The sequence below is a fragment of the Uranotaenia lowii genome, chromosome 2 (assembly GCF_029784155.1).
Source record: "Uranotaenia lowii strain MFRU-FL chromosome 2, ASM2978415v1, whole genome shotgun sequence".
NCBI classification, from domain to species: Eukaryota; Metazoa; Arthropoda; class Insecta; order Diptera; family Culicidae; genus Uranotaenia; species Uranotaenia lowii.
The window spans coordinates 324,977,066-325,265,423 of NC_073692.1; the positions used below are offsets into that span (position 1 = coordinate 324,977,066).

Below are 288,358 nucleotides of genomic sequence, written 5' to 3' on the forward strand. Positions count from 1 at the left end.
CAATGGTTTGACATCCAGATCCACGTACTGCCTACCAGTTCCAAGGTGACGATTATTCCTGTTCCAGCAGCTATGTCCCAGTGTTTTGTCGACCAAACTCAGCGGAGATGATGACAACGTTTCGGCTACATTTCGTGTGTTGTTTTTTGAGTGCTATTGAGTAAAAACAAGGATCAATTCAAAGCTAGGGCAACCAATGTTAAAACAATCGTTTTAGGTGGCCGGTATGATCGATCTTGTCATAACTGGTTACTCGAAATTAAATTCACTTTGTTGTTTATAGCGTTTATAGGGAACCCCTTAAACCAATGCTATAACTTTATGCGCTTAATGTTGCCAGTATTTTATTGTTTTGTAAGTCTTTTGTATGTTTAGGCGCGGAAAATTGTATTTTATGATGAAAACCAAATAAAAATTCTTTTGCGGTTGCGGTAATCAATAAGACAAGATGTCTTTCCCTACACCTTCGAAATGGTCTGCCCAAACCTGGTCTGATGATTCCCTTAAATAATTTCAATTTTTTTGCAAGTTTTTCTGATTTTCAAGTAGGTATTCATTAAGTTGAAGTGGACAAATTCAATAAAAAAATCTTTAATTGTGATTCTAAATAAGGATTTAGTCATTAATAGCTTTCACACGATGAAACAAACAAAATACTTTGTTCTGCAAAATTCAAGTGCACAAAAATCCACTTCATTTAATGGAATCAGCATGAGGAAAATTCCACGCTAGATACACATTATGGTAAGTTAAATAAAAAAAAAATGGACAAAAATGATTTTTTTTTTTTTTGGTAAATTGCTTCCTTCTCCTTGCGTATGAACATCACACCCGACCAAGAATCGAACTTCAAAACAATTTGTATTCTGTCACCTTACCAATAGACCAACTGGATTGTTGGAATAATGAAAACTGGTGGTGTGGCGGTTTAATAAATCAAAGTGCTGTAATTCAATACACTGCCAGTACAGTTTTTTTTTCCATAAGCCCAAATTATTCATGATTGCACATTGCACATACTCTGTTTTGTAGGGAAAAAGAAATTGTCTAGGTATAACATACAAATAACAAGAAATTTAAAACTTTTTAAAGTCAATTATCTTTCAATTTATCATCAGTTTACCTAGTAGAGCTTACCTTTTCAGGACATTTAGCGGTTTAATTTAGCGATCGGTAGCATCGACTCAGTAAGCGATCTAATAAGCTGTGATTAGTTTCAAGTTAGTGATACTGGACTCTGCATTTCCGAGTGCATTTAGGTTTATACCATCAATTTTCTTTTTCTGTAGCTGCGAAATATGTTGAACATTTAAAATTCAAAACTTCTCCATCAAGCATTTCATTGACAGTTTCATTAGTGGTCAATCGTCTTCCCAAAGGCATGAGCAGTTGTTACCCCGAAAGTCAAAATCATGTTGAAGTAATCCGCTTGTAGAAGATGTGTCCATTTGAGATACAAACGTCATTTCGGATGCCACGTCGTCATTTAAAGATGTCACTTGCCATCGTTGTCCGATACAAATCGGTTGCACCATCTGACAAGTTTGAACAGATACTCGAACTGTATGTATGCAGAATGCATCCAGCTGAAGTCAGGGCTGGAAAAATTCAAGAGTTTTGAATAAATTGTGTTGCGTTTTTTGTTCTTAGTTAAAGAAAAAAAATGTTTTTGTTTAACTTAAAGTTTTCTTAAAAAAAATGAAAACAAATCTTTTCAAAAGAGTATCTAGATGATTTTGTTTAACTATATAAAAAATATGGAAACAATTCCCATCCCTGGACTCGAACAGATTAATGGCGCCAATTGTGTGCTGCAACCGGAATGATGGATGTTGCGACACTATGGAGACTCCCCGAAATGAGCTTTCCTAAGACCACGGGCTTTGAATTTTAATTAGCCTGTCAATCGAGGGGTGATTGAACCGTTTCTTGGATCGTGATCGTTGAGGCGTTCTGACAGGAACGATTCAGAAACGTACAACAATCTACCGACATATGTGCTCAAGTGGCCGGTATAAGCTTAATTGTATTATTGTCAGATGTTCGCTGGACGTGACGGTTGATTGCGCTCGCTGAAGCCCATCAATAATCGTCTAAAGTGGCACCAAACGCTTCTTGTGTGTGTCTTTAATCTGATTTGAGGTTGGAATAAGTGAAAAATATTTCTTAGAATATCATAGACAAAACTCATTCCGTTTGTTTTTCTTAATTTTTATATCGAATCACATTTGAAATTTTTCTTAAAAAATGTAAACTCAAGAGATATATCGTAAACTGGGAAAACTCTGATCACATTTTTTTTATTGATTTTTGAATATTTTTGGAGAAGGAGCTTAAAGCGTGATCATTGATTGGAAAATATTACAAACGACATGAATATAATGTTTATCACAACACCAGATTTTATGTTTCGGGGCAACTTTGATCAGCACGGTTTAAACTAATCCGCATCAGAGCTGTTAATGGTGATGGTTAATGACTATCATTAAATTAAAATGCAAGCTAGACCGAAATCATTATCACTGCTAGACCCAAAATATTGCCATCATAATATGCGACTATAAATCTAGAGCGTTTGTATGAATTACTTTAAAAAACTAATTTTCCAAGAGGGGTCGCCGCTAGCGCACAGAGCTATCAAACATCACGATCAAAGTAGCAGAGAAAACACAAAAAAATCAACAAAAATGGTATTGCATTGCACTATGGGAGACGGGAGATCAGGTGGACAAAAAACAGAAAAAAATTTTAACTCAATTTTTAAAAGAGAGGAGACACTTTATTTAAAAAAATTCTCAAATTTGTTCAGATTTGATCTAGTGATTTGAAGACTTTTTTAGAAAGGCATCCTTTTCAGTTTTTGGACCTGCCCTCTATGCAAGGTGAATTAAAACAAAAACAGATCGATTTTTCAGGTTACCCTATTGTGAAACTAGGCACCCTTATGGGCCACTTATAATAAACTATCTTTTCAAACGTGTTTATTTTACAAATAAGAGCTGCCTTAATAGAGGAGTTTAAGAAATGAAAGTCCTGTCTGAGTGAATTGAGTGCGAGCGGTCCAAAATCGTTGTGATTCAATACTTAGAATTCCAGAAACTTTCCAGCAAGTTTCAGGGTCTGGCAATTCCAGCCGATTTAAAAAAAAATGCCTGGGAAAAACCGGGCATTTGATTTCAATTATTCAAATACAAAAACAGGGCAATGTCTGGACAAATCTGAGTGAAATTAATCCATTATTTAAAAAAAAATCAGAAAAAGATAGCAGAAAATCACTTGAAACTATGTTTTCGTCGGAGCACAACAAATTGTGTCCAACGCTTCTAAACGAGCCGAACGGACTCGCCTGGATATTTTCTTTGAATATCCGGAAACGCCCGAGTGAAACCGGGCAATCTGGAATGCCTATTCTATACGTTCAAAAAACTGTCGATGTTAAAAAAGATATGAAATTGTTTGACCAAAATGTTAAATTGATTGATGAAAAAAAAAAAACAATTTAAAATCAATATCAAAACTACAAAGGTTAAGGCAGAATTGGACACTTGTCACCAGTGTTCAAAATTTTCACAGTCAAAGCTCAATCTTCACTCAACTGACAGCATCCTCTCTGTCAAAGTCAAAGCTTTGAAAAAGCTTTCATATTTGTATCTTTCAAAGTAAAGGAGCTTTCTACCGTGTTCATTTCCTGTCAAAATGCTTTCAAATTAATTTGAAAGCCGGCCCAGTCATATTCAATTGAAAATGATTGATGTTTTTGTTCATGAATATTTTTGTAGGTCCTTGATAAAAATTTTCGCTTCCTGAATATTTTTTTCTTTCATATTCAGAATGTATAGACACTACGAGATGCTTTATATGATAACTGTAATCGAAATCGCGTAGTCTTAGGTCGCCTACTGAAGACAGTTTGAAGATCATCATTTTTTGAAACGAAAAATAACCAAAATTTTGTTTAATGTTTTTTTGTTTATATTTTGAATTTCTATGAAATATAACTAGAATTGGAAAGATAAACGTATGTGTACACCAAAACAATCCCTTATTCCGAGATAATCACTGAAAGCAACACACATCAAAACAATCTTGTGTGCAATCAAATTTGCATACACCGCATCAGGTTTTTTTTTACACCGCCGCACGCAGTAGTGTTTGTTGTTGTTGCTGTATTCAAGCGTTCCTGGCGCTCTTTCATTCCTTCATGACTGAAAATGTCTGCCTTTCAAATAAATATGAATATGAACAGCGCACACAGTCATCGAAAATTGAAAGGCGGTTTCCAGCTTTCATTCCTATTGGACTGAAAGCCGGGTTAGTATTCGTTCAATTGGAAAAGACTGACAGCAATGCTGGCTTCATGTGAGCTTGAAAGTCGAAAAGCTTTATTGTGACAGGAAAAGAAGGTGCGCGACTTTGAGCTTGTGTTGCGTTCGGCTTTCAATGATTGAAACGAATATTTTGCACACTGCTTGTCACTAATCACTTATCGTACTTCCATAGCCAGAACTTATTTCTGAGTCCCAAAGAATAATAAAAGTGTATTATTATTCTTCTTGTCTTTGTTTATGTTTTTAATCATTTTAACATAAAAACATTAAAATGATCAAAAACACAAATTGGTTGGGCCTACCATGGAGCAGAGAACGCGGAGACATCTGGAACACAGGAACAGGAAGAAACGTGAACCACCAGTACCATACGTTTCGAGTGGGAAAAATTCGTTGGAAGCATGCTAAGAAAAATGCTCCTTGATGAGGGAAACCACCCGTCTGGGCCTGAAGCTTTACGGATTTTAAGGTTATAGCGCCTATACTCGATCTTGGAAGTAAAGATGGGAACAAGGAAACTTGATTAATAATTTTTACAAAGGAATCTATTAGAACTATTTATCAGTTCTTACAGATTCCGTTACATTATGTTGTATGTGTGTGTGTGTGTGTGTGCCATTTATGTGTATATATATGAACATTGTCAAGTGCATTTTTAGGATTGGAGATTATTGTTTCATGGCCTGAAATTTTAAACAGAAATACATTGTATTTACTTTTGGCTGATGTGTGTTTTCCTCATTTGGGATTTTCGGATTTTTTTGAAAGTAGGAAATAAGAGAGTTTTTAAATGTTCTGATTTTAATTTGTAGTTATGAGAAAAGAAAAATTAAACTAACATGTAAACGAATGTAAGTAAATCAATTCTATGATTGGGAGCTTGAAGGGTGAAATCTGTCTCAAGCCATTGAAATCGGGTTCCTTGTAAGCTCTGCAATTAGAGTTGTTGAGGTAAAGCATTAGCAATGTTCGAGCGCATGCTCCAGACTTACCCTACCAACTTAAATGTTGTTTCCTCGCTCTTCCTCTTGGTCTGAGATCTCGCTGTCCGATGCTTCTGCTCTCGAACAAAATGTTTCTTAATTTCATACAAACTTCAGGCTCGTTGAGCGACCCCTTCCCGTGATCCGATCTGGTCCAAATTTGGCATGAGATCTTGTACTAGGCCGAGGATCAATTTTAGCCTGCATCGCATAACATTTCACAAGCTTGAAATTTCCCATACAAATTTGGGTCAGTCTAGCGAACAGGCTTACGCCAAAAGAGTGATTGATTTAGGGAAAGCCTTCAGCCCGTGTCGAAGAACTTCAAGAAAACGATCGATGGTGGGGTAACTGCCGACAGAATCGACTGAAGGAATGCCAGAATTGTTCGTTCAAGTCAAAGTATAAAAACGAACAAAATAATAGGTCGATAGATAATAAAAATGATTCACAAAGAGTAGGTGCGGGTAATAATTAGATATTACCAGAAATCACAACAACAAGGTTTCGTAAATTCTGTTATCAAAAATGAAGATCCTAGACCGGATCATTCTGGGAGAAGCGCGTTTTCGAGAATTGTAAGGGCATACATCCCTATTATCTTCAATTACCATGAACATGGGTTTCCTAGGATTCACTACCTCTGAATGTCTGTTCTGCCATTCAAAAAACTTACACGAGACTACCCATGTAGTCAGTTGGGTTATTCTCAGGCGGAGGCTCCTACGGAAGTTGACGAGATTTCGTTAAGGCAGAATTGGACACTTGTGCTAACAAAAATATTAAACATTCAAAAAGATTAATTTAGCTTCATTTCATAGCTTAGTGCCAGTTTTTGCACCTGCGAAATTCTTTTAGCTATAAAATATTATATTTTTTAATTCATTAAAGTGATTCAAACATATATTTTTTTAAACAATAGTTGAGGAGGTTAAAATTTATTACGGGTCATTTGTTTGCTATACTTGCATTTGAACAGTTGCATTTACATATCTAAAACCTTATGATTTCATATCTCCTTAACCAGATTTCGCAAATTTTGTAAAGAAAAATGTTAGTCGTATTTTTCGGATGTCCGTAAGCAGTATTTATTAGGAGGGATAATAAATGATAATAATTTTTCTAAAAACATACGGAATTTAAAAACGAGTTGTATAATTTTTCACAAGTGAAATTCAAAGGAGATGTATTTTTCAACGTCTTTTAATGTTATTTTAGACTCTTTGGAAGCACATGTCAAATGTTATAAACTTCATATTTAAATTATCTACAACAAAATCAAACACCACCCATACCATACAATTCTTAAATTTGGTGTTTCACGTTTTAGATTTCAAAGTGTGTTGAGTGCAATTTATAATTTGAAATTAAATATGAAATTTTAATTCAATTCATTTCTAAACGGAATCGGGCAGAACTAAAACACTAAAAGAACAAATCAAAAACTCAATAAGACAAAAAATTTATGAAATGCATGATTATGGAAATCTTTTGATTTTCAAATATTAAGATTCTATTTTTTAACTCAGAAAAATTAGAAGGAAACAATTCAACTTAGATTCAAAAACCATTTTAATTTCATAATCAATAGGTCAAAAAGAATTGAATAAAGCGTTTTTGTTTTCTGAAACTAAATGTTCAAAAAAAACAGATTTTTAAGTTTAATAAAAAATGCTTTCATTTAAAATTGGCAGGGGTGTCAGTTATCAAAGTTATTTTTTAAATTGTAGTCTAGATCTGATCCCAACATGTGTTTTTATTTTCCTGGTATTCCTTTACACGAATTCCTAATAAAGTTCTCTGATTTCATTCTTAGCTGAACTCTTTACAATGCTCTGGATTTTTACAAAAAAATTCATGGTAATTTTCCTTTTAAAGAAGTTAGAATTCTGAACCTGAAATTAGATCGTGAGATAATGAGCAAAACCCTTAAAAAGGTTTTTTTTTTCAAATTAAACTCCTTAATTTGTGAATTGCTGTGATGTTTCAACTCCAAGTAACAAGTGAAGTATTTCAATTTAAGTCTTCACTCCTCTCCCCAAATGATGACGATTAGAAAAATAGTAGCCACCTTCAACGATGTCGAAATCATAAAAAAAATCTTATATTTCACAGACTTTTGAGCAAATTTTCATCGTAAAATCTGTGTCACAGAACAAAAATTTGAAAAATATTCACAAATTTCGCAAACTTTACAATTTTTTTAGGGAAGGGTGGAGAATCAAGGGCCATTTTTTTTTGGTCCACAACTTAATAGACCAAAGGTCCAGAACGAAAAAGATAAATGGCATGATTTTCTACTTTCCTAACGTATCAAAAGGCATTTTTTTTTATTTTTTTAGTTAATTATTTTTCCGAGTTCAGACTGTTAAAAAAATGAGTTGAGCCAAAACTGTAATTTCATAATTCTTGTTGTTATTTGAAAGTACCCATCAAACATTTTTAGCTTAATTCTAATGCTGGATATCAAAAACGTCCCATACATATATAATAGAATAATCGTATGTAAGTTGAAAAAACAACATTTTCCTTTCAAAGTGGAGGCAAAATACATAGGGGAGGAGCGGGCTATGTGCGCCTATTAAGCAGAACATTGATTTAATCAAATATCGCATCGAATATGAGGCCAAAAACTATATACACATGTGCAGGCATCTGTTTTCTTTACAATGGAGTAATTTTTATGTTAAAATTTTCTTCTGTTTCCAAGAAAACAATTTTATTGTAAGTGTTGTCTAAAATGCCGAACCTCAAACCGTGCGGGCTAAATGCGCCTATTAATGTTTTGAACAAATTTCTGTTTTTTGAGCAATATTTCCGTATAATTTCATTGAAACTGCTAGAAAGTAATAATTTCCGTACGACAAAGCTGAAGTTTTATAAAAATCTATGTATGTTATAATTCTATAGAATAAAACAAAAGTTAGGGTTGCCATACTATGGACGCAGTTCATCCATGAGAAAAACTTTATCAAATCTGTTTTTAGATCTTCAATTCACTCTTAAGATGCTATTCAGAGCTGAGATTTGAAGGTTCAATGATAAAAGTCATTTATTTATTCTATTTAACCTGTTATTTGAGGATGGAGGCATTTTACAAACATGATGGGGGCATACAGAAACACTCTATTATTCCACTACATAATCATTATTAAACCTCCACAAAAGCTGAAATACGTTTAATTTCTTAAGTTCAATTGAGTAAGAAACAAAAACTATCCTAGTTTTTGTTTTAAGCTTCTTTACGTATAATTTTTAAAAGTCGAAATATTACATCAATATGAATCAAAACCTTGTATGATTTTTAAAAATTTTTTGAGTTTGTAAATTCATAAAATTCTTTCTTGCCTTATGTTCTAAGCGTATCATCCTCAAATTGCATTGGTCAGATAAGCTGTCTAGTCAGCCATTTCATCAAACAGCCGTAGGGTCATTTAACCCGATAGGCCCATTTAGGAAACCTTTCCCCTACATAAAATTCATTTCTTTCAAAAACGACAAAAACTACACCAATTGGGCGTTAACACCTTATTCGTACCTACCGGAAGAATGCAAGAGAGAGCAAGATTTTGCTCTCATAGCCTTTAAATTGTTGCCAGCCACAATATTTTCCTGTAATCTCACTGGTCAATATCACTCAATTTCCATCTGATTTTAAGCCATCTGGATGCACTGCTGGTTGTAGAGAGAAGATAGGTTTTTTCACTTAAAGCCCGCGCGAGAGCAAAACCATTTTAAAATTTACAAACATGGCATGATGGTGGACTTTCAATCACATCCAATAAACTGATTTCAGATGACATTTTATACGATCTTTTCCCCATGAAGTTGGAATTGCGATTTTTGACACAATTGTAAACGACTTAAGTTATCATTTCTGATATTATTTCATGTTTGCTGAGTAATTTCGGGTGAAGAAATAAAACAGAAAGCTGTGTGTGATCAAAAAATTTCAGAAACCTTTTTCAAAATTCCATACACAGGATTTACGTTCGTTTCTATTGCATTGATAAAAATTGACAGAATATTTATTTAGCAGAAAGAATTTGGCACTCTCATAACTTTCGGACAAATATTGTCACACCCAAATTTCTATAAAAAGCTGTTCGAAATACTGGCCAATAAAGAAAAAAAGGTTTATTGTAAAGCGGCCCACCACACTCCCCCACACCAAGAGGTTCGTTTGAGCCCCCTGGTAATGGACGCTTTCTGTTCTCTGCATAGCTGACAGCGAAACACAATGATCAACAACAACTTAACGCAAGCAAAATTTACTCATGCTGAGAACTTAAAAAAATGTTTACATTATGCGGGAAATGGTACGATACAATAAACTAAATTTAGACATGAATCTCAGTGGAAAAGTTGTTCTCTCATTAGTAGATGTTCGGGTCATTGATAAATGTCGGAATAAAAAAAATTAACTTGAATATATTTTAATGCAGTAAAAAAGCAAGTATCATAATCAAAAAAGTTTTTCGATCTATTACAACTTGATACGAAATTACTTAACAAATACTTAAAATTCTCATACAGACGAAATAGTACCTAAGGTTTTGAAAACATTTATTAAACATTTGTTGGCATGGCGAGAAAATAAATGGGAAATCTCTATCAATGGACCTACTACAGCTCAAAACCCTCTTTTAAAGTCCCTTAATAGCTTTCAATTTCATTCTTCTTATGTTCCAAAATCAATTTTTCCAATAAGTTGATTTAAAAATGTCAAAATTTTTTTAATGAATTCTATTAACTTTACCACAAGAAATCCAATTTTCTTTCCAAGATACTAATTAGTTGCAAATCACTATAAAAAAGAGACGTTGAAGAAAAACGGAAATTTCAAAATATTTTGATTACTCCCAGCATGGATTTCATATGGACCGGGAATACGAAAGATAACATTTGTTTTGAATATTATTAGATAGAACATATTGCCGACCTTCAAAATTTCTTCGGATCCATAATAACATAACTTTTATCGATACTTGATCATCGTTGTTTTACTCCGTAATGGACTCACAACTCAATCTGTACTTTCGCAAGTTCACTCGCTGGAAAATCATAAGTGCATGATTCCGGTTTCCGGTTTGAAATCCTTTTCCAGCATGTCATTCCCATCATAATCGCATCTTTTCGCTATCATCACTATCATAATCATCATCATCATCATCATCATAGTCGTCTTCGTGTTCGTTTTCGTCCCCGTTTTAGTTGTCGTCGTTCCATTCAGCATAGAACCAACTTTCACTCGCCATTGGAAAGTGTATTCTCATTGCGAAGTGGAAGCTGGGCGAAAAGTTTTCCCTCCGTATTGCTTCGTTTAATAAACTCGATTCCAGGACGATTTTAATGGACTTACCGGAGATCAACTGGATGGCATTCACGATTCAGAACATTCGCACGGGCACACCGGCACGGGAAATGGGACGTGGGGGTGGCAATGGCGGCTGCTGCCATTTGGTTCGAACTGTTAGCTGTCGAGCTACTAGAGAGAAAAAATGGAAACTTTTGCCTCCCCTTCTGGAATTGAATGCATTTGAAGTTCGATTCATTTGCTGGAAAATGTTCAACGGAAGGAAGTTTAAGTTGATCTTCGACTTCCAACTTGAACTCGTGACTCTGAGACGCGTTTGGCAGGTGTCGAGTGAAATTTTGAGGTCGGACGAGAATCGACAAAAAAAAATCTTAATTCAATACCTAATTTTTCTTCAACTAAAGTAACATACATAAATTACGGTTATTAATCTCTTCATAAAATCTAAATTTAATTTTCAATTTAGATTTTGAAAAGGGTTATGAAGCAATTTTCAGAACAACTAATAATCGAATAATTTTTTCTTATCAGCTTCGACAACTTCAACGAAATTTCAGCGAATCAAATCGCATGAACCTGCAAGACTATGCCAGAGGAAAACAAAATCTTATTAAAAAATTGTTAATAGAAAAACAGGTGCTTTTCAGAATTAAAATGTTTTATTTGAAAACACTCTTTAAGAAAGTATAATTTCAACCTTCGCACTGCACTATGGGGTTTGAGACGCAAAAAGTTAAAAACTGAACTTTATCGGATCGCTTTTTTATTTTTACTAGCTAATAACTGACTAAGACTAAGACATTCCCAGTTGTTCAACTCATTATCTTGGATACTAAACGCTCCACAGACATCAGACTTTGAGAAAATTTAAAGTACACCATGTAAAAGCTTATATTAAAAGCTTTCTTTGGGACCGTTCAAAATGTTAACACATTTAATTGATCTATGATAAAAATGAGTAAAAAATAATGTTTTCGAAAATCAAATCTTCAAAGCCTTGTCAAAAAAAGCGCCGCATTGCTCCATACTTTTCCACTTCAAAATCTAGTTTTAGGTTAAAAAAAAAATTCAAAGTTTTCAGGCACCTTAAAGCGAGTTATGGCCCTAATCTGTTATCGAAGCACGAAATCAGGCATGTTGAACCTCTGGACTAAAGACTACAAACAATAACGATGTTGGAAGCTTGGATGTTTGGATTTCACAATTCTTGGACCCCGATTCAAAGCTAAGTGTCGTTTCATTTTTTTTTTCCAATCCATTGCATAACACGTAAATTGATGTTTTTTCATCTAAGCTTCCGCTAATTTATACAGAACTGAACAGAGACAAAACAACAGAAAATTTGACTAAAGATAGATCTTAAATGGCCCGGAGTTATTTTAGGTCAAGATGGGTCATAGTTTTGATAATTCCGATTAAGAATATCTATGTTTAAAAATTGAGACATTTGCCGAGCTTTTTTTTCGTATACTGATATTTTAAACGTAAATTTTGCTATGATATTTGTGTTTAAATCGTCAATCAAAAAATTATCGAATTTTCATGTTCATTTATCGTCGCTTAACTTGTTGCAACTCAAGTTAGGATTTTCATAGAGAGCTTTCAAATAAAAAAAAATCGGTTAAACGTCAACTTGATATGCCATTGGATTAAGCGACTATATAAAATAATTATTTTTAAAAATTAATGTTTATACTTGGTAATAGTCGTTAACTTTTTTTATCACCATTTAACCTAACATACTCATGTCTGCTAATGAACTGAAAGCTTTCTCTAGAAACTTTATGAGTCAGGAAAACAAAATTTGTTGTTCACCGTAACACTAGTCAAAAGTGTCTCCCAATCAATTCCTTCAACCCCTCTCCCAACTAAAATTGTTTTGCTAGGATGCAGAGGTAACCTCGGTCCTAAAGCACAAAATAGATCTTTCATCCTTTTCTCTTTCTTTCAATCTATCTATTGACTACTAGGACGTGGCCGGCGCCGTTATTGACGTTAAAAGAGAGAGCATCAGTTTTGAGCAGTGTGAATGAGCTGCTAATCCCAAGCACCATTCATTTGACCTCTGAATAAAATTGATGGCCTCGGTCAATCACGGAGTAGCAACCATTGGCGATGTGGAACTTGTTCTACTGAGCCACGCCAGCGATCGTGGAGCTCGAAATGATTGTTATCATAATTTGATTTTTGAACAAGTCATGCATACATTTTCTTCAATCATGCATTTCGGGTTTTACGGTTTAAGGTGGATGTGAGTAGTTAATCAAGCTAAGCTAGCTAGCTAATCTAAGCTAAAAAAAAATTAAAAGTTTTCAGGCACCTTAAAGCGAGTTATGATCAAATAAAGCTGAACATATTATGCAAATGGGCAATATTGACCCGTAATTGAGTATGAATGTAGCAAGTTTTTTGCTGGTTTGTTTAAAAAATGTCTTCTTTTTTCTGATTAATCAAACAATTCATATATTTTTTTCTTGAGTTTCATGAAATGTTTTGATGGTGTTCATAATTTAATAATCAATGTGTCTAGAAAACGGCGTTCAAAAGAAATAAAAAGTAGGGTCGAAATTAACACAAATCATCCCATTTTATAAGTTATTTTTAGACATTTATTTTATGAATTTATGTAAAATAAGTTAGAATAATAATTTTCATACAAAACTTTTAAAATTAACAAATAAGAGCAAAACATCAAATAATACTTTTTGCCACCACATTGTATTTAACTGCCTCATAGTGCTGTCCGGTTGATTGATGAGAAAAATTATTCCTTTGAAGATTTTATTTCTTATTTTATTCAGTCTTCCTGCCCCAGATTATTATTAATTACAAATCAACGGAACACGTGTTGGTCCAAACGATATCTTAAAATTAATACAAAAAGACTACTTAGTCTAATTACAAAAATCAAAAATCAATAAACTTAAAACTTAACTATGAAAAACATCTCTCAAAACGTGAAAGTCGAAGTGCTCAGAAAAACGGTTGAATGTTTTCATAACACCGATGATAGCGCTATAAGCCCAATAATTGATGCTCGTTCTGCGTTTCCACAAAGAGGGTCTATGTCTATGAGACAGTATCGATGTTCATAGCTTGGCAAGTGAAAAGGGTCTAGCCAAGGCAGGTGTCTAAGGGCGAATCGCAAGAAGCGCCGCTTATAGCCTTGATCCGTTCGGTCCCATTCTGGTAGTAGGGACACCAAACAGCTAATACAAATTCAAGGGGGGCCGGACATTCGTCCGAAGGCCGATAGGCCGAAAGATGTTAGGCCGAAGGTCGCTAGGCCGAATGGGTTAAAAGGCCGACGGATGTTCGGCCGAATAGGACAATAGGCCGAATGGGACATTGGGCCGAAGGTTATTTGGCCGAAAATTATTTGGCCGAATGGTCATTTGGTCGAATGGTCATTAGGCCGAATGGTCGTTAGGCCGAATAGTCATTCGGCCGAATGGTCATTAGGCCGAATGGTCACTAGGCCGAATGGATATTTGGCCGAATGGTCATTTGGCCGAATGGTCATGAGGCCGAATGGTTGTAAGGCCGAATGGTCATTTGGCCGAATGGATATTAGGCCGAATGGTCATGAGGCCGAATGGTCATAAGGCCGAATGGTCGCAAGGCCGAATAGTCGCAAGGCCGAATGGTCGTAGGCCGAAAGGTCGTACGGCTGAATGTTCGTAAGGCCGAATGGATTCTTGGCCGAAAGGTCGTTAGGCCCAATGGTCACTAGGCCGAATGGTCGTAAGGCCGAATGGATGCTCGGCCGAATTTCACACTTGTCTGCATGCTAGGCTGAATGGTCATGAGGCCGAATGGTCGTTAGGCCGAATGGCTGTTAGGACGAATGGACGATAGGCCGAATATTCATAAGGCCGAATGGTTATTAGACAGAATGGTCGTAAAGCCGAATGGACGGGAGGCCGTGGTTGCAAAGGCAAATGGTCGAATCCGGCCTTGCATCCATTCGTCCAGATGACCATTTGGCCTGATGACTATTCGGCCTATCTACTAATCGGCCTAACATGCAAGAAATTGATAATATGTCTTATAGGCCTAACATCCATTCGGCCCAACGACCATTCAGCCTAACAACCGTTCGGCCTAGTGGCTGTTCGGCCTAACGACCTTCTAGCATCCATTCTGCCGTACGTCCATCCGGCCTAATTACCTTTCGGCCTAGCATCCATTCGCCCTTACGACCATTTGGCCAGAAAATTATTCATCCTAATGACTATTCGGCCTGACGATCTTTCGGCCCAACATCCATTTGGTTTTACGATCATTCGGTCTAGTGACCATTCGGCCTAGTGATTATTCGGCCTAATGACCATTCGGTCTAATGGCCATTCGGCCAAATGACCATTCGGCCTAGTGGCCATTCGGTCAAATGACCATTCGGCCAAATGACCATTCGGCCAAATGACCATTCGGCCAAATGACCATTCGGCCAAATGACCATTCGGCCAAATGACCATTCGGCCTAGTGACCATTCGGCCAAATGACCTTTCGGCCTAGTGACCATTCGGCCAAACATTCTTTCGGCCTAACAGCATTCGGCTGGATAACCGTCGGCCTAATAACCCATTCGGCCTAGTGGCCTGTTCGGCCAGATAGCCCATTCGGCTTAACGTCCATCGGCTGAATGACCTTCGGCCGAATGGCTTTCGGCCTTATGACTTTTGGCCGAATGACCCAGCCTCATATTCAAGGATAGAGTGAACAATACTGTAATACAAACTTTTCAACATCCTTGAAATCCTTGAACACTCGAAATAAGAATCCAAAACTTTTCGAGGCTTTGTCGACATTTATGTGTTCTACGCAAGCTATTGACTCATCTACAAGGAAGTACTCAGCGCAAAAAGGCTGCCGCCTTCTTGAAAGGCAGATTAACCGCGATTCAAAGGCAGGCAGTTTGTATCACACCAGTGTGCGAAGAGGTTAAATTGATTTTGTTGGAAATCAATATCGTCCTGGCCATTGATGTTGTAAAATAGTTTGCCATTGATGTTCCGAATGTTTTTAACATGTTTCCAAAACGATTTTGGTCTGTACTTGAGATCACGTTGAACTCGTGCTAGCTAGTTTTGGTGAAAACGTTTGGTGACTTTTTGTAAACAGAATTTAGTCTATGACAAATGTTCTTAGTGTAGAAGGATCTTTACTTGTTATAATTTCTAAGGGCACATCTCTTTGCCGTCTTCAGACCTCGTGGTTTCAGTCGTGATCCTAGGAGTATTCTTTTCAGTAGTGGGTCTTGGTACTGTTTTTTTCAAGCTGAATTCGGAAATATCAATAAAAGAAGTGATAAAAAAAGATACATTTTTCTGTTTTGTTCGTCTAACAGACTTGATCAGACCTGACTTAATTTCTACAAAATACAAATTCAGCCCACCGGTAAAATAAACAAAATACAGTGGTCAAATTGTGCGCAAAATATTAGGGCAGCTAGTGGGGAGATATTTCGAAAAATTTCGTAATAAGCAGCAAAACGAACTCTTTTGTGATCATCTGGAAGATTTCCAACCAGAAACTTCTCTTTGACAAGTCTCGCCTGTATTTCCCATAAACAGAAACAAGGAGAAAAAAAATTAAAAAATCGGTGTCTAGTACTTGAGGACGCTAACGATATGTGGAAACTGCAAATCACTCAGTGTTTCATAGCGACTAACACGATGAATGGCTAAAAATACAAAAAAGACTGCCTTCAAATTCTCTTGGTCCCACAAAGTTTATACTGTGTTTGATTCAAATGTAGAATCGTACCATTACGCAAAAACTGTGGTGGAGTGATAAAAATTCAAATATGTTGTTTTTGTGCCGAAGGAGATCAATCGGCTAAATTTGTTTTAACTTCGACCAAAATCAAAGTTTTGAGTTATTTTTAAGGACGGGCATCAGGAAACAGAAAACGTAATCAAAAATAACATTTATTTTTAAAAAAGGAAGGTTAATAGTATAAATTATAAATGGCGTACGTGTTGCCCAAATATTGAAGTCGAAAATCTTCTGCATTGGACGCTATCTCAAAAACTACTTTACAGAACATAACGAAAATTCGCAAATTTAAACTTTACATTACCAGGTAGCTTGGCTAAAAATTTCATCAATTTGCATCCATGCATTAAAAAATTATTCACAAAACAAAGTGTTGCTTTTTTCGAATATACTCCTTATAAAAATGTATTAATGAACGTTCGTTTTTGGAAGGTGTAGCAAGGCACACCGGACCAGCTAGTGTTTTATAATAGTCTTGATGATCTTAATTTTACAGCATAATGATTTTATCGAAGATTTAAAAATAGTCATGATGACGTTTCTTGAACAGAGCCAAATAATCAGATTGAGGCATTGTTAGAATTATGGTTATGTATATAATGCATTTTAGCTTTTGATGAAGATTAATCCTTGGCTCTAACTATATTGTGCTGCACCTACAATGTGCGGCCCATGCATATTCTTTATCGTATTGTAATACATTGCATGATTTTATTACGACAATACAATCCAAATCAAGAATATGTTTGCTTATGTACCTATATGGCCCCCAAAATGATACGTATATACTGATTTTGATGCATTATAAACGATATGTTTACACGTATGTATATTTGATATTTACACGTATATTTGTGTTGCAAATTCGAAATGCCCACCAAATGGTTGTCTTGGTCCATTACTTCGAAACTTCCCTAAGCGTGATCCAAATACTGTCAAAACTGAAAAAGATATTTCAAGATACATACCTAATACATTTAAAAGAAGCTGAAATTTAATTTTTTTTAGAAAATACTTAAACTTAAAAGCGTTCTCTATAACGATGATAAGTCGTAAACGATAGAAGTCATGTCTCAAACAAAAGTGCATGCAACTCAATTGAACCGGAAGAAAGCCTCTATTCACAAATGTAGGTTTTGCGCCAAAATGTCCGATTTCTTGGGCTAGCTTCTGGCCTTCACTTTCTGGGAACGGTATCAGTTGTCATTTCTCAACCAACGATCCGTTTCATTAGATTCCGGTTTGCCGATCAACCGAACCGCAAGCCATCCTGTGGTTCATTTGTTGTGCGAATCGAATGCAGCCAGAACGACACTTGAGGAATTCTCCTCGAATCCTGCACGTATCACGCCCTGCTGCTTGTTAAGCTCTCCAGGGCATTGAGGACTTTAAAATGCACTTTCCGGCCTATGTCTCACTCATTAACTGAAGGCACTTTTCCACAGACCCGCACAGTCCCCGAAAACAGCATTCATTCCCCCTCGGAAAGTCAGGCTTGGTCAGTTTGTGTCATCGTGATACGGCCGGATGGTCTCTAAAGTCCACATGTTCCTGGAATGGCTTGCAGTTGAGTTGAGCTGCTGATGCCAAGAGACGACGCAAAACCACCAAGCTATTAAATCTAAGGGCAAAGCCACAGAGAAGCCATTGGCCGTATCCACCAATTTCAATTAATTACACGCTTGACCCGATTTGCACGCACTTCTTCACGAAGATTAATTCTGCCAATATGGTGTTTCTCACTTGATGGTCGTTTGACTTTCGGATAGTGGAACACATGTATGGTAACATTGAAACTAAGTTTAAGATACAAAATAATTGAAAAATTAGATTTGATATTAACTGACAAAGAATTATTTTCAAAATTTTAAAAATATTCGTCTGTTCCATGTTTCTACACTAGTGTAAATTCTTAATACAATTCTAATAAGATACGACTTATGAACCGCTTTTAGATTGTAGATTTGTTGTTTATTAGAGTCTAATGAAATTCTTTCAGTATTCATAAGAACATCTTGTGCATAATGGAAAAAACGGAATTGTGAAATCAAAATGAACTTATTCATTCAATTCATCAGTTTTTTCGTCATCTAACTTAGCACTCCCCGTGCAGTTTTTAATTTTTCTTAAGTGAAACGAAATTTATTCTTTTAATGGTTGGGTAAAGTTGGGTAACGGGAGCCATGGGGGAACGTGGGATGCATCGGATGTGCGTTGATAAAAAAAAAATCTCAATTCAACTGTCATCGTCACCGCTCTGCGTCAGCATGTATTTTTTTTTTAATAACTAAACAAGCGCTTGAAAATGGCATCGCTGGGAAATCTAAAGTTCATAATAATAATATACTCATATGCTTATGATCTTTATTTTGTCTTGCTCTTTCACATGCAAAAGGAATTTTCCATCAAATATCAATAAGTCACTCAAACGCAACCAATTTGCAAATCATAGCTTGTGGGGAATCATGGGCCACATCATTTGGAGTATCGTGGGCGGTGGGCCACCTATATTTTGGTGGTTTGATACACATTCATAACTTAAAATACACTTTCCTTAACAATGAAGCTTTCTTATGCAAATTGAAGAGGTATGAAAAATATTCTTTAAATTTTAGTGAACGCGATAGAGACGCACTTAAATCCTATATGAAGAATTTTGCTAATACATACACAAACCCGATTTTTGGATCAGTTCGATCATGCACAACTCTCTATTTTTCCTTCACCCGAAATTGTTTTAGTATTACTAAATGAATTATGAAAAAAACAGATTTGGATGAACTCATAAACTTTGCATGTCACTTGGTTATTCTGGATATGGTGACCTACAATTCCCCTTTATTTTTCAAAATAAAAAAAATATTTTTTTTAAACAGATGAAATTCGGGAGTTTAATTTGAAAAAAAAAATTGTTACCAAAAGAAATTTTAGGAATGTCCCAGACAACCATTTGGTGGGTATATCAAATTTGCAACACAAATATACGTGTAAACATATCGTGTATAATGCAGCTAAACCAGTATATACGTATCATTTTGGAGGCCATATAGATACATTAGCACACAAATTCTTGATTTGGATTGTTTTGTCGTAATAAAATCATGCAATGTATTTAAATACAATAAATAATATGCATGGGACGCACATTGTAGGTGCAGATATACGAAAATGAGTTTAAATAACATTCAAACGATATAATCTGTTAAATAATATACGACTTCTGGTTGTCTGGGGTTGGAAACCATGCCATTTTACATTTTCATTTTATCATGTTTAATAGAGAATTTATATAGAAAAGAATAAAAGTGAACACGATACCTCACTCTCTCCTAAGTTTTTCCTGCAGTCGTTAAGTTTATTTCCAAACTAAAATGCAATTTCTAGTTTATTTTTCAGTATATTGACCAGTTACAAACGCAAGGTCTAAGAACCGGATGTGAAAATAAAACTTAATTGTAACCGGTCAAAAATAAAGTGAAAACATCAAATATTTTGACTGTTCATTATTATACGTAAAATTTCCTGTTTCCATAAGACCCTCTTATGAAAGCGGAAACCTCCTATTGAAGAAGTGTTCATCTCAGAATTCATTCGCGTCATAAGATAATTTTATAAACTTCAATGTTTTTTTTCTGATAACGCCAGTTTATAAGAGAATCTAATGGCATACTTAAGAGTATTTTTCTGACTGTATAAAAATAATCATTAAATCAAATAATTGATGCAATTATAACGCGAGAGTAAAAAGAATATGGGTTCCGGCATCAAACTTTGAGAACTAAAGGTGTTCAATGTTACTACGATGATCAAAGTTCCTCCCAGTTCATTCGATGTTGCCCATCGACCATGATGAAATAGTAAAAAGTGAATGACACATAGAGTGAAGTGTTAGTAAATGCGCATATTGGAAAATACTCGCATAAAGACGATTGACGATATGGCTGGATATTACATACCTTATCAGTGCAGTTTGAGGGTGATACCCTTTTGAAACATGGCATAAAAAAATGTTAGGGGAGATGAGGGCATAATGGGCACCTTAAGGAAAACGCTTATTTAACCATAGAGAACAGCTGTAATATGTGAATTACATCATTGTTACGTGTTCCGACACTCAAATAGTCTATTGTCTAATTGGATGAAACTTGAAAAAGTAGATAAAAACGTTTAAAGATGCATTTTAAAAAATTTTGCCGAATGCTGAAAACCAGTCACTGTAGAGGCATAATGAGAAACCCCCCGAGGCAGTATGAGCACCATTAATGAAGGCATAATGAGCATTTTCTGCCGGGGAATCTAGCAGCGAATTCGACTCGGTGAAGTCAATTGAGTAATAGAGCTACAGCTCAACTTGTATCGTCTGACGATTTGGCCTATTGGTTAGATGTCGGAGAGATAATCAGTAGGCTCGAGTTCGATTCCTGGTGGAGGTGATTTTTTTTTTCTTCATTTATCATTCATGATCATGATTGCACAAAACGGTGAGGCGTAGATTCATCAAACAAAGCAAAAACAAAATAATCTAAGTCTGTTTGTAGAATTCAAAGAATTAACACATGTTCATACATTATGTTTCCGGTGTTTTGTTTGACGGATGATGCTCTGATGCTATTAGCCGTATAATGTAACAATAAAAAAAATCAATCATGAATGGTATGTGCAAAAAAAAAATCCCCTCGAACAGGATTCGAACTCGAGTCTACTGATTACCTCTCCGACATCTAACCAATAGGCCAAATCGTCAGACGATACAAGTTAAGCTGTAGCTCTATTATTCAGTTGACTTCATCGAGTTGAATTCGCTGCTAGATTCTCCGGCAGAAAATGCTCAATATGCCTTCATTGAAAGTGCTCTGTTCGCCTCTAGTGAACAAATTAAAGTAAAAACGCGTTTTACAATTGATTAAAGTGAAAAATCAAAAATTTTATGATGCTGAAAATTTAGAAACAATGTGTAGATCATGTTGCAGTGCGTACATTTCAGATCAAGATGATTTAAAAGTCATAAAAGCTTATTTGGTGGTGCTCAAAAATTATAATATTTTCGTCACTTGAGAACCTAGCTGGTTATTATTTAATATTTCTGTAAATATGAAAAGGATATTTCTTTTTCGGTGAAAAATTAATACTATAGGTAGTACGAAACAAGTCCTCATGAAAATTTGTTTAAGAAAATACGTACTTATGTAGAAAATGGACTTCTCATTATGCCTCGGGTGCTCGTTATGCCCTCATCTCCCCTATATGTCAAAAAATTTAAAAAATTCAAACAAGATTTTTATCAGTTTTTTTCAAATATATTGAAATTTACAATATTACAGTGAAAATATAAGAGCTGGATACCGATCCTATAGAAACATGCTACGAATATAATATTACCATGAAATATGGTCATATCACATACCTAGCTATTTTTTGTGCAAAAGAACTAGTGATAGCTGAAATTTCGACAAAATTTCAGTCTACATCAAGTATGCTTTACATCCGTTTCTACCATTTTCAATAAAATAATATCAAAATAAAGCTAAACACTTAAATATGCACATTTAGCCCGCCGGTTTTGGAAATCGTCTTTTTTGACTACATTTATTGTAAAACTATTTTCACAAAAACTGTAAGAGATTTCAACAGAAAAATTGCTCTAACGTATAGAAAACAGATGTCCGTCATGTGCCTATAGTTTATAGACTCCTATGTTTTGGAATATGGGAGAAAATGAGTACTTTCCTTAATATGCGCATTTAGCTCGCCTACCCCCCTACATATGATTTTGAATTCTACTTCCAATTCCATTTTCCATAAATGCCTCAAAATTACCTTATTAAATTGAAGCAAATTATTCAACTTAATCCTATTCTTAAATTTAATATTAAAACAAAAGTAGCAGGAACAGAAGACAAGTCTGGTTTGAATGAAATTAAATATTTCGTTGTATACATAAAATCCAACGATTTTCACTTAAAAAAAGCCTACGTATACACTATTTTATTGTTTAAAGCTTTGAATTTGTCGTGTGATTTATAAGATACTAGCAGAGTTTCAAATGGTCAGTGTCAGAGAGCCTATATCAGTCGACTTTGATATTGCCGTAAAACGGGGTAACATTGATCAAAGAAGTAACTTTAATCAACATGAAATTTTTCCACATAATCTATATATATATAAAGCAATTTCTGTTTGTTTGATTGTTTGTTTGTTTGTTTGTTTGTCCTCTATAGACTCAGCCGTCTTATGGGCTAGAGAGCTGAAATTTGGCATGGATGCTCATTAGGACCAGGAAAGATGAAAAATGTTTTTTGATTTTCGGATAACCCCTTCTGAAGGGGGTCGTCCATAGAACACAAATATTGTTTTCGCGATATTAACGTTACTTTTAGTCGGATCGTGTTGAAAATTTGCACATGAGTGTTTTGAAAGACGAGCAATCGATTTCAGGTGTCAAATTTTGTGTAAGGGGTCAGCCAAAGGGGTCGTCCATATTAACTGTTCGCTGTTTTTGAGATATTGATGTTATTATACATCGTATTCAGATGAAATTGGTACACGATAGTTTTGAGTGACGTGCAATAGATTTGAGGTATCAAATTCAGTGTAAGGGGCCGGCAAAAGAGGTCGTCCATATTAAATTTTCAGTATCTTAGTGATATTGACGTTTTTATACATCGGATTGGGATTAAAATTTGCACATAGGAGTTATTATGCACAAACAACTGATTTCACTTATCCAAACTAAAATCAGGGGTCGGCCAAAGGGGTCGTCCATATCAACCTTTCAATATTTTTGCTATATCGTTGATATTATACATCGGATTGGGATGAGAATTGGCACACGGTAATTTTCAGGGACGTGCAATCGATTTCAGATGTCAAATGTTTTGCCAGGGGTCGACGAAAGAGTCGCAATGCAATGCAATGCATTGCTTTGAAAATTGGCACACGGTAGTTTTGAGGGAAGGTCAATCGATTTCAGATATCAAAGATTGTATATGAGGCCACCGAAAGGGGTTTAACTTTTTGGCAATAATTGCGTTGTTATGCAACGATTGAGTCGATATTTATACACGGATTTTTTGGCACGGTCAATTTATTCCTGATTTCAAATTTAGTAGCAGACGACAGACAAAGTGATCGTCCAATATTTTTGCAATTATTACTTAACAAATAATCCAAAAGTGCATCTGGAAAATGCTTGGCAATTGACTTTCATGAAAACTGTTCATGACATATTCCAAATTGAAAGCGAAACGGAGTTCGTATGGGATCAGCTAGTTATCAATAACTAAGTCTAAAGTTGAAATATTTCAAAACTTTTTCTGCGTTCAAAATCCTATAAGTTGAGTTTAAAATTGGGAAATTTTGTTTTTTTTTTAAATTTCGAATGTAAGTAAAAATATACACAGTGAACGAAAATTACCGAGTTCGGTAATTTTTTTACCGAAATCCTAACATGTGTAAATCGTTAAACTGTTCGGTAATTTTTTCGATAAAAAATTAACGAACATCGGTAAATAAAGAATCAATTTACCGATGTTCGTTTATTTTTACCGAAAAAATTACCGAACAGTTTAACGATTTACACATGTTAGGATTTCTGAAAAAAATTTACCGAACTCGGTAATTTTCGTTTACTGTGTAATTTCAAAATCTTGAAATATCTAGTTTTTCGAAGGCTCACAAACAAACACCCTCCCTGGTGAAATCAAAGCGCTTAGAAGCAAACAAGTTGATTTATAACAAATGTTAAAAAATTAAGCCCCTTAATTTAGGCCGCATCATTGTCAAATTGTTGTTCGGCCTTAACACATTATGGACCGCAATGTTGAATTTTTTTTTTTTTTTTTTTTTTTTTTTTTTTTTTTTTTTTTTTTTTTTTTTTTTTTTGAAGCGCAAAGAAATCTAAACCAAGAAACACCGAAATTCAGCAGTGTATATCTCAGAATTGACTGGACCAAAAGTTACAAATTTAGTATTTTTGAGCCACCTAAAGTGTTGAGTTCAATTTTGTAGAGTTCCATGATTAATTTCATATCATTTGAGTTTGTTTCGAACTGCCTTAGCAATTGATAAACTAGCATTTGTAAATATTATGAAGGTGTTTTGTATCCTTCGTGATCAAGAAAACCTTTTTAAACCGTCATTTATAGGAATCCAGTACTGGTTTTAATAATATGAAGCATGCCAAATTCCTCTTAACAGAAAAAATCATTCGAAAAATATTGAAAAAAACTGATCAATCTTGCTCCGTTTTACGGTACTTGAATGTCTATGTCATGCGATACTAAATTTTGGTCAGCAACAGCTTACAATGTGACGACCAGGTTCAAAGAAAAATAATTGCTTCTACTACTTTTTTTCTTATTACAGCTACACAACTACATTTTCACAACTGCTGCACAACTTATTACGAAAATCCCTTCCAACACAGCCATAAAATGAAATAGAAAGATGGCGGTATGTGTGAGGCGAGTGGAATACAAAAATGTTATTCAATAATGACATTGCTACGTGACTGACATTTTACGTTGGTCATTCAATTCGTTGACGACTTTGAAAGCCCTCCTCACTTCTTATCTCCCCACAGGGAAAATGGGGTTGGGGGATTTAAAATTGTTTCTTTTTTTATAAGTTTTCTACTTATATTGTAAGGGAGCCCCTTCCTCCTAATAGTTTGAAGGGAGAGGTATCAAATATTGATAAAAACAAAATTTCAAGCGAATCGGTTCAGAAGTTTCCGAGTCGATAGGAAAAAGACAGACAGATAGACAGAATGTTAAATTGTCAATTGTATAAATATTCCAAAAAATGTGTTCATCCAAATGATGAAATAATTTATCATTTAGTCAGTTTTTTCTGAATTTTTGCACAAATATGCTAATGCATGACATCTTGATTTTGGTTAACTGTATTAAGACTATCAGCAGGACAAGTTTAACAAATATACATTAATGAAATTTATGAAAATAATCAAAACAATTTCATACACCAAAAGGTTTTAAGGTTTAAAAATCACATTATAAAAATACTCCGGAGATCAATCCAAAGGATATTCTTCTATTGCTTTTATTGATCCTTTACTCAAATTGTGATCAGTAAAATTAAATTTAAGAAAGAGTCTACGTGATCAATGAAAACACATAAAAGCGTATGAAAAATAAACAACATGAAAAATTCCAATTTGGGTATCCCTGATATGTCTTGCCGTTGTTGGATTACTTTAAAAATTTATAAAAAAAAAGTTATAAGGTATTCATTGATTGCGGTGCCGGCAAATTCTGAACACAAAGTGCCAAAAACATGCTTTCCGGAAGTGTTGGAGGTCATTTCGATCCATAAGGGCTTATGGAATCAGAAATCTACAGAATTTTTCGGATTTGGTTCGGTGTACATTAAGTTCTAAGGAGCAGTATCAAATTGATTTCGTCGCGGCCCAACAACATGGAAAGCTATTTGGTGCGTCAGGAACGGTGGGAGTGATTTTGAAGAAAATCATAATTTAAATTTTCTTACTGATGAAGTACATTTTATTAAATCAGTTATTTCCCGTTTCCTAATGAGATTCTAATTTAGTTTTCCATAACGCTTCAGATTCCAATAACGACACATTTAGTTTGTTTTAAGTTTCTTAAAGTAATTTTGGACTTCAATAAATTTGTATAATGTTATTTTACAATTTTGTAAACATTTTTAATTCAGAAATATCAATTTCAGATGAACAGAAAATCAGAAACTAGTGTATTTATCCTACCCAATAAAAATATCTCATTTTTGTCATTTTGAAGATTGCATTTCAATTAAAGTATCTGACATCCCAGCCCATGATAGTAACAAAAAAAATCTTGAATGACTGAACTAACATCCAGTAGTTTTAAATGGCCGAAAATTCAAATTCATACATACGGATTTAACATATTTTCGTTTGGGGACCGTTAGCTGTTCTCTGTGCCTTTAAGAGACTAAGTCTACTGTGCAGTGTTTCGAACGGTTCACTGTGGATTCTTTTAACTTCAGTGCTTCTAGCAACGGTTTTAAAAAACAGCAAAACTTCTATATATTGTTCATGGTTCTACCAAAATTTGAGCTTTTAAGTCGAGTTTTAAAATCTTTAATTTAAAAATGAATCAAAAGATAGGAATAGTATGCAAAATAAGTAATGACTGATTTCTCTGTTGTCTGATCGATGCCATCCCAAGCAACCAAAAGTCCCATATCTACTCAAACGCATGCCTCCAAAGTTTGAATTTCGCTGAACAAAAGTTTCAAAGGGAATTTGTACCGACTTTTTCCGAATGCGAGCATGAAAGTTACAAAATGTTCCTTAAAAAGCCTTTCTGTGACACCTCAATCATATCCATTCAGTATAAAAGTTACAAATTGGTTCTCAAATAAAGCATGGATCATCCAAAATCTGGACGCACTGTTTATTATACAGTTATTTGACAGTACTTTGTTCGTAAATATTTCCTCTATCAGGGCTGAAAATTTCATAACGATTCGTTTTGTTCCAATAAAGTTACACGTAATGGAAGCCGCGAGCCGCGAGGTGTTCTGGTTCAAAAATCGTGAAATCTGATTTTGGGCGGCTTTCTGGCCACAAATTTTACAAAGCCACTGGTCGGGGTGATGCCCCCGCCAAGTTCAAATTCATTTTTGTCGATAAGTTGGCAAGAAAGTGTTTGATATGGCAAGGTATTAGATCTCACAGAGGACCAGTAAAGTTTTCGCCAGATTTGGCATGCTGCCACTACAGCTAGGAGGTACTACAGTGGTATCGGGCCAACGGGTGGATTTTGTCGAAAAAGACATCAACCCACCCAACTGCCCTCAATTCCGTCCTATCGAGGCAATCGGGCAATTGTCAAGCAGAAGATGAAGAAGAATAGCAGGACGACTCGGGATGTAACAGAAATGGAGAGATTGTGAAACAAAATGGCCGCTGAGGTCAGTGAATAGGGTGTCCAAACTAAGATGAGTGGTTCTAGACGAAAAGTTCGAAATTTCATCAAAATAACATCGAAATATTTTTCTCTTATTTTTTATTCAAAGTGCAATAAAAACCCTACATTTTTATTACAAAACATTTTTATTTCGTTTACAAAGCTCCGAGATTGATCCTTTTTAATGCGTCCAGATTTTGCGTGATCGATGATTTAGCCTTCCATGGACTTGAAGTTCCAAAAAGTTTCTCAAATAGCTATTTTCGAGACATGTCCGCCATTTCATGGATATGAAATGAACATCACAAAGGGACATATAATCAATAAATCATTTTTTGTAGTTTGGAAATTGTTGAAATGTATAATGTTTATTTAGATTTCAACTCAGATCACCTTAAAGTTAACTTGCTAAGTATTGTTTTTGAGAAGAGTACATTTTTTCACTTTAAAAAATTTTGCCCTACTGTTTTTACTTTCCACAAATTTATCACACATTGATGGTCAGCTGAAGCAACTCATGAATTAAATATCTTGATAAACTCTAGAATTGCTATAATTTTATGCTAAAGTTATAAACATAAAATTCCAATGTTTTTAAACCGAAATTATTTTAACGGATGATTGATTCACATGCCGTTTCGTAATATTTCTGGGTTATAATAAACATGCGTCTTCGCTGCTGGCCGCTGGCCAGTATCATCAGGTTGTCAGAATTTTTTCAGCTAGTATCCAGACTGTAAAAACCAGCCAATTTTTTATAAAACGCTGGCAAAATCCGGGCATTTCATTTCAAAAGTTACGACCATAAATCCGGGCAAGTTTTCTCAAAACCCAGAAATAACTCAACAAAAACCAAGTATTTTTTTATCAAATTTCATATAAAGATTTTGAATCGTATTTTAGGCTTCCAAAAAACGTTTCGTGATTATATTTATAAAACTTGGTTGAAAGTTTCGTTGTTTGATTTGTCAAATAAAGTGAATAAATCTGGACAAAATCCAGGCTACCGGCCGGGTCGAACTGTTCCCAAATTTTGTATTAAATATCCGGGCAAACCCGGATAAAACCGAGAAATCTGGCAACCTTATGGTATCAGGACTGATTCTTTTCATCAAGTTGTTTGATTGCTTGAGTAAGCAAATAAAACAAATGTGTAGCAGAACTGGCGTGCGTGCCGGCAAAGTCAAAAACAAAGGAATTAAGTCATATGAATGGAGGTGATGGGAGGAATAAATATGGATCCCGAGAAACTGGCAGCAGCAACACCACCACCACAGGGGCTGGTGGTAACCGACGTAAGAGAGAAAGAGATGAGATTTTTTCCGTTTCTGCTGATTAAACGATTACTTGTGAGCTGAACAAACGGCCGTTCAAATCCGTAATGGAACTTCAAAGATTCAATTAGAACTTTAATTTTGGGCTGAATAAAATGAACTTCAGCATATTGATTATGCTGATTAAACTCTGTTTAACCTTTTTAACGAGATCTTTGGTTGCTAGGGATACCATAAATTCAAAGGAAGCTTAAATTATGATAAGAAGTAGAAAAGAACATATTATTTACGATATACTGATGAAAATGTTGGTTTAATTAAATTTTCTACATACTCATGAAATCTCGAAAGATCAATTTTGAGAATAAGCCAAAGATGTCACCCAGATGCAGATGAGAAAGCCCCTTTCTGGTTGGTTTTCTTAATGGGTGGGGTTTGATTAATATTGGCTGAAGCTGGTGTCTAGCTGCACTTTTCGGATCGGTCACATGCAGTGTCGTTCTTCTCCCCGAGGGTTCAACGCTTCTATTTCAAATACGATTGAGAGCGGGAAGCGATAAGGAAGTCCCCGGAGGAGATCAAACGAGGTGTTACCGTCGTCGTCGATGCATTTCCATGTGGTCTTTCGTCGTTCACCCACCTTTGAGAGATAGAGAGCTATCCATGCACTCCAGGCGCTTTGCGTGGACAGTTACCGAATCGGGGACAAATGATTATAATTGGCACTTCGTAGGCGTTCCCCGGTGCGGTGCCGATGACGTTAAGAGACTATCAATGAAGATAATTAATTGAGAATGCTTTGGGTATGACTCAAGATACGAATCATTCTAAATTATACACTCTTGGATCAGATGATATCTTTTGAAACGACTGTCTGATGTTGCAGGAAAGTGGACACATATTGGAACAACGAATCATGATTATGGAAACAGCCGGTAGCACGTTTTCGACGTTTGTCAAATTGGAAACATGGCTATCCAAAATTAATTGAAATTATCAACAAAATTAAGACTAATAAAGCAAACATGATTGTGATTTTCAAATGAAAACTCCAGCTCTAGATTGCATGTTCTAGAAATTACAACATTAATTTATTCGTTTGCTATATTTTCTTTTGTAATAATCATTTAAAAATGGCGTTATATACATTCGCGATTCACCATCCCACTCATAAACACTTACATTTCCGTTTCACTTCCTTCGAGTAGTTAGGTAATTGGCTCACAGTTAAAACCGACCATATACGCATATCTGGTTGACGCTTTGTTCAATATGCATCTCACCGATTTGGTTGCCTTTTTCAAATTTCTTGACAACTTTTTTACCACGATTGTAATTCTGTGATTTTCCATTCCCATAGAAATTTTTAACGAGCACGAAAATGATAGTATTAAACTAATCGAATGTTAAGTGACTTCTCGGCTAGAGAGGAGTTTATCGATGCACATCAAGCTACGGCGCTGAAAATTAACGCTCTATCAAATTGGAACGCGGTCTATAAACTCAACGAATTTTAGAATAGGTTATAAGAGTTACTATCACATATGAATGAAAGAGTCTAGAGGTGACCGGGTGCCCAAAAATTTTTTGAAAAGAATCATTAAAAGTATAGCTAGATTCTAGAAAGCGTACGATACCGATAACATAATGATTCGTTATAGACTAATTTGGCAGGAGAAGCATGAGTTCACGTGCTACCATAAGTGTGAGTTTGGATTCGCGCTATCCAAATGGCTTTTATTTTAGCTACAGATTGTTCGCTAACACTGACACGATTTGTTTTTGTTTTTTGTTTTCCTATGATATTCGGTGTTTATTGCGCAAATGTTTCTGGTGTTTGGACTTTTTGCCCGCAGCGTTTGATTTGAACCAGGAGCTGAACCATCAGCCATTTCCGTCTCCGGCTGCAGCAGCTCCGCCAGCCCCGGCTCCAGCATTTCCGGCTCCCCCTGCACCGACGCCATGTTGCTTTTGAACCTTTTTCGGTAGCAACATTCGCAGTGGATCCTTGTGATATCGAGCGAATACTTCCCGCTTGAAGATCTCGAAGTACTTCCGGTTGACGTTGTTTTGCCGCTCGCGCCACGCCGGACGACTTTTCTTGTTCTGAAGTCCCCAGTGGACGGTAAACAGCGGAGTCAGCACTTGGAACTGATAGCCGGCGACGAACATCTCGTAGACCTGGAAAAAATTAGAAAAAAATACAAATTACCAAAACAAGCAATTAAACATTGAAAACCCTTTATAAATAAATAGGGAATGATTTGCAATTGTTCAAACAACCAGTTCAATTTCAAGTTGAATTTCTATGAACATCAAAACAATAATGAACCACCGGAAACAAGGAGCCCTTTTTACTACAGTAGGTGGTGGTTTCACCTAATAACGTATCGGTTTGTTGAACATTGGAGAGATGGCCAATTTAGCTTATTTGCATTTCCTGTGGCTAATTAGTTGCGCGAACGTTGCTCAAGCTCGGCAAATTTAAAGCTCTCCCTGGCAAATAGCGCGATTTTTCCCACACCCCAGTATTTGGTGTGAATTGGGATGATGGCTTCCTTCTCTGATAAAATTTTGTACAATCAAAAGTAGGCGAGGTGGAACTTGAGGCACTCCGATGGGAGTGAAATGAACGCACGCTTACGGTTAATTTTTACGGGTACAGTCAGAATTCCATGAAATATGGACCACTTCCAAAGCTGTCGTGATAGTTATGTTTCTTGTAATTTTTTCTTCTACCAACAGGATACGTTTATTTGTTATGTTTACAATTTTTGTTCACTAATATATATTTTCCGGGAGCCACAATGACGAACAGAAGAGTGGCTAGGACTTTCAAGTGAAACTTTAACCTCTCCATTCCAGATGTCACCAATAAATTGGGAATATTGTCTACAATCGTTCAGGAAGCTTAAAAACAATCCGGACTATTGCCTTAAAAAAAGGTAGTGACTGCTAATCGCAATTAGATACACCCATAGAAGAGGTTACAAAAATCCAATGCCTATTTAGCACATCTCTGTGCCGATAATGCGCTGAAATGTGCACTGTGCCGAAGATGATATGTTTGAAAAACCGTAACTGGCATAAGGACTCGCCTCCCAACTAAAATGATGCATGACCACTACATTCAAGCAAAACAAGAAAAACATTTTATGGGATTTCGTTCCTATTGGATAATTCATCCCAGAAACAAGAAAATAAAATTATAAACCACAGCGCCCGTAGGGAGAATCGAACTCTAATCACTAACCAAATGGTCTTGCCAGACTGACATCTTAACCAGTGTACTATTTGAGCTTCATGCAGGAAGAGGGATATTTGTCATAGGCATTCTGCCACCGATCAATCACAAAAGAAACGCACGACAGTGGCTTCCCGGCGTTTGGCCTCCTTTCAAGGTATTCATTTGTCTTGCGATGGAAACGGGAAAGGGAACGGGAGTGGAGGAAACGGGAAACCCATTGAATGAGAACTGTGCTTTGCTTACTGCCTGCTATTACATACACACGCTACATATACACAGCTGCTAAAGCCGGGCAGCTTTGCCGGTAAATTGAAGGAATGTTTTTGTTGTTGCTTTTGCTACATTCACACGCACAGCGCTCGGTTCGTCGGCTGCCTGGTGTTGGCCGGTATTTATTTCCATCCTTCTTCGTCTTGTGATGCGATAGGGAGGGACGTGAAAGCGTTTTTATTTTGTTTCTTTCAGACATACGCAATTCGGTTAACTTGGGAAATTAATGCCGGTGGGAGCAAATCGAATCAGCACCAATCGCGTTATCTTCTTGTACCAATGATGCTATGTAATTGACTACACGCCATTGGCACAGAGGCTGAATTTTGGGTGTACAAAACCTTACGACAAAAACAAGATCTCGGAAGCGTATACGATATTGCAGAAAAAGTTTGATTGCGTGTTAATGGATGACGAAACCTACGCCAGGGCAGACTTCAGACAGCATCCGGGTTTCATACAGCAACCCGATGGGGGAAAGGTGGCAGATATTTACAAGCATATTAAACTATCAAAGCTTGCCAAAAATATCTAATTCAAGACTCTATCTGTATCTAAGGCTTGTTAAGCTACATTTTTGTTGCAATCAGGACCGTCAAACAGGAAATTTACGTAAAAGAGTGTCTGCAAAAGCGTTTGCTGCCTTTCCTGTATGAACATAAATTTTCTGTGCTGTTTTGGTCGGATATGGCATCCTGCCATTATGAAAAAAGCTCATTGAGTGGTATGCCCCTAATAACATTAAAATTGCGCCCAAGGATAAGAACCCTCCTAACACACCAAAACTTCTCCCAATCGAAAAATAAAGGACGATAGTTAAGCACAACCGTAAGAAGACCAAAACACTGTATGAAGCGAGAAGCAATTCAAATCAAACAGGCGTCAAACGAAAGTCTCGCCAATTTGTTCTAGGTCGACCGGAATCTTAACTGAGATTTTTTACGTCTTTTAAACATATTGAACTTCAAAAAGAAAGATACTTTGATTTTTTAATAAATAAATAATCGATTTACAGGCAATTTAGTCTGACCACTTTTTGATCCGAACACGCCTTAGTTACTATGAAATATACCTATCCGCTCCCTTTCACCGTATTGGTACCAGACTTGTAAACCATCGACATTCTCTCTGACAGTTGCACAGAGAATGTTGAATCTAGATATGGAGGTCTCACTTTGGCAAAAAGTAGACGAGGGTTGGATGCGGCGGGGGGGCGAAACGCAGCCGAAATTTGACAGCTGGCTGTTGGCTGGGCTGCTGGCTGACTGGGATGCCAGGTGCTCTGATTTTTGTAAAACACGGAGTTTTGCCAATCATCAATATATTGCTCAGAAAGAAGCCGTGTTAGAACAACTGAGCAAAATCAAACCGCGTAAAAAAAAGACCTTAGTGTATAGCCTCGACTTCCGCTTCAATGGTGAACACCCTGAGTCCGATATTAAAGGCATCGATCGGACAAGCAACATCCGGTTTAGTATTATGGTTGTTTGGTGCACTCTTAAAAAATCTTTCCTATTATCACGGTTAATCACAGCTAATTCGCAGCATCCGAAAAGTGCGGAGTGCATTGTAATTAAGGAAATAAACTAAAACCGAATTTGATTTTAAATCTTTTGATCTTTGGTCTATGAAATGCAAAGACATAGCCTTTTTTTCTTTTTTTTTGTATTTCAAACACTTGGCATCCCTGGACCCCATTTCCGTAAAAACTTCAGCCAGCTGTCAGAATTTTCTTCAATATGGCTTAACGTGTGATTTGGCATGTGAGACCACCATACTAGATTCATCATGGCACAGCCTACTTCCATCAGTTTCACTCATGGTTGCCTCATGTACAGATTAATATAGACAGGTACAGATGTTTGAGCTCATTTTTGGTACAGAACCTGTACGTACAGATGACAGATTTTCAAAATTTGGTACAGATTTGTACAGATTTTTGACTTTTGAAAACTGAATAAAGTTTCTACATTTTGCTTTCATCCAGTTTATTGAAAACTTTATAGAAAATAAGTCAAAAGTTAGCTTTTATTATTCTGACGATAGAAGTTCCTTACTGGGAAGTACACGATGGAACCATTAGATTTCAAAATTTGCTACAAATAATATAGGTAATATCTGATTATAATCTCCCACTCGTGAGCAGAGATTGAGCCCATTTTCTCACGAGTATAAGTCAATAAAACCAACAACCAACCGTAGGGGCCTCGTGCACACTACTCAGAAGATTCGCCGCCGAAGACCTGGACCTTGCTTTTATCCAGGAACTTTGGATTAACAAGGGTAAAGTTAAAGGGCTATATACGCCGAATGGTAAGATTCTATACGATGAAAGCAGTTTTCACCCAAGGGCTGCTTTACTGGTAAACAGAATTCATTAGCGGAGACATCGCAGCTGTACGGATCGAAATACCAACACCGAAAAGTAAGCACACGGTAAGTGTAGCGTCAGCGTATTTCCCCGGAGATAGCACCGACATACCCCCACCGATGGTTGAAGAATACCATCATGTCACCATCTACCGCCCAGACACCATTTACCGCCCAAAATCACCCTTTTGTTTGTATTTTGAAAAAACTGGGATGTTTTCTCCAAAAATAAGACCTGTGTTCTGTGTCGGCATCATTGTTCGATCATTTCACTGAAAAAACATCACTTAATTATGCCAACTATAGCCAGAAATTAAATGTTTAGTTTTTGGTTTCCGGTCAAATTGTTGAATTCGACGCCTGTTAGCGAACTAAGCATTACTGTACTCCTAGGGCAAAAAGGGTTTTTGTTTTCAAGATAGTACCTATTTGACCTAAAGTCGACTTGAAACGATAGTTTTATTTTCGTAAAATAGATTTGCATCGAAAAATTTCTGATTTTTTCAATAGTTGTTGTTTTTTGAAGCGATTAGTGATGGGCGGTAATTGGTGTTTAAAAAAAAGTGTTGGTTCCTAATGACCGGTCACGCACAATTTCTTTGTTTTTAACGCATGTATTGTGTCAAATGTGTAAATTATAAGAAGAATTTAGTTCGATTATGTTAGAAAATGATGTTTTATCGCTGAAAGTAACCGGTTACTTGAGGCTGTTTGCCTGGAATCATCATTTTGTCAGTCAACGCACTTTGTTACAATTTGTCAAAAATTTGCGGGAAAAATTTCACAAAATGTTTTCTCTCAAGTTCCTCAAAATGCTTTTGACAGCTCGTTATTTGGAAAATACTAAAAAGAACAGTTTCCGTGTTGTTAGATAGTTTTTCCTTAAGAAAACCTTATTGATACCCAAAAAAGTCGAGTGGGCGGTAATAGGGCCAGTTGAACACTTCAAAATTTAGTTAATTATTTTGAAAAGCGCACATTTTTCGCATTCCACTAAATTTTTAATTGAAAGTAGAGCAGTTTTGAGATGTATTGGAAAAGAAAGCGAATAAAAATCTGCCGTCGTTTTTTTTATTACACATGTTTGAAGTTGAAAAACCGCTTAACTGGGCGGTAGATGGTGACATGATGGTACATGAGAAAGTGCCGGGCTCAGAACCAGCAATTCCTCGCAGCGGTGTGTAAACTCGCTTCGGAAAGAATCATTCGGCTGATTTTTTCCGAGTTTAACTTGCTGTGTGCAGATTGATTTTATCTTCGTTCCAACCATTACGTGATTGCGCACAAAACAAAAAGAACTGTTATGCATTGATGTTTTCCATGCCTCGCAGGCATGGTTGCCACATGTACAGATTTATCTAGACATGCACAGATTTTTGAGCTCATTTTTGGTACAGAATCTGTACGTACAGATGACAGATTTTCAAAATTTGGTACAGATTTGTACAGATTTTTGACTTTTAAAAACTGAAAAAAAATTCTATATTTAGCTTTTACCTGGTTAATTGAAAACTTCATAGAAAATAAGTCAAAAGTTAGCCTTTATTATTCTGACGAAAGGAGTTACTTACTGGGAAGTACACAATGGAACAATTAGATTTGCAAATTTGTTACAAATAATTAAATATCTGATTATGATCCCCCACTCTTCAGCAGCGGTTGAGCGCATTTTCTCGTAAATAAATGCCAATAAAACCAAAGTTCGTAATCGTCTGAGTGTTAACGGTGTTGACATATTGGACGCTATCCTTAGAACGAAAAGTTATTTAAGATTAAACGGCGGATCGGAAAATGTCGTTATATGACGCTCGAAAATCGTTCTAATAAAACTATGTATAAACATCATAAACATCGGAAGTGTTTGTTATGAAAAATATTTTTTAATGTCAGTTTTTTAAAGAGAGAAAATAAAAATGATTAAATAAGTGTTCAACTAAAATACTGTACTCTGTGCAATAAAGTATCTATCTTTTTTAAGATTAAAAATAAAGAAACTATATCTTCACATATCAACACATTGGATACAGAAATTTGTTTCCTTTGGTACAGATTTTAGTATAGATTTTTGAGTTTTTGGTACAGATGAAAAAGATTTTTTCGATGAGCGGTACAGATTTGGATGTGGTAACACTGCTCGCAGGAATAAAATCACACCAACGAAACAACAGAACGAAGCTTACCGTACACGAATGCACACGAGCGATCGTTGCCCGACGGACCGAGTTAACATTCCTCGCACCCTTCTCTCGCTCGTTTCTCGTTCCCTTGTATCTATCACTTTTAGCCACACCCCCATGCGTAGTCCGATTGATGTGTTCGGCTGCCGAACGAAAACGGTTTGAATTTTGAATTCGCAGAACTGTACGTTCGCTTCGCTGATGTTTCCCCCGATTGCTGTTTACTCCTGCCGAGTTTACCCGAAGCTCTCTTCCTGATGCTTTTCGAGTTGAGCTATAGATAGCGTCATTGCAGTTTGAGTTTAACGAAATAAAATCGTTCTGCAAAGAAGGGCAAAGTGCGAGAATGTAGACTCGCGATTTTAACATCTCTGATTCCTCGTATGCTGCGACGCTAACGCACATCACACGCTGTGGGGAAGTACCGACATCAACGCTAGAGGTGAGTTCTTACTAGAGTTTCTTTCACAAAATAATATCGAAATTTGCCATGAGGGAAACAAACCAACGTTTATAACGAGGCATAGACAAGAAGTCTTCGACTTAACACTATGCACACCACTACTTCTAGATAAAATCAAAAACTGGGAGGTATCGGATGAAGAATCACTGTCTGATCACAGACATATCTCATTTGACATAGTTGGAGGGGTTATAATCAAGGACGTTCATAGAGATCCCAGGAAAACCAACTGGAGTCTCTATAAACACACACTTGAAGCTTGCAATCCTTTGTTGGAAACGAAAATACGAACAACAAAACAATTAGAGGAAGCTTCAAAAAGGTTCACAAACAAAATTATATACGCTTTCGAAGCCAACTGCCCACTCAATGAACGTGTTTCAAACAAGAAAGTTCCTTGGTGGAACAGACAACTAGAAAAGTTGACGAAAAAACAAGAAAACTTTTCAATAAAGCAAAAGCTGACTCAAGCTGAGACGATTATCGTAAATCCCTAACAGAGTACAATAAAAAGATTCGAAAAGCTAAGATGAGTAGTTGGAAGCACATGTGTGAAACGGTGCAAACTACACCCGAAGCGGCCAGACTCCAGATAGTTCTATCAAAAGAACATTCAAATGGACTGGGTCAATTGAAGAAAAAAATGGGGAGTTCATTACAAACCCAAATGAAACGCTTCAATTACTACTAAATACACATTATTTAAAATATACCAGTTTCAGCACAATTTTAAATTTTGGAATTGTCTAAAACACGCGCGCCCCACCGGTGTGAGAGAAAATTGAAAAAGGGATACACTTTCATTGCAGACACTCAACAATTGAGTCTGAAAAACCCATTTTATTTGAAAAATAACATAAGTTTGAATTTCACGCAATCTAGCATCTTAAAATTCATTCTACGAATATTATTTTTGACAGAACCGTCTATCAATTACTTAACCAGGATTTCATTAGCTTATAAGCAAAAATGACTACCCAGTGAGAAAAAAAAGGTTATTGAAACAAAAAAAAAACATTTTTATTTAAAAATTAAACAACTTTTTGCACTTGTTTGTTCATTAGGATGCTTCTGTTATTTTCCAAAGGACTGAAGCTACTGTCAAATCACATACAAACAGACCGTACCGACTTTTTGGAACCAAAACGTCAATTCCCATTCGATTTCATTACATTTTGGTACCAAAACGTCAGTGTGGTACTAAAATGTCAGTTCGGAAATTTGCTTCTCTTGCTGCTTCTTGGTAATTATTTGGCTGGCTCACTAATTCGTTGAGGCCAAAAGCTATTAATTTATTATTATCAAGTCAAGTATAGTGTGACATGCATTATTTATACTTGACTCAATTTATGTGACTTGTTGAAGCGGGGAAAAAACATTCAAATAATATTTATTTATTTATTATTTATTTATTATTATTATATTATTTATTTTAAATATACTATCACACCCAATGTTACTCAAATATGTGTGAAAATAATCATCATTGACTAAAATTTTCTCACCGTGGACCCCAAACTTCAAAATCGGTGCGTCGTATTTTTTAGAATCTTGTTTCAAATTTGCATGAATTAGGAACAAAGGCGTTAAACGGTTGGGAATTTTGAAATCGATCACTGAACTAAAACAGCAATTTACGCCACCGGTGCCAGACCGACTGTTTTAGCGTGGTCCAAAACCGTGTTTTCCATACATCTTTGGAACCGGCCTTAATGTCGCTCTCTACGTGGCTAGGGTGTATCGCACAATATCTTGTATAGATTTAATTTTTTTTTATCTTATTCCATATGACATTCACATCAAATTATTAAACATATTATTTATTATCATGCAATATTTTCTACATGTACCTAGTTGTTATAATTTTTAAAAATTTCAAAATAATATATTTTTTTATGTTGAAACTTCAGCTTTCTTGGACTTTCGCTGTTTCTTTTTTAGCATTCCGTAGATGAGCTACAGTCTTTTTTTCTGAAGCATGTTTTTTCGGATTATTTTTCTTATACTTTGTATTACGGAATACTAAAGTGTTGTGGGTGAATAGGGTAGGGTATTCGTACAAATCAGTTTAGAAGCAAGAGAGATATAGCGGTTTTAAACTAGGAGTGTCATACTGACATTCAAGGTCTGATTAGGGAGTTTTTTCTTGGCTTTAAGGGTACGTCCATAAGAAAGAAATTATGCAAAATTAAAGATTTCAAGAATTGATTGAGTGTTCCCGAAGGTTTTTTTTTATTTGGATGCAACCGAATAAAGTTACAAGCCACCAAACTGCCAATGGTGTAATATTGACTCAAGAGCTGATTAGGGTTAGTAAAAAGGTAAGTACATGATGGTGTCCCGTTTTTTTATGATTTTCATAATGAAATCTTTTGGAATAGAAAGTTTTAAAAATATGGTGAAGATTCTTATTATGTTTTTTCTGTTAATCATGTTTTTTTCCAAGGGCGAGTAAAGGCGCTATGAATGGGATGCAGAGAAATTCAAATTTACCAATTTATAATTTGATTAAAATAATTTGCATTTGCTTTTAACTGTTTAAAACAAAACATTTTTGAATCATCTATTATTGTGTAAAATAACCCCATTTCCATTCGAATGAGAAAGAGAAATCAAGGATCGGAGTTCAGGTGCTTACTGCTTTTTAGCATATGAGCCGGAGCCCCCATTCGATAAGACTACCTTATGGTACCCTGTGTTCCAGTTGTCTCTGCGTTCAATACTGCACATGGGAACTGGTCTTGTAAAAATGATAAGTAAATGTTCTATTACAATTCACAGGAGTGCTGACAAGATCTAGTAGTATATGTATCATAAGAATAAGCATTCTAGAAAAACATAGTTCTTTCAGCTTTTGCTGTACACAATTTTAGATGGATATTTTTACTATTTTGTCCCTAGAGTCAGCCATCATCAATTATATTGAATATTCCTTCGATTATAAACAAGTGAGGGTGATGAAAAAAGTACATTATTTTAACAGGCTATTGATGAATTTTTCAATTATTTGCTTTTTTTGTCTTTATTTTAGAAACTTCCTGCCTTTGGCTGATTTGCTTTGGTTATTTGCAAATTGTGTAGTTTTAGTTAAATGTTATGATCGCTCGTCATGTTCAGTTCTTTATTTCAATTTTTACATATACCTTTTAAAGCACTTTCAGTTCATGATAAATAAAATTAATTTATCAGGGATAAGGGAAAAATATGTTCAAGAATCAAAAGCATTAAATTCACACCTTGATTAAATTTTAGAGCTCAAAACGGAAACTTAATTTTGGATTGTTTTTTTTTCTTTCGATTATAGTCGTTTTACCATCTTTACGGCATTCGCGACTTTATCAACGTTGCAGTGGGCGCATCGTTATTGAAAAACTATCCGATACAACTGTGTTCGATGTTTACTCTTGGGCTCGAACTCACGGATTCAGCTCAGGAGACAACAGACTTACCAACTGAGCTATATCAAAAGCCCTTTTTTTGTACGTTTTATTAAACGAGGGATCAACATTCCGTTTTCACCCTCTATATCACAAGCCCTAATTTTGGATTGTGATGTTGAGATACGATTCAGGATTTGAATTTAATTTCCTTATTTTGATTTTTTTTAAAGAAGACATTTTAAGAAACTGTCATCAATGGTTTAGTTTTCAAAATCTGGGTTTGAACTGTTTTATGTTTCCTATGATTTTTTGACTAATAGTTAAGTTTTCGAAATCTGGTTTTGAACTGTTTCATTTTTCCGATGATTTTTTTTACCAAAACGTATCTATATATTAACGATAATGCATTGTTCTTATTTATATTTTAATATTCTGGTGTCCTTCAATTTTATCTGAATATGATCTTCATCTTTTTCAGCAGTCTTAGCCAATTTTGCCTCACTGACTGAATAGACGTAGACTATCTTATAAATTCAATGATGATTTGTTTCTTGAGTTTGCATTTCAACCATTTTTTTCAATAATCTATGGGTAATTTGTTATATTTTAAATGTGAAATAAACTACAGTAGCTAACCCAAATTGAAATGAGACAGCACCGAAATAAGTTCAAAGGTGGAATAAGAAAAAATAAATAAAAACGGACTGGTAGGGGAGAACTGTACAAGACGCACCAGCGAGGTAAAATGGCCCATGCCATTCTTTCTCAAAAATACACTAACCTTTGGCTCCGAATGGTGTTTTTCTTCATTATTATTGTAGCAAACGAGCTTTTTCATCATTTTTTAGATGAAAAGTTCACAAAAATGACTCTAATTCTTAGAAACAGAAGAATTTATGGATTGTGCCTAAAACTTGTTATTTTTTATGGTTAACATATAAGGTTTAATGGTAAACCAGTCTGCGCTATCTGATCCAACTGCAGCTTTTCGTTATAACACTCGTATGCACTTTTGAATGGCTTCTAATATTTTATTATATTTCACTAACTTTCCACAAATTTTAACTAAAATTAATCATAACAAAATTGGGGCAGAATGCCCGCAAAACCACGTGTTTTAGGCTAAAATTTTGAATGCTGTTAACATTTGAGAAAAACCAAATGTCAAAACAAAATGTCTTTCTTTTCATTTGCTGACTCCTAAATTACGATAAGAATGCATAATTACAACAAATTTCGTCCTTGTTTGAGTTAAAAACGTGCACCAATATTTGACTCGAAAAAATTATCTGCCGCCATGTTTGCCGCGATATCAGTCAAGAAATTGAATTTCGTTGCCTACCTGAAGGCGTTTTGCCTATAAGGAAATAAAAAAGTGAATTTTGAAAAGCAAAATTTTTGTTAAATTAAGCAATAAAAAAAGATTTTTTGCCAAAGTATGGATAGTTTGCAAAAATACGATGCACATGTAATAAAACATTTGATGTTTCAATAACTATATTCCGTATAATCTTTGTTCCATTTCTCACCACCCCTTCTGTATGGTGCGTTCTGTCCACTAGTTTTGGCGTTCTACCCCGCGGCTTGTTTTCGGGCTGTTTAAGATTTTCACAAAAATATAACCAAAATCGTGTTTTTAACATATTATTTCTTTCTAATAAGATGTAAATATGATCCCTGAATCGTCGTGAACTTTCAATTTGGTTCATAGATGATGGGTATCGCTGTAAATAGCGATTATGCTTAACTGGTGCGTCTTGTACAGTTTTCCCCTACAGTTCTCAGTTCCGGAGGAAACGGGTGCGCACTGATAGCCTCAAAATTTACTTCCTGGATCATAAATTACACCAGAAGAGAGTACGGTCGAGAGCACTTTGTTGAGAAGAAGAGGAAGACAAATCCTTTCCGAAGAAGACTCCAAAATATAACCACCATCAGTGCACACAAAAACTTTACGCATAAAATTTTTCCACTCGGCTGAAACATCTTTCAACACCTCAAGTGGTATTTTGCACTCTGACGCTCTCCCTTTTTCCCACACCCCCAACAACAGGTTCAAATAATGGAGGGAGGAGGAAAAGGGCTTTCATTTCTGTGTTGTCTTCCATTTTTTTTTAAAAGAACGAATTCGGGCAGGGTGTTGATGAACTCTCTTCTCAGCTTTTGTTGCGACCAACGATCTGCATAATTTTTATCGCAACGGAACCATGCAACAAAACTCGGGCAGGTAACGTTCTTCGTGTTCTGTAGGACACACCCGGATCCCATGCATACATTCAGGCGCTTATAGACACACTTGGCAGGGGAACACACAGCCAAGCACCTGCAAACCTTTCTGGGCCTGGCCTGGCTGAGAAAAATGCAAAAAGATCCTCCCAGCGTTTCCGGACTCAACTTGCATTAAATTGCTGCTTCTTTTGGAGGTGCTGTTTTTTTCTTGCTGTTCCCTGTTCATACCTACATTTGCATGGACGCGGACAAACAAATTTATGTGCTTTCAACAAGCTGTTTTACAGGAGGTTTAGTTTTTCAGTAGGTTACACTTGATATGATACCGGCAGGGCTTCTTCAAGTTTCAGGAGAAAACTAATAAAATATCACCCGGCGTTTTTGGTCGAAACTGAAAATGGCCCAGTTTTGCGTTTCAAACAGTAAACTGAATCATTTTTAATAGATTATCGACTTTTTTGCATACATTTAGTTTCAATACCTCCTGGGAAAAAAAATTATTGAGCAAAATTCTTGAAGCGAAAACGTTAGTTATGATTATTGTTTAGCATTTTTAATGCAAAGCGGTGTACCGTACAACGGGGTAGGATTGAACACTTTTTCTCGATTTTTTTCGATTATTTTTTTCTGTTAAGGGGAATGTGGAATGTTTCACATTTTTAAAACCAGTACTGGACTCCTAAAGCTTAGTTCTTTTAGAAATGGGAAACTTTCTTTTGCTGATAGCTCATTTACTAGTAATCGGACATTCAAAATTTTGGCAGCATTTTGTTGCCAGTAAAAATTACTATTCGACCTATTTTTTTCAAACTTTATAAATTACGCGTTTTTTGAGTTATTTACGATGCAAGAGAAAAAGAAAAAAATAATTTTGCACAGCTTCATTCAAAATCCATGATTATCAAAATGACAAAACCGTTGATTATTCGAAGAATTACTGTATGTGAGTGGTGGAAAACTGTGCAAATACTAACAAAAATGTCCATTAAGTTCAAATCAAGCATAAAAGTGAAGCATACGATCGGCAACTTCGACTAAGGCTCATTAGGGAAGTCAAGTCTCATGCCAGCATTTTTAATTTTCAATAAGCGAAAAACTAAGGGTATATCGCTAAAATTTCCAAAAAATTTTTTCTCCGATTGCTGAAAGTGTTGCTTGGTAATAAGTCATTCAAATCTAACCTCAAACAACAAATTTTTGCTAGTTCCAGAGCTCGTAAGCTGTTTAGCCGGTTCCGAGGCTATGGGACAGATGACTTCTGATGAACGAAAAAACTTATGAAATACTCTATTTTAAACAAATTCCAGCGTTTAAATCCTATACACTGAGGTTTTTTTACGCGGTTTTTTTACACGGTTTTTTTTTACGCGGATTTTCGAATTAACGCGGTTTTTTTTTTCACGCGGATTTTCGAATTAACGCGGTTTTTGAGAGAAAATATTCTAAGATTTTTTCAAAGGAAACACTTGAATCATTTTGTAGTTGGGAAAATCTTAGCTCTGAGACTAAGAACGTGATACATGAGATCTGAGACCTGAGACCTGAGACTTGAGACCTGAGACCTGAGACATGAGACCTGAAATATGAGACTCGAGATCTGAGACAGGAGACATGAGACTCGAGACTTGAGACATGAGATATGAGACCTGAGACAAGAGACCTGAGACAAGAGACCTGAGACATGAGACATGAGACATAAGACCTAAGACATGAGACCTGAGACTTGAGACCTGAGACGTGAGACATGAGACCTAAGACATGAGACCTGAGACATAAGACATGAGACATGAGACCTGAGACATGAGACATGAGACATGAGACATGAGTCATGAGACCTGAGACATGAGACATGAGACATAAGACCTAAGACATGAGACCTGAGACATGAGACCTGAGACCTGAGACATGAGACCTGAGACATGAGACCTGAGACATGAGACCTGAGACATGAGACATGAGACCTAAGACATGAGGCCTGAGACATAAGATATGAGACATGAGACATGAGACCTGAGACATGAGACATGAGACATGAGACATGAGACCTGAGACATGAGACATGAGACATGAGACATGAGACCTGAGACATGGAATATGAGACTTGAGACATGAGACATGAGACGATCTGAATTTCACACTGTCAAATAAGCCTCACTATACTCTACTATTCTATTTATCTAATTTATTTTGTTTTTTATCATAAAAATAAACTATCATTGTACACAAATTTTTAAATAATCATGGTTCTTACGCGTTTTTTTAGTAACGTGCTTTTTTGTGCTATTTTTTTAATTAAAATGGATTTTTACGTGCATTTTTTTTTAACGCGGATTTTCGAATTAACGCGGTTTTTTTTTACGCGGATTTTTTTTACGCGGGACGAAATACCGCGTAAAAAAAAACCTCAGTGTACTATATCTGCTCGTGGCATTATCCCGAGTTTATTAAAGTTTGTATTTGCTGATTATTTTGTAAAAAATATTATTATTTGGCAATATTCTGCTCCTGTGGAAAGAATTAACAACATTCAAAACGAAAACTATGGTTATCGCTTTTTTTAAAAGCCTAAAAAGAGTAATCTTTTATGTACCCTTCGCAAACTACGATCTATACAAACCGTTTATACTTGAAGTTTAATCTCATGATGGTTTTACTTCGTTATTGTCAGATTTCGCCAGCAGAAATTCCATTAAAACGCTTAAAAAGTGGTTCAAAAATAATCTAATTTGTTAATTTCGAAACAGCTGTATCCAATGAATTGCCCAAAATCCAAATGAATTTTCTTTTAAAAGAGAAGTATTGGTCCGAAAAGTAGCAGACATTGAAGGAGGGGGATGAAGCCACCTAAAATACAGATTAGACGAAGTATTAGTTTGAAAAACTGATCATTATCATGACTGAAAAAGTGTGCGCTAGCCGATGGGAGGTACCAAGAATAAAGTAGAATTCATTCTTACGAAAAAAACGATAAATAATTTTTTTAATTTTTTTTTCATGAATTATCATAAGATTTTCTTCATTTCCTTCATAGAAAGTATTTCAATCAAACGAATGCTTTTTATGAACGTAAAACATGGTTGCAAAAATCTATTAGACTACTTTAAATTTGATTTAAAAATCGATCTCGTCTTTGTTTAGAATTTGATGCTTTAGGGTAACATTAATCAGTCTCTATTTTGAGGGTTCATCGAGTTTTCTTGATCATAATGAATAATGGGTACATAACATTTTCATAATATTAACAAGCGCTATTCTATAAAATTAATCATGAAACTCTACAAAATTGAACACAACACTTTCGGTGGCTCAAACAAACTAAATTTGTAGCTTTTGGTCCAGTGAATTCTGAGATATACAGTGCCAAATGTCGATGTTTCTCGGTAAAGATTTCTTTGCGGTCCAAAAAAACAACATCGCAGTCCTTAATGTGTTAAGGCCGAACAACAATTAAAATCGAAAAATGGACAATGATGCTGCATAAATTAAGGGGATAAATATTTTAACATTAGTTACAAAATTTTATCTACAAAAACAAATGAAATTTTGCTTTCATTCTATTCCCTAGACCCTCGCATAATTCCCCTTTAATTTTTTCCCTTCAAACTTTACCATTTGATAGTGTTTCTAGCCTTTTGTCCTAGACCGGATTCTTATTTTTAGATATCATAAATTTTAACTCGAAATACAACAAAAACTACACCAAAACAATACATTTACTAAAGAAAAAGTTGGTCCCTCACATGAATCAATCTGCTGCTTTTACACGCTTTGATTTCATCAGAAAAGGTAGATGTTTGTAAACCTTCGAAAAAATAGATATTTCAAGAGTCTGGAATAACATATTTACTAACATTTGAAATTTTCAAAAACAAAAAAAGTTTGCCCCAATTTGAAACTCATCTAATAGGTTTTTAATCGTAAAGTTTTAATTCCAAATACTCGATCCTAAAATAAAAATGAAAATGAAAATGAATGGTTTCTATAATACTTTTCATACCCTTGAATTTATGTAAAAGGGGGCCCTTATATATAAAACTATCATAAAGTTTTGTAGGCTAAATGCACACCTATAGAAAAACATTTAAAAAAATAAGATACAAGCTATGCAATAACGATTTCTTTCAAATTTGCTGCACAAACAAATTATAACATGATTACATGGTTTTTTTTCTGTTTTGTTGGACTAATTTTGATATTTTTTGGTGATTTATCGTAGAACTTTATCTATAAGAATAATTTTTACGAATTTTCCATTAAATTCAGTACACTACCCAGATTCGATCGATTGTAAATTTCACGGTATTGAAAATCAGGAAGACTTCGATGTTGTATTTTGATAAACACCTTTCATTTACGTGGATTTACGTGGATTTTTTCCAAAATGTTTTAAATTTAGCTTTTGTTTGCATGATGCGATGTTTTGTGGTATTGAAAAATTATAAAATAAAAAGGGGCACTCATTTAAAATAATTCACTGCAACATTATCTTTATCAATTTCTGCATATCATAATAAAACATAAACACAAATAAATCAATTTTGAATATTTAGTAAAGAAAACTTAGTACATTTAATGTTGTTTTGATTTGGAAATTTAATCAGTTTTAACAGCTTTTCAAGTTGACAGTATTTTGAAAGTGTAGGGCTTTACAAACAAAATAAATAGGCTCTAACAGTTCAAAATTGTTTTTTTCTGCACGATGATAAAAAGTTTTCACCAAACTTACATTTTTAAATAATCTACGAACGTTGAATTAATGCATCAAACTAGAATAATTTTCAAGTTTCAAGAATAATTCAGAATCAATAATAATTAAGAATTATCAGAAATTTATTTTAACTATGGAAATATAATATCAGAGCAGTTTCTTGAGAAAGTATGTGTCACTAGCAAAACTGATACTTTTTCCGTCCAATTTTCTGAAAGATTATTTTAACAGGAAAGCAGTTGACATAAGAGTCTTAAAAATTTCTGATGAATTAATATTAATAAGATTCTCTATTTTTTTCGAAAAAAGGGTTACCAGAAATTAACAGTCTCTAGATGAAACGGTTTTCCAAAAGTACATCTAAATCATCACTTCGCAAACATTGTAGAAATCATTCATTGGGCATTTTTGCTCGAAAATTTGCAATAGATAGCTGAAAGTGTATAATGAGTGAGTTTTGTGATTGAACGTTACTTCACAGTTCTGAAAATCAACAGATGAAGATTAAGAGTCCTTACAGTATCTTCATCAGTATTTAGAACCTATAGAAGTAAGCAGGTAAAGTTATAGACTGAATCACTATTATTTGCCCAGGAAACTACAAAGCGACTCCATAAAATTTTCTGCCCAAAACTATTTTCCATTTTTTTTTTGTATTTTGATGATATTTCATAAGATTATTGATAAAATATTGCAAAAATATTGCAGCATTTAATACTAGGACTGGCATTTAAAAGTGATTTTACCAAACTTCTAGATCAAAAACACAAAATAACAGTTTACCGTATTGGTTCCATCTGCAAAACTAAACAGATTTTCATAACATATACTGTTTTGGAATCGTCTTAAAAGCTTCTTTGTTGCTTTCATGTTTGAGGGCATCTTCAAATTTAAGTTAAATTCGAAATGGTCCGGTAATGATATTTGTGTTTGACAAAAAATTGATTAACTGTAAAAATTACTTCCAAAGCTCTCTGCAAGTGCATTGGCATTCTGAACCATTTCGACCGATTTTTAGGGTCTTGTTGGGACTGATGTACAATTGTATGAATATGGTATTTCACATAAATCAAGTAAAAGTACCAAAAGGTGAAAAATGGTTTATAGTCTACTGTCTGAAAGTTTGAAAAAAATCAGTCAACTAGATAATTTTTACAGCGATTTTTCTGTGATGCAATTTCATGTGGGACACTCTTTAAAATTGGATGAAGCTGACTTTTTACTTGTTTAAACCACATTTTAAATAGAGTTTGGGCATTTCCAATCGTGCAGCTGGCTGGGCTCGAATAAATAATTCCTGTTTTCAAACAAGTAAACATTGTCTGAGATCACCTCAACCATCTCAACTAGCTGCTCGTTACCTTCCCAAGCAACCAAATGTCACATATTCACTTGAATGTAGGCATTGAAAGTTACATATTGGCTGACAAAGAGAATCAACTGCCCAAATTGCTTTAGTGAACTTTATGTACTCATTAATGAACTTGAAAGTTGCAAAAGTGATTAATATGTACGTTGTATGTGACTTGTTTTGCCCAATTCCCATTAGTGAACTATATGTACTATTTAACGAACTTGAAAGTTGCAAAAGTGATCTATACGTACGTCATACGGGACTTAAGTCACATAAAAGGCACAAAAGAGCTCAATACGAGATTTGGTAAGTCACATAAAGGGCACAAAAGTGCTCAAAACGGGATTTGATAAATCACAAAAAGTACATGATGCGCTTTCAAAATCAAATCACTTCTTCAAGTTTTAGTTTCAGTTAGAACAACATCTAGGCGTGGTCTTGTGGTAGCGTGTTCGAATCTCACCACGAAGGTCGGGGTTCGATCGCCAAGCCGGGCAAGTTTTTTTTCAATAAGTAATTTAGTAATTGAGTGACCATTCTGATGCGATATATGTAGGAAATGTAGGAAAGAAGCAATTAAGTAAAATGTCGTGTTTGAAGTCCGGCGCGTGGCATCATGGCGGCACCAGTACAGAACACAGTAAATAATCAAGAGAAGGTGATATGAAAAGAAGCCAACTGTTCATTTGAGATAGAGAGAGAGTTTTTTGCTCATTTTGCGATTTTTTGGAAGCTGAATTAAGAGACCGTTGAAAGCTGAATAGAAGATCATTAAGACTTGTTTCGGAACTTGAAAGTATCAATAAGAACTTAAGAGGGAATACAAGGTTAATTCTTTTGTTGAAAAAAGGAAGGATTTATTCGATCGCAACAGCATTTTAAATGTCCAAAACCATATTCACAATGTGATTTGTACAAATAATTGTAGGTTCACATTTGTTCAAAATCAAAATGTGAAGAAAAAAAAACAGTTCTACCTGATTTAAGTTTGATTTTGCCAAATCTTAGCATTTGGTGACTCTTAGTTTTTGGTTAACCTTTTTTTTGCAAAGGATAGAATATCTTTTGAAGATCATTTCATTAGAACATTTCAATGCTCTTTAATAAAAAATTTTTTTGTTGAAATAATATTTCTTAAAATTGGACGGAAAATCTGTTAGTGTTGCTAGTTTTGTTTTTTTTTCATGAAAAAATTATGCACTATTTGGGGCGTTATAACTATTATTTTTTCTTCTCCTACCGTGAGAACAAAATATTCGAGAAAAACAAAAAAAGGGACAATCTCTGAACTGAACAAATTTTTGCGTTTTTCCATACAAAATTTAACATCAAATCCCGGGTACATTAAACTCATTTTAAATGTTCGCAAAAATTCTGTCGTTCGTTTTGACCAAAAAATAAACTTTCTAGACTACAGTGTTTATTTTATTTCGAGAAAAGTTGCAAATCGACACACGTTAGTGTCCCATATTAGGGCTAGGTGGGGTAATTATGAACAAAATTTCTTCATTTGGCACACTTACAGCCACCATATGATAATTTCTTATCACAAACTTTGAAAAGCTATCATCAATGAATGTTTCCGTGCTCTTCATCATTCTGTAGAATAACTTTTGTTTTTTGGTCGCAACCTCTGTCCTTGGGACGCCTGTTCATAATTACCCCGTCTGTTCACGTTTACCCCACTCTCTAGGGGGTAATTATGAACACGGATTACGAGCTTGGTATAAAATTTTTGAAAAGAAACAGTAGTTATACGTTACATTTATCCATAGTAAGCAGTGTATGGTGATTTTTTACTTAAAAAATTATGTTCATAATTACCCCAAACTCTGTTCATATTTACCCCGAGACTTGTTCAATATGAGTTATATGGTGTCAGAAAATCTCTATTCAACACCAAATAATAAAAATAATTAGAAGTAACAAGAAAATGGGTTGTTTTATAAAAACTCAATCCAATTCATGTATAAAACTTGCAAAATAAACAAGTGTAATCAAAATTAAGATGTAAAATAATAGAAAACGTCTCGGTGGTCGAGTTGTTAGCGTGGTATGACGGTAATCGCTGGTCCACTGATGACATGGGTTTGATTCCCATCTCGGTACTGGGTGTTAAATGTTAATCTGAAGTTGTCCGCGTCATTTATTCAGTCTGTAAAGCCTAAATCGGCTAAGACGGTGTATGTCTTTTTAAAATTAGCTATTTAGTGTTCTTTTTAATTGATATTTTTCTATATTTTGTTTCGAGAGTTTAATTTCTTTGATACATCTTTTACGTTTTGGTTGGTTTCTTTTTTCCGTTTCTTTACGTCTTTACAGAACATTTTATTTGATAGGACCTCTCCATACGTGTGAAATTTTTCACGAGTTAGGCTACTCGATAGTTTTTACAATCGTTTAAAATGTCCTGCGCAGCAAACATCAAATCTTCACCAAAATTTCGTGGGATAGGCTTTTCACGTTCGTGCGAGGTATCATGAAATTGAATTCTATACATATATAGGAAATTCGAAAATATTTTAAAAGGGTTGTTTCACAAAAACACTCGTTAAAATCTTCTTGGATCAGTTAACAGTCATTTTTACAATACTTGTCAGTTCTGTATGATCGACAGTTTTGAATAATATTTACACTTATAAATTTTTTTATCACCTGTCTGAAAGTTCACATAAGTAGTTCTATTCTTGCAAAAAAAAAAAATTGAAGTACTACCGAAGTTTTCCTCAACAAACTGAAAAAGAAAATCTTCAACCAAAAGATGTTCATTTTGCACCAAATTAAAAAACAAATCGAACAAATTAACATTGGAAAAAGTATCTATCAGGTATCAGAAGAGGGGTAGGCTTAAATTAATATTGAAAAAAGTATCTAAGTAAAAAATAAGACTGTAAGAAAATAGATTTTGGATCCGGATTTAACACCTAAACAATTATTATTTGCTGTAATTTTAATGTTCTGAATTGCAGCACGTTGTCCAAACATTCATTGATCTTTGCTTTGTGGACTTATTCACCAATTGAAATTATCAAAGTTTTTCATATATTTTACTGTTTACCACAGAGATTTAAGGTTCATAATAATGTTAAATTTCACACAGTTATGAATAAAAGCTCGATCAGCAAACCTTTTGTAAACAAAGGGGAATTTAATTTTTAGTCAAATTAAACATTTCTTCAAGCCTGATTTATAACCTTATTGTTTATCAATTACCCAAAAACCTGGTTTTGGAAGCACGTAAAACCTGTACTCGGTATTAGAGAACTATTCCTGGGATACAGGTTTTCGGTTTTGGTTTTGCATGTAAAACTTTTGACTGTCTTTTTTTTATCAACGAAAATCAAGTTTTTATCACTATTCATTTAAACAAAATTAAGACTTGTTTAAAATGGTTACAGATTGAACTTGTTTCAAAATTTCTGTTTTATGCACTTTTTTCCACTTTTGAAATTTTATTTTCAGTTTTAAAAAAATAGGGCTCAAAAGTTTTTTGCATAGACTGAAAAGAACTGGTAGAGCTATTTTTTTCTAAATCCGAATCTCAATTTTGGAAAAAAAAAATCAATTTCTCAAAAATTCAAAACTTAACACATTGTAGACCTAATTTTATTATGAAATTTATTGAATTTGGTCCAGTGGATTCTGGGATATAAATGTCGAGTGTTGATGTTTCCCGGCTAAGATTTGTTCACGGTCGTTAATGTGTTAAGATGTTATAGAAAAGAGGGGGAGTAGTTTTTTAAGATATTACTTACAAGGGGAGGAGGGGGAAAGGGGTCTGGAAATGCTTGGGTAATTAGTGAATGCCCCCCTAAGTTGATGAATAAATCATTTGACCATTAAAAAGCATAAGAAATGTCAGGAAATGCATAAGAAGATGTGTTCATAATTACCCCATAGGACGGAAACTATGGGGTAAATATGAACACTCATCTGTGAATCAGTGCGAATAAAATTTTTCAAAATTTCTTCAAAATCCAGACAAAGCATCATAAACTGCATGTAAAACAGTTGATAACAATATTCTAGGAGGATTTCCTATGATCTGATATTCAGAACATTGAACACTGTCCGAAACGATTTCCGTCTCACGGGGTAATGGTTTTTTAAAACATCTGAAATGATATCATTATGATTTGAAAAAAGATCGGAAACACCTTACAGCTATCAATCGGATGTTAAACTACCACTTTTGGAACTTTTTGTGTTAATTCATCCCCCACAGCAGCGCGTATGGCACTTGTTCGGAATTACCCCGTGTTCATAATTACCCCACTTGACCCTATACTTCACGAACGCTGTAGAAATTACTTATTGCGTTTTTTTTTTCTTGAAAAAACTTCAGTAATTTTCTCTCAAGTACTTTTCAAGTAAATTTTCAAGAAAATTGTATTAAGCATAACGATTAGTTCTTCTAAACGTCGACATACACCACCTTTTTTCAAATATGGAAGAACTCTTGTCGAATTATTGTAGAAAACGACATAAGGAAAATAATTTACGGTGTTACGCCAATTCTATAAACTCATTTGAAAAAACTTGGCTAGCATTTTTAGAATGACTCCAAGTACTTAAATGATAGCGGTGATGTGACTGTTCCCAGAAAATTCTAAGAAGAAAACCTTTTCCAATCCTGCCGATAGTGAACTTCAACTAGAGGAACAGAGAACAGATGTAAAAGCTCAACCAGAATGTCTTCAAAAAAGTCTGTACAATTTCAAATGCTGACTAAAAAATACGTTGAAAATTGACTTGAAACATTGCCATCTATTTCCCCGTTCAAAAATTCACCAATCAAATTTTCAAGTGCCCTGTTTTCGAAAAGGCGTAATCGTTCATGAACTCATTGATAATTATTACTAAGCTTAGGTCACTCTGCAATAAGAGTTACTTACATAAGAGTTACATAAGAGTTACTTTAGAATGGACAGAATTCCACTTCCTTTTTTTTATACGGTTTTAACTTATTAACTTTTTTCGGTAAATGAGACAACTTTTTTTTTTAAATTTACGTAACGTTTCGGGTTACATTTCTTCCCTCAAAATCAGATGTCCCTTAAAGTAACCCGAAACGTGACGTAAATTTAAAATTAAATAAAAAAGTTTTTTACTCATCGAAAGTAATCAATAAGAGAAAACCATATAAAATGTACCGGAAATAATCTTTTATTAATTATATTATCAATATAAATATAACGCATTTATTGAGATTCTTCAATAACATTGATAATGTATCATTATGTTGACTGCTCATTATATTCTTGAACAAATCAGTCAGCATGCAAAAATATTTCGCTATTACAATGAATTAACCGAAAGGCCTGAGTATAATCCTTTCATCTTAATCAAGTGTTAATCCCAGCATGATTAACATCTTGGTCCTTCTGTTTTTGCAAGTCAAACATAAGTTTGCGCCCCTCATTTTCAAGCCTACATTGCAAGGTACACAAGTGCATGGAAACGCTGCTCTGGTCTACATTTTATAACTTCGGGTCAGATTTGCAACATGATCCATGCCATATTTTGTTTTTTTTTCTACTTTTTTTAACACGGCACCATCTGGTGCCTCCGACATTTTGATGATGCCTGGCCAGATTAACAGAAGGCCAAGAATAAAACGTCCATCTCAACAGAATCGTGAAAAATCCTTAGGTCCTTCACAGTTTCGGACGGCAGCCTACATGCCATGCTATGCCATGGATGGTTCGGTGCCGAATTTCACATTCTGCCAGGCTCATTTTTTCTTTGCTCTCCCCCAATTCTACTTGGTTTGACGATTCCGTCTGAAGGGTGTAAATAAAATGGCGAAGAAAATTGCTGGTTGCTGAAAATTTAAAACTCTATTACGGCTACACTTTTGGGGGTCTTTTGTGCTGGCTGGCTGAGTCGATTTGGTTGGTTTTTGGCAGAAAGAGCGAAGGTGGATGGCTTTGGCAGATTACAACGAGGTCCGTTTCATCAACAGGATTTACGTCCTTTACGAGGGTGATGATGGTGAATTTTTGGGGGCAGTAAAAAAAGGAGAATTCATCATTGTTCGGAGAAAACGTGTTCCAGTTGTTAGATTGTAGGGTACACTGGTAATCTTTTGATTATGATCTAGACGCAATTAAGCGATCATTTCGATATTTTTTTAATGGCTTTGATTCGAATGTGAATCTTTGGATGTTTAGATCGAAGAATCACAATCAAATCGATGCAGTGTGTATTTTAACAAATTTTTGAAGGTAAAATGATTGATATCTCAATTGATCCTGGAGTGAGGTCAAAATAATTTGTTGCAAAAAACTCCTTCAATTTTTCTTTAGTTATACGTTCGGTGTTGATGAATTCTACCTTAATTTAAGAAATTTGGTATCTGGACAAGATTTATTCTATTTGTTGATACTTACGGTTTTTCGGATCCTCAAAATATTCGTTCTGGAATTCGAACGAATCCGCTGGAACGCTCCTCCGTCCTTTCTGGGAAAAACCAAAACCACATGTATTGGTTTGTTTTTGTTTCTTTTCCCTTTTGATCGGTCAATTCGCATATTGAGAACAATAGCGGTTGACAGTTAATGATGATGACAACAATATAAATGTTGTCATCATGCACGCTAAACTCAGCCAACACAGCTAGTGGTTATGAGTTACCCTGCAGTGTTGGCAGTTTATTCTGGGTGGTTAGCCCAGAATGTGATAGTATTTAAGGAATGATTCTGAGTTGAGAATCACCTAGGTTAAGCGACAAGATTGTTATCGCTATAGGTCTAAGTTAGCTCATAAGGACTTGACGAAGGAAATAAACAATGTTTAACTCAATTCCAACACAAACCTGCGTTATTCTCTCATACTTTAACACTATTACTCTAAGGAAGGTATTTTATTTTAAACGAACACACACTTATTGGATCGCAGTGAAACCTCATGTATCTTTAAAGAGATTTATCTTTAAAAAAAATATCTTTCGAAAATATAACGGCTAGCGTATTACAAATATTTGAGTCATCAGTCAACAGAGAAAATACTGAGTATCCAATTAGTGAGATTCGATCGCATGGCTTGGACTCTATCCACTACGCCCGAACGGTAGCTTAAAGCCAACTTTATAAATAACAATATCCTAATAGTATACGTTGTCACCTATTGATTTTTCTCGGTGAGTAAAACAACTATTTTTTATCTTTACGTAACGTTTCGGTTTACTACTCTTCACCCATCATCAGACGTAAGAACAGTAAGACAGCACAAGTTTACTCCACTCAGCCGTTTTTCGGTTTGTTTACTGTCATAAGCAGCCGAGTGGAGTAAACTTGTGCTGTCTTACTGTTCTTATGTTTGATGATGGGTGAAGAGTAGTAACCCAAAACGTTACGTAAAGATAAAAGAATTGTTGTTTTTCTCACTTAGAAAAATCAATAAGTGATAACATATATAAGGAACTGGTGATTAAGTCACGTTAATATATTAATAGGTATAATTTCTTTGCAAAATGTAAAAACTTATATTTTTATAACTCTACGCTGAAATTTCAGAGAAACTAACATTATTACAGTTTTTATAAACGTTGCGATACAGGAATATCCTTTCACACGTTTCATCAGAATGAGGGTAGGCTAGCGGCACGTAATCCAAACATACTGAAAAATTGCGCCTAGAAAATGATCTCAAATTCCTATAAATCTTTTTTCGCATGACCAAAAAAGTAAAATAACCGCCCCCACACAATCATTAGTCACTTAACGTATCCTTCCACCACAAAATGCTTGTTAATTCGGGTGTTAGTTGACCATGAAGTCTGCATGCATTTCAGTCATAAAATGCTTCTTCTTTGAGTTCAAATGTGTTTTTATTTTCAGTTTTGTTAAAAAAAACATAATTTACCAAAACAATCAGCGTTTTTCAAAACCACAATTATGGGTCAAAATTGTAGCCCGTATAAATTATTAGTGAAATTGCTCACAATTATTAGTCACATGGAAGCCCATGGCAACACCAAAATATCAACATGAAAATCATCTCGTTTCTGGAAAACATTCAGGGGCATTCTTCGATAGTATATATTTAAGGGGCATTTGGGTTGAGCTATAGCAACCAAGATATGTTTTGCTTTGCAAGTAAAAAAGTGACCCATGATTGTGTGAAATTTGGTAGGTGTTGTAACAATTATGGGTCAATTTTATTTTGCAAATAATTTTGAAATTTCGCGTTTTAGTCGCTCTGTTTCATTTGGAAAACGTAAACTAGTCCTTTTTTTTTAAATGAGACCTATTTATTTTGTTGGAATGTTTTCAAATACCCGCATAAGGGGCTTAACGGTTTAAGATGTCAACCTTATCACATTGGAAATTTTTGCGGTAGTTAAACAGATAATTTTTAACGTATGACAAAAACTATTCAAACAGCAATTTCACTGTTATCAAGCGCACACATGATATTTTTAATGCATTTTGATGATATTATCGATAAACTAAAAATAGAAGCATGAAAAAAATTATTTTAGTTCAGTAGATATCAGCAATTCAAATGACCGGTGAATAATAATTGTGTGTGATCCATGATTGTGGGGGTCTGTATTTGTATTTTTTATTTTCAACTCAATTATATAGAAAAAAAATTAAGATTATTGATCTGAAATTCTCTACGGTTTGTTTGCAAAGTTCAAACAGTAACATACATAAAAATGTTAAAACGATAAATCAAACTTCCTATTTTTTCACTTTAAACTTACTTCAAGTTCTTTCAAGCTCTCATCAATGAAATTATTTTCAATATTAATTTTTCAGCCATTCTCTCGAAAGAATTAAGGCCTTTTCAATGCTATTTACGCTTGTATGTTTCTCTGAATGGCCCGCCACACTCCCCCAAACCAAAAAACTCAAATGAGCTTCCTGGTAATAGACACTTCAGTTCTCAGCATGTCTGGCAGCAAACAAGTTCAAAGTAATTAAAAGAACGCGAGCAAATTACAAAAAAGTTAAGCATGCTGAGAACACAATATATTTAATTTTTAGAGCAGAAGAATGTAATAATTTCAAAATGAATGTAAGCTAAAATAGTGAATCTCAGTGGAACAAGTGTTCCTTTTAAGAGATCCACGAGATTTTTATCGACGATACAATTTATGATAATAATATTCAAAAAAACAATTCGGCGAGATGAGCTCTAAGTAAGTGGGAATTTAATGCATGAATTGAAAATTAAAAGTTGGATAGATAAAGCAAGTGAATTTTTATAGAAGAAGAAAAGGTGTTGAAAATGTAAGTCATAGGACATCGTTTCTGAGAAAGCGCAAAACTGGTCAGTCCACTGACTGTGTTCCTCAACGACTATCTATGAAGAATAAGCGGAACAATCGAAGTCCCACTTGGCACACTACGGGGTTTGAGGCGGCAAAAAGTCAAAAACTGAACCTTATCGGATCGCTTTTTTTAATTTTTATCAGTTAATATCTGGATATTTGACTGAGATATCCCCGTTTATTAACTCATTATTTTGGATACTAAACGCACCACAGACACCAGACTTTGAAAAAATTGTAAAATTTGAATGATGAAGATAAAAAATAAATTACATTTATTTCTATGGAAACACCATATGAAAGCTAACAAGGAAATCATTTATTTGAACCATTCAAAGTTTTTAAACACTGAATTGATCTGTGAAAAATGAGCAAATATTTTTTTTTAAATTTAAAATTTTTAATGCTTTGTAAAAAAAATGTCCCGCATTGTCCCTAACTTTTTCCATTTTTAAGATTTAGTTTCAAGCCCGAAAAATACAATGAAAGAGTTTCCAGGAAGCTCAAAGCACAGACTAATACAGACATGACTCTCCATAGAAAATTCTTTCAAATTTTTCGCCAAAGTGCACATAAGTGACTGCACTGCATCTCGTATCGATATTGTTCCCAACCGTTGAAAACCTCTAAGTTCATTTATGTATGTTTATTTATGTTTATTTTTATTTTAAAGTTAATTTGCCTCTTTTTAATTTTTATTATGTTTTGTCTTAGTTTTATGTCGCTTTATCTTGTTCAATATTGGATGATTTAATATTGTCTTGTTTACCATGGTTTATTTGATTTTAAATATGTTTCACTATGTTTAACATAGTCTTATCATATTATGTTGTTTGCTCTTGTTTTGTCAAGTTTTATTTGCAATTGTCGAGTATTGTCATGTTTTATCGTTAATTTTATATTGTAGATGCTTAAACCTGATCTTCAATATTTTATTCTGCAATATCTAATGTGAACTTTTTATGAAAAACTGGAATTTTTTTTTATATCTTTTTTTATCTTATTGCATTTAGTATTATTTATTTTAGCTAGGTATTTAGAGTCGTTGGTTCTCGTCACCATATACAGACGGGAATCCAGTTTTCACTCCCGGGGATTCCCGACGCATATTATTTTTTGTTCGGCTTGATTTTTAAGTTATTTCAAATTTTAGTGAGTTTAACACTAATCTTTTACTAAATAAATTTTGATCCTGTAGTCATATATAGAAAAGCTTTTTGACAATGTGTCGATCTCTTAAGAGAATATTTTGCAGTGTTGTAGAGCAAGGTGCAAATATTCAAAATTTTATCTTCATTTTTTATCCATCAAACAAAAACTTTTTTTTTTAAATATGTATGTATGCAAAAGAGCGAAGTACGTAAAATCTGAAACGTACTTTTTCAAAAGTAACAATTTGCATGACTCATGAAATATCATATCTGAACTAACTGTTATTCAAGAACGATTATTTTCATTTCGTTTGAACGACAGGTCAAATGAAGAACGAATACAAGATTGTTGAAGCCAAAAAAAAGTTGATTTTCTCATAGATTATTCATGGCTTTGCTTTGATTAATTCTTTTTGTATCAGATATGCTTCAGATTGAAGAAAATCCACGTTTAGCACATTAAGTCACAGCAAAACGCTTTATTGAATAAGCCCAGGGGGTGTTGGAGATACGAATTGTGTGTAGGAAAGGTAAAGTAAAAATTTATTTAAGTATTAATAAAATAAAACATAACACTTTCAATATCATAAGCATCCAAATAAATAAATTTTTCATTTTGTTATTCGTATCTTCGGCTAGTGCACGATAACCGTGAATAATATCTATATGAATTTTGTTTTTGTTTTTAGAATGATTTACAGAATTTTTTTCTCAACTTGTTATTAGTACTTGAGAAGTTTTATGATCAATAAACTGCATGAATGGTTTCTGCATTTGTTCAATTTATATAATATTTAGTTTTTTTTTTATCATAGTTGATTATGTTTTAAGGAGTAAAACGATTCAGATTTAAAAATAAATAAAGAAAGCATTTGAGATTGCATGCAGCAAAACTGCAATCATCTCTATTTCAATCAAAGTATATACATTTTACGTAGTTTCTAATATTTATATTATTTCTAGATTGGCCGTCAGATTTCCCGATTCCTGGGAACGGAAAAATGGTCGAGAAATTGACACTAATAAAGACCCCGATCGTTTTTGGTAACACCCCCGAACTTTTTGTGTTGCCAGAATCGAATACTGACAATATAGAACGGTTTTTTTTTCTCAACTTTTCTGTTCACGTATTACTACATAAAAACTATTATTATAAATTAAAAATTACTTTCCGATAGTTTTAAGCTATTACTTTTTTCATATTTCTGATGCCTTTAGCACTTTTTGTGTTTTGTTTTTAAATTTTGCTTTTATTGCAATTTATGCTTTTTTAGTCATTCTTGATCATTTTTGAACTATTTATTGTCAGTTTCAGTCTTGGGTTTGTATTTGTTTTTCAATTTTAGGAAATTTCAATGTTTAGTAATTTTTTAGTACTTTTGAAATAAAAAAACATATTAGTACGATTATAGCGAAAACTATAAGGTAATGCTGTTTCTGAAAACCGTTCGATTTTGACACATTCACCAAAATCGTATGTTGCCAAAATCGGATGATGCCAAAATCAATTGGTGAAAAAATCAAATATTTTTTTTATTGTGTCTGTTAAATGCGATTTTCAATCATTTACAGCATTTAAGAGTTAAGCGAAAGCCGCCATCTTGGATTTCAGATGGCGTTTGGTAGGGAAATTTGACATCTAATCACCGAATATTAATATTATAAGGGTTTTATGAGAATATCAATCATTTTCAATATTTTCAAGTTGAGTGGTAGCCACCAACTTTAATTCAAGATGGCGTCTGATAGAGAAATTTGGCTTCTACTTGTTTAGCTTTTTAGCCAAAAATCTATATTGTTGATGTTTTATGAGATTTTCAGTAATGTACCGATTTTAAAATAGAAGCGGAAGCCTCCATCTTGGATTAATGATGGCGTCAAAAAACACATTTTTTTTCTCACTAGTTTGGCTCTTTTACCCATTGCTCATTTTGTAGAGATGTTCAATTCATTTGAAATTTTTTAAAAGATTTATATGTAAAATTTTAAAATTTTAATTCATAACCAACACACATAACTTATTAAAAATATGTTAAAATGAGAATTCAAGTTCAAATATGTGCAATTCAATCTGAGCGTTACCTGATATGACATCATGATCGAGAACTGTCGATGAGTATTATGACGGTTTAATAATCAAGCACTGAGTGCTATTATAGAACATGCAAAAGAAAGCCTGGACCAAACTTCTAAATTTGTTATTTATTGCACTTTTCACACTGCATTCACTCTTCAACTCTCATTCAACTCTTTCAAAACAACTTAAACAGTATGTTAAGTACAAGCTTTATTAGCGTTTACAAAGCTATCTCAAAACAAATGATCGAAACAAGAATATAAGCATTTTTCATGACTATAATAAAACCGTCATAAAATGAGCTGCATAAAAATAATGGCCTGGAAGCTGCCATCTTCACGTACGTTTCGTCATCCATGAGGATGCATCCGTCGTACTTCAATAGACCTTGCTGTATAACTGTATAACTTGAGGGCTCCTTTGGTTACTACATTCTGCTTCAATGTCCGTTTTGGTTGCTTACTGGCCCGATAAGGTCGTATTCCTTTGCACAATCGAATCTTTCTGACGCACAGTTGTTCAAATTCCTAAAAAGCCGGAAAAAAGTCCATTTTTCAAGTCAGCGACAACCAAATTTTTATGTTGGAATCGAATCTTCAATATTTTTGGAACGTTATGATGTATTAAGATATTTTCTTGGACCTTTTATACACCGTCTATGAAACAAACATTAACGACAAGTTTAACACAAGAATTAAAAATAGGATTTTTTAATCTCAACCCAAAACAACTTAATAAAGCATAGAAATCTTTAAAAAATTATAAATGTTTATACCGAAGTGATGTATTTTAATCTAATTAACAGTTTGAAGATGAAAAACGTCCTCAATATCATGAACTAATAACGCTTCCCTTGACTGAAAGCCCAAAAACAGATGAGAATTTTTTTTCGATTTACTGTATTTATTTTTCGGAAGCAAAAATAAAGCTTGCGCTGCCGATCGCCGTGGTAAATTATACACCATTGGATAGGTGAAAGCCTCAGCAAAAACATATCTTAAAATCAGCTGCTAGTTTTTGCTATATTTTGAATTCGATGTCTTTGAGTGGAACGCTGTTTGGTTTAAAAATGCAAATTTTAAAGTATTTATACAGAGTAAACCAAGCATTGTTAGCTTCGGTATATATGCAAATTCACCATAAAACATCAGTTCCAATATGAATCCAACTTACCTACAGGAATATAGGAACCTATACTTAATTTTAACAAAAATATTCTTAATTAATTAAAAAATATTCAATTTTTCAGCATAAAGCTCAAACCCCGTTTTAGTAATTTTTGAAAAAATAGCAAACTTTAAAAAAACTCTTATTTATTATTTTTTCCAACTTTCCGCCTATAATCTTTAACAAAATAGCTTTTTATTAATTTTTTTCCCACTTTTTTGGATTTTGAACCACAGTGTGACGGTCGGCATTGAATTTATTGGCGATGTTATAGTACGACTGCTCTGGGTTTGCCTTGATCGTTCTCAACACCTTCAAATGGAGTTTCCTATCCTTAGTTTCATAATGACGCTTGGTATGAACCTGCCGATCGATAGTATGCATCTTACGGAATCGTTTGAGAATGTTATTATTAGGATCAACATGTGATCCGTTGATGTTTTACACAAATAAACAAATAAACAAATACTGCACACGGTCGAATAGACCATTTTCAGCAATTTTACGATTTTTACGAACCTGACCCCGTTGTGTTTTTGATGTGGGTGTCGAAAATTAATTTTCGTTTCACAGCTTTCATCACGTGTAACTATTTTTAAACAAAACGATTGGGTATGAAATGTTTAGCACTGATAGAAGAAACATTCCAAAACAAAGTACTGTCAAAACATTCTTGATCCGACCACTAGAAGCGATGTGGTAGAATATTCAGTGCGTCCATATTTAAGATGAACTATGCTTTATAACAAAATGGCAAATCGGAAATCTGAACACAGGTGATAATCCAATCCGTTTCAAGCTCCATATTAGTATTTTTTCGTAGGTATCGTAAACTGAGGGTTTGTGGTAAACTGAGTCGTCAAACTCTATGAGAAGGATACGATTTTATGCGTGCCATTTTATTTCTCATTCGATTTCAACATCTAAAGGAATAGGATAAGAAGGGGTTCAGTAATCAGGTGTCCAAAGATGTACGGATGTGTGGTAGGCGTAGGATTGAGTAATAACTTTAAGTAATGCAAGAGCTGTTTTCGTTTTTTTTTCTTCCCCTCCTTTCCTAGCTTCTGCCGAACGTGCCGAATGAGTTGATGAAATTGGGAATTTTATGAAACGGTCGTAAGACGGATTAGAATTGCGTGTAGTGGCAAATCGTAAAGCTGGATAACGCGTTTACCGAGATCCATCTCGGGCTATAAAATTAAGCAATCTATGTGATTGACATGATTTAAGGGGGTCGAACCGATGGACTAGATGCGTCCGTCGTTTGAGAAATCTATGGATTTCTATTGGATGATTTGAAAACCAAAAATAAATTACTTATTTTCCTACTAGTCGTTCTCGTCGGGAATAAAGGATGGAATTTAAACGAAACCCCTGAAAAAGGGAATCTTCCTTAATGCCCATCAGCATACATGTGACATTTCGACTTTTTTTGAATCGTGTTCAACGGTTGTTGTTTTTCTGGGGATGAAAGTGATGGCATACATATACCATAACCAATTTTTCCAACCTGGCCCACCGTCTATTTTCTTCTTTCTGAAGCTTCCGTAGACGCACTCTGCGGTGTGCTGGCTCTATGTTGTGTATGAATATTTTAATAAAGTTTTATCAATTCCCAGCACGCATCGGCTAAACGTCAGTATTTAAGATGGTTATTTTCTGTAGCCATTTCCTTTTCTGCCAACTGGATCTCACCGTTGACAGGTTTGTACAGGGTGTTTAGAGTAAGCATAACGATGTTGAATAGTTTATTTTTCAGATGGATGTTGAACATAAGAAGAAAAAAAATGCATACAAATTGTTGATACTTACGATTTCGTTGGAGCACATTGCTGCCGATTGCAGCAGAACCAAAACATTGTTTGTTTTGGTTCCTCTTGCTGTTTCCAATTCGCAATCGAGAACAATAGATCGATGATTGCTGATGACAGGTGATGATGGTAAACACGGTACAAATGTTTACATCATCACACGGTTAGGCGAGAATACTCAAATTGGGTTTGTGGTAACACAACAGTGTTGCCAGATATTCTGGGTAAGAATATCAAAGTACTCATTGAGAAATGATTACTTTCCCGGTTAGGGAATATAAGAAGTGGAAAGTGACAATTAGCTATCGCTAATTAATATAGTTGTATTCTACTGACCTCACAGACGAAACATGAATAAAGATAACTCTATTCGACCACTGAAACCTGCGTTTTTCAACACAAATTTTTACAGAAAATTGATGCAAAATCGTAAACAAGACTATTAAATATTAAATTCTATTAAAATATCAAATCATATATAACATACCAACGAAGAATTGATCAACTTTTATCCTATTTAAGTGAACAGTCTTGATTATACACAACAATGATTTTTTTTAATATCTCAGTTTTGGGAAAAAAATCAATACAGTATTTAATAAGGGTTCATAAAACGGATTTCTATCTGAAATTCAAAGCGTATTTGTAGAATCTTGTAGTAACAAAATTGCTGCTTTAGTAAGAATTAAGCTTTGTTTTTTTTTCAAACAGTATTTATCATTCTCTCGTAAACATTTCTACAATTCTAATATCAATCATCACAGCATGACAAATCCACTATCAATTCGAATCGTCGATTACTTTATTAACTTTCTATTTCTAATAGAAGAATATCTATCTTCAGAAGACACTGTCACCCCGGTTTTAGCAAGATTTTCCACCACAATTCTAATGTGCCATCGTTTCTCGGCGATGTCAGTTTTCTGGCCCGCGATGTCAGGAAAAAGGGCCAAAACAACACGTCTTCGTTTACCGGTGCTTTTCTCCGAAAGATGAAAGAATTTTTGCAGCATACAGTAATATTAGTGGGTTAGGGAGGAATAGAAAAAACACAAAACTTCCCCATTCGAAGTCGATGTGGAATGGCGTCGTCGTCGTCGTCTTCGTCAGATGTTGGCGAACTTACCTATATTTATATTCCTTCATAGCGTTAGCGATTATTATGATAGACACACGGTAGCGGGAAGCCACAATATCATCTTACGTTCCGAGACAGGAAAGATGGCATGCCAAATTCGTGACGAATACCAAGTAAAATGACCTGCCAAGTTCGGTAAAGGTTTATGATGTCTATTTTTTGTTTCTTTTCAAAGGTGACGTCTTCATAAAAGAAGGAGTGGGAAAATAATTCAAATTAGGCTTTTTGACTCGATCCCTATCAAATCATTCCTGCAGTGAAATATGACGATATTTGTTTCATCAAATCAACAAATGCTTTCACCAAATTTGTTCATTCGAATTTGAACGAGAACAACTTTTAGAAGATAACAAATTTTTAACTCTTAAGGACTCAATATATGCTCACTGCTGATCCGTTTGTTTTGTTATCTGAGCAAATTTGGTGATATTCTACCATAAACCTAGGCATCGGAAAGACACATTTCACTTTGTCAGCTGGTAGCCATAAAAGGAACAAATTTATTATTTGGGGTTTGTAGAATTCCTTTTCGAATCACCCTCTCGTCGATTTCGGCAACGGAAAACACCCTTGCATGGCTATACATGTAATACGAACTTTTCCGGTTTCATCAAATGCGATTTCTTGCCTTCATACGGCACGGAAAGTTTCGTTAACCTTTAAAAAACATGTGGGAATGTTCTGTGTTGTTGAAAATAGAAAGATTTCCAACTTCACTTTTCATACTTTGATTGTCAGCGATTCAAACTCAAAGTTAATGTTTTTTTTATGTTTTGAAATGTAATGTAATGTTATGTAATGTAATGTAAAAGGGGGAAGTTGTCTTCTACCGGACACTAAAGGTGACTGAAATCACTTGCACAGGTCATGAGAGTACGTGTTTTCCAATACTAAAATTTCTATGACACCAGTCATAAAAGTTTTTTGACAAACCAGAATGAAACATTTGTTCCAAAAAGACTACAGTAAAATTGTCTATGACCAGACAGCAAAATTTTAAATTTCTCAGAGGACCAAAATAGTTTCGTTATTGAATCTTATCTTCTGCTAACCATTTGAGGGTGCTATAGAGATGAAAAAATGAAAGTTTCAAGTTGAGGTCATATAAAATTTTGAATATTTTTTTTGTCCTGTCATAGACAACAATTTGGTGTCCGGTCATAGTCAAATGGCATTTTTTAAAATTTTCCTTATATTTCGTTTGAACTTCCGTTTTTTTTATCTTATATCTACTGTAGAAGAAAGATAATTAATCAACGATGTCGTTCATGTGCAGTTTAAATTTTATAAGCAAAAAAAAACTGACCACAATACCAATGCAAAGTTTAAGCGATTCTCTCCGTACTACTAGGCAAAAGCTTCAGATGCCTATCATTGGTTTACATTTCAGATTGGATTACTATATTCCCAACACCATATCAGACTACTATTTACTTTATTTTCATGGTGTTAAAACATGATTAGGATATTGTGTGTTCGAAAAATCTATATTGTCCGGCCATAGGAGGTGTCCGGTCATAGACGAATTCCCCCTATAATGAAATGTAATGAAACGAAATGTAATTAAATGTAATGTATTGTAATGTATCGTAACATGATGTAATATAATGTAATGTAATGTTATGTAATGTAATGTAATGTAATGTAATGTTATGTTATGTAATGTAATGTTATGTAATATTATGTAAGGTAATAGAATATAATGTAATGTAATGTAATGTAATGTAATGTAATGTAATGTAATGTAATGTAATGTAATGTAATGTAATGTAATGTAATGTAATGTAATGTAATGTAATGTAATGTAATGTAATGTAATGTAATGTAATGTAATGTTATGTTATGTTATGTTATGTAATGTAATATTATGTAATGTTATGTACTGTAATGGAATATAATGTAATGTAATGTTATGTAATGTTATGTAATGTTATGTAATGTTATGTAATGTTATGTAATGTAATGTAATGTATTGGAATGTAATGTAATGTAATGTAATGTAATGTTATATAATAGAATGTATTGAAATGTAATGAAAGGTTATGAAATATAATGTATAATAATGAAATATAATGGAATACACTTTTTGTTGCCATAATCGAACCATGCAAAGACCAAATGGGTTTTTCATCAAATGGTATTTTTACTTGTTACTAAGAATAATCATTTTGTTGTTAAAATCTATTTCACATAATAATATTTATTGTTTTATCGGGAAAAGCACATTTTTTCACATTTTGGAGATGCCTTTCTGTATTGCAAATCTTATTTATTATTAAAAATAACTTGTTTAAAATCAAAGCCATCGAAATGATTCGATGAACAGTATGTTCAAAAAGATGGAATGCACTTTTTGACTAGTTGCTGTGTACGACTGCACATGCAAATATAAAATATTTAAAAATTTAATTTTTAACTATCACTGCACAAATCATTCGAGGTGTTGAAATCAGTGGTCGGGAAATCGCTCAAGAAAAGCAATCAGGAATGGTTTCTAGCTAGAATGATGCTTCCTCCGAGTGCTGTGATACGCACGTGGTAAAAGTACCCATTGAATATATGTCGAAAATCAACACTAACTTGATACAAGAAGATATACCATGCCCCACCGGAGGCTACCGTTGCTATTCGTCACGTGGCTAATCGACGGTGATCGACATACTTGGTGATACATTTTGAACGTCGCTCCCTCAATCATTCCCGAACGTATATCCTCGCATCATTGTTGATAATGCTCGTTATTGATAGACGATCATTAATGTTTCAAAAGGAACAATCTGAATAAATACCAGGACCACATGTTCAAAAAAGCTGTAGCACATACTGGACAGTTCATTGCGGTTACCTAGTCATGATTTTGTCCTTCTAGGCAAAACGAAAAATAAAAAATCATCTGGTAGCCTACATAGATCGCTCAGAACTGATACATATCAGTTATGATCCTAAAGGTTGAAAGTCGTTAGGGGAAGGAAATCAGCATCGAGTCGTTCGTTGCTGATAGTCTGCGTCCTTTTTTACCTCATCATGTATCGCAAAAGTGTTTCAAATACAGAAGCGTCGTTGTCATGCATGATTGTTTGTATGATTTGGTTGAAGAAGGAAAATTTGACTGCTTTGATTTTTTGGCTCTGAATGTAGTCAAGCATGGCTCAGTGAAAATGATTGATTTTCGGAAGCATGGTTGAAATTGAGCCTAACCCTTTGCATGAATCAAGCCAAATCTAAAGATAAAGTATCCGTTGATAGGAATAATTATTTTGATTATAGTTTTTTCATGTGGGAAACATTTTTAAGTGATGAAAAAGAGTAGTAAAATAAAATTTGGCTACATTAGTTAAACAAAGTTAAACACGGGATGAAAATAATCAGGATTTTTCAAGACACCACTAAATTGATGCAAATAACGTGCAGCTCTGCTCATATTGCATAACTAAATGCGAAATTATGCAACTGATGCGAGAAGAACCTTGGCTGGCCTGAAGTTAAAATCGAAAAACACTATTTAGATATCATTAGAACCATAGATTATCACCTGTTAAACAAGTTCAACTATTCTATTAAAGGCCATTTATCAAAAATCGGTATAATTCAAGCGTTTTGAAAAATCAGGACGGCTTCTCGAAAATCAGGACAAATCCTGGAAATTCGGAACATCTAACACCTCTGGTCTATCTCTAGGGCGAGTACAGCTACGGGTGTGTTAATATACCAAAACACGGAATCGATTATCTTGTGACAGGCAATCGTAATCGTAGGCATGGTAGGCGAACAACTGGCTGTCAAAAAGCGCTCCGTCTCCACCCTTCACTACTGAGAAACTTTTGGTACCCCTTGCCTACTTTTCCTTAAAATACTTTCACCCTAGCTGTAAGCACTCTGCACCAGAGTGCCTCCAGTAGGGTGGGTGCATACTGAGGAAAAGTAGGCAAGGGGTACCAAAAGTTTCTCATTGGTGGGGGTGGAGACGGTGCGCTTTTTGACAGCGAATTGTTCGCCTACCATGCCTACGATTACGATTGCCTGTCACAAGATGGACGATTCCGTGCATTGGTATAAGAACACACCTAGCTTTACCCGCCTTGCTCTGCACATCTCTACAACTTGACAAGTTTTGACAGTTAAGCTGTTTTAGATCAGGGATGCCAGGTGGTTAAGTCAAAAATCAGGACACCATAATGAAACAATCCAGATTTTTCAGGACACCACTTATTTTGCTTAAATTCCATAAATGAAGGCGACATAAAGGTACTATTGACCTGGGGGAGGAAGACTGAAATTTGCTGTATCGTTTTCTGTATCATTTTTCTACTGTTCGGCAAAAAGCCAGCAATTGTGGAAAAGATTTGTAATCGTTCAAATTTTAACTTAAGATGATCAGTATCGTGTAGCGAGTCATGTAACTCAGTTATTAAGGTGCTAAATTTAGGTTTAGCTATATTTTTAAACAACCATTAATCAAACCATTTTTTATTTATCAGCTTCATAACTTTGACGAAATTTGAGCGACTCAATACGCCTGATCATGCAAGAATTTGCCAGAGCAAAATAAAACCTAATTAAATCATTGTTTTATGCAAAACAAGTGCTTTTCAGCATCAAACAAGTTTTATTAAAAATCACTAAATAAGAAAGTAAAATTTTGAACCTTCGCACTGGTCGGTAGATTGATGAGAGAAATTTGACGTTTTAAAGATTTTTTTTCTTTTTTTTATTCAGTCTTCCTACCCCAGCTATTGCCACCTTAATTTAAATATGCAGAAAAGGAAAAAAGTAAAATACGTGTAATGCAGTTTTTATGAAAAAAAAAAGACAACAACATTAAAATATCATCTAAACCGAAGATTATTATCGGTTTAACTCTTTTAAAAACAGATTTGATCGATATCCTGATAATTTTACCAAAATTATTTTCAAATCTAGATGCTCTTTGAAAATCAGGACAGTTCAATAAAATTTTAGTTCATTTTTCAAAAATCAGAACACTTAAAAAAATTTAAAAAAATCAATACGGTCTTTCGAAAATCGGGACAAATCCTGATCTATTAGATCATCTGCAAGGTTGCCGAAAAAATTATGTGTTTTTGACCAAAAAAAACTCTTATTCTGTTATTTGAACCTGAAATTCTGTGACGGCTTCTGTGGCGCTATTTCTACGAATTTCATTTGGAATTATGTGAAACATCAACAAATTGGGAAACTACTTACGGTTTATACGGTTCATTATTTAGTTTTCGTATTTTCATTAATTAAAATAAGGAAAAAAAAGTCGAAAGTGACATAAGGATATATAATTTAGCAAATTTCTATCAAATTTAGAAAATCTGTGAGTTCTATGAAAATTTTAAAAATTCTGTGATCCGTGACGAAGTTTTACTCAAAATTCTGTGATAATACAGCTTTTTCTGTGCTTTCGGCAACTTTGAACACCTGGCACCTCTGTTTTATGTATACTTTCAAAAAAAAAAATAGAAGAAGGACAAGAAGAAAATCAAGTTCCGTGAAAATTATAAACGCAAAACGCAAACTGGTGTCGCATTACTTAAGAGAAAGTTGTCGCATTACTTGAGAAGGTTCTATATTTTTTGTTTAAATGGAAATAAATAAAAGTATAATTCTCGAAGTCTATCAACTCTTCCCGAGCAATCTTTTTACTGGAAAACTATAGCTTATTTGCTATCACGCCTTGAGTGTGGAATTTATTCTCATTTTGCTAGAAATAAGGTGTTAAGCAGCAAAAATGAAGACAAAATGTTAATATATATATAAAGCAACGTACTACCAAATTTTCCTTGTTCTGAGGCTTGAACTAAACCTCGTTCTTCAAAAATTTTGGGAGCATGTTGATGCCAAATTTTGCTTTAATAACAAGCCTTATAATGGAATGATTGTGCTGTCCAAGATCTCGAAAAACGAAATTTAGTTAGGACTCAATTTCAGCATAATAAGGCATCACTTTGCTAACCATGTATGAAAATTTGTGCTCTCATTTTTGCTGTATAGATACCACCTTTATTCAAGCAAAATGAGAACAAATTTGGCTCTCTGGGCGTGATAACAAAATTTGCTTTAATTTCGTCATAAAAAACTGCACAGGAGAGTAGATCTTTCATCAAATCAAATCTGAATTGTTTATGTAACTTAAAAAAAACACAACATGATTATTTTTGTTGAATGTATATAACATTTATTAAAACAGAAACTATCTTTTAAAAATGGGAAGGTTTTTCCCGGTACAATAATCCATATAAATTGATCAAAAAATACATTTTTAATTAAATACATTCATTATCTCATTATGTCAAAACCCTAAGGTTCATCGAATTGAAATTGAAACAATTAAAAAATTGTTCAACTTTTGTCAGACTTTTGTTATACGCAATATACGCAAACGTATGGGGTGAGTTTTTTTTCATCTCATTCAATAAAAACATGTATGAGGGCAAAATCAAAACAAAATTGACCAAAAACGTTTGAAAGTAATTCGCGATTTGTTTTACTTAACAATGAACTTACATTGAGACGACTCTTTTTGACAAAAAAAAACCAGACTTTTCATGCGACAAATCAATTCAATTTGTTTGTGTACCAAATGTTATTACTTTAACGTGCTAGCTTTACAATTGGTTGAATTTTGTGTTGATTCTGTAAAGGAGAACTTCTTTATTTGCAATTTCATGCAAAATGTTAAACTGACTTGTACATTTACAAACTTCCAACAGACTGTCATTTCTATCAACTTTTATATTTTTGATGTTTTTATCTCAAAATTTCGTGAAATTTTTCAAAATAGTACATTCTTGTATTTGGCCAAATTGGATCAGAATCGACCAACGTGATCAAAAATTTAAGCGGTTTTAATATGAGGTCGGTTTCAAGGTAACAGGCGATTTAAACCTTTTTTTAACGCAACTATCAAATAACTGTGAAAAAGATACGATTCTGACAATTGGCGTCAATAATGGATATTTACAGCTCCTTTTTTTTACTTTCTTTTATTAGCAACGATGTCAAGGATGTTAGGATGTGAAAATGATGCACTATAACATCATTTTCAATTGCAATTCTTTCGTAAACTAGCTGGTTCTTTACGACAAATTCTACATTGAGACAATCTTAACATTCGGAATAACTAGTTAGGAAAGAAAATGAATAAAAAAAATAATTTTTTTTTTTCGAAACATTTAAATTTTGTTTCCAAACCCTGCCTGGGTAAAGCAGGTATGGTTTTATACAGACTTGATGAATTCACTTTTTTTCCAATTTTATTTAGATCGTCCAATTGAATTTAGCTATATTTAGCATTAGGATTCAACATAAATTACCTACAATTATCATTGGAAGATGTTTGACTTAAAGTATAATGCATTTTTTTTTTCAAAATTTTGGATTGTCAAGATGTTTGACTTAAAGTATAATGCACTTTTTTTCAAAATTTTGGATTGTCAATAAAAATATTTTATCGTATTTAATTCTCATCCGTTACTGAAATTTTTGCCCGTTACAGTCCCTGGAGTGTCGATTCGACATTCCTGACTAAAACCGCTGTATCTCTAGATTCTTACAAAATTTGTAGTTCCAGAAACTTCATAATGTAACTCAAATATGTTTCTCAGAAAATTCACATCGAACACTTCAGTTTTCCGTTATTCAAGGTCTAAGAAAGGAAGACTGTAAATCAGCTACGGATTGCTGTAAGAAAATTTCACTAAATGTCCAAGAATGTTGAAGTAAGCCATAAGTTTTTTTTAATTAAGTTAAGATCATGAAGCATGTTTATAAGGATTTTTTTCCTTAGGCTTTGAATAACGAAAACTGAAGTGGTGTAGGTGAATATTGGGGATTGTTTTTTATCATCTGACGGGTTTGCGCCGGGGGTCTTCAGATTTTCCCCAAAATTGAAAATTTGGTTCATTTTTGCGACTTAAAAACTCATGTATTTTTCAGATTTCTAACATTTTTATTTTTTGAGTTAGCTTCGGTTAGATTGTTTTGTAAATAAAAAATAACTATTTTCCAAAGCAACATAACTCTGTTGTTTCTCAACGGAAATTATAAAATAGCACATCAAAATGCATTAAAATTTTATCGGCTTTCCAAATGAAATAGTTGAAAAAAAATTTAATAATGACCTTCAACATGAAAAGTTGTAAATAAACTTTTATTGGCGTCTAAAAGTACCGTCTGAACCACCGAATATTTTGCAAAAATACCATTGTATAGCTCAATTCATGATGCAGCTTTCATCTGAAGACACAAAAGTGGGCCATTAACACCTTGAAAAGTTATGAAAGAAATAATGACAATAAATCTCTTTTTTTTGCATCGAAAACAAACAATGGTGGAACAACTGCATTCAGATATGGAGATAGCAAGCACTTCTAACAACATGGAAACAAAAGAACTTTTCAAAGCTGGTAAAAAACACTATTTTTTTCGTTCTTTTCAGACTGCCCGTACTCGCATAACAGTCCCATATGAATTTTCGTCATTTTAGGTCAACATAAGGCTTCAACATAAAAGACTAAAAAAGAGGTTTTGTTCTAGAAATTTCGAAAAAAAATATCAATTCGTGGCTGTCCTATATGAAATATACCTGAATAACAGTCCCATATGTGAAATACCGTCAAACGGGGCATCATGCAACAGCGGGGTTAGATGCAACATTTACATAACACTACACTGAATCAATTGTTAATTTAATGTATTGTAAAAAAGTTAACTTTTAATGGTTGCAAAATGATGATGACGTAATTTCTCGCATCTTAAGCTAGTTATTTGAAGTTTTTTTATTTTTGTATAAAATTTGAAAAATCGAGCAATAAATGTACAAATTTTCACATTTTTTGAAGCCGAAAAAAACTTTATCCAGTATGACGGATTGGCTTGATATTATTACCTACAAACTTTTTACTGGTTTCCTAATGCTAAACCAGCAACGTTGGTGTAAACATATTTTTCGAACAATCACCGAATTTCTTGAAAAAAATATTTCTATAATTCAGTTTGGTGTGTGGGGTAAAATGCAACAAAATGCAAATCAAAGAAACACCTTGTAAATCTCGTTTCTATGTGCTGGAATATGAATATTTTGCATCACGTGTTTGTAAATATTGAAATTTCATTCATCCAAACATTTATTTTTATGATTTCAGCTTTTAGAATTTTTCGTAGTATTACTTAACCCCTAAATGTATGCAGCATCCTTATTTTAAGAAAAAATGTGAAAATTAGTTTTTACAGACCAAAAATTACTGCAATTGGTGTTTTCATGCGTAATGGTCTTTAAGGCATCGTAAATATATTAAAAACTTTAAATTTTTATACGTGTTCATAAGATTTTTCATTAAAACCAAAGTTTGTTGCAAGTTACCCCATTTTCTAAGAAGGGTGAAAATCACATGTTTTTAAAAAATTAAAAATAAGTAAAGAAACCAATAATTTTTCTAACTACGCCAATTTGATGTCCTATCATCCTTAAAACTTTGGATGCATTAGGGGTAGGATTTATTATGAACATAAGTTTTTTAGAAGCCATTGAAGTTGAAAATTGTTGCATGTTGCCCCAGTTGACGGTGCCCCACGGATTTGGTTACTTTTCAATGTTTCTTTCGGCGAAATATTCTTTGGTTTATTGCTTTGAATCATTTAAACATTTTTTTTAACTCACTTGATGTCGAATGATGCACACTAGTTTTCGAAGGCAGGTCTGACTTTCTTAGGAATGACTTCCTGAGCGTAAAACTATCGGATGCAATCAAAAATTGTAAAAAGATTCAACTTACAATGTGGAATTCTTGCTATTTTTGCAAAAGTATGTTCCTTTTTCTGACAATTGCATTTAGAAGTTCAATAATGATCAAATTTTAGTCTTAGAAAGAAGCTTGGTGAGGAAAATATATTTTGTATGGGACTGTTATGCTAGTAGATTCGAAAAAGGTTTCAAATATGGTCGATTAACAGTCCCATAATGAATAAAAATGGTGCTCTCGACCTTACCAATAACCCAATTTCAAAAATTTCAGGCCTAACGATTTATTATGACAACCTAGAAACGATTTTCGTTCATGCTGAAAGTGGTGGTCACAATTTAAAAATATATTCCAAAACAAAAAAAGCTGATTGTCTCGCTTGCTTATTTTTGTATATGGGACTGTTATGAAAGAAGGGGCGGTAGATTGTTGCAGCTTAACTGACTTCATGTTATATCCAAAAATCTAATAACGTATTCGTTTATACCCAGTTTTGCACCAGGTCACAACTAGTTATGCACATTTTACTGTCATTTTTAGAAGTTTATGCGCTAAGTTTTGCATCCGTAATTCCCCAGATTTGATTTAAAATGGACGGTGGAACACTGAAGATTCGTGTGTGAGCGATCGAGGTAGCAAAACACTGACGACAAATTATATTCGTTCTAGTATGGTAAACCTCAAAACTGGGCGAATGTAGAAAACGAATACGGTAAAAGTATCATATTTTCATCATTATACAGCCTGGGCTGGCTATACTGAGCTCTTTGATTATTTCTACAACATTTGTGCCACTTTCTCATACTTTTTTTGATCAATGGGAAAGGATTTTGGTGTCCAGTGCTTAGCTCCCGATATAAAAACTATGTAAAGCACGTCTTTATTTCATTTTTTAATCACATTTTTGTGATCCCAAACACAGGGACTGAACCTTCTACTATTGGCATTGATTATGCTTCACAATGATCTTTGATCGAAAAATTTATAAGTTATATAGTATATGACCAGGTTGTAAAAGCAACATTCCCATTATTAGTTATATCACTTAAACAATACGATACTCAGAATTTTGGTTAAAATTTAAAGTCAGTTTTGCTGCAAACACTCTACAAAGCACGAAAAAGTAGTGTTTTTTACCTGCTTTGGTAAGTTCTTTTGTTTCCATGTTGTTAGAATCGCTTGCTATCTCCATATGTGAGTGTAGTTGTTCCACCATTGTTTGTTTTCGATGCAAAAAAAGAGATTTATTGTCATTATTTCTTTCATAACTCTTCAAGGTGTTAATGGTCCACTTTTGTGTCTTCAGATGAAAGTTGCATCATGAATCGAGCTATTCAATGGTATTTTTTGCAAAATATTCGGTGGTGCAGACGGTACTTTTAGACGCCATTTAAAGTTTATTTACAACTTTTTATGTTGAAGGTCATTATTTAATTTTTTTCAACTATTCTATTTGGAAAGCTGATAAAAATTTTATGCATTTTGATGTGCTATTTTATAATTTCCGTTGAGAAACAACAGAGTTATGTTGCTTTGGAAAATAGTTATTTTTTATTTACAAAACAATCCAACCGAAGCTTACTCAAAAAATAAAAATGTTAGAAATCTGAAAAAATACATGTGTTTTTAAGTCGCAAAAATGAACCAAATTTTCAGTTTTGAGGAAAATCTGAAGACCCCCGGCGCAAATTGTCAGATGATATAAAAAAACCCCTATTATCAAACAAATATATTTGAGTTATGTTACAAGGTTTCCAAAACTATAAGTTTTGTAAAAATCGGTTGAGAAACAATAGAGATATAGTGGTTTTACGCAAGGAGGATCCAATTGACACTCAAGGTCTGATTAGGAAATTTTTTTCCTGATCTTTCAGGGTGCGTCCATTACTAAGTATTGATGCAAAATGAAAGATTTAGAGAATTCATTGAGGGTCCCCGAAGAAATTTTATTATTTGAATGAACCCGAAGAAAGTCGCCAAAATGTGATATTGACACTAAAGAGCGGATTAGAGTTTACCAAGAAAACACAAGTTTGTTGAAAATTTCTTGGAAAATTAAAGAGAAAATCTGCTGCCCCCACTAACTCCATAGAGCGGGGTAAATGAAGACACTAGCCGTCCATATCAATTTAAGCGGTAACTTTTTCCGCTTTGTATCCATCAAGATAATTTCTTCTGTATTTTTAATCAACATGTTCTGCCTCACATTGATCGTAGTTATAACAAAACTGATATACTGCTGATTTTTTGTAATGATTTTTTAAGTTGAACAATACGAAAAACCGGTCTTATTTGCCCCGATGTACCTTATATCAAATTTGGTAAAAATGACTTGATTTTTTTTTTATTTCATTAAATTTTATACCGAAGTGTAATGAGTGTCCCTTTTTTTTAAAATCGAGGTTGTTGAAAATTTTTAGAAAAATGTCATGGTATAAATAGTACCTATAAATATATTTTTATTCTGTACAGAATTTCCGTGTTCGTATCCGGTGCTGTTTTCCCGGAAAACCCATCTTCCGGAAGCAACTCGTTTCGAACAAGCAAACTCTAACAAAATCTGACGAAAATGTGAGTATGTTTAGGTTAGATTTTATGATCGCATAATGTCGGACGGTTTCGGACTAAAGTGTCAATATTGGAACGCTATAGATTTTTCGAAAGGCGTTTTCCTTCCATCGAACCTTTCAGGAGCCACAGCATACATATATCAAGCAATTCAGCCGGGGCAGCAGATGCTCGATGCTAGGACGACGCTTTCGAAGACGACGACGACGACGACGCCCTAGAACATCGACGCACAGCCGCGTCGTTTAGCATTTGACCCGGAGCAAGGAAGCCACCACCAAAAAGTGCCTAGACGACCTCAGCCATCCGGAGGTGATTCCGGATACCGAATGAATGGTTGTTGGCTGTTTCGGTTTGACATATTTTGGGACGTGACATTTGCAAAATATTGCGGCAAAATTTCAATTTGGCAAAAGCACGACCGGGATATGAGTGGGATTCCGGTGATTTGGGGCAAAATGTTCGAGGGTTTGAATTAAGATATGTTGCAGGATAGAGCCCAAATTGGGGCTGCATAAATTTCTCCATCAGAATGGGATAGAAAACATTTTGTGGATCAAAACTGGTGCTATAAAAACATCAATCTATTACCAATAACAAAATTAATTTTGAAAAAAAGTTCGACCACAAATTTTCTAAATATTAATCTTTTTTTTTTGCAAATGGACAAAAACTTTTTCGGCCCTAATTAATTTTTAATTTAACACTATTTATACCGTAGGGGGTCAAATGACATTTTTTGAACTTCAAATGACTATAACTCCTATTGTATTCATTTTTTCGCAAATTTTTCTTCATGACTATTTTTATTTTCAAAATGCACGTATTTTTGCATCAAAATATAATTTTTTAAGTTTGTAGATTTCGAAATACGTATGTGGTATACCTATTTATACCGCAGGGGGTCAAATGACCCCTAACACCTTTTCCGCTAAAACTCTCTTGTTTCTCAACCGATTTTTACAAATTTTATAGTTTTGGAAAGCTTGTAACGTGACTCAAATATAATTCTCAGACAATGTTCAGCTACAATCATGGATTTTAAAGTTATTCGTGGTCTAAGAAAAAAAATCCAAAAAAACATGCTTCGGGAAAATGGCTGTAAGTCAGTTTATAGAAGCGCGAAAAAAAATTCATTTAGACCATGCCCACCAATGGTTGCTAAACCTCGAATCGAGTACATTCAGCAACATATCTATCAACCCATCATCGCACCAACAGTCGCTAACTTGATTCGTGAAATAGCATTCGAGCAGTAGGTTGTTACAGGATTCGTTTATGTAGCAACCCGGTAGCAACGCAGCCGGTCGTCGCTATCAGAAAATAAACAAACACAAATACCAACCTGGATCGCAACAATGGGTGCGAAAATAAGTGAATAGATAAAAACGCAACCAATCAAACCATCTAAAATACCGACCGAAATGGCAACTTGCGGTGGGCTTGGTCTTAGTGCCTGGAAAAGCTGAAGTTAGAAGCTATACGTTGCACATATGAAAAAAAAATTAAAAAAAATTTTAAGATCATGACCACAAAAAATGTAAAAAAGTGGTGTAAAAATCGTACTTTTTAATGAATCAATCGCCAAAGCTGTCCCAGTCACAGTAGAAATTTTTTGAAAAGTGAATTGGAAAATTGACGTAATTTGTGACATTTTGGCATCTTTAGATTTATAAAACACGAAACACAGAATTTTTGACAGTTATTCAAATGTAGCTGTTTTTAGACTTTTTTATCAATTTACTTTTTCTGAGACAATTCTTACACTTACGATCGGCTTTGCACTGGATTTTGAGTATGTTAACAAAAGATTTAAGGAATAAGTTTATATGCACAAGAAAGGAAATTTCATACCGATTCTAGTGATGTAATTATATTGGCGGTGCAATGCGTGACAAAAATATGATAAAAGAAATAGTGAAGTTGTTTCAGAATTTTGAAAAGTCAGCACCAATTCTTGCTTGGCAGACGGGCGCAGTGGGTGGTAATATTTCAAAGCTATTTTGCACACGAAGACGGGTGAAAGAAAACGAAAAAACAAACGAGCATTCGTTGAAATTTTCTGGTTTTACTTTCAGAAAAATATTTATCATATTTTTGTCACGCATTGCACCGCCAATATAATTACATCACTAGAATCGGTATGAAATTTCCTTTCTGGTGCATATAAACTTATTCCTTAAATCTTTTGTTAACATACTCAAAATCCAGTGCAAAGCCGATCGTAAGTGTAAGAATAGTCTCAGAAAAAGTAAATTGATACAAAAGTCTAAAAACAGCTACATTTGAACAACTGTCAAAAATTCTGTGTTTCGTGTTTTATAAATCTGAAGATTCCAAAATGTCACAAATTACTTCAATTTTCCAATTCACTTTTCAAAAAATTTCTACTGTGACTGGGACAGCTTTGGCGATTGGTTCATTAAAAAGTACGATTTTTACACCACTTTTTTACATTTTTTGTGGTCATGATCTTAAAAATTTTTTTAATTTTTTTTTCATGTGGGCAACGTATAGTTTCTAACTTCAGCTTTTCCAGGCACTAAATCAATTTTTTTTCGCGCTCCTATAAACTGACTTACAGCCATTTTCCCGAAGCATGTTTTTTTGGATTTTTTTTCTTAGACCACGAATAACTTTAAAATCCATGATTGTAGCTGAATATTGTCTGAGAATTATATTTGAGTCACGTTACAAGCTTTCCAAAACTATAAAATTTGTAAAAATCGGTTGAGAAACAAGAGAGTTTTAGCGGAAAAGGTGTTAGGGGTCATTTGACCCCCGGCGGTATAAATAGGTATATACAAAGTGCCGGTATGTTTAGTGTTAAACCTTCTAAACGTTACCATATGCGATTAAGGTTTCGATAAAAGGACGTCGTTTTGAATATTATTCTCCCTTTTTCGAATCAACTTTGAAAGCGTGTTGAACTTTCTTAGAAGGTACCTCCGCAACAAAAAGTTAATTTGCATACTAATGGATATCATAAGCTATCCAGTACCTTTTCACCGAAAACTGTTGGGTAAACTGTGAAGAAGTGTGAAAAAACACTATCGGCTTCTTTGATTCAATGCTACAAAACTTTATTGGTTTCCTGTAGGCTGATTTACAATTTTTAATCGTTTCTCTACAGTTTCAATCCATATTATTGAGTATTTTCATCACCCCCGTAATTGTAACCGCTTTTTCATAATTATCTGTTTTATTTCCGACTTCAAAGGAAATTTTTATTGCGCAATATATTTTTCCCCAAATGATTGCCTGGTAACAAAAAGTTAAGTGAAAAACCGGAAATAATATCGAAAGAAATAATAAACACACAATGCTCATCATTCATTTAAGTTGAACCATCCCCAACTGGAGGCCTTTGTTGCTCATTTTTTCGATTGATGTATGGCTGGCTGCCTTGGGTCTTGTTTTTTCATGTGTGTTCTTTTTCACCTTTCCCGGGTAATTATAGTTATTATTTACAAACACGTGATCGGTTAATTGCCCTTATCGCACAGAAAGATCAGTCGATGGTGGAGCCGGGTTACATCATTATTGATGAAAATTATCCACGGAATGCTACGAAATATTTAAGAATCTAATTGATGCAAACCATTCCATAAGGGAGAGCATGAAAATAATCATAGCACTGACCCCTGATGTTGAGGCAGAAATCGATGCAAAATGCCTTAAACCGTCCTGATATCAAGTTGCTACGGAACAAATTTATGGTCAAATATCGTCCTTCAACACTATTTGACAAAAAAAATCATCAAAATTTCATACTTTTCCTACAAAGATTGATTTTATCTCAATGCAATTAGAAATGTTTGGATTAAACTGACAAAAAATTTAGTATGTAGCTTGTGTCGAATCGATAACAATCATTCCCCTGTTCACCAATAGATGTAAGTTTCAATACGGGGCCATTCATATCTCGAAGTCTTATGAACATTTATTGGTTTGTTTTTAGTTTGAATCGATGTGTGAATCTTGAAGTAACCAGTTCTAGTCCCTTTAGATTGATTTTTATTTTTATTTTTTTATTTCTTTCTAACCCTAAAGATCCCAATCTTGCCTTTAGACGGGATCTACTAAAATCGCCATTAAACCATCATTATTTTAACTTACTTTCAACATTCCATACTAATTTCAACGGTTTCAAAAGCTACAGCTAAGAGAAGCTTAAAAACATGAGAAAACTGGAAATTGACCTATTTTTCGAAAAATTAACAATTCGGTAGCCCCAGATATTCTTGGTCAATGATTTTTCGATCAGAAAAAAATGTTGGCAGTAAGGTCAAAGAGTTATCACCATTCTCTGAATTGGTTCTCTGATTTTTTTTTCCAAAGCTAGGTAGGAGATATGATACATAAACCCCTTCTGAAGGTGGGGTTGGGCAAGCACGACAACAATTAAAAAAACCCGATTTAATACATTTGACAGTGGATTGTAGCCTTTCTTACAGCCTGTAAATTATATTTGGATATATATGGCACAAAATGAATTATGATTAATGAATTTCATACGCAGTAAATCCAAAAACAATGTAGGAAGTAAAGATTCAAAGTTTTTAATAGGATAAAAGTATTTTTAATATTATCATAATTTTCATATCAATAACATTATTTGCAACTAATTGGAGATTTTTGAATGACTAGATTCTGGAATATCTTGTATGATTCCGTTTCTATGACATTATAATCAAACTCAATTTACTCCTTTTGGAGTTACAGCACATGGTAACTTCAAAATGGAAGGGGTATAAAAATTAAGAATACAATTTCAAAAAAGATGCCTGACCATGTATTTTAAATAATTCATCCTCTCAAGTAATGGAAACAAATGCATAGATAAAATCATTGGATAAAATTTCAATTGCTAGAGAAAAATACGATACCGAAACGTAAAAAATCAGCAGAATTAATTTTGAAGAATAAAAATATTGAAAATTTTGAGATCGCAATATTTTTAATTTTGTCAATTTTGCCATTTTTGTCTGTTTTGACACTTTTTTCACTTTCGTCAATTTTGTCAAATTTTTCAATTTTGTCAATTTTATAATTTTTTTTTCTATTTTGTCAATAATGTCAATTTTATCAATTTTCATGATTTGGTCAACATTGTTAGTTCAGTCAATTTTGTCAGTTTTCTCGATTTTGTCAATTTTGTCAACTTTGTCAATTTTCATGATTTTGTCATCCTTGTCAATTTTGTCATTTTTGTCAATTTAGTGAATTTTCTCAATTTTATCATTGTCAAATTGGCCAATTTTTTCGATTTTGTCAATTTTCATCGATTTTGTGAAGTTATGAATTTATGAATTTGGTCAATTAGGTCAATTTTTTAATTTTTTCAGTTCAATCAATCTTGTCAATCTTGTCAATTTTGTCAATTTTGTCAATCTTGTCAGTTTTATCAATCTTGTCAATTTTGTCAGTTTTGTCAATTTTGTCAATTTAGTGAGTTTTGTCGATTTTGTCATCGTCATATTGGAAAATTTTTTGTCAACTTTGTCAGTTTTGTCATTTTAATCAAATCATTAGATCTGGAGAGAGAAAGAGAAAAAGGAACAAAAAAAAACTAGCCCGAGAGCTTAAAGCTCGAGAGGATTCAGTAGCATTTGTCCTATTGGCTTCAATTTGCTTCTACGGGCGAAATTCTCTCGTGTCGTTCGTGCTTAGAAAAAGCTTCTTGAGCACGAACGGTACGTGAGAAGATGAGATGGTCTGCATATATCGTTCGCGTTCCCGTGTCGTTTTCCCCTTCTCAGAGCAAGCTGTGATTGAGAATCTAACGTTGGACTTACCATCACTATAAAAATATGCGATGTGAGGGTCTAGTCCTTTGGCTTGAGTCATTCAATTTCGGGGTTGTACCTCATGGTGCAATCCCTTTTCAAAAACTTTTATTTTGGGTTTAGAGCCCAGAATTAATTTCGGTAAAATTTAAATTAAGAAATCTTTGTTTGACTGACATTTATGTTTGTCAATCGATTGGAGGCGCCCTCTGTTTTCCTTATGCGGAATTACACGGAGTGAAAGCGTACCCAGTGCTTATCGCGCCATGTTTTCGATCATCTCGATTAGTGATTGCTGGTTGTGGCTAGCAAGCCAAATGGACACGTTTTTTGGAGTGATGATTTTTGATATTTACTATGAAAAAAAAAATTTCAAACTATTTTGTATTTTTTTCTTTCTTTTATAGGTTGAAGAAGAAAAAAAATCAAATTTTTCAAGATAAAAATCATTTTCATTGTACTGCTCAGTTTCACAAAAACGTCGAGAACAAAGTTTACAAAAATTCACACAAATACACAGACATCATCAGAACTCGTCGAGCTGATTCGATAGGTACCTATAAAGGTATATCTAAGACCCATAATTAATGATCTCCCAAATCGACCGATAACTATACCTTTCTGAAAGAAAGGCAAAACATGCACAATATTTACTTTTCATATAAGTAGAAATAACTCAGTTATTTTTGTAACAATTTATACAAAAAAAATTAAAATATAGATATGGGTCAGTGTCGATATGTATCAAAATTTAGCAAAAATTGGTTCAAGTTTGAAAAAAAAATTACAACCGAAAAAGTACTGGAAGTCAAGTTCCTTGACCCCTGTGGCTATGAAATTTTCGGAAAATTGTAAAAAAAAAATTTCTCATCGACATATAAAGTTTTCCGTAGCACAAAAGTTTTTGTAATCATAAAACAAAACTTCTGTGAACGTTTCAATAAAAATTAATCTAGGTTCTAGAGGGATAACCCTCAAAGCTGTTCGCAAAATATCCGCTTCGGGTAAATTTTACCTGTAGTTTAATGCCTTCTCTTGGCCACAAATGTTGACCGATTTTGTTGATATTATATTCGTTGTGTAGGTTATTGATTTTAGTTTATTAATATTTCAAAATAAATTAACCAAGTTACCTTAAATGGGATTCCAATGAAAGAAGTCCAAAAAAACAATAGTTTTGAAAAATGAGCAACTTCTGACAGCTTAGTTATATTTAAGTTTTATATAAATTTTTGAAATCGTCAAAAAAAACATCTTTCCAACGATATATTAATATATTGGGGTTCAATGAAAGTTTTGATCGCCATTTCGGATCTCCCGGTAGATAAAAAAGTCTTTCTTAAAAAAATGACTATCAACATTTTCAAATGAACAGATTGTTAAAACTCATATGTTAGTTTTTTTCCTTGATTTTTTTATCATTTTTATAGACCATATTGAGTCTCTCAAAAATCTCAGTGCTTTAATATCTTTGGGCCCACTTGAACTGCCTAGCTAGGGGGCATCCATAAATTACGTAACGCTCCTAGGGGGGGGAGGGAGTAAGCTCTAGCGTTACTAATTGTGACATAGGGGAGGGGGGGAGGTATGCTCATCGTTACGTAACAATTTTTTTCTTAAAAAATTCCAGTTTGATCGCAGATTTTTTGATATCATGCAATTTTTGCTGAATGATAAGCACACCAAAATCAGCTTAAAATTTGTAAGCTTTAACAAGATTGAAACTGGTTTGTTACCATTCCTATTTAAAGATTCAAAGATAGACTAAAAGTGTATCGGATTCTCGTGAAATAACCGTTGGAAAACCGAATATTAGGTACATTTACCCCCAAGAACTCAATCCAATTTTTAGACGGAAATTTAACTATTTTTTTCTCAATTGAATTTGATTATTCCGATCAGCTATTTTGATTATTCCGACGAATTTTACTAAGTGGAGTATATTTTGCATAACAAGTTATGCTGCTTGAACAAAATAAAGTAAACACGGTAGATCACCAGTTAACAAGCACAGAGCAACTCGTAATAAGACAATTAATTTATTTTATGAGAGAGTTATCATCAATGAGTACCTATTAACCCTTCGTTTCATAAAGTAACAAATTTGCAACAATTAATGTAAGGAAAAAGTCAAAAATCGTATTTTATTTTAATTTTTTTTCTTGATGTACTCATTATTGCCAACTGTAAAAAAAATTTTTAAGGAAAAATTAAAAATCATGAAATGAAGGGTTAAGAAGCGATTTGAATGGATAATAATTCCCTTTTAAAAAGCGTTAAAAAATTATGTCATATTTTTTGACCTTGTTATCTTATTTTAATCGCCGCCGGGATATATTCTTATTTAATTTTTGGCATTTCGGCGAGTTGTGAAAATTCAAGGTAGAATATTTTAGAAAGAACATGAAAGTATTATAGGTGGAAAGATCAAAGCTAGAGCGCTTTGGGTAGAAGAAATTGAATAGTTGGTGAAAATGTGAGCAGGGCTTTGGTTTTGTGAACAGTTTTTGAACTACTTGCGTGATTCTTTGCCGCGCGCCGTTTCATTTTCTTTCTAAATATTCTACCTTGAATTTTCACAACTCGCCGAAATGCCAAAAATTAAATAAGAAGGATTTTTTGACCTTAGAAAATCAGTGTTTAAAATCATGAAAAGATGGTGGAGGGGGGGGGGGGGTAATTGTCAGCGTTACGTAATTTTAATAGGGGGGTATGTCGAAGCGTTACGATTTGTGACATACGGGGGGGAGGGGGTCAAAAAAGTGCATTTTTTGCGTTACGTAATTTATGGATGCCGCCCTATCAGTATTCCAAAATCAGCTTCAGCCGCAAGACTGATACCATCAGCTGACCCTACAACATATCTGGATCACCCATCGAACGCTGCACGTCTTTGAAGGATTAAGGAGTTATTCATCATTGCGAAAGTCAAGTGAAAAAAAACCTCGGCTTCATCGCAAGAATTTTCAAATTATTTCGAAGCCCTTACGGCCTTAACTCTACAACCCGTACAACCTTCCTGGGTTTTTTCAGAGATACCAGTTGCTTGGCTTGGAAACTCTTTAGGAACATTTTATAACAGTACGAGCCGAATTTGTGAAGAAAATTTTGGATTTTGAAGTCTATTGCGTCGCCTTGCTTCAACGTCAGTACAGTGCATGGATATTAAAAGGCCGAGAGTTCATACGTAGTGACTTCCAACTAACAAATTATGGTCAATGTAAACCGCTTCGAACGAAGTGTAGAATTTTCAATTGGTTTCATGAAGATTATGATTTTGCAACGTCCACTGCCGCGTACAAACTAGAAATAAGAAAACTAAGAAAACGAGAACTTATCTCATTGATGAATAGTTAGATTGTTTGAATTTTTTAAGTTATTTTCAATTGCTGCCATGGAAACATTAAGGTCAGATGATTAATCTACAAATATATGAATAACTAAGTAAATAAAGCTTCTTACTTCATCTTATTTGGCTGTGATTTTTTCAAGCATTTCTAAGCTTAACTACACCAGTGTTTTTGGGCGGTTTTTTACACGTTTTTTTAACCAACTGTTTTTAACACGGTTTTCGGAAATTAGCATGGTTTTTTACACGGATCTCACGAATTAACACGGTTTTTGACTGAAAATAGTCCTTTTGAACGGGAAACATTTAGAAATTTTTGAAGTTGGGAAAATCTTAGCTCTGAAACTAAGAATGTGATACATGAGACCAAGGACCTGATAGCTGAGGCCAGAGACCTGAGACATGAAACCTAAGACATAAGACCTAAAACATGAGACTTGAGACCTGAGAAATAATACCTGAGACCTTAAACAAGAGCTATGAGACTTCCCAAGCAACCAAAAGTCACATATTTACATGAATATACGCATTGAAAGTAACATTTTGGCTGACAAAGAGAATCAACTTCCTAATTCCCTTTAGTGAACTTTATGTACTCATTAATGAACTTGAAAGTTGCAAAAGTGATTAATATGTAAGTTGTATGTGACTTGTTTTGCCCAATTCCCATGAGTGAACTATATGTACTCATTAAGGAACTTGAAAGTTGCAAAAGTTATACGGGACTTAAGTCACATAAAGGGCACAAAAGTGCTCAATACGGGATTTGGTAAGTCACACAAAGGGCACAAAAGTGCTCAAAACGGGATTTGGTAAGTCACTAAAAGTGCATTGATGTGCTTTCAAAATCAAATCACCACTTCGAGTTTTAGATGCAGTTAGAACAACATCTAGGCGTGGTCTTGTGGTAGCGTGTTCGATTCTCACCACGAAGGTCAGGGATCGATCCCCAAGCCGGGCAAGCTTTTTTCAAAAATTAATTCAGTAATTGAGTGACCATTCTGATGGGATATATGGAGGAAATGTAGGAAATAAGCAATTGAGCAATTTTTCGTGTTTCGAGTCCGGCGCGTGGCATCATGGCGGCACCGGTACTGAACACAGTAAATAATCAAAAGAAGGTGATATGAACCGAAGCCATGGGTTCAGTTGAGATAGAGAGAGATTTTTTGCTCATTTTGCGATTTTTTTGAAGCTGAATTAAGAGGCCGCTGGAAGCTGAATAGAAGATCATAAAGACTTGTTTCGGAACTTGAAAGTATCAATAAGAACTTAAGTTTTGAGCTGCATAGAACGTACTTCATTTCAATGAAGGGGCTGAGTAAGCATTTTTGTATCTGTTCTATGGGACTTTTGAGATGAGATATGACACATAAGACATGAGACCTGAGGCATGAGACAAGAGCCATGAAACATGAGACTTGAGACATGGGACTTGAGACCTGAGACTTGAGATCTGAGACCTGAGACATGAGACTTTAGACATGAGACCTGAAGCATTAGACAAGAGCCATAAAACATGAGTTTGCTAGTACAAATCACTAGTGTTAGTACAGCGAGAAATTAGTTTTGCTCAGATTTCAACTTGCGACCCCTCGATTGAAAGGGTTTGACTTGTAGATGACGAAAAATAGTGTCGCAAGTTGAAATGCTGTACTAGCAACTCGTGACACTATTTTTCGTCACATACTAGTCAAACCCTTTCACTTAACCGGTCGCATGTTGGAATCGGAGCTAAACTTATTTCTCGCGGTACTAACACTAGTAGCTTGTCTCAGGTCTCAGGTCTATCGTTTCATGTCTCAAGTCTCTACTCTCAGGTCTCAGGTCAAATGTCCCATGTCTTAGGTCTCATGTCTAAGGTCTCAGGTCTCTGGACTCAGGTCTTAGGTGACATGTCTAAAGTCTCAAATCTTAGGTCTCAGATCTCAGGTGTCATGTCGAAAGTCTCAGGTTTCAGGTCTCAAGTCCCATGTCTCAGATCTCATGTCTCTAGGCTAAAGTCTCAAGTCTCCGATCTCAGGTATCAGGTCTCAGGCCTCAAGTGTCAAGTTATACGTCTTATTGTTTCAAGTTTCAGAGCTGCAGAGTTTTAATGGTCTTTTAAACACGGTTTCCGGGAATTACCACGGTTTTTTAACACGGTTTTTTTTTACGCGGCACATTTATCAGTTTAAAAAAACCTTACTGTACAGTCATTGTTCTAAAGCATGTTTATCAATTTTTTCCCAGCCTTTGAATAACAAAAAATGCATGGTGGTAGCTGAATGCTGTCTGCGATATATTTGAGTTACGTTAAATGATTTCTTAAATCAAAAATTTTGTACAAATCGGTTCAGCAACAGCGATTGTGTGTCAAATAGACTTACATGAGAGGCCAGAATTTCCATCAAAATTGTTTTATTTTGAATCTAACAGACAGCAGAAAATGAATTTCTCCATGTAAATTTCACATCATTGATCCAACGACAGGCTGATTATGTATATCAAAAGAAATATATGATTACATTCATTCGAGGGTCGTTAGGAGACAAAATGCTTATGGCCCGCTAGCCACAAGATCTTTGGCATTTTAAGACCCCCGAATTTATTAAAGATTTTCCAAATTCATTGAGGGTTTAAGAAAGAAATTTAATTTGGATGTGCCTGAATCGAGCTTCAATTTGCAAACTTTCATTCATATCATATAAATGCTCCAGAGCGGCTTAGGGTTAAGATTTGATATTTGGAAAGTTTACGATACCAACAGACTTTTGACTTTTTTTTGTTTAAACTAGCAAAAGTTTACCAAAAAATTTACTCTGCCAAGGTTGAATGTTATCTGATACTAGCTGATCCCATACGAACTCCGTTTCGCTTTCGATTTAGAATATGTCATGAACAGTTTGAATGAATGTCAATTGTCAGGCATTTTCCAGACGCATTTTCGAATGCATTGTTGAGCAATCATTGCAAAAATGTGGAACACGTTATTTGTTCGATAACTTTTTCTGCCGTTCGTTACTAAATTTGAAATCAGGAATCAACTGACCGTGCCAAAAAAAAACCCGTATATGAATTTTCGTCGTGATGTGATACAAACTCACGTAATATTTGCTGAAACAAATTTAACAGTTAATATGGTAGACCCAATTTTTTGTCCTTTGATATAAATATTGAATTCAGAAATCAATTGACCGTCCCAACCTCATAAAATTCGACTCGATCGTTGCCCTGTCGATCGGTGGCCTGTTTTACGATATTTGATTTCTGAAATCTATTGCCCATCCCTCGAAACTCCCGAGTGCAAATTTTCAAAACAAATCCATTGCATAATAACGTCAATATCGCAAAAAAAACAGTGAAAAGTTAATATGGACGACCCCTTTCGCCGACCCCTGACCCAAAATTGAATAAATGGAGTAATTGTTCGTCCTTGACGTCCTGTGTACGAATTTTCACCTCAATCCGATGTATAATAACATCAATATCACAAAAAAATTGAAAAGGTAATATGTATGACCCCTTTTGCCGGTCACTTACACTGAATTTAATAAATGAAATCGTTTGCACGTCATTAAAAATTCTCGTGCACCAATTTTCATCTGAATCCGATGTATCATAACGTCAATATCGCAAAAATAGCAAATAGTGAATACGGACGACCCCTTTAGCTGACCCCTTACACAAAATTTTATACCGGCAATCGGTTGCCCGTCCCTAAAAACATCCGAGTGCAAATTTTCTTCTCAATCCAATGAATCATAACGTCAATATCTCTAAATATCAGGTACTAGCTGATTTTACCCGGCCTTGCTCGGGTTTACAAAAGATATTAATCAAAATGAGTCGTTTGATTTTTCGAAATGTTGGAAGCTTTATATTCATCATTTTAAGAAATTGGGCCCATGTTTGGCCACGTAAGTTTTGTAAGTCTTTCAAAAGTTTTTATTGAGATTATTCACTGTGTTTATCGATTTCATTTTTTTAGAAGAAGCTTATAGTTTTAAGGATTATGAATTGAATTTTAAAATAATTTCCTTCTTCTCTATCACAAAAAACTTTAATCTCTTTTGGAGACTATCCCACTTTTCAAGATGGATGATCTCCCTGTGCAATGGTATATTGAGGTTTTATTTAATTAAAAATTTCCAAACCTTGTTGAACCATGCTTAAGACTCATGTGGCTTGTTTTCAATTGTATGTGTGCTTTTTGTGCTTTTTAAATTTAACACTGTTTTTCTTAAATGTTGAAAGTTGCACTAAAAGTTTCTTGGAGTTATCGAAAAGAAATCATAGAATTGTATAAAACTAAAAGCCTCAGATTTTATTATCTAATCAATTTTCTAATCCCCCATTTAGATTCCCCGGCGGCTATCAAAGCATTGAAATTGCAGCCTTCAACATATAACTCTGAATCTAATGATTTTTTTTTTCTCTATAAGGAATCCTAAAAATTTGAAAACGGTTAGTTAATAGCTGGAGTTTATGAAAATCCGTTTATTAGTTTCTCAGCATTCAGTCCAAATAATTATTCAGCTGAAGAAGCCAATTCACTATTGACTGTTCAGTTCACTGTATATCCTTGTAAACTCTCAAAGCCCCCCAGCGGGGCAGTAGGCAGCACATTGACAATCACTACAATTTTAGTCAATATACTCTTTACAGGATAATTGTATTTTTCAATACAAAATGTAGGCTAATTATTCCATCCAAATATCTCGTACCGGTACCACGTGTTTTGAACAGTACTAGGAAAAAACACCCTCCAAAATTTTACCTTTCAAATCTTTGATACTCAGCAAGCTTTCCAGTCCACGTGAACTCTTGATGGTCGTTTCTAATGCCCGGCCCATGGTGATGGTGAAAACAACCCCGCCAAAGGGAAAAAATTGGTTCTGAAAAATGGGTGCCATGACTTTTGGTTTGTGGGAAAAAATCGAAAGATCTATGGGAGGGTCCCTTTTCTCAGGTGGGAGGGGCTCGAAACTATTACTAAAACCTTCCCATGGTCCAAACACATAACAGTACCAAATTTCAGGCTGATCGGTTAAGCGGTGTAGATTTGTATAAGGTGCATACAAACATATATAGTCCAACTCATCTTTATATATTAGATCAATGAAATTTTTTTGTTAATTCATCAATCATAAACATTTAAAATGAAATCATTTTGTTTAAATATTCAAACAAAAACTATTGGATTATTATGAGCATGACTTGTTGTTAAATTTGAAGTTCTTCGAAATCACCTCCAAATTAGGTGCCCTAAAATTGGCCCAATGAATTGAGCGATGCCATGAAGTGACAAATGATCCCGAATCATATTACCATTCATGGTCTTTCTCTCACTCGCTGGAGCTGTAAAAGGTAAAACTTTTCCAATTTGCATTCCGTAACAGAGGATGGGGTGTCGTAGTAAGACAGCTGACTCCAGATTATGCCATCGAAACCGCGCCATGAAAGCTATACCTACTACTTCGAATAAATAGACAGGTGCTACAGCTTAGTGTCTAGCGGCCATTTGGACGCCAATCTGACTATGATCCTCACATTTCTAGTCAGGCGTAAACTCAATGACATCCATCAACGAGTCACCATAGAGCAGACGGGCGTCTCTAACCGAAAAGGACCAAGGAATGGCGACATGATAGCTTTTTGTCCGGACCCCACGATGCCCATACACATTGGATTTTTTTTTCCTTTCACTGTCTCGTCTCGTTTGCCGGTAGCTGTTCACTTTCATTCGGGAACTTTTCAACGCTACTCAGCCGAACGGAACTCATTTGCGGGAATTAAAACTGTGTGGCGGCCGGCTGATTCATGTGTTTGCTCGCTCATCTCACGTGCCGCAGGACGTTTCCATGGATCCGGAAATGTCAAGCCATAAATTGCTAATGAAGGCACTGGGGGCTAATTTGCTTCTCAGGCGCCGCGGCCGGTAGGAAACCAAACATGGCCTGTTCTGGAGCCGGATATTAGCCAACTTTTGAAACAAAACCGGAACAGGACGGACTTTTCGACGAATGAATGCGGTACTAATAAAGTGGTAATCGGTCTGATTACTGATGCTGAGACTAGCAGGGAAGAGAATTAACCATTTATGGCACTTTCGAAGGATATACAGGATTAGCGTTCAAACTTTTGTATCGATTTTCTCGAAGCATCAAATTCTCGAATGGGATGACTTTATAACGAGTTTTAGTCACAACGACTCAATCCCAGATTCAGTCAACTCAGTTTAAACTCACAGAAGCAAACTTTAGAATATATACTTTAATAACCAAAACATACCTGTGTATTCCGGGTGTAACCGTAGCCGAGAAACCGCTCATCATGAGGTGGCACCGTATCTGGGGCAACATAGAAAGGTTCGTACAAGAACTCGAAGTTTGTCACGTTGTGTGACACCCTGGTGATGTCGTTCTCCGAAACATCCGTCTGCCATCTGTAAAACAAGAGGAAAGGAAAAGCAAATTTTAATATAGCTTTATTCTGGTCGAGACTAATCTGGTCGCCAGAATTTATGCATGTCCCCATTAATAATGGCTCCCCTGCCCTGTGAAACCTTGAGTGGATCTCACATCTCTCGTTTTCCATTTTGTTCATACCCCAAATTCATAAAACGGAAATAGTATCAAATTGGTTCTTCCTCATAAATGCAATAACGCAATCTATCATTGAAGTGCTTTCTCGAAAGACAAACATGTTTCGGCTGTTCGTTCGTTTTTCAGGGAAGGACACGCACCAGCATCAGATTGAGCATTTCAGCACAGCATTTGCCCGGTGTTAAAGGAAGATGAAATGGAAAAAAATGCTGCTCCTCAAGAAGGTCAGTGGTATAAAACGCGCTAAAGAGGGGTATAAAATGCAATGAAAAATACTAAAAAAACATTATTGCAAATATAAAAATCCACAATTTGCTTGGCAAACATTATAAAAAAACCAACATATCACCACAGCATTGTCAAATATTTGATCTAAGATGACTTATTTGCTTCCATCGAAGTTGCAAAACGAGTATAATTATTTAAAAAGGTTTATAACGTTATTATTATAGAATAGAAAGATCATCTATCATCAGTTTTTTCCACGCGTTTTTTTTTTCATTTCAGACTCGATCTTCAAAAATTAAGAGAAATAAACACTTATCTGTAAACGCTTTAAATTAAACCCAACTCTGAATTCTAAGCATACGAGAGCAAAGTAAAAAATATTTCAACGAGATTAAGAATTTGGAAAAGGAACAATAAGGAATTGTGATTGATTAAAAATAAAATTTTCAATCAATCAATAACTGCATTGAATATTTTTTCAAAAAAAAACTAGGCCAGAGCTAGTGCATGGTGCAAAGGTTAAAAGAACCTGAAATTCTACTGATCTTATCAATTCCAATTTGCGATCAGTTTAAACCGGAAACATCAGAACGAATGGTTTTTTCACCCTTATTATCCAGAAAAAATACAGCATTAATTTCGTGATAATGAATTTGATTCAAAATCAATTCAAGATTAATTTTTTTGCAGAATATTTCAATTTGATGTGAATGTTTCATGAAAAATGACAAAAAGTTACTGGAGCTACATAAAAAACGAAAAAATCTTACATTCATAGAAATAAGTAATTTTATTCAATAAGCTTTTAAATATCTAGTGTCAGGGTCTTAGGAAGAACGTCCTCATGTGGGAGGGGGGGATGTTTTCTTTGATATTTTTGCTCAAACAATGCCTGAATACAAAAAAACTTCAAAAATTTAATTTGTGTTCTACAGTTATAGGTTTCGATATAAAATAGTATCTTTTGAAAATATGCCTAACAATCTTAAAAATGGTTTACTACATTTGTTCAACGAAAACCTAAGTGACAAGAAAGAAACTTACTTTCAGAGATGATTTAAATATTTGAAATTATTCAAGAATCTGGCAGATTTTTAGCATCGAATGAGTTTGTTTTAAGAAAACCTTTGATTAAAAAAAAACATTAAACTGAAATGAAAAAACTTAACCTGCATTCTCCTGACCAAATTAAAAAATTTCAACCATCGATAAAAATAAATCAAGTTTTCAATGAAAGAATAAGAGATTTAAACTTTGTTGCTAACTTGCTCCTTACTTGCTAAAAACAATTCCAGAAGTAAAATCATGTGGATAGTTTGTCCTTTTGTTATGCATTTTTTTTTGTTTCGATTAAAGTCGTTTTATCTTCTTTATGGCATTCGAAACTTTATATAGCTATTTATATAAAAATGAATGTGTGTCTGTCTGTCTGTTTTATATAGACTCGAAAACCGATCATCGTGAAACTTGGCATCTGAGGGTTTTTGGGGGAGATGGTTTCTATAATAGTTACAAACCGCTCCGACTTAAGGGAGGGGAGGCTCCCATACAAAATTTGTAGTTTTTCGAGACAAAATAAAGTCATGGCATCCATTTTCTCGAGATTTTTTTCCTTAGGGCGGTTTGTTTTTCGTCTCCATGGTCGAGGCGTCGCGAGCCAACGTCGCGAGAGGATAGTAACCATGGCATAAATAGCATAGTGATCAGTGGGAGTATTTTGACGCGTATTTCTCAACCAAGCATGTTTTCAATGCAAGGGTTAGGAATGACGCCTAGTTGTGATCCAGATTGACATTTTTCCGATCGAATAAAACATATACGTTTTTTTTTTATCAAAATCTGAAATTGAAAAGTCATGGTATCCATTTTTAGAGATTTTCTTTTCTTTGAGAGGTTTGTTTTTCGTCTCTATGGTCAAGCTAACGTCGTCGCAAGTGGATACTAACCAAAGCATACGGTTCATTGATCTCTGGAAAAATTTAACAATAAGGCGCCTGTTTCTCAACCATGTACCTATATTTCTAATGCAAGTGGAGGCGATATGCAACCTGAATATGTTTTTCTTGCATAATTGTACACAGCACGTGGAAATGAATGACGCCTAGATGTAACACATCATATTCCTTCCTGTCAACATACACGGTGGGGCAAAGGCAATCGTTGAATTTTCAAGAAATTCATCTTCAAAATAATTCAATATGTTGGAAAGACCAGAAGGGTGTTCCGATTGTTGAAACTGATGCGGATATTTAAAATTCTCAAATGTCTATGTAAATGAAGGTCATTTGCTTTGAACAGCATTTGTTATGAGTGAAGTAACAAGTATAAATTTAGACTGCAGGAATACTGCAGATATATCAATGAAACTTGATAAAACAAGCAATAAGAAATACGTATTACATCCATTTTAAAGCCATTACTCTGACGCATCTGAAAATAAGCTTTGCATTTCCACTTGCCCCAATATACGGGACAAATGTTTACTTAGATTTTTGTTTTTGCCAACATTTTTGAATAATTGACTTCCAAAGAGAAAATAAAAAAAAAGTAAGAATTTATTTAGTTAAACAACTGAATTTTTATAAATTTTTTTTTCTTTAATAAATTTATTAAAAAAAGAAATTTGCACTTTATAAAATCGATAATTTTCATACCATGAGAAGTTCTGTTTGGGAAAACTACAAGGTGTAATGTCTCATGTCCACAAGTTTGGCTGATGGCGAAGAATTTTTTTAACATAACTTTGGCGCAAAAAGGATATATATTCAAACTGTTTCGAAGGGCGAGCATGGTGAAAAAAGCTGTTTGGAAATGGTTATTAAAAATTTTTTTCATCGTTTTTTTTTTATTCAAATTTCTATTGCTTATATTTCAACTCCAAAAAATACACCATCTAAAGCTTATCAGAAGCTGGAAAGGCTCATTATACAGGATATTAGGAATATACTCAAAAAACTGTCCCGATTCACGCTATTGATCGATTTTCAATATTCTATCTCCATAAAGTACAATATGCAATAAATTCCAATTGGGTTTATGTTATCAACCGTTTTTTATGTTTAATGTTTAATTTTTGGCTATTTTCGCTCTTGGATTTGGAGCAAACAACTTTCTTTTTAAAATGCCCGACGTTTCGACCATTTTAGGTGGTCGTTACAGTGCGCTATCGCAAATCGGATGAAGAATTGTTTTTTAATCCCGATGTAAAAAGTAATTTGATTTTGAGAAAGTAGATAGAAATAGAATTTAAATAACAAACAAATATTCACAGAAGAGCAGCAAAGACTGGACACCTGACTGAAACTGACAATAACAACTGTTAGACAAGTGAGTTTACACAATTCAAACCAGATTCTTAACAATGCTCATTATAAAAAATTTTGAAACTAATAAAATTCCGGTACCCTTAAGGAAGACCACCAAAAATAATCGAAACGTCGGGCGTTTCCAAAAAAAAAGTTGTTTGCTCCAAATCCAAGACCGAAAAATAGCCAAAACTCAAACATTAAATAAATTCCAATATGCGAATCTTTTTCTTTCGATTAGAAATTTCTATAAACTCGAGCCGAGTAAATCAGCCTACCTTCTTCAAGCAGTGGGGGGCAAAATTGGAAAAGATGGGGGAATTCCCATGGTAGTATGAGATAAAGAGCTTTTCAAAGAAGGGACCATATTTTATGAGAGGTTTTTTTTTGCGTACGGATATTTGGCATAACTCAAAAATAGATGTGACAAATGTTTTTATGGAAGTTCGTAACTTCCCACTTTGGGAAGAAGGTGGAAAATCCATTAATTTTGACATCATTTAAGTCATTATGAAGCTTCAAAAACAGAGTACAAATTTTAGATCTTGTAAATCAAATTAAGAAATCAAGTTTCAGTAAATAATATATACCATCTTTGAATTGCTATTTGGAACTCCAGCTGCAGCTCTTATTTCAAACTTGTTGGTTCTGAACTATGTATGATGAGGTTTGATTAAAAAAAATGCTAAAAAAAAATCTAAATTTGAACCAATTTTTACAAATTACATTTGTAGGGTCAGCTAGTAGATTTTATAAATCACAGGCATTAGGCATTGAAAAGTAATATTTTAGCGTTAAATCAAATGTGTGATCGTTTTCGAATCATTAGGCGGATGTTTTGAAAATAAAATAAGAAAATCTTGGAAAGCCATTTGGTAGAGATTTGTTACGTTTAAATGAAAATGTACTGAATGATGAAAATATTAAAGAGTTAAGACACAAATGAATTTATTGAGTTACTTAAAGAAGATATTTTGACTCTTGACTATCGTGGTGGACGGATTATTGTAAAACTAAAATTGCTGCTTTTTTTCAAATGAAAATAAAATTCAATAAAGACACGTTTTAGAGATACTGAAGAATTTTATTACTCAGCACTTAACCATTTGTTTAACAATTATCTTATTGACCCAACTCTTTTGGTTGAAATCAATAAAGTTAAAGGAAAAATGTTAGCACTTCAAAAAACAGTGACGAATAGTCTATTCATTCACAAAAACCTTCATTTCAGGTGAAAACGTATCGTGTTTTCAAATAAGTGAACAAGCTAAAAGTAGACAGAAACATTGAAAGATAGTTTGGAAATTAATGGGATAGAAGAACAAAAAAATAAGTTATAAACAACGAAATATTGAAATTTTATTGAAATAGTTTAAAAAGAGAAGTGATGGTCTTACAAAAAACTTTTATGTGAAATGTTGGGAGGTGTTAAAAACGAAATTATTTTAATGTCAAACGAAGTAATCTATAGTAGGAACTCTAAAAAATGTATAAATGGAACAGTTATATTGATTAAAATGAAATGATGAAATTATTCAAGTAATTATAGACCAATTACTTTTTTGAATTTTGATTGCAAATGAGTTTCCAAAATAATTAAAAATAGATTTTCCAATTTAAATAATTTAGTGCTCTCAAAAGCTCAGAAATGCTCGAAAAAAAATAGAAATATTTTTAAAGCGACGTGTTCTATAAGAGATAAAATTTGTGAATTGAATATCAAGAAGAAACCTAGACTATTTATTTCATTTGATTTGGAAAAAAACGTCCGATAGAGTAAAACATGAGAATTTATTATTAACTTTGGGAAAAAAGGATTTCAAAGAAAATTTATTTTATATTTAAACAGTTGCTTGAAGAACTCTTTTTCAAGAATGTTGATAAATGGAAATTCATCACGAAAAATCAATGTAGAGAGATCTGTACGACATGGAGACCCTTTATCTATGTTATTATTTTGTTTCTATCAAGAAACTTTGATTGCAAGTTTATTTGAAGTTTTAAATGATAAAGTCTGCTTCATTTAATATTGGAACAAATTCTTTTGCTCATTGTGGCGCTCCTAGAGGACGGATTTGGAAACTTTTTTCACCCACGTGTCGGGAAATTCATTACCTTTCATCATGTATTTATGTCATAACACCAAACGATAGCATTTTGTAAAAAACCGCCATGGAAGCCGAACGGAGAGATCAAATTGTGCACAGTTTTCTTGAAAATCCATTGTTGTCGGCATCGAAGCTAGCTAAACAGCTTAAAATGCCCAGAAATACCGTATGGCGTGTTATCAAGCAGTACAAGGAAACATTGACGACGGCTCGAAAGCCGCATTCGAAGCGTCGGAGTGGAACTGTCGACCGGAAACTGCGTGGGAAAGTCATCAAGGCCGTCAAGAGGAATCCCAATCTTTCAGACCGCGATTTGGCCAATAAGTTCCAGGCCGCTCACAGTACGGTGCGACGAAATCGTCTCCGGGAAGAAATAAGGTCATTCTGAGCCAGCAAACAGCCAAATCGGACGCTGAAGCAGAACAATGTGGCCAGAACCGGTGCTCGAAAGCTGTTCGACCAAGTGCTGACCAAGTTCGACGGATGTATTCTGATGGACGATGAGACCTACGTGAAGGCAGACTTTGGGCAAATCCCAGGTCAAAAATTTTATTTGGCGACGGCTCGGGGGGATGTTCCTGCAAAATTTAAGTTCGTGTTTGCGGATAAATTCGCCCGCAAGTACATGATTTGGCAGGGGATATGCAGTTGTGGACAGAAAACCAAAGTCTTTCTCACTGACAAGATAATGACATCAGAAGTCTACAAAAAAGAGTGCCTACAGAAACGGATTCTGTCGTTTATTCGTGCCCACGACCGTCCAGTAATGTTTTGGCCGGACCTCGCAAGCTGCCATTACAGCAAAACGGTTATGGAATGGTACGCAACGAACGGGGTCAGCGTAATACCGAAGGACCACAACCCCCCAAACTGCCCCCAGTTCCGGCCGATAGAGAAATACTGGGCAATCACGAAGCGGAGGCTTAAGGCAAAGGGAAAACTTGTTAGGAACATGACTCAAATGAAGAACTGGTGGAATCAAATCGCCAAAACAGTGGACGAAAAGGGTGTGCGCCGCCTAATGTGCCGTATTACGGGAAAAGTACGAGAATTTCTTCGAAAAAGCAATGAATAATTTTTTTAATTTTTTTTTATGAAAGAGTAAAGAAAATGCTACATTTGTATGAAAAACAAATTATGAATTCGTTAATAAATGACTGAACTACACGCAATTGTTTGTGTTCCAATATTAAATGAAGCAGACTTTAATGCTGAGTTAACCAATAGTGACGCGGATGATATAAATGTCGTAGTTGTATATTTTAGCTTAATTAGAATAATAAAACAAATATTTTGGGAATTGAATTTTTTTCTGGAGCCAAAGAAACTCTGTCAATTGCAGTTGGGACTATTTCAAGTTGCAGAATACCGGAATGGATTGAACTGAAAGATGAGTTTCAAATACTTGAAGTTTGGTACACTAATTGATATCGAAATATTATGGAAAAGAATCAGGATGAAGCTATACGGAAATAAAGATTTGTACTTTATCAAAATAAATTTAGAAAACTAAATTTAACTCAAAAAAGTAATTTACTTAAACACTTATGCATCTTCTAGAATATGGTACCTAACTTTGATCGTTTAAATTAATCAGAAATATATTACAAAAATTAAATCAATGTATGGAATGTTTTGTTGTTTTGAAAAATCTTTGAGAGTTTCATTCAATAAAATAATTTTGTCCTAAAAATTTGGGGGTTGAGAATTAATATCGCCTGAATTTAAATGAACAGCATTACTTATATCTAGATTCATAAAATTTAGAACAATTTCTCCATATTTTGTCAACATAACTTTAAGCACAGATAATTCCCCAAATTTGAAAAATCTTGTCATCAACGCACGTTATCTCAAAACACTTCTTGTAAAACTTCCTTATTAAGCTGAAAGAATAATAGAAAATCCATCGGCATCATATATTCATGAACTTTATATTCAGCGTTTGCCGATCCCACACATAATGCAAAAATACCCAAACAGAAACTGGATTAAGATTTAAAAAAAATGTTTTTTTTCAAAATCAATTTCTTATGAACATCAGATGTCCTGGTATCTTTTAGTGAATGAAAAAAAAAACAATGTTCGCGGAGAAACAATTTCGCTTCGGCTCAGGTTCATCAATGTTTTGTGAATTTTGTCCTCAAGTTATTGAGGACATTGGACATAAAATTTCGGTGTGTCCTCTAATACGAAATTGCTGGTGGTTGACTATAAGTTAAATCAAGATTATTAATCAAAGTCGTTTGCGTAATTTTGGATTCAATGAATTAAAGTTCCCTGAGCTGAGCACTTTGGTTAGAATAATTTTTAAATTTAACTGTGATTTGTGAAGGCAATCCCTACGTAGCTTCTTCAGCTATTACAAGTGCTTCTTTAAAATATGAATGTAGAAAACCCAAGGAAGGATTTGGTTAACACGTTTGTCGCCACGCTCATTTTCATAGATCTACTAGCAGGGCCTAAGGAAATTCTCGTAGCGAGAAAATTAAGAGGGAGAATCCTAGATTGGCAACGTGTGGCAAAACTGAGCGCCTATTTTGAGTAAGTGAGCGTCACACGTTTTTGATGTGACGGAGCCTCCCAGGAAATACACCCGTCACACGAATATAGGTCTCATGACGAAGAACGTTTTAATAATACGTCTAAAACGAAGTATATGCTTGCCTGCGGATCCGAGACCGACCGAGCCCGTCTGTCCAGTTATAACAAGGTCACGATCGACAGGCGACGAGCTGGATATAGTCAAAGATTTTGCCTATTTCGGCTCACTGGTGATCGCAGTCAATGACTCCAGCCGTGAGATCCGGTGACAAATGATCAGCGGAAGTCGTGCCTACTATGGACTCCAAAAGCAATTGCGGTCGAGAAGACTTAGCCCTCGCACAAAGTGTAATCTGTACACGACGTTCATTAGACCGGTTACCCTCTACGGGCACGGGACGCGGATATTGCTCAAGGAGGACTTGCGCACAGTCGGTGTATTCGAGGGACGAGCTTTAAGACGCATCTTTTGCAGCGTGCAGGAAAACGGAGTGTGGAGGCGAAGGATGAACCACGAACTCGAGCGACTCTACGACAAACCCAGGGCCCAGAAGGTGGCAAAGTCTGAATACGCTGGGCAGGGCATGTTGCGAGAATGCCGGACGAATGTCCTGCAAAACAGATGTTCGCTGAAAATCCGGTAGGAACGAGACGAGCAGGGGCGCAACGAGCGAGGTGGTTAGACCAAGTTGAGCGTGATCTGGCGTTTGTGGGATGCACGAGAAGTTGGAAAACGGTTGCGAGATTATCGGTGGCTCCAGCTGCTCCTAACGGTGGTCTAACGACGACAAACTCAGGATCGTGCCTCGACGTCAGAAGCTCCTGCTGTGGCAGGGAATCGCTTAAACGACAACGGATAGCATGACATGGTCTTGAGTCATCCTAGGAAGCACCAAAAAAGGAATCAATAACCACGTCAGACACGATAGGGTCGTGTATTGTAATCGACAGCATTCGTTGCGGTCATTCGTGGCGATCTGCAGTCCGTCTCCAGGATCTGTGGCATGCCAATATCAAAATCTATAGTGGCTTTTCGGGATCCAATCAGCACGTGTGTGTTAAAGGCGGTCACCGAGTAAACTGTGTTAGCGATGTTTGTTAGCCGTACACGGCATGGCCTGAATTCATTCTCCTGTGTCGTCGAATTCAACTATGGCATCGAAGTGATGTCGGTAGTACGAACTGTATCAATTCTGCTGCTACATGGGCGACATTTTCGTTGGCATTCACTTCGAAGGCAACGGCATAAACAAGATTGGTGGTTGATAGTGAAGGTGACAAAAGGAAAATGCTGTAAGTACACACATATCATAAAAATTTATTGAGAAATGTATCGAGGAAGTCTGGTTAAATTGTTGCCAAATTATAAAACAAATTTCTAACTTAAATTTTACTGAGTATTTTATTTTGTAATTTGAAACTTATTAACTTTTACGTAGCATGTCAGTTACAATTACCTTTTACTTCAGGTTAAGGAAAACTTTAAACTGTTCGGTGCATTTCACACCATCCCATCCTAACAGGCAGTGATTTAATTTTGCCATTTACGTTCATAGAAATCGTGGCATCTATCCCATCCGGTTTGGTTCGGTTATGGAATATCTGCCGGAGCCATCACCAGCAAAAGGATCCTGATGAAGCCCGAGACAGCCTTAGACAAAAAGATGACATTTGTTGATTATATCTCCATCAATATAGACACACACACATCGCTTTTATGCCCTCTTCCGCTGACTCTCTCCCTTTCCTTCTGAGACTGTGTGTGTGCGCCGGGGAAAAGTTGTTTCAGCTTGATTGAATAAGAGCTTTCATCTTGTTCGTGTCGTTGACGTTGGCTAAGCTTGATTTAGCTTGGCTGCAAGGAAAAAGGGGATCCGGGAAGTTGGTCGGCACCGAAAAACGGCAGATTGACCTCGATAAATGAAGTTGAGTTAAGTTGATGGCAAGTGTGAGGAGAGTTTGCCTGGTTTATGTCCAAACGGGGCCATTTTCTTTAGATGGATTCCGATTCAATTGTCTTCATCAGGCATGTCAATTGACCAATCGAGTTAAGATAGGGAAAAAGATGCACATTGAGTGGTTTCCTTGGTTTGCTGGCACTTATGACGAGGCCGCATTTCTCGAGTTTTCTAAATGAGAATTCTTGGAGCCATTGTATTGTGCTGGTGGAGCCGAACAATTATGGGAAGAAATATGCGGAAGGAACTCTCTTGAAGAAATCTTCAATAGGAATGAGAAGAACTTTTCGTTATGAATCGTGAAATATATTATCTTCTGTTCTTTTATCCTGAAGATTCAAATATTTTGCATTTCGTTTACAAATTTTGAGCTGTTGAAAAAATCATTTCTGATTCACATAACCTTCAAAGAATGTCAAATCCTTCACCACTTCTTGTAATGAACAGATGCTCCCGGGTGCTAAATTGGTTTGTTTAGCACACACTTATTTCGACAGTGAAGAAACCTTCCGAAAGTGAAAGCTAACATTATCGGTTTGAAAAATGAGACCACCAAAATCGGAAAACAATGCATCGGCCAAATCTCGGTTGCCCTTTTTTGGCGCAAACCGAAAAATTTCCAAGAAATTGACACGGTTAAAAGATGGTTGAGTCGAAGGAAAATACAATATGGAAAGGACCAGGAAAAAGCATTCGCTCATAAAATCTAACATTTTACGACAATTCATTGTTTGGTTTTAGGGACGACTTTCTCATCCGAAACCGGGACAGCTTCGAACGAAGGACGTTTTTTCTTCGTCCCAGGGGGAAAACGGGCTGTTCAAGTAGTTGGAACCGCAGCTGCCGAAACTGCTCTTTGCTCGAGTATCTGCGGTATTCATTAGAAAGACATTTATTGCTTGGTTTGACTTGGCTTCCACGTTATGCTTTAAGGACTTCGTGATCAGTTAAGAAGGGTGTGGGTATTTTTACGATCGGCAACTTTGGTTTCATCTTTCGTTTTTTAGGAGAAAATTCACTTATTGGCACTGACGAGGCCGCAGTACTACAAAGTAATATTTTGAGCATGTCCAGATTTTTGTTTAAGAAAATGATTTTTGGAGTATCTTACTAAATAAATGTACCTAAATATGTACGAAGAATGTTCGCAATTTCCTTTAAAAAAACTACTCAGGAGTTTCTTTATATATAAAAGGTCATAACTATTTCTTGACATTTTTTCAACTTGATTTGATTTAACGTTTTAGATTATCATTAGGGTAATCCGAATATTTTTCCAAATAACAGCAAAATTTCAAATGTGCTGAGCATTCGACTCACGGATAATTTGCAAACTTTAAAAGAATTATGAAATCAATGTAATTTTTTTATATAGCCATAACAATTTCAAACAACAATGAAAAGCATGCCTGAAAGATTTTTAATTATGAATTGATCTCAATGGGAGAGCATTTTTTTTTTCACCCCACCCAACACACAACATTAAATCAACCTTTACTCTATGAAGGTCTCCAGATTTTAATTGTATTGAAAAACCTTATTTGTCGCCAATTCCAACGAATAAAAGATCCTTATTTCAATTTTATTTATTGCGTACGACATTCAAAAAGAAGTAATTCAACGTTTTAGTTTTAATCGTGACGGAAACTTTGCCGAAGTAGTTGACTACATCAAACCTTACTTGACACCATTTTGGAACTAATGTACCACAAAATGGGTAATTCAGGTCAGCTTCTGGACAATTTCCGTATTTTTTTATTAAAATGCTGTTCATGTAGAAGATCACAAAAAATTTGAATATTACTTTTGTTCCTCCCTTCAAGTTTGGTGAATAGGGACAGTTGCTTATTTATTAAGAAATTTATTTATTTAGAAACTGTTCTACAATAAAAAAATGCGTTCACTTCAGCTTGCATCATTTTAGAAAAACAAATAAGTGGACAGTTTTTCATATTGCAGATATTATTTTATTTTTCCAATCCCCAGTAAAAACCTTTAAAGATGTTGATAGTGGTGCCTATCTCCATGCACAAAAAAACTCAGGAACATTTGGATTTTTATTTCTTGACTTCATACGAAAGCTAAAAGCCCTTTTCTTCTAGGACCATTTAAAAGTAAGTTTTGAATCAATTGATACTATTTGAAGTGCTGCTTAATAACACTTGTTATTGTACGAAATATGGCAATATTTTTACGTCAAAAATAATTATTTTTCAAATTGATTCCCGCAACATAAAGTAAATCAAATTAACACTTCCATTTACGCAATAACGGTTGGCCTGCAAGCAGAATAAAATAATGTGTGGATTGTTTGATAACTGGTTCACAACAATTTTTCCTATTTCTGTCCCGATTAGCCTACATGTCTCAACTAACCTAGGGTTGCCATCCGTCCCGCAAAAGCGGGACATGTCCCGCTTTTTTGTTGAATATCCCGCTGTCCCGCTTTTTCCTCTAAATGTCCCGCTTTTTTTTCTTGGGAAATTTATACAAAGTTCACTTACTTAAACTGGAAGAAATTAAACTTTAGTCTCAATTTGAATTCATTGGTTCAACACAGAAAATCTCTCAAATACGTCTTTTCTCAAAATAAACAGTCTTTTTCATAGTTTATATAAGACAATACTGAATTACTCTAAAGTTCTTAGCATAACAGTAACATTCTGATTCAGTTATGCTTTCTTGGAGCACGTTCAACCAATGTATGAAGAACATATTGTTTAGGTTGCTTCCAAATAATTTTAGATTATTTTAATTTTTTAGCCGGAATCTTAATCAAATCGTCTTATATTATACACTATCTTTTTCGACTCGATTGTTCAAAATATATTAAAATAGAAGCTTTCTTGAGTTTTCAATTTTTTAAACACATAACAAAACAAACAAAATTTTATACAAGTTAAACAAAAGTTTTTTTACGCGGTATTAAAACCGCCGTTAACATGCACGACTTGAAATACTTTCCCTCAAAATACGTGTTCATTTGTATGAACCGTGTAAAATAACGGCGCATATGGTGAAAACCGTGTTAATAGAAGTCATGTAAGAAAAACTAAGTGTAGTGTACATTCTATGAACAACTTTGGCTAATGGTATATGTATACAATTAAGCTTTTTAAAGAGTGTCCCGCTTTTTTCGGCTATGTCCCGCTTTTTTTTCGTGAAATGTCCCGCTTTTTTCTGAAAGTATCTGGCAAACCTAAATTAACCTAATATTAGGTGCTCAAATTTGAAAAAAATCCCGCAGAAAAATATTCTTACTGAGAGAATGGACATAAGTTTATAAAGACTTGCAGAAAACGACCAGTTTATGTCTGCTCATGACTTTGATTTAAACGTGATAAGTCCTAATGATGCCCCTCTTTCCCTAGAATTCGATGATATTCTTCTAGATGAATGGATTCTAAAGATGTTGCGAGACAAATATTGAGACTCACAATATATTAAAAAAATGCCAAATTATCTCAAACTTAGGAACCTGTTAAAATGCTCCGGAGCCATCAATTTATCGGCCATTTAGTTTAATTCCATCGTTAGGTAAACTTTTTGAAAGAACAATTTTGAAGGGAATAGTGGTTTCATTAAAAAGAATCCATTTTTTTCTGATATAAAATTTTGAATTAGATATGGACATTACATACATCTACTTTTGAGTGTCGATAAGATAAAAGCTAGAAAATCTGAAAGTTTTTCAACTGGCGTTGCTCTTCTATATATTGAAAAAGTGTTCGACAGGTTTGTTTAAAATTTCCTACATTCTCCTACATCTTTCTAAGGTGATTCAAAATTGAATGTCTAGCCGAAATACACAAGAAAGCTTTCAAAATTTAAGCTCTGAAAAGATAGAAAAGGAGTTGATGTTCCTCAGGGCAGTATATTTTAGAAAATTTCATAAATTTTTTTCACTTCTGATATTTCTGACGTTTCAGAAGGAAGTTGCAAAACATAACATGTGGATGAAGCTGTGCTTTCAGCCAAATGTCGAGTTACACTGGTGGTACGCATATGGTAGACATAAAATTCAAATTCTTTTTAGAACTTTTTAAGAATCTGGAAAACATTATTCAATTGGTGCAGGAAGATGTTTGTGATTGATTGAGATTCAAAAAATTTTGTAAGAATTTAAAAATCTGTTAAAATAATCACTATTTGAAAAAACAACTTTTTGCAAAAAAAAAAGATTTATGCAATTTTTCTGCATACTTTCTTCGATATCTCACACATACATTAAAATATAGTATCAAAAATAACATGAGCTTATTTCTTTTAATCTCAAGAATATTTTTTGCGAAAACTTTACTCATAAATATTCACGTCTTTCACCTGCGACTCACATTTGAGGCCCTTGGAGCCAAAGGGGTATAAGTTAAAATTGCCAGGATACCAGCATTTCCGGGATATTTAAATCAAAATTTGAGAAAAGTCTGGTACAGCCTGGTTACCCAGATTTTGCCCGGGTTTATTCCCTTCATTTGCCAAATCAAACAAAAAAAAAAACAAATAGTGTTGTAATTTTTTTTCATTTATGCATCCAAACAATCATGAAAAGTTTTTAAGAAGCCTTAAATACGATCGAAAATCTGTCAAAAAGTTTTGATTGAGAAAAAATTTCAAATTTTTTTGCTTGAATTTTTTGAGTAATTTCTGTGTTTTGGCCAAATTTGCCCGGATTTTTGCCCGGATTTTTGGTCGACAATTTTGAAATCAAGTGTCAGGAGTTTTCCTGTTTTTTTTTTTGAAAAATCCCAGAGTTTTCCGGTCTGGGCAAATGCTGAAAAATTCTTGCAATTTCAGTATACGCGCATAAAAGCTTCCTTCGAACTACTTAAGGTTATTGTGTTTGGGAATTTCTCAAATATAAATTTGATTTTTTTTTCGAACAAAAAAGTTTTTAAACGATATTTTTTATAAATCTGAAAAATTACGAAAAATAGTTAAAAATATGAAAAACCGTTTGGTATTATAAACTCAAAATTGATCATTTTGGAACTTATACTGAACCTCTTTGGCTCCGAGGGTCTCATTTGATCGGAATCATACTTAGAAAAAAAAACACATTGAATATATCGAAATTAAATGTAAAAAAAATAATCTCTTAACTCTCGCAAAACAGCAAATTCAGGTTGTAATTGAGGCATAAGAAGCTCATCTATTGAAACTTATATATAATTAGTAATAACTGTTTCGTGTATCATGAAATAATGAAATTTTGAAGCTTAGTTATATTGAAAAACTTGTTTTTGAAACTGATCATCTTATTTTCATTTGAAACCTTATCAAAGTTTGAAATCATGGTATATCATACAAACAGCACTTTTTTGCATCTTAGTTGAAAAATAGAAAAGTAAAACAGTCAATTCTTATGAAATACTTTTGCTAGGTATGTTTTATATCAGAGGTGAGCAGCCTTTTGAAGTAACTGGCCAATTTGAATTCAAAACCTTTTCGGCGGGAACCAGCCGAAACTTAAAAAAGATTCTTCACTAAATCCTGATCATTTTTAAATTATTTAAATTTTTTTAATAGATTTGATAGTCATTCTTACAAACAAAAACATATATATTTTTTAAATTTCTAATAAAAACAAAAAAAAATGTAAAGGTTTTTCTATACTTATTTTAAAGGTTGAACCGATTTCATTGAAAACGTTCTTTTCGTCATCACTTCAATTTAAAAGTTTTTTGGAGCAAAAACACAGCGATAACTTACACTGCGAAAAGTATATTTTGAGGAAATCACTGTCTGAGCCATGAACACGTTGGATCGTCATTGAAATTAAGACTTAAAATCTTTTTCTTTCTACCAAATTTCGCAAAGTTTTTTTTTATAAATTTAATATTGTTCTAGAAGACCCAGTTTTTTTTTCTTCAAACGGTGAAAATTGCTTTTAAAATTGAAGTTCCGTATAAGATCATTGCATTGATTATAGTGTTATGAGCATGGTTGGCAAACTTGCAGCTTAATTCATAAATTCAAAGAAAATTGTTTTAAAAACTTTTTCAAAGTAACAGTTTACATTCTTGATTTCAATTAAATTTTTACAGATTTGATGAGTTTTTTTAATCTAATTAAGATAACCCTGGAGTAGGATTTCTGTAGATGATTCATGTAAAACCTATGACTACTTGCTAATTTTAGAATAACATCACTCAACTTATCGATGTTTGCCATGATTTTGTCCATGAATTTTCTGAAAATAGCATCGCAGATAATCATCACAAACTATTTCGTTCGCAGGTGCTGTTTCTGTAGAGAATTCAGAATTTTTGTATGAGGCTTTGAAGTTGAGTCATGTTGACAAGAAATCTTAAATATTTCACACTGTCTTTATTATTCAATTTACCTCATTTTCGTCAACATCCAGCAACAAAAACATTTAACTGGTTAATAGTTTTATTTTTTTTTTTCAGTTGGATTTCATCTTATTTCTATAAAATTTAATCGTCTCGTCATTTTCAAAGAAGATCTTGATCATTTTGACAGTTTGACAAATTTGAAACTTTCTTCGGAAAATTCAAAAGTTTCCCTTTTTGTGACGTTCATTCACCCATTTGCGACTGTTTTTTTAATCGCTTTTCAAAACAACTCCGTTGGATATAAACCAATTTTTTTTTCTGCTTAATAAATAATAGCTTCAAAATGTTTTTTGCATATTGCGAACCAACAAAACCATAAATTTTTTATTAATAATTTGGTAAAAGTTGTGAAAATTCACGTGTTAAATCTGTAGCCTTACGATTTTTGGTTTGCTCTCCCAACCCGTTTTAATGGATTGGAATTTTTAAGTGGTCATTAAATAATTTGGAAAACATGTAATCGGACCAAAAAAACCTCAAATATTACGTTTTGCCAATTGATAATATTCTCTATAAGGGAGATAAGGGCATAATGGCCACCTTAAGGAGAACGCTTATTAAACCATAGAGAACAGCTAAAATATGTGAAATACATCATTGTTTCGTGTTCAAACACTAAAATTGTCTATTGCCCAATTGGTTGTAACTTGAAAAAGTAAATAAAAACGTTCAAAAATGCATTTGAAAATGTTATGCCAAAAGTTGAAACCAGTCACTGTAGGGGCATAATGAGAACTCCCTCTGTGTCAGTATAAGCACCATTAATCGGGGCACGATGAACGTTTTCTGCTGGGGAATCTAGCAACGAATTCAACTAGATCAAGTCAACTGAATAATAGAGCTACACAGCTACAGTAGACTCGAGTTCGATTCCTGGTGAAGGTTTTTTTTATTTACCATTAATGATCGATGCATTTTGCACTAAACGGTGAAGCGTATTAGATCCATCAAACAAAGCAATAGCAAAATAATCTAGGTGGTTGAACAATTAAAAAAATTCACACACATTCATGCATTATGTTGCAAGGGCTTTGTTTGGCGGGTGATGTTACTAGCTGTATAATGTAACAATCAATAAAATCAATCATGAATGGTATTTGAAAAAAAAAAACCACCTCGAACGGGAATCGAACTCGATTCTTTCGATTACCTCACCGACACCTTACCAATACGCCAAATCGTCAGATGAAACAAGTCAAACTGTAGCTCTATTATTCAGTTAACTTCATCGAGTTGAATTCGCTGCAAGATTATACGGCAGAAAACGCTCATCGTGCCCTGATTGAAAGTGCTTCGTACGCCCCGAGTCAACAAATTTAAGTAAAAACGCGTTTTAAAATTGATTATAGTGAAAAATCAATAATTTTATGATGGTAAAAATTGAGAAAAAATGTGTAAATCATGTTGCAGTGCGTACGTTTTAGATCTAGATGATTTAAAGGTCATAAAAGCTTATTTCGTGGCGCTCAAAAAATGTAATATTTTCGTCACTTGAGAACCTAGCTGGTAATTTTTTTTAATATTTATGTAAAGATAATAAGAATCTTTTCTGGAGAAAACTTAAAAACTATAGGTAGTACGAAATAAATCCTCATGAAAATTTGTTTAAGAAAATATGTACTGTTGTAGAAAAGAGGAGTGCTTATGATATTTCGGGTGCTCGTTAAGCCCTTATCTGCCTTACCTTTAAAAGAAAACAATAAATGATTAAAATGCTAGATAAAAGTTTACAATCTGTGCAATTGTGGGGCAAATGCAATTGCAAATAAGAAAAATGCATATTTCATCAAATTACTGCAAAGTTTTCTTTTAGGTTGGTATGGACCAGTATATTTAATGATTAAAAATCTATTGTAGAAAAAACATCAATTTCAATTTGAGAAAATCTTCGCGAGCCGCATAAACATTGTTGCTGCGAGTTGCTCATGCTTGTTTTTTTTTGACGTTTTACAGCATATTCAAGAAAAAAAAGTTTTTGACTGTCATAATGACAAGGTAAAATTTAATCAACTATAACAGTTGTGATTTAGATGATTATGGAATCAAACTGGAATTTTGTTTCGAACTTACAGAAACATTGTTCTCAAAAACTCCTTTGATTACATTTAATTTTTTTTTTTTGTTTACTTGTGAACTTCCAAGCAATAGTAATTTTTTTGCATACAAGCTTTCGTGCAATAAATTTCAATTTATTAGGTATTTTCTCGCATCACTTTTTACTATCCCTCTCCACGCGGTGTTCCGAGTGAGAGAAGAAGGATTAGAAATTTGTTCCAGCCTAACTTAAACCTTAAAATTATCCACCATTTTCTTAAAGTTATGCTTTCGAATTTATTTTATACATGGCGACCCGCATTTTTTTTTTAGATGGAATGATACAATTCTCTCACAGCGTTAATATTTCAATCCTTTCAATTACATCTCGATAGAAAATCCAGTATAAATTGTTTAAACTTTTTCGTTTAAATTTCATGAGAAATTTTGAAATATGAACTAATACACTAAAGAATTTTATAGACATAGTATAACATTTTAGTCTAATGCATTTTTTGACTCAAACATTAGGGCCATATCTAGTGCTTTTCCCCGTAATGACCAAAGCCCATTCATAGCGAAAGCTATCAATTCCAGTGTAGCAAATGGAAAGAAAAAATAGTGATCAATAACATTCGGCTTAATGTATGAGCTCGCGGTATCTATCGAAAGACGACAACGGTGTTGATGAGCATTTTGCCGAGACAGAGCCGAGCGGTTATTTGAAACATTTTCATCAGTCAGCTAAACGCATTTTCCTGGTAATGTTCGTTATCAGCTTCGAATGAATGCGATTGCAGTCGAATGAACTGGCACGCCACAGCGATATTCCGATGATGGAGAATTAATGATGGTGCATTCGGAAAAGTGTGGCAATGATGATAAATAACGATCCGAGCAAAGGGACCCTGCCATGATAATAAATCTTACTACCGATTTTATACCCACCCTTTGGTGCACTAAAAGTGCGAGGGTGGGGTCTTTTTCGTGAGGAAGTGTGTATTTACTTCCCTTCTTTCGTGACCGAAAACACAACTCAATCAAAACGCTGCGCTCTTTAGTGAGCATTAAAGTGAGTCGTCTAGTGAATCATGAAGGAGGAGGAGGAAGGGAGTGAAAAAGAATTCAAGGGAAGGAGCCATTTTCGGAGGCACCATCTCGGAAACCGATCAAGCTCATCACCGAAGACATCAGCAAAGAAGCCCGGACTAAAGAGCATCGAAGCTGCTGCCGAAAAGACAAAGGAATAAAACCACTGAAATGTGCTTTTCCGACGCTTCTGCTGCTGTAAAACCCAAGCAAGTGTGTAAACATTGGCAGTTTGGCAATCTTTTGATGATTTTTTATGGCAAAATGCTTTCACTTCCGATGTTGTAAAACGGGTTTGCGATCACGAACGCAGAAACTTTTATCGTACTTAGTTCTTGAAATTCAAAAACTCTTTAACGTATTGATTTAGTGGCCCCTCAAAGCTTTTTAAAAGTGTTCCCAAGTCCCAAGTTTAACCATTTAAAGTTGACACATGTCCAAATATTTCTTATTCAATAGGCTATGTAAGCATATTTTGTGTATCTTCAAAGCATTCTTTTGTGTTTATTATTCTGAAGCAGATATCAAAATAAAACTATATAAGAATGCCCAACAAGACAGCTATAAAAAATCTTTATTTAGAACTCATTAAAATCTTTGAATTCAATTACACCTGAATCATGATGGCCTCCTGATGAACCTTAAATATGTTCTACAATAAGAAACCAAGATGATTGTTATCTAATTTGCGCTATCAAAATTGCGCAAAATAAATTAGTTGCTACCTTACAAGATGCGTATAATGAAAGAAGGTTTTTAAAACACTTAGCAACTTTAAAACGAGCAAATATCGCCCATACAACCATGAAAAAAAAACAAAAATCATGTGTATTATTAAAAAAAAATGAAGACTCCAAACTCTCCGGAATTTTAACGCAAAAAGATTGGGCTACTCAATAAGCGCATCGAGATATATATTTGTATGGAGATATACATATATGGAAATTTTTATCCATATGAATTATTCCAGAAAATTTTAATAACTTGAATGAGAAATTCAATTTTATTGTTAGGTTTTTGCAAACCTGAGATGAAGCTTAGAATTTCATGAAAAAAGTTTTAACAATTTTAAAATAATACTGCTAAATTCAATGAAGAGTTTCTAAAAATTGCAGGATTTGCTTGTTAGCATTTTCAAAAATTTAACAATATGTTTTCGCATAGGTTCTATAAATCAATAAATCCATTGGCTGTGCCAAGCAGTTTTTTTTATTTTTATTTTACGGTTACTCAGTATTAAAATAAGCATTAAAAGACGCAAAAACTCGGAAAGCTTTAGTCATGTGAGTGGATTTTGGTTATCAAGCTGTACCTTAGTCATTAAAATTTAATTTACTACACTACTTTTTTTGTCCATTTTACGCATACAGTATTGGTCAACAAGATTCAAACGTTCAAGTGTTTAATATACACTGCCGGCCAAAAGTTTAGGATCATCCACTAAAAACATGCAAATTTTGATTGTTCATATCTCAGCCGTCTAAGGACATATTGCAAATCTTCTGATCTAATTTGAAGATAATGAGCAATAGCTATTTCGGAGGTATTTAATGTTTTAGTTTTGTACCTTAAACTTAACCTTAAGTTACATAGAACATTTTCAAAAAATCGCACTCAATATTCAAAGCCGATCATCTCGGGATAGAGTGGACCAAATTTCAAAATTTGAGTTGCATTAGAATCCTTATTCTCTGCTTTTTAAATCACAATAAAAAATTTGATCGAAAATTTAAGAATGTACTTTAAAAAAAATGTTTTCGTCCGAAAGTTTGGGATCACCCCTTAGTATGGTGTATCGGCCAAAAGTTTGGGATCATTTTTTGAAAACATGCAAATTGATCTCATTCATATCTTCTCATCTAACATTGTATTGCAAATCTGAAGGGTTCATTTGAAAGCTTAGGAATGGTTGTTTTTTCATAAATTGATTCGAAAATTATATTTTAAGGTAATAACCATAAAAAATTCAGAATCATAAGTGTGAACATTCAAAAAACAATTATTTTAAAGTGCATTTTTTATGGTTATTACTTTAAAATATAATTTTTGAATAATACTTTGCTCAGCAAAGTTGAAGTGCACAAAAATTCTTATCTTTTGATGGCATTGGTATCAAAAATATTTAACGCCAAAGCATGGATCAAGTGGAATCTGGACGCATTAAAAAGGGCCTATCTCGGAGCTATGTAAACGAAATAAAAATGTTTTGCAATCAAAATGTAGGGTTTTTATTGCACTTTAAAGCAAAAATAATTTAAAAAAATATTCCGATGTTGTTTTGATGTAATTTCGAACTATTCGTCGAGTACCACTCATCATAGTTTGGACACCCTATTCGCAGACCTCAGCGGCCATTTTGTTCCACAATCTCTTCATCCCTGTTGCTTCCCGAGTCGTCCTACCATTCTTCTTCATCTTCTGCTTGACAATTACCCAAAATTTTTCGATAGAGCGGAATTGAGGGCAGTTGGGTGGGTTGATGTCATTTTCGACTAAATCCACCCGTTGGCCCAATACCACTGTAGAACCTCCTAGCTGTAGTGGCAGGTTGCCAAATCTGGCGAAAACTTTACTGGTCCTTTGTGAGGTCTAATGTACGAAAAAAATACGTTATTCGGGCACTTCTCATTGTACATTTCGGAGTCCATGGTCTTGTTTTTCACAAAAACCACGGTTTTTCGTCCGCAGCTGCATATACCTTGCCAGATCAAAAACTTTCTTGCAAACTTATCGACAAAAACGAATTTAAATTTGCCGGGGATATCACCCTGACCAGTGGCTTTGTAAAATATTTGGAATATTTGGAGCAATTTTGTTTTCATATTTTTCCTTTTCAATTCGTTTTAAAAGTCGCGATTCGTTGATCTACGTGATGTTAACAATCAATTGTGTTATTTATGAGTGAAGTTTTCGGTCTACGATCAACCTTCGATCATTAAATTAGTGTTGTGATTTATTGTCAGTGATTGCAAAAAGAATACCTCTACCACCTCCCTCCGCACAAATTTTTCGGATTTTTTCAATCTGCTTTTGTGTGCAACATTGAAGCATCTACTCGCAGTAATCCCGTTCCACTACATAGCCTACCGAAAGGCGTTTTTCACGTTATCCAAACACCGCAACTATGGAAAAAAGTTGTGCAATGTGCTCTCTGGCTGTTACTGGCATCGACACTGTGGTCTGTCGCGGATATTGTGGCAACATATTTCACATGACGTGTTCTGGTGTGTCACACGCTATGATGGGTTTCTTCACGACTCACCGGAAAAAAAAACCTTTATTGGATGTGTGACAATTGCGCAAAGTTATTTGATAACTCCTATATCCGATCCTAAACGAGTCAGGTGGACCAAAAATCGCCTATGTCAGCTCTAACGGGTGCTATTAACAGCCTGTGTACGGAAATAACCACGGTTGCAATGAAGTCTTTCTCGTCGGTCTTGTCTCCGAATCTCAATCGGTGGCCATCGTTTGGGGAGACCACGAGGGCAAGCATCCCCGAGATAAACAATAACGTCAGTCAAAAATCAGCAGAATGTCAATTCTGGTCTAGACAACTTAGGCTGAACGATATACCTGTGTCTGTCTGTGAGAAACCTATCAATCAGTTCTGGCATTATTTATCGCGCCTCCAACCTTACGTTACAAATGAGTCCATTTCTGCAACGGTGAAAGCAAACCGAATGGCCGAATTCTCAATTTAGCCTACGTCAATAATCCGGATTACGTCGAGCTTATTGGTCCACCCGTACTGTTAGCAGACTTCTTTAAAAGTGTATTCCGTACCGCCTCTCCTTCATCACATCCTGAAGATTTCACTTCGTGCCAACGTACGACGTGATCGTTCCGAACTTTCGTTTCTCTACCGTAGATGTATTGACAGCACTTAATAGTTTAGACACTACTAAAGGTCCTGGAGTTGATGGACTAACACCATTTTTCGTAAAAAGTTTGTTCGGAAGCGCTGACTGCACCAATTACGCTTATTTTCAACCGTTCGCTAGCTGAGGGTACGTTCCCGTCAGCATGGAAGACTGCTAAAATGGTACCAATTCACAAGGCAGGAAGTATCCAACTACTATCCAACTTGTTGAAAACTATCGTGGAATTTCGATACTTTGTGTTCTCGGAAAGGTCTTTAAAACGCTCGTCCATCGGTTTTTGAGCAACGCTGCAAAACCATTGAACAGCGAATTTCAACATGGCTTCGTTGAGCGACGTTCAGCGACAAATCTAATGGATTATACTAACTCACTGTTCTCTGCAGTTGAATCTCGTCGCCAGGTAGACTCCATTTATGTAGATTTTTCAAAAACGTTCGATCTAATTCCACTTACCCTTAAGTTAAGGAAGTAACAGCACTGGAACAGGAATCAATCGCAACACATGCACCGGGTACACACGCTGGCACCCAGACAGCATGGTCAGCGATATTGAACTCCAAGTTCAAGTAAAGAGGTTCCCGTTCCCACCAGACGGCAGCGAAGACGACACCAGCCACGCGAATTGTCGCTCGGTGCGAATTAGGGAAAACGCCAGGGAACGAAAGGTTTACTATAGAGACAATAAATCATTACTGTTCAGACCGCGAAGCCGTGTAGTTCGTAGTTTAGTTTTTTAAAAACGAAAATTCCCGTCTCAATAATTTAACTCTTATAATTGACAAACTCTTACATCTGGGCTTTCCGAGGTGGATAGTTGAATGGTGAATTCGTACCTGTCAGACCGCAAAGCATTCGTTCAAGTGAATCACGAAGCCTCAGCGCTATCCACCATCACCTCAGGGGTGCCTCAAGGGAGCGTGCTAGGTCCGCTAATTTTAATCCTGTTCATCAACGACCTCGCAAACCGATTAAAATCTGGGAAACTATTCTTCGCGGACGATCTCAAAATCTTCCGAATGATAGCTTCCATCGTAGATTGTCCTGCCTTGTAAAATGATATCGATCAGCTGCCTTCAATCAAATTTAGCTAGGCGATTGGATTGTCCTTGAGCGGGTTAGTTCTATTCGTGACTTAGGTGTGGTAGTTGATAGCAAACTTACATTCAACGAACATGTTTCGCTAACTGCAGCCAAAGCATTTACTGTCCTGAGCTTCATTCGTCGCAACGCAGCATTTTTCACTGACGTTTATGCTCTCAAATCTTTATACTGCTCATTGGTGCGTAGTGTACTTGAGTACGCAGCGCCAGTTTGGGGACCGTATCACGTCACACATGCCCTCAAACTAGAAAGAGCCCAAAAATACTTCATACAGTTCACCCTTCGCCAGCTTCCTTGGACTAATCCTGCTGAGCTGTCACTGTATCCTTCACGCTGCCTATTTATTGGCTTAGAAATGCTTTCGGCTAGACGCCTTAGATTACAGCGAATATTTATATTTGACCATTTTACAAATCGTATCAATTGCTCAGCTTTGCTATCAAATATCAATATTAACACCCCTTCCCGTAATCTCCGAAACCATGTTGGGTTTGTGTTACCATTTAACAGGACAAGCTATGTATACAACAATCCACTCAGTACTTGTATTCGAGCTTTTAATGTTGTTTTTGAATTGTATGACTTTAATATAAGTAAGGATGGCTTTGTGAATAGAATTAAGGATTAAGTTTAAGATTCAGTCTGTACGAATAATTTCGATGACGAAGAATAAATAAACAAATAAGTAATTGCAGAAATTTTTGGTTTTGTCCGAATAAAAAATTACATTTTTTCTACCAATAATTTTTTTAAAGAAAAGGCGTTATAGTGCTGCATACATTTAGGGGTAAAAATACTACAAAAAAACCTACTAGGTGAAATCATCAAAATCAATGTTTGGAAGGATGATCTTTTGAAATAAGCAAACACGTGATTAAGAACAATCATATTCCAGCATATGGAAAGGAGGTTTGAAAGATGAATCTCTGATTTGCATTTTCTTGCATCTTACCTAAGACAGGTAACTTAACTATAAAAATATTTATCAAAAAAAATGTGGCGATTGTCCGAAAAATATTTTTACACCAACAGTGTTGGTATAGGATAATAAAGGCAATATAAAGTGTGTAGGTATCATTTAGCCAATCAGTCATATTTGGTTAAGTTCTTCGGGGCATCGAAAAATGTAAAAATTTGTACATTTATTGCTCGATTTTTTAAATTTTCTATGAGTTTCAAAAAATTTTAATAACCATTTCACAATGTGAGAAACTATGTCATCATCATTTTGTTATTATTAAATGATAACTGTATTTCATTATATTAAAATGAAAATTGAATAAGTGTTGTGTGATACAATGTTTGCATCTAACCCTGCTGTTGCATGATGACCCGTTTGACGGTTATTTAAATCTGAGTTGGCATTTTAGCAAATTCATAGAAACTAAGAAGAATTATTATTTTTAAAGGTGATAAAACTACTAGGTGGACAGGTCATGCCCTTTAAAAATGATAATTTTACTTAGTTTCTATAAATTTGCTGAAATTCATAGCACAAATTAAAATTAAAAAGATTTCAGCGGCAATCAAAGTAACATAGCCCAATTCATTTAGAGAACAAATTTAAAAAGAAAAGATTTTCAATGTTTCGTAAGAAACCCATCCAAGGATGTTGGACTGTTGTTATTCTTCTTCTTTCTCTTCTTCTTACATCAACATGGCCAAAACATGTAGGCATCCTGGAAAATGGAAGACTTGCGTCTTTCATTTTTCTTTTCAGCGTATTATCTGTTACATATTATCATGCATTGCAGATTCTACTACGGCCAGGCCAACCATGTGATGAAAACCGCGAAAGATACAGGAACAAGGGAGGAATGAAGCGTGGAGATCCCTACCAAACGCTTCATATGATATTTTGCTAAAATTTAACACTATTGTATGTTTGGTAATTGGGATAAATCTGGGACGAATAAGGGTTAAAATAGTAATTTTAAAAAGAAACGATCTCACCAAACTCCAAAAGTTCCTGCTGGTGCTATCTCCCTATTTTTCCTGGTTCCGATCATATTCAAATTGGTTGCATTCACATGTTTTCACCATCACTGTTCCCTCAGTTTCAACCACCTAAGATCAACTGCCAATTGATTGTTCGCTTTTACCTTAGACTCTGTTTTAAAAAAAAACAAATACGAACCGATAGTAAATGTTGCTCAGACCTCCAGTTTGTTTTTTCGTTCTTCTACTCGGAGAAATCTACATGAGCATTTAACGAAAACAAAAATTTTAACGGAAATACCCTAATCGATTGATGCACAATCACAAGATCATCAAAATTGTTGGACTGTTGTTATTCTTGTATCTTAAAACGTCATTTAACCAGAATAAGTTTTCCAAGGTATACATATATGAATATACTCTAATGTTACACTTAAATAACACCAATTATAATAAGAATCATCCAAATAATGAATTTCAAATAAAATTTTCATTGAAAAATAAGGTTTTCAGAAAATCTAATTCACTGATCTTTCCAGGTGTTCAATTTTTTTATGTTTCAGAATAGCAATAACCTTGATAAAAAATTTTAAAAAAAAATTTTTAGTACAACATTGCAATTCCTTTTGCACGAGAATAATTTTACAGATGAAAATTTATAAATATTGACTGCAAATCTTCAAAAAAAGAAAGCCTATGGGGACTCACCGACCAAATATTTCAACTTTGGCTGGAAATTGCTATATTTTCATTTTTGAAAAACATACAGAGCAACTTTTTTTTTAATATCTACTATAACCACACCGTGTAATCTCGTTGTTTATCTTTTAGAACAGGGTCCTTCATTTTAGTGAAAACTTCACATTTAATTTTATCTTTTGGTTTTGTGGCTATTTTCTATTTTTTTAAGTGAATATTAAAATAAGTATTGCAATTTTCATGTTAGTAAATTTGAAGTTTTTGGTTTTAATAAAAGTTTTAAGACATCTGATGATGGGTGAAGCAAAGTATCCCGAAACGTCAATTGAACAGTCAGACAGTCAAGCAGCGTTACAAGCTCTTAAAGCTCCAATGTGCAGCTCAAAACTAGTATGGGATTGTATTAATGCTTTAAATCAATTATCAATACAAAATCAGGTGAACCTTTATTGGGTTCCAGGTCACCGCGGCATAGAAGGAAATAACAAAGCGGATATATTGGCTAGGAGAGGATCGGAAGGGCCAATGACCGGGTCGGAACCTTTCTGTGGAGTATCAACTTGAGCACTTAACAATGAACTAAAAACTTGAGAAAATTTAAAAATAAAATTCAAATGGCTTGTAGCTATTGGTGCTAGGCAATCAAAAAGATTCATAAAGCCCGATTCAAAGAAAACTCGCGAACTTTTGAGCCTGTCGAAAAGTGATCTGAAAACATTTACAGACCTTTTAACAGGGCATTGTCCATGCAAATACCACCTTAACAAAATTGGCAAACTTAGTAATGATATGTGCCGGTTCTGTAAAACTGAAGAAGAAACTGCAGAGTACTTAATGTGTGACTGTTGATATCTTATGACACATCGACTAAAAGTTCTTGGTAAGCAAATCCTAACGCCCGATGATATTTGGATGATGAAGGCCAGTAAGGTGGTGGGATTCGACGTAATCAGACAAATAGTAAATTGAGTTACTCCACAATAGATCAAATAAATTTGTCGCAGTGGATTTGCTCATACAAAAAAACCCGATTTAATACACTTTACAGTGGATTGTAGCCTTTCTTACAGTCTAAAAATTATATTTGGATACACATGACACAAATTAATAAATAAATGATAGATTTATAAATTCTGAGTAATGATTAAAGTATTTCGAACGTAGTAAATCCTAAATGAATTTAAGAAATTAGGATTCAAAATTTTTTATAGGATGAATGTATATTAAAATAATTATAATTTTCACATAAATAATAACATAATTGTAAACTAATTGAAAAATTTTTAATAATTGAATTCTGGTATATCTTGTATGATCCCGTTTCTATGACATTATGATCTTATATCTATAAAATAGAAGAGGTCTAAAAAAGTATAATTTTTAAAATAGATGCCTAACCATGTGTTTCAAACAATTTAACCTCTCAAGTAAAGGAAGCGAATAAATGGAAAAAAATTAAGTAAATTTACAACTGCTAGACTTAAATACGATGCTTCAGCGTAGATTAGGTACAATAATCTATCGAATTAACTCCAGATATTAAACATTATGACAACTTTGAAATGTCAATATTTTCAATTTTGTCAATTATATCTATTTTATCATTTTTTTCAATTTTGTCAATTCTATTAGTTTAGTCAATTTTGTGAATTTTGTCAATTTTATAAATTTTGTAAATTTTGTAAATTTTGTAAATTTTGTAAATTTTGTAAATTTTGTAAATTTTGTAAATTTTGTAAATTTTGTAAAGTTTGTAAATTTTGTAAATTTTGTAAATTTTGTCCATTTTGCCCATTTGGATAGTTTTGTCAATTTTGTGAATTAAGTCAATCTAGGCTATTTTGTCAATTTAGCCTAGGTAGTCAATTCAGTAAATTTAGTAAATTCAGTCAATTTAGTCAGTTAAATCAATTTTGTCAATTGTTTAAATTTGGACAATTTTGCAATTTTGTCAATTTTGTCAATTTCGCAACTTTGTCAACATAGTTTTTTTTTTCATTTTTGTCGTATAGTTAATTTAGCCCAGTTTTTAGCATACCTTTTAGGGGCATTCTTACTAGTATACAAGTAAGAATGCCCCTGATAGGTATACTTAAAACTTTGATTTCTATGTTGATTCATTTTTGTAAAGGGCGAAAGCTGTTTCGAGAAAATTGCGTTGAAAGTAATTAGGTTTAAACTGTAGGTCTACAAACGGTACTTTCTCACGCAGCTGACAATTCGATTGTTAACATTTGGCCGCACGCCCTTTTGAAAAAAAAATGATACCACTGCTGCTCTCATGCTGGGTAGGGAACATAGAATCTTATTGGAAGGAAATAATGGGATACTGGGTATGCCAACGAATGACGCGCAACGTAATGTCGATTTTTGAAAAGGGCACATTTTTTGCCATACTTGCAAAATTTGTCAGGTTTGTAAAATTTATCAAGTTTGTGAATGTTGTCATTTTATTTGTATTTTTTTATCAATTTTGTCAACTTTGCAAGTTTGGTCCAATTTGTAATTTTTGACGATTTTAACAATCATGTCATTTTTGTAGTTATAGACTTTTATTTAATTTTTTGTAAATTATGTCAGTTTTGTAGATTTATTTAATTTTTTTCTATATTTATTCCGTCAATTTTGCATATAAAGTTTGTACATGTTGTCAATTATGTAAATTTGTTCCACTTTGTAATTTAAGAAAATTTAAACAATTATGTCATTTTTGTTGTAATTGACCATTTAGACATTTTTGTCAATTATGTCGGTTTTGTAAATGTGTTTGGTAAATCGTCTAGCGCTGGATTGCATCTGAATTTTTGGATTTTAATCTGAATTCGGAAACTCACTATTAGACCCGATTTTTATAAATTGAGTTCAAAATCAGAAATACTTTAAAGTCCAGGGAATTCAACATCTTGAAATTAACGCGTCTGTGCAAAAAAATCACTTAAAACTTTTAAACAGTTGATAAAATTAATTTGGGTGAAACTTTTTATTGATGTATTTTCGTTGGAACAGGTTGGAACGTGAAATTACGCCAATTTAAAATGGATTTAAAATCGATTTTTCAAATAGGATTTGATTAGATGTTCTGAAATTTCAAAAGCGTTTTTTTTTTGTTCCGGGCTAACTGATAGATTCGCCCTTATGAAATGTTACGCTAGGTTTGTTTTCATTTGGCGGGTTCGCCCTTTTTCAAACTAACTACAAAATTATCTGACAGATACCCGTTTGCCTCGTACTATCGAAGCCCGCCATCGCTGCAGAAAAATGTGGTGATGAACCTTACACCCATCGATTGAACTCGGCAAGTTTTTGGTCGTACCCCTTTATGAAAATTCATATTACCATAATATGAATTTAGAGCTTCAGCTCTAATTTTTACGAAACCGGCTCGGTTAGCACTGAACTGGTGCTAAAACTAAATTTAAATTTATTTCTAGATGTTGTATTATTCTTGTCTACTCCTTCCTCCCGCTCGTTTTGTCGTCATGAAGACATCATGAGTGGGAGTGGAGGTTGTAATTTTTCCCACTAAACACAGCGAGCATGCCCATCGTGTATATGACGTCATGTATAATTTGACGTCATATATACGATAATCTTGATTTTAGTGATTGCTGGTTGTGGCTAGCAGGCCAAATTGACACGTTTTTGGAGTGATGATTTGATGATAATTACTATGAAAAAAATTTTTCAAACTATTTTGTTAATTTTTCTTTCTTTTATAGATCAAAGAAGAAAAAAAACAAATTTTTTGAGATAAAAATCATTTTTGTTGTACTGCCCAGTTTCGCAAAAATGTGCAAAAAAAAGTTTACAAAAAATCACACCAATACACACAAATACACAGACATCGTCTGAACTCGACGAGCTGATTCGATAGGTACCTATAAAGGTATATCTAAGACCCATAATTAATGATCTTCCAAATCGACTGATAACTATACCTTTCTGAAAGAAAGGCAAAAAACGTCAATTGAAAATCCGAGAAAAACCGATAAGGGTAAAATGTATAGGTTATTAATATGTTTCAGAATGATTATAATATCGACGTTTCGACCATTTTCTCATCATTCGTTTCCAGCAGAAAAATATTTTCCCTCAATACCTCGATGTTTGTAGTTGGAATTCACTATCTGATATTTAAAAAATGGTATACTATTTACTATATACTATTTTACATACTATACTTTATTACTATATACTATTTGACATACTATTTATACTATTTTACATATTTAATAATTAAGAACATCTAAAGTTTTAAAAAATTATTCAAAGAATGATAAAAATCTTAAGGATCAATTTATCACGAATGCAATGAGATCAACCGTTCAGGCCTAGTGAATTGCTGTATGTCTCCTGATTGGGAATTTCCCGGAATCGATCAGAACTTTGCGTGCTGGAGGGCTATTGAATTGTAAATGTGCCAATCAATTAAGTAAACCCGTCCCATAGATTACCGTCGTCGTCGTTGTGATGCATGCATTTTACCTCGGGACATTGATAAATGGAATGAATTTATGCTCATTTCCCCACACCCTGATTGTATCTTTGGCCTCGGTGAGGCGATGCAGTTGGAATGGTTTGACCTTATTTGGGACCTCAAAGTTAAAGAAGTGTATAATTTTTTAAGCTGATGTTACGTACCTTGAAAAGTTCGTCGCAAACTGATTGTAGATGAAAACTTTGTGATGGAACGGCCTCGCCAGGCCCTTGTTCGCCAGTCGTATCAAATCAGTCTTGTTTCGAGGGAATCGAACCCGATCATCCAACTCGTATGTCGGAACCACGTAAGCTGTCTGGGGATGCTGTTGTTGATGCACCGGCTTTTGAGCTCTCAGAAACTTGTCAAGATGTTCTGCAAAGTTCACACTCGGAATAATGTCCACGTCCGTCAAAAATACGTAATTACTTTGGCACCCTTTGCGGGCGACGTTGCGCAGATGGTTCTGCGGGTACGGATTCTTGATGCGCCACTTATTGGTTTCTGCTTTGCGCAGTTTTATCAGATCGTTCAACGTCGCTTCCGGTTTGGCACAATCGAACTTGGTAAAATCTCCCACATGAATGCTCTTCAGATGGGTTGGGGAGCGATCTTTCGGCAAGGCCAAATGAAAGCTCACCCGTTCGCGAATCGTTTTGAAGCAATTTCTCAGATACGAAAGGTAGATCTGCAACAGGTACAGTTCATCGTTTCCGGCAGCAAAGATGGCCGCCGATATCGGTCCAGACCAATGATGTGACACTTGTACCAGCGAGTAAATCTTCTCCAGCGAACTTTGCGTCGCTAGACAAACGGAAAACTTTTCCGATAGTTCTGGATACTTCTCACCAATCACAGCAAAGTCGAAGAATTTATACAGCCGCCTCGAATCCCAGCGACCCAATCGAAGATCAAGCCCGGAAAACACTGCCTTATCGGTGTTATTAGTCAATGATTCGGCCAGCACGTACTCCAGACAGGTGGCCGGAGTGAGGATCGGGGCTCGTGGAACCAGCGAAGCACTGTCCTCGATGTTGGCAGCACTGTATTGCTGCGAATTGCAGTCGCCATTGTGGAGCAGCCGAACCGTGAGGAAAACATTAGACAGCGTTAGCGCCAACACACTTGCTATACTCAGATTCCAGAGGCGGCATGACTGTAAAGAAACCACAGAAAAAGTATTTTTGTTATTTTTAGATATACATTAACTTAAATGAAGGTACTTAATAAATAGGGAAACTGATTCATACAGTCATACTTTTGATGTTTATTTTTCGTATGGAAATCACATAAAACAGGTGAAAAATATTAATGAAAAAATGCATAAAGAAAGTGGAGGAAGTTGAAAATAGCAATATGTTTTATGACAAATATGTTTTACAATATTGTGCAAAGTTTAAAAAATACTAAACTACCAAATCATTTCATTGTCATTTTTTAGTTGAATCATGACGAAGAAGGAGATAATTGAGCATTTAAAAAATAAAAATAAATCGGGCACAAGCTTGCATTCAAAGCAGTACGGAAAATCGTGTTAGATGATTATAGCAAGAACTAAACAGCACACGAAAAAAATGTTTAGGTATATGGCGATTGGCAATTTTATTATTATTTTCTTTTTCAATCGAATTGGTAAGTTCGATGTCTGTGAGTAAATTCTTAGGACTTGAGCTTCTAACACAAAATGAATTAAATTACGACTTGAAAAGAAGGAATAGTTGTTGTTACATAGGTTTGCATTAAATCATGAGATTACTACTCATTATCATCTGCCAATACTGCAGGGTAACCAATATGAGTAAGCATCACCTGTACCTTGACGACATTTTTACCGTGTTTTTACATTACATCATCATTATCAACATATTGTTTTTAGCAATCATCAATAACGAGTTGCCACAAAGAGAACAGAATCAAAACAAGCTTTTTTGGTGTTGTCGGCGATTTCTCGTGCTTGCGGCTGATGGTATTATCCGGTAAACGGTTCTGCTGTATGCATCAGAATCCGTAGGTATCAACACCTCCCCCTCAATTAGCAAATTGAGAATGCTGAACAGCTGCGCATGCCACGCTCTTGGAAACGCCTTCATGAATGCGATTCAGATCTTCGATCATCGCAATCGTTTGCAAAGTCTGCATCTGCACATCCAATAAGTGAAGCCGTGTTCGCGTTTCTGCGGAATACCAACGCCGTATCAGCAGGGTTGGCATGGAATTTATTCAGTACGCTAATCGCTGCACAAATATCTGGTCTCGATGATGTGGCCAGATGCTGCAAACAACCGATCAGTTCTTTAAATGGTTGTTCGGTGATAACCTTACCATCGTAGCGCTTAGTAGCTTCTCTGATTTCCTCACTGCTTCTCAGGACCGATTCAGGATTGACGGAATTGGTTTAGGGTTAACTTCTTGAGTCTAGGGTGTTGTTCTGCGTTAGCGACTAACCGTTGCCCAAACCACCTCCTTCAAAGCACCCCGGACAGTTTTCAACCGTCGAAGAGTTGCGCAATGCAACTCGAACACTGGATATATGGTCGGTTATAGCCGCCGATCCAAAAGTGGTTTCAGAGAAACCAGGAATAGAAGAAGAAGAAGAAGAAGAAGAACTTGAAAGCTCGAGAATCTGCGCTAAATATCCTCTGAGCTGGTGGTCCGCTGTGCTTGGATCAGCACTTGCATCTGACTAAAGCGCACAACTAAAGCACGAGCCCGGTTCGGGTCTAGGGACTTTTCCCGGCCGTCGGGTGTTAGCTCACGCATGCTTACTGCAGCGTGGCTCGTGACGGCATCGAAAGTAACCCTCTAGGTCCACGAACCTCATGGACTCGACCTCTGGCGTGTTGGCCTGGGACATTTCGCTGGCTCGTGTCTGCGATGACGGTCCTCCGACTGCTGGATGGTCCTCTGGCTTCTGACTGGTCCCTCTGTGCTAACTGGTCCTTCTGGGCTGGCTTGTCTCGGCGTTGGCTGGTTCCTTCGGCTGGTGTCCTTCTTCCTGGTCTTCTGGCTGGTTGCTGGTCCTCGATTCTGGCTGGTCCTTCTGCGCTGGCTGCTGGAGCACTTGCTAACCGCAAGCCTGAAAAACTTCCTCTAACTAACTCGTTTTTTTTGCTTTCAAAATTCAGACGTATCTGGACCCATAACTAGACATGTTAAAATCGCGAGTCTACATACCAGTGATTGAAATCCTCACCAATTTTCTCATCAGAGGCATTCAAAATACACACTTTGAGGCCTCCCATAGCTATACAGGAGACGATACATATACATTCATTCAAACCTCCCCCCATGAGGAGGATCTGCTCTGAGAGACACTGTCCGTTTGCTGCCCCGAACGAACTCTCTCAACGTTCGGTTGCTACATGATGCATGAAGAAGACGAGGCACACATACTCATTTACGTTGTTGAATTTGAATCACTCGAGCCGACCGCAAAGGTTGAGGCAACAACAAAAACAACCGAACTTATTGCGTTGCACGGCCCGCAACGTATGGTGAAAGAGGGGGGAAGAAAAAGAAATGAAAAAACTAGCTGCCTGCGTGCGGTTGCTGTGCAATAATAGCAATAGCAGAAAAACCTCACGCATTCGATCCAGGCACAAACGAGGAGACTCGGGTTTGCTCTGCCTTTTGAATTCGGTTCCCTCAAGGTTGGGACAGGAGATGAGTGAGAGCCATTCGTTTGGTTTTTTGGATTCGCTGCCTCGAAAGTATATTGCTTCATGAAGGCGGCCATGTTGAGAGCGTATGCATCATCGGTTTTGTCGTTTTCGCTGCCTCAAAGCAACCTTTGCTTCCGAGTAAAGCGTTGAGCGAGAGATGGTTGATCAACTCATGCTCAGCAAAATTCAATCACTGCTACATACTCGCACTTTGCCAAATTTGCAGATCGATTCTATTTCGTTGACCTCAAACTGCATTGATGCTATCGGTAAGTTCAACTCAGAATCATCAGTATGTGAGCTTCGGATAAACTCGGTCGAATTTACTGCAATCAAACGAAACATTAGCAAAACGAACGTACAGTTCTGCGATTTCAAAATTCAAACTCATGTTCCTTCGGCAGCCGAACACATTAATCGGACAACGCAGCGGGGCGTGGCTAAAAGTGGTATGGCCAAGGGAACGTGATATGATCGAGAGATGTGAGGTACCGTTCGTTCGGTTTGTCGGGCAACGAACGTTCGAGTGATTTTATTTCTGCGATGCTTCGAAATCATCAGTGCAGATCTGAAAGATTGGAACTTTGGAACGAAGATAAAATCAACCAGCAGTTTTTTTTCCGAAGCAAGTTTACGCATGTCTGCCCACAACCTGTTGAAAAAAGGTATTAAACGCGAGTTTCAGTGGTGGAATAGAGTTAATCTTTATGCAATTTCGATCGGCTAGCCACTATAATAGTACTCATTACATTAGCGATAGCTATTTGTCACTTTCCACATCTTGTAAAGCTTGCTTCATTCAGAATTGGAACAAACTTTTGCTCATATTGTAGCGCTCCTGGTGGACGGATTAAGAAGTTCTTGGCGCTCACGTGTCGATAATTTTGCAAGCTTTACGTACAGTACCGTTCATAATTGTATAGAAATTGGAAGCACGCGCACTGTCACTTCGACTTTGAACTTCCATAACTTTTGACTCTGATGATATTTTTTGATCAAATTTTCTGCGTTAGATAGATAAACTATCACACTATTATATCACAAAATTTGAGCATTCTGGAGTTTGTGTGGCCTGAGATACAGTCATTCTACGAAAATCGGACTTTTTGGACTTTTCTCATTTAAACTGTAATATCTCAGAAACTACGCTACATTTTTTGTTGAAATTTTGCAGAGTGATTGTTGAAATGTAAAGCTATCATGTCTGAAGTTTTTGAAAAGTTTTATCGACGGGAACAAAAGTTACACGAGGTACAATTTTCAAGGCATGACCCTAAAAATGCGATTTCTATAGAATTATGGACGATTGTTTTCATAGGAAACTTCTATTTTATGTTTAACAACCAGTAAATCTATTTCAACCAAAAAATCAAAACAATATTGCGAGATTCTGATTTCAAAACACAAATAGTTATTTAATTTCATTTTTTCATTTCATCATTGCTTTTGCCAGACATTTTTTGACTGATTTGTGGATGGAAACTATTATGTTCTCATGAATCGTCCAAAATTCTATAGAAATCGCATTTTAAGGTTCATGCCTTAAAAATTGTACCACCCGTAACTTTTGATCCCATCGATAAAACTTTCCAAAAACTTCAGACATGCTTACTTTATATTTCAAAAATCACTCTGCAAAATTTTAACAAAAAATGTAGTTTAGTTCCTGGGATATTGCAGTATGAATGAGAAAAGTCCAAAAAGTCCGATTTTCGTAGAATTACTTTATCTCAGACCACACAAACTCCAGAAAGCTCAAATTTTGTGGTATAACAGTGTGATAGTTGATCTATCTAACTCAGAAAATTTGATCAAAAAATATCATCAGAGTCAAAAGTTATGGAAGTTCAAAGTCGAAGTGGCAGTACGCGTGCTTCCAATTTCTATACAATTATGAACGGTACTGTATGTATTTTTGACAATCCCAACGATTCGGGGGGATGTTCCAGCAAAATTTAAAATTGTTTTTGCCGACATATTTGCATGAAAATTTATGATTTGGCAGGGCACTTTCAGCTGGGCAAAAAACGAAAGTTTTCGTTACAAATAAGACAATCAAGTTGGAACTATACAAAAAGACCAAAATTAACTCACCCAATTGCCCTCAGTTTCGCCCTTTTGAGAAATACTGGGCAATCATGAAGAGGAGACTGAAGGCAAAAGGAAAGGTTGTCAAAGACATCAATCAGATAAAGACCTGGTGGAATAAGTTAGCTCGAACGATGGAAGAAGAAGGTGTGCGCCACCTAATGAGCCGTGTTACAGGAAAAATTCGAGGATTCTTTCGAAACTATGAAGAATTATTCTATCTGTATTTTTTTCTTAAAAGCATGAACAAAACGCTACATTTGCATAAAAAAAATTTTTGAAATCAATAATAACTAACTGAAATGCAGGATATTGATTTTGTTCCAATTCTATCTAATGCTAATCTAATGTATAAATTTCTATCTAATGCATAAATTTAGGAGTAAATATTATCAAAGCAAAAATCTTATTCGTTTTTACTAGAAATCGAGATAAACTCATTTTTTTTGTTTTTTTTTTCTTTGTGTACGTAAGAACAGTTTTCACATCTTCATGGCCCCTCTAGTATGTGTTGTGAGCCCACTTGGTAGAATATCTTCATGGCATTCGCAAAAACTTCTTCGGTACAACTGTGTTGTATATTTACTCTAGGGATCGAACTCGCGGACATCGGCTCAGGAGGCAACTGAATTGCCTACTAAGCTGTTTAAAAGACCAACATCCAGTTAGAGTTAAAATTTTATCTTTTGTGAGTTTTACAGCTCAATCTGTCAGTTGTTGAAATAAAAGATTAAACTTATCCAGTCGAAAAATCATACCTATAGTTTAATTGATGCTCTGGGGTAACATTTATCAGTCTCTAATTTGACGGTTTTAACGAATTTCCTTGAAAAAATTGTCTCCAATCAATTCTCTAGGCCCTCGTATTATTCCCATTTTATTTTTTCCATCAAACTTTATTATTTGATAGAGCTTCTAGCTTTTTGTCTTAAGCTGGCTTACTCTCGAAAAATCTCCCAAATTCTTAAATATCAAAAATTTCCCTCAAACTACAACAAAAACTACACGAAATCTATACATTTACTAAGGAAAAAAGTTGAACGCTCAAATAAATCAACCTGTTTGCTTCTAAATGCTTTAATATCATCAGGAAAGGTGTTTGTTTGCGAGCCTTCAAAAAATTTATAATTTTCAGATTTTGAAATTACATTTTTGCTTACATTTGAAATTTTCAAAAACAAACCAATTTTTTCCCAATTTGAAACTCAACTTAAAGGTTTTAAACGAAGAAAAAAGTTTTGAGATATTTTAACTTAGGACTTAGTTATTGATGATTATGTAGAAAATTTTTATGTTGATCTATGTTGACCCCTTTTTGCGGTATAACGACTAATTTTGATTTATATTACTTGAAAGTCTAAAGAATTTAATCACAAACTGTTGGTAAAAAAAAATTTAAAAAAACTGTTTTTTTTTTGGAAATTATGCATTTTTTTAATGGAATCTGTAATTTTTACCATAATATTAAAACCCAAGAAACCAAAAGTCGCAAAGATACTCAATTTTGTGCATCAACAGTTCACATTTGGCTGTATAAAAGGTACTGGAGAGAATTGATTTGGACTTCTGAACGAACATAAAAAGTCTAAACAAGTAACATGGAACATTTTTGTGCGTTCCAAGTACCTTAAAAACTCCAGGATTCAATTTGGCGTATCGTGCTTCGTTACGAACTTTTAGCGAATTTTTTGGTTCCACGCAGAACTTCTTACGAACTTTTTGGTTTCATGCAGAACTTTTTGGTTCCATGAGGAACTTCTAAAGAACTTAACGTAAGCGTTAAGATTTTGCACAAGAAAGAATAACAGAAAATCAGAGCTACGAATATACGAACAACGAAATAAACTCACAAATAAATCAACTGTTTTGATCCAAATGGAAAGATGTCAAAAATCTTAAAGATTGTCTTAAAATTCATTTCACGTTTTAAATTTGAACAATATTTATATCTAATAATCCGAAACAAAAAAACACATCTCTTCGTTGACAATCCGATTTTTCGTTTAATTTTCCTTCGCGAAGTTATTATTACATCCTTTTTACTACTCTGTCAAAGGAATTATTTATAGGTTTTAAATTATATAGGAATAAAACTTTAAACTCCAGATGAGATTAGAAAGATGCTGAAAGCTTAAAATGAAGAAAATGGTTAATTTTCAAAAATAAATAAAAACCCAGAACATTTTATTGAGAGAAACCGTTTTTATTAATGAATTCAATTTAATGTTTCAAACCTCAAATCAAACGTCGTTTTTGGATTTTAGTTTTTTTTCTCCTCTAACTTGAGCATCGTGATAATCATTTCATTGATAGACTCATCTTGCAAATTACTTTAACAATAAGGTCGAATCAAGCAGGATAGTGACCAAGCACAGGGTTATCAGTTGATATCATAGGTTTTCCGTCTAGGACAACGGACCGTTCCGATTAGTTGAACCGTTTTATAAATTTATTTCCAAAACTGTCCAAAACTTCGAAAGCATCCTGAAAATCATAAAACATAATAGACACTCAGAAGGAACAAAAATATTTATCAAAACTTACGATTTTCTGGTTGTTGCCTCCTTTTTCAGTTTGCTTTTAATTCTCACTAAATTTTCCATTTTCTTCTGATTAGTCCTTCTGTAACTCTTCTTGGTTTGATAGTTTAAGAAGTTTTCTTTCTAAGCTGTCGATACAAGTAGAAGAAAGAATGTGGTGCAAAAAAGATTTCACAAAAATAACATCAAACTTTATACTAACGTTAGCTCAATTCCAAATCTTGCTGAATCTAATTCCGTGATTGTTTGTTTATCTTTTGGTAAAAAGCCTACTTTGAGAAGAGTAGTCCTTAATTTGTTTAAATTGATGTTCTGAACATCGATACCATAAGAATCGCCCATGGTACAAAGGCAAAATGCTCAGGTTTCACCAGGAGGGTTCAGGTTCAAATCCCCAAGCAAGAAGCAAGTTTTAGAGTAAGTATGATATTCATTTAGAGAAAAGGATTTAAAACAAACAGATTTCATTGGTAATTGTAAGATTAATAACAAAAAAAAAATGTAAATAATAATATATTAATATACTGTTTCAGCTCCATCAGCAAACTTAACCACAATCAACAAATCTCCAACAAGACACCATTTAATTAGCAACTCAAAAAATTGAACAGTGAAGTTTTCTCCTCACTCAAACAAACCTCATCACAGTCAATTTGTCCCAATTTATCCACCCAAGTCGTGTTGTCTTCATCAGAAACTTTTGACCATTCCTTATTCTGGCCGAACAACACAAAATTAACCATCATTTGCAGTGAGCCAAAACGAGAGTGAATAATTGAATTATTTTATTTTAGCTTTGTTTTTTTTTTTGTTCAGTAGAACCATATTTTGCTTCCAAGATAGAATTTTTCAATGTTTATAACTTCAAATATATTATTATTGTAATCAAAATGGTTGTTAAGAATTAGTGAAATTTTTTGCGCATTTTGTTTCTAAAAAGAGTTTCGGAAGGGATTCATCGGATAAGCTGTTCTAAGCTCTAGTTTTGTACCATAAAGGATTAAACTTCCAAATAATTTCCAAGAAAACATGTCCATCAAAGTCCAGTTTCCACAAAGGGCGTTACTTTTAGTTAGCATCACCGTACTTTCACGATTGGGCACTCGCCTAGCAGCTAAGAGTTTCTTGATTTGTCCTACCATTTGTCATGCGAACGTCCATCAAAACGATGGAGGGTCCAACTTCCGCCGGAACTGGAAGCCTAATTAGGCTGCTAAAAGTTTGCCTTGATTAAATTATTGTTCTATGCTGCTCGCCAAAAGGATCCACCACTTAAACGTGAAGGGAGGGAGTTTTTTTTTTTTTCAAAATCCAACGAGCAACATGGCCGGAGAAATCGGCTAAATTAAAAGTGTTCCGAGGTAAGTGAAAAAAAAGGAGAAAAGAACCGATTGTCACTAATGGTGGACCACTCCATCGATTTGTTCGACAACTTTTGAAAACGAGCAAAAAACAAAGCTAGAAGAGCTCTTTCCATCCGAATTAATCCATTTAAAATTTATTTGTTCTTTCGGCCGTTTACAAACCAGGGACATTTGCGCCAAAATCTAGTCGGAAATATATGTGGCACATGGCCGTGTGACCAGACCACGTGTTCCGTTCCGAAAAACCACCACTGGCCAGTTTAAAAGCCCCTTAGTTGAATTTATCTTCTTCGTCTATTCGCTTCCCCGACAATGCAATTACCGATTGGTGATTTGTGTTTCCTTTCCCAATTTTTATGAGAGTTTCATTGAAGGATGCAGCTTTCGGGCACCGAAAAAGTCCTTCCGATAATCGAGGAATCACTTGAACTGTAGCTTCGAGAAATAAAATACATTCCTATTTTCCTTTTGTTCAAGATAATAAATATTGTATAGGATGAGTAAGCAAGAGGAGAAATATCGGCCAAAGTTTGCTAGATGTTCATTAACGTTCTTTCAATACAAAGACAAATTTCAATAGAGTAAGAAAGCTTCCTCTCGAAGCTATAACACAATCTCGAAAATGGGTTCAAACTAAAATGCATTCGGCGAATCCTGCCTTCATCAATCTTCGGCGGCTTATTATAAATCCTAATGAAGCCGTGATTTATTTAAACAATTTGTTCGAGCAAACATCCGTGATGATTATGATGTGACTAGCTCTTAGCTGTTCTTCTTTTGGGATCCACGTTTACCAGAAAACAGAACACTTTAGTCGATGGCTCACCTGGGCCTGGACCGTTTGCAGAATGATAACGATTTGCATTCCCTCATCAAATGCGCTAAGAAATCCCAGAAACGTGCCTCTTCAGAAGCTTTCGAGGATTAACTCAGAAACCAGTTTAAGCAATCTTTGGTTGGTTGGAATGTTTTGAAAACAAGCCTATTGATTTAAGCATTTTGGTCATAAGCCCTAATTTTATTTGAAACATGGGTTGAATCAATCATAATCGATGGATTCAATGTTAACAGATTTCTTATGTGTATATATTTATTACTGAATTTCTGAAAAACATCCAGCGTTATTTATTTTGTTCAATGCTAACGACTCGTGAAAGCGGGTGCAAGCAAGTTGCTATCTATTTTCAATAATGTCAACATGTTTCAAAATTTCAAGATAAAGATTCGATAATTTTAGGATATTAAAAAAAAGGATGATTCGTATAAAAGATGTAACTGATCAACTTTGTAAAACATTTATCAAAAGATTTTTAATCAACTCAATTTTGCAAATTTCTCCCAAACATTTGTGAAGGATCGAGACTAAAAATATTGTTAGAAGTTTCAAATCTATAAAAAATAAGAGTGAGATTAATCTCTTAAATGGTTTCAGAGAATATATGACTCATAAGTATATATAGCCCTTATTTAAGTTCTCGTAATTTTTCTTCAATTCAAAATCGTACAAAATTAATATAAGATATATTCCGGGATAAAAGTATTCAGAATTAAATAAAAACAATTGTCCGTATAGTAGCTCCTCCCTAGACGGATCTAGTTTCTACATTTGTCTTTAGATCAGTTTCAAACTTTTAAGAATTTTTTAATTGTACTTACAAATATTTTAACAAATTTTGGCTTATTTTGAATCAATATCATTTTTGGACATTGCGTTCTTGATGACTAAGAAAAGATTTCAAATTTTTTTTGAGTAAATAAAGTATGCAGATTTTTTTTTTTATTAATGTGTTTTGAGGCTGGCATCAAATAAATACCAGATCAAATAAATTGAAATGAGTATGTTTTATATAGGTGCTAAATCCAACCAAAAGAAAAAAACTTAAACAATCAAAAGCCGCCAACTTGTAACTAAAGTTGCATTGAAAAATTAGAAGTAACATATTAAGGAAAACATGTTTTTGTTCATTTGCTTACGAAATGATACTGTCATTTAAAACCTTTCCATCAATGTTTCGACCTTTCCATCAATGTTTTTAACATTACTAGAGCACTTGTATCCCTGGTCTATTCTTGGGTATAATTTATACAAGAATTGGAACAAAGAAGTAAGATCCAATCCAGTGAAATACTAGCAACCCTACTCGTGTTCCATTAACTGTTGAACGGTTTAGAACTCCTTCAAATTAGATCCAAATCTCATCAGTTGTGGATCAATCCTTATACTAGTTCTAAAAATAAAATTGAGTTGAAAATGATACAATGGACCACCAGTGTGATTGCTTTGGTCGGAATTTGGGTCTAAACCGGTTGTTTGGACCATGGGTACAGGTGTTCTTAGGTCGATAAAAATTAGAAATCCTTCTTTTGTAACTCGGAGCTAGAGTGTCCATTTTCCGCCCATTTTTTGTGTTCCCATGATTAGGGAAATCAGATCATCTTATTCCCGGGAATTTCCAGGATCCTGGGATAAACTGAAAAAGGAGATTGTACCCCCTTTCTACTAAATATTTACGAAATCATATCATATTATTCATTATTTTAAAACATATAAAACTATTGAATCTAATCTATCTCAGGGTCTGGCGACAATTGGCGCATAGGGCTAAGATAAAAGATCTCCACTGCTGGCGAACCGGAGCCAGCGTCTTCACTTGCTGCCAGCCAAGGTTCTCGTCAACTGTGTGGATTTCAGCGACTAGACAACGCCGCCACGAGCTTCTGGGCCTGCCTCTTCTTCGAAGCCCATCTGGATTCCAGTCAAGTGCCTCTCTGCAAATCTCGTTTTCATCTCTTCGCAGCGTGAATCCAATCCATCTCCACTTATGTTCCCGATTCTCGACTTCTACCGCCTTTTGATGACATTAGCTTAGCTTGATTGACTACTCACATCCACCTTGAATCATTGAATCCGAAATGCTACTCAAGATGTCTGGATGAAGATTTTGAAAGTATTCTAGTATAATCTGTGATTGATTTTTAAATTTGGTTTAAATACAATTAAATGCATTTCGGATTCCAAGATCGCAGGCGTGGCTAAGTAGAACAAGTTCCATATCGCCAATGGTTGCTACTCCGTGATTGACCGAGGCCATCAATTTTGTTCAGAGGTTCTACCGCCTTTTGATGACATTGACGATAAAGTTTCACGTTTAAGATCCAGTTGCCAGGCTTCCAAGCGTGGATGATGTTCCGCAGGAAGCGATTTAAAAAAACGCCGCATATGTGCACCAAGTTGTGCCCATACAAAAATACGGATTTGACGTTTGAGTTGAAGAATCGGATTTTAGTTCGTGGAGCGATCTGGCGTGAGCGCCAGATGTTGCGGAGACTCGCAAAGCAAATCGGGCTTTTTGATCCGGGTTTCGATGTATTTCTTGATACCACCATCACCATTCTTAACTTGTTGTCCAGCTATCACGAAATTGGAAGGATTTACTGTGTTGAATTCCACCACCTTGGTCGTTTCGACATTGATTTTGAGACCTGCTGCATAGGAGCTTTCGGTGTTTCTCATCCATTACGATGAGAAAAGGCAGCGGTGACAAATAACATCCTTGTCTCACTCCAGCAGTTACCGGAATTGGTTCGGACAAGACACCGTCGTGTAAGACCTTGCACGAAAATGCCTCGTACTGTGCTTCGATGAGATGGACTAGTTTCTCTGGGACCCCTCGTCGTCTAAGAGCAGCCCAGATGTTTTCGTGGTTCAGTCGGTCAAATGCTTTTTCGAAATCAACGAACACCAGCAGAAGAGAGTCCTGCAATTCGTTGATTTGTTCCAGTATGATTCGTAGCGTTGTGATGTGGTCCACACATGATCCTCCGGATCGAAATCCAGCTTGTTGCCGTCGGAGTGTAGTGTCAATTTTCTCCTGGACCCTTTTCAGGATCACTTTGCAGAGTACTTTGAGAGTTATACAGATCAAAGTTATGCCTCGCCAGTTACCGCACTTGGTCAGGTCTCCTTTCTTCGGGACCTTTACAAGGATACCCTGTCTGGACGAAGGATCTTTTCCCAATTCGTGGAAAACGGCGAAGTTGGTGCTACTACCAAAACCTGGGAAAGTCCCAGGGCATCCATCATCATACAGACTTATTTGTCTGCTGGACACCCTTGGTAAGCTACTGGAGAGGATAATATTTAACAGACTTATTATCAGCACAGAAGGCGAAAGTGTACTGTCGGACAGACAGTTCGGTTTTCGGAAAGAGAGATCTACGGTGGACGCCATCCTAATGGTGACAGAGTTCGCGAAGCGCGCATATAAAAAGAAGCGAATAGGTGTTCATCACTGCACCATTGTGACGATCGACGTTAAGAATGCCTTCAACAATGCTTGGAAGCGATTGCCAAAGCGCTTCACAGGATGCGTGTTCCCAATACCTTCTGCAGGGTTATAGGAAACTTCTTCAAAAATAGAGTCCTGACGTACGAAGCCGAAACTGGGTTACGATCTACGCCCTAACAGCAGGTGTTCCACAGGGTTCCATACTCGAACCTGTGCTTTGGAATGCCATGTTTAATGAGGTGTTAACGCTGTAACTACCAGCAGGCGTGCAGGTAGTCGGATTTGCTGACGATATTGTGCTCATTATCACCGGCGAAAAAATCGAAGAGGTAGAAGACCTTGCAATGGTGTCCGTAGAAAGGGTTGGCATCTGGATGAAGGGAGTTAAGCTTCAGATAGCTCACCAAAAAACCGAAGTTCTGCTCGAGACCAATAAAAGAGTGGTGCCGCACATGGAGATTACTGTTGGAAGGCACACGACATCTTCGAAACAGCAGCTGAAATACCTTGGAGTAATGGTCGACAATCGCTTAAGTTTTGGTGTGCATCTCAAATACTGTTGTGAAAGTGCATCGAAAGTCATAGATGCATTGCCCTGGATTATGCCGAACTGCCATGGTCCAAAGAGTAGCAAGAGACGTCTCCTTGCGAGCATAGCACTGTCGAAACTACGATACGGAGGAGCAGATTGGAGCTCCGCGATAGAGGTAGTGCGCAACAGATCCAAATTATGGAGCACACATTGGCTGATAGCCATTCGAGTTTCCTGTGCATACAGGACCATATCAACAGATGCGTCATCGCGGACATGATTCCCATCGACATAACTCTGGCGGAGGGTATGGAGTGTTACAAAGCAAGAGCTGTTAGAGGAGTGCGTAGAATTCAACGAGCAGCGTCAATGCTCAAGTGGCAGGAGCAATGGGACGCATCGAAAAACGCAAGATGGACGCATAGGCTAATCCCGAGACTTTCAGACAGGGTAAATCGGAAGTATGGAGAGGTCAACTTCTACCTGACGCAGTTCCTTTCGGGTCATGGGTGCTTTAAGCAATACCTTCATCGGTTTAAGCTTATCAGCTCGCCTATTGCCCGGAATGCGTAGAGACGGAGGAATCGGCAGAACATGCTATCTTTGTCTGCCCCAGGTTCAATTCAAGGCGTCAACAACTTCAAAATTTGAACGCTGAAAACATAGTGAGTGAAATGTGTCGCGACGAACAGTCGTGGGGTGCTAGAGTCAACGAAATCTCGCAAATCATGCGCGATCTGATAAGAATCAGGGAAGAGGATGAACGGAGAGAGCGAGATAGTCAACCAAATTGACAAGCTAATGGAAGGTCTTGGGCCTCGTATGACACATCAATTCAAAAACAACGCGATCTTAGGGCGCGGTATAACCCTAATCTGGACTTATACGTGTGGTGGGACTTAAAAGGTCTCACGTACTCTTCTACGACCTTTCCTGCAGCAAAAGGAAGCGGAGATTTCATTCGGGGTGGTCGTGACGGGATTCTAGCTAGGTAGTTTCTCAATCGGCCATGCCTTCGTGGAAATCCGGCGGGAGTAGATGCTCTGACGGGCGTGAGTTACTATAAAAGCATTACCTAATCGGCACACGTCTCAGGGTCTTCCGTATCAGTCTGGAGTTGGCGATAGAGGAAAAAGAGAAGGAGGAAAAAAGAAAAAGAGGATAAAGAAGAAAGGTGATAGGGAGAAAGACCAAAATTGAGAAAGAGGAAAAGGAAAAGGGTGAGATGTATAAGTGCATGAACACAGCCTACACCTTGATGTAGTATCATAGGGGGAAACCATGGGGGAACATCTGGCACACGAAGCCCAAGGTGGTTTTAGTGGAACGAACCTACTCACAACAGCAAATACCCGGCTGTTATGATTTGAAAAAAAAACGATACCCTGCATCCAGTCGGCCGGGAATGTTGCAGTATCCCAGATGTAATTAAAAAGACGGTGCAAAATTTGTGCTGACAATGCAGGGTCGGTTTTCAGCATTTCAGCAGAGATGCAATCGATCCTAGGTGCTTTGTTCGATTTCATGTCTTTGATTGCCGCTTCTATTTCAGCCAGCGAGAGCGCTTACGAGTTGACACCATTTATGCGACTTACTGTTGGCGCCTCGAGCTGCGGTTTCATTAGGCCATCGCTATTTGTGACTCGGAAGAGTCAATCAAAATGCTCAGTCCAACGCTTGAGCTGATCTGTTCGATCAATCAACATCTGATCTGCTCGGTCTATCAGCGGCATTCTTGCATTAGTCCTTGCACCACTAAGGCGGCGAGAAATGTCATAAAGTAATCGGATTTCTCCAATGGCGGCGGCTCTTTCTCCCTCTTCGGCTAGGGAGTTTGTCCAGGCTCTCTTGTCTCGTCTTCAAGCTCGTTTAACTGTCTTTTGTAGCTCCGCATATCGTCAGCGGGCGGCTGCTTTGGTTGACCTAGTGCATGCCTGCTCCAATTCCTTTCCCCGATCATCGACCATTCTCCAGGTTTTATTCGACATCCACTCACTTCTTCTTCCACAGACTCCACTGAGACAATCCCCCTTATTCTGCGCTGCGCGTGAGGTGACGATAGTCGAGTCACCCGATTTCTGTAGTCGCTTTAGGTGAGAAACGTCTTTTAGAATGAACTTTTTGAGTTCTTATCCTTATCTAGTAGTCACCGTGAGTGACAAATCGATGCTAGTAGTGACGTTTACAGACGAGAATAGAACCTCTGTCACATCGGCTTCGGAAATAAGGTGATAAGACTCACGTGACTCCGACTCGACTCGACTATCGTCACCTCACGCGCGGCGCAGAATAAGGGGGAATACCTTCTCCAAAGTCGAACTCGTAGGGGAAAGAGTATTCACGTTGCGGAATACTTTTGGGTAGAGTGGTCTCACGTCGGCCGGACCTGGAGTTGTCAGAGTAGAGGTCCTTAGTCTTGAATCGTAACAAGAGGCAGGGTATATATGCTGGAGTTTTGACTCGAACTGGAGTTAGCCGATGAGCGTTTAAGCGCGGACTTGTTCTCCCATCTCGGGTACAGCCTTCGATGCAGGTATGGATGAGAATTATGACCAGAGGCCCCAGGTGGACTGTATGGCGTAGGGGTATTTAGTATCATGAGTCGTCCAATTGCACCCATGGACCCAGAGTAGCATGAGGGGAAAGTTCAAATAACGCCCCATGTGGCTAATACGCGCCACTCATGTTTTCAAAAAAACTGTAACATTTTAAGCCTGTGAAATACTACCAATTTGTTTTAATGCTCAGATTTGTCTTGGCAAGTATATTTTTTCCTTAAAATGTCCCTGATTCGTGACAACTTCTCAATTTAGTTTTTTCTTCATCACGATGTATATTTCAAGACACTTTCAATAAGGTGACATTTAGCGAAGGAAAATTAATAAGAGCATATTTTATGATACATCGGTAGAGAATAATTTGAATTATGATTTGATGTTAAAAATCACACTAAACTCGCTCGAATGTGCTTTTAAGGGTATTTTTTTTGTAACGGCTCTTGAGCTCGTTATAACGCGCCACCCATAAAATGCTGAGAAAAGAATTATTTTTCAAAACGGCCAATTTTCAGAAGAAAAAGTGTAAAACCACTTCTTAGGAAAAATTCAGCTCAAATAAATCAACTGTGATTGTTTCCTTAATTTCATTTAGTTGATTTTGATTATTCTTTCCAGTCAAAAATTCTATTAGTTTTGGTGAGTTTTTGGTCTTCGGCTGTTTTCGGGTGTGTTCACTTTATGGGGCGTATTGAATACACACCGGAGTGAATTAGCAACTCAGTTTAGTTCTGTGGCTGATAAGGGTTTTTAAAATTAAGCTTTTGTAGCAGTTAAGTGATTTTGGATATTGCAAAATTATTAGCATTTGTAGAAAACACTTTTCTTCAACGTGTTCACTCGTTTTTCACTCGAAATGTTTACTGCACATGGCAAATTGGTGATTCGCTTAGATGGAGCATGATAGAGCATTTTTCCCTACTGGGGGGACTCGGTCGCTCGCCGTGCCTTGGAATGCAATCCGTAAAAAGGATTTACCACCTAGGTGATCAACTAATAAAAAAAGACTTCACCGAGAGTATCATGGCTCGTCATGATAAAGGCATTTTTGATTCCGCACCACTATTCTTCGACTGTTCCGTTTGTCGGCAATTCCGAGGCTCGGGATTCAAGCTGTTCAATGTATGCCCTTTTCACCTCTATATTCTCCAAACGGCGGACGTTGTATCGACACCTGACTTTCTCCTCGCGCCGTTGGACACGCGCAACTCTCAGGGCAGAAACACAGTTCACGCGAGCGAGCGAGCGAGCGAGTTTTGAATGAACCTGAAATGAATTTTGCGCGAACATTTTTCAGGGTCGTTCACGGTGCACGCGACGAACGGGATGCGATTTACACTGAGAAAAAACTTTATGGATAGGAAAGAAAATAATATTTATGTAAATCAATTTATAGGGAATTGAATAAATAATTTTCAAGAGGTTATTTTTGTTTAAATCATTATGAAATAATTCGTATGTGACATTCAATTAAAATTTTTAACAGCGTCATAAAACCATTCAATTATTTTTATTGCCGAATCCACAAACCGGAGTTTTCATCGCTATCAGCGCCGGCGACTTTCACTGACGTCAAATCATGTTGACCCGACAAATCCACGTCACGTGACTCGCAGAATAAGCACCAAAGATTTTATTTCAAAAGCACTTTAATGTAAGATAAATTTGTTCTAGAGTCATATTTGTTATTTAATCCTTGCTCATGTTACAGATTGAACAAGTAAAATTTACCTTTTTCTGGATATAAATGTTCTGTGCTCAGCAGTTGAGTGTTTGCTTTGGTTACAGATGTTAGGATGCTATAAATTTTTCTAGGAGTTTTCATTGTGAGTCCAAGCAACTGATTTTGACCTGGCAGCTGCGTTTCTTCTCCAGTCGACATATTTTGAACTGTATAATCATGATTATAGTAATTTAAGATAAAGGGAAATGATAAAAAACCATTTTTGCAGCTAGCACTTTAAATATTTTTCAGCTAATCTATTCTTGTTTTAAATATTTAAAACATTATCCATTAATCAATTTCTCTAGGAGAAGTTATTTTATTTGTTCTTAAATAAAAGGAGTATTTTTTTTTCGAAGAATCTTATTTATTTTGGCATCAAAACTTCACGTTCTTAAATTATTCAAGCAATTAGAAATGGAATGAAAAATTTTTGGATCGTGCGAGACCTCATGACCACGCAATTTGTCAGCGAAATCTTCAAAGGTTTCAAATAATCAGAGAAAAAAACGCGCGCCGGTATATAGAATATGCATCTTATGCAGCTTGGCGAAAAAAATAAATTCACAATGTTTAAATTTTCCCCCCAAGTAATGTGTTTTTCACAGCACAAAGAGCACAAATTCACCGTGCCGCAAAATAATACGAATTTCTCTTCAGAATTTGCTGGTCACCATTTCTTCCATATACTGGACAAACGACAGGTATATGCTGGAAGAACTTTGTCATAATTGAAATTGACCTCTGCTTCGAATTTATTTAAAAAGTTAGTCGAGGAAAATCGTTGTTTTTATTATTTAAAAATAACGCGATATATTTTCAAATAAAACTGCCGAGAAATAATCTCAGTGCAGGTTCATATAAAGTTTCGGTGAACCAAAACAAAGTATTCACACGACTGCTGCGACGGATTATTTTCCGAATGGTATTTCGCGCGATAGTACGAATCGCGTCGCTTTCACTGTGAACGGTCTCACAGTTTTCAACGTGTTCAAATGAGGTGCGATTCTTCGCGCGAATCGCTCGCTCGCTCGCTCGCTCGCGTGCACTGTGTTTCTGCCCTAAGTCGTATTTCGCCAAGGACGAGGTGATGGTCAGATTAAAAGTTTGCGCTTCGATTGTTGCGGACATCAAGAAGGCGCCTTCTCCATTTTCGGCTGATGCAGATGTAGTCAATTTGATTTTCTGTTCGGCCATCTTGGGATACCCAAGTGACCTTATGTGCTGGTCGATGGGAGAAGAGCGATCCACCGCTCACCATGTTGTTGTTGCCACAAAATTCTTCAAGCAGAGCATGTTTCCCTTTTAAATATTTACAGAAAACAAATTTCGTGACGTGGATTTACTTATTCGCGCTGTTGTTATTCTGGATTTCAATAAATTTCTTATAAATTTGGTATTTCGAAAATGTTTTATCATTGTCAAAGTAGATGTAAATATATTCGTTTTGTTAGAAAATGCCAAATTTTCTTAGTACAATTGAAAAGTTTCGGCGAAGGATGAACCACGAACTCGTGCGACTCTACGGCGAACTCAGTATCCAGAAGGTGGTGAAGGCTGATCGGAAACGCTTGGCAGGACATGTTGCGAGAATGCCGGACGATTCTCCTGCAAAACAGATGTTCGCTACGCGTCCGATAGGAACGAGACGAGCAGGCGCGTAACGAACGAGGTGGTTAGACTAAGTGGAGCGTGATCTGGCGAATGTGAGATGTCCGAGAAATTAGAGAACGGCTGTCATAGACAGAGTGAATTTTAGGAATTATGTTCGTCAAGTGAGACGGAATACTATGAAAACTTCGCGGTAATTTTTCTCCATCTAAATTTTGATGTTAAATATCAAATTATGGTACTATGGGCACAGCTAGTTTAAGTTGATCTTTGAGACCATCTGGTACATCGACCAATATGCCTCAGAAAGCGATTCAGTGATACCCAAAGGGTAAAAAGAAGCAAACTCTCCGCCAAACAATTCGGACCAGGTACAATATTTGATTAGTTAATACACTGGACGTCGCTGTTCTTTTAGCACTTAGGTCAATACTTTAGTCACGATACCATGAATTACAGAAGAAAAACTTCCCGGAATGTGTCAAACTACAGCTGATTCCAGTATAAATATCTACCGAAAATAAGAGGTATCTCCTGATGACATTCCCGTTAGAGGGTAGAAAGTCCAAATTCTCTCTTCAACAGGGTCCAAGCGTGTTTTGAAGAGAAACACTTGACATGTATCCAAATATTGTTTTCCTATACATGGTATGTAAGGTTGTTATCTCATCTTTCGTTCTCCTCCTTTGATATTGTTTTAAGCTAAATGCAAAGCTTTGAAAGTTTCTTGTTTATGAATCTACAAATAAGTTAAGGATAGAAAGAACCCCAACAACATCCTACCTAGTGTGTTAACCTAATCTCGCCGCAGAAGCGCCGCAAAACTTCATCATGCCAACTCACCTGAAACATTGATGAATCCTTAATGATGATTAGTTCTGCGTCAGTGGAGGATCTAATTTCATCCTCCAGTTTTGAGCAAATTATGGATGGATGATGTTGCTGTTTGCTGTTGTTGTTGTTGGTGTCACTGCGTATACTGATGTTTGGCCTTGACACGTGCTCACAACGCAACGCAAAAAGCCGCAGCTGGCGACAAAGGACTCACACACGAGTTGTATACGGTTGTATTAACGCAGTCTCTGATTCAAGCTGTAAGCGTCAGCAGCAGCAGTAATATTTGGCAATGGAGGCAGCAGTAGCAGCAGATGTAGAACACGTAGAGGATAAGAAGCACTGTCTTGAACTTTACCCTGCTCGGCTAACAGAGCACAACAGCGAGCAGTGTGTAGAGTCTAATTGTAACGAAACACGCCCCAAGCACGAAAGCACAACAAAGATGATGTCATACTGTGTTGATATAGATATTTGCGATGCTGAAATGAAGAAGGCTAGTAGCGAAAGCTTGTTTTCATACCTCGAAGGGGGACGACGGGCTGGACGATGGTGAAATCGAGGGGGTCGATATCGTTATCAAACGCGGTGCCATAAATGGTGTATTGCCCAGGAGGTTCAAACGTGGATGTGTCTCAGCCCTTCAACCAAGCTCCTTCTGTCGATTCGACGAGCTTATGGAAATAAATAATTGGCCAATTTCATTAACAATTCAGCATAATAATTTCACTTCCTTCCATCCGATTGGCGAAAGAAGGTGCAGCTGTCTCGCATTGTATGATTCAACCTTTCGGATAATAACGGCGATGATGAGACATCCGGAGGAAGGAAAAAAATCAATTTTATCGATTCCGACGTTCCCTGGAGCTCTCAACCTTCAAGAATAGTTTACACTTTGGAGCCGTTCGTCCTGTTTCGCCAATTTGTAGGCCACCATAAATAGACACAAGTCAAGCCTCATTCAAAAGCCACTTTGCACTATGACACTCCTTGTAGTGCATTGCCACTGAATAACCTGAACCTGCCACCATGTTTAGCAATTCCCAGCACGGTCTTCTGATTTCGCTTTCACTTGATAGTGAACACACTGAACGACCCAGAATTCAAAACATTCATAACAATTTCAACCTATTCAATTTTTCCGATAGAAAACAAACTTCATCACAAACCAGCAGCCCGCACGAATGACAACTTTTTCGCAAATATTTTCACAATTTTCGCGCACCCATCAAGGAAAATCGCAGACAGCAAGGCGTATACATCGAAAACTGAAAAACGAAAACACTACTTGACAGAAACACCCAAATGAAACACAGCCCTGGAAAATTTCCCAACAAGCAATCCGTCAACCGGCTCCCTTGGCTTTGGATCATGCGCCCTAGCTTTGTTGGGGAAATTTTTACCCATCCCCATGCATCCGTGAATGGGAAAAACTCTTCCCGCCCCCGTGGTGATAAGGGAATGTTTGCCGTTAGCCGGAATTTTGTAAACATTAGCCGGCTGCGGATGCCGATGCCCGATTTGTTCATGTCACGTGGTTTTCTAATAGAGCATGCGGAAGGTAGGGTACACAGATGATAAGATTGATGGTCTGTTTGCACGCTTCATTTAAGACGATGCTTGTCATGGGATTCAGGTGGGATGGATATGAATGAAGTAGTGTGTTCTCAATGCGGAAGCTGTTCGTTTGTTTTCTTTTTGCTATGCATTAAAGTAATTGACCATTCACATTACTAGATTTTGAGATCATTTAATATACGAGCAATTTTTTACACCTTTTTTCACCCAAATTCACATTGTGTGACACAAAAACAATTAACACGAAAACAACAGCTTAAGGGGGGGGTAGGGTCTAACGGGTATAAAAAAACACCATTTTCACGATTTTTTTTCTAGAGCTATCTTTCAAACAAATGTATTCAAATTTTTTGCATTATACAAAGCATTGTTAAAAGAACATTTAGTATTTTTTTCGTAGAAAAATATTGAAAAATGAGCCGGTGACGGAGCAATTTCGAGGATGCCTTTTAAAAAACAGGATTTGCGGTGGACACTGTATCTCAGCACAGAATCATCTGAAATCAAAAAATCCGAGCAAAATATTTTTAATAGATGTTTTTCTGGACCCCAACGTTTTTATTTAACTTAAAAAAAAATTTTTTGAAATTTTTGTGGCTGTTTGAAGTAAAAACTACGATTTTTCACGAAAAAATCCGCCATTTTTCACCTGTAAAATCTCCCCAAAGTAAAAAAAAACAAAAAAGAAAAACGTTGGGGTCTGGTATTTTATATGTGGAAAATATGTTCCAAATTTTAAAAGAATCGGATAAGTAGTTTTCAAATGACGATGTCCACGGACTTTAAAAACGTGCTTTCGAGAAAAACGCGTTTGAAGTTTCTGCTCTTGCTTTCTTGCAGTATTAGATAGGATGAGATAAAGGCCTATAATTTCTACAGTTTTGCTTCAATTGACTTGAAAAATTGACACAACATTCTTGAAATGTTTTACAATAAGAAAATAAAAAAAATAAAAAAATCGATTTTTTGAAAGTGTTAGACCCTACCCCCCCCTTAATGTTAAAATTTCACTTACATCCAGGGCCGGATTAAGCCTTCGAGGGGCGCAGGGCAATTTTTTTCGGGGAGCCCCTGTGAATACTTTTTTTTCATATTCCATTCAAGAAACGCGTTCATGGATTTTCTAGATTATCCGGTTTTATACGGGCATGATCAATTATTCAGTTTTAAAAATTTAGGAAAGTTACGGTCCGGCCCAGTAAGCTGAAATTATAAGAAGAAAGCCCAGTTTTTACCTGATTTATTCAAATCACATACTTGCAAAACTAAACAAAAGAATTGAGTTGAGTTATTAAAATTATTTTTGTCAAACGGAAATCTGGTAAGCTAAGTATATTGCATTGTCAACAATACATCACGTGCAAATGTTGCATTGAAGTAAAGCTTTCTTAAAATTCTGATAAAAGCTAAAATACATTCCAATTTATTTAATAACAATCTTTTCCCAAAATTCTCTGATTTAAAAAACATCTAAGACAAATAGGGTAACGGACTTATTTAGGCTCGGGTACATATTTTGGACCACCTTGCACCAGGAATGGATTTCGTCGAGATTGCAGTTTGCTGTCGGAATTTTCAAAACAATTGAAACACACATTATAACGGGGGAGTTTTTCTGTTTTACTCTATTTTTATCAAAAACTACTGTTTTAAAGTAAAGAAGATGTAGGAAAAAAACAGAAAGGAATAGATAGGAAATATTCAACAAACAAGTGTACCTAAATTGAGGCTGTCGTAAGTATAGCAGAATAAAGAAAAAAAACTTATTAAGTCCAAAATAGGTCCAAATAGCCCAAAATAGGTCCAAAGGGTGGTCCAAAATGGAAACCTGGTGGTCCAAAATACCGACCAGAGTAATGATCCAAGAAACGAGTTTTTAGACTTAAATCTTGTTACATTGCAGCAAACAGCGAAATGTTTCGATAGAAAAAGCCTTGATCTTCGTAATAAACGGACAAAGCAGTTAAAAATTGTTACATGTACATGTTACATGTACAAAATAGGTCCGTTACCCTAGCAATATGTTTTTCTTTTCATGATTAATTGCAGATCATCGCAAGCAGATTAGAAAGCACTATGATAATAGGGAAAAACATTCAGATCTTAGATTTCGAAATGAAAATTAGAAAAAAATAAATGGAAATAAATTCAAATCCGTAGAGATACAGATAAAAGAGTTCAAGAGAAAAATTTGAAACCTAAAATCGGATTTCATTGAGAACCACAATCAAAGATTTGAGAAATAGATAACAAATTAATTTTCAATTCAAAATTAAGAAACAAAGCTGTAATCAAGACCAAAGCAGGAATTGCAAAATTTATAATTTAAATCCAAATATTTTATTTCAATTTCATATCTTCAAAAATCGTTTTCATGCAATGTGTTTGAAATTGAAAAATAATGCACAGAATGATAACTCTGGAAGAAGATAAGATTTAATCCATATTTATATTTAGAGAACAACTCAATGAAATTTGAAATTCAGCTATGAGTATGTTTTAAATGAAAAAAAATTGAAATTTATCTACAAGAAAATAACATGATGGTTTTGGATTATTTGCTTGAGTAGAGGATAATTTTAAAATAAAAGTGCTTATTACAATAATGATCGATACGCTAACAATAATTTAGCATTTTTCATACTGATACTTTTGGATGCTAAAAAAGTAAGTACCATTCTAGATTGTTCGGTTTTATTTTTATTGTAGCCCTCGTAAGCAGTCGAAAAATATTTACTTTTTTTTAATTTTAAATAAATATATCAAATTCAAATAAAAATTATTGATTCGCTAGAAGCTCCTGGAATATGTTCTTGATTTTCTTGATTTTCAAAAGTTTTCACCGGACGAGTGAAGCAAACTATGATCTGACTCAAACAAAACTCAAATCGGTCTCACTCGCTGGATTTGATTTGTTCGTTTTTTGTTAAAAAATGATCAAAACCAAATGCCCGGATTGGCTCAGTTTTGGAAAAAGGTTGTTCTGATTTCCCAACCAATAAAAATATTGGAAAAATTCTGCAATTTTTATGCATGGGGGTCCCCTTAACTTATATTATAGTGAAACTATGAGAAATATAATTAAACTGGGGCTTCTTACTTGTTATATTTTACGTATTAATTCAAATTTTCTCGTTTCAATCCTTGTTTGACTAGATTTCTAGAGCTTAAATCAGAATGATTAAAGTAATATTAAATATTTTTTTCTTCCTCGGAGGGTCCGGGGTAACTGCCCCTTTACCCCTCCCCCCCCCCCCCCCTTAATTCGGCCTTGCTTACATCAGTAATAGGGTCTTTCTCTTGCACATTGAAAAAGAAAAAAGTGGGCATCTCTTAAAATTTGCAGATCAGGAAAAAAATTCGATCGGAGGGTCTAGAACAATTTTTATTTGCGATTTTCAAGTTTAGCTTATAAAATTTTTTCTAACAACTGCTTGATTCACATTTTTGAGCTTAGATGTGTTAAGATTTCGTCATAAATAAACAACAACTAAAACACGATTATTTATCAAAAATTATGACAAAAATGTCAAATTTCTAATAAAATTTTGAATACAAACAATAAAAAAAATCATTACCTAATTGACTGCCACTACTGTAGCAATTTAACAAAAGTACTCTTATAAAATTATATTATCTACTTATCTTTTATCTTTTCTATCGAAGACAGAATGTTTTTTACAGTTGAGTAAAGAAAGGATCCCTTTTGATCATTCTACAATACATCATGGAAAAACAATATAATGTATTTTCGAACTCGATTTCGAGGTTCCAGAAAGTTCACCAGAAACGTTTAATTATTTTCACTCTCATTTTGACGGTTTGCTGTGAGCGTTCTCTCGGATATCTATAAAAAGTTCTTGTTCTACTGAGATAGGGGAAAGTGTTCCTAAATGCACCCAATGTGTTAAACGCGGTGCCTACGACCGTTTAACGAAATGGCTGACAAAGACAACATATCTAATCAATGCATTTTGAGGGTTACGCTTTGAACATAAGGCAAGTGAAAATATTATGAATAAACCTACTCCAAAAAATTAAACAAATGTAAGATTTGTTACTATTTGATGTAGTATGTTGACTTTTTAAAATTATACGTGAAAATGCTCAAAACAAAAACATAGGTGGTTTTTGTTTCCTATTCAAATGAACTTAAAAAGTTATACAAATTGAAACTTTAATGAAGGTTTCATAATAATAAGAAAGTTCAATAAGATAGTGTTTGTGTATGCCCCCATTATGTTTGTTAAATGCTAAAATCCTAAAATAACAAACTAAAAGAATAAATTTATGACATTTATCATAAAAACTCTGAATCTAAGCTGTGATAAACATCTTAAGAGAGAATTGAAAACTCTCAACAGATTTGATAAAGTTTTTCTTTTAGATGAACTGCCATAACTTTTGTTTTATTCCATAATATTTTAAAAGACATAGATTTTTATAAAACGTAACGGCCAAAAGTTTTTGATTAGTCTTCTAAAACATACGTTTTTATTTCACGCGTATTTCTGTTACCAAACAACATATTGTTTATCTGGTAAGCTTAGTTGGAAGCTTATAAGTTGAAACTAGGCCTTCGACTAGCTCAGGACTCCAGCCAATCTCAGGGTCGGCTCGTCGTAGCTAGGAAACACTTACTCACCTGTTCGATGTCGCTACCTCCCACCCAGTTAAAACCCGTATTTTAATTCTATTTCGGTGCACGCAAGTAAAATAAACAAAGATCTTTAAAGGGCAATTAAACTATTATATTAAAGAAATTTAAGAGAACTAAATAAGGAACAAATTCTAATTTATTTACAAAAACCCTTTTTTTTTTGACTCACTGTTTTTCTGCTACTGCTGCTGCTGCCGCTGCTGCTGCGGGACCCCGTCGATGCTGCCGGACACTACGGTGCTGGATCTCGCTGCCGTGGTACCACGGGGCTCGGTTGTCGTTTGCCGGGTCGACCGGGTTTCGGCCGGGATAGCGGACGCACTGGTGTGGGCCGGCGTTTCTAGCCTGCCTTAGGCTTTAAGGTTGGGCCTCGGATTCCTTCCGACGGCTCTTTGAGAGTTTAGCTCTGAGAACCGCAGTTCTCAATGGTTTCCTGAACTGTTTATTGTCGTGGTTCAGGAAACGTCCTTGCCGTATGGTGACGAACGGCGTGTCCTGGAAGCCGTATGTTGACGGACGGCTGTTCGGTCTTCTTGGGACGCGGGCACTGATAATGGCTACTGTGCCTAGCACTAAACGCACTTATAGCAACAACCAAGGTCCAAATAAGAACCGACACTTGGTTGGCGGAAACTGTGTTGGCGGATAAAAAGGCGCGCACAACTACCGAACGACACACGGACGCGTTCCCAAGGGATAAGTGGCCGGCCCATTGGTGCGTCGGTCTTTTATCACCTCCTTCGGTAGGACCAATCGGTGACGTCGACGCTTGTGATTGGGCCACGTATTCTCCACAGTGTTTCCGCATGTGGCGCGGATTCCGTCTGGTGCGGTTTGTGTCTCGGCTACATCAATTTTCTAGCAGTGAAGTCAACCTACACTAAAAAAATTCTCTATTCTCCTATTCAAATTTCAAAGCCCAATTTATTTGAAATATTAATCTAATTTAATATAAAACAACATCTTTACTGCGTGTAAATTTACATTTACTGTCATTTTGTATTCAGGGCAAAACTGCCACCGAAATACCCAAAATGCCAGTTGTAACCGAGTAGGAGGTTACAAAGTTGAACTTGCTTTATGGATATTTGGTTGAAATATTTTCGCAGACTAACTTCTTTAGAACGTTAGCTAAAGTTTCGTCATTTTCTGATGATTTTCACCAAATAGTCCGACCGTTAAAAAAATATGCAAGTTTGTTTTGACCATAATTTAGTTGTCTTATCTACAAGTTATTTTACCAGGTCATCTGAAGTTGGTTCCAAATGATCCAGGAAACAATGTCATTTTTTAATTGCTTATAATTTCTGACAGCTTTATTTAAGTGTTTTTTTGTTTTTGGAATCGACAAAAATATCCGACGATATATAAATTTGTGGTGTCCTATGAAAATTTCAAATATATCCCGGATTTTCCGTGGAGAGATTTTGATCATATTTGCCCGGATATTGCCCGGATTTTGACCGGTTTTTTGGTCGATAATGTTGAAATTAAATGCCCGAATTTTGTCAGGTTTTTAAATAAAATTTGACCGTATACGTGCTGGGAAAAAAAATGGCAACCTTATTATAGGCTACTATGGCTGATGCTTGAAAATGGTGTTTTTCGTTGAGCCAGAGTGCTCCTAGACATACAAATTTCGCATTTTTGAAATGTGGAAAATCTTTGATTGTTACTTACTGGTTGCGTTCTAAACTACCGTAAGCAATAAAAAAAGGCATCTTTTATCGTTAAATGTAAAAAATTCTTACATTTTCTTAAGTAATTTAAACAAAAATTCAAATGTATCGCTTCAGGCTGGCGAAAAATGCAAATGGCAAACAATTTAGCCACGAGAACGTTTTTAATCATTTAATTTATCATTTAGGTATTAGTATAGCGAGCCGGAGAACCACACACATGCGATAATTTTGAACAAAAACAGTTTTCATTACCAAAACATTGCTAACATTCGAAAGAGCTTTTTGTGACTTTTGACTTATACTGCTGGATTTCAAGATCTACACCAATTATATCGCCGAAACTGCTTTCAGCCCGAATAGAAAAACATTGTAAAAAAACCATGAATTTCATTTTCACATTACCATGGATTTCATGGTTGACATTATGAATAGCATGATACAAGAAACGTTGAATGCACTGTCAAGTTCATCGTTTTCGACTGTGAAATTTACGGTTTAGACCAAAATAACCATGAAAAAAGGGGGTTGTTAAGCAACTTAACCATGAAAAAATCAACTTTTTCCATACATTTCAAAACACAAAACTATGAAATGGATGGTTATTACAGCTTCCAAATTTGCTCAAGGAAACTGTGAAATTCAATGTTTTTAAACGAATTTACATGGTTTAAAGGAAGATTAAATTTAATTTTATTTCGTGATCTTATATTAATATTGTCGTTTTAATTTTCTTTATCTAATATTTATTTCTGAATAAAACATATTTTAATTTTCACAATAAAAAACCTTTAATAATAACACTGTACACGGAAAGATGGTAGTTTCCGTCGACCACCAGCTGGAATGCTTGGAGCTCGCATTTCTTATTTCCACTTCTTCGAAGCCTTGTGTGAAGGAATTATGTCGCTGAAATTGAGAAAAAAAAAATTAAAAATGATTTTTTTATTCCAAGCTTCGATACAACTTACCGATTTAATCATATCAACACTAGATTGTTGAATATTTTTGCCGAAAACCCATCGAAAAATGTTGATGACGAATATGCCGACCGAAAATTGTTTGAGCAAAACAAAGTTGACGCGGCTGTCAAAACCGTACACGAAAAATTGGAAATGCGTAAATTGTTGTACTAAAAGCTATAGGATGTACTTTTTACTATGAAAGACATGGTAACCTTCGAAATCATTGGAAAATGAATGTATTACCATGGTTCTTGCTATTCGGGAGCTCACCCACATAATAATTTTGAAATTTTAAGTTTGATACTCCACATCTGAAATTTAGGCTATTTCAATTGCAATTGATAAATACTCTTTACTGAATTAGCCCTGCATGGCTTCATTCCATTTTTTTTTAATTATAAATAAATATCATTTAAAGAGTTTGGAATAATGAATACATGAAGAAAAAAAAACGATTTTCACTTTCTTTATAATTTATTTGTTGCCATTTCATTTGTTTCGATATAACTAAGATTGAATTTTATTTTATTATAACCTGAAATTCAAGATCAAATCAATTAATTAAGTTCCATAAGCTTCATATTTCAGTAACTGATTTCGATTATCTTGTTTGCAACTTAATTAATATTTAGAGTGTTGATTTTTTATATGTAGAAATTGAAAAATCAAGACCAGAATTTTAAACGAGGATTATTTATGTTTCCAAATTGAAAATAATATGACGAAATTTCCAAATCACTATTCAATGAATTAATCCAATGAAAAATTTAATCAGCGTTAATCGGTTTGGAATTCATAGCAATAATTAACGAAAACTTATCTCAAAACTATACGTTTTGTTTGGCCTAGCACTAATATTCAGAAGCTCAACAACGTGTGTATAATTTTCATTTGTAAAATGACATTTATAACAAGAAATACTTTGAAGATTTTAGAAAGTGACAGCTTCAAACTACCATATATACAAATAATGACAATTTTCTTTTTATTACCATTTTTTTCCAGTGAATATTATATATTCACTGGTTGTTCTATAAATATTGAAAAAGTTTATTAAAACATTCCATTATTCTTCTCTTGTTTCATATTTTTCGAAATACATCTGATTTTGATTAGTGAAATTGAAGTGGGGGAGGACGAGATGTATGCAGCTTATATTGTACTCATTTGAAAGTGGCAATCCTAACCCCCCTGCCACCCTCTCCCCCTCTTTTCGCTCTTTCATATTGACTGATTTTTGAAAATTTGGAAAATCACCCCCCCCAAGAGCCAACTCTAGGACCGCCCCTGGATGAGTGAGAAGTTAAATTTAATATTCTGGTTGATGTATACTTCTGATTTTCCGATTTATTAATAAAAACACTTAAGAAAAATAATTCATTTCAATTTTGCATTTATCTTATTCACGCATTGAAAACAACATGACATCAACCTAGTCATTCTAAACGGACATAAACTGTCACCAAACTCCCAGAAATCGATTTGGACACATGAATCCATAATGCTCATACAACTTACAAATCGTTCAGAGAGCGATTAATTAGACAAAACATGTTTATTTGTTAAATCGAAATCGATTACCGTGTCACACAGTCATTCATGAGAGGGTCGAACCGAGGCAGCTGGCCCAGGAGGATATCGAATTAATTTGTATAATATCTATTTAAATGCCCTTATGTGACGTCCTTCAAGACAGGGATGTTCTATTTGATGCGAGGGGGGCCATTCGAAGACACATAAATTAGGATCCACGTATCCGAACAGATCCGATCTGCCTTCAGGCCACCGCCACTTTCACAGCATAACCCACAGTTGAAATGTAACTGAGGCGAAAATTTCCTCTTTCAACCGAGCAAATTCTCAAGGAAATTAAATAAATCTCGATTGAATTACCATATCGTTTTCCAATTTGATGCAACTAACCGTTCGGTGTATTGATTGCGTATTGATATAAGGATTCTTCAATTGGAGTGTGGATTGTGGAAAAAACTTAAACCTCATACATTTAGTTACTCCTGTGGTTTCTTGGAGAAGATATAAATGCCGGAAAAAATAACATTCTCTGCTTCGGGAAACCCCCTTTGGAATGGCAAATGGAAGAACGTTATTTGAACTGCTGAGTCTTTTCTAATTAATAATCCATTTTCTATTTCCTTGCACATTACCACAGAATCAGACAAGAAAGCACCCTACTCACTTGTATCCTGTTCATCAATGTGGCAGAAATGGATTTAAATTCCAATCTTGTGGTGAATTCTCGGGTCGAGGGAGAAGAAATGACGGTAGGGCGAAACCAATTTCTTGTTCATTTGTTGGCAAAGGAAAGTGGTTGCACTATTGCACAGGATGAAGAGCCTACGGTTTTAGCCTCTAACCTCAATGCGTCTGGAGCTTAATAACAGAACAGATTATTTTAATTATCGGAAATGCTTATTTACCGTTTTTTTTCTGATAACCAGCATTTTTTGTTGTTAGGTTAGGTTAGGTTGTTTTTTTTTTTGGGACCTTTATTCAAAGCACTATTCATGAAAAAAAAACATTTTTTTCATTTATCGTTTGTTGATTTCATAATTGTCTGGGCGGCCCATCACACTTTCCCATACCAAAAAGCTCAATTCAAGCGCACTGGTCATGTTCGCTTACTGTTTTCAACATTTCAGGTAACAAAATAAATTTAAAAAAATGATTCTGATGTTGCTGAAAAGTATTTATGAAGAACTTTTAAATATTCTTCCATGTTGGTTATAACAGAATTGGGACAGTTTTGAGTATAAAATCGGCTGTATCATCATCAAACAGACTAGGAATATCATGCAGCAGTAAATTGCTAAGATCGTTAATGTATAGAACAAACAGTAAAGGTTCTCAGTTGCTTCCTTGACCAACATCTCCTAGCTTTCTAGGGAGCTCATTGCCTCTCCTAAGATGACAAATTGTAGCTGCGTAGATGATTGTTTTTGACTGGTGAAATTGTACACATTTTAATTTTAATGATTAATGGCATTTCGGTGAACTATACATTCTAATAGGAAGAATTTCAAATGAAAGTAATGAAAATTATAGACGGATAGATTAGATTAGGAAGTATGAAAGGTGTTGAAAATGACCCAAGAGCGTGATTTGAGAAAACTTCTTGCCGCACAAGACCATTTGTCCCACATCGTATTATTGTCTAGAAGAAGCAAAAAACACCTTTCATACTTCCTAATCTAATCTATCCGTCTATAATTTTCATTACTTTCATTTGAAATTCTTCCTATTAGAATGTATAGTTCACCGAAATGCCATTAATCATTAAAATTAAAATCATAAAAGCAGCGGTGATAAACTGTTAACACAATTGTACACATTTCACCACACTGAATCAATTTTTAATTTAATGTGTTGTAATAAAGTTTTCTTTTAATGATTACAAAATGATGATGACATAATTTCTCACATCTTATGCTAGTTTTTTTTTAAGTTTTTTTTTATTTATATACTAGCTTATTTTACCCGGCCTTGCTCAGGTTCACATAAAATATAAATCGAAATGAGTCGTTTAACTTTTTGAAATTTTAAAAGCTTTTCGTTCATCATTATAAAAAATTAGACCATGTTTGGCCATGTGAGCTTTGTAAGTTTTGTTAGTCTTCTTAAAGTTTTAATTGGGATTATTAGCAAATTTTATCGATTTCATATTATTGAATAACTAATAGTTTTTTAGGTTTGCTAATAGAAATTTGAAATAATTTCCCTTGAATGCTTACCCATTCTATTACGAAAAACATTTCAATCTAAGGTTGCCAGGTTGCCCGGATTTATCCGGATTTGCTAGAACATTTGAATCAAAATTTGAGGTTAGTCCGGTCTGGCATGGTTTCCCGGATGTTGTTGCAAATAGCTCGGATTTTGCTCTGATTTATTCACATCATTTTTAAAACGTAACATAAACTGAGATTTTATAATTATTACAATCTTTCATTTTTACCTTCAAAAAGAAGTTTTAAATGTCAAGTTTTCGGAAAAATCATGACCCGTGTTTGGAAGCTTGATATACAATTTAAAATCTGCTGATGTTGTTTGTTTAAAAAAAATATTGCAAGTATATTTTTTGTTATTTTTACTGAATAACTGGCGGTTTTGCCAGGATATTGCCAGGATATCGGTTTGAACATTTTGAAATCAAATGCTGGATTTGGCCAGGTTTTTCGATAAAATTGGCTGGATTTTTCCGGTTGCCGATATGGCAATTTTGGCAACCTCATTTTACACCCACCATTTTTTAGGAAGCTTAAATTGAATAACCTTTTTTTTTATCAAATGATAATATTTTTTTTATCTTTTCCATGGGTTATCTAGTGAAAATCCCATGTGTTAAGCTTGTAAACAAATGTTAACGACCTCTTTTCAAGATCTCCTCGTAGAATGGAATACCCATTTAAGTTTTTTTTTGTACTTAGAAATTTCTTAATAGATTTCCGCTGAAACCTTTGCATGTTTTCAATGTGCTTTTTAAGTTTTCTTAAAATTCGATGGTAGAATTGAACACATCGATGATGTGTTGTAATGTGTAATAACTAAAAATTTACAAATGAAATTGAATTGTACAAATTGTATCCTAAATGAAGGCTCATTATTGCAATAAAACGCCTCGCACCGGTACCACGTGCTTTGAACAGTAGAAGGAGAAAAAAACACCCGCCAAAATTTCTCCTTTCAATTTGTTTATGCTCAGCAAGCTTTGATGTGCTTTCCAGTACACGTGAACTTTGGATGGTCGTTTCTAATGCCTGGCTCATGGTGATGGTGAAAACAATCTCGCCAAAAGAAACGAAAATCGGTTGACAATTGGGTGCCATGACTTTTGGTTCGTGTGAATAAAAACGTATGTTGTATGGGATGGTCCCTTTTCTTAGGTGGGAGGGGCTCAAAACTATTACCTCGACCTTTCTCATGTCCGTTTACATCACTGTACCAAATTTCAAGCTGATCGGTTAAGCGGTGTGGATTTGTATAAGGTGCATATATAAATACAAACATATATAGCCCATTTCATCTTTATATATAGAAGATAAAATTTGAAAAATCGAGCAATAAATGTACCTACAAATTTCCACATATTTCGATACCGTAAAAAACATTACCCAGTTTGACGGATTGGGTTCATAATATTACCTACAGACTTTCTACTGGTTTCCTCATGCTATACCAACACTGTTGGTGTTAAAATATTTTTCGAACAATAACTCTTTTTTTTTCAAATAAATATTTTTATAACTCAGTTAGGTGTCTGGGGTAACTTACTTACTTACTTAATGATCCCGCGCCGATCCTCCGGTGCATAGGGCCGTGGTAAAAGACCTCCACTGTTGACGATCCGGAGCCAGCGTCTTCACCTGGTCCCAGTCAAGATTCTCGTCGACAGTTCGGATTTCAGCGGCTAGGCTTCGCCGCCACGAATTTCTGGGTCTGCCTCTTCTTCGATGACCTTCTGGATTCCAATCTAGCGCCTCTCTGCAAATCTCGTTTTCATCTCTTCGCAGCGTGTGCCCAATCCATCTCCACTTACGTTCCCGAATCTCGATTTCTAGCGCCTTTTGATGACACCGGCGATGTAGTTCCTCATTCGAGATCCAGTTGCCAGGCCACCAAGCGCGGATGATGTTCCGCAGGCAGCGGTTTACAAATACTTGCAGTTTTCGCGTCGTTACCGCATATGTGCACCAAGTTTCGCACCCGTACAGCAATACGGATTTGACGTTTGAGTTGAAGATTCGGATTTTCGTTCGTAGAGAGATCTGGCGTGACCGCCAGATGTTTCGGAGACTCGCAAACGCAAATCGGGCCTTTCTGATCCGTGTTTCGATGTCTTTTCTGGTACCACCATCAGGCGTAATCTGGCTACCAAGATACTGGAAGCACTCCACTTTCTCAACTTGTTGCCCAGCTACCATGAAACTGGAGGGATTTCCTGTGTTGATCTCCATCGACTTGATCTTTCCGACATTGACTTTTAAACCTGCTGCCTTGGAACTTTCGGTGAGGTCGTCGAGTTTGCTCTGCATATCTGGTTGTGTTTGGGCGAGCAAAACAATATCGTCAGCCAGGTCAAGGTCGTTCAGTTGCTCCATTGTTGAAGGATTCCACGGCAATCCTCGGTTCGGTGCACAGTCAATCGATCCAATCAGAATCTCATCCATTACGATTAGAAAAAGTAGCGGTGATAGAATACATCCTTGTCTCACTCCAGCAGTTACCGGGATTGGTTCGGACAAGACACCGTCGTGCAAGACCTTGCACGAAAATGCCTCATACTGTGCTTCGATGAGATGGACTAGTTTCTCTGGGACCCCTCGTCGCCTTAGAGCCGCCCAGATGTTTTCATGGTTAAGTCGGTCGGATGCTTTTTCGAAATCAACGAACACCAGCAGAAGAGAGTCCTGGAATTCGTTGATTTGTTCCAGTATTATTCGTAGCGTTGTGATGTGGTCCACACATGATCGTCCGGATCGGAATCCAGCTTGTTGCCGTCGGAGTGTAGCGTCTATTTTCTCCTGGATCCTGTTCAGAATCACTTTGCAGAGTACTTTGAGGGTTGTACAGATCAACGTTATGCCTCGCCAGTTACCGCACTCTGTCAGGTCTCCTTTCTTCGGGACCTTTACAAGGATACCCTGCATCCAGTCGGCCGGGAATGTTGCAGTATCCCAGTGCCTGGGGTAAAATGCAACAAAATGCAAATTGAAGAAACACCATGTAAATCTCGTTTCCATGTGCTGGAATAGAAATGTTTTGCATCACCCATTTGTAAACCTTGAAATTTTATTCATCCAAAAATTTATTATTATGATTTCAGCATGTTGAATTTTTCGTAGTAATATGTAACCCCTAAATGTTTGCAGCATCCTTATTTTCAGAAAAAAAAAATTAAAATTAGTTTTTACAGCCCAAAAAATTATTGCGATTGGTATTTTCATGCGTAATAGTCTTTAAGGCATCGCAAATATATTAAAAACTGTACGAGTTCGTAAGATTTTTCATCAAAAAAAAACTTTTGATGCATAAGGGGTAGGATTAACTGTGAACATAAGTTTTTTAGAAGCCATTGACGTTAAAAATTGTTGCATGTAGCCCCAGTTGACGGTATTCCAACGATTCGTTCATTATTTTTTCCTGTGAAAAAGTTCAAATAAAGAACGGAACGTCAGAATAAGAAGAGAAGGTGTTTTCATTCCGTGAATTGACTGAAAAAGTCGAAATATTTTCCCGTTGTACAAATAACTGCGTTTGGAAGAATTTCCCATGGTCATGAAATAGTCCACCAACACACGATTTTTTATGGTATCTATTTTTTCAATTACAGCATTCGGCAATTGGCATATGGTTATGAGTGTATTACATCCAGACTTAAACTCATATTGGAGATTGTATAAGTTATTTTCGTTTCGAAAGTTCGATGGAGTTATTTAAATCGGGTACATTTCCAGACATAAATATTGAGACAGCTCAAGCTGTTTTGAAACATTCTGGGTAAATTTCTGTTCCTAAAATGTTGTTGAGGCATTTAAGGTGATTTTGATCTAATTAAATGAACCTGCGATGAAATATTATCATGGCCACTGCTTTTTTTGCGATTCCACGATTCGACGACTATAAAAGCCGTAATAAAGGGGGAGGGGAGGGGGGGGGGTTTAAATGGAGACAATTGCCGGCTCAGGTGGGATCCCAAGGAAAATTAAAATTTAAACTTAACTTTAACCATACTGCTTTAAGTTCTAGAAAACCAGGAAAGAAAATTTAAATAGGAATAAAAATCTTAACGGAATACGATGGTAGAGCGTTTTTTGATTCTTTTTTTTTTCTTTTCAACCAACCGTCTAATAAACCGGTCATATTGCCATGTTGAATTGAAAGTGATTTGAAATAAAGTTTCCCATAAAATAGAGTTATTATTAATTGGACTAAATACAAGGGATATGAAGTTTCTTTAAGTTGTGACCGTGATCTAAGTATTTCATGAAGATAAACAACAGGTGAAGGGGCCCCCTTGAATAACAACTTGAACAATTTCACCATAATAAAAGTTAAGAAGGCCCCCTAGAGCAAGCAATGTGGAATTTCTCCCGTATATTTTTGCTGAAAAATATGCACAAATTTTTACAATGCCTGACAATATCTGCTCATTTGATCTCTAATTTTTAACATTAAATCCAAACAAATTTAAGCAGAATTCAATAATAATTTAAAATAAACCTAAAAACCCTAAAAACTGAGCTCTTTTCAAATTCCCTTAAGAATATTTAGAATTAAACAAGAACAGAAATATTGAAACTTATTAAGATCTCAGTTGTCTTTATACGTCCACTTTGGAAACTCAGGCAAAAACAGGAAACAAAAACATACCCGCATACCCTAAAAAAAATAATGACCCATTCCAGCGTGACGTCACAACGCACACAAGAGTATTTCACCCAAAAACCTGTCCAATACTCAAAATTTGAATTTCATTGGTTACTTTTATGTCAATGTTTATATGATTCTTGAATAAATTTAGCACCAGGTACCGGTCAGTTTTTTGACATCTGATTTGTTTATAAGCTGTTGCAGCTGTCGAAACTTTAGTATTTTTATGAGATAAAATTTTTCTACAAATCGTTGAATCAGCGCGACTACGTCATATCAATGAATAAAACTTTCTTAAGTGACTAAAAATGAAAATTTGAAATGGAAAACTTCAATGGAGGGATGTTTAATAATTTTAAATATAATAAACCAAATTCGATGACTATAGAGACAGTTCGCAGTGCTTTGATAATTATTCTATTAATTTTTTGTTCTTAACGTTGATTTTTTTACAGATTAGTGTTTTTGTTTATGTTCCCAGCAAGTCCCGGCAAAATGTTTGATATCATTTGAAAATTGATAACTTCAATAATCATGTGCAAAAGAAAAAAACTCGCGCAAACTCGCGCATTTTTGATATTTTTGAGTTTCAAGTTTAAAAATATTGATAGATTTTTTCCACAAAAAAGTCACCTAGGACTTCGTTAATTATAAATTAAAGCTCACTTAAATTTATGTTCTTTTTCGAATATTTTCAAATATTTTTTAACTTTCAAAAACAAATAAAAAAAATCTAGATTTTTTTTAATTTTACAACTTTTCTAACCTGAATTATCTATCATGTCATATAAATGTTAGAAAATTTCTAATAGAAATTTATGAAAAATAACGAAAACGGTAAAAAATTTATTAAATGATCTTAAAAACGTTTGATAAGTCAAAATAAACTTTTTTATTGATATCAAAACTAAAAAATACTTTTGGCCAACTTTTTCTTCTACGTCCTCCTGTGCGCAACGTTTGAAAAAAAATTTTTTTGGTTTATTGTATGTAAGTTTTACAGGTCATATCGCACATTGAAAAACATTATACCTTTTATGGTGAAAATTTAATTCTCTACAATTTGAAATCAAAAGTATTTTTATAGAACAAATAGTAAAAAAAAATATAAGCAAAAGGATACGTGACGTCACAACGCGCCTTTTTTTCCACTTTTCAGTTTTTTTTTTACAAAACCGCATTTTTCTGCTCTTCTATTCGATAAAATTTTATGAAAACATCAGGAAAGTATCGATTCATCACAACCAACAAATCGCAGATTTTTTAAAATTTTGATTTCAATTTATTTTAGAGCGATTCAGTTTCGTTACGTCACAACGCATCATTTTTTAAGCTGGGTTTTGCAACGCTTTGTCACTTCACGAAATTTTATGGTCAGCTACATGGAATAAATCAAAGTATAATCTTAAAATTAATGCTTAATTTACTTAAAATGCTTAAAAACATTAATAAATAATGTAATTTGGTGATGAAAACGATCCATTTATTCCCAAAAATGAGGGGAATTAAATCTCCCCATGAGGCAGATGCGGTTTGCAACACTGCTCACATCAATTTTATTCTAAGTTTTTTGAGCGATCATGTGAATATTATTTAGAAAAAAAACTACTAGGTAGGAATTATTTATTCGTAAAAGCGTTGAAATGTGTTTCTGAATCTTTTTAATCTTTAATTTCAAAGGAAGGAAAAATTAATGATAATTTCAAAAGCCTTCGATCTTTTAAAAGTTAGCTAATGGACACTAGAGTGCCTAAATCAGAAGACTTATAAAAATCTTATAAGTTGCAAGCTAAAAAAGATCCTAGGCCTAGCACAAAGTCTAGTGCCAAATTTGGGGATTGGACCACGGAAATAGATGGCACAATGAGTTTAAAATTTGTATGGAATTTTGTGAAATTTGGTTTGGAAGGAACATGAAAACCATGTTTTGTACCAATTTCTGAAGTCCCTATCGGCTGATTTGTTTCCATGATAGTCATTCACAAAACTTTCGTTATGACAAATTGTTTATCTCAAGGCCCCATTTCGGCAATGGTTTGGTTAAAAATATATTGAGTTTGAAAAATAAGCTTCCAATGGGTCAATTACAAAAAATACTTTAATGATCGTTAATCGATGCTTATATACCCGTTTTGAACGTTGAAGCTGTTTTATGATAACTCAAATCGAAATGCGTTCTTCAGATGAAATATTGTCATAGTTAAAGCTTTAAAACACTCAAATTTAAGTAAAAATTCGTTGATAAAGATCTAAATTAATGGCGAATAACTGTTTTTTTGTTTATGGCGAATAAAATCCACATAATTCTATACAAACTTCAGGTGCATTACGCAGCCTCTTTCCTTAGAATAATCTGGCCCAAATTTTGAATGAGAACTTGTGCTAGTACACATTTTAATATGTTTAATTTTCTAATTTAGTTGAAAGTCTGTTTTGTGAGATTTTATGTAAACATGTGGATTTTCTAGTGACATTCTTTGAGGTGCAAAGGACAGTTTTTTATTGGAATAATTTGATTAATTTTAATAATTAATTTTCTTTGAAAGCCTTATGATTTTTTTTTTGATATTAGAAATCTATTAGGTTTGCCATGTTCAAAGATTTTTTGAATCTCATTACATTTATTTCATGGTACTTATTTTGTTTGAACATAATGCCAGAAAAAAATAGAAGCTACTAGCGGTGTTTTTCATTCAAACTTAGATATATGAAGAACTTGATCTTTTTGCAAGGTTTTTATTCAAATCACAGATAACTACTTGATGTATGATTCACAAAAATTCTTTTACAAAATCGATAAGGATTTCATTTGTTTGATAGTTTGTTTCTTCTCGATTCAAGTGTTTTTAAGCGCGATATGACATGTTTTTTTTTTTAGAAATGTTTAAAAACTTCCGAGTTAATGCAAAAAAATGGTTTCTTTAAAAAAATTATAAGAGAATTCGTTTATTAAAGCGCATTGTTGTGTTCAACGTGTATTGAAGAATTGCTATAAAAGTATTTAAGTCAAAAGTCTCGAACGTTTTCGAAATAAAAGTAAATAGATTTTCGTGACGTCACTACGCATTCTTTACCCGGGTGTAACTCACAACCTTCTAAACCGATTTTCAATCTAAAAATTGTATTGAATTCCACTCGAAAAATTTGGATAGACCTCCAATTTTCGACAATATGTGAAATTTCAGTCAATCATAAATTGAAAAACAATAGTATTTTCATGACGTCATAACGCTTAAAAATAGATAGCTTTATCAACGATTTTAGAGCGTAAACTTGCAGTGAAAGTTATTTATCTTATATCATGCTCAAAAGATGATATTTCTACGATCATTTTGCAATAATTATTTTTGACATAGCTAGATTTTTGACAAAGTTATGTTATTAATAAAGAATAATTGCAAAATTGAATTTAATTTCATACTATTTTTTTAAAATTTCAACAATAACATACTTAATCCTAAAAAAAGGTAAATGAAAATCTATTAATGGTAAAAGACACTCAACTAATTACCTTTCCAATACTATGCAATTTATTTTTGAATGATGAAAAAGAAAATCGGTTCTCCAGTTGAGGGGTGCTTGGAATGCGTCTAATACATCACTTTCTCTTATGTTTTGAATAAAGAAATTATTTTAGAAGTTTCCATCGAATCAAGCATAATGATCTGATAACGAAGTATTATTTCCTTATTTAAAAAAATATGACGTTTTTTAAACTTTTCTTGGTTTTGTTAAAATAAAAAAAAAACAGAAATTATTTATTTTTGGAAGAAAATTTCTTGAAATTTTATAAAGGTTACAAAATCAATAAAAATCCTTTAAAATATAAGTTTTCTCAGGCTTTATGGGGAATAAAATTTAAAAAAAAAATGCAATCTGGAATGCACTTTATAAGCATACATAGGTAAGAGTATGCGAAATTGATGGTAATTTTTCGATCATAATTGAAATTATGCGTTAATTCATTTCTAATTATGAAAAAAAGAATAAAAAAAAAAGAAATGTAGTAACTAAATTGGATCAAACGGCAAAACTGAGTTTATTTTTATTCCAATTTGAACCTTACATTTGAAATTCCAATTGAAACTTTTCCCACTAATTTAGTTCAAATTTCATACTTTTTAATCAGATGAAATTTTTTTTTAATTTAAATTATCCTTTACTGAAGGAAATTCTATTTTTGGAAAAACTTTTGAAAAATACTTATTTTGTGGATTTAAAAAAAATTATTTGAAGTTTAAATACGAAGTTTAAATTTTTAAATTTTAAAAATTTTAACTCATTACATGAACACGATTTTTTTTTTGTGTTTCAGTTATATGAAAGTGAATAAACGATTGGATTTGAATAACAAATTTTGTAATTCCTGCTTTTCTCTGATTGTAACATTGATTCTCATTTTGGTATTTGAATCATTTTTAAATGGATAGTGAGATTGTAATTTGGGACTAAAATTGTTGATTTGAATAAAATAGGATTTAAGGTTTTGAATTTCACTGTTGAACTGTTTGTATCTCCATAGAATTTAAATTTAAATATGTTGAATATTTGTGTTTTTGATTCTTTGACTGATGTCTTAATGATACTTCTTAATAGTCATAAGGGAAACATTTATTCAGTTTTCAACGAAGCTCATACCAAGTGATTGATAATTAAATGAAAAATGTTTAAACATCTATCTTTTAATTTTTCTAATCAAGAGATTTGGTGATAGAGTTGTTAAATAAATTGTGCATTGAATTTTGCATTGAACAGCTCTTATCAGCAAATTCATTTTTGATAAGTTGATCAGCTTTTCCACAATGTTTGCACGTGATGGATTAACAATTATTATTCAAGTTATTATCATGGACATTTTAAGGCAATATAATGAAATTTTTACAGTCTCTTTGTACATTTAAAATATTATGTGTTCACTGGGACAAAATATGAAAAAAAATTATTCATAGGGGTTCTCCGTGACAAATTGCCCTTGGCCTCCGATGGATTAATGCGGCTCTGATGACTTTAGCTACCTCATTCACTGACGCAAGCCGCAAAAACAAGGAATTAGACATCCGGTCAGGTGTTGAAACTTGAGTCTACGGTAACATTGTTTGCGAAAGATTTTCCGACACGGTAAAATATTTTGTAAAATTCTGACTTACTTTATTTTGGTGTTCACTAGAAATTACAAGCTGTAGGGTGAATTTTTGATTCGGTTTGTAATCATGCGAGCATTAAGTTGACTTTTTTCATAATTTAGATTCAGGTTTAGAATACATTAGTTAGAATACATTAGTAAGTTCTTTTCCATTTTTTTTATTTTGCGAAGCTCTTTTTTTTGGAAATATGGCTAAGTATTTCTCTTAAATGAAGATTTTCTGGATATATTTTTGACTCTTTAAAGATAAATAAATTTGATTCCTAAGAGGGTTAAAAAATCAAACTCATCTACAGAAACTTTTCTTTAAATTCAAACTTTACATTTTAAGCTTAAATGTATCAAAATTATTAACGATTCGGAAAATTACATGAAAGAATTTTTAACAACACTTTATGACAAAAATGTATACAAATTGAAAAAAATTTCAAAATTAGCAAAAAAAACCAAGTGATAGTCTTCACTGTTATATCTTTATAATAGTTAAACGAATTAAGAATGGAGTTTTGAGCTGAGTAGAGAAAGATTTTTTTTTTCAATTTACTTATTTTCATTTGGCATTGTGGTAGTTGGATTAGCCTGACGACTGATCTCAACTTCTCAGACCAGTAATACAGATGTGTACGTGAATAACACTTTTACTCTTCTGCCTTTAATACCATAGTTCCTCATGCATAATTTATGAATCGATTACAAAAAAAATTACGATAACAATAACTTTTTTGAATTTAGAACAAGAAATTTTGGTCAGCTTAGCAAAATTGTTATAACGATTTTTAAAATTGTTTTAAAAGTCAAAGAAAAATGATAATTTTTTAATCATATTTTATCATGTCTTATCATTTTTTATCATGTTTTTGAGTTTTTTAGAATTTTAGATGCAGTGAAATCAATTGAAAGATATTCCACCACTGGATAAAAAAACAACACAAATGTAAAAAAACTGTGCAGTTCAAGGTTAAGATTGGGAAAATATAAAGTCTCAATAATGAAGCAAACTTTTAGATATGCTGATTTTCTTCAAAATCGTCCTAAAGAACTAACATACATTGGAGAGTGGAAATCCCTCATTTTTTTCATATTCTAATCTAAAAAGACCTCAAGGATTAATATTGAATGTGATTTTTGACTCGCACCGGATTATCTTTTCATGAATTTCAGCAAGTTTAGCGGAAAAGTTTCAAGAAAGCAGCTTTTTGAACCCTATTAATTTCCCCTAAGAGGAAAATATCGAACTAAAGATTTTGGGGATGCTTGAAAATAGTATCGCTTTTCTCATTCCGGGGTCATAAAAAGGGAAACGTGATGTGCCATATACTAGAAATGTGTTTCATGTTGAATCAACTTGTGACTTTAGAGTTCTATGAAGGGCTTTCAAAATGGAACCTTTTTGGGACAAGCTCATGATGGTGGTTTTATCATTTTAGTTGATAGAAGAATCCTTTTAGAGTATCTTTCCCTTTAAAGTTATTTTCTTTCACCTGATATCCATCTAACAGATCATTAAGAAGCATAGAAAAAGCATTTAAACGGTTTTGAAATGTTCATTTCAAGTATCATTTATTTTCAATTCTGCTTTTTATTTTACTTTAAAGCCAAGGACAACATCAACCATGTCGGAAGGAAAACTTTGACTTGGGTCAGTGATTTGAAAAAATTACTACATAAACCATTTTTCTTCCATATATTACATACAATCTTTCCAATTAGTTTTATTCTAGGATGCAGGGAGCTGCAGAAAAAATATCGCATTGAAGAAAAATCCACTGCAAACACAGTCAACGATTAATTATAATTTTCTACCAGAATAAATACGCGTTTCGCGTTTCGGTTTCGCAGCCAAACATTTAATTGCATTGAGCACCGGTATGCACATATTTGCTCGTATATGTTTGTATTGTGTCGAAGGAAAAATATAATCGCTTATTTGCGAGGACGGGGAGGAAAAATGGCAATGTAGAAAAAAAATCCATCGGTGTAAGCATTTAATGGCCACTGGTGAATTTTTCCAAGTGCAAACAATTACATGCTGGCCTAGTGGAAGTGGAAGTAATGTGGCATTTTTACACGGTAACCGCATCAGCAGCGCTCAGAGTGCCAAAAATGAGGAAACCCTATCCAATTACAAACGGAATATTGAGCAGGCTGCAGCTCAGCTCTTGGTCTTATTAATTTCGATATCAAGTTGGTGGATGGAGGTTTAAAACCATTTTTGAAAGCGATGCTCTATAGGGTAAAAAAAAATCTTTTTCTTGAAGGCAGTCAGACATAAAATGGTATATTTTCTACAATGTATAGTTTCAATAGATTACAGAAACTACACCGTGATAAATTTAACAAGTTTATGTCAGAGTTGATCAATTTTACTCTGGATTTCTATTAAAAACGGTTTGCAATCTCTGGATAGTATTTATATCATTTATGTCATTTATGTCATTTATGTCATTTTTGTCATTTATGTCATTTATGTCATTTATGTCATTTATGTCATTTATTTCATTTATGTCATTTATGTCATTTATGTCATTAATGTCATTAATGTCATTTTTGTCATTTATGTCATTTTTGTAATTTATGTCATTTATGTCATTTATGTCATTTATGTCATTTATGTCATTTATGTCATTTATGTCATTTATGTCATTTATGTCATTTATGTCATTTATGTCATTTATGTCATTTATGTCATTTATGTCATTTATGTCATTTATGTCATTTATGTCATTTATGTCATTTATGTCATTTATGTCATTTATGTCATTTATGTCATTTTTGTAATTTTTGTCATTTATGTCATCGATGTCATTGATGTCAATTATGCCTTTAATGCCATTTATGCCGTCAATTTCATTGATGTCATTAATGCCATTTATATTATTGATGTCATTTGATTTGTTTCACTGTTTCTTATTTAGTAGTTAACGCATGAAAATTTTGTAAACATGAGCAGCTCAATCAAAAGTATAATTTAATTTTTATTAAAGATATCAAACAATACTTGCTTTAACTTGCAATTTTTAAAGTTTCTATTTTTAAATATATTTACAATCCATTCAAATCTTCCAGCGAAAAACCTCAAATGTGAACAAAAAAAACAGAAAGCAATCAGAAAACGCAGAACCGAATCATAAACGGAAAAATCATTTACAAATAGGATCCAAATAAAGCGAGCCGGCTTTTCAGCTCAAATGGTCCGATGATGAACAAAACTTTTTTTGGTCATCATGAGTATCGTTTCTGGTGCACTTGTCTGGTTTTCAAGTTTGAGGTTGGGATTTTTTTCCAATTTTTTGCTCTCTCTCTATTGGTCAGCAAAGATCGACAAGTTTAATTTGCTTCATTGTTCGAAATCAAAAGCTCTCCCAGCCAAATTGTGTGTAAGTTTCTGCTCTACTCTGCTGGTGTCTGCGCGTTTATGTCATTTTTGTAATTTTTGTCATTTATGTCATCGATGTCATTGATGTCAATTATGCCTTTAATGCCATTTATGCCGTCAATTTCATTGATGTCATTAATGCCATTTATATTATTGATGTCATTTGATTTGTTTCACTGTTTCTTATTTAGTAGTTAACGCATGAAAATTTTGTAAACATGAGCAGCTCAATCAAAAGTATAATTTAATTTTTATTAAAGATATCAAACAATACTTGCTTTAACTTGCAATTTTTAAAGTTTCTATTTTTAAATATATTTACAATCCATTCAAATCTTCCAGCGAAAAACCTCAAATGTGAACAAAAAAAACAGAAAGCAATCAGAAAACGCAGAACCGAATCATAAACGGAAAAATCATTTACAAATAGGATCCAAATAAAGCGAGCCGGCTTTTCAGCTCAAATGGTCCGATGATGAACAAAACTTTTTTTGGTCATCATGAGTATCGTTTCTGGTGCACTTGTCTGGTTTTCAAGTTTGAGGTTGGGATTTTTTTCCAATTTTTTGCTCTCTCTCTATTGGTCAGCAAAGATCGACAAGTTTAATTTGCTTCATTGTTCGAAATCAAAAGCTCTCCCAGCCAAATTGTGTGTAAGTTTCTGCTCTACTCTGCTGGTGTCTGCGCGTTTCCATAACTGGGGGTGGTTTTTTTCTTCTATTGTTTGTCGACGCTTTGGCTTTGTGTATTTAACAGAATCAAACACTTTCCACTTCATTTGCTTTTAATGGTTTTTTTTCTTCTCTTTGTGGGAAAATTCATAGAAAAATTCCCATTTAACTTCTTCAGCTAAGAAGTATCCAGGTATTCTTTTCAATTATAGGTACCCAACAAACCGACAGTAACAAACAGGTTGATTTGCGTTGTGACTTTGAACAAAAGATGAGATTCCATGATTGATAATGGGAAGATCAAATGGTCCAAAATAATTGTTTCGCAAATTTAACAAAGACAATAATGTTTGCCAAAACGATTCACAGCTGTCGATTCTTTTTTCGATTCTTACGAATCTCAATTCAGAGATTCACTCAGACATGTCTCTCACTCATAAGCACAAGAATTAATCAACCACTGACTTTATTTTGTTTGTTTTGCCAGGGGTTGCCAACATAACAGACGTTGTCATAGAAATATCCTTCATCTCATCTCTACATTTCTTCTCAACTCTATTCTCAAAAGAATCTTTCATTTACTGACATTTGTTTTTCTTATACAATAAATTTTATTTTTCAAATATTCCTCATCTCAATTTTTTTTATCATTTATTGTTCACGGTCTACGAGAACTCAATAATTCCATTCTCAGAAAAAGGTTTTTAAGTGTTGATTTTCAATTATTTTCTGAATATTTTTCATCCAATCCGAAAATATGCTTTTCTTGCTACTCAAATAATCCGGAACAACAGTCTTAAAAATGTGCGCTTCCGAAGCCATCCCGTCTTATTCACCGGAAAGCAAAATCATAACAAAAAATCAGCAGCAGCAGCCATGAAATTCTGTACTGCTCAAGCCATTTTCCGCCGAAAGGCCAAATCAGAATAAACAATCAGCAGAAGCTGCCTAAAAATCTGCGCTTCAAAATCCATTCCGTCTTTTCCACCGAAAAGCCAAACCAAAACAATCAATCAGCAGCAATAGTCTTAAAAATCTGCGCTTTTAAAACCTTTTCGTTTTTCTCCAACGGAAGGCTAAAGACCAAAAATCAAAACAAACAATCAACAGTACCAGAAGCCTTGAAAATGTACGCTTCCTAAACCAACTCCGTCTTTACCCAATGGATGATCAAAACAAAACAAACAATCAGCAGCAGACTTCAAAATCTGCGCTTTTCAAGCCAATCCGCCTTTTTCCTGGAGCCGAATCAGGAACAATTTTATTCGCAGCAGTCTTCAAAATCTGTGCTCCCTAACCCAATCCGTTTTTCTACCGGAAGCTAAATCAATATAAATTTTGTTCATAGCAGCAGCCTTTAAAGTCTGTGCTTCCTGAGCCAATCCGTCTTTTTCCAGGGGCTGAATCAAAAACAAGTTTTTTTCGTAGCAGCAACCTTAAAAATCTTTGCTCCCTGTGCTACTTCGGCTTTCTACGGAAAGCCGAATAAGAAACAATTTTTTATAGCAGCAGCCTTGACAATCTTCGCTCTCTGTCCTTACCAACCACGCCATTGTCGTGATTTTACGATTCTTATGAATCTCAATTCAGCGAATTACTCAGACACGTCTGTCACTCACAAGCATGGCCGTAGGAACGGGGGGGAGGGGGTTGGGGGTTAACCCCCCCTCCCCTTCATGAGGGTCCAAAAAAGCAAGCGAGGTATTCTACTTTAAACTTAAAATTTTAAACTCATAATCCAATTATAAAGAAAGATCAAAGTTTTTCAAAAGTTACAATCTAGAATATGGTAAAACGACTATAATCGAAACGAAAAAAAAAGAATAAAAACTTATGCCAAAACCTCAAAAACCCATCCCAAGTTCTAAATTCTGCTTCAGTTTTTCAAAATTTTCGCACTAGTTCATGGAGTATGGTTGCCAGAATTTTTTCAGCACGTATCCGGGCCGGACAAATCCTAACTGGTTTTTATAAATACCTGGCAAAATCCGGGTATTTGATTTCATAATTGTCGACTGAAATTCGGGCAATATCCGGGCAATTCTGGTCAAAACCTAGGAATTACTCATCAAAAATCAAGAATAATAACCTTTCAAGTTTCTTTTTTCTTACTTGCTTTAAAAATTTGGACGTATAAATAAAAATAAATTTACAACACAATTGATTTTTTAAGTTTGATTTAAAAATAAAAATGAAAATAAACCCGAGCAAAATCTGGGCTTTTCCTATGGTATAAGGGCAACAGGGTCGAACCGGACTTTTACCAAATTTTATATTAAACTAGCTGACCCGGTGTGCTTTGCTACACCTTTCAAAATCAAATGATATTTTCAGAAATTATTTAAATTTTTATTGTTTTGTTGGCATTATTTTAAATCAAATTATGACATAATTCATAAGCAACCGCTATAAAATGAGAGCTTAAACCTAAACTAACTTTCTGAATCTTGATCTATAAATTTGTGTTAAAGATCTGATAATTTTAATCTGTTTACTTAAGCTTCGCCATAAAAAAGAGGGTCTCAAATTAATCGTACGCAAACAATCTAGCTTATAAAATATGGTTGTTTTTGCTTGATATGTCCTGCATTTATGCTAAAAAACTGATAAGAGAGCTCCCTTCTTTCTTCCCCACTCTACACTGTAAAGCGTAAGGGTCTATAACATTCGTAGTAACATATCTCGTAACCAAGTACCGTTCCATGCCATATTTGTTTCCATTTGTTGGCTTCGTTAGCATAAATTGAGAACTTATGTTAACAAAATTGTATTGGGCTCACCTCCCTCCTCCCATGTACCTACTCACTGAAGGGAGGATGGTGTGTCAGATAATCATAGAATCATACAAAAATGATTTTCCATGTTAAGTTTTGTTCATTTCTCGGATTTTATAAAAAAAAAAGTTAAATGTAAGCTTTCCTCTTCCCTTCCTTTATTCCCAATTCTATCATCCCACTGCAACAAAGGAATTGTTTGACATAAAAAAAATTCTCGTATTGAACTACCATCCCATGCCAAATTTGGTTTTATTTGCGTTGTAAATTCTTGAGTTTTGCATAAACTTGAAAGGAAGTACCATCCCCCTTCCGTTCTCCCCATTGGATGGAGGGGTGAGAACTTAATATTCACAAAAGTATTTTTTGTACTCAAATAATTTTTAATACTAAATTTTATTTCATTTGCTCTATTAATTCTCGAATTGTATGTATGTATGTATGTATGGTTCCCCCATCGGTAGCAAGGTCCTGCCTATGGCTGTGTGGCTTGGCCTTCGAATTTCTCCTAGGGCTTCCACGGTCCGATGGTTCGTCGAAAGAAGGCATCCAACCCTCAGAAACCTACAATGGCCGGCTACCCGTGCCGCTTGCAATGATTTCTTTTGGTTATCCCCAGATGCATTCCCTCTAATGATATATGTATCTTGAAAATAAGGAAATTGAATATTCTTATAGGAAATGTGCAGTGATATAATAATAATGGTATATAATTGTGAAATAGCAGTAATATGTTGAAATGAATGAGACATATAATTTTTTGCTCTATTAATTCTCGAATTATGCAAAAAAATGTATGAAAGTCCCCCTTTCCCCTTTCACTGAAAAAAATATGGGGCTTCAATTTATGATAGAAACATTTCTCGTATCCAAATATCCTCACATGCCAAATTTGGTTCAATTTGCTCGATCAGCTCTCCAGTTATACTGAAAATTGTAAGGCAGACCTTTTCTCCCCCTTTTTATCCACCTTTTTGAAGGAGTGCGGAATACCAAATATTCATAGAAGCATTTCTCGTACCCAAATATCTTGCCATGCCAAATTTGGTTCCATTTGCTTGATTTGTTTTTGAGTATGTAAAAAATTAAAAAAGGGCCCCTCCTCCCTATTTAACTCCCTACTGGAGAGAGGGAGAGGTCTCAAATAATCATAGAAATATTTTACGTATCCAGATACCTTCCCATGCCAAATTTGGTTCCATTTGCTTTATAAGTTTTTGAGTTATGTAAAAAAATATGAAAGAGGCCCCCTCCCCCTTAAACTGCAAAGAGGGAGAGGTCTAAAATAATCATTGAAAGATTACTCCTATTAAAATACCTTCCCATGCCAGATTTGGTTCCAATATCTTAATTAGTTTTCGAGTTATATGAAAAATTGTAAGGGGGCTATCTTACCTTATTTTTCCCCCCTTCCTATCACCCCACTGAGAGGAGGGAAGGGTACCTAATATTCATTGAAATATTCCCCGTTCCCGAATACCACCTCATGCCAAATTTGATACCATTAGCTTGATTGGTTCTCGAGTTATGCAAAAAATTATCTTTTGTTTCGGTGGCCCCTCCCCCCTTCCTGTTAGGAGGAGGGGTCCCAAACTATAAAAGGAACCTTCCCCTGCCTCCAATGTCCCCACCTGCCAAGTTTCACGTAAATCGGTTCAGTAGTTTCTGAGTCTATAGGGAACAGACAGAAAGACAGACAGACAGACAAACAGATAGACAGAAATTCATTTTTATATATATAGATATCCAGGCCAAACCGGTTAAAACTGGGTAATTTGCAACCTTATCGTAGAAATTCAAGTGTGAATATGTAATTTTAAATTAAACACATCTTGGAGGTTCTGGTTCCATATTCCCAAAACCAAAATTGTATTTCAACATTTTTTCGTATTTAATTTTTTCTATCAAGTTTAGGATTCTTGATTTTCAGTTCGAATGATCATAAGAAATTAGGAATGAGAAGCTGCTTTGAAATCCTGATTCAAATTCGGTTTTGCATTTCATATCAAATTTGAGATAATGTTTTTCGAAAATCATATGCATTTCCAATATTTTGGTAATAGTTTGGTAATAGAATCTTGTTTTATATTCAAACTCGAAGTTCTTAAACTTTACTCTTACACAAAATTTAAACATTTAAAGCTTCTAAGTGGTAATCCAAAATTGAAAACTCAGATTCAGATTCATCATTTGAAATTCACATTTTAATTCAGATTTAAAAATAAATAATTTAAATAATGAATTGAGATTAAACCAGCACTGCAGAGTTCAAATATTCATGAATGAGGGCTTGGCTCATAAAATTCTGATTTGGTAATAAGATTCAGAAATCGTATTTTTGTGCATTCCAGAAATTTATTGAAATTCAGAAACAGATTCGAAAATCAATTTTTGAATTCAGATTCAGAATTCAGATTTCAAAATAAAAAAAAAAACATTTGGCTTGTGGATGAGTTTTTCAATCAACATAAAATTGTTAAAAAAAATCAAGAGAACATGAACTCTAGTATTTGCTTGTCAATTCAATTTCCAGATTTCAATTATTTTTTATCAAAATAAGTTTGTACACTAAATTCAGCTGAAAATTATAAATATAAAGTAGTATTTGAGCAAATTTTTGAGTTTTGTTTTATGGAAAATATCCTAAATTATATTTCAAAAATGTCACCCTCAGGATTTTCATTATGGAATTGATTCATTATGAACATAAATTTCAAAGAAAAAAAAACATGTACCCGATCTTCACCTTAAAAATCTGCACAAAATGCTATTTTTTTCGGTGTATTGTTTAACATTATGTAGTTTTTTTTAAAGCCAAATTTCAAATTGAAATCATGAATATAGTTAAAGTTTGCATCAAGTAAATTTTATCCGAAAATGTTTATCTCTTACTGTTTATTTGAAATTTTTTATTTATTTTCATCAAATGTTAGAATTTTGGAATTTGCTTAAGAGTTTGGAAGATTGTGCTTGTTTGATTTGAGTAAAGAATAAGCTTTTTCTAAGAAATTGAAGGCTACTCTAAGAAGAACTTATTTTATGCTCAAATGAAATAAATTTGATCTACCAGACTCTTAAAGAAATCCATAAATTTTAACCATCAATGAAAGCAAATGTGGCATGGGAGAGGAGTTTCATACAAGTAGGTAAAACATTTATTTTGGCCATAATAAATAGAGAGACTGAAATTCAGAAACAAAATATGATTGGTAAAAAAATTTCAATCAAGTTTTATAAACCGAAAAAATATTTAAAAAAAAAATTGAAATAATTCTTTTTTGTTTTGCAATTTGAAATTCGAATTTCAGCTTTTATTTCAAAGGGATTATCAATGATGTTGAAGTTTAAATATGCAACAATGTACATACAAGCAAATCTAAATTTAAGTCATTATTTAAATTTAAACTAACAAGGTGCGGCAAGGCACACGAAATGTATTATAAAAATAGCATAGATTGTATAGCGCTCTAAAATTAATATTTAAAGCAAATGAGTTGCAACCTCTATTTGAAATTACTTAAAATAATGGTACCCCAAAAATCATTACACTTTCTGCTGACTAAAGATCAAACATGTGCGGGGTGACAGAATTTGTTGGACAGAAAAGGACACCACTCTCCATTGAGCTAAATAACCATCTGCCACCGACACAACTGTGCAAAACCCAAAATGGTCATGAATCGTACTCGGGGTTGATGCCGCCGATAAGAAGCTGCCACACATTTGACGTTGTTATAACCACACCACATCATCGCAGGTTTTGGGACGGTCGGTGAAATTTTAATTTGACAAAAACCACACGTACCGACCTACCTTTTCCCGGATGTGAGGACGAAAATATATACGGGGCTAAACTACACAACCAGCTGGGATAAGTTTTGTGAACCCTTTTCGACCGCAGAATGACATTCACACAGTCGACACCTGAAATCATTATCGAGTAATTTTGGCCCGGACCCGGTAATTTGAAACTACAAATAGGGTACGTTATTTATCCTTTGGTTTTCGGGTAATCTGACCGTTGTTGGTTTCTTGGAAAATACTCGAGATATAATAACGATTTTGTTCAAAATGAAGTAATAATATTCTTTTAAAAAGAGGTAAATTAGAAAACTATAGAAAGAGTTAAATAGACCGAGCTATCAGGTATTGGGTTGAACATAAAAATGTGATTCATATCCATCCGAAGTGTTGTTAAGCCTCTTGAAATTGTAAATTTGGATAAATCAGCAAGGAAACGAAAATTCGTTTTCTTTTTGGAACCTTTACAATTTTACAGTTTTATAAATGCAGTTCACAAAATAACTATACTAAACCTTGGGGACAGAATGCATATACACTGTCGGCTGTTAGTTTGGGGTCTGCCAAACCCATCAGGTCATATGTGCTCTAAATAAATTTCACTCTGTGGCTGAGTAAGCTGAAGTTAGAAGCTATATGCTGCTCACATGAACATTTGTTTTTAATTTTTTTTTAAGATCATGGCCATTACATGTGGTAAAAAAATAGTGCTACAACCGTAATTTTTAACGAATCAACCGCCATAGCTGTTATAGTCACAATAGAATATTTTTGAAAAGTGAATAGGCAATTTGACGTAAATGCGACATTTTGATTCTTTTAGATTTATAAAACATGAAACACAGAATTTTTACGGTTTTTCAACGGTAGCTATTTTTCGAATTTTTTGTCAATCTGCAATAATTTGAGGCAACATTTTAAAGTTACACTGTTATAAACATAGTTCAAACGAATTTTCAAGGAGAATGGCCATTTTTTTATAATTTAATTTTACAATATTTGATAAAATGGTAACAAATGGGGCTAAACGGCATATTTTACTATTTTATTGTATTTAGCCATTAGTTTTCGATGAAGAAAAATGAGAAGGCTCTCTTTTGAAAGGTCAGTCAGTCGTACGTGTTATTTTTTATTGAAAATTAAAAAACTTTGAATTTTTTTACTCGAGTTGAAAAAAATAACGTATCTGGAATAGTACTAAAAATAAAAAAAATAGTTTTCGAACTACACAACGCTGTCTATGTGATTTTTTGTTACTATTTATCTCAATTTGAGATATGGCAGTTTGAAAAATACATCTTTTTAATAGAATTATCTTTAAAACTAACGAATGCTTCAAGATAGACATTTGTTGTCTAATAAATATGGGGCACATTTTGATTTGATAAAATTACTTAGAAGACACCGCTCTGGTATGAATTCAATTAAAAGCCAAAACCGCATCCAAAACGAGTATCAAACCCTTACAGATAGCTCAAAACCGCTGTTTAAAGGCCGTATACAAGCGACCTAGGCTGTATCCAACTAGGAGCCTTTACCATGAAGCAGAAAAATCTACTCTACCACTGAATGCATTGAGAGAACTACAAGCTGCATCTATCATCCACAATCACCTACATAACCCGTTTGCACATCATAATCTGCAATATGATCGTCCAGACCACAGATATTCCTTGAGACATCAAAGTAGCCTGTACGTACAACAGCCCTCTTCAGAATTTTCCAAGAAAGCTTTTACCTACTATGGTAAAGTCTGTTATAATCGACTGCCGGCTAATATACGATCTGAAAGAAACCTCGCCAAATTCAAAGTGCTCATTAAGAGGCACATTAGATCTAATTTAGAAACGTACATCCAATGATCTAAGCCAACAGTCCAGTCTCCGGTAACCTAACAGACTGCGTTCCCTTAAAAGAGGATCTCCTCACTGGGAACGCGCGCAATGCCTGATTCCTCATCACGCTTTGTCACTAATGCATGTGTGTATACTGTATACACATTTTTTTTTCTCGCCACCAGCCGCCACCGCCCTCCACCACTGCCCTCCACCACCACCCACCGCCACGAAACATCGCCTCCATCCACCGTCACCGCATCGCCCAATAATAAAGTGCATAATATCAATTTGTCGTAATGGAAACTTGAATTGTGAAACCAAATGTTATAAAAAATCATTGAAAAAAATCTTATAATAAAGTGATGAGGAGGTTTTATGCCTTTGGGAGAAGTGGCCTGAAAGTAGCTACACTCCCAGGGGCTTTTCCCTGCTCAAAAAAAAAAAAAAAAAAAGAGTAAATTAGAGCTGAAATACTGTTTTTAGACACCCTTTAACAATTCAACATTGAAAAAGTCACAGTAGGCTTCGAAAAGTTGACGTGTTAATATAAAAAGAATATTTTTAAATATGATGGTTAACACGGGAACTTCAAAAGAAATATATTCTCGTTTGTCTTATTTTACTAAGAGGACTCAGCAAAAACGTTTATGACAATAAATAAGAATTGATTTTTAAATATTTAAAGAAATATGAAATTCATGCGTTTGACACAATTTATTATCTAATGATGATGATGAACATATTCACTATAGTGATAGGATATGACGTCTCCTCAATTTTAACTAATCATTTGAATTTTTCACTTCAAATCAGTTGACGATCAGACTTGGTTCGTGCAAGACGTTTTTATTCGTTCAAGCTCTGAGAGAAAGCTTTTTACTGGTGGTGTTTGTTTCTTCTAACCTATTTATACGGACCACGTGCTCCAAAATGGCTGAAAGCCTGGTTAAAAATACGATATCATTTAAATTCCCGGATGGTGCAGCAGGCCCATCTCTAGTGGAGGTGGCCAGATTTGTGAAGGCATTCGATGCAGATAGGAAATCTATGGAGTCGACGTATAAGATCGCTGAGGAAAGGTCGATCTTTATCAAATTTAAGACGCAAGAAAGCATGCAGGAGGCTTTGGCACAAAATCCGGAATCACATTTGTTCGAGTACTCTAACGGCAACAAGGTATCGGTGAAAATGGGCATCGCTGGAGGGCTCACGAAATACGTGAGAATTTTTGAGCTTCCTCCAGATGTTCCAGACTCTGATATCGTGGCGGTTCTATCCAAGTATGGAAACGTAAAAAGGGTAGTACGTGAGAAATTCCCAGCAGAACTCGAGCTTGACCTGTTCACTGGGGTCAGGGGCGTATATCTGGATCTGAAAAAGGAAATACCTATGACATTGTACTTCCTTAATCGTCGAGGGCGCATCTTTTACGAGGGTCTAAAACAGAGGTGCTTCCTATGCAAGCTGGAAGGCCACCTTAAGTTAGATTGCCCGCAGAATAAGAAGATACGCGTAGAACAGGAAAAGAAAATCAATGCAGAAACAGAAAAGACATGCAGCCGACCTATTTCAGCTGCTTTGAAAAATTCGGGTCCACCAGTCAAAATGATTGAGGAGCTTAGTATGGTGAAATTGGTATCCGCTCGAAACAAACCAAGTCAAGAAAGGTCTACGACGGGAGAAAAAGAGGCTCGAGGCGAGGTGATGGCACCGGCTAGTGTGGTTTCAGATGCTTTGTCTGAAAGCTTCGCTGATAGAAATGAGAGCTGGGAGATCGAAGACGCGCCGGGCCAAAAAAAGCTCGCTGGAAACTTTGGCCTCAAATCCAAAGACGGCCTCTTCGGAAAAGGTACGAAGCACATCACAATAGTAGATAAATCAAACATAACCTTCAAGTATCACGTTGTTTAGTTTTTGACTGTACATATTTTGTTGTTGTTTTTTTTTTTTTGTTTTTGCTCTTTAAATTTTAATTTCTTAAATTTTAAATGATGCAGTACATTAGAAAAATTGCGACCATAAATATTAATGCTATTGCCGTAGAATCTAAAAAAAAATCTTTTACGAGAGTTTATTATAAAAAATGATCTAGATGTTGTCATGCTGCAAGAGGTTCACTTCCATGATTTTTCCTTCATTCCCAATTATAATGCGATAGTTAATATAAGTTCCCTTAATAAAGGAACAGCAATTCTGTTTAGAAATTCGCTGGATTTTAGCAATGTTCTGTTAGATCCTTCTGGACGAATTATATCGGTAGTTTTTGATGAGATAAACTTAGTTAATGTTTATGGTCATGCTGGATCACAGCATAGATCGGAAAGAGAAGAACTATTCAATTACACAATAGCGCCCCATTTAAACAAAATCGGAACTAACTCAACTATTCTAGCTGGAGATTTTAACTGTGTTATAGACTCTAACGATACTCGAAACAACACCAATAATTTCTAGATTTCGTTGAAAAGGTTGATAGAATGTTTTTCTCTTATCGACGTATTATCTTTATCAGTATCTAAAAAGAAACAATTTACTTTCCTCCGGGGTAATTCCGCTTCACGATTGGATCGTTTTTATATTAGTAAATCGTTTAATGACTCTTTTCGAAACGTAGAAACCCTTCCTGTTGCCTTTTCAGATCATAATGCTGTCGTCATTAGTTACAAAATAAATCAATCTCAAACTCTTCCTATTATGGGAAAGGGGTATTGGAAAATTAATACTAAGCTTATATATGATCAAGTATCTCAAAAAGAATTTGTAGAATGTTATAAGCAGCTCAAAACAAGACGTAAATACAATACAAGTTTCAGTGAATGGTGGTCTTTTGATGTGAAAAATAAGATCAATCTTATGAGCTTAAAAAATCAACACGAATTAAAAAAGATGAATGGACAAAACAAATGTTTGATATGCAGCAAAAACAATCACAGAATGAGGACGTAGCGGATGAATTAGCGATAGTTAAATACAAAATTGTAGATGCAGAACAAAATCGGTTAAATGCTTACGCTTTACGATGTTATCAAAAAACTATGTTTGAACAAGAGAAAATAAGTATTTATCAAATTTCAAGAATGATGAAGCGAAGAATTAATCCACAGTTAAGGCTCCTTAAAACTCCAGATGGAGTCATAAGTGATCAAAAGAATATTAGAACTAGAGTTCAAACCCACTTTTTAACAACAGTTCAATGATATGAATAAGCTGGATAATAATATTGAAGCATAATTTTTTTTAAATAAAAAGTTCAGTAGCCAAGCTATGAATAAACTTGTAGAACCTATAACAGAAGAAGAACTATCAACAGTAGTTAAAAAATCAACAAAAAAGAAGGCTCCTGGACCTGATGGGATCACTTATGAATTTTATAATGTAATGTTTGACACAGTTAAGCAGGACTTGTTGAATCTTTTTAATGTGTTTTTAAGTAATACGATGAAACCTATGGAAAATTTCTCTGCGGGAATAATTACACTAATTCCAAAATCGGGTTGTAAGAATGATTTAAACAACTACAGGCCTTTAAGTCTTCTAAACTCAGATTACAAGCTTTTCACTAAAATAATAGCTGGAAGAATTTCCACACATCTACACGAGATTATTGGATCGGAGAAATCGGCAGGTAATAAAGGTAACTCATGTATGCAGAATTTAGACATAATTCAATCTCTTATAGTTAAAGCTCAGCAATCGAAACGGTTTAGAATAGCACTTTTGAGTGCTGATTTGGAAAAAGCTTTCGATAGAGTGAATCATGGAAAACCTTGGCAAGTATTACTTAAAATCGGACTACCGAATAAATTATTCGAATGTTTGAAAAATATCTACAATAAGGCATCGTCTCAGATAATTGTGAATGGATATCTTACAGACACTTTTCAAATAACCTGTTCAGTTCGACAAGGCTGTCCGTTGTCTATGATATTTTTTTCTATTTATATTGAAACTTTAATAAAACAGATTCAAGCAACCGTTAAAGGAATATTAGTGGTAGATAATTTCGTTCAAATATTAGCATATGCTGATGATATTACAATTGTTATAAGAACTGATGAAGAATTTGATAAAGTTTTGGAAATATTTGAAATGTTTGCAAAAGATGCGGGTATAAGACTAAATTTTAAAAAATCAGGTTTTCTTAGAATGAATAATGTTCAAATTGGTCCTCAACGTTTGGAAGAAATGGGAAAATTGAAAATTTTAGGTGTAGTTTTTCAAACAGATTTTAAAAAATGACTGAAACAAACTTTGATCAAATCATAGCAAAGATGAAATCTGCAATATCCTTGTATAGTTGGCGAAAATTGAATTTGATCGAAAAAGTTTTTGTATCCAATACGTATATACTCGCGAAATTATGGTACATCGGGCAATTGATTCCTCCCAGTAATAAACAATTAGGGATCATAAAAATGTTAATAGGTCAATTTCTATGGAGCCATCACAAATATTTTAGAGTGGAGCGGAATCAGTTGTATTTAACAAACCATCAAGGTGGTCTTAATTTGTTAGATCCAGAGATCCAATGTAAAGCGCTTTTCAAAAGAAACCTTCTATTTAAAAACAATCAACCTATTCAACATTTTCTTATTAGTAAACCAGTCTTGAAAAATGTTACATTGAATATCAGAAAATGGTTGTGTATTGCTAAAGATATTCAAAAAGGAAAAGATTGAATTGATAATAGGAAAATCTATAATTTCATCATCCAGCAAAGAATAGTTGAAGTTAAAATTGAACAAAAATATCCTTCTCTACCATGGAAAATTGTGTGGATTAATCTTAGCAAAAAAATTTTGACAACAAATTCTAAATCAGAACTTTACGAAATATTTAATAATGTATATCCAAATAGAATTAAAATGTACAGTCATAACTTTTCATCAGTGGAAAGCTTTGTTTGCGAAATTTGTCAAGAAGATGATAGTAATGTTCATAGAATAAAATATTGTGAAAAATCATGTTTTGTGTGGAGCTGGGTTAAAAATGTTATAAAAAACCATAAAGGATTAAATGTAGATGACCCAGAAGACATACTTTGTGAAGAAATAGATGAAGACCGATGTGATGCAAAAGCAGGTTTGTGGCTTGTTTCGAAGTAATTGCTTACAACATGGTAAATTATAAAAACGCCAGTATATTTTGTTTTAAAAAGCATTTAAGAGATATTCGATGGAACAATAGTTTGTTATTTAGAAAACAGTTTGATAATTTCTTAAATTTATGTTAAAACTGAGTCTCTGAAAGGTTAAGAAATGTTTAGGTTAGCCGTAAGTTTAATTTTAAGATGATGTATTGTGAATAAAGGTTTTTAAAAAAAAAATGTTTAGTTTTTAGAATTGATTCCAATTATTCTTTAATTTATCCCTTCATACTTGTTTCAACGGAGAGAATCAAAACAAATCTCAGGTGTGACCAAAATAAATCTTTAATTCTGTGGTTTTGAAAATTTGACTGAACATTGGAACCTAATGACCAATGATCATTACAGCCAAAGTATTAAACTTTTTTTCCCCAAATAAAGGATTAAAATAAAAGAGCGGACAATTTGGAAACGCTGAAAAATTTCAATAAACAAACTTGATAAATGATATATGAGTGAATCTGAGACATATATTTATAAACTTATTAAGTTTGTTAAACTTCATTCAAATTTTTTGTGTTTTTTGCAAATTTTAGCAAAGAATCTAATTTTGTTCAAAATTTAAAAAAAAAACTAAATTTTTTACAAACAAAACTGTCTTGGATTTAGATTATTAAATTTGAAAAATACTCAACATAATTTAAATATTCTCAAAAAAACTGTCTCAAATTTGAATTATTTGGATAATTTTCCTTTCTTGTAAATATTAAATGCACGATATTTTTAAATTGTTATGAATTATTTTATTAGAATAAGATTCAGATTACTATTTGCCGGTTTTCAAGCACTCGTCAAAATTATTCTATAATGACTTGATATGAAAATTTCAAAAACACTTTTTAAACAGTGAACCGTGTTGTTTTAGATTTTTTCAAATACTTGAAAACTAGGTACCTAAATATGTCCTAAAAAAAGTTTGGTTTGAAAATCGATTCTTCGAAAAATGAGTTTCATTTTGAAGTGAGGTTTTTTTCTACCGGAAGATCCGAGATAGCGATCAAAACTTTAATTGGAGCATAACATATATATACACCTTTGGGAATATTTTTTTATGATTTTAAAAATTAATAAAACACTTAAAAATAACAAAGCGTTCAGAAGTCATGTAATTTTTAAAAATGAATGGTTGTTTTTGGATTTTTTTAAATTTTGAACCATTTGCTGATAACCTGATAAAATAAATCATCTTTATTTTCGAATACTGAAACTAGAATAAATAACCTTCAAAATGAATCTTTAAACAATAAAAACGGTCAACATTTACGGGCAGGGGAACGCCAACAAACTACAGATAACATTTTCTCAAAACAACATTTTGCGAACAGCTTTGGATGGTTAATGAATCATTTTTTTTCAACTCCTGCTGGACTTTCGTGTTAGAATGCATTCCAAATATATTCGCATTTTGATTTAAAACAGGGGGTGCATTGAAGAGTTCATGAAGACATTGGTCTTGACTTGATGTTTACTCCGATGCTTAAAAAACAGCGTCAATCATATAAAAAATTAAACTTCAATCAGTTTTGTGATATTTGCTATTTGGACGTTTCGGCTCGTTTTTAAGGTGATTTCAATCATTGAATCATCTGGACCTATGAAAATTTGTGGTATTTAAATCTTAATTTAAGTTACAAGACTCAACTATCGGTTCAGCAAGATTTTTTAATATTTGTCTTAATTTAAAAAAAAAATAATTTTACACTGTGAGCAGAAGAGCCACAGTCTTTTATCCTAAGAGTTGCCGACCACTGATCTAGAGGCTCTGAATTAAGGAACATGAAATGTTAAAAATTCCAGTGGTCGAACTCTCTAAAGTTCTCATAAAATAGGCAACAAAAAAAGCTTCTCTCCTGTGTGTTATATCAATAATATTATTTCAAAAGAATGTTAATATATTTTTAGAAAAAAATACATTTAAAATTTTGAATTAGTAATTTGCAGTTTTTTGTGTCTTACATGTAATTAAAAGTATCACGTAGCAAAGAATGCTGTAGGCCTTTTTCTATCTAATCACTTCCCAATGATGTGCTCTATTCGACAAAAGGGTTTGCCCATTCACATTAGGAGCAACGCAAGCGCCAAAAACTTTTATTTCAGCTCCACCCAATTATTTCAATAGAAAAACGACCGATATTGTGTCTAAGTGTGTTGATGTGTTGTTTGTGAGACTGACTCTTAGAATGCCAACGACAAAAGGCCCTTTCTGTATTTAATGACAAAATGTCAGATAAACTTCTAGTCAGCAGGATTCCGCAAGAACTGTTATTATGCCCGGATCCAAAAACTTGGCAAACTCCATTTGCTGCCACTTCCATGTTGTGTTTTGTTTCTGAGTCCGTGAGGGCGTAGGAAAATGTGACAATAAATGAACACCTGCCCGGGTCGTACAGTGAAAGGTAAAAGGCGGCATGGAAGGATCCGTCGATGAAGGGCCGTTACCGGGGCTGAAAATTGAACCCGGTCCGGTGTAATTGGACCCTGGAAGCGGCCGTGTGTCTCTCTGAGGCTGTCTCCTGGCGGATGTGGCCATTTTCGTGTTTCGTGTATCCATTTAGGTACCGGACCGGGAGGTGAAAAGGACATGTCGAATGGAAAATTCTGTCATATCCACCGAATTGCTGATCATTATCGGAAATAAATTCACCTGAAACGACCCGGCAATGCCGATGATGGTTGTGCGAGATATGATGCTTGATATTGCGCTCTGTTCGGCGAGAGAATGGAATTTAAATTTTAGCACAAGATAGGCCCCAGAAGATGTTATTTCTTGCTTTTCAGTTTGACACATTTGAAAGGACGATAACCATAATGTGTAGTCGTTATGGAAGGATTTATGCAAATATTCATAGCAAATCGAATAAAAACAAAAGTAATTTCTTAAAATTAGTTTCGTGTACGTTCAAAAGAATCAAAACTTTTGTTTGTGTGATAGTGTGACAATACAAAATGTTCTCTCATAAATTATTCGTAAATTGTAACATTTTATGTCGATGAGGGAATTTAGAATCAAGAAAAGCAAATTCCAACAAACTTTTACGTCGTTATGAAACAACTTAAAATAGCACCGTTGAAATCTTCAATATTCTGAACTGTAAAACACAATTAGCCATTCTAGCGTGCATATTTCTGTATACTTAAGACTTAACAGAAGAAACAATCGATAGAATCCTTATCTGTCTTTGTTTGTGTTTAGATTCCTTATCCTTCAAAACCTTTAAGCTTCTGAATCAGTTACACAAAATACTCATTCCAAACGCATAATAAACAATAGAAGGAACCATGAGAATTCGACAAACAGAATTTATTTTCAAAACTTGAATAAATATCAGAATATTTCGGAATTTCAAGGGAAATACAAAAAAAAACTATCACAATTAGTTAGGTATCATTCATGTAATTAATTTGGCTCTTTTTTACCAATGCACGACTTTGGCCTTAAAAGTCATAAGCTTTTATTTTACATGCCGCTAATATCGACATTTTTTGCTAACCAAACCATGCCTTCAGCATTTAAGTAGGTAATCTTAATTTTATGTAAGAATTCCAGCATTTCTATATTGAAAGCTCTTTTGAAATGATTCAAGAGCTCAGATTTTACGGCATGAAATCGTTAATGTTCGTCTCTTACCAAACAAGGCAACAAAATTCACATTTTTTCGAGCTGCAAGGAATTCTATAGCAATTTTGAATAATTTAGGAGCGCTGATTACAAATATGCAATTATTTTTCTCCTATTAGCTCTTGTTTTCGGAAAAGCTTTGGAAAATAAGTGAAAAATAAATTAATTAAGTTTGTTTCGACAAAACAATAGAATATTAATTTAAAAATAAAAATTTTAACTCAATGATAAACTTTCCAGAAGACCGCAAGTATTTATGAATTCTGAGAAAAAGTTATGAAGGTTTTCCTTTTTCTTTTTTTCAATTTTGCAAAATATGGGATTTTTGACGAAATTAAAAAGAAAATTGAAGCCAAATGGAATCTTTTCTATTCCCCCAAGTATAACACAAATCGTTTTGCAGCCATCAACAAAGTTTTTCAGTATCAAATATTCAAAGACATGCAAAAGTGATGTCAGAATTATAGTTTAATTCTTGTGTTTTAATTTTTTTTAAAATATGGAGTTTTGTTTGTTAAGCGTTGAACATCTGAAACTGAAATATCTAGGCAAGATTTGAATTCTTGGTTGGATGAAGAATGATAAACAGATTCCGAATCTGTTTTTGTTTTCACGTATAGGTTTATCAGTTTATCAGTTCTTTTTAGATCGATTTTACCCAAAACTGATCAAGATCATAGCTTCAAACTATTCAAAATTATACAAAACTAGCTGACCCGGTAAACTTCGTTTTACCTTCAAAAGTAAAAATCGTAATAAATGTTTAATTTCATCTACATGTCCCTAACTGCACCGTGCTCACGAATAGATTCTTATGGAAATCGTACCAAATAAAGTTGAATTTGTATTGGGACCACCTTCCATAAAAAGTGAGATCCTTGAACTATTATACAAACCATCTCTGACCCAAAAAACCCTTCACCCCTTCACTTCATTCCGACCGACCATTCATACGTGATGTTGTTACAAAGAAAATGCCTGCATTTTTATATATAAGATGTGAAGAGATAATTTTGTATGGGGACCCCGCTTTATTTTTTTAAACTATTATACAAACCATCTCCGACCCAAAAAAAACCCTCGGATACCAAATTTCACTTCATTCCGACCGACCATTCATACGAGATGTTGTTACAAAGAAAACGCCTCCATTTTTATATATAAAAAAGCTCCTTTACTCTCTGAATCTACCATGGAAAAATGTTAATTTTGTTGCATTGTGTAATTGTTGTGGAATGAAAAGTTTATCTCTTTTCAATGCTATGTTTATGAACAGCAAGACAATTGCAAAAACACACTGTGATCATTTGTTTACCCTAAAATGGATCTATTTACTTTACAAAGAATAATGAAAAGAAAAAAAAACTTACTCGCCTGTAATTTTTTTTTTTACAATATCCCAAATAACTATTATTCTAAGAGAAAGATGATCCTCAATTTTATTGGATAATTTGGTGGTGGATATAAAAAAATCCAAGTTTTCAATAAATTGGAATGAAGCTTGTATGCAACCAAACTTACATACAATATAGAGTATCGTACTTATTTTGGACCAGGGGACCTATTTCGGACCACCTTGTCTTACTCTTTTATAAAGCAACTACTAACGAAAAAAATTAGTGCGTTACATTAAGTCCCCGGGCTTCAACAATATTGGCTAACAAATTTCATGATTATTTGTTTTATAAGAGAGCTAGACAAGGTGATCCAAAATTGGTCCGCTGGTTCAAAATAAGTCCGTTACCCTACATTGCACAAACTTGAAATAATGAGTTATAAACCAGTTAAGTTCGGAAATTCAAATAAAAACTTAAACAAAAAGAGATACAATTCCCATCTTGTACAGTTTGACTTGCGCTCTATCAATGGTTTCAATTTTTGAATAAATTAACAAGTTTCTCAATAAAAACCCTAAACTGTTAATTCCCTTTTTCAGAGTTTTAGGAAATATCGAAGGTAGGGGGAGGGGGGTTGATAAAAAAGAATTTGAAATTTGTTTAGGCGTTACGTTAATCTTATAATCATTCATGGAAAAATATGAATTTTTTTTTTCATTTTAATAAATTCCGCTTCTTTCTTCAAATTTCTCTTTTTTTACCAATACTTCTTATTTAAAGAAACTGCCTCAAGCAATCAAAAGCCACATATTTACGTGAATGGAGGCTTTGAAAGTTACATATTGGTGGACGAAGAGAATCATCTGCCCAATTCCCTTGAGCAGGGGTGATAACTGTCCGAATGTCATTTGACATTTTTCTGAAGCCTAGAGCGACATTCATCAGTTTGAAAACGACTGTCGCAGTCATGTCCTTTTTGGATTTTGTGAATGTCATCGCAAAGAAATTCCCTCAAGAAAATGTCAAATAACATTTGGGATGAATGTCACAACTTGCTTCGAGATTGTGATAGTCATGGAAAAAAATGTTACGCTAATCTGATGACAGTCGGTTGTTCTTTCTGAAATTCATATTGGCAAATGTTATGGCGACATTTATCATTTTGAATGTCACAGAATATAATCGTGGCATTCATAAGAATCTTGATGAAATGTCATTAAAATGAATGTCGCGACAGTCAAAACGGTTCCTGCTGACTTTGCCATGTTGGCTGGCCAATCTGGCCGGTTACGAAATCCGGAAAATCAAAATGATCAGATTTTAACTTGCGACACATCATTAGAAAGCTCTTGGCCTGTACATAATGGGAATTGATATAAAAAGGTGGGTCGGGGCCATCTGGTCCTGGCCACGGCCAATCTGGCCGGTTCCGGAATCCAAAAAATCAAAATGATCAGATTTTAACTTGCGACACATCATTAGAAAGGTATTGACCTGTATATGATGAGAATTGATTGGACATATTTTTCGGGCCATCTGGTCCTGGCCACGGCCAATTTGGCCGTCAGATTTTAACTTGCGTTCCGATTTTAACTTGCGACACATGAATACAAAACGTTTTCAGTCTTCCCAAAGTTCTAACGAGTGTAAAAACGCTTAGTTGTAGTTTCATCAGACTTCGCAGGCTGGTTTACCATTTATTACCATATATTTGTTAACCATGCAAAATAACAAGTTTCACGCACATTCCATTAAACCTTTATTTTTCTAAGAATAAAAGTCCTTTTTTGTGAACTTTTCCTCTAACGATGATGAAAAAACTTATTTGCTGCAATATGCTGATGTGAACTGAGCTGCTCTTTGTCGTTGAAAAGATAGTCGAAATCTGAACAAACGGTTTCAAATCAGTTCCTTAGATCTGCATTGTATTACTTACGGTTCCTGCGAACTGGAGTTTATACATATCAACGCTGGAGTGCGGTATTATTCGGTTCAGGAAATTCGTTCAATCGCTACCGGAATTCCTTAAAATCTCGATCTGTAGCGGGAAACGCGAGGTAAACAGGTCCGAATTTACACCAATACAAAGCCCGTTTAGGGCTGCTCGTTGTGCGAGATGACGTCGGTTACATGCAGTGTGTGTGTCCAGGCGATCTCACCAGAAAACGATCGTGTCTACTGCTTTGGTGGCTGCCACCAAATCCTGCATAAAAAATTTTCGGAGCTCAATTCTGCTGCCTGCAAGGCGATACGCGAGAACCCAGGACTAAAGTATATGTGCTTCGACTGCAGAAAAAAGCTTAGCTGTATAAACGAAGTCAACAAAAAGTGTGAGCACCTTGCCGAGAAAGTGGAGTCATTGAGTACCCGATTTGATGATTATAAACGCGAACTCTCTGATCAACTCAAGCTTCTGCTATCTGAGTTTGAAAGAACTCTCTCTGATCGCTTTGAACTGATCATGGAAAATATGTTGAGAAAACGCTCTGAGTTACGCAGTCTATCTCAGCACACAGATTAAAAACAAACAGATGTACGACACAAAAAAACTTTCGCTGAGGTTGTCGAAAACGGTACTGCTAATGCTGAATCAATTTTTACCACCCCGTCTATAAAAATCAACGAAGGGCACCAGCATAGGTCAGGAAAACGCCGTACGAATGTTGTTAAAACGCCAAACACATCGAATCCTTCCGCTGTTAAAACACCAAACGTATCGAATAGGTCTGTTCTCCAGGTTCCATCGCAAAGTGTGACCACAAAAAGAACAAATTCCAAAAGGTTTGATAGAATCAGTCAGACGATACTGTTCAAACCAAAACATGCTAAAGATCCCAACGAAATTCAAAACTGCATTAAAAAACATCTAGATCCTATCGAATATGCTGTTAAAGAATTTCACCTGCGAGATAATGGAAACATAGCCATTCGATGTGAAACCAGTGAATTTGCCGAAAAACTGTCTATCTTTGCGAAACAAACTCTCGCCGATAAATTCGAAATAGATACGCTTAAGCCGCTTAAACCCCGATTGAAGATCCTAGGGTTCTCCAAAGAAGTTGATGAGAGTACATTGCCAGAAATGATTAAAAAACAAAACACGGTTCCCCATAATGCTGAGCTTGAAATAATTCGCCTACAGAAAAGCTACCGAAAAACGGATCATCTTATGTCAGCTGTTATTGAAGTCGACGCAGCCACATTTGAATATCTCATGAAACTGAAATTCGTTAATGTTGGGTGGGATCGATGTCGTGTTGTCGAAGAAGTCAATGTCCAGCGTTGCTACAACTGCTCCAGCTATGGTCACAAGTCTATCACGTGCCAGAACAAAGCGTGTTGTCCAAAATGTGCTGGTGCTCATTTAGCTAAAGAATGCGAAAGTGATATTTTAAACTGCATTAACTGTTTGAATAAATCTCAAACTCAGTCTGATGATATTCGTAATACCTGGAACCACTCGGCATGGAGTTTCGATTGTTCTATTTATAAGGAGCGATTGAAGATAGCCAAACGACAAATAGATTACGCAACGTAGCAATCATGGTCCTGTTTCTCTTCACCACACTTCAATGTGGCTCTACCGCATCAGCCAATGCCAACTCGCCATTCTTCGGTACCTCTTCCTGTTTTTCCAGGTAAGCTACAGAATGGTATATGCCCAGTCGAAGTATTTTTAGATCCTACACATCCTGAAAGCAGTTCTGATAATTTTCAGACACATATGAACACTGACTTGGAAAATCTAACACCTGATGATGATGAACCTACAAGCCGCATAGTTTTTTGTCCAGGTAAATTACAAACGGGTATATGTCCCGCCGAAGCCTCCAAAGATACTGCTCCGCCTTCTGAAGAATCGATCTTCCAGGATCCTATGCTACCTTCCTCGCTCGAAGATGGTCCATCGAGTTCCGTTTTTTGTGATGCTGTACCCGTTCCTGTTCCGCCAGTGAAAATCTACTACCAGAACGTTCGAGGGCTGCGCACCAAGCTTGATGATTTTTTTATTGCCACCGCTGACATCGAATACGACGTTATTGTACTAACTGAGACTTGGTTAAATGATGGGATTCCAAACGCACAGTTATTTGGAAACCGTTACGAGGTTTATAGACGGGATCGTGACCCCATAAGGACCGGTAAAAAAAGAGGTGGTGGAGTTTTGATCGCCGTTCTGAAGAAATTTACTTCCTGGAAGGTGTCTGCGCCTATTGACGACGAAGTTGAACACTTGTGGGTCTCAATTCAATGTTCGCCGAGAAATATTTGCATTGGAGTTGTATATATTAGTCCCGAATTAGCTGCTTCTTGTATCCTGATAAAAAAGCATATTGATTCAGCCCTTGCTGTCTGCAACTCGATCTCTTCGGCCGATTACAACATGCTCTTTGGTGATTATAACCAGCGAGAAATAACGTGGACACAATCGACCGTGTTGCATGGTGCGTGCCCCAGTCCTAACAGTTTGTCGTTCTCCCTCTCCAGTAGTCTTCTCATCGATGGAATAGCACAACTTAATTTGCAACAAATGATTACCGCAAAGAATTCTCACGGGCATACGCTTGATTTGCTTTTTGTAAATGAAAGCACTCTCGCCGATATCAACATAGAGGAAGTTCTCGAACCATTGATTTGTGTTGACGAATTTCACCCACCTTTTCAAGTCCTTTTGAAATGTTCACCGGTGATCCAATTTGTTGATGAACTGAATATCCAAGAGTTTGACTTTTCAAAAACAAATTTTGCAGCACTAAACGATGCCTTATATGAAGTCGATAGGTCGGTCATGTCTGAGATTTCCGATGTCGACCTAATACTTGAGTTTTTTACTGAGACAGTACTACAACTTTTTCGTCAGTATGTTCCAGCCCCGCACCGTAAACGAAGTCCTCCTTGGTCTAACAGATGTTTGCAAATTTTGAAAACCCGTCGTTCGAAAGCGCTCAGAAAATACTCACTGCACCGAAACAGCTTCACAAAAACGGTTTACATTGCAGCCTGTCGGGAATATCGTGGATACAACCGCTTCCGAAACAACGCTTACTTGAAACGCACTGAAGAGAAACTCAAAAGTAAACCCAAAAGCTTCTGGAGTTTTGTCAGAAGCAAACGAAACGAGTCAGGATTGCCTCAATCCATGTATTTAGAAGGATGCCAAGCCACCAATTCTATGACAGACATAAGCAACATGTTCGTCGATCATTTTTCGAGTGCCTTTACTAATGCCACAGCAACATCCGAGGAATTGAACCTAGCAATATTGAACTGCCCTCCAGATATTATGCGTTTGCATAGTCCCACCTTTTCGCCAGAAGATGTAAAAAATTCAGCTTCAAATTGAAGTGCTCGACCTCCCCTGGACCGGATGGAATTCCAACAATTATCTTGAAAAGATGTGCTCACTCTTTAAGTCTTCCGCTTTCGATGATTTTCAACAAATCTACGTCCATGTCAATTTTTCCCACGAAATGGAAACATTCTGTTATGTTTCCCGTCTACAAGAAAGGTGATAAACGGGAAATATCCAATTACCGAGGAATCACATCTCTTAGTGCTGGCTCGAAACTTCTCGAGATTTTGATCAGCGATTTTATGTTCCAGAGTGTAAAACAATATTTATCAACTGATCAACATGGTTTTTATCCTGGCCGTTCAACGAACACAAATCTGGTTGAATTCACTTCATACAGTATTCGAAACATGGAAAAAGGAATCCAAATCGACACGGTTTACACCGACCTTAAGGCTGCCTTTGATCGAGTAAATCATCGCATCCTGTTAGCCAAGCTGAGTCGATTAGGGGCTACGCCTTCCTTCGTACAATGGATGAAATCATATTTGTGAATCGAAAGCTCAAAGTCAGAATTGGGAATACTGAATCTCAATCGTTCAGTAACGTCTCTGGTGTTCCACAAGGTAGCAACATGGGTCCACTTTTATTTGCAGTGTACTTCAATGATGTGTGCTTCGTGCTGCCCCCAAAATGCAGATTATTATATGCAGATGACTTGAAAATTTTTTTGGAAATCAATTCTGTTGAAGACTGCAAAATATTACAACTCTTGATAAACATGTTTGTCATGTGGTGCCGAAGAAACTTGTTAACAGTAAGCACCACAAAATGCTCCATTATATCGTTTACTCGTTGCAAGACGCCGTTGAACTGGTGCTATACAATTGAAAATTGCTGCTTGGAACGTGTGACATCAATCAAAGATCTTGGTGTCCTGCTAGACGCTAAAATGACATTTGTAAACCACTATGAAAGCACTATTGCTAAAGCAAACGGGAACTTAGGCTTCATCATGAGGATTGGTAAGGAGTTTAAAGATCCTTATTGTTTGAAAGTGCTGTTCTGCTCACTTGTGCGGTCACATCTCGAGAACTGCGTCATAGTTTGGTGCCCATTTGCTGCAAATTGGATAAACCGTTTGGAAGCCATTCAGAGGAAATTTACTCGTTTTGCTCTTCGTTTTCTGCCCTGGCAAAACCCATTGCAGCTACCACCATATCGATCCCGATGCGACTTATTAGGAATGCAAACTCTGGACCAGAGAAGGAATCTGCTAAAAACTATGTTCGTCGCAAAGATCTTACTGGGTGAAATCGACGCTCCTGCTATATTGGAAAAAATCAACCTGAATGTTATCCCGAGAACTCTTCGATCCAGAGAACCACTGCGGTTAAACTTCCACCGAACGGGCTACGGACAATACGAACCAATCCGAGCAATGTGCTCAACTTTTAACGAATATTATGAATGCTTTGATTATAATCTATCATCTTCCGTTATTCGTTCCCTACTTCTACATGAAATCTTAATGCCGGTTTACTTGTTTTTGATTTGTATAATATTAGTTAAATAGTTTTTAAGTTTTCATGTAGACCTCGTTGTCAGATGAATAAACAATAATAATAATAATAATAATAATAATAATAATAATAATAATAAAAATGAAAAAATACATCATTCGAAGCCAAAGGTACATAAGTGTGTTTTGAGAAAGAATGGCATGGACCAACTTACCACGCTTATGCGTCTTGTACAGTTTCCTCTACTCTTAAAGAGTACGTATGGTAACCCAAGTCCAGAGCATTGATTTCGACTTAAAATTTAAAGGATAATATTTATAATTTAAATTGCTTTGAATTTTCTATATTTTCAATGTATTTTTTTTTATCCATTTATTTGTTAGAGCCACATAGATGGTAAAACGACCATAATCAATACAAAAATTTTTTTTAGATAAAATGTATGTAAAATTTTTCCTGTTTATTTACCGTACGAGCAGGCATGCATTTTCTCTATTGAGAATCACGGCGGTGCGTGTGGGTTTTTCAATTACCCCAGGAGATTCTCTGCATTTCACCACGGAGATTTTTAACTAACACCAGTGGAGAGATTATATTGAATCCAACACCAACGAGCGTGAGAGTGAGTGCTCTTATGTTTACCACTTTCACCACCGAGAAAACAGATCGATCCAATTATTGAACACGTATACATTGCAGGTGATTGTATACATTTAGGGGTATTTCGAGTGCTAGTATACTTGAAGGGGCAATTCCAATAGGACTAGCAACCAAAAAACAGTTTGTTTACCTGAAGAAGGCATGTTTTACCAATCCAAATCCATTGCTTTCAAATCTTAAAATTTCTATAAATAAAAAATGTTTATTTTGTTAAAACTTTTTTTTTATCATTACCATTTTCTCAAAAGTTCGGGCCGAGTGGAACTTTTTGCAATATTCCCGGTAGCTTTTTTCAAGTTTTGTCCCAGATAAATCCGGACAATCTGGTATAAATTCTATTGATTAAATTGTTCAATTTCATGTGAGATGATTCATTTCATAAAACGCTAAGAATATGGAAAAAGTTGGGGTTTCATTTCGATTTTAGTTTATCCGTGTTGAAAATGCGTATTTGTATTGCATTGAAGTGTAATATTGCTAATTTGATAAAATTATGACGATATAAAAAAGTTTAATATTCGAAATCTTTATTTTGATTTTCCGGATTTCGAAACCGGCCAGATTGGCCGTGGCCAGGACCAGATGGCCCCGAACCACTTTTCCTATCAATTGCCATCATGTACAGGCCAAGAGCTTTCTAATGATGTGTCGCAAGTTAAAATCTGATCATTTTGATTTTCCGGATTTCGGAACCGGCCAGATTGGCCGTGGCCAATGAATGTCATGACTGTCAAAACCATGACATTTTTAAAATTTTTCCATGACAGTCACGGAATCCAAAATTCAAAAATATCATTCCGACATTCAGAGGACCAACAGAATTTTCGACTGTCACAAGTCAAAAATGTTATCGAGAGAAAAATTCGATGACATTTTTCTAAGCGACTGTCATTGCAAAACTGAATGACATTTTCTCCAGTCGTTTAACATTTTTTTGGATGACCGTCAATGTCATTGCGACATTTTCGAATGTCATTGGAAAATGTTATGCGACTGTAACAATCGTGACTATCTTTTGGATGACATTCTCAACCCTGGCTATGATCATTTAGAATCCGGACAGTTACAAACGTGTGTATTTTTAAAACTATTCATCTGATCGGAAAACTTTCTATGGAGGAAATGAAGGTTTTAAAATGAAATTTAATGTAAAAATATTAAAAAAAATATTTATCAATTATTTCAAGAAATACTCTAACTTTTTCATAAAATCTCTTTTTTATCTTTGCACACTTTTTTCAGTCATGTATTGATTTATTTTTTTAACCAAAGAAGCAAAACCTTTACAAAATCATGGTATTTTACACGAACTCACCTAAAAAAAGCAATGGGAATCTGGTTGGAACCTTTTCATGAGTAGGCATCTAGAAGAATTTGATCTCTTAAATCCGGTTTTAACATAATTTTTTTTGTCCATCAGAACACATCTGTCATATTGCATAAAAACCGGATGCACAGATTGTGATCTTTGGAACTGATCATTTTTAGTTATTTACTTGGTGTCTACTAGTCAGGCAACACTTTTCGCCGGAAATGGATATTTTGCATTATTTGAGGAGTCTGCATTTAGTTATCCCCAATAACCATAGACTTTTTATCATATTTAAGATCAAGGGTTGCACTCCGATGGTTGGTTTGAACTTCTTGTGGATCCTTGAGTGGCTCCTTATACTTCGTAGCCATTTGGTCCAAAAAAATCAGAAAAAAATCAACAGTTATGAGCTTTCAAGTTAACAATGAAGAATTTTCGAGGGGCAAAATGCGTAAAAGGAGCAAATTTGTGCAAAATTATTTTTACCATGTCTTTTTGCATCGTAAATATCTCAAACACACGTTAACTGAAAAAACCGTCAAAAATAGGCAAGATAGTCCTTTCCATATCCAACACAACGCTACTAAATGTTTGCATATCCGAGCTTTATTAACGTAGCTATCACCGAAATAAAGTGCCCGGATACTAAATGATCATAGCCTTAGTTGAAATCGTAGGTTACGAAGTTTTTAAGCTTTTAAAAACATCGAAAACCAGTTTTCATTTTTTTTTTGCACATAAGCAGAGTCTACCAAATCATGATATTTATCGCAATACATCCTGAAAATATATCATGATATCGGTTTTCGGGTTCAAGCGTAATTTGTCAAAAATTGTTTTTTTTTCCGTCACAAGTTTTGTCGTTCATCACAACTCATCTGTTACGTTGGCTTGGCACTGGCTTTATAACTTACGACCTCTGATGCTCGCAATAATTTGTTGTTTTAGGTTAAGTTTACATGACTGATTGCTGAGCACCACTTCTAGCTTTTCCGAGACAAATTGGCTGGACATTTCAGCAATTTACACTTTGTTTTTCGGTTATTCATAATTTAAATGCTGGTATAAGCCTTGACTTCCCTGATGATCTTTAATCATAATTTCCGACTATGTGCTTCACTACAACACCTGATTTGATTTTTGAGGATATTATTGACAGTGTTTTTCACTTTCTACCCTCTCACTCATGGGAATTATCGGTATAAAAAACGATTTTTTCAGCTCTCGATTGACTAATGATGAATTTTCAAAGAAACTGTGCAAAATTATTTTAAATCTTCTTCTTTTGCATCTTAAATATCATGAAAATGCATTTGTTTTAAATTTTGAAAAAATAAGCCACAATGATTTTGCAGTTCATCCAACTTTAACTATGTTTTGCATATCCAATTAGATACTAGAACCTAAGCTATCATCAAAAGAAAGTGTCCCATTTCTAAATGAACTTAGCTTTTTTTTTCTATCATAAAAATTTCAGGTCAAATATTAATTTGAGGAAATATCTGATGGTTAACTTTCTTATTTTATTTTTTTTTAGATCATTAACATCTATAGAAATTCGTCTTTACAGTTGATTTTTCCATATTTCTTTAAATTTGCTTCTTTAAAAAGTTTTATTAGCTCTCAATTCCAACGGCACACCCTGGAATTAAATTCCCATTAGCAAAGCAATCAAACATCCAATACGAATGAACTCGAAAATCAAATCGTTGTTGGGCAATATCAATTTCCGTTTTCAATTCAAAAGGTCTGAAAAATAAACATGATGATTTTTATGATTCGTACACCGAAATCCATCCATAATTCTTTTTTCTTTTGGTGTCTTCGAGCGAAGAAACTCTTTTTCTTCCTTCAGCAGACAATAAAAAACAAAAAGCCTCCAGCACATCGGCCAGTTTTGATCTACACCTGCTGGTTTACGCATCTTGATCGGAAATTGGAGGCGTCTCAACGTAGCAAATTCATGGTGATGTTTTTAGAAGAATGCTATCATATTTTAGAACTATATACCCCGCGTCTCAGAGCTGTAACGATGCATATTTGTTGTCTTCCTGAAGCGCCCCGGTTGATTTTTATGCTGTTTTTTTCGAGTTTTGTAACCCAACGGCGAGAAAAGCCATTTTTTGGCAATAATATTCCAACGCAAAACGGTACACGGTGCGCGATAGAAATATGAATAAACAATCGTTTTATATGCTAATGGAAAGACTATCATTTTCCTACTTGGGAAACTCCTTGACTGGTTCCAAGTGAATGAAACTCAACTCCCTCGACCAGCCTTAGGCGTGCCGGGAAAATGAGAGGTTTTTTTTCTGTCGGGCCGAACGCCTAATGGAAATAGTTTGTTGCGAGATGAACTTCCGGGACAGATCTTGCAACGATAGGTACTGTCCTTATTTATTGCTTTAGATGGGGAAAGTTGCTCGGACAAATCTTTCTAGATGTATTTTCTAGAACTAGTGGAATGTTCTTATTTCTTTATCTTGAACAAAGCTTTGGAACTGGCTTGATAAACCCATTCTAAAAAAAATCCTGAAAAATAAGCAATTTGATTTGATCTCAATACTTAAAAATACTTTCTATCAACATTAATTTGGATATAAATTTTGGTGCCCGGATAATCTTGAACAAAACTTGAAATTTATTCCGGGATAAATCTGCGCATTCGAATAACTATTGGGATACCCTCGAAAGCGGTATAATATGGCATCTTGAGCAGCGATGGAAACGAAATGATTTCGATTCGATCAACGCTTAGTCGCAACGTCGCAAGATCTCGGTATGTTACAAACCAAGAGCGAACTCAATCCCGTCGGCAGCTGAATCGAGTTGGCATGATGATGGTTGAATACCTACATGCAACATTTTGGGAGTGATGTAGCTCCGAGAAGGATGCTACTCTCTATGCTCGGACTTGAATAAATTCCTACGTACGCGTCGCTCGCGTAGAGTGAGTGTCACTCTTGCACACGATTGGACCCGTTCGCAAGTTGTAACACACCGTGATCGGGGAAACTCGAGACTTGTACACTTTGGGATTTCCTACATCTTGTTGCAACCACTCCCAAAGTTCGGCACTTGTTGGTTAGGTAGGATGGCTAGGATTTGTTTTGCTCTCGAGTTACCCAACCGCCCGGGTATGGATAGATTAAAAAAAAAACATACGCACGGGCGTTGTTCTATGAGAAATTTGTTTGGAACTTTTTAAATCTTCCCATGCCGTTTGCAAAGTTTCCGTTAAAACTGATGTCGTTTTTTTATTTTATTCGTAGTTTGTAGTCGTTCCACTTGCTATAGAATGTGTTCAATATGTATGATGTTAGATTTATTGGGTACGTAATGTATTCTTGTTTCTCAACATTTAAAAACTGGTTCAATATGTTTTAGTAAATTAGCCGAAGCTGGCTTTGAAAAGAGTACCAAAAAAGAATCACTTTAAAAAATGCAAACAACTTTAGACAGTCTTATTGTATTAAACTGATTTTACAATAATTGTAATTGTTAAGAACAAATTTATACTAAGGTGCATAAATGGGCGAGGGTTCAACGGAAATTTTGACCGCTATTTCAGAAAATTTGGTTAAAAAAAATTCAGACAAAAAATCCATTCATTGCTTTGCTTCACTGTATCTCATTTAATTTAATATTTTGTCTATTTTATTGGTTTACCAAGTTTGCCAATGTTGTGAATTTTTTAAATTTTTTCAATAGGTTAATTTCCTCTATTTTATCAATGCTGTCATTTTAGTCAGTTTGTTTACTTTTGTATTTTTTTTTCAATTGATTCCATTTTGCGAAATCGGCCAATATGTATTATCAAAGCAGTTTATTTTGTCCATTTTTTTTCAAATTCATTCAACTAATTAATTTGGTCATTCTGATGGTTTCTTAATTTATGGTCATTTTTAAGTTCTAATATTTTTGTCATTTTTAAAATTCTTGTCAATTTTCACAATTGGGTCAATTTTGTAACTTTGTAAACTATGAAAAAAATATCAATTTGTCCATTTTGTCTTTTGTAATACTTGAATTTTTTTCTTCAAATTTTGACGATTATGTTAATTTTGTCAATTATGGAAGTTTTGTCAGTTTTTATTTTCTTCTACATTTTGAGCATTTTGTTGAATTTTTTAAATATGACCCATTCCAGCATGTGGTCACAACGTTTGCAACGTTCATATCACACATTAAAAAAAACATACCTCTATGTTAAGAATTTAATTTGCTACAATATGAAATCAAATGAATTTTTCTTGAACAAATAGTTATCCAAATTTTTGCAAAAGAAATCGTAACGTCACAACGCGTAACTTTTTCCACTTTTCAGTTTTTTAATAAAACCGCATTTTTCTGCTCTTCTCTCCGATCAAATTTTAATGAAAATTTCGGAAAAGTATCGATTCATTATAATCAACGAATCTCTGTAGTATTCCAAGGCCCCATTTCGATAAGGGTTATGGTAAAAAAAGATAGTGTGTTCGAAATTAGACGCTCATATACCTATCTAAAAGCTTAATAACTGTTTTATGATAACTCTAATCGAAATGCGTTCTTCAGATGAAATATTGTCATAATTAAAGCTTAGAACATTCAGGTTAAAAGACAAATCGGTTGATAAAGCTCAAATTTATTGGTGAAAAACTGTTTTTTTTTTGTTCTTCCCGAACAAAATCCACGTAATTCTATACAAACTTTAGGTTTCCATAATATACTCTGGCCCTAATTTTGCATGGAACCCTGTGCTAGTGCCTTCATTTTATTGTTTTGTTATACCTTCAAAAGTCTCTCCGTGGTATTTAATGTGAATACGGGGCTCGATTTGGATTTTCTAGTAATATTCTTAGAGTTTTAAGTTTCAATAATGGACACTTAAACAAAAAAAAATATATGAGAAATTTATTTTCCATCAAAGTCTTATGAATTTGTTAGAAGGAAAAAATGTATCTATAAAATTTATCATGTATAAAGATTTTTGAATTTTGTTTGCATTTAATCCATGGATACTTAGTTATTTTATTTGAACATAATGTCAGCTAGTAATAGAAGCTATTAGCGCGGTTTTTCATTCTAATATAGAAGATCATGATCTTTTTGCAAGATTTTTATTCAAGCCACAGATAACTATCTACAGTCACAACGCTTAAAAATACATACCTTTATCACCGGTTCTAGAACGTGAAGTTGCTGTAGTTATTCTTATAGTTCAGCTTTAAAAAATCATTAAAAAATTAGCAGTGGGTCAATTTTGATAAAATCGCGTTCAATGTGATGAAGAACATGTTGTTTACAAATGCTGAAGAGATGAGCTTGATAGTTACAAAGCGAAAAAAGTTTTCACGTAAATTGTTATGGACTGCTGGCGTCTTCACTTACCCCGCTTTATGGGGTAAGTGGGGACGATAGATTTTCCCTTTGATTTCTAAGGAAATTTTCAACAAGTTTTTTTTTGGTTAAATACGTTACTTTATTGCTCGAACCGTCCGAAATTTTGAGAAAAGTTCATGGTAATATTAATATGGCAGCTTTCAATGATTATTGTGTGTAACCCGATATTATCGAAAATATATACTTATTTTAGAAAAACCAAGTACTTTTCCCAACTTTTCATGATCTGAATGCTTAATATAGCTAAATTGTATTGAATGAACAGAAAATTGAAAAAATGTGTAAACATCAAGTATGTATAAAGCCGTCCACACTTACCCCAGGTAGGGTTTGGTGACAAAATTTTAGATTTTTGCAAATAAACCCTTTTTCTCAATTTTTAACCGTCGTTCCTTTTCCTAACTGGTTGTTTCGAATGTAAGGATTGTGTCAATGTAGAGTTTTTCGTCCAGAGTCAGCTAGTTTACGAGAAACTTGCGATTGAAAAAGATGCACATCAACTTCACATCGTAGTTGAAAATAGAAAATTTACAAAAAGTTACCGTAAACATTCGCAATTGCCGGAACCGTATCTCTTTTACAGTTATTGGATAGATTACAAGTAAATTTAACATTCTGCATTAAAAGCTTGAAAAAATAGTTCTCAGTATTGTTTTAATAGCCACCGTCCCCACTTACCCCGGTGTACCTTAGTTAGTTTTTTGACAAAGTTTTGTTTTAAAAAAAGAGTAATTGTTGAAATCAGTTAATTTTCATACTAAAGTTCTTAAATTTCAACAACAAAAAACTCAATTCTAAAAAAAGGTAACTATTTTATAATGGGAAATTAAGCTCAAGAAACAGCCATTCTAATGCTGTACAAATTATTTTTAAATAATGAAAAATAAAAATAGGTTCTCAAGTTGAGAGGCGCTTGGAATGGGTCATATTTTTACCTGTTGCTATGGTCATAAAACAGAAACTGCCCCACCCCCTCCCACCCACAATCGGAGGGATTTTTTTTTTCAACAGTACAGCAATAACACTCCATGTCGCAATCTTTCTAAATAATTGCGAACGAATCGATTCCAACTACTAACGAACGAACGACCAAGCAACAAACAACAGAGCAGAATCATTCAAAAAATCATGATTATGAACACCATGATTCGATCCGATCGCAAGTTGTAACACACCGTGATCGGGGAGATTCGGGAGTTGTATCCTTCGAGATTCGTAGCTTGTCGTAACCACGCGCAACAAGCCATATAGAAGATATGGGATAGCGTTGCGAGTGCACGCAACATGATTTTTTCTGTTCTTGCATCTTCGAATCTCTGGTCACTCGTCGCTCTCTGAGATCTCTCCATGCAACATAAGCAGAACACACGGCGTCGTCTGCCAGCAGCAATTGGAACGAGTCCGAACGTTGGTCGTTCGCTGCTCAAAATCGTTAGAAGCGATTTTTTTCCATCGCTGATCTTGAGTCAGATTTATTGCATCTGAAGGCCTCGAAAGGTCACAGTTATCAAAAAAACCATTCGGTTTCATCCGGTTGAAATATCTGTTTGTTAGCGATACTTAACATGCATAAACACACCGATACACATCCGGCAGCCTCGAAAAGCAGCAAATAAATGGGATCCTTCCGCTAAATCCAGTTATTGAGAATCATCGCCCTTCGCGCGCTCCCAGGGCTTAAAGCCAAACGAAGAATAGGTTTTCGATGCGATTCGGAAACAAACGGAAAAATCGAAAGAAGGAAGCAGGGAAAATCGAACAAATATCATGTCAACTCCCCCAACCCCAAATTTGTTTCACGTATTCAACTGTTTCTCCTTAAGGGCTCCGCTTCGAAAAGGAAAAAAGCGGGCGAGCTTTGTCACGCTGTGTTTATTTCGGTGTCATCGTTTTGCCATCGAATCTTTTATATGCAAAATATTATATTCAAAGCGATAAAAGGAACTTTCGGCAAGCATTCTTCTTCGGCCAGCAGACAATCGACAGTCGATGCGGGGAAGTAGAAAAGAGGGATCTTGCATGCATATTTGGGCCTGATGTTTATGCTTTTAGTGGGGAAAGTGTGTTTCGGTTTCTTTTCCACTTGAGCTTATCGATAAGTGGTTGAGTTTCGCTTTATTCGTTTTATTACTCCCTCCCATTGGAAAAATAGGGAAAAACATCTGTAGGCCTGTTTCTTTTTTTTTATCGTAATAAATGAAATAAAAGAATACCTTCAATCTAAGCCAGGTGATAGTGAAAGTTTCGTTTCGTTTCGGCGAGCTATAGTTGTTCTGAAGTACCAAGGGTACCAATTCCAAAGTTCTCCTAGGCATTTCAGCTAGAAAATGGAAAAATGAACAAAAAAAACCTGAAATGAATTGAGTTTTGTTGAATATTTTTGAACAATTATTACATTAGTTTTTTTTACTCAAGGCCGGAACAAATTTGAAATTCTTCTTTTGTTACTTGGAGTTGGAACATCACGAAGAGTGGAAAGTTTAAAAAAAATAATCCAAATTTTCAATTTAAATAACCAAATTTGACAAAAGCTTGTATGCAAAATCTTGCATACAATTTACACAGCACAACATTGAAAAGTCGTGTTATTTTTTATCGAAAATTCGAATACAAAAGAAGATACAATTCCCACCTTCAACAGTTCGTCTTTCGCTTTTTCAATTGTTTGCATTATCAAAGAATTTGTCAAGTTTTCCAGTAAAATACCCTTAATTTTGTTTATTTACCCCTTTGAAATTTCCGGGCAAATCAAATGGGAAGGAGGGGGAGAGTTTGTTTACAATTTTTTTCCGGCCTTGATTACAGATTAATTTTCAGCCTAACGAACACACTTTGCAATCAGCAATCTTTTAATTGATAACAGTAGGGGAGAAGGGGGTTTGATCTTTATCTCATTTTCTTATTTTTATCAAATCTAGAGTTTGTTTTTATTAGGTCGTATGAGCCACTTTACGTGTTTCGAGAATATCGCTGCTGAAGCGTAATTATTCATTTTTAATTCTCATATTCAAAATAACACCAAAAATTGTCTGGAAATTTCGTATGCGATGCAAAAGAAGATGAGAAATAAGCTCGTGTAAGAAGTACAAGCATATATTTCGTTGCTCGAGTAAACAAGCACATACAAACTTTTGGATTGCATATTTGGTTGAAACGTCGTGTTGCAAATTGATCATTTTTTTACCCTTATCCACACCAGAAATTTGTTCCCGTTTTCCTTCGAGTGTCAATTTGACACTCGTGACTAAAACCGCTATAGATATCTTATTTCTCAATCGATTAGTACAAGAATTTAGTTTAAGAAATCTCGTAATGTAACTCTTATTTGTTTGTCAGACAGCTTCGATTCTTCATTTTTCTGTTATTCAAAGTCTATGAACAAAACTCCGAAAAATCATGCTTCGGAAAAATTTCAGATCAGCTACGAATCAGCTGCTGAAAAGAAATTTCCAATAATAAAGTGTCCAAAAAAGCTCAAGTTAAAAAAATATATGTTGCACACAAGGATTTTTTTGATTTTTTTTTTAAGATCATGTCCACAGAAAATGTAAAAAGGTAGTTTTAGAACTGTACTAAAAAGTATAAACCGTAAAAATTCTTATAATCATAGTTGATAAATGTTGAGAGGTGCATTGAAAAGTTGACGTAATTTGACACGTTTGGCATCTTTAAATTCTCTAAATACGAAACACAGTATTTTTGGCAATTTTTTTGGAGTAGCTGTTATTCATACTTTTTGTAAATTTGCAATTTTCCAGATTCTCATATATTTGTAAAATACCGTCAAACGGGGCATCGTTCAATAGGAGGGTTTGATGCAACATTTGTATACCACAACACTTATTAAATTTTTATTTTAATATTATATAATAAACGTTATCATTTAATGATCAAAAAATGATAAAGCCGTAATTTCTCACAACGTGAGATAGTTTTTAAAAAGTTTAGGATTTTCATAGAAAGTTTAAAAAATCGAGCAAAAGATGTACAATTTTTTACATTTTTTACCCCTAAAAGTATGAAGCACCTTTTGTTTTTTCTTGAAAATCAATTTTACCAGAAAAATGTAAAATTTAATTCCAACAAAACCAAATAAAAGCTGCAATTGATGCATTGTGCGTTATAAAATCACAAAAATATCAAAATCTCTAAATTTTCAAACGTTTTCATTTGATTTTTCATTTAAAACAAAGATTGTTGCAATTAACCCCTTTTTCTTAGAAGGGTGAAAACCGTGGGTTTTGGAAATTTAAAAATTTCTGGTTACACCAATTATTTTCTCACTACCTCAATTTGATGTCCCGTCAATCTTAAAACTTTTGATGAACCAGCGGAATGATTATCTGTGGACATTATGTTTTAAAAGCTATTGAAGTTGAAAATTGTGTCATGATGCCCTTGTTGACGGTATTAAAGAGCTAATGAAATAACACCACTAGAATCGGAATGAAATTTCCTTTCTGGTAATTTTAAATTTATTGCGAAGATCTTGCGTTGCTGTAATCAATATTCAAAGTCAAGTTGTTTTTAGATTTTAGAAAACCTGATACATTGCAAATTCACAAAAAGTTCGAACGATTGCTACTTTTGAAATTTGTCAAAAATTCTGTTATAGGTAAATTTGAGAATCTAAAGATGTCAAAATGTGTTTAATAACGTCAGCTTTCCAATACATTTTCCAAATTTAATTAACTGTGTATTTGACAATTTTGAAGATTCATTGATTGCAAAGTTTGATTTTGTACTACTTAATTATATATTTTTGTGGCTATGATCTTAAAATAATTTGAAAAAATATTTCGTTAAACGCGGCTTTCTAACACACTAATTGATTTTTTTAAATATTTCGTAAGTGATCTACACATTTTTATGAAGCATTTTTTTGTATTTTTTCCATAAACTTTTAATATCGGATAATTGAAGTATTGTACCTGAATATTGTCTGACGAACATATTTGTTTTACAAAACGAGGTTTCTATAACAAAAATTTTGTACAAATCGATTGAGAAACATCCGAGATACGGCAATTTTAAGCAAGGAGTGTCAAATTGACACTAAAAGTTTTAGGGAGTTTGATCAGGAAGTTTCTTTGTCCATGCCTTCAGTGTGCTTTCAGAGTGCGTCCTAGAAAAAAAATAATGATGTAAAATTAAAGTTTTAAAGAAATCTTTTAGGGTCCCAGAAGTGTGTTTGGATTCGCCTGAATAAAGATACAAGCCCCCAAACTTCCAATAGAGTTATATTGATACTCAAGAACGGATTAGGGTTAAAACCGGATTGTATTTTTCCTAAACTTGTCTAATTCCTGCTAACCTGCTTCAAGTACTAAAGTACCAAAATCAACATTCTTATGAAGATCTACACAATTAATGGCATGTGATTTAAAGACATTTTTCAAGAGGTAAAGTCAATCATAAAAGAAATAGGACTTACTTTTGAGAACCTGTAGTGTTATCTGGATCCCTGATATGCGCTTTAAAAAATATCAGAATTGTGGAGCAGGTTTCGCGTTTCGCTTAAGTCTTTAAATCTGCCTACATTTTCTGCCAGAGGAAAATCTCCTTTTGACCGTTCTGTAGCAGCCTGGAATCGGTGCTGCGAGAGACTCCGTGCATCAGGAACATATCTATCCGACTTGACAGCAAGTTACTTCCTATGAATCTGATTATTACGGTTACTTATCCGCTGCATCTGTAATGAAAAAAAAAAAATACAAAGCCGAAAATTCGTCCAGCTATAATAGAAACGTTTCTTGAGCTTACCTGGCAACAGGAACAAAGAACTTTAGCTCAAAATACTATAAAAACTAAAGCTATTTACGTTGACATTTCTTAACTTTTCGACTCTCAGCGACGTGTTTTCTACGAAATAGCCACCTTGTCTTTGGTGACCCTTTGATTTAGAGATGAAGCACTTATTCCATATGAAGTGGAAAATCGTGATAGGATTCGCGGCCAATCTCCAAATAAAATAACTCAAAATGAAAAAGTGTTCTGATTTCTTCGCTTTTCTTTAGAACAGCTTGATTTGCTCCAAAACTAACATGGATACCAGCAATCGCCAACAACACTTCACGGAAATCAAATTATTCCTCAACTCAGGACAAAAAATACGTCGTTGATTAGCAGAGGGCTTCCTGTGTTACTATGGCCACAAATTCTTCCGGTGGCCATGCTAACGATTGTTTACTAGGGTGTCCCAAAATTACATAATTTCTGGGAATCTGAGGCCTCAATATTCTGAATTGTGGTTTTTATTAAGGATTAAACCGTGAATAGCGCTTCACACGATGATACAAACAACATGCTTTGTTCTGCAAAGTTTAAGTGCACAGCATCTTAAAAATAGCTTGCCTATTTTCAATTTTGATACGAATTTGATTCATTTTCCATTTTTACGTATTTTACCCAAACAAAATTAAAAAAATATAAAATACATAAGTTTTGTGAACATTTTTGGACCCAGAATTTATTTAAAATCAAATATTTTGAAAGTGGACTTTTTTCAAAGATCGCCCTTGCGGAACCTCTAAACATGATTTTCTTTAGTCGGCCCCATACAAAAGTTTGTTCTCCACATCCTAATCTACCATTTGGAGGGTGAGCACTCAGATTCCCAGAAATTATGCAATTTTGGGACACCCTATTGTTTACCATTCCTTTGCAACGTTTATAACGACGGGATTTTTCAAACGGTTAGATTAAAAAAAAATCGTCATCGCTGTAGACCAGGAGTCGACTGGATCCGGAATAAAGCTTGAATAAAAACCTGCTTTACTGCTTCATCGAGTATCCACGGTTTGCTTTCCGCTTAATCGGACAATTAGCCTCGTTCGCAACCTTTTCTCGACAGTCCCTGTGAAAATGGCTTCGCTTGCCACATTTGTAACATTTCGGTTGGAATTTTTCCACTCGAAAATGCTGCAACCTTGCTTGTGCCTTCGTCTTCAAGTCGATCGGCCCGCTTCAAATCCTCCGCCCGCCGTCGTTCTTTTACAACTTGCACTGTCAGATCATCCATCGCCAAGTTCTCCACAGCCGATATCATAAGATCGAATGACTCAGGAAGCGCTTGCAACAACGAAATAACGGTTTACTACACAGTAAACTGAAATCACCGAGTTCGGTAATAAATTTTACAGAACGTGTTCTGTAATTCGAAAATTTTTGGTGATTGATGAATCTGACGTCTTGTTTTCACCGAGTTCTGTAAATCGTACCGAGGTTCGTTTATTTTTACGTAAACAAATCTGTTTGCCGTAAATTTTCAGTAAATAACACCGAAAACTGCAAAGTGAACTGCAAATAGAGCCACTATCAAGACAAACGTCAAAATTTGTTTACCTTTTTTTCTCTTCAGACTTTTCTTTTCTCACTCTTGCAACCGTTAATCGTCTTGCTCTATTTTAATCGTGCATGTGCAAGAGCAAAATGCTAAGCAAGCGTATTTTTTTCGAAAGTTGCCGGTTAGATGTGTGATTATTTTAGGCTCGTGTAGATTAAATTGTTGGTAAATAAGTAGGTACCAGATGATTCGACATCACCATCAACGAAATCAATATCAACAATCCAACGCTCTTGCAGCTACAGCAAAGTTCCGGCTGAAAATTGCACCGCTGCATGCCCCCAGCACTGGTTCCCAGATGGAAGCGATGTTCAAAGCAATGTTACCCTGACCCAAATGCATCTTTGGCTATTCCAGGTTTCCGGAACAGATCGGCAATACCTCCGATAGAAAGGCAGAAGCAGCTGATGCTGTGAGTTTTGGGCAGAAACATACGCAAAGCATACGCCGGAGTAATCGTAATAATCGGGAGCGGAAAAGATTAGTAGTTTTCTTCTTGTTAAGTTTTTTTTTAAGAAAGCTGGCTACATTAGAGCATGATTCTGGATTGGACCTTCCGATGAATCCTTGTTACTGTGAAGACAACTCCCCAACAGGAACCGCAATTTGGTTATTTGAGTTGTTCTTATTTCGTTTGAAATGTGTCAGATGAATTTGAATTTTTCTTTTATTTTGGATGTTTTTTTAGGTAGAACAGCAAAATAAGTAAGCAGTTTGAAAACAATGGTCACATATGAGAACATATGTTTTTTTTCCTGCAAAACGCAACAACAGAAGGGCGATGGCTGCTATGGGAGGGGCTTGGCGCAAAGTGTCAGACTGATGAACATTTTTGCAAAAACCGTCCGAACATTTTTTGACTCAAGCATTCAGTCAATCCGAAAAAGGTAATAACCGTAAAACTTGAAATATGCTAATCGCTTCTGACGATGTTTAATTTTTTTTATAACTTTTTTAGGATTCTGCGAACCAGTTGCACTGATGCTTAAGTCCTCGAGAGATATTTTGGAAATCAGATGTTTTTTAAATTCAAAACAATTTCATAGTAGACAACATGTCTGTTAAGAAATGTTGTGAGACATTAACAATATATGTGTATTAATTTAATTCCTATTTTATATTTTTTGAACTTGATATCAACTAGCTACAGTCAATTTTAATTAATTGGTTGCATTACTTAAAATAAGGCATGGATCCCGAGGGGAGGGTAGAAATCCTGAATTGATGATGTGGTTTATTTCGCACAGCACAAACTTCGATGTGAGATAACACGAGTCGATTCCAGAAAGTGCTCCATGCCAAAAAAAACTTCGTTTTGAATGAGCCTCTAATGCTCATCAGAATGGATAGATCTGTTTCGCTTGTAGTGTCGCCTGAAAATACCAGTAATTTACTGAAAACTGTGAAATGATCGGAAATTTTCACCGAACATCGTAAAACATTCGGTAATTTCAGTTTGTGCATCATACACAGTAAACGAAAATTACCGAATTCGGTAATTTTTTTTACCGAAATCCTAACATGTGTAAATCGTTAAACTGTTCGGTAATTTTTTCGGTAAAAAATAAACGAACATCGGTAAAGCGACTCTTCATTTACAGATGTTCGTTTATTTTTCTACCGAAAAAATTACCGAACAGTTTAACGATTTACACATGTTAGGATTTCGGTAAAAAATTACCGAACTCGGTAATTTTCGTTTACTGTTTAAACTGAAATTATCGAATATTTTACGGTGTTTGGTTAAAACTCCTGAATTTTGCAGTTTTCGGTTAATATAACTGGCATTTTCAGACGACACTACAAGTGAAACATATCAATTTTTATTAGCATGAGAAGCTCAGTCAAAACGACGTTTTTAGCATGGAGCACTTTCTGGAATCGACTCGTGTTATCTCACATCGAAGTTCGTCATTTAGGTAAAAATAATAAATACCCATCTTTCGGTAAAATTTACCGAACTTTTTGAAGTTGTCTGGTAAAATTTACCGGTAATTCGGTAGTAATTACAGATATTTTGGTTAACTCTACAGATTTTTCGGTAAATATTACCGAAATTTTACAGTTTTTTCGGTAAAAATGATCCATATTTCGATTATAATTACGGTATTTCGGTAAAAATTTTAGGGATTTCGGTAAAAATTTTAGGGATTTCGGTTAGAGTTTTAGGTATTTCGGTAATAATTACAGGTGTTTCGGTGAACTGTGCCGGTTGCTCGGTTCATATAACCGAGCTTTTATAGTTTTTTGGTTAAAAATGACCGACCTTTCGGTAATAATTAAAGACATTTCGGTTCAAAAATACCGGTTTTCGGTAATATAACGAGCTGTCATGTTAACAACTGTCAATATTTTGACAGATGATCTGCCTAGTTTTGGTTATTTTTTTACCGAAAAAGGTTCGTAATATTTGACAGCTGTCACTCCTCGGCCATGAAAAAATGATCGAACAGTTTAACGAACTCCACATGTTAGGATTTCGGTAAAATAATTACCGAACTCGGTAATTTTCGTTTATTGTGTATAGTTTAGCCCAGCCGTCTTCACCTGCCGGGTGAGGTCTTCAAATACAAGAATGTGTTTCCTTATCGAATCGTCTTCTTTCAGCTTCATCCGATTGAGCTGCTTCGGAAGTAAATTCTGGGTACCGATGAACTTCTCGCAAAATGTGTTCTCGAGCGCTTACCACATTAGACTGAGTCGATTTGGGGTCATTTAAATTTCTCAATCCCTGGGGTCTAAAAAGCTTCGTATTGGTCCAAAACTCATCCATGATTTTTTGCAAAACTTTTAAGTAACGTTTACATGAGTAAATTTGAACTTTTGGGTTTGTAATTGAAAATTGAATATTTTGTACTGAAAAATCAACATCACTTTTGTTTCGTCTGTGGAAACGAGCCAGTTGATGGTTTTTGTGCCAATTTATAAAATTCCTAAAGGCAATTTTCCGCTGAACAACTTTAATTGACATCCCTGCAGAGTGCCTAGCGAGGTATTGCGTGACTACTTTCCATGGAACACTTCACGAGGCTCAAGCAGTGATGTCAATTGAATTTATTGTTAATCAATGCGAAAAGACATACCGCTGTTAAACAGCTCATAACTTTTTTTCCTAATAAGATACGAAGTTACGGTCTTCGACAAAGTTGTTCAGCGGAAAATTGCCTTTAGGAATTTTATAAATTGGCACAAAAACCATAATCTGGCTCGGTTCCACAGACGAAACAAAAGTGATGTTGATTTTTCAGTACAAAATATTCAAATTTCCCATACAAACCTAAAAGTTCAAATTTACTCATGTAAACGTTACTTAAAAATTTTGCAAAAAATCATGGATGAGTTTTAGACTAATACAATGCTTTTTAGGCCCCAGGGTTTGAGAAATTACAAAATGACCCCAAATCGACTCAGTCTATTACCACATGGCCTTCGCAAAGTTTCTCTCCCTGACAACCTCCAAACATTCGTTGTCAAGGAAGCTCACATTGTAGGATTTCGCCTAACGATCAGCTTCTTCGAACCGCATTATTCCCGCTTCATCCGCAAACTCCGTCAACATCATTAGCACACTGGCCGAGTCCAGAAAGATTCTGACCTGAAAACTCCAATGTTGGATAAACGGATCGCCGTTGAATTGCGGAATTTGGCAAGCAAGCCCACAACAACCTCTTGTAAGTTTTGTTAAAAGCTCATATATTCTGAGCCGTTTATAATGTTACCGGCAAGTGAGAGTGGATTTTCTCGATTTTATAACAAACTTATAAATTACCGATTGCTATAATATCAGTTCCGTACAACACAAACTGGCGCATTTGGAATGATTTTAAATGGCACAATCAACAGCTAAATTATTCCCCGCTTCAGTCAAATGTAACCAGTCACGCTGGACATAATATTTCATCCATTTTCCAGCGATTCAAATCAACAGAGAGGAAAGGAAATCTCTCGACCGAGATGAAGAGATGGTCCGTCACGCATGATCGCATGACATTTCTTCTCTGGTCCAACAGACAGACAACCGACCAGCCGACATTCCGATTATCTGTGATGTTTGTTGGGGTTTATTCTCGCTCGCTTCGAGGAAGGAGTTTGATGGCCAAGTATAAGACGGAATAATCCGGTTCCCTTCCGCTCTACCCTCGAGGATTTATAAATATTTAAATTGAAATGAAACCGTTCGGAACTTTCCATGTGTTTAGGCTGCACAAATATCATCTTTTTGTGGGATGCCTTTTGTTGATATTGTTGTACGTACCTATCAGCTTGATGGGTGGAACGAAAAAAAAAGGAAAACAAAAACTAGGTCCATGATGTAGGAAAAAAACACATTTCCATTCATTCGGAAAACTTGTAACGGAATTTTCTCACGGGATGCTGCCTTTCAAAGCCGGTGTTTTCCAGGATTAGGCCGATGTTTTGTGTCTGTGTGTTGCTCTAGATTACCATTTGATGTGGGTTTTTTCCTTTCAGCTTTCCAAAACGTCTGTTGAGGGAGTGTCCAAAAGTTTTCTGGTTCAACTTTCGAAAGAAATGTGTTGTGTAACGTTTGAGTTGGCACTTTTTATTTTGTTTCAATTCCAATACTGCAAAAGTGTCGAAACAAACGACAGAACGACTTCTGTGCGCAATGTAGAAAGTGTTCTGGAATAGCTGTTGAACTTTTGGGTTCTGTCATTAACCATTCGGGGAGGCGTTATAGAATAGTTAGAGTGAAACTACTTTCGGGGAAAACAAGTTCAAAGTGATATTAAAATCAACTTTGGCTTCTCCATTTCCCATCTCGGGTGGGTGTTTCCGGTGAATGTTTGCCTGCTGACGAGATGCTTATCTCTCATGATAATGACCACCCAGGGCTTCGCCTGGTCAAGATATGTTATTTTGTGCAGCCTGCAACGACTAAAATATACTGTTATTTGCACAAAAGGCAACATGTTTCAGTCAGCTTTCTAACTGGTGCTTTTTCAGCACAAAATAAACCAAAACTAGCTGGAATGGAACGAAACAGAACGGCCAGTCTCTTCTGTTAGATGGCAAAATATGGCGTGTTTGGTTAGTGTGATAGTTTTAGATATGCTAACATATTTTGCAGCATCCTCTCCCGAATCCCTTGCAGGACATCCTTCCATTTTCCAACTTGATGGCCTCCGGGACAGAAAACGGTTGGCAGATCATGTATGCTGAATTTCATAACACCGCCCATTGCCTCTGAACCTCCCACCGCCCCCTCAATAAATCCAAACATCCTTCTTATGAGCCAGAAAAGTGCTGTTTGGCTTAGGGGGCGGGCGATGCGACGTGTGGAAAACTACTTCGTCATTGATGCGTTTGTTTGCTGAGAGCTGCTGATGTTTTCGCAATTTTCTGCAGCTTCCAGCTTGCTGCTGCAACATTAAACATTTGATATGGAAATCGGTTGCTAGTTGCCCCCTTGCCGTCTGCCTAATCTCTGTTTGATATTGAATGCAAATTTGCTGTTGAGAACATTTCTGCACTACTGATTAGAGCGGTGAGTTGATTTTTTTTTTGCTTTCCCCACTCACCAGTGAATGAGTGGGTATGCGTGGATGTTGATTCAAAAGCTTCCGGCATGGGGCATCAACCACAGGAAGTTGTGATTTCATGGCTCAACATATTTACACTGATTGTTTACACTGGCAAAATAGAATCATTCTTTCCAAGTGCTGTCAGTGAGTAAACCTGTTAAGTGCGGAATAATTTATCACTCCCATGAAGAATATACTTGGCTTGAAATTTTAGACCATCATGTTTGGCTGGTATAACTGGTTGTCGAATAATTTTTTTTTCTGTTTTATGTTAGTTCAAAAACGAATTGTTTTTTTTTTCAGATAAAAATCTATATATATAAAAAGCAATTTCTGTATGTTTGTTTGTTTGTTTGTTTGTTTGTTTGTTTGTCCTCTATAGACTCAGCCGTCTTAAGAGCTAGAGAGCTGAAATTTGGCATGGATGCTCATTAGGACCAGGAATGATGAAAAATGTTTTTAGATTTTCGGATGACCCCTTCTGAAGGGGGTCGTCCATAGAAGACAAATATTGTTTTCGCGATATTGACGTTACTTTTCGTCGGATCGTGTTGAAAATTTGCACATGAGTGTTTTGAAAGACGAGAAATCGGTTTCAGGTGTCAAACTTTGTGTGAGGGGTCAGCCAAAGGGGTCGTCCATATTAACTGTTCACTGTTTTTGCGATATTGACGTTATTATACATCGTATTCATATGAAAATTGGTACATGATAGTTTTGAGTGACGGCTAGTGAAGTAGACAATGTGCAACTCGAGACCCCATACACCCAACCCTCGGGTAGTGGTCATATCACCTCTTGTCTGCAACTCCGATTCTCTACCTCCCCGTGGTACTAGCTGGGGTGCGAGCAACCTTAGCGGAGATCGGGTACCCAACCCCGGTGGATGCTTTGGTCGCATGCAGAATGAGTTAGGGGGCTTCGTACGCGTCTGTTCTCCATGTTAGGGGCGGCGTGCGGAGTGCAACAACGTCCTGGTGGTGTTCGGGACCCAAAACAGCAACATCACGACGGTCCTCCTGCGAGATAGTGGGGTTAGCTGCGGGCCTTGCGAGCCTGTGACTACTAAAAAAAACATAAGCAACGAATAACGAACAACAAATTTCGGATGGAAATCGGCAAAGACCCACGCGACGAAAAGGGACTAGCGATTGGAAACTTGGAACATGGAACTGCCGATCTCTAAATTTTGTGGGCAGTACCCACGTGCTCTCCAACGAATTGAAGAGCCGCAAATTCGACATCGTAGCGCTGCAGGAGGTATGCTGGAAGGGCTCCACGGTACGAACGTATCCAGATGGTCGTGCCATCTACCAGAGCTGCGGCAACACACACGAGCTTGGAACAGCTTTTATAGTGATGGGAAAGATGCAAAAGCGCGTGATCGGGTGGTGGCCGATCAACTCACGAATGTGCCGGTTGAGAATCAAGGGCCGGTTCTTCAACATCAGCATCATCAACGTGCACAGCCCTCACCTCGGAAGTACCGGTGACGACAAAGACGAATTCTACGCGCAGCTGGAGCGTGAATACGACCGTTGCCCAAAACATGATATCAAGATCGTTATCGGGGATTTCAATGCTCAGGTCGGCCAGGAGGAGGAATTTAAACCGACAATTGGAAGGTTCAGCGCGCACCAGCTGACCAACGAAAACGGCCTCAGACTTATTGATTTCGCCGCCTCCAAACGAATGGCCGTACGTAGTACCTTTTTTCAGCACCGCCTCCCACACAAGTACACCTGGAGATCACCGTACCAAACGCAATCACAGATCGACCACGTTTTGATCAACAGCCGGCACTTTTCGGACATCATCGACGTCAGATCCTGTCGGGGCGCCAACATCGAGTCGGACCATTATCTGGTGATGGTAAAGATGCGCCCAAAACTCTCCGTAGTGAACAACAAGCGAAACCGGCGCCCGCCTCGGTTAAACATCGCGCGACTGAAGCAACCTGAGGTCGCGGCAGACTACGCGCAATCGGTCGAAGCAGCGCTGCCGGCAGAGGGCGAGCTTGACGAAGCCCCTCTCGAGGACTGTTGGGATACCATCAAAACAGCCATCAACAGTGCGGCGGAGAACGTCATCGGTTATGTGGAGCGATCTCGACGGAACGACTGGTTCGACGAGGAGTGTAGGAGGGTGATGGACGAAGAGAATGCCGCGCGGGCGGCAGTAGTGCAAAGAGGCACCCGTCGAAATGTGGAAAATCACCGACAGCGGAAGAGGCAGCGAGTCCGACTTTTCCAGGAGAAAAAGCGCCGCCTGGAGGAGGAGGAGCTCGAGGAGCTGGAGCAGCTGCATCGTTCCCAAGAAACACGAAAGTTCTATCAGAAACTCAACGCATCCCGCAAAGGCTTCGTGCCGCAAGCCGAAATGTGCCGGGATAAGGACGGGGGTATCCTGACGGACAATCGTGAGGTGATCAAAAGGTGGAAGCAGCACTTCGATGAACACCTGAACGGCGCACATGCAGGAGATCAAGACGGTGGGGGAAGGTACATCGCCGGCGTAGCCAACGACGAAGAGGAGCCACTCCCAACGATGAGTGAAGTTAAGGAAGCCATTCGCCAGCTGAATAGAAACAAGTCGGCTGGAAAGGATGGCATCGCAGCTGAACTCATCAAAATGGGCCCGGACAGGTTGGCCGATTGCCTACACCGGTTGATAATCCGGATCTGGGACATAGAACAGCTACCGGAGGAGTGGAAGGAGGGGGTGATATGCCCCATCTACAAGAAGGGCGACAAATTGGACTGTGAGAACTACCGAGCGATCACTGTCCTCAATGCCGCCTACAAAGTGTTGTCCCGAATCCTACTCCGCCGCCTAACGCCACAAGCAAACAGATTCGTGGGAAGTCATCAGGCCGGCTTCATGGAGGGACGGTCTACGACGGACCAGATATTCACATTGCGGCAAATCCTCCAAAAATGCCGTGAACACCAAGTCCCTACGCATCATCTATTCATCGACTTCAAAGCCGCATACGACACGATCGACCGTAACGAGCTATGGAAAATCATGGACGAGAACGGCTTTTCCGGGAAGCTGATCAGACTGATCAAGGCGACGATGGATGGAACGCAGTGCTGTGTGCGGATTTCGGGTGAATTGTCGAGTTCATTCGAATCGCGCAGGGGGCTTCGACAAGGTGATGGTCTATCCTGCATGATGTTCAACGTGGCGCTAGAAGGTGTTATTCGACGAGCGGTAGGCGAAATGCGGGGCACGATTTTCAACAGATCCAGTCAACTTATCTGCTTTGCCGATGACATTGATATAGTCGGCAGATCATCTGCGGCGGTGGAGGAGATCTACCGCAAACTGAAACGCGAAGCAGGAAGGATTGGGTTGATGATTAATACGTCCAAGACGAAGTACATACTGGCCTGCGGATCCGAGACCGACCGAACCCGCTTGTCCAGTAATAACAAGGTCACGATCGACGGCGACGAGCTGGAGATAGTCGAAGACTTTGTCTATCTCGGCTCACTGGTGACCGCAGACAATGACACCAGCCGTGAGATCCGGAGGCGAATTATCAGCGGAAGTCGTGCCTATTATGGACTCCACAAGCAACTGCGGTCGAGAAGACTTAGCCCTCGCACGAAGTGTAACCTGTATACGACGCTTATTAGACCGGTTGTTCTCTACGGGCACGAGACATGGATATTGCTCGAGGAGGACCTGCGTACACTCGGAGTATTCGAGCGACGAGTGTTAAGAACCATCTTTGGCGGCGTACAGGAGAACGGAGTGTGGAGGCGAAGGATGAACCACGAGCTCGCGCGACTCTACGGCGAACCCAGTATCCAGAAGGTGGTGAAGGCTGGCCGGATACGCTGGGCGGGACATGTTGCGAGAATGCCGGACGACTGTCCTGCAAAACAGGTGTTCGCTACGAATCCGGTAGGAACAAGACGAGCGGGGGCGCAACGAGCGAGGTGGTTAGACCAAGTGGAGCGTGATCTGGCGAACGTGGGGTGCCCGAGAAATTGGAGAACGGGTGCTATGAACCGAGTGAATTTTAGGAATTATGTTCGTCAAGTTATGTCGTAAGACGGAATACTATGTAAATAAAAAAAAAATAAATAAAGTTTTGAGTGACGTGCAATTGATTTGAGGTATCAAATTCAGTGTAAGGGGTCGGCGAAAGGGGTCGTCCATATTAAATTTTCAGTAACTTAGTGATATTGACGATTTTATACATCAGATTGGGATGAAAATTTGCACATAGGAGTTATTAGGGACAAACAACTGAAATCAGGGGTCGGACAAAGGGGTCGTCCATATTAACTATTCACTGTTAATGCGATATTGCCGTTATTATACATCGGATTCAGACGAAAATTGGTACACGAGAGTTTTGAGAGATGAGCAATGGATTTCAGGTATTCAATTCAGTGTAAGGGGCCGACAAAAGGGGTCGTCCATATAAACCTTTCGATATTTTTGTATTATCGTCGTTATTATACATCGGATTGAGATGAAAATTTGCACACGGTAGTTTTCAGGGACGGGGAATCGATTTCAGATGTCAAATGTTTGGCCAGGGGTCGACGAAAGGGGTCGTCCATATAAATTATTTTTTCACTGTTTTTAGCAATATTGACGTTATTTTACAATGGATTGCTTTGAAAATTTGCACACGGGAGTTTTGAGGGAAGGGCAATCGATTTCAGATATCAGAGATTGTATAAGAGGCCACCGAAAAGGGTTTATCTTTTTAGCAATAATTGCGTTGTTATGCAACGATCAAGTCGAAATTTATACACGGGGTTTTTTTGGCGGTCAATGGTTTTCTGATTTCAAATTTAGTAGCAGACGACAGAAAAAGTAATCGTCCAATATTTTTGCAATTATTACAATGAATTCGGTAATACATCTGGAAAATTTTCGGCAATTGACTTTTATACAAACTGTTCATGACATATTCCAAGTTCAAAGCGAAACGGAGTTCGTATGGGATCAGCTAGTACTTTTATATAAAATCTTTAAAAAATAATTATTTTAAATAAATTGAGGTAACCTTTAAAATAAATTTAAGTAATTTCATATAAAATATTTAAAAAAAAAATAGGGAAGAATAGGGTAACGTGGGCCACTCTAAATATCTCAGCTGTGTGTTGAGATAAAAATTTCAATCCAACTGTCATCGTCGTCACTTTGCGTAAGCATGTTTTTCTATATGTTGTTGACTTATGTACGCAGCATATGCTTCTTTTATTTCAACAAGCACCGACCAAATTGCATCCATGGGAGATCTATAGTACATAACAAAAATATGCTCATACGCATATAATCTTAGGTTTGTCATGTTCTTTCACGTGGAAAAGAAATTTTTGATGAAACATCAACAAGTAACACAAACACAACCAATTTGCAAATCATTGCTTGTGGGGAATCGTGGGCCACATTCTGTGGGATATCTTGGGCCACCTATATTTTGGTGTTTTTATATACAGTGAGCGAAATAAGAATAGCACCACTATGTATTTTGCTTGTAAAAATATGAATGATTGAAAATTACGAAAATTTTCTCCCATAGTTTGTTCTGAATTGCTTAATGGATAAATCAAGCATAAGTTTACTTTTTTTGGACGAAGCAATTAGCGTTGAGGACCAAAAATGTGAAAAAAAGGGTGCGAAATAAGAATAGCATTACTTGAGTTTTTCAACAAAAACAAGATTATTTTTCAAAATTTAATGTGTAAAAGTGAATAATAATGCTTCTACGAATTATTTGAATAGATAACTGCATTTTAAGGAGTTTTCCAGAATTCCAAAGGTTTTCAAAGGTATTAAAAGGGGGTCTTAAGAGATGCTCCTCTAGCGTTAAGGAATTTGATATTTGAGCTGTAATTCTTTTCCAAACTACTTACTTTCTTCATTAAAATGACGCGAAATGATGAAACAAACATTCGGGATTAACTTTGAATGAGAAAAAAATAGGTTGAAAATAAAAAAAAACTTTGATTTTGTTAAGTAAACCACACCTTTTTCCAGTTTCAAGTCGTAGATGGCAGCACTATCTTGCAGTTAAAATCAAATTTAGTCCCAATATTGATTTTTCAGGTTTATTTAGGCCCATATTCATCATTTTGAGGTATTTTCTCATCACAGTTTTGTAGAAGTTCCTGCTCATCTCAACTTCAAATTCAATTTCAAATAATACCAAGAATATTGCTAGCTGTCTGGTCCATCAAGTTTCATCGCAAAGTATAACTTTATTCTGATAATCGGTCCAAAAAATTCACTTTAAGTGACCTTTATGCAATTCTTTTTTTTTTTTTTTTGACTTAGTGATCTTAGAATTTCTTAAGTGTTCACAAGGTACATGTATTTATTTCTTGACCAAAATCATCCAGCACTCCTTAATTAATTACGGATATTCGAAAACGGGCATGAATTTGGTTAATTGGCAAGATAGTGCTGCCATTTATGACATAAAACTAGAGAAATAGTGTTTGACTATTAAAAAATATTAGTATTTTTGAATTTCAACCTGCTTTTTGGATTTAAACTCAGCCTCAAATATATGTTTCATCATTTTGCATCATACTTATGAATGTTAATGAAGAAATAAAGCAGTTTGATAAAGCTCAAATATCAAATTCTTTAACGCTAAAGGAGCATCTCTTAAGACCCCCTTTTAATACCTTTGAAAACCTTTGGAATTCTGGAAAACTTCTTAAAATGCAGTTATCTATTCAAATTACTCGTAGAAGCATTATTATTCACATCTACACAGAAAATTTAAAAAAAAAATCTTGTTTTTTGTTGAAAAACCCAAGTGGTGCTATTCTTATTTCGCACCCCTTTTTCGCATTTTTGGTCCTCAACGCCAATCACTACGTCCAAACAAAGTAAACTTATGCTTGATTTATCCGTTAAGTTATTCAGAACAAACCGTGGAAGAAAATTTTGGTAATTTTCAATCATTCATATTTTAACAAGCAAAACACACAAAGGTGCTATTCTTATTTCGCTCACTGTACATTATGAACTTAAAATACGTTTTTCCCAACTGCAACATTTTCTTATGCCAAATAAAGAGTTATGAAAATATTTTGTCAATTTTTTCCAGAGCGATAGAGACGAACATAAATCCTATATAAGGAATTTTGCCGACACGTTCGCGAGCCAGGTTTCAGGAATTATTCGATCATATGCAACTCTCTTGTTATTTCCTTATCTGAAAATGCCTTAAAATATTCAAATGAATTATGAATTTTCAGTTTTGGATCAATTAATAAACTTTTCAAGTTATCTAGCTAATTTGGATTTGGTGGCCCACGTTTCCCCACAGTTTTTTAAAATACAAAAAAAATATTTTTTTTTAAAACAGTCTGAACTCGGAAAATTGATGCATATAAAAAAAAATTAAAATGCCTTATGATACTTTAAAAATGTAGAAGTTATGAAGCAAAGAAAAAAAGTGACCCACTCTCCCCTAATAATTTTTAATAAATTTAATTAACTATTTCAAAAAAGTTGATAGTTGATAATTATTTCTATAAAATAAATCAATGTGATAAGGTGAAAAAAGCAGAGTGAACCTTAGGTTGATAAAAAGAATAAGGTGACTGTAGATAACTAGTAAAGAACTATGAGATTTATGATGCATTGAGCAAGCCTAATAGCTTGCAGTGATGAATCCGTTTGGACCAAATTTTATCTGGCGAGTTTGTGGAAGTAGTTAAGCGTGTAACTCGATTCCAAGCACGACAATGGCGGGTTTGAGGTAGAAAAGTGGTTTTTACTTATGAGTATTTTACTTACAACTTCTGATGAAAGACTCAGAAGTCTATTTTCCGATGAATGACTCTGAAAACTATGTATTGTCGATAAAAGACTCGACTACTCAATCTTATCCGATGAAATACTTGAATTATTATTTATTTGATTTCTTTTTCGATGAAAACCAAAAAAATGGAAATCACTGGCATGGATCGATGAAAGACTCGAATTCAAATAGATTTTGCAAGAACATTTAGATGAAAGACCCGAATCCAAATGGATTGTGCATGTCCATGACGATGTAAGACTCGGAAAGATTTGCAGTTATCTGGTAAGATTCGATGAAAGACTCGAAAAATAATAACACAGAATTGAATCAAAATTTGTTTATGGAGTTCTTCAAGGATTGGATGGAAAATGCATTTATTTTATTTATCTCGTGGATGGAAAATGCGATTTGAATGATCATCGAGTAAAGAAGACCAAATTTCGAAAAAAAACATAATAAAAGAGGAAAAAGTGAAAAGGGTTGTGAATCGGAAAAAGAAAGCAAACGACAAGAGATTAACAGAAACGTGAAAAAAGCATTAGGGTAGACGAAGTAAAAATAAAACAGGTGAAACAGGAGATGAAATATGAAATACGAAAACCAAATATGGTGAAACGATAAAAAGATTTATTCAGAATAAATAAAAATAGGATAAAAGAAAAATATTTAAAAAGAAAATAGAATGCACGAGAAACACGTTGAAAAGCAAAACAAAGCAGAGATTAAAAGAATAACTCATAAAGATAAAAAACACAGCAAAAACAAGGGAGTATTTTAACGATGAGGAGAAAAGAAAAAAAGAGAAGAGACATGTGAGTAAGAAAAACGGTAAAAAAGTGAACAGACAAGAGAAAACTAACGGTGAAGGATGAAAATGCAACTGAATGGAAATGATGAAAAAAGAGAGAATAAAATTAAAGGAAAATAAATAAAGAACAGCGATAAGAAAATTTGTACATCAAAATAAAGAAGTATAAATAAAAATAAATAAATGCACATAAAATGCGTTAAAAATGCAAACAAACCAGAGACTAAAAGAATAAATCAATGTCATAGGTGAAAATAAAAGCGAAAAGAGAAAAAATGAAAAAAGATGAGAGAAAAAAAGAAGATGAAAAAAGGGAAGAAAACATAATAGTGAAAAAAGGCAGAAAGAAAATATAAAAGAAACGGTGATGGAACTAACATAGAAACCAAAAAAGTGAGAAAAATATTGGTAAAAACATGAAATGGAAAGAGAGTGTAAAAGAATATATAAAGTGAAAAACATAAGGGGGATAGAGAAGAAAATTTATAAAATGGTTAAAGAAACAGTGAAGAAAAATAGGAACCGACTAGTATAGAAGAGAAAAAAAATCTGTATTACTCAAAGTCCAAGAGTAGGGGCGGATAATAATGTAGTGACTTAGATAACTAGTAAAAAACTATGGGATTCATGATGCATTGAACAAGCCTAATAGCTTTCAGTGATGTATCCAGATGGATCAAATTTTATCTGACAAGTTTGTTTATTGTTTATTGAAAATAATATCATCTGACATAGGTGTCTTAATGATCTACTTAATACTATTTGTACATAACATTATTAGGCATTCTTAGTTTCGTTATTGTACGCTTAAATCAGATTCAATCCGACGTCTAAAAATTGAAATGGATACATTAAAGTCAAAGTGTGTAAAATGACGTAAAAAGCATGTTATTGCGGAACGTAGAGGGTCGTTGCTGCCATAGCGCGTACTTCTTGATTCCAGAGAGAGCCAATTTCGATTGCGAAGAGTTCGTTCTGGTGCATAGATGTTACATCGGGAAAGCAGCCATACGCAATCGATTTCGTTCCGTAAAATCTTTGCCGCGAATAGAGATTGGCCGATGGAATGACGATTCGATAGCGACTGGAGACCAAGCAGGGCACAACGATGAGCATAAGGTGGCAGGTTTAAAGGATTCTCCCAGGGTAGCTCACAAAGAGCATAACGCACAAATCGTCGTTGAATTGCCTCAAAACGCGTAATCCAAGCAGCTTCGAAAGGCCACAATACCAGGTTCGCCGATTCCAGTATTGATCGAACCAGGCAGCAATACAGAGCTCGCAAGCAGATCGGATCGGTGAATTCTCTACTCAAACGTATGATGAATCCCAGCATGCGGTTTGCCTTTTCAAGTACCACAGAGTAATGACGTTTAAAAGTCATACGACTGCCCAATAAGACGCCAAGATCCTTTATTTCCTCCACACGGTGCAACTGCTCACCCAGTATATTGTAATTATACAAGAACGGATGTTTCCTGCGCCCAAATGTTATAATACAGCACTTCAAAACGCTCAAAACCAAAATATTACAGGCACACCAGCTCACTACTATGTCCAGGAAGCGTTGTAACGCGTAACAATCAGCTAGACTGTTTATAACTAAATATATTTTTAGATCGTCCGCATACTGGAGAACGCCACATCTTATGAGTAGCAAATTTATATCATTACAGAACAGCGTAAACAATAATGGACCCAGATTGCTGCCTTGTGGTTCGCCAGAGTTTGGAATGAAATCAAAAGATTCAGCAGAACCAATTTTAACAGATAATCGGCGATTCGTTAGGTAACTTTTTATCCATGCACACAGTCTTTCGGAAAATCCTAAGCGTTGCAATTTTTTCAGGAGGATTTCATGGTTCACTGAATCGAATGCAGCTGATATATCTGTGTAAATAGCATCGATTTGTTTGTCGCCATCCATTTTCGATATACAGAAGGATGTGAAAACTGTTAGATTTGAAGTTACCGATCGTTTAGGGAAAAATCCATGCTGATTCTCAGAGATCCAGTTCCGACAAGCTGAAAACATAACATCGTTGACGATCCTCTCCAATACCTTTGAGCATGCAGCTAGCGATGTGACACCTCTGTAATTAAGAACATCTTGTTTGTCGCCTTTTTTGTGGACTGGGCTCTTATGCGATTTTTTCCAGATGGAAGGGAATTACTGTTGTACTAGGGACTGATTAAAGATGTGGGTAAGAGGTTTTATCAGTGAATTGCGACATTTTTTCAATACGCACGCTGGTATTCCATCTTGTCCGAATGAAGTGGAATACTTTAAATTAATGATAGCCTCTGAGACCATTTCCTCACTAATAGCAAAAACGTCCAGATCCAGAACATCAATAGGTAATCGCGTTACGGCGGCGTTTAATTGATCGGCAGTTGGCGATTCGACTGAAAAGATACTGGAGAAGTGCGTTGCAAAAAGGTTGCATTTTTCAGCAGGTGACGTAGCAAATCTACTATTTAATTGGAGTATCGCAGGAAGACCGGATTCTTTCCGTTTGGAGTTCACAAATTTCCAGAACTGTTTTGGATTACGCCGAAGTTTACTCTGAGTGCGATTTACATAAAGGCGATTGCATCCTATATCCTATATCGTTTTGTAGCATCATTTAGTTTGATTTTTGTAAATGGGCACCTGGAATTACAACACTTCCGCAGCAATTTCGAACGTGTCTGTTTCAAACGCTTCAGGTGAGCATTAGTCAATCAAATCACAATCAGATTTCTTCTTAGATGTTGGTTTGATAGTCACAGTCAATCAGTTTTCATTGATTTATTCACTTAAAAATGACACATTAAAAAACTCCATGTAATATAAACTAAATGTGATTATACAAGTTTGTCAAAAGATTCGAGTTCATGGCGCTAAAATCTAACAAATCAATCATTAAAACATAAGTACCAATATGATGTTCTTTTGAGTCATCAATTCAATTCTACAAATAAGTTTTTATAATGGTAAGACGTGTAGACGTTTTAATTGTAGTTTTTTTTTTAAATTTTTTATATAATTACCGAATTTTAAAGTCAAGCAATTTTAATTTCTAGAAATATTTTTGAAAAGTTTTTCTATGTTTTTCAATTCTGAATTTTTTTTTTTAAGAACATCACCCTTTAAATGTTTTTCCTGATCAAAAATTCACATTTCAAATCGCAGTGAATATTTTTCTTCAATCAAAACACTACAGAATTTCGAATCAACCCTTTAGTTGAAAATGAAGAAAAAAATGCAGATATTCATCTTAATTTACGTTTCTTTTCTTCATTTTCAATATCAATAATTTTTATTCTGTTAACAATTTATCATGATTAATTTTTTACCGGATTTTACATTTATTAAGGAAATCTATTTTTTTTTGTAAACTTTGTTTTGAAAATGTTTACTTCAAATTTGAATACTAGACTGCTTTGGAATTATCCTGAAGCAAATTTCTAGTTTAGCATAAGGAGCATCGTTTTGAAAAAATATCAATGACTTTTCAAAATTTCATTGATTTGAAACTTACATTGTGATTTGTTTTGGAAATTCTGATTTATTTTATCATTAAAATTTATTATTTTTTTAGTTTGAGCGAAACTAATGAGCAAGAAAACAATGTTTGAAATTCATTTTTTGTGAATTGTGTATTTTTATTCGATATAGTTTTTTTAAGCTTAATTTGAACTTCGAAATCCGGGCACCTTTAATTAAGAATCTAGATCACAATTTCTCAGCAAATAAAAATGATTTTTTAAAATGGTCTTTTCTCTGAGATGCCGTTTTCAGCAAAAAAAAAACTCAAAATATGTTTATCAGTAATTGTTTATCATTATTTGTGCGTGATTCAGAATCAGTGCTTCGGAAAATATGCATTTTTGTTGTCTATATTGCATTTCTCAATTTTGATTTTTACTTCAAAAGATTCACCAGCCTTGCTTAAAGGGTGATACGGTCAAAATTTGGTCAAGGGAAAACGCGTGTAAATCGGTGAGATCGTTTATTTAAAAAATCAAATTAAATTTCTTTTTCAAGTTTAATTAGTAGCGGCGTACCACTCCATGGCCTTTTTACCATAATGGCAATATGCCAAATCCGGCTAAAACAGTACGGAACAACCGTGTTTCTTCAGGAAAGGCAGCAGACGTTTATTCAAACACTCTTTCACGTAAATTTCTTGGTTGACAGTCCCGGAAGCTATGAAAATGCTGCTTTTCAGCCACATGTACAGATGGCTTGCCAAACCAGATATTTCTTCGCGAACTTTGACAGTTTCATGTGCTTGAAAATATCTGCTACCTTTCCTCTTCCTTTTGCCGTATAAAACTCCTGTCCTGGAAGCTGCTTGTAGTCGGCTTTGACGTAGCGTCCATTACCACGCAGTCAAACTTCGTCAGCATCGTGTACGGCCTCTTTGGCCGTCGTATTTTGTTTATCATCGCGATTTGGAGTCACTACCTTCTTGTAAGTCGATAGTGCGGCTCGTTTTTCGGCTCGATGCACGGTTGTAGATGATACACCCAGCTTATTTGCAGATCTCGAAGAGAGAGGTTAGGGTTTCGCTTGAAACTACCGGCAACTCTCTTTGTCGTCCCAGCGGCTTCCGGTTTCCCGATCCAGACTTCCTGGCTGTCGACAAACGTTCCCCAAACACTTTGATTACATTTGTTACGGTTGATTTGGCAACTTTTAGCGATTTTGCCAGCTTTGCGTGCGAGTAGCTCGGATTTTCGCGAGCAAAATTTTGATACGCTGCTCTTCTTCCTTGGACGGCATTTTGACAACTGAAGAGTGAATTCCAAAATCAAAATAGGAGCAACATTCTACACACACACATCTTCAAAATTAGAGGTGTTCAGGTTTTTTAAATTCAAAATTGAAAGAAATACGTCAAGTTGATATTGACCAAATTTTGACCGTATCACCCTTTAATTAAACCCTTAATTCTTTGATTTTTTTTTTATTTTCCTTAATTAATTATTAATTTTTAATAATTGCTTAAAAGTAGTAAGGGATGGCCCCCCCTTCAAATTGATCTTTCATCTCGAGAAATCCATTCCCACGGCATTTTTCGTGTCCGTGTCCGAATAAAATTAAAGTGGGATCCTGGGGCTGTTAAGCCCATCATCGAGGCCCACACACATGGACTTTCTGGTCCTCGTACCATCGAAGTACAACAATGGCTGCGGGAATGAATTGGGGTCCGTTAACCAAAACTGCGAATTGGATTAAATCGAGCATACAAAAGACCACCCATTGATAATCTCACATGTACCGAAAACTCAACGTTACTGTAAACCGAAAATTTAACTGACGATTAATTTTATTTCACCCCTTGGTGTCTGTCTCTCTGGATCTGGTTGAGGTATAACACATAGGTTGCGAACTTACCGTCCTCGTCAGCAAAAGCTTGTTGATAGCAGCAGAGTTACAGTAGTGGTCGGGGAATCATTTTCTCCGAAAAGGGTCTCCGGAATCAGCAATATTCCAACCGGGGCGACGTCATCACCATGGCACACACAAATGAGGTGGCAAGAAGTGAAAAGCTATGGTCCGGGAAATGACCGCTCCTGGTGAACATTTGGCTGGATAGCCGGAAAAAGATAAACGACTACCAGATAACAGGAGGATGTGCGCTTTTAGAGTGATCGTAAATTTAAGCACAGGAAAGCACCCAGGAGCTGGGTTTGCCTTCTAATGCACCGGAAACTTGAAAACAAACACAAATGTTGAAGCTTTCCCTGCTTACTTCTAATGAAATTCTTTACTACAATCTGTAAAAGTTTTTCCAGCAGAAGTTTATTTGAGATTTCAACTGAAAACATAAGCAATTATTTTTTTTTCCATAATTATTATGCTACAATAAACTGACACAACCAGATGAGTTTTGCGTTGGCATGATTTCTCCCAGCCTTAGTCTTCGACTGGCTTACGGTGTCTTTTTAAGAACAATTTCGAGGAAAAAATCCGGCATCTCTGAAAAATTGCCACATTATAGAGGAGACTCTTCCATTTCCAACGCACTATTCAGGAAAAAATCGATAGAAGGGTGTAGAACAATTTTTTTTTTGAAGATTTGCGAAAAAAATACATAAGTTAAGTTTTCAAGTTTTCGCTATTAATTTTCCTACAACATTAATTTTCTTCATTTTTGAGCTTAGATGTTTGATGCAAATGATCTTGAATCACAAATTTTAACAAAAGTGTTAAATTTCGAAGGAAATTTGAAAATTATCAATAAATTTTAAAAAGATATTAATCATCGTATTTGAAATTTATAACTTGATTTATCAGCCTTATTGGTGAAAAATGATGTCCTTTTAAATAATTATATCTTAAGAATTTCAAATTTGTTAGACGGATAAAAAATCAGAAGAAATTAAAGGTAGTGGAAATGTGCTGGTAGAAATTTATTTAGAAGCATTATTATCACATACCAAATTTTTGTCTAGCATGGATCAACAACTATTAAGTTATTGTTATATAATTTTTTTATTAAAGTCTTTTTACCATTTTTGTTACATTTGCGATTTTATCAACCTTGCAGTTGACGGACGGTTATTAAAAAAACTTATCCGGTACAACGGTGTTCGATTTTTACTCTTGGGTTCGAACTCGCCGATATCGACTCAGAAAGCAACTGACTTACCGACTGAGCTATATCAAAAGCCTCACTTTTAAGTAATAAATTCTGCGATCTGTTCAGATTTGCGCGTATATAGCCCAGATTTGGAACTTCAAATTGTTCTATCATTTGCTCGGAACTTGCTAGGTATTATGATAAAATTGTTCGGATTTGTCCGACCCGGATGCGTGCGAGAAAAATTCTAACAAACTTATCTAAAACTCTATTTAAACCTCATTTTGTGATGGACAATGATTGGATTGAAATCAAATTTTTATCCTGATTTTGCTAGTAATTGTATAGTTTTTATTGATGCGAACTCTATGCATACACCATAAAACATCTTAAAATAATTTAGGGATGAATCATCCTTCAGGATGAAAATCCCGAGAAAAAGAAAAAAAATCCTAAAATAATTAAATACTGTAACCTACTAAATAAAATGTATTTTGCATAGAATTCGGAACAAATAACGATTTTTGGCATTTCATGTTAGGGTTTTGAAAAAAAATCACAAAGCTAACAAGCTGCACCACATAAAATTTGTAAAAGTTTTTCAAATTTATGTATTTTTTATGATTTCATACCTTTGGGGGGCTTGGGAGTAAAATTGGAAGAAATTTTTTTATTGAATGAACATGACAGGCATAACCATGACTCAGCAGTCAAATTATACCTAATCACAAGTTCACAGTTCTTAAATAATTTTTCAAAAATTTCTCTCTTGTATATTATGGAAAAGGTACAAATTCATTTCCAGCTAGATTCAAATGTTTGATGCATTTACAATCATCTGCTTTCATAATTGTATTGACAAAACCTCAATCCAGAGTTGTCACCATATTTTTTTTTTTTTTTTAAATCAGGAAACGTCGAAGTAACGGAAGTTTTGCTCAAAATGATGACCATTTTTTTGGTCGTCGATTCACATTTCCACTTCAGCAATGGTTTCTAATGCAGTTTCTTACTTCTCAGTTTTGACCACGTTTGCGAAAATCAGGCAAAATCAGGTTTGTTTTCATAAATCAGGGAAATCCAATGGCTTATCTCAGGGATGACCAAAACGAGGCCCACGCTTTTTTCTGATTATTTTTTTTTTGATTAAACTTTTTCAAGGATAGATTGATATTAACATAAAATAATAGTAGGTACACATTGGTACTAAACCAAACAAATGGCGTGTCAGTGATTTGAACAAATATGCATTTCATGTGTTTATAGTAGCATTTGCCACTGAATCATTCAAATTTTAAATTTTTTCCTAGCATTCTAAATATTTAATGTGTATTTTTAAAAGCATAAGTATAATACTATTTATATTTGCGAAATTTAAAATTGCAACTACCACTTTCAAAATAAAAATCTCAAAAAGCGAGTTAAAATCGCAAACGAAAAATCGAAAGACTACAGATGATAACAGGATGAGGATTTTTAAATCTGCTGGTAAAGTCATTATTTTTTTCATTCCGAGTTGTTCGATAGAAATGTTCAGCAGAAAATTTGTTTTTTAAAATTTGAGTTATTTAACAAATTCCGTAAAAAGGTCTCTGTTAGCATTCGAATACTGGTAAAAAAATTTACAAGTGAGTTATTTAAGTTCCTGCAGTAATGAGAAAATATTAATAATACAGCCTAGGTGAACAGTTCTAGATTTGTTATCGGCATGACACAGCATCAAAAATTCTGGGTTCTCGGCAGCAAATATTTGTAATTTTGTGGTTCTTCCAAAAAACCTTGCCAAAATTCGATCAATTTAGTCTTTTACTTGAAAATTGTAAATCCACATAACCAAAATTATGAGACTTTCATAATTTAGCTTTATAAATCCTAACCCAAAGGTTTTGAAATGGATAAAAAACCCGAAGTCTTAAAAAAAAAATCTGGAATCTAAAATGCTTACTATAATTTTTACAGTTCACTATTTTAAATTTTCAAAATTTCCGACACAAAATAATTTTGAAATAATTTTTTCGATGAAAACTCTCTGCTTTACGAGTAAACCTTCAGTTGCTTCGTTTTTTTTTTTTTAATTGACCTCAATTAGACTTAAAACCGGGTTTTAATTGTTTCCGTGTTTCAATTTCTCAAATTCTTTCGAGTTGGAAATAAGAAGGTTTGAATCGTAAACATAACAAACACTTGCTTTTATCTTGCAGAACTATTAAGTTGCAAAAGCTAGTTTATAGGAAATATAGGATTTGCTTATTTGCATGAAGGCTATGGAAGTAAATTTTTGTTTAAATTTTTTATTTATTAAAAAAATTAAAATTCAACGAATATTTTAAAAAGCCTACCGGTCCATTCTCTATTTGATCGATCAACGCATTTAAAATTGTCAGTTTTATTAGGGCTTGTTTGGGAAAAAATCGGAAAAGTCTGGTCTTGCTCGGTTGTTTGAATATCGTGGAAAAGGGTTGTATTTTACCGTATTTGTTTACATTATTTTAAAAAACAATCAAAAAACTGAAATTGGGCTAGAAAATTTTAAATGTTTTTTGCCCATCATTAAAATGCGCTAAGTTGGTACCGTGTCACAAAAAACGGTTTGCATTTTGTCGAAGGGCTGTGTTTAATCCCAGATTGTTTTCGAGTACGATTCTTTCTCTTTCAAGATTTTTTCAGTTTTACCTATATAATAAGTCTGAATTCTGGATTAATAAATCAAGTTTCCCAGTATTTCCTGGATTTTCAAAATAACTTGCCTTAGTTTCCCTGGACCAGATAGGTGCGGAAAGTTTTAAAATGTAATGTTTTGAAGATTTTTCGAAGATATTTCTGGAAATTATTGTTTACGAGTTTTAAAACGAAACTTCCATGTTTATAAACCCATTTCAAAATCTTACTAATTGAAGCATTTATACAGATCCACCAAATTATCTCAGAAAATAATTTATCTTTGCTGCAGTTTGTTTCATTGCAAAGTTGAAGCATAAATTTTTATAAAAAAATCTTACTTATTTTTTACTTATTTTACTTATTTTATTATTAATTCATCGAACATAAAAGTTTAAATGAATAGTAAAAACACGGTCAAACAATATAAAATAATCAGGGCTGACGTATTCGACGAATAAATCGACTTGTAGATTCTCCAAACTGGTGAAGGTGTTCAGCATCCTGGAACATACGCACCATCGCGCTTAGTGGCTCATTTAGCCATACGAAGTTCGATGAGTTTGATTGAATGATAACGAGCCAGATCGTAGGGTCCTTGATGGGGCACTGAAGTTTATCATTCCTAGCAAATTTGGCGATTGCACTTCTCCGTTTAAAATTTTTGAGATAAATGCTGCCTGTTGAGTCTTCGGCGGCATCCAAGAGTTTCTAGACCCAAAAGCTGACATCGCTCAGGATAAGCTGGTAGATCTTCGGGGTGGCGCCAGGGAAGGTGTCTTAAGGCGACTCTGACAAATCGCTTTTGCACGCGCTCAATCCTCAAAATCCAACTTAGCTGGTAAGGAGCCCAAACAATTGAAGCATGTTCAATTATTGATCGGACGAGCGCACAGTACAGGGATTTTAGGCATAACGGATCTGTAAATTCACGCGCCACTTTGGTGATGAAGCCGAGTTGACGATTCGCTTTATTGATGACTGAAGAACGTTGACTGTTAAACGTGAGCTGTGCATCAAGGATGACTCCAAGGTCATCGACTTCTGATACTCTGTTTAAAAGCTGGTTGCCGATTTTATATTCGTAGTGGAGTGGTGTTTTGTTTCGATGAAAAGTGATGACGGAACATTTCGACACACTAATTGATAATTTGTTCAGTGTGCACCATTCGCCAAAGTGATTCAAGATTCACCAATACTCGAAATCATGCGTACATCGAAAATTTTTATCGATTTTTTCTTATTAATTATTTGTAGTGGGGGTAAATATTCAGAATTCTGTTATGTTAAAAAAATGAGAGATAGTTTCCCCGTAAAAGTTATGTAACTTTGAAAAAAAAAAGATTATCTACCTACCCGCTGACGGGCTGGGTTCAAGGTTTCCGAAATCACAGAAAAGTCTCTTAGTTTACAGAATTTTGTGCAAATTTTCATCACAGAATCTGTGTCACAGAACACAAAACTTTCACAGATTTAAAAAATTTTGTACGAAATTTCAAAATTTTAATTTTTTACGTCAATATACATTTCAGATTTCTATAAAAAGATTGAAAAAACATGGTAAGATCAGGCTTGTAAGTGGTCACCATCGTTTGAATTTTCCGGAGACAACCACCACACATCGTTCGTGACAATCGTGGAGAGCGCAATCGTTTGATCGGAGAGCAAAAAAATGTCAAGTGAAATTTTGATCTTTGTTGTGGTTAGTCGTTTGACTTTCATCCCTCTTGCGTAGATAATCGAGATATTCATTCCATCTTGTTCGACCAACACATCCAAACATCACCCAGCGCTGCAGAGTGGCAAATTTTTTTCCAACAGGAGGGAGTGAAAAGAAAAGATTGCATTTGCTTATTGAGTCTGTAAGTTCTGCTGCGTGAAAGAGATAGGCGATGTCGTAAAATGTCGGGAATTATGGTCGTTTGACCATCAAATTATCCCTCTCGTGTACCAAGACACGAAATTTCGCTCGACAATCACACAAAGAAGAATGAATGTCGTTTCGTTTGATGGTAGTCGACCGTTCGGCAAGTTTTCTGTCGCATTCGTTTGATGGCACGAGCAATGAAACTGATAAAAGTAGGCCGTGCGACTGTCAGAGAAAATATCGATGGTTTACAATTCTGGGTAAGATAAGTAAATTTGATAAAATATAAAAAAGACCCAATTTTTCATAAATTTTCTATGAAACATTATATAATATCATAACAAAAAGCCATCACAGAATTTTTAGGTGAAATCACAGGAAGTCAGATTTTTTTTGTTCGTTAAAACACATATTTTTTTTTCAGAAACCTTGGTTGGATTGGTTGGAAGGCTTCTAAATTTCATTTCTGTAATTTTAAATAATATACATACTAATTGTATAGCATAGAGAATTTGATCAACATTCATTGATTATTAGGGAGTGTATTAGAAAAAACAAAATGCAACACTTTTTTTGTAAACAACTTTTGAGAGGATGTAAATTTCTAGTGAAACTACCTAGCCATGCAATGTGTTAGTGTGTAAAATTTGGTTACAATCTAGCAAGTGGTTTTTGACATAGTTTCCAATACCCAAGCGCATTGAAAAAAATTTTTGGGATAGATTGAGGAAAATACAAGAAAGTCCCAGTGGGAGACCCAGAAACAGATGGAAAACAACTATTCGATCACAGTTCATATGGTTAAACATTTGAGAAGTCCTAGAGGATCTTAAAATGAGCTAAAATTTGAAACAAAGAGAAGATGATTGTTTATGAAGTTAAGGAATGTGAGAGGAATTATCAAGGGCAATCCAAAAATTCCAATTGTTCTAAAAAGCTGGCCACCATTATATCAACCATATACGGGGGTCAACTCGTGCGCAAAATATTTGGATCGCTACTGGAAAGATATTTTGAAAAATTTTGTAATTTCAAAGCAAAACGAACATTTCAGCGGGCACCTGGGAGGTTACTAGCTGAAACTTTCCAAGTTTCGTCTGTATTTTCCGAAGATAAACAAAAAGAGAAAATTGAAAAATTTGAAGTCTATTACTTGAATAGGTGACGATCTTTGAATGTTGTAAATCAGTCTGTGTTTCATAACGATTGACATGACAAATAGCTAAATATACAAAGAAGACTGCCTTTAAGCGCGACTGTTTTCGCTCGGTCCCACAAAGTTTATACTCTGTTTAGATTGGATCTGAAATCGTGTTCTTACGTGAAAACTGTGGTGGAGTGATAAAGCATGGATCACCATGAATCTGGACGCGCTGTTTGTTATACCATTGCGCTCCTAGTTGTTGGATCTGGAATGTTTTGACAGTACTTTGTTCGGAAATGTTTCCTCTATCAGTGCTGAAAATTTCAATACGATTCGTTTTGTTTCAAAAAAGTTACACGTGATCGAAGCCGCGTGACGAAAATAAATTTTGGACACTCACGTTAAAAATCGTCGTGGTCGGGTTAAAAAAATCGCGAAATCGTTAAAAATGCTCAAATCAATCGTGTGCAGCGTTCTCAAACGTTTCCGTGAGATGCATACTATTGATCGGCAGGTTCATACCAAGCGTTATAGTGGACCTAAGAATCAGAAACTGCATTTGTGAAGGTGTTGAGAACGATCAAGACAAACACAGGGTAGTCGGACTACGACATCACCAAGAAATTCAACGTCGACCGGTACACCGTCAGAAGGATTAGTTTTCGCGAAGGAATACGATCCTATCGAGCCAGTAAGCAACCAAACCGGACATTGAAGTAGAATTTAGTAGCCAAAGGACGTGACCGGAAGATATACAACAAGATTCCAACGAAGTACGACGGATGCATCCTCATGGATCGGGCTTGTGATATAGCTCAGTTGGCAAGTCTGTTGTCTCCTGAGCCGATGTCCGCGAGTTCGAGCCCAAGAGTAAACATCGAACACAGTTGTACCGGATAGTTTTTCAATAACGATCCGCCAACTGCAACGTTGATAAAGTCGCGAATGCCATAAAGATGGTAAAACGACTATAATCGAAACAAAAAAAAAATCCTCATGGATGACGAAACGTACGCGAAGATGGATTTTGGGCAGCTTCCTGGCCAAAAATTTTATAAAGCCACTGCAGTGGTGCACTGCACTGGTCGGGGTGATGTCCCCGCCAAGTTCAAATTCGTTTTTTGCCAATAAGTTGGCAAGAAAGTGTTTGATCTGTCGAGGTATTTGCAGCTGCGGACGAAAAACCCCGGTTTTTGTGAAAAACCAAGACCATGGACCCCGAAATGTACAAGGAGGAGTGCCTTAAAAATGTTTTTTTTTTCACAAAAGACCAGTAAAGTTTTCGCCAGATTTGGCATGCTGCCACTACAGCTAGGAGGTTCTACAGTGGTATTGGGCCAACGGGTGGATTTTGTTGAAAAGGACATCAACCCACTCAGCTGCCCTCAATTCCGCCCTATCGAGAAATTTTGGACAATTGTCAAGCAGAAGATGAAGAAGAATGGTAGGACGACTCGGGAAGGAACAGAGATGAAGAGATTGTGGAACAAAATGGCCGCTGAGGTCAGTGAATAGGGTGTCCAAACTTTGATGAGTGGTTCTAGACGAAAAGTTCGAAATTTTATCAAAAAAACATCGAAATATTTTTTTTTCTTATTTTTCCTTTGAAGTGCAATAAAAACCCTAAACTTTGATTAAAAGACATTTTTTTTTTTCGTTTACATAGCTCCGAGATAGACCCGTTTTAACGCGTCCAGATTTGTAGTGATCCATGCTTTAAAAAGTCAAATATGTTGTTTTTGTGCCGAAGGAGGACAATCGGCCAAATTTGTCATAACTTCGACCAAATTGAAAATTTTGAGTAATTTTGAAAAACTAGCTTCAGGAAACAGAAAATTTTATGATAACTAGCCTGATTTGGAAAAACTGTTGTTAATAGTATACATTATAGATGGCGCACGTGGTGCACAAAATTTAAAGCCGAAAAATTTATTCATTGAACACTATCTCAAAAACCAATTGAAAGAACCTAACAAAAAATTGCACATGTAAATATTACACAATTAAGCAGCTTCGCTGAAAATTTCATCAATTTCCATTCATACATTCAAAAGTTATTTACAAAACAAAGTGTTTCATTTTTTCCGAATACATTCCATTTTTACAATTGTACGATGTCTGTGAACTAAACTTAAAGGTTCACTTTTGTTGTTTATTTCACTTCGAAAACGTTTTGATTGAAAATATATGATAAAATGTTCAATTTTTTTTAATACAAAAAATCCTTCCAATACATACATCAGATGCAATCAAAAATTTTCGAAAAAAAAATTATTATCCATATTTTACAACCCACGCAAAGCAGTATCGAACCCATCCACTATCGCAGAGCAACTGAAACCATTCCATTTCTTCACTCTTACTCCACCGGAAATGTACATTTTGTCGTGCTGCTGCCGGGGGCAAATTAATTTCGTTTGAATTAGCGAAATTGTTTATTTATTAAAACGAATTCGTCGCTCTAGGATGGATGATGGCACTGACTGTGAGTTTATGTAGGTGTATGGGATTATTTCTAGCAACTTCCGCATCCTGCTTGAAGTGTGGGGATGTTTGCGCAGTTTGGCTGAATGTTGTGAAGGGGCCACAACACAGTTCAGATATTAAGTCCTCGTGGATTTTTGCCAATTACTGCGGCTTTGACGGTTCGATGGAGTTTGAATTTAATTTGCCATATAAATTATGCCATCTCATTTACTCGAAATCCGAAGCCATGGGTATCAACTCCTAGGTAAGAAGGAGATATAACTGTACTGGGCCACGACAAACTACAATGTTATTGGATGAACAAAAATATAATCGTAAAATAACTTTTATTTCAGCTTAATAATTTTCAACATTTTTTTTTTTAAAACTCATAGTTTATTTTAAAAATTAAAATAATAAAACAAATATCGTGGTTCGTCCCTTTTGAATTTCGCACATTCCATTTTTAGCTCCATGTGGGCGACGGAGAGCGACGTGAGATGGATTTCGCTCGAAGCTGAACGATGCAGGCATGGTAAACGATTTTAATCGAAAGAAATAGTTTTAATTAGATGTCGGTGCGTGTATGTGTGTCTGTGTACTTTCCAATCCAATGCGGGTGAAATGAGAATGGAAATCACTTTTCAATTAGCCATTAGCAGGGGGAGCAAAGCCTCGTTCGACAGATCCAGGTTCTATTTCCATTTAAATGGAATATGACATGTGATCCATTACGCGAAGCTCGATTTAATTGTAGTTTTTCAGCGTGGAGCTGGCTTGTTGCCCAACTTTGTCTTGATGCGAGATGAATACATTGGAATATGATCAATTAAATAGTTGGGAAGCTTTGAAGCCGGAATAAAAATTCTAGCATTTATTACGTGCTTACGAGAATTAACCATAAAAAATCATCAATCATTTTTATGGGAGTCACACGTCACTAAATAATTGAAATATTAAAAGGCCTATCAGATAAAAAATCAGTTTCTTTGAGCTTCACTGAAAAGTTATTTAAAAGAAGAATAAATCACTTCATATACTATTTTCTACATATTTATAGTTAAATTCAACAAATTATTAAAAAATATACTTTATATTCATCTGTCGTTTTCAATGTCAATTAGTGAATAAGAGCTGCTTCTTTTCCTGAACCTCGACAAAGACAACTTTTTTTTTCTTGAACCTATCTTCAAACTGAGGATACTTTTTACTAGAGATGTACCGAATATTCGGTCGGCCGAATCTCGGCGCCGAATACTGCCAATTAACCGTTGAGCCGAATATTCGGCTCACCGAATAGTTGAGCTAGGTATTCGGCAGAATAAGCCAAATAGGCCGAATAGGCCGAATATATTTTCATTTATTTTTACAAAAAAAGGCTTGTCAAATTTTTAACTGATATTGGATAATTCGTAAAATATTCGAAAGTAATGTTGAGAATGCTTTAAAATCATTAAAAACTTATGGTTTCAGGTAAACATTTTAGGTTTATCCGTGTATTATTCACTACTTTGATAATAATTTATTCCAAATTTTCTTAATGCATCCAGGGTTGTCCATAAACCCAATAAAGAATTTGAGAAAAGGTAAATCTGACCGGGAAGGCCATCTTTTTTATAAACTTTCCAGATTTTATCCGAGTTTATTCAAATTTGCTAAATCAAATAAAAATCTGAAATGTCTTTTTGAAATTTTTAAATTTTTTCGTTCCAAAATGATGTTTTAAAGTAAATTGATTCGTTGGATACTATTTGAACACTGCTGTTGTGATTCCATGAAATCTTTAAATTTCAAGTGATTTAATTTCTTTTTCCTCTTAAATGTTTGAAAATAATGACTTTCAAACTTTCTCTTTTTTTTAAGTTTTTCCAAAACTTCTTTCAGATCCGGCCGTGTGGATACGTATCGTAGAAAGTTTTGTATTCTTAAGGTTAAAGATCATCGTTTTTATGGCAATTGTTTTGAAGACTAGCTTAAATTAGAAATTCAACTAGTTCGATATAAAAATGTGATTTCAAATAGCTTGGCATCTGTTTTATCATTGTTTGTCCCAGATTTCACTGGAACTCAATCGCTTTTGTGATAAACGTCCTAGAAGCGACAAATCAATTATGTCCTTTCGGGTAATGGTGACATTTTGAAAATCAAACAGAGCTCTACTTAAAAAAGATCTGATTATTATACAATTAGTTGTATATAATCGAAATTCACTATCCTTCTCAAATTCTTTCTTCAATTAAAATACAAAATTGAAATCCAAAAAAATTAAACTTCTTTCGGCTTCGAGCACAGCCTATCAAGTCCCAGCTTGATCACTTTTGTTATTCATTTTTAAATATGCTCAAAGGTGTTTTTTTTAATGCCTGAATGTTTTGATATATTAACTGTGGTAAAGAGTATAAAGCCTAATCGTTGTTGCAAAACTTTCACACGTCCTGGCTAGCTACAATTGAATGTTTAACTTAAAACATACCCGGTTTCATGTTTCGGCATCTCTGAAAATTTGCTACATTAAAGAAAAGACTCTACCCTATCCAACGAAATTTTCAGGAAAAAATCGATTGGTGTGTCAATAAAATCTTTTTTTGAAAGATTTTCAAAAAAATACACGCGGAAAATGTTCAAGTTTTCCATATTCATTAATCCTAAGAACTTTAAACTTTACTTTTTTGAGCTAAGATGTGTTAGGATTCCTTCAATATAAATAATTACAACACTGCAAAAAATCGACATATTGGGGATATGTGTTTGCCTTATAGATTTTTGCAATGTGATTCCCATTTGGAAATAACGTGCCCACACAGATAGAATTCAAGGTAATAATTTTTATATGCGACACATAAATATTATAATAAGCACATTGTATTCGATTATCTGCATACTTTAAGGCGTTTTTTTTGTTCCAATAAGTTTTTCGGACGAAAATAGACTTGTGTTTTGGCTATCGGGAAATTCTAATATTATTTATGTTGATTTCATTGATATGAATAAGGTCCTTACTGAGCATAACTCGTGCATGTTTTGTGTTCCTATCCACTGGAAAGGAAGTAGAATGTCTCCACCGGAAAATCAGCAGCTGAGACCTCGATACGGCCAAGCGACGATCATTCCTCGGCGGCCCGTTTGTCCAACATATTCCCCTGCAGCACCATATCCACGGTTTTGATCGCAGCCAGGCTCCTGAATCTGCAAATTTTAACTCTATTTTCAAGCATGCTTGAAAAATCATAAGAACTATTAACTTACCTTCTCTCGACAACAGCTTTTCACCGGAATTTCTTATGTAACGGCGGAACATATTTCACTCTAGCCTACTAAAGCGGTAGTCAGAAGCCAGCTTCCTGCGGGGGAGAATAGAACAGCTTTATTTTTTACCGAGAAATACTCACCTAATTATTGTATTTTAATCGCTATGATGAAACTTAAAACGGGTACGCCAACTTTTTCTCGGCCATTTTGAAAAAATATTTTCGAAGATGAAATTTATTGAATTTATGTGTAAATATCTTATAATTTTCATATGTTGAACATAAATGTTATGTGTAACATATGAAATCTAAGCGTTGAGAAATTTTGAAGACGTATGTGTGGGAAAACATACATTCAAAGTGTGGATTTGGTTGAGTGTAGTTAATAAAAACAAATAAATAATACCTCTAAAAATTATGACTAAAACTATTTTTTATTTAAAAAAAAATGTAGGTTAATTTTGAAGAAAATTTAAAGATTATCAATAAAAGTTATCTAGAATAAACCTTTACAATAACTGGCAACACAATAGAAAAAAAAACCGAATATATCATGAATTTTTCGAAAAAGATACAACGGTTCACCGACGGGACATGAACCTGTTATTTCCGGCCTGCTGTTATTTAGGCTCCAGCATGCGTAAATGTCGAGCTCCATCGGTCGAGTGCTGGATCTTTCATCGATACACTCCATGAATATCTCGCTTGTATTCTTTGCCTACTATTGATCTCTCTGTTGTTTCTCTATTTCTATCTCTCTATTTATAACTTTTTTTTATTCCTAATAAAAAAAGAGTTTTTCACAAGCAAACAAGGCACATATTCAATGATTAATACAGACAGTTTTTTTCCTCAAACTACACCCATAGGTGTCCAAGTACAGGGTCCGGCAATTGAACTGCTTCAAAATTTTGTAACAATAATTTCTGCTTGGGCAGATTATACCTAGAAAATCATGCATAAAAAACCATCGTGCAGGATCATAAAATCCACCAGCCACTGTATCGCTAAAATTGCACCACAATTATAAACCGCTAAAATCAGCCAAGCCACTCTCACAGGCTACGGAACCATCTGTCAAAAGCAGTTCCGCTTCGAGGCGAGATCAACCTAGCCTGTGGAAATTTAACAAACCAGTATGTTCCCAGTATCGCTAATGCCTGAAGTCAAGGATGGAAAAATTCGTTCACCAGCATGAACGTTAATGATTCTCAATCACCGCTCCGTTCACGATGATAGCATCGGCGATGCGAGCGTGAACAGACGACCGCTGATTGGTCGGATTGGCAATCCGAATGAATGAATTTTTAAATACGTTTGGGTGAACGAACCGATGGCCGAAACGTTCGCCGCGGTTAACTGGATCGTTTTTTATTTTCACCACGACGTTCGTTGGGTGAATTGATTCGCAAATGATTGTTGAAACACAATCGAAAAACGATTGCACGATTGCATTCGCGAATGTTTCTGTAACCGGTAAAGGATTGCACCATCAGGTGCTTGTTTTTCGGCTAATTTTGTGCGTGTGTTAGCCCCCGCGCTCGCTGACGGTTTGTTTTCTCATGATTTTATTATAATTTATGTTCGAATAAGAACATTCAGCACTTTTGCACATTGCGTAGATAACTAAACTGACAAAGGGGGGTTCGAAAATGTCCACTCTTGTTTACGAAGCCTAGGGATTTTTCGAGCTTTTGGCTACTGGGACATTTTTTTGACCAAAATTGCCAAATAATCATTTAATTATGTTGAGATTGCAAGAATACAGAATACAAAATTATTACTTTTATATGCGTCACATAAAAGTTATAAAATCCCACACATAAATATTGTAAGCCGACATAGCACTCAAATATCTGCCTACATCTGGGCGATTACATGCTTGCCTACTTGAAGGCGTTTTGTTTTGTTCGAATTGGTTTTCGGAAGGAAATAAAAAATTGTGAGGTATTGGCTCGAATTTTTTTTAAATTTTTATTGTTAATTGAAATAACTATAAAAATGCTAAGCCTAATACGTGCGTATGTTTCGCGTTCGTATCCCATTGGGACATAAAAGCGAATTCCGCACCGGAAAATCAGCAGCTAAGACGACGTTTATTCGACTGAAACAATATCGACGGCTTTGATCGACACCAGGCCGACGTCCTTGCCTCCTATTTTCAAACCCCCCATTGTCAGTTTAGTTTTCTACGCAATGTGCAAAAGTCCACACTTTTACTAATTATATGTTGAATGTTCCTATTCGAACATAAATTAAAATAACATCATGAGAAAACAAACCATCAGCGAGCGCGGGGGCTAAAACACGCACAAAATTAGCCGAAAAACAAGCACCTGATGGCGCAATCCTTTACCGGTTACGGAAACATTCGCGAATGCAATCTTACAATCGTTTGGCGATTGTGTTTCGACAATCATTTGTGAACGTCGTGGTGAAAATAAAAAACGATCCAATTGAACGCGGCGAATGTTTCGGGCTTCGTTTCGTTCACCCGAACTTAGTAAAAGTTCATTCATTCGGGATTGCAATCGTTAGTATTCATTGTGGTGAGTTAGCTTTTTCCTTTCCCGATTGCTTCGATTGGCAGTTAGAATTGAATGAGTTCACCACGGATTGCAGATTGAATGTACTTCGATCCGATTTTTTCCATGCTTGCCTGAAGTGAATAAGAATAGCACCTAAGCAACATCTACGGCAACACCACGGTGTGTTGCAATACGAGGTATTAAGCGTGCCTTGCACGAAGAGTCATTTTGATCACGTATCAGCTCAGCAAGCTTTAGAAGTCAGCAGCCATCACAGCAACCGTTTGTCCGAATACGGGTCCATACTGGTCAACACATTGACAGGCAACAGAACTTCCTGCATGGTCGATAGTCATTGCACAGTGAATCGTTTCCTAAGAGAGCAGGCATTTCGAAGCATCCGGGAAAAGCATAAGTTCTCCAAACGAGAAAACACTGTTCATTTGTAGCTCCTCTGGTTATCTCATCTCACCACTCAAACTGGCATTGGAAAAGCATCAGTTTCTAAAAGAGAAAGCACCGCTGGTGGCCCCTGTGCTCATCTCATCACGCCACACAAGCTGACGTTGGTTAAGCCAAAAAGGAAGGGGCAAGCAATCCAAGAAAGGTCCTCATAGGAGGGCTGCTTATGCTTATGCTTATGATACATACACAGCCAGATCTTGTCAGCATCCCGGTGAGTAATAAAAGTACATTTACTACTCATCTTAACTAGGCCGGGCCCACTGTGCAGTATTGGACGCAGAGACAACTGGAACAAAGGGAGGAAGAAACGTGGACAACAGTACCATACGTTTCCATGGCTACTTATAACTAAGATTTTAACGTTGGAAGCACATATGCTAAATTTTCTGTGCTCCTTGACGATGGTCCGTATGCATTCGTCCTTCTGTGGATGGAAATGATGTTTTTCTGCACAGAAATCCGAAACTCCATGATATATATATAATATTTCCTTCCAAATTTGTTTAATTTTTTCCTTTGACTTTTTTTTTAATTTTCAAATTTCGATTTAAGTATTGTTTTAACGTGAATAGTAATAGTTAAAATTAATAGTTTCGGATTTCGATGCACTATCATTTCTGGTCTTTGACCTTGGATATAGCGCCTTTGCTCGCTCTTGAAAAGAAAAATTAGAAGAACAAAAAAAAACATAATTAGTGTTCCCAAATCCCATCCCCAATAATATAAACAAATTGCGCATTATACATTATATCAATATAATATTGGGAGAGTTCTGTAGATAACATTCAGTGGGTTAATTTTTTTTTTTTTGAGCTATCAGGTGAAATATCTAACTTCATAATTATGAGTGCAAGGTAAAGATGTTGATGTTTATTGATCATTGTATGATCTTGATTAAATTTCTCTTTACAACTTGTTAAAAATCTCTCCATTTCATTATTAATTTGTTCATTTAGCAGAAATTCCACTCTTTCATTTCGGTGACATCACTATCTGCAAAGTACAAGCAGTACAATCTATAAACTAAAATTGCTCACTCCTCACTCTTTCAGAAGATATATTATATTCTTGGCGTAAATGAATTTAGCTTGTGAATAGTGAAAAAATGAGCAATCATATACTGCCCCATCCCGCGGCACAAAGATGCAACAACACGATGCATTTTAAGAACGTGCCACAGAAAAAAAATGTGCTTCAACTGTGTGTGGGTAGAAAACCAATCTATCTCAGTGGTACAGAATAAGAAAAACAAACCCCGGTCTCTCTATGGTAAGGGTCTAACTAAAAACATAATTTGAATTAAAATACTGAATAAGAATATACTTATCTTTTCATTCATTTCCTCATACTTATCACAGAAAATCTCAGGAAATTCAATCGAAGCAATCCGAGTAAAGCAGCAACCATCAGCCAGCAGGGTTTTTGGACAGCTTGACGTCAGCATACAGCACAGCCGAAACAGCAAAGGATCTCTTTTCTCTCCCACACTTTCTCATTTACCGTACTTTTTAACGTATCTTTTTAACTTTTTAACAATATTTTCTTCCTTTTTCCATTTCTTTGCATTCCTTTCACATTCTCTACACTGACTCTCGGAATTTAGTACCAATCTTTGTTATCCCATTCGATCCGCCTAAGGCTGTTTTTTTTTTCAAATATTGCACATCCACGCCAATCAAAATTAATTGATTTCACCACTGCCAGCCCTCAATAGCTTTTTTCTTACAATCCTCAATTCTTCCCATGTTACAATAATCATTTTTCAACCCCGTTACTTTCCCAGCACCCTTCCAACGAAAACCACACATTAACAAAAGGCACTTTACTGGTTTACGATATAGGAATTTACAACCAGATTCAAACGAAATCTTCTCATCACCAACACGTGTTTTTTTTTTCAACCAACAACATTTTCGGGTTTTCCTCAAATTTTCTTCCTCCTTAGAACACGAATTTCTCAACTTTCTTCTGAAAAATGGTGGCCACATTATCACTGGATCCCTGTTGTTCGGTAGTAATATTTTACACCGGATTTACTATAATTTATCGATCAAATTCAGAAATTTTGCGGACGGATGAAAAAACGCGTGCGTTGCTTGAAAAGCCTCGCCTACTTCCTCAATCCAAGAAAGGTCCTCATAGGAGGGCCTTTCAAAACAGCTGCTGACTGTATTGGAAAACGCCTGAAGGGCGGCAATAGAAATCCTACTTACCCAAGCTAAAGCAACGAGTTGATCAGCTGGAATAAAATCTCATCGGTGAGAGGAATGCACCTTGAGGACTAGAAAGGACAATACTACCAGGAAAATAACACGGACACGTCCTGGCAATGCTATACAAACCGTATGGAGCACATCTCTCAGATTTCCCCTTTTTTGACAGATTTAAGCTTTTTTCTTCAGATTTGAGCTTTCATCTCCTATGCTCTCAAGGCCAAAAAAGCTTAAATCTGAGGAAAAAAAAGCTTAAAACGAGATTCACCAACACTTAGTTAAAAGATGTTGGTCACACGATACATAGACAAATCCTGTATCGTTGCCGGGACCTGAGGACGGCGTCTATTTTGTATGCGAGAAGTCAACGATTTTGGAGAGACCGACGGAGTGTGAGTGCTGATACGGGACGAATAAGTGCATGCGTCCTTACATACAGCATTAGGGGAAAGTGTTCCTAAATGCGCATGTTGGGTAATATCACATCCTGGCAATGCTATACAAACCGTATGGAGCACATCTCTCAGATTTCCCCTCAAATTTCCCCTTTTTTGACAGATTTAAGCTTTTTTCTTCAGATTTGAGCTTTCATCTCCTATGCTCTTAAGGCAAAAAAAGCTTAAATCTGAGGAAAAAAAAGCTTAAAAACGAGATTCACCAACACTTAGTTAAAAGATGTTGGTCACACGATACATAGACAAATCCTGTATCGTTGCCGGGACCTGTATGGAGCACATCTCTCAGATTTCCCCTCAGATTTCCCCTTTTTTGACAGATTTTAGCTTTTTTCTTCAGATTTGAGCTTTCGTCTCCTATGCTCTCAAGGCAAAAAAAGCTTGATTCTGAGGAAAAAAAGCTTAAAAACGAGATTCACCAACACTTAGTTAAAATATGTTGGTCACACGATACATAGACAAATCCTGTATCGTTGCCGGGACCTGGCTAAAGCCGGGCAGCTTGGCCGATGGTTGTTTGCCGGTGAATTGAAACAATGTTTTTGTTGTTGCTTTTGCTACATACACACGCACAGCTTAGCCGTGGTTGTTTCAGGTCCCGGCAACGATACAGGATTTGTCTATGTATCGTGTGACCAACATCTTTTAACTAAGTGTTGGTGAATCTCGTTTTTAAGCTTTTTTTCCTCAGATTTAAGCTTTTTTTGCCTTGAGAGCATAGGAGATGAAAGCTCAAATCTGAAGAAAAAAGCTTAAATCTGTCAAAAAAGGGGAAATCTGAGGGGAAATCTGAGAGAGCATTGCCAGGATGTGGGTTGTTTGCCCATGGATTGAATTGAAGCAATGTTTATTTTGTTGCTTTTACTGCATACACACGCACAGCTTGGCCGTGGTTGTTTGCCGGTGGATTGAAGGGATTGAATTAGAAGGATGTTTTTGTTGTTGCTTTTGCTACATTCACACGCACAGTGCTCGGTTCGCTGGCTGCCTGGTGTTGGCCGGTATTTGTTTCCATCCTTCTTCGTCTTATGATGCGAAAGGGAGGGACGTGAAAGCGTTTTTATTTTGTTTCTTTCAGACATACGCAATTCGGTTAACTTGGGAGATTAATGCCGGTGGGAGCAAATCGAATCAGCACCGGTCGCGTTATCTTCTTGTACCAATGATGCTATGTAATTGACTACACGCCATTGGCACAGAGGCTGAATTTTGGGTGTAAGTTGTTTCGGAGGCTGGCTTGCTAGCAGTCCGATTGCGTGAGGAACCCAGGGTTAATGAAATTGGTAACAACTTTAGGGGTGATTATTACGAAGCATACAAACCCGATCTAGATGACACCTTGTCACCTTGTTAACATTATGTCTAAGATGTCAGAGGATATTTTTGATAATTGAGTGAGTTGTTCAATGAGTGTATGTATTTTTTTTTTAATTTTGGCTCGTACTTGTATCTTCCAAGATCAGAAGGAGATCAGAAGTACCCAAGTATAGTATGATGGGGATCGTCAAGCTACAGTGGCGACACCTACCATGGTGAAGATCATCAAGATGCACTCTGAGAGAATTGTTGACGTTGTAACACTAAATTGGCGATAGATTCTAATACACCGGATCAAAATCGTCTTCGGATCTTGGAAGATGATCTTTAGGCCCTGCCTTACAAGATTCTAAGATGTCAACACCCCTCGTTTGAACAGAAGCAAAAGCGGGTAGAAAGAGCGAAGGCGCAGCTTACGCGGTCCGCGCTTGAAAAAAATGGAGAATATCGTGTTTTCTGCCGATGAATTCGTCGCCGTACAGAACTACAGATTTTGGTTGCCAGGAAGATCACGAACCTATGCACACGTATTAAAGGCCACAAGACGACAGAAATCTGTCTTATTAAAGGTCTGGGTCGGAATCACCCGTACTTTCCTGGTGAAGATCAACCGAACACCCTGAAGAGGTGTAGATCAATCAATTTACGTATCGGAAATAGTTCTACGGCATGTCCTCGAACTGTGGACATGTCCTAATTTTGGTTTTGGTTGGTGGTTTTTCAGCAGAACTTCGCATTGGCTTACGAAAGAAAGACGTCCCAATTTTTTTTTCCATTTTTTTTTTTTTTTTGAGGGTTAATTTCAAGTACGGAGTGGTCGGAGTGTTCGCCGGACTTGAACCCTATGGACTTGGATGTCTAGGGTATACAGAAGCCCGAAGTCTACTCTACAAAACATGACGGGTTGGAAGTTATGAAGCACCATCTAGTTGAATCCTGGCATAAAATACCACAAAAACCACCTGCTGGCTTTTTAGAATATGTGCCTTGAGCTTCTGCAGCGAGTGGTTAAGCTCAAGGACAAACAAAAAATCGAAAGGCGCCAATGGATTTTGAAAATGTGATCTGTTTTGATGTAAATCGTAAGTTATGTATGTTATTCGACAAACTACAAACGAAATACCCAACTTGAAATACTTGTTGTGTTATCAAAAGATATCCGATTTTAACCGCATTTTTTGTATTTATTTTCAAAACGGGTGCGACTGCTACTTAATTTAAGCAAAATGGAAAAAAATAAGCTAAAAAAAACCAATTCATGAAGATTCAATACTTCCTTTACAGAAATTTGTGACAGTTAACTTAAGTATCAGTTTTTACTTTCCACCGTGTGGAGAAGATTTTTCCGAGGCCATCACTCGCTGATTCGTGCTAACATATCGGTACTCGCGGCTATTTTTTGCCCCTTTTTGCATATCATCAGGCGACTCAACTACACAACAAACCAAGTAAAGTTTGGTGTTGGTCCGCGAAACCGCTCTGCTGACAGTTTATCGCTCCCGACCAATAGTGTTTCCTGTAGTTTATTTTTTTTCGACAACCCGCGGGAATGGCAACAATGTCTCATTTTCGACGCCATCGCTGCCACTCGGCACATCCTTTATTTATTCGGCTGCCTGTTGTGGTTGCAAACCATTATTTTCGTCGCGAGATGATACACATAGTTGAAAATTGTGGTGAACTACCCCGTATAGTTGGGGTTATTTCGCCATGTGGGTATTTGTCGTCGAGTGTTTAAAACAGTGGTTTTTAAACTTTTTTTAACACACCGCTCCCTTTTATTGGATATCCTAGTTCACCGGCCTCCTAAGCAAATTTTTGAGAACAAATTGGCCACTACGTCAGAAGAATATATTTTCAGTTGAATAAGGCTCAAAAATTATACTCATTCATATACCTAACTATACTTTCAATTTCAAATGAATTTCAGAATACATTTTGTAGTTGAATATTTGTTAAATTATATAACGGAAATTGACATCTCATAAACTTAACCCTCAATTGCTTAAACATACTTTAAAATTCAAAGTTTTGTAAAAAATATAATTAAAAATCGTAGAAACTAAAAAGCATTAAATTTTTTTTTTAAACTTTAAAACATAAAAAATTCGTCACGTTGCCTACACACTACGAGAATAATCTAAAAAATTACATCATACATAGTTTTAATAAAAAAAAAAATCATCATATATGACAGAATAATCAAAGTTTTTTGCAAAAAAATCGAAAACAGCGACCTTTGGAAATTCGTAAAAAATCTCTTATTTGTATTTTGAAAATCTAAAGATGCTTAATGTGAAAAATTGATTCAAGTTTTCAATCCTCTTTTTAAAATTTATCTGGTGGGACATAAACGGTTTTGATGGTTAATAGATTGAAAAGTACGAATTTTACAGCACTTCTTTACAGTTTTTGTGCTCGTGATCTTGAAAAATTTAAAAAAATATATCCTATAGCTTCTAACTTCAACTTTCTTGGACATTAGGTGAAGCATTCCGTTACTGATCTACAATCTTTTTCCGGAGAATAGTTTTTCGGATTTTTTTATAGTCTTTGAATAACGGAAAACTGTAGTGTTGTAGCTGAATCTTTACTGAAAAACCTATTTGAGTTAAGTTAAGAAGTTTCCATAACTATAGGTCATGTGAATATCGGTTAGGAAACAATAGAGATTTATTGTTTTTAGTCAGGAGGGTCAAATTTACACTCCAGGGACTGTAATGGGTAAAAATTTCTGGGACGGATGAGGGTTAAAAGTTATCATACAATTTCACATTGTGATATTTTGAAAGTTATATAGGAGGCTTTATTCTTCATTGAAGGAGACTGGATCCTTTAATCAGGATACCTTAACTTTGGCAAAAATCATGCGAAATCTAAAGATAAAAGTTTAAATGATTTTTTTTTTTTCAAATTAGTAGGTACTCATTTCACAGTCCAAATATGTCAGACAAACAGAATTCTGGAAGTTTATCTACTACTCTATTTTTATTGCATACTTAAAGGCGCAGTTTTCTCATTCTTATATAAAACATGGATCACTACAAATCTGGACGCATTAAAACGGGTCTATCTTGGAGCTATGTAAACGAAATAAAAATGTTTTGAACTTGAAATGTAGGGTTTTTATTGCACTTTAAAAGAAAAATAATAAAAAAAATATTCCGATGTTGTTTTGATGAATTTTCGAACTTTTCGTTGAGTATCACTCATTATAGTTTGAACATCCTATTCGCTGACCTCAGCGGCCATTTTGTTCCACAATCTCTTCATCTCTGTTGCATACCGAGTCGTCCTACCATTCTTCTTCATCTTCTGCTTGACAATTGCCCAAAATTTTTCGATAGAGCGGAATTGAGGACAGTTGGGTGGGTTGATGTCCTTTTCGACAAAATCCACCCGTTGGCCCAATACTACTGTAGAACCTCCTAGCTGTAGTGGCAGCTTGCCAAATCTGGCGAAAACTTAACTAGTGCTTTGTGAGATCTAATGTACGAAAAAAAAGTTTTTCAGGCATTCCTCCTTGTAAATTTCGGAGTCCATGGTCTTGTTTTTCACAAAAACCGGAATTTTTCGTCCGCAGCTGCAAATACCTTGCCAGATCAAACACTTTCTTGCAAACTTATTAGCAAGAACGAATTTGAAGTTGCCGGGGACATCAACATGACCAGTGCAGTGCACCACTGCAGTGGCTTTACATAATTTTTGGCCAGAAAGCTGCCCAAAATCCATCTTCACGTACGTTTCGTCATCCATGAGGATGCATCCGTCGAACTTCGTTGGAATCTTCTTGTATAACTTGCGGGCACGTCCTTTGGCTACTAAATTCTGCTTCAATGTCCGGTTTGGTTGCTTACTGGTCCGATAGGATCGTATTCCTTCGCGTAGACGAATTCTGCTGACGGTGCACCGGTCGGCGTTGAATTTCTTGGCAATTTCATAGTCCGACTACCCTGTGTTTTCCTTGATCGTTCTCAACACTTTCAAATGCAGTTTCCGATCCTTAATTCCACTATGACGCTTGGTATGAACCTGCCGATCTATAGTACACATCTCACAGACCCGTTTGAGAACGCTACACACGGTTGATTTGACCATTTTTAACGATTTCGCGATTTTTGAACCCGACCACGTCGGGTTTTTGACGTGGGTGTTCAAAATTTATTTTCATGTCGCGGCTTCCATCACGTGTAACTTTTACGAAACAAAACGAATCATAATGAGCACTGATTCAGCACTGGTAGAAGAAACATTCCTCTACAAAGTGCTGCCAAAACATTCCAGATCCGACAACTAGGAGCACTATGGTAAAATAAATAGTGCGTCCAGATTTGTAGTGATCCATGCTTTAAAAGCACTTTTTGAGTCCTTTTTATAAGGAAATTATGTGATAAAAATTAGTCATTAGATAAACAAAATAATTATTTCGTGCTAAGCAATGATCAACATCCATTCAAAAGACAAATATACCTTTTTGGACTCGAGGGATCAAGTGAACCCAAAACATACATTTTGGAAAACTTTTTCTTAAAAAAATTGACTGTTTACTATTGCTTCGAAAATATGGCATAAAGAAGCTCATTTTATACTCAAACGATAACCGTTTTGGAACAACTATTTTATTAGAGTTTTTTTCGTGTTAAAAACATTTTAAAATGATAAAAAAGATTTTGAAGTCATATTTTGTTAGATTTTTCAAACAAAATTCTATAACTCAGAATTTAATTTCTATTTTTGAGATAACAGGTTTGTTATTTTGTTCTATTTGGCAAATTTTTCTAGAACATTTGATCCATGTAAGACATTTCAGTTTCGAGATATAGCTCAGGAATCAAGAATCCCCAGGGATCCAGTATCCTCATTCTTCCCTATAAATTAAAATTCATTTCTGTTTTTTTGTTTGATTGTTTGATTTTCGCTATTAACTCAGCCGTTTTGAGATTTAGAGAGCTGAAATTTGGCATGGGAGTTTGTTATGGACAAGAAAATGATTTGGATTTACGGATGACCCCTTTTGAAGGGGGTCGTCCATACAACATTTGTATTGTTTTAGCTATGTTGACTTTCTTATACATCGCATTGAGATAAAAATTTGCACATTGTCCTATTTTGTTAAGAACGCGCAATTAATTTTAATTATTCGATTTTAAGTCAGGAGTCGGCCTAAAGGTCATCTATATTAACACGTTCGTCGCCACGCTCATTTTGGTAGTTTTGCTAGCCGGGCCCAAAGAAATTTTCAGAGAGAGAAAGCAAAGAGGGAGAACTCCCATATTTGAAACGTGTGGCGAAGCTGAGCGGTAAACTCAAGTAAGAGAGCGTCACCTGCTTTTTAATGTGACGGGGCCCCCCAGGAAATACACCCGTCTGCCGAATATGGGTGACGTGGCGACAAACGTGTCAAATGTTCACTGTTTTTGTTATACTTACGTTATTATATATGACAGCCTCATTTTAACTTTAAAATGCTTTAAGTGACTAAAAAGCGCTTGAAACCCGCACAATATGGATTCTATGTTAAGGGGCTCAATGAGAAGAAGTCAAATTTCACTTTCCGACGACATCTTCAAATCTAAGATGGCAGCTTCCACTTAACTGCTGGAATGGTGCTTTGTTCGGTGAGAGATGCAACTAGTCGTATAATGCAACAATCAAAATTTTCGATTATGAACGGTAAATGATTCTAAGGACCCCACACCAGGCAGCTCAATGGAGCTGTTTGGTGGAGGGGGTGAGTGGAGGGTCATTGAGCGTCAACGAAAAGAAAAGAAAAAAAATCACCTCGACCAGGCATTGAACGAGCAAATGCGATAAAAACATCACCAAATATTGACAAAAATATGACAAAATAAAAAAAAATTGTGACAAAAATCTGACAGAACTATGACAAAAAATAAATTTAAAAAATATGACAAAAACTTACTATAAAATCACAAAAATCTTACAGAACTATTACAAAGTTTTGTTACTTTTTGGCACAATTTGTTTTTTTTTACACAGTTTAAACAATTTTTGTCATTCTAATCACAATTGCCATAATTTGGTCATATAGCTGTCACAATGGTCATATTTTAGTCGCAGTTTTTTCATTTTGCACCTGAGCATCTGCAACCGGGGTGGGTCCACACAGCCGGTTTAGACAAAAAAAATTCCAAACCATCAGCGTAAAAATTTTGTCATAATCTTCAATTTATTGGGAACAGTTTTTTTTCTTTTATTGTGCAATTTTGTCATTTATCTGTCATCTGTCATATTTTTATTTCACATTTTTTTGGTCATAGATTTGTCAGATCTTTGTCATTTTATTGTCAAATTCAACATTGCTTGTCATATTTTGTACTATTTTTAATGATTTTGTCACCGTACTTTTATGTTATCACGTTTGCATATTTTTCTCATATTTTTGTCAGGGTCTTGTACCTACTATTTTTGTAAATTTTTTGTCATTATTTTCAATATCTTTTGTACAGTTTTTTTTCTTTAACTGTCCATTTTTGTCATATTTCAGTTAACTGTTTTTATTGAACTTTTAGATTTTGTTCAAAGATTTGTCAGATTATTGTCATTTTATTGTCAAATTAAACTTTATTTGAATTATGTTTTACTATTTTTCAAAATTTTGTAATTTTTGTCTTTTTATTTTCAATTTAACTTTTTTTGCTATATTTTTTACTACTTTTCTTAATTTTGTCATTTTATGTTACTTTACTTTTTTGTAATCACGTTTGTCATCTTTGTCTCATATTTTTGTCATGATCTTGTACTATTTTGTCCTCATTTGTTCTATTTTCGTCATAATTTTGTTTTATTTTGAACATTGTGTTGTTAGATTTTTTTAAATCTTGCCATTTCAAATTTTTAACAATATTTTAAAGTTGCGTGGAAGCCACCATATTGGATTTCAAGATGGCGTACCATAGCGACAGGCAGCCTAAATTCGACTTCTACTCATTGAGTCCTTTCACCCGAACCCCATAATGTGGGGGTTTCGTGCGAATTTCAGTCATTTAAATCATTTCGAAGTTAAGCGGAAACCACCATTTTTAATTTCAAAGTGGGTGTCGAACATTTATTTTTTAATGATCCTGGCAACGTGTATTCATTTCCTTCAGATTCTTCTTCATACCCACTGTGATCTTCTTTCCACGTTCCTGAAATTCGCAAAGTCTGCTTTTTACGCGATTTTTTAGAATAAACGCGGACTTGTTTTTAGGATTTTTTTTTGCGCGATACGCATCCCCCTCAGATTTTTCAAAAAAAGCCACCGAAGTTTTATTCCTGTGTTGAATCGCTTAGCAATTAGGCCTTCAAAAGCGTACTTGCGAAATTCATCCGGTGAATGAACATTTCACTTTTCTTTTCACTTCGCGCTCACTGTATTCGTACCCTTAGTGATAGGTTCCAAGTGTGTGCTGTACAAGCGTAAATCCAGAATGAGCGACACGCGATCGGCATACGACGGCCGACGGGTTGGAATATTAACCTCGAGTCATTACGAGTAGCAGGTGAGGTGACGGAAGTCGAGTCGCTTTACCGTCACGGGACTATAGTGACCTTATTCCGATAGTCGACGTAAGTAAAGTGACAGAGGTTGATTCCCAAAGTCCATTCGAATGTGATGTTTCTCACGTAAAGCGACTCCTGAAATCGAGAGACTCGGGTGACTCGGCCATCGTCACATCACGCGTGGCGCAGAATAAAAGTTGAGTCACTAGAGGAGATGTCAGTTTTTAGGTCTTCGAGAGAAAAGATCGTTGATACATTCTGAGACGGGATATGTCTTTAAAACGATTGTCGCCATAGGACCCATATTCGTATGACGGGTTTATTTTCTGGAAAGCCCTGTCACATCAAAAACGTGTGACGCTCTCTTACTCAAGCTAGCCACTCAGTTTAGCCACACGTTCCAAATCTTGGATTCTCCCTCCTTTCGCTCCGAGATTTTTTTCTTTTTTTGACCCGGCTAGTAAAACTACCAGAATGTTAAGCAAGGTCAATATTGTATTCAAAGTGAATTTCCTGCCCGATGATGACCATTTGTAAAACGTTATGCAATGCATAATATGCATTTAGTGGTGAATAGATATGATTTAAGCATTCATTTCTCGATGTGATCGAAAAATGACAGATTATATTCATGCTTCACTTTTTAATTGCTTGCAATAAACTGAGACTTTCAATAACATTTTTTTCTTAAACCACATTTCAGTTGTGGCCTGCAAAAAGTTAAGTGTCATTTTTTTCGGAAACTTCCCAAACTTTCTTTGACCTCAACGTGCAAAAGTCAAACTCGAGTCGAGTGAGCAGCAGAGATGCAATAAATTATAACTACTAACCACAATATGTCGTTTTCTAATTGACGTACAATTGAGAATGTTAAAGCGCCGACAAGAGGAAGCACCGAACGAAGCACTCGCGGTGAAAATCAAATTAAATTTTGCACTATTTCTGTTAACCACTTTTCCGACCACCATCACCGGGAAGTGTGAAAATGCAGTGAACAATATTTCTGAACATTTTCTCATTTGAATTTTTCCTCCCTTGACTCAACCGCAGAGAGATTCTTTCGTTAATTTAAAGTTTCTCCTTTTGCAGTGAGCACCATTTCGCGGACTAAAATGTGTTTTATTTTTGCCAGCTTACCTCTTCCTGCTGGAACCGAGCAGGGAAATGAATATTTAACGAAAAAGTCATAAATTATGCCATAATTATGTTTCCTCGCCGCGAGATGCAAAGACTGAGGAGATAGACTGAACTGAAATAAGAAAAAGAGAGTCAGCGCGACTGAAAGACAAGCATTAAAAAGAAAACTTTGTGCCAAAAGAAAGCTCTGCGTCAGTAGTTTTTCTTAACGAAAGCGTGCGCGACAAATCTTGGCAAAATGGATTAGGACTGGTAGAAAATGGAGCGAAGCAGAAGCATGTTACCGCTTCATTTCCGGTCGGCGAATCTTTTGTTCCGCGATAATCTATGGGACCCTCTTTCATTGGCGACCGGTGCCAGAGAGCCGTCCCGGATATGACAAGCGCCTTCTGGTGGGCCGAAAATATTGTCGCAGATTGATGACTGAGCAGAAAAACTATTCGTCTCTCGATAAACGGAGATGAAGAAGAGAAACTCCAAAATGAACAGGAATGCAACCGATTGGCAGTAATAGGCTGGGGAAAGTGGTTTTCAAGATTTTATTGAGCCAATTCTAAAGTCGTTTTTTGATATTATTTTTCATTTAGTTGGATACTTAAAAATGACATCCCTAAATTTCTAAATAAAGTCATAAAGTTCAAAACATTTTTTATGAATCAACGATTTAATCATCTTAGTGAGGCCATTTAAAAAATCAGTTCCTCCTCAATCAGTTCATGCCTCAATTTTAGAGAATGGAATCCACTTTTGCTTCCGTCAAGTGAAACACCATGAAAAAATCTTCAATTATGCACAATCATGGAAATTAATTTCTTTCATGCAACGTCCTTAGAAGAATGGACTGTCATTCGAGAGAAAGGAAATCAGCCCCCCTGGACGTTTTCGAAATGGTCTGCAGAGATTTATTGCTGTTCACTCAACACACGTCCGTGAAAAAAGTAATAGGCACCATATTTCTGGATGAGAAAAAAAACCTCTTTCTCAATGATAAGCCTCATAATCTTTATGAAACAAAAAATCTCCATTCAGTTGAATGCAGATAATGTGTGCAATTCAACCGCATTGAATTCGAATAAACGACGACAAACGAGTAGCAAAATTAATGACTGGGTTCCAAACCACACCACACAGGGCTAACGACTTATTGTAGCTGGCCAAAGGACAGAAAGTAGAGAAGTTCAGAAGCAGGAAAAAATCAAGTGTATCCAGCCACTTTGAACAATTACAGCTCGTTAGCGATTATAAATTTCAACCCTTCTCCAGTTTTCCGCCTTTTGAGACCCTTTGAAAGTCATATGCGCTTCTGGCCAATTCCGCCGTCCGGTTATGGCATTTGTGCGTGGAAGTTTTTCCAACGCGAATTATGAGATTGTTTCAATTATGATTGGATTTGCAATACATTTAAAAGTTAATCCACTTTTGGTTCAACATTCCAACATGAAGCATTCAGAGGTATCGTGAAATCACGAAGTGTCCAAATAATTGATGATTGTACAATGTTGTTTAACTAAAGAATGTTTATGAAATTTAATTGAACAAGAAATAAAATAAATGAAAAACCTAATTTTGTTATACCAACATTCAGTTTTTGTACGCAATTCAAACTTTTGGACTAGATTAACTTCTTAAGAATTATAGTGGCTCCAGAGAAAATTACAAAAAATCATAATGGAATTTAAAGCAGAGCAAAGTTGTACCAACCATTAGAGACTTTGGTTTAAGAAATGTAAGGCTACTCTAAAAGGTCGATGAGCTTAAACACTACCGCAAAAACACATAAAAAATTATGTTTTTCATATTTCATCTTTCTTTTGTTATAATATTGCAGAAACTCATTCGATTGATCATTGTTCCTTTGTACTGATTTAAAAAAAAATATGCATACAGGCATTGATTTTATACACGTATATAAAGAGTGTATTCAAAAAAAAAATTAACATTTTTTTTTCAATAACTTTTGAATGTATGAATGGAAAATCTTGAAATTTCCTGTGAAGCTACCTAGTAATGTATTGTTTACATGAGCATATTTTTGTGACGTTCTGTAATGCAGTTTTCGAGACAGCGTCTAATGAAGAAGTTTTTCGACTTTAATTATTGGGCACCGCATGCGCCATCTGTAGTGTGAATTATGAACCTCCCATTTTTCAAATCAAATCTATTTTGATTACATTTTATGTTTTCTGAAGCTTTACCTTCAAAATAACTTAAAATCTTTAATTTGGTTGAAGTTATGACAAGTTTAACCGATTGTCTTCCTTCGGCACAAAAACAACATATTTGACTTTTTATTACTCTACCACAGTTTTCACGTAATGACATGATTCCAGATTCAACCAAAGCAGAGTTTAAACTTTGTGGGAGCTGTTGAAGCGCTTTGCAGGTAAAACGGCTACTTTTGGAAGCAATCTTTTTTTTTATATTCAGTCATTTATCTGTCATCGTTATGAAACACTGACTGATTTGCAGCTTCCATAGATCGTCAGCCTCCTCAAGTGCTAGACATTTGATTTTTTATATTTTTTTATTATTGTACATCTCCGGAACCACCAGTCATTACTTGTCAACGAAATGATCATAACAGGAAACCTACCAGGTGCTCGCTAAAGAGTTCAATTTGCTGTCCATTACGAATTTGTTCAAAATATTTCCCCACTAGCGCTCCAAATATTTTGCACACGATTTGACCACCATATTTTTTTACTGTTGGGCAGCTTTTCTACTTTGTACAAATGAAGTCAGCCCTGTTTATAAGTCAGATAGTCGGACTAGTAAGAAAGCATTAAGATGCCTTTTTATCACTTCCCCTATTGAAATTTTCGGAATGCGCTTGATGAAACCACACACCTTCCTTGATTGCATGGAATCGATCATCTTCACTTTCATTCAAATTTAAGCTCACTGTTAGATCCTCCAGGACTCCTTAAACGATTTACAATGCCGTCTTTGATCGAATCATTGATTTCCAACTGTTAGTGAGTCTTCCACTGGAACTTTCCTGATTTTTTCTCGATGTTGCAAAAAAAATTGTCAATGAGCTGTATTCGGCGCTATCCCAAAAACAACTGACATATTGTAACCTAATTTTTGACACGCCTATTTTACTTTACTAGGTAGCTTCACTGAAAATTTCATCAATTTCCATTCATGCATCCACAAGTTATTTACAAAACAAAGTGTTGCATGTTTATCGAATACAGTCTTTATCTCAATCTTTACGAAATGCAGGGAAAGACCTTGGATTTTTTTAAATTCTTTAGTATCAGCTCATTAAAAGTTTGCAATTTATGTATCACGGAAATATCTCTCTTCGCTCATCTATTATATAAAATTCTCTTGTAACGGTGTTTGTAGTACTACTCCTCCGAAATGACCCAAACGATTCGAATGAAATTATTTTTAGAATATTCTGTAGCCATGCGAATCGGTTTATATCGAATAAAAACAACACAAGGACGCATCAGTTGTCCGTAAAAATTAAATTGGTAGTTTTTTGAATGAAATAAAAGTCATGGCTTCCATTTTTTTTTGAGATTTTTTTTCCTTTGGGCGGTTTGTTTTTTGTCTCCAAGGTCGAGGCGTCGCGAGCAGACGTCGTTAGAAGATAGTAACCATGGCATAGCATACTGATCAGTGAGAATATTTTGGCGCGTATTTCTCAACCAAGCATATTTTCAATGCAAGTGGTGGCGATATGAAGCCTTGATGTGATTTTTTTGATCTTGATTCCTAGCTCATTTCTACAGCACATGGTTATGAATGACGCCAAGATGTGACTCAGGTTGACATTTTGCTGATCGAATAAAACATGTAATATTTGTTTTGCCACAATCTGAAATTCGGGTCATCCATTTTTAGAGATTTTCTTTTCTTCGAGAAGTTTGTTTTTCGTCTGCATGGGCGAGGCGTCGCGAGCAAACGTCGTTGCAAGATAATAGTAACCAAAGCATACTGTTCATTGATCGCTGGAAAAATTTAAAAATTAGGCGCCTATTTCTCAACCAAGTACCTATATTTTTTATGCACGTGGGGGCGATATGCAACCTAGATGTGTTTTTTTTTTCTTGCTTATTTTATTTGTACACAGCACATGGTAATAAATGACGCCTTGATGTGACACGGATTGATATTTTATCGATCGAATCAAAACCATATAAAGATTTCAAATATCAAAACCATTTTTAATTCGTGTTTATTTAAGTAGTTAATTGTTGCCAAAAAATATGAACTTGGTAAAGATAAATATGAAATAATGTTATGACACTTTGAGGACGTTTGAAAATAAGAAATTGGGAAGCTTTACATTCAATTTCGTATAATCCAATACGCCTAGAATGCTAGACACATTAACTGAACAAGAGGCTATTCTCTTCAAATTTGTTTAATTATAGAGGATTTTAACCAACTTGGCCATTCGTCCTCTCAACAAGAGTCTGTTCTTTGAAATAGATTAGATGGAATTGAAGTTTTAAAAGGCCGAATGAACTATTTGATTTTTTGCAAACGTAGATTGAAGTTATCAATAAAATAATCTACTTTTTCATAACAAGAAGTGAGGATATGCATTTTCCGGAAGAATTTCTAACTATCAACTATCAAACTAATTAAGCAAACTATCAACTTTTACAAAAAATGTATACATTATTTCTTCATCTAAAGATTGTTGGGCCCAAAAAAAATTTTGATTAAATAAACTTACCTTTTTTTTCATTCACCAAAACTGTGTACACGTTTACTGTTTGTTTACACACAATTCAAGTACAAACTTAACATGAAAAGTGTGTTTTTGTTTTACATATTTTGGCTATATAGAAGAGACTTTTGATTCACTTTTTTGTTGAAAAGTTTTTTTGTGATTGATATTCCAGGGACAGCAGATTTTTATGATGAACTTTTAATATGATCTGATAGTGTTAAAAATTATATTAATTCCTGTAATTTCTTAGGTGGAATAAGTGAAAACGCGCAATTTAGCTATGATACATCTACGATTTAACAATTTTATCTTCAAAATGGCCAGAAAGGATATCCCGAGTGTTGAATCTGAAGCTGATATTCAAAATTATTATAAAGGTCTTTGTAAATCAAGGTCTTTTGGTTGAACAGCATTCAGTGAAATAGAAGTACCAAGCATTAATTTATTCCGGAGAAAAACTTAGGATATAGCAATGAAAGTTGACAAAACAGACAAACAAGAACAAGTATTAAATAAATTTTATAGTCTTTTCACTGACGCATCTAAAAAGACCTATGTGTTTTCACTTGCCCCAATAAATGGGACAAATATATACTTCGATATTTCTTTTTGTCAACATAACTAATATTTTTTTGAAAATATTACTTTTTCCAGAGCATATGAAAGTTGAACTGTGGTGATATTCGTTAGGATTTGACCGGTGTTCCATTTTTATAAATTAAGATTTAAAGTAAAACAGACACATAATTTTTATCAAGGTTTTGTTCATATAATAATTTCCAGGAAATAAAATGAACTCATAAAACCATCGTAGCCTGAACAGATCATTTATTTTCAATCTATTAAATTTTAAATAAAATCTGCTTATCAATTAAATGTTATTAAATCTTAAAAATATAACGTAATCCTAAATGAAATCGCAGATAACCACCAACAATGTTCAGGGAATTTAGAAATCAGAACTGCTTGAATTAAAATCTTTAAAATAATGGGTATATTCCTAAATGGGTAAGGGTATATCTAAATAATAGATATATTCCTAAACATATGTTTTCCTCTTTTCAAAACCAATCGTTTCTTTGATTCATTCTGTTAAAGTTCAAAGGAATTAATTTGCATTTCATGCTTGAATAAAAAAAAATGAATTAGCAATACACAAAATCACCAGATTTAATGCCATGACAAGTGCTGTTGGGAACACTTTAAGTTGAAATGTGTAAAGTCTATAACTTAATTATCAGGCGAATCTTTTTGGAAATGATTTTAGTGAAAATATGAATTCTAATTCAAACTGCTTCGAAGCATGAGGATGGTGAATAATAAGCTGTTTGAAAATGGTTAGTAAAAAATCTTTTTTTATGTGTTTCATTTCTACAGCTCTACAAAGTACACCATCCAAAGCTTATTGGGAGCTGAAAGCGCTGCGTTAACCAAAATATTCGGCAAATACTCCAAAAATTGTCCCGATATTAAAAACAATATAGCAAAACGAAATAAATTTACTGGATGGAATACAGCAAATGAAACATAAATATTATCAACAAACAGTTATTTATTTAACAAGTTACAAAAATTGGATTTTAAAAGACCCGTTGAGTTTAAATTCTTTGGTTTAATTTTGATAGAATTGAGCGGGACGATTCGAGTAAAGGGAAAGAAGGGAAATGTAAAGAAAACTAGGAAAAATAGAAAATGGACGCCAAATTGAACATGGTAAGACGAAGTTTACCGGGTCTGCTAGTCTATATATATAAAAATGAATGATTGTCTGTCTGTCTGTTCCCTATAGACTCGGAAACTACTGAACGGATCATCGTCAAAATTGGCATCTGAGGGTTTTTGGGGCCGGAGATGGTTTCTATAATAGTTAAAACCCCATCCGACTTAAGGAAGGGGGGCCTCCCATACAAAATTTGTAGTTTTTCGAAACAAATTAAAGTCATGACATCCATTTTCTCGAGATTTTTTTTTCCTTTGGGCGGTTTGTTTTTCGTCTCCATGGCCAAGGCGTCGCTAACATACGTCGCGAGAGGATAGTAACCATGACATAGCATACTGATCAGTGGGAATATTTTGGCGCGTATTTCTCAACCAAGCATATTTTCAATGCAAGGGGTGGCATATGACGCCTTGATGTGATTTTTTTTCTACTTGATTCCTAGCTCATTTGTACAGCACATGGTTATGAATGACGCCTAGATGTGATCCAGATTGACATTTTGCCGATCGAATAAAACATATACATTATTTTTATTATTTTAAGAGGAGAAATCACCGTGAATTTGTTTTATGAAATGAATTTGCGGCTTTATCGGTGAGGGTTAAAGAGTTGAAACCACCTTAGAATTTTCTTCTGTTCTTCTATCCGTCTTTCATTTCAACTCTTTAACCCTCACCGATAAAGCCGCAAATTCATTTCATAAAACAAATTCACGGTGATTTCTCCTCTTAAAATAATAAAAATAATTCGGCTATAAAAACCAATTACAAAAAAACATCGTTCCGATAATCGAAAATAGTTAGGCCAAGATTTCTGACCGTTGACCGTATGCGACAACTCAATCCAGTTGGAACATCCGCACAAAACGAAAATAAGAAATCTACCTAGCCATCGATGGAACGATATCGCACAATAGAAGACTTAACAGAGCAACCACATGCTAAATTTTTTGTCCGTTCGGCACATGTGCACACTCACATGGCGGTCGAACCATCCATAATTAACTGTATCGAAAAATGTAGTGCCTTCTCTATTGGGTACTACTTCTTCAATACAGTTAATTGATGCGGGACAAAGAATTTAGCATGTGGTCAAGCTTCTATTTCAAATGCTCTTCGCTCTTTTCACCACCTTAGAATTTTCTTCTGTTCTTCTATCCGTCTTTCATTTCAACTCTTTAACCCTCACCGATAAAGCCGCAAATTCATTTCTTATACATTATTTTTGGCAAAATCTGCAATTGAAAAGTCTTGGGATTCATTTTTAGAGGTTTTTTTTCTTTGAAGGGTTTGTTTTTCTCTCTATGCTCAAACAAACGTCGTCGCAAGTGGACGTGTAACCAAAGCATACTGTTCATTGATCGCTGGAAAAATTTAACAATTAGGCGACTGTTTCTCAACCAAGTACCTATATTTCTTATGCACGTGGGGGCGATATGCAACCTAGATATGTTTTTTCTTGCTTTATTGAACACAGCACGTGGAAATAAATGACGGCTAGATGTGACACGGATTGATATTTTATCAATCGAATAAAAAGCAATTGAAAGATTTGCAAAAATACTCCCATATTTGTTGTCCATATAGCATTTGTTGCCTAAAAAATATAAATTTAGTTCTGATGCTAATGCTAATGAAATCTGAATAAGATGTTTTCTACAGAGGTAGATCGGAATCATTTTGTTGAACATGTAAAAATGTACTTAACTGAAAAAGAAGACCAAAAAATCCGATTCGACACATGAACTGATCAAGAGACTTTTCTTTAAATTAGATAAGATATTACTGACGTGTTCATAAGTGAAAGGTATCAATGAAATAAACTGATTTTTATTAACCAAAAGTGAGGGAGTTCATTTTCCGTAAGAATTTTCATTCAAGGAACACTAGAGCATGTTCAAACGTTAAACTTTTCTCTGTTACAAAAAAAAATGTTTTCTTCTAAAAATTGTTACTTCGGCCCAAATACACAACTGAAACGAATTTAGAAATGAAAATGGGAGCTTTTTATTTTAAATAATTCTGAAAAAAAACATCGTTCTTTTTGCTTACATACCAATTCAAGTACGTACTTAACATGAAAAGTGTTTTTGTGTTACATGGCTGCATAAAAGAGACTTCTGGTCAGCTTCTATTTTAAAAAATGAGACTTAAGAACTGATATTCAATTGGAAGCAAAATTTTTATGAGAAATTTTTAGTATACTTTTAAAGTGTTCAAAACAATATTCCCTCCTGTCAACTTACACGGTGGGGCAAGGGCAAACGTCGAACTTGCAAGAATAAGAAACATAAATTTATACTGCTGGAATACTGCTGGTATATCAATGAAACTTGATAAAACAAACAAACAGATATATGTACGTATTTAATCCATTTTAAAGCCATTACTTTGACGCATCTGACTATAAGCTTTGCATTTTCACTTGCCCCAATAAACGGGACAAATGTTAACTTAAAAATTTGATTTTTGCCAACATTTATGAATATTTGACTTTCTAAGAGAAAATAAAAAACGCGGGGAAATTATTCAGTGATGCAACTGATATTTTATATTTGAAGTTTGATTCAAAAAAAAATGCTTACAAAAATCTAAATTTGAATAAATTTTTACAAATAACATTTATTTTTGCAAGGTGTAGCAATGCACACCGGGTCAGCTAGTTTTAAATAAGGCCGGAACAAATTTCAAATCCTTCTTTTATCACTCAGAGTTGGAACTTCGTGGGGTGAGAGGGGGACAATAAAAATAATGCGAAAAACAAATAATTTGGAAAAAAAATTGCACGAAAGCTTGTATGCAAAAAAATTGCAAACGATATCGTTGTAAAAGCCTATAAATCAAGTAATTTTTTATCAAATAATTCAATCAAAGCATGAGAACAAAAGGTGAAATTTGTTTTTTGGTCATGTAATCTTTCAGATATTGGAATTTGTTATCAAAATTTACATAAATTACTTCAATCTTTATTTATTTCCCCCTTCGGGTTTTTTGGAAATTTCGAAGTGGGGGTTGACAAAAGAAAAATTTGATATTCGTTCCAGCATAATTTCAAATAGTTTAAAAGACTTTAGTAAAGTATTTTGATTCAAGTAAATTTCTGCAGTTGTCACATGCCATGAAGCGGAATCAAGTAAGATCAATCCAGAGGCTGTCTAAGGTAGCGAATATCTCGATTTTTTATAAATATAATGATTGGTCAAAAATGACTTGAATGCATCATCAAAAGCAGGAGTAAAGCGCCATTTGATAACAGAACGATTTAAAGCACTGCGCCAAAACGCTCGTGAAACAGGTTTTTTCAAACTTGATAATTTAGGGTTTGGTGGCCAACCATTCCCCACATTTTTCAAAAATGAAAAATAATAAAGTTTGATACTTATTTTATCGGCCACTTCGGTGAAAAGTGAAGTCCTATTTAGTAAGAAACTCTTAGGATTATGAATTTTATAGGCGGATAGAAAGTAAGAAGAAATGAAAGATGGTGAAAATGAGCGAATAGAATTTATTAGAAGTACTAGCTGATCCCATACGAACTCCGTTTCGCTTTAAACTTGGAATATGTCATAAACAGTTTGTATGAAAGTCAATTGCCAAGCATTTTCCAGGTGCACTTCTGAATTCATTGTTAAGTAATAATTGTGAAAAATATTGGATAATCACTTTGTCTGTCATCTGCTACTAAATTTGAAATCAGTAATCAATTGACCGTGCCAAAAAACCACGTGTATGGAAGAGTGGGGAATCATGGGCCACTTTTTTTCGTTGTTTCATAACTTCTTTATTATAAAAGATAAAATGAATATAAAAAATGGTATGGTTTTCTACATTTTCAAGGAATCATAAGTTATTTTTTTTTAATTTTTATTATTTATTTTCCCCAAATTCTGACTGTTTGAAAAAAAGTAGTATTTTTTGGATTTTGAAAAATGGTGGGGAATCGTGGGCCACCAAATCCAAATTGACCAAATAACATGCAAAGTTTATGAGTTGACCCAAAACTGTGATTTAATAATTCATTTTGTTATTTTAAAGCAATTTCAGATGATGAAATAAAAATGAGAGCTGTGTATGATTGCATAGATTCCAAAACCTGTCTCGCGAACGTTTTGGCAAAATTTCTTTTATAGGATGGACAACATATTTTTCATAATTCTTCATTTGGCATAAGAAAACTTTACAGATAGGAAAAACGTATTTTAAGTTCTGAATGTGTATAAAAACATAAAAATATAGGTGATTCAGAATGTGTGGCCCACGATTCCCCACAAGCTATGATTTGCAAATTCGTTGCTTTTGTGTGACTTATTGATGTTTCATCAAAAATTCCTTTTCCACGTGAAAGATCATGACAAAACTAAGATCATAAGCGTATAAGTATATTTTTGTCATGCACTTTAGGTTCCCCATCGATGAAATTAGTGGGTGTTTTTTTAATTATGTAGGTAAATTTTTCTAACTTTTTTTAACTTGATAAATCAAAGAAGCATATGTTGCGTATTTCAGTCATCAACATATAGGAATATATGCTCACGCAAAGCGACGTCGATGACAGTTAGATTGAGATTTTTATCTCAACACACATCTGAGATATTAAAAGTGGCCCACGTTTCCCCATGGCCCACGATACCACACTCGCCCCTATAAATTTCGACTGAATCATTGCATAACAACTTAATTATTGCTAAAAAGCTAAACCCCTTTCGGGGCTCTTATATAATCTTTGATATCTGAAATCGATTGCCCTTCTCTCAAAACTCCCGTGTGCAAATTTTCAAAGCAATCCATTGTAAAATAACGTCAATATTGCTAAAAACAGTAAAAAATTAATTTATATGGACGACCTCTTTTGTCGACCCCTGGGCAAACATTTGACATCTGCAATCGATTGCCCGTCCCTTAAAACTACCGTGTGCAAATTTTCATCCCAATCCGATGTCAAATAACGACGATATTGCAAAAATATTGAAAGGTTTATATGGACGACCCCTTTTGCCGGCCCCTTACACTGAATTTATTACCTGAAATCCATTTCCCATCTCTCAAAACTCTCGTGTACCAATTTTCGTCTGAATCCGATGTATAATAACGGCAATATCGCATCAACAGTGAATAGTTGATATGGACGACCCTTTTGGCCGACCCCTGATTTAAGTTCAGATAAGTGAAATCAGTTATTTGTCCCTAATAGCTCCTATGTGCAAATTTTCACCCCAATCCGATGAAGAAAAACGTCAATATCACTAAGATACTGAAAATTTAATATGGACGACCCCTTCTGCCGGCCCCTTACACTGAATTTTATACCCTAATTCGATTGCACGTCACTCAAACCTATCGTGTACCAATTTTCATCTGAATACGATGTATAATAAAGTCAATATCGTAAAAACAGCGAACAGTTAATAGGGACGACCGCTTTGGCTGTCCCCTTACACAAAATTTGACACCTGAAATCGATTGATCGTCTTTCAAAACACTCATGTACAAATTTTCAACACAATCCGACGATAAATAACGCCAATATCGTGAAAACAATATTTGTCTTGTATGGACGACCCCCTTCAGAAGGGGTCATCCGAAAATCTGAAATCATTTTTCATCCTTTCTGGTCCTTATGAGTATCCATGCCAAATTTCAGCTCTCTAGCTCTTGAGACGGCTGAGTCTAAAGAGGACAAACAAACAAACAAACAAACAAACATACAGAAATTGCTTTATATATATATATATATATATATATATATATATATATATATATATATATATATAGATTAAATCATCACATACCAAATTTTTGTTCAGCAAGGGACAAACTACACAGAGAGTTGCATCTACCACCACACATAAGTAGGCCAAGCGTAGTTTGCCCCACAAGGGGTAACTTGCAATGAGACGAACAAAAATATGGTATGTGATCGCTCTGATAAGTTGCCGTCAACTCAGAAACGGATCTAGTAGTCTTTCTCAGATTGATATCATTGTGTTCGTTACAACCGGGGTTTGGTTGCGAAACATTACGGTCGATAACTTTTTCTAAAACAGCCAGAACTCGAGGACAATAATTAAAAAAAAAACTCTTCACACTCTCTGGAGCCACCCACCATCAATAATTAAAGGCTCATATTCTTTTGAATTGAATTAGAAACAGCTTCTCAGAAACCAATTATCAAAATTGAGGCAACATAAACTATTTTCAAGCACTTTGAAAATTGTTTTTAAGTATATTGGCAGTTATCTTAAAAGCAGTTGGAATCTAGATTTGTGAAAGTAAGCGTAGGTAAATTAGTCATAGGTGATAGAATATTACAAAAAAAAATCTGAATCAATCCAGCCAAATCTTTCATTCAAAATTAAAAAATCAATTCGTAACATTTTAGATTCAAATTTATTTGAATACTACCTGATTTTACACGGCCTTGCTCGGGTTCACGTAAAATAAAAATCGAAATAATCATTTGAATTTAATGAATTTTGGAAGCAATGCATTCATCACAAGCTCGGATTAACACTTAACGTACCGGAGGCGGTCAAATGACGGTTTTGGAACTTTAAATGATGATTACGCTTTCAATTATTTTTTTTTCGCAAATTTAACTAAAACTATTTTTATTTTTGAAATTTTGGTGCAGGGATTGTCTCTGAAAATCAAGATTTATATAGAATGTTCGAAAAACAGCTACCCTTGAAAGTCGTCATAAATTGTGTATTCCGTATTTTGAAAATCTAAAGATACCAAAATGTGACAAATAACGTCAACTTTCCAATCTACTTTTTAAATTTTTTCTACTGCAACAGGAACAGCTTTGGTGATTGATTGATTGAAAAGTACGGGTTTAACACAACTTTTTTACATGTTTTATGGCCATGATCTAAAAAAAAAGTTGAAAAAAATATTCCATATGTGCAACATATAGCTTCTAACTTCAGCTTTCTCAGGCACTAAGCGAAATTTTTTTCGAGCACTTAGTAACTGATTTACAGCCCTTTTTCTGAAGCAAATTTGAAAAAAAAAATACATTACACATTAAGGACCACGAGAATTTACTGAATAAAATTTCATCATTGAATACAACACAATTGAAAGATACTTCTAAAAGTAGCATATTCCCGAAAATTCTTGTATTTGATCCGTAATGTGTTGCTTTTAATTTGTTGAAGATTTTATAATAAATATTGCAGATTTTCATGCGGGTAATATCTGCATAACATTTTTAAATTTTTGACACATTACATTAATTTAAATTACCTACCATTTGGACTAGTTTTTTCGAAGGAGGTATAAAATTGTTTTTGTCAATATAGATGATATATTAGGTATAGATTGCGAAGAACCTCTTCAAAAAACGGCATAGCCACAGTAGTCCGTTATATAGCTTATTTCGTGGAAAATTTTCAAAATTTAAAATTGTATTTGTTTCAAAAAAGTATCCACGAATTTAGATGGAACAAAAGAAAAATTGTGAAGAATTTGTTTGATTATAACTTAAATATTTGTTAAGATAATGAAAAGTAGTGTAATGATTTTGTAAATGTATGTTAAGTTCTGTTTTGTTCAATAAAAAAAATCTTTTTTTGCGGGCCGCAAAAAAAAGAAAATGAAAAAAATGTAAATTTGATCACAATAAAGTATTTGAACTTCATTTGTAAGTTGCTTCTAAAATCTTGATTTGAGACACATAATTGTGGTTCTGAATAAAACCGGATTAATGGTATTGAATTTTACTATTGAGCTCTTTGGGGATACTTGATCCCCTTTTCTTATTTCCATCAGATCTTTTTGGAGAAATTAAGCAAGTTACCGCCTTTTGCATTTTTTGGCAGCGTGTAATTTCAAGTTTATATCCTACATGAAACGTTAGAAGAGCAAGAAACATTTTCGTGAGACGAAAAAATTGTGATATTTTTTAAGTTAAAGGAGACTTGATCCTTAATTCAGGGTGCCCTGACCCCAGGCAAAAATCTAGCAAAATCCAAAGATTAAAGGGCTGTTGATTTTTGTTTGCCATATTAGTTCTCATTTCACAATTTGTAAGTATCAAACAAAGAGAATTCCAAAAGTTTGTCATCACCCTAGAATCATTGCATACTATACGGTGCAATTTTCTAGTTTTTAGATGAATTTTGAGTTCTTTTAAACATATAATAACTGGAAAAAATATTTGTCAGTGGATTTTTTTTGTAATTTCATGATTATCAATTATCGCGATCCATTCAGAAGAAAAATATATCATTTTGGACTCTTGCGATCAATCAAACCCATAACATACATTTTAAAAAACATTTCTTTCTTGAAAAAAAAGTTCGTGTAATATGAACTTCATAATGCCATATTTTCAAAGCAATGTTAAACTCTCAATTTTTTCTAGCGATTGACGTATTGGAATTGATATTTTTATTATAATTTTTTCATGTGGTTATCATTTCAAAGGGATAAAAAAGATTTTTAAATCACATTTTGGTAAATTTTTTAAACATAGTTCATATACAAATATTTAAAATTTGTTTAATTAACAGCGTTATAGTTTTGTTCTATTTGGCACATTTTTCTAGAACATTCGATATTTGTAAGACATTCCGGTTTCGAGATATAGCTAAAAAAAAAATATTCCGATGTTATTTTGATGAATTTTCGAACTTTCCGTCGAGTACCACTCATTATAATTTGGACACCCTATTCGCTAACCTCAGCGGCCATTTTGTTCCACAATCTCTTCATCTCTGTTCCATCCAGAGTCGTCCTAACATTCTTCTTCATATTCTGCTTGAGAATTACCCAAAATTTTTCGATAGGGCGGAATTGCGGGCAGTTGGGTGCAGGCCCGGGCGAAGGACCCGCTCATGGGGGGGAGGGGGGTTTTCAAAATTCAAAATTCAAATTCAAGATTTTTAAAGCTTTGAATCACTGCTCTCTCCGGTAAATCATCAATAAATTATCGAAAATAATGTTCCTTATTCTGAACTAGACATTTGCTTAAAAATAAATACGAAGCTATCAAGAAATTAATCCTGATTTAAAAATTTTCCAGCAAAAATAAAATATTTTTTGTTTTTCAATCGTCTTAGTTAACATTCTTTTCCTCCATTTTCAATCGAAGGCTTGATTGAAAAATTTCGCTGTTATAGATATTTAAATTTGAAGAAATATTTAATCACCATTTTTGTGAAATCTTGATAAGGAAAAAAATCCATTTTGAACTTCAGAGAATACCTACCTACTTGATGATGAAATTTAATTTGATACAAAGAAGAAAATCAATTTTATTTCAAGAGTATTAAAAATATGAGATAACATCATTTTTTATTTCGTCCAGTTATCAACCTAAAAGACCGAAATCGCTTAGTTTCTTTCTGAAGTTTACAATTATCACTTCATATTTTTGTAAAACAACACATTCAGTTCATCATTGAAAGCTTTATTGCCAAAGTGCAGGTTGGGAAATGGGTGATTTCTTAAATAATCAATAAGAAACTTATAAAAATAAAAATATTAAATTTTAGGTTCTGTTATAAATATTCAAAGTACAAAGCGAATACTTAGTGAATAAATGTTGTCCATTAAAATTTAGCTTTAAAGTTGCTGCTAATTTCGAATCTTTTCATAAATTAAAAAATCATTAACGATTTTAAACAGATTATTCAAAGTAATAAAAATAAGTTTAACCTTTATAAATTTTAAGCGCAAGTTTTATAGTTTAAAATTTTAAGCTCTGAATATTCTAAAGCCATCAATTTATATATTGAGTCCTAGAAAGAACAAAAGGTTTCTACCTTTTGTTCTTTCTAGGACTCAGTATATCAATTGATGGCTTTACAATATTCAGAGCTTAAAATTTTAAACTATAAAACTTGCGCTTTTTATCAAATTAGGTTTTTTATCAAAAAATTTGATTGCGAGGCTTATTTTTTTCAGAGCATAAAAATTCAGACTTGAAAAACAATGCGAAACTTATTTAAACTATTTCTAAAGAAATTAAAAATGTTTGACTACAAAAATCGGAAAATGTGATAAAAATTAAAAAATATAAAAATCGGTAACTTTAATTGAATTTTTTATTCAAACAAAATAAAACGTTGAAAAATATACGTTTCTAATATCGATGATATGAAGTTTATAAGTCTAAAAATGAATCAGTTTTGAGTGAAATCAATCGTTGAGATAACTGATGCTCTAACAAATCATAATGAAATTGAAAAAAAAACTGATTCCTTATTTGTTTATTATATTTAGTTTATTTAGGAATAATAACTGCTGGAGTGAGACAAGGATGTATCTTATCACCGCTACTTTTCCTCATCGTAATGGATGAGATTCTGACTGGATCGATCGACTGTGCACCGAACCGAGGATTGCCGTGGAATCCTTTAACAATGGAGCAACTGAACGACCTTGACCTGGCTGACGATATTGTTTTGCTCGCCCAAACACAACCGGACATGCAGAGCAAACTCGACGACCTCACCGAAAGTTCCAAGGCAGCAGGTCTCAAAGTCAATGTCGGAAAGACCAAGTCGATGGAGATCAATACAGGAAATCCCTCCAGTTTCATGGTAGCTGGGCAACAAGTTGAGAAAGTGGAGTGCTTCCAGTATCTTGGTAGCCAGATAACGCCTGATGGTGGTACCAGGAAAGACATCGAAACCCGGATCAGAAAGGCCCGATTTGCGTTTGCGAGTCTCCGAAACATCTGGCGGTCACGCCAGATCTCTCTACGAACAAAAATCCGAATCTTCAACTCAAACGTCAAATCCGTATTGCTGTACGGGTGCGAAACTTGGTGCACATATGCGGTGACGACGCGAAAACTGCAAGTATTTGTAAACCGCTGCCTGCGGAACATCATCCGCGCTTGGTGGCCTGGCAACTGGATCTCGAATGAGGAACTACATCGCCGGTGTCATCAAAGGGCGCTAGAAATCGAGATTCGAGAACGTAAGTGGAGATGGATTGGGCACACGCTGCGAAAAGATGAAAACGAGATTTGCAGAGAGGCGCTTGACTGGAATCCAGAAGGTCATCGAAGAAGAGGCAGGCCCAGAAACTCTTGGCGGCGAAGCCTAGCCGCTGAAATCCGAACTGTCGACGAGAATCTTGACTGGGACCAGGTGAAGACGCTGGCTCCGGATCGTCAACAGTGGAGGTCTTTTACCACGGCCCTATGCACCGGTGGATCGGCGCGGGATCATTAAGTAAGTAAGTAAGTAGGAATAATAATGATAATGATTATGATGCATGATATAAAAAAGTTAAATTTGACAGTTTTTATAAATTTGGAATGTATCATTAACATACAAGCATATCCAACTCTAGTAAAAAAATTTTAAATAAAAAAGAAAGATATTATTTAATTTTACCAATTACCAAAAATTAAACCTGCATTTGTTTTTCGCTTAAAAATATCTTAAATTAAATTTGATTTAAATGGATTAACGTGAACAAGTAGAAGACAGCTATAGTTTTTTTCGCAGAAACCAAAATTAGTTGCGAGCCAGGGGAAAGTGAATAATTGATTTGAAGCCTTTTTTCATTTTTTTTAATGTTTAATAGATTTGTCAAAAAAGTCAAAAAAAGAAATTCTTCAATGATTTTCACCTATTTTCAAAAGTAATTTAAAAAACAAAGCTGTTAAACAAAAACCTATTGCATATTTGGATTTGGGCACCCAAATTATTCAAAATCATCTCTTAAATTCTTTGCACCTAGGAAAAATGTGAAATTTGAGGCCTTGAGTAATATTTCAAAAACTTTTTGGATATGGAGTTTAGGATTCAAAAGAATGAGAAACAAAAAATACAATTAAGTCTGAAATTGGTTTCTTGAGAAATATTTCATATCAGCCTAAAATTTGGAACTACATTTACGTTTTTTTTTAACAAGTTAGTTATAAAGTCATCGATACTAGGATTTTGACTATCGTGCGTGTTCAACACCTTTCACATGGCTACCAATTTGTGATGTGTAAAATAAGTATTATTTGAATGAATTTTGAAGTTCAAATGGATGGTTTCAAATGTTAAACTTGTCTAGTTACACTTCTTGGTAAAAACCCATTTTAAACACGAGTTATTTAAGAGTTTTTGTGTGTAAAGATTTGAGTTCCAATACAAAAGGTATTAACTGAATTGCAAATCGAAATCTACGTCTACAATTGATTAGTTTCAACTCGTTAACGTCATATAGATCAGTTAAACGAAATGTCTTTGGCCTAGAGAATGATTTAAGACGAAATTCCGCCGGAGGCGAGCCGAATTTCTGGCATATTTGTCCACATTCATTTTTAAACACCTTTTTTCCTTGTAGGGGAGAGCCCACTGCGACCAGTAGCTGATCTATTGTGGTATTTACCCCGCGTTACTATATGCTTTCAGGTTCACCTGCACTATTGATTGGATTGACAGTTGATTGCTGACTAAGCATTTTATCCCAATCGGGTATAATATCAAAGATGTATGATATAACCTTCTTAGGGCTGATATGCAACCATATGTCTTGTGCGCTTATTAACTTTGCCCCAAGTACTCGCTCTCTCCTATTTAGGAGGGCGCAGCAGTTGCATAGAAGATGCTCTGCAGCATGCTTCCGAAAATCAATCATTTTCACTGAGCCATGCTTGACTACATTCAGAGCCAAAAAATCAAAGCAGTCAAATTTTCCTTCTTCAACCAAATCATACAAACAATCATGCATGACAACGACGCTTCTGTATTTGAAACACTTTTGCGATACATGATGAGGTAAAAAAGGACGCAGACTATCAGCAACGAACGTCTCGATGCTGATTTCCTTCCCCTAACGACTCTCAACCTTTAGGATCATAACTGATATGTATCACTTCACAATAAGTGAGTTTAATTTAAATTTCTTTAGGATTTTGAGATGTTCTGTAAGATCTCCTTCATAGAGCCTTTTGTGTTTGGAGAGTCTCAAGGCACTACGTTCCGCCTCTAACTTAATGAATTGATGTAGAGACAGAATATTAAGTAGTGCATTTACAGCCTCATTCGATGTGCTTCGCTTAGCGCCAGTTATAGCTAGCGTTGCTAGTCTTTGAAGCTTCGCTAGTTTTTTCTGGGCTGTAATTTGCATAGTTTTGGTCCACCATACTAAGGGGGCATAAGAGATTTTGGGTCATATAATAGCTGTAAATATCACCTTTAAACACCTTTTGGGATCAAGTAATTTCCGGTCAATTCATTTCTTCTTGTACTGAAAATTTTACTTGGAAAAAATCTCCATGGGGGTGTTAAATTCGATCACGTGTAACTTTTTTGGAACAAAACGAATCGTAATGAAATATTCAGCGCTGATAGAGGAAACATTTATTTATTTATTTATTTATTTATTTATTTATTTATTTATTTCGCCAAACTTTGTAGGCTACATATATAATAACTTAAAGCTAGGGACTACAATTTTCAAATAGGCTTAATAATAATGATTTTTGTTTACATTTTCAAAGTCAGGTTCTTCGGTGCCTGTTACCGTAAAAACCTTTTTTCAGCTGCTGTTTTGACATAGTAAAGTCTATGTTCTCATAATATTTATTGTAACTATACATTAAACAATTCATTGGACTATATTTTCCATAATCAGTTCGAGTAGAGGTTATAATGAAAAGATTTCTTGTTCTTAAATGACGGCAAGGACAATAAAAGTTTAATTGATTTAGTAGATAAGCAGACTGAACGCGTTGATTAATTATGTCGTTTACAAAACAGATTGCAGCAAACTCTCTTCTTACACTTAATGTTTCAATGTTAATAAGCAGGCAACGTGATTCATAGCTAGGTAATTGGCTCTGAGACCATCCTAAATTTCGTAAAGCGAATAGAACAAATTGTTTCTGGACTGATTCTAAACGGCTTTTATGTGATATTTGAAAAGGCGACCACACAACGCTACAATACTCAAGAATGGATCTAACATAAGCTGTGTACAATGTTTTTATTGTGTATGGGTCTTTGAAATTATAACTAAAACGTTTTATAAATGCTAACATACTGTTCGATTTCTGAATTATTGAGTTATAGTGATCTACAAAGGTAAGTTTTGAGTCCAATATAACTCCAAGGTCTCTAATCTTGTTGACTCTCTCGACAGGATCATCTCCCAATTTGACAATTTCATATGACTGACATTTTCTTCTAGTAAATACAATATTTGAACATTTTGCCACGTTAAGTTTGAGCAGACTTTTAATGCACCATTCATTAAACACATTAACTTCGTTTTGAAAGATTCTGAAGTCTTCTTCGCTATTTACTTTCATATAAAGCTTCATATCATCAGCATAAATTAGCACATTTGACTGCTTGAGAAGACAAGTTATATCATTTACGTATAAAATAAATAATAGGGGGCCGAGATGGGAGCCTTGAGGTACACCAGAAGTGACGGAGATACTTTTTGAAAGTGAACCATTAAATCTAACGACTTGTGAGCGGGTCGTTAAATAGGACCTTATCCATTTCAGTAGGTGTGAACTGAATCCTTGTTTATTTAATTTAAAAATTAACATGGGGATGTCAATGCTGTCAAAAGCTTTACTGAAGTCCGTGTATAAAGCCTGAACAGAATTACCGCGATCCATACAGCTAATATTATAGGTAACAAACTCCAGTAAATTAGTGGCTGTAGATCTTCCTTTAACAAATCCATGTTGCTTTTCAGTAATGTAAGTTTTAATTTGGTTATATATTTTTTCATTCACTAAAGCTTCGAAAAGTTTTGGTATGCACGATAAAATGGCAATGCCCCTGTAATTTTTTATGTCAGATTTTTTTCCTGACTTAAATATGGGTACAAGAAATGATTCTTTCCATACTTGAGGAAAAACACCTGATTTCAATGAAGAGTTAAATAGAAGAAATAATGGCATACTCAGTTCATTTACTAGATTTTTAAAAGAAGGGGAGGAATTCCATCAGGCCCGGGCCCTTTAGTGCTGTCTAAGGAGGAAATGGCTTTACATATTTCTTCAAAGGAAATTGATTCGACTACAGTTAATGCCGTTGAATCAGAGAGATAACTAAAAAAGGAAGTATCACGATCTTGCTCGGAAAAACTAGTGTAAACAGTTTGGAAAAAGTCGGCGAATAGATTACAAATTTCGTCGGAATTTTGACCTTCTATGCTGCCAAAGTGCATGCGAGTTGGAAAACTATTGTTTTTTAATTTTGTTTTAACATATCTAAAAAAGTTTCTTGGGTTCGATTTTATGTTTTGCTCAATTTTTATATTATAATCTTGGAAAGAAGTACTTAAGCGTATTGCTAGTAGATTACTGGCTTCTTGGTGTTCTAACTTAGTGACTAATGATGGATTCTTTTTCCAGTTTTTATGTGCCTTCTGCTTTTTATTTCTTAAGTGCACAAGCTCTTTCGTGAACCAAGGCGGATTTTTGTTATTATTTGTTCGTCGCTTTAATTTTGTTGGAACAAATTCTTTGAGAATATTACCAAGAATTTTGTAAAAAATCTCCACTTGATTGTCTGTTGAGTTCTCAGCTCGGAATATTGTTTGCCAATCAACAACTTGTAATTTTGTTTTAATCATATTATAGTTAGCATGAAAGAAGTCAAAAGTCTCTATAAACTCATAATCATCTGGTAAACGTTTTTGATCAGGACATATGATTGAGAATTCGATAGCAGTGTGAAAGACCTCGTTTTTCCAAATTGGATCTGAAGCTTCTACAACGCAAAAATCATCAGTCAGATTGGAAAATAATAAGTCCAGATATCGACTACAGGCATTTTTTACATGATTTATTTGATTGAGACACAACGAAGCCAGATTATCAAAAAGAATTTGCAGTGTTTCATTATCACCACAGACCGGCAAGAGAATGCTTTCATTCTCTTCATCAATTAAGAATTGGAGACTTGATTGGTTAAAGTCGCCATAAAGGTGAATTTTATATTCAGGCTCAAAATTTGCGAACATTTCGGTAATGTCAAATAGAAACTTTTGAAAATATTCTTTAGTGGCATATTCTGGCGGAAAGTAAATCGACCCGAAAATATGCGTTTCATTGAAGATGCGGGCTTTAACCCACACCTGCTCGAAATTTTTGTGTTTATTCGTAGGAATGAGCTCAGAATCGAAGACAGAGCTGATTGCCACAACCACACCACCGCCAGATTTCTTGTCAGAAAGAAGAAAGTTTCTGTCATCTCTGAACACGTTGAAACTAGAACCAAAAACTTCTTCGCTCTTTATATTTGCATCCCAGCTTGTTTCTGTTCCCAAAATTATAGTATAACTACTAGCTGCTAAATTTTTATAAATTGTATTTAATTTCGATGCACTTCGCATTCTGTTAAAATTTTGACAGTAAGCAACAATTTCATTATTATTTACTATAGCGGATGTATTCAGAGCAGAAGATGTTCTATGGTCGCGCGAACGAATTGTAACGCGATCCGCTTGGTCAACATTAATTAAAGAGCTAGTACCTATAGCGGCACGCGTCGATGGGGCAGAAAATATGGATACATTACCGGGTTGTTGAAATCAAATGCATTAGGACCATGGTGGCAGCAGGGGCCGGCAAAGGGTGCACTGAGTGAAGTGGGGACCGGATTGAACGTTGTATATGGTGGCATGGAAGTCGATGCATGATGTGTGCACATATTCGCTTGGTACGGTGAAGTCGTTGCCGCAGAAGTAGTCGGGAACCTAGCCGGTAGCCTGTCATGATGTGGTGGCGTATTTGGTGCCACAAGAGAGGGTCCAGGGTCCAGTGGTGGTGTATTTGATGACACAGAAGAGGATCCAGGGTTTAAGGTTTCTCCACGTTGAAAATTGATGAAGGTCGGCATCTTCTTTTTCGGCTGAGGTTTCCTATTGAACGTAACCTTGGCGGCAGCGAGCAGTTCCTTGTCAGTGGAAGGTGGAGATCGGCTTTTTAATTTATTGTTGAGGTAGTCTTGTTGGTTTAGGCTCGCGTTTCGGTTACGCGCCTTGCGTTGACGATTTTTTTTTCTTTTTAGCTTTATCCGCGTTCTTTTGTTGTTCCTTGCGACGCATTTGCCTTGCATCGTAGGCTGACCAGTCAGCTTTCCACACCCTCCTTGTGCCCAAAAGTCGCCAACCTGAGACAACTTTAGGGTTCAGCTCCTCGGCCAGGCTCGTCACTGATGCAGGTGGGGAAAGGACAGGTTTCGCGCTAACGGCATCGTGAATGGATCGAAGTTCATCAATAAGGTCGGCATTTGCGGAAGGATTATGTACAGTAGCCCTTAAGGCATTAAGTTCTACTGCAATGGACTGGAGAGAAGGAGTGAGCTCCTGTTCCAAGTTGGTGAAGCAGTTACGATGCTGCTCTTCGACCATATTCATCAGGCTGTTTTGATGGCCCAAAATCATCTCCTCCAGCATTTCAAACGTTTGAGCAATTTTCGTTTTATGACCGTCAAAAGCTGACACGTACTGCTCTTTCATTGATGATGAGAGCGTGTCAAGTAAATCTTCAGCAGACGGAGGTGGTCGCAATGCCGCTTTTATTAGGGCCGAAAGCTCAATTTTTTGGCCATTGATCTGATTGGAGATCGTGTCGATACCATCAATCAATGTCTCTAGGCAAGAAAATTTTGCCACCTGAGAACTCAGCTTTTCGTGGGAGTACTGTTAAAAAATTCCAGATCCGACAACTAGGATCGCTATGGTATAATAAACAGTGCGTCCAGATTCATGGTGATCCATGCTTTAAGGCTATGATCATTTAGTATCCGGGCACTTTATTTCGGTGACAGCTACGTTAATTGAGCTCGGATCTGCAAAACTTTAGTAGCGATTTGTTGGTTATGAAAAGGACTATCTTGCCTGTTTTTTGATAGATTTTTAAGTTAACGTGTGTTTGAGTTATTAACGATGCAAAAAGACATGGTAAAAATAATTTTGCACAAATTTGCCTTTACGCATTTTGCGCCTTGAAAATTCTTCATTGTTGACTTGAAAGCTCATGATCTGTTGATATTTTCTGATTTTTTTTTTTGTACCAAATGGTTGAGAAGTATAAGGAGTCACTCTAGGGTCCACACGAAGTTCAAACCAACCATCGGAGTGCAACCCTTGATCTTAAATATGGTAAAAAGTCTATGGTTATTGGGGAATTCAGTTATCCCCCTTCAGTTCGACTCCTTAAATAATGCCGAAAATCCATTTTCGGCAGACAACAAGTGTTGTCTAACTAGTAGACACCAAGTAAATAACTAATAATGATCAATTCCAAAGATCGCAATCTGTGCATCCGGTTTTTACGCAATATGACAGATGTGTTCTGATGGATAAAAAAAATTATGTTAAAACTGGGTTTAAAGGATCAAATTTTTCGAGAAGCCTACTCATGAAAAGGTTCCAACCAAATTCCAATTGCTTTTTCCAGGTGAGTTTGTGTAAAATATCATGATTTTGCAAAGGTTTTACTTCTATGGTAGAAAAAATAAATCAATACATGACTGAAAAAAGTGTGCAAAGATAAAAAAGAGATTTTATGAAAAAGTTAGAGTATTTCTTGAAATCATTGATAAATTTTTTTTTTATATTTTTACATTAAATGTCATATTAACACCTTCATTTCCTCTATACAAAGTTTTTCGATCAAATGCATAGTTTTTAAAATACACACGTTTGTAACTGCCCGGATACTAAATGATCATAGCCTTAGTACCGGGATAGAGGTGGCACTACCATAACCTATACAATGAAATCTGGTTGGTCCGAAGTCTACATGTGGTGAACACGTATACTCCGGACGGGCAAACCTAAAATATTACAGCGGAATTTTTCAATCAAGCCTTCGACAGAAAATGAAAAAAAGGATTTTTAATTACGACGATTAATAAACAACAGTTATTATAGTTTTAATTTTATTTCTATTATTCTTATGTCCGAAGCTTTAAACTCTGGTTTTATTAAAAAATTTAAATTTTAAAGCCGGAAAGAGCAATGATTAAAAACTTTGAAAATTTTGAATTTTTAATCCCCCCCCCCATGCGGAAAAGGCAAAATTTAGCTAAAATGTTGTATTAAACTTAAACAGGCGCATTTCTCATAAGAAAGTGCCAATAAGTATATTTCGAATCATGGGCTAACAAGTGGAATCAATTAGGTGAATGTTTGATTAAGTAGCAGTGCAGAAACTAGCAGAACAAAATGGAAAAATTGACTATTGTGTTAGAAAGGTACATTCAACGGTTTCCCCAGATCTTTTGTTAAAGTATTCGGGTATATCTTTTAGAATTTTGAACCCGGAAGATGAAGCTAAATGTTTTCGTTGCGGAATTTATAAAGATCTTAATCAATAATTTCCTCTGCATCCTCAAGAAACAGTCGTATCCTATACAGAATCTTAATTTTTTCAAAGATCCTCACTCTAAATTAGAAATCAAATTTGCGAACAAATAAACAAATGCACTGGCTTCTCAAAAATGTGCTGCATATTGAAAAACTTTCGATAAATTTCATAAATGAATTCGAAAACTAACTTTCTTCCTTCGAATCGTATTCATTTTGTATTAAGCTGTCACTTTTGTTGGCCCATCGGCTTGCTATGATACTCTGACCTTTTTAGAGTCCAACTACATGGCTATGCCAAACTTCAGACTGATCGGTTTAAATAGCTGTGGATTTGTATAAATTCATATAAATATACAAACCGACTTACATATATAGTCCAACTTATGTTTATTTATTAGAAGATTTTCCGATCATGCAATTAATTTCATTTTTGGATCATTCCAATCCAGCCGCAAATGGCGTAGCAATTCAGCACACCAAAGAAAAGAATTTAATTAGCCATACTAACGCGGCTTTTTGACCAAAGTCCTGAGCCTTCTAGGTACTGCAAGCACTTCGGTTTCTATAATGGTAGTTTGTTTTTTTTTTGGTTGTTGCTATCACATAATTGACCCACATACATTGCAGCGGTTTGTGTGCGACTACATACATACAATCGTATCGCCCAGTTCATTACTGTCGAGAGCCAGTAATTAATGACTTTCTACAAATGAATAGTTTGTTGACGCTAGGAAAAAAAGTCCTGTATGCGTTCGTTAAACTAATGGTACGGCATTAAGTGAGCGTTTCAATCTTTTAATTAATGGAGATGATCATTGACGATAGCCAATGCCGTTAAATTATTTGATCAATAACTCTTCGTTAAGTATGTTTAATCCTTATTCTGAATAAACAATTCTTGAATTGTTGTGTTTAAAAATCACTTGGAAGGCTTCAAATTATGTATCATCTAAATAACCAAAGTCTTTCTTTATTTCATCTTTTGAGTACTTTCAGAGCGAAAAAAGCTTAATAATGCAAAGAGAAGTTTGAAGATATCTCATCTAAGTTTGTCCAGTTATGCTTAGAAATACCAAGAATCATTCAGTCCAAAAATGTTAAAAGTGTGAAAGTCATGGAGCGAAATTTCAATTCGCGTCCAGCTCTCTCGAAACAGAATGAAAAAACTATTGCATAATTCCAAAGAACACATTTTATCCACTTCCCAATTTGGCTCCTACTCATCTTATGACAGCAACAGCAGCACTGGCAATACAGGAACAAAAATGCATAACTTTCCAGGGAATCCCAATTCCAGAGTACCCTCCTGACACTTGGCAAAAGTCACATACACGCCAGGAATTACAGCGAACCAAAAATTTTAGAACGAATTGCTCTTATGGTGCGAAACAAATCCAGAAACGAAAAAAAATGCCAGCTCATGGTTCTTATGGTTCAAAAGATTTTTCCGGAACAGCAAGGTACCCCATCAGAAAGAGAGAAAAAGAAAAAAAAACTATATGAACAACCATTGGTTGAAACATGTAAAATTTGTTCCGAATAAGGAAGGGGAAAAATCTCAAACTGCACATGCATCCGAGTTTTTTCGGTGTTGCCGTTGTTGTTGTTTCCTGCAAGTTTGATTTCCACTTGGATGCTTTTTTTGCCTCCTCTAGAAAAATTGTGAGCTCCTGCACTTGTAAAAGCAGCTGCTTGCTTGCTTGCTAGTCGTGCTGTGTCACTTCCAGTTGTGCGAGCTTTGTTTCGTGTCTTCATCTGAAATTGTTATTACAAGATGAGGTCGACCCACGTTACCTAAGTATTACGAATTTATAAAATTTGTACTGAGTTTGTTACTAGTAACTAATTTAATACTTAATTAATAAAAATAAAATAATTACTGTGATCAAGAATGAATAAAGTTGATAAACATTCGAACAGGACTGTAAAGAAAAGATTCAAAGAAGAAAATATATGAAATCCTAGAGACATCTCCTACTCGAACAATACTGAAGGAGGAACTAAAATATACCGATGTAAACT

The 288,358-nt window shown here is 35.2% G+C and overlaps 1 protein-coding gene across 2 annotated transcripts; it reads right to left on the reverse strand.

The window, feature by feature from the left end:
- Positions 1-29,676: 29,676 nt before the first annotated feature.
- LOC129748098 (beta-1,4-glucuronyltransferase 1) lies at positions 29,677-147,680 on the reverse strand. Of its 2 annotated transcripts, none has more exons than XM_055742574.1 (4): positions 146,928-147,680; positions 125,371-126,362; positions 93,172-93,325; positions 29,677-30,799 (listed from the first exon to the last, which is right to left on the reverse strand). In XM_055742574.1, the coding sequence occupies exons 1-4, from the start codon at positions 146,997-146,999 to the stop codon at positions 30,503-30,505; spliced, it is 1,515 nt and encodes a 504-aa protein (XP_055598549.1). In that variant the 5' UTR covers positions 147,000-147,680; the 3' UTR covers positions 29,677-30,502. The 2 variants fall into 2 exon arrangements, with proteins under 2 accessions (XP_055598549.1, XP_055598550.1); XM_055742575.1 differs by having other exon boundaries at positions 146,414-147,680.
- Between the last annotated feature and the right edge of the window lie 140,678 nt (positions 147,681-288,358).

Excerpts from the sequence above, each read along its gene's own strand:
- LOC129748098 (XM_055742574.1), bottom strand. The coding sequence starts at position 146,999 with ATGGCACCGCGTTTGATAACGATATCGACCCCCTCGATTTCACCATCG. Across the intron at positions 93,326-125,370 it reads TTTGCGACGAACTTTTCAAG|ATGGCAGACGGATGTTTCGG; the intron begins GTACGTAACATC and ends CTTGTTTTACAG. Across the intron at positions 30,800-93,171 it reads GTTACACCCGGAATACACAG|GTCTACGAGATGTTCGTCGC; the intron begins GTATGTTTTGGT and ends AATTTTTTCCAG.